A 268,870-nucleotide genomic window follows, 5' to 3' on the forward strand; every position below is an offset into this window, starting at 1 on the left:
CAGTGGCCAAGGCAGCTCATCCCCACGTCTCCAAGCTGACATGCTCAGGACTTCAAACCAACACTGGCTCTTTCAAGCCACCCCCCAGCCCACAAAGCCACTCTACATTTTAGATGTGTCGGGCTCTGTCATTACATAAGCCAGTTCATTGAACTACACACAAAGATTTCTCTCCAGTGATAGGTGTACATGTACATACAGAAATTATTAACATACTTATGTTTAAAACCTATTGATTCCATCTCTTTTGAGATTCTAAATCAAAAGATAGAAGAAATATGGCAGAATGATTTCACATAGTGTACAGAATTAATATCTATAACCCAGGTCATTTGTAGAAAAGGCAATGTAGTCAAAACCTAATTGGTGAGGGTCGGGGGGAGTGACAAGATAGCTCAGAGGGAAAGATGCTTGTTTGCCAAGCCTGATGGTCTGAGTTCAATCTCCAGGACCCACCAGGTGGAACTGACTCCTGGAAGTTGTCCTCTGACCTCTCTATATGTGCTATGGTGTGCACATATTCACACACACACACATACACACACACGTGCACATATACAAATAAATAAATAAGTAAATGTTTTTAAAACATTTATTTAAAACATTATTAAAAGCAGACTGAGGCATCAAACTACTTGAAATGATGTTTAGGGATACAGTCCAGTGGTAAAGCACTTGTCTTGCCTAGCATGCATGGTGCCCTGGTTCAATTCCCAGCAATGCACTATGTCAATAGCATTACTTACAATGAAGGCTTCTTTACTTTTTTGGAGCACTGGCAGTTTTCAAGCATCAGCCTTTGAAGGTTTTTGGCTGATTGGTTAGTTTGGTTCAGTTTTAAGGACAGCATCAGACCATGAAGCCTGCAATGCAGCCTTATATTGCAGCATGTCAACACACCTCTAAATACCTGGTGTCTGGCTCTCGCTGTGAAAGATGGTATGTTCTTCTTTATATCAGTTTGCAAAGAGCACTAGAAAACGTAGCTACACTCTCTTTCTGGGAATCTGTCTTACTTTAAAATTTTATCAATGTTCTGGCTGTATCATTCATTTTAACATCCCACCAGGGATCCTAGAGAACCTGGTGAACAGGAAGCAGTAGGCATTTTGTACATGTTAGAGAACTCATATTTATAAGAGTGAAGGAGCTAAAAATCAGTATTTAGAAGCCAGCCAGTTAGTGGTTGTTTAAGGGCCCAGTGTTTTGAGGTGTATTTCAGGATATGTCTGTGTGATATATTGTGTGATATACACTGTAGCACACCACACACACACACAAATAAATAAGTATATAATTAAGAAAAATAAAATCAAAGAGACTATTACAGCTTCTTGGTACATAATTTAAAACTTTCTTTTATCCAGGGGCCAAATTTAATTTCTCAAACACTGTCAAAATTTCATGTTCCACTCTGGATTTGAATGTATTCATAAAAACACAAGAAAGTGATAACTAGTACTGTTTGAATAATTTTAACAGGCAGAAACGTAATGAAGTGGGAAGAGTCACTGTTGCCCAAGTTCCTTTTCAGGGTTACGGAGTGGACTGTGAAGACGCAATTTGACAATGTGCCATAGAGCCAGGCACAGGCAGCAGAGAACAGTGACCACGGTGAGGCAGAGGACCAGAGGCTGGACCTCCTGCTGCTGGGGCTAGTCTTGATGACAATGACCTTTAATGTCATTCTATTATAATCCTTCTCCGTTCAGCTCGACCACTACATACAATTCTCAGTTCTCAGTTCTCCCCCATTTTAATTTTCATTAAAGCCACAGTAAATCAAGGCTAAAAACAGCCAGTCCTGAATCTTGAGTCCATTCTTAGTTTGATAACAGACTCTTGGTATCTTCAATTTGTCACATGCATTCTTTAGTCGCATTTGTCAGCTCTTCAAGAAAGAAATAAACATCCTGGCATGTGACTTAAGAAACTGAAACTCAGCCGGGCAGTGGTGGCTCAAGCCTTTAATCCCAGCACTCGGGAGGCAGAGGCAGGTGGATTTCTGAGTTTGAGTCCAGCCTGGTCTACAGAGTGAGTTCCAGGACAGCCAGGGCTACCCAGAGAAATCCTGTCTCGAAAAACCAAAAAAAAAAAAAAAAAAAAAAAAAAAAAAAAAAAAAAGAAAAGAAAAAAAAAGAAAAGAAACTGAAACTCACCTCTGGTTAATAAGATGATCCATTAGATGATCACTGGCTGACCAAAATATAATAACAGTAGGAAGCAGTAAGAAAAGAAAGTAAGACTGTCACATAGAACCACCTGGGTCACAGAACAGCACTGCCAAGAAACATTCCTCATGGTGCTAGGAAGGGGACTCAGTGAGTCACGTGCTTGCTGTGTAAATACAACAGCCTGAACTCAAATCCCTAACACTCATGCAAAAGCCTGGCCCAGTGGCACACATCTGTAACCCCTGGACTGCCTGTGAGACAGGAGGATCCCAAGGGCTTGCTGGTCAGCCAGCTGAGGTAACCAGTGAGCTCCACACTGTGTCAAAAAGAAAGAAGAAGAGCTAGAGAGATGGCTCAGTGGTTAAGAGCAGTGGCTGTTCCTCCAGAGGACCCAGGTTCTAGTCCTAGCACTTGGCTTAGCTGTTCACAAGCATCTGTAACTTCAGTTCCAGAGGCTCTGGCTCCCTCTTTTGGCTTCCTTAGGCAGTGCACATATGTGGAGCACAGGAGAACATCCATACACAAAAAGTAAAATTACATAATTTTTTTAATTAAAAAGAATAAAATAGCAGCCAGGAAGGAGTGGTGACACACACATTTAGAAACAAGTGGATCTATGAGTTTGAGGCCAGTGTGGTCTTCAGAGTAGAGTGAGTTCCAGGACAGCCACAGCTCCACAGAGAAACCCTGTCTCAAAAGCACCAAAAAGAATAAAATATACAACAACTGATGAAGGCATCCAACATTGACCTCTGCCCTCTACATACAAGGGCAAGTATGCGCGCGCACACACACACACACCACACACATACACACATACACACACTCATGCATGAGTGGGCTTGTTGTGCTCAGATCACCCCAACACCAACTACACTGTTAGGGTGGACCTGTCTTCAAAAGGTGCAGGGAGAAGACTCTCCTGGCCTCTCTTTCACATATCAGTCTCTTCCTTTAGAAACCCAGGGAGCTTTAGGGACATAAATATTCTTCTCAAACACAAGGGTCCTCTTACTCTTCATCATAAATTTTAACACAAATAATTATGCTGTGAGTTTATCTCCCCTTGGACAGAATAAGTGCATTTTACTATTATTTGAAAGATTTCACAGTGAAGATTGTAGAGCTATAGTCTGCTGTTTTGTTTTGTTTTATTTTGGTTTTTTTTGCATCCAGAAAACAAGGTTCACTTTGTTGGACACATTTCCCTTGTAAAACCAGAAACTATTCTTTTCAAATATGAATTTCGAGTTGAACTTACTATGCAGTCTTACAGCTAGCAATACTGTGTTCTCTTGGGACACCAGAAAGCAACTGTGTTCTGTAAAACATCTTGGTTTTGTATTTAATCCAACCGCTTATGCAACCACACCAAGAGATGAGTGTTAGATTCTCAACATTCAACTTAAAACATAATAAGCAGAACGGGGAGGAAGCACGCTTAAATGCCAAAACGTAAACATGAAAAAGTAAACATGAAAACAAATCACTTTAAGAAATCATTTAATTACGAGAAAATTAGCCTGAAAATTGCAGACTTTTAAACAAATTGTCCCTAGAAACACAACAGCTCCTTTACCATCGTGGGTTTTTTTTTTTTTTATTTCTCCTCCAGAAATCCCGTCTATTGAACCTCGTCTTTTCTGGCAAACGTTAGAATATATGGGATCTTTTCATGTTTAATATTCTATAAAACAGGACTCGCTTTTCTTCCTGAAATGAGAATGATTTTGCTTCAGAGAAATCTCAGATTGCTCTCTTAGGACTGCTTCAATGAACCCATCCCCAAAGGCAGCAGGCAATCAAAACCAGGCTGTTTTACCAAGGGTTCCTGTCATTCACGGCACTTTACCAGCCCCAGTACACACTCCGAGAAGAGCTCCTGAAGTCCTGCAGCTTTGAATTCCTTTTGTAACTCCTCCAGTGTTGAATACTCTTTGACTTCAAACGCCAGAAACCTGGATTATACGAGAGAGGCTCATGAATATGCGGAGATTTGTCAGAGGATAATTACCCATTCGGTTGCTTTTGCATCTGCAATAGTACTAAATTATACCTTTTGTGTTCCGTTTGTACTTTTGTTTCAGACAGTACACTAATCATTTTCTCTTTGCATTTCTTTCCACTTGAGTCCACATCTACTTTGGAGGTTTTCTGAAGAATCAGGTACTCCTAAACGATAATTGGTACGTTAAAAGCAGAGCAGATGCTAAAAGGCACAGTCCCGTTCTAAAGCGACTATAACCCACAGGCATTCTCCTGCTTGAAGAGCATCCTCAGACTGTAGCAGCGAGAGTTACACTGTGTCTTTACATAGGGGCAGAACCCTGCTCCGGTGGATGCAGGTGTAAAGAGCAATAGAAACAAATCCTTCACCTTTAAGTCTGGACTGGACCACTCCTAGAGTGAGTTACTTAAACCCTCTGTTGTTTAGACCAGCTATTTAAACTAGTTATTTAAGCTGGCTCCTCAAAACTCTCTGTGCCTTAGTCAGCCGGCTCCACACAACTGGACTGATAACAGGATCCACCTGCTGGTGAACCTGGGACAACTGAGTGAAGTCAGACACATAAAGCACCTCTAGAATGACTGACTGCGTTCCAGAGCACAGCACAACCACTCAATAATTGCTATCACCGAGCCGGCTGGGATGGGGCTGTCAGGCGCACTACCTACTGCCTACCTGTAAATGTACTTGCACGTTCCTGATCCTAGTATACAATCTTATAAAAAAATTAACAAATTCATGTAAAAGGACATTTTAGAGAATGTTATTTAAAAAGTATTTCTCTAAATACTAGCAGAATTATAGACATAAAAACATATACATGTTAGTAACTCATGACTCTGCTGGCAAATGCTGCATTTATTCTAATGTGCCTGAGCTGACCAGACAATCAGTGCCTTAGGTAAATGTGAACAAGGAACCGCTTCTCCATTTTTGTCACCTAGTATGTTACTGTAAAGGATCAAAGGTTATAGTACGCACAGATTGCCTCAAAAGCTGTGGTCCCTTGGTTAGGCCCCACTGCAGGCTATCGATTAAATCTGGCTTCGTACCTTACCCATACCAGAAGCCAGCATGGACCTTGTTAAGCAAATGTCAACGGAGGTTGGGGGAAGAAGCCACCTCGGGAAAACTCTAGACTGTTGTTATCCTTCAACGCTTTAGGATTACAGGTTGTTCGTGCTAAATCTGTTTTCAGTAAAATCCTCTGTAACGGTGCCTGACCCACTCCGACAATGTAAAACTTATTAAGTGATCTGCAGCTCTGTTAAAATTTAAGACATAATAAGCAGGTGTCTGGCTCCTCATAAAACAGGCTAGTGGGGCTTCAAGATGAACGCCTGGGAGCCTGAAGATGATGGCTTGGAAGGCAGCTGCCGGGAGAAGTCAGGTGGAAAGAAGTCGGGCGGAGGTGACATGCTGACAGTCCCTCCGACCCTGCTTCCTCTGAGGCTGGCTCTCAGCTGTAAAGGACAAGCATTCCTCTCAGGCACTACAGGTACAACACTGAAGTGTAAGGATGCACTTTTAAGTGCCTGCATGTTAGGAATTTTGCGGACTACTTACAAATACTCCTTGCTGTGCTGAGCTATGGAAAAAATTAATATGTACAAGCTTTTTGTTCTCGTGTATACAGATGGGGCTTATCATTAATATGAAACAAATACATGGCCTCGGACTTTTTCAGACACTGGCGCTGGTGCTGGAGAAAGAACTCGGCGGTTAAGAGTACTCTGTGCTCTTTCAGAGGGCCTAGGTTTGATTCCCAATACCCAAATGGCAGCTAATAGCTGTCTGTGACTCAAGTTCCCAGTGATCCAACGCCCTCTTTTGGCTGTCTTGGGCACTGCACATACATGGTGCACAGACATACATGCAAGCAAAACACACACATATATATATATATATATATATATATATATATATATATATATATATTTAAAAATGAAAATGAAACTCTCATTTCATTGAGTGGCATAATTTTTACATTACATTATACATCTTATGCTACCCCTTGGCCTTGCAAGTTTATAGCTGCTGTTAGGGACAGGATATTCTTTTTTCTTTCTTTCTTTTTTTTTTTTTAAAGAACTGGGGAAAGACGGAGTTGGGGGTGCCTAGAGAGATGGCTCAGTGGTTGAGAACACGGTTGCTCTTCCAGAGGACATGTTTGACACCCACTTCTCACTTAGCAGCTCACAGGCACCTGTAGCTTCAGTCCCAGGAGATTTAACACCCTCCTCCAGCCTCTGTGCACGCCAGAGGCTTTTCTAAACACACAAGGTGCACAGACACATGCAGACAAAATACCCATACACATAAGATAAACAAATATTAAATAGAGAAAAAACCAAAGTACCATTTACCATGATGATAAATAACTCAGAAGCACCATGCTTCGACTATCCTGCTGATACAAAACACACTTAAAACTACACCATGTTTAACAGAAAGCGAGCAGATTCATATTCAAAATGGAGTTTTCCAGCACCTTGATGTTGTTTCTGTCTCCTTGTAGTAAAATCAGTATTAATTTACCCATGAACATCAGTCTTCCTGTCAGCCTTAACACTGAAGCCCACTTCTCCACAGCTTTGACATATTTAGTCCTCGCTCTCATGTGATCTAAATGCAAAAGAGTCATCCAGAGTCCATGGTCCACAGCCGTGCTTTCTGGCAAAGTACACTTCTCACCGCTGCTTGCGGTCTCCGGCTGGCTGAGGACCTGTCTGAGATTCTGCTGAATCCAAAGAACCAGCTCGTGAACCATCGGTTCTGACAAAAGCTTCCTGGCTTCTCCAAGTAACTTCTCCTTCACGGTAGCACACTGGGCCCTGGTCAGATGTTCCGAGTTAACCGAGATGCCGGGTAGACACAAAGGGTAACCGGCTGGTAAGTGGAATGCCAGCTCTAAGGGCACATCCTCACCCACAAGTCCTTCAGCTGTTGTGTGAATTCTGAACACAGCCCCATCTGTCTCTGGAAGACATCCAAAGATAATCATTAGCTCTACATAACTCAATCTCACTGGAATACTAGTCAGTTAAAATTTTCCCTTTCAAACTCAATTTATTTCTCATAAGAAAACTCTGAGTTTATTTTATAAAGAGACACACAATGCAAAGAAGGCCATGATTTACAGGTCATTTCCTCCTGGCCATAAATACACATGAACAGCACCACGCAAACGTACTTGCAATTCGCTGTATCAACCATTTTTATGAAATTATCAAAAAAGGCTATTTTGGATCATACAATTTCCTTCCATATTTCACTGGTATTACGAAACTCACGAATCAGCTCTTCTTATAGGTGTTCAACAGAGCAGCAACATGTATAGGGAAGGTGTAAGGAGTCTGCTCCAAGTTACTTATGGTGAGTCACATGGAACCTGGGTGGTGGCAGGGTCATGTGACCCCTGATGACCTACTGTGATACTTAAAGTGATGGACCTACTCTTCTGATTCAAATGCACTGACATCAGTGTAGCATGAAGGCAGCAGGGTGAACAGACACCGAGCAGACATCCGTCCAGCCTCCACTGGCTAGCAGAGGCGGAGCGCGCTTAGGAGACCAGATGAAATATTCTGCTCTTCCAGACGTGCTTGGCTTCCCGCTCTGATGTGTTCCACATCACTTCACCCCACTTTCCAAAAAGTTGATAAAATGTCAGGCTAATCCATTCTGCAGGGGGCAGAAGCACCCTGATCAGAGGGTAGAGAAGGGAGCCGGGTCCAGACACAGGGCTGTGCCGCGAGCCTGCCTCTCTTCCTTCTTTCTCTGTGCCCCTGTTCTGTTTCTCAACACAGAAGCAGCCAGATCCTACACCTGGATGGCTGCCTCAACAATGGAGACCCAAACACATCCTCTATGTTAAAGAACCTAACAGAACACTGAAACTGCTTCTTAGCCATCTGATCCCAATGGTGTATAAAAGCTGTTGTTACACAAATCCACACAGGACCAAGCACGTCTGCTACAGAGGTTTTCTTTAATGGATGTCAGTACCAGCTGGCAGGAACTACTATTTTCAGACCCCATCCAGAATCAGAGGCAGTAACTTTTCCAAAGACCATATAATCTTTTCTTTTACATATGTAATGTATATACTATTTTTAAAAACTTTTCTAAACGTAACAGCATGTATGCTTCTAAAAGCTCTCACATGCTTCAAGTCTCTTGGTTCCTCCTCCCTTCTTCTACTAACATACTGTCATCATTACATCATTATTATTGGTGGGGGGCGGCTGGGGGAAGGGTCAGAGGACAACTTAGCAAAACAGTTCTGCCTCATCATCTTGGAGGATTCTGGAACTGTCAGACCCATATGCAAGCACCTCCACCCACGGAAACATCTCACCAGCTCCAAGTCTCTCCTTTCTTTCACTGAGTTCATCTTTTTAATGGTATATTTTTACTGTCAGAGTAGGCTCCCATAATATCAGTTCAGTTAATATATTTTGCTATGTAGGGCTTTTATGGGCCTGTAAACAACACAGGATCACCAGGCAGAATAAACTTGTCAGCAATCATGCGGCGAGCCTGCATTCTCTCTCAACGAGGGGGTGGAATCTTTAACCTTCAATCATGCATCATTCTACAAGCATACATTGGATACATGCCGACACCATGCACTGTGCTGTTTGGAAAAGAAAGGGTAAAACACAGATCTGTCACAATGGCTCAGTCCAGGGTGGACACAGATCTTCCTGAACGCCTATTCTACACCTGCAAAGTCTTCTTAGAGATACATGAACATAAAGTTTCTTTCTTTTTGGGGGGTATATATGTGTGTGTGTAACAGAGAGAATGACAGACACACACAGAGAGAGAGAGAGAGAGAGAGAGAGAGAGAGAGAGAGAGAGAGAGAGAGAGAGAGAGACTGACTCTACATAGTCCTGGCTGGCCTGAGGCTTACTATATAAACCAAGTTGCGTTCCAAATACTGAAATTAATGGCACGTACTACCACATCCAGTTTTAGGTGGGGGAGGGGAGGGGAGGGGGAAAGAGATTTATTTCCCCATGACTCTCAGTGTCTGTGGTGCTTTCCTCTGGGTCAGAAAACAGACCAACACAATATACATAGCATATTCTTTTAAGACCAAAAGTTGAAAAAAATTTCAGCAACTTTCATAAGACTGGAAGGTCTATCTTTCTACTAAATGTACTTACCAGATACACAGAAACATTAAAATTATACACATTTATGTAGTGTTTATCATGATATCTTGATATCCTGTAATGTTTAAATCAAGGTAAACTTACTGATCTCCTGAAGACTGTGGGGTCAGTCCCTTTTGACTCTTTGTCCAATTGTGAGGTCAATGTCCCTCACTGTGACAAAGACCCTTGGTGACAGTGACTATGAATGTACACCCACCCGCACACTACCTTGTGCATTACAGTTTGGATGTAAATTGCCCGCTACAAGTTCATCTGTTTGCACACTTGGTCTCCGGTGGGTGGTGCTGTTCTGGAAGGTTGTAGGACTTTAGAAATATGGCCCCTGCTGGAAGAACTGGGTCTCTGTGAAGTGGACCTTCAAGTTTATCATCTGGCCATACTTCCTGTGTAGTTTCTGCCCTAGTCTCTCAGAAGTCATCTAGGGAAGGTTAAAACATGCAAATGAGTTTTCTGGAAATAGCCACCGTTTTGCATGACCTGTGATGGGTGAGCTCTGAGATGCAGGGTCCTTAGAGACTTCATCCCAGGGTTGCTTCTTGCTGATGCTATGCCTTTCCTGTCACTATTACATAGTCTAATGTTTCCTGGGCATCAACCCATCCCATTGGGCAAATTTCCTACAGAGCAACATGAAGATATACTCTCATATAGTAACACTGTATAGACAAATTGATGGTTTCAGGATTTCTGATAATGATTCTATAGAACTCTTAAATTGATATAAGTAATCTCAAGCCTCATATAGAATAAAACTGCAAATAGAACTCTGTCAACCTTCACATGTCATAGGCTAATTGCACTAGGATAAGCAGGCTTGGAACAAATTTGTGATCAAAGAAAAACATTCATTCTAGGTCAGGTCCAAGGATAAAGCACAGGTGTGCACATGATAAAAACATACTCATGTGAAACTGTTGCTGTGAACTTATAATGAGCTTATAGAATGAAACACTGCTTTGAACTTACTATCAACAACATTCTGTAACTCCCCTTTTCTGCAACATTTTATCTATGAGGTCATTTTATAAAGAACTTTTGTCTAAGAAGGTATAAATTGCCAGATAGAAGAAATAAAAGTTTGGCATTTGAAGCTCTGCTCCATCCACCAAATGTATATATGTGGCATTTGGGACTCAGCCCTACCCACCAAATGTGTATGTCTGACTGTCTATATGTACATACATACATACATACATGTGTAGGTATACGTGTATGTATGTAAGTATGCATGAACACTTGTGGAACTGTTGAAGCGGGTGGTCAGGCCTGGCCAAAGTGTGTGTTTATGTATATGATTGAATTCTCCCTTTCTTCCTCTTCTTTTCTCTCTGGCTCACAAAGAGTTAACGAACTCCAAGCCTCTCTCCTGGCCAGCGAGGGGCCCTTGAGCCAAAGAGAAACTATTTTTTTTTTCTTAATCCCCTCCTGCTAACAACAAGTGTTAATTACCAGAAGCCAGAAGCTTTGGGCCTTAGAATAGCAAAGAGTTAAAGGAAGAGAAACCTTTGCCCCCCATAAAGGCCAATGCCACCCATCACTGCCTACCTCAGTCTACCTGGATGCCTGACTGATCACCAGCACTAATCCACCTAGATACAAGAAAAACAGCCTCTGTCTTCTGCTGCCACAGGAGCGGCCACTCTTTGCCACCATGATGAACTCTACTCTTACTATAGACAGAATAGACCCTTGCTCCCTCCCGTTTTCTTGTGCGGTGTTTGCTCACAGTTTACCATGAGATGTGAAACTAGAATATGCAACACACCCAACATGCTGGAGGTTCAGGGAGCAGTACCATCCATCACCACTTGGGGGTGCTGCCTCTTTCTTGCTGAAGTCAATGACCTGCTCAATTTTCCAGTGCCGACCCAGTCTGGGGTAGGCTTCCCTCAATTATACTTAACCCAAACTAACTTTTCTCTACCTCTGAAGCATCCCAATTTTGTTTTTAAAGAATAATATCGCCTTCCCCAAATGGAGAAGGGTTTAATAATAATCATGTTTTATAGCTATACAGGTCTTAAGTTTATGCTATTGGCTTATAACCATGAATGACATAACTATGGAAGTCCTTGAGACCCGTGCTAGGTTAAGTAACAGACCTATGAATGTATGCACCTGTTCCTCTGAACCTGAGTATACTTGCATGCATGCCAAAGGTCTTGGCAGACCTGAGTAAGGATGTTGACATGGGGAAATTGCCCTGAATTACTAAAAAAAATAAAAAATAAAATACCATCCTCTGTCCTGATGGGGTGGGGGACAGGTGGAGATGTAGATTTTATCAGAAAAGAAGAAAATCCATTGATTCATGAAGCTCTACTTTGGAATCTGATGATAGAGGAAGAGGCCCCTCAGTGATGGGTACAGGTACACAGCAAGAGCTAAGGCAGGCAAACGGACTCCCCAGGGGCCTGGAGGGAGCAAAGAGCATCCCTTCCAACAATCTGATTTCACCTGGGTGAAAACTGACTTTGGACTTCTGACCTTCACAACTTCAGTACATTGAAGATGTGTTGTTTTAAGCCACCCACATGTGAGGACTGGATGCAGCAGTCACAGGTAGTTACTGTGATAACCCGTTACTCTGCTACATAAAGATCCAGCATGTTCCACCCCAGTGCAATGCACGAACTGAAGAACAGTCCAGGGAAAGCTGTAGGAGTCCAGGCAAATCTTTACCAGGTTTCCTTTGTCTTCCTTCTTGTCTTCTTCCTCCCCCTCCTCCTCTTCCCCTCCTCTTCTTTTTCTTTTTCTCCTCCTCCTCCCCCTTCTTCCTCTTCTTCTTCCTCTTCTCCACCTCTTCTCCTTCTTCTTTCTAGTTTATCAAGACAGGGTTTCTCTGTGTGGCTCTGGCTGTTCTGAAACTCACTCTGTAGACCAGGCTGGCCTCGAACTCACAGATCTACCTCCCTCTTAGTCTACCACATTTTTGAGAAGAATGAGTATACAGAGTGTTTTCCACATGACCTTGACTCACTTAGGTTCCTCTGGAATTTTCCGATATTTTTATGTTATGTTTCCTTAGCAACCCCTCACCCCCTCCTCACTCCCCTGGCTTGTGGTTTTCCCCTTTTAAAAAAGCCCCTCAACCAGCCGGTCTTTGCCAATTCAGCTCCTGCGTGGGCAAACAAATTGACCATTAGCCGGCTAACTCTCCTGAATAAAGCCTCTGCTGTTTGCATACAGATTCGGTGTCTTGTGAGTTTTTGGGTGGCCGTGACTTCCTGAGACTTGAGTGAGGGTCTCCCCATAGAGGGGGTCTTCACTTTGAGGTTATTTAAAGTTATTAACAGCTTAGCAAGAGAATGGCTACAGAAATCACTGTTAATTGTACATCTGATGTTACTCTTCGCCCCATCCCCCACACCAGGACAGCTATTAACTCACAAACACCATTATCAATACACCTCCATCCTAAAAAGCTCATGCTTGCCCTACCAAAGTAAAACTCCCAAAAGACCCAAGTCTTATTTAGGTCCAAGACTAGGCACCTTCGCCTCTACCAAAAGATGCAGGGTTTGCCTTCTAGATCGTGTTCCACATTAACTATGTGCACAAGTCATTCTGCCTTGGAACAATATTGATATTACAACTACAACTCAAACTGAAAGAGACGCAAATCTTACTCTTCCTGGCCCACACACACACACAGAACTTAGAAAGCAGAGGCAGGAGGATTTAGAGTTCCTCTAGATCCAATAGATTCTGTATTAAAACAACCAAACCTTAACCTTTCCTGAAGACACTTGAAAGAAATCATATTCCTAACATGGCAGATGACAGAAGTTCAAATAAAGAAACTGAATTAGACTCTGGATTCCGCTCTAATTCTGTTTTAAAACTTTCTCCCTACCTCATCCCTACAACACATGGTAGATACTCCCATCACAGTGGTACTGGGAAAGTAAACAAAAATCTATGAGAAGGAGGTCTTTAGGACGTGTTTAGCATGCACGGAGAAACCATTTGCATAACATAGCTAACTCATGTTCTCTGTACTTGCTTTATTTTGCCCAGGTTTTACACATCCTCAAAGCCTTTGCACACAAAAGCACTCAAAAGCCTCCCGCACACTCCTCATGCTTCATGAGAGCAAGATTTTCTTTGCTCCTACTCCCAGGCTGCTCACCCCAAATATGCTTACATGAATGCTTGCTTTATGCTAAAAATATGGTGTTTACATTATTCGTAACCCTAAAAATTTGGCACACACAGTGTCTCTGGATTTTCACATGCTGTAATCATCCTTAGAGAAGGAAACAAAACAACTGAAAAGAATGAAAGGCAAAGGTGGCGATCTCATTCTTTCAAAATAAAGTCTAAGACTGTGAGGATTTTAGAGAGGTGAGCTCAACCAGGACCATCAGCAAATTACGTCAGTGTGTTACCATAATGGTTTTGCAAGAGGGTGGAATCCAATCTGAACAACAGGGTTAATAAAACACAAAACCCACTGGGAAGCTATTGGCAGCCTTGTGTGTGGTGCCATTAGGCTGTTCTGCGATTCCTCTCTTTTGCAACTTTTAATCCTATGAGATAGTTTCCAAACTGCAACTCCATTAATAATGGGCATTGACCACAGCAATATACTCTCCATGATCCCACCAGGAAAGCGGACAACACCATCAGAATGGACCACACACATGTATGCTTGAAGGGGAATATTCCCCTCCCACCACCAACTGGATTGTTCTGAATATAAGCCAGATTCCACCCATCCTATTATTCTGGATGCTCAAACTGTTTTTTTGTTGTTGTTGTTGTTTTTGTTTTTGTTTTTGTTTTCTCAGCACAGGGATTGTTTTCCTGTAAGATCTTTTCCTGCTACAGAGGAATGGGGACACGGTGCCAAGCCCAACCCTGCGGAGCTTGGAGGTTATTTAATCTATGTGATCATCAGTGATCTTCAATGCAAAATAAAGCTAAGAACGCCTCTCATCAAGACCCACATGAAGATCTAGAGGTGCCCACACCAAACCTGGCACCTGGACTGACTCGTGGGATGGAGAAGAACAGAATATCCTTGATTTGGCTTCCCACAGCTGTAAATATGGAGTTTACATAATTTGCAGCCCTAAGAGATTGTTACACATAGTGCCTCTTCCTTTGAACTTCCTCTAGCATCTGAGTGGCCAGGATGTAGATTCCCTCAAATTCTTAACATAAATTACGCCCCACTAAACTGAACCAACCCATTTGTTTAAGCCTTTTCAGCTCAGGGCCTTAAGAGCTGGCCCATAGGGTCAGTCCGGGCCTTCCCGTCTTACAGAGAAATGCAGGCTCTCTGCAATAGTCTTCTAATCCCACTGAAGACAGGAGACACTTATTTGGCGGAGGCCAGGAAAGAAATGATGGGGTACAGAGTGACACCCTGAAACCCAAACTGCCACTGGCAGTGAGGGTGGTGGCCACGCAGCCTGCTACACTTGGTCTGCTCTGATGACGTCTTCACCTCATTAACAGTTCCCAACTGTGAGTGTCAGACGTTCCTGTTTCAATTGCTGAACTGTCCTACTCTCCAATGAACCTTCTAGAAACAAAATGTCCAAAGTTGTTACACTGAATTCCTTTATAATTCAATTACTTATTGATGCCAGAACACTGAATTAAATTAATTAGGAGGCATGACTTGAAGTCATGCTCAATTTAAAAGCAGATAAAGGGCCGCAGTGTTCTCAGTATTTAGACACCTCTCTCTCTCTCTCTCTCTCTCTCTCTCTCTCTCTCTCTCTCTCTCTGTCTCTCTCTCTCTCTCTCCCCTTCTTTTTTGGGGGCTTCTCTGACCTATCAACAGTATCTAACAGTCAACCATGTTTTAATGCAAACCACCATGTTTTTTAAAATGTCATGGGACATCCATCACAGGTTCACTTCTCCCAGATATTGGCAAGTAAGCCATGATACAAGCAAGAACTCGGAGATGCGAATGATCCCTCTAAATATCCGCCTCAGGCAGAAGCAATTATCAATAGAGAGAACTGTGGAGCCGGTGGAGATGCTAACCAATTAGGATGCTACCCAGTCAGACGAGGGTGGCAAATCCCTACAGTAAATCCTTTCACAGGGGTCTTAAGGAAGTTTCAGAAAGATACAAGACAGGTCTAGGCACTAAAGAAGAGCACTGCCATGTTTTTCTAGAAAGTTCACATCACCTGAAACATCACAGAGCACCAAGAAGGTCTATAGATGGGCACATGTAAGAAGGCATAAAAGAGAGTGGTCAACTCCCAGGGTCACTGACTTACCATATGGAAACCCGATGCCCTCCTAATCATAGCTGTAGCTTCCTTAGGTCTAGTACATCTCACACTGTCTTCATAGAGGTAAGCTAGAGGTAAGCCAATTTAGGGCCAGAAAGGCCATTTCAATAGTAGTTACACTGTAATAGTAGAGGGATGACTCCTATGGACCTCAAAATGTACATATTTGACAGCCCAGGGGAAAGCCAGGATGATCTGCACCAGCACACTTTCCCAAAAGTAGAAAATTGGGGGCACTTAGTGGTTAAGAGCATTGACTGTTCTTCTGGAGGCCCTGGGTTCAGTTCTCAGCACCTATAAAGCAAGGCTCACAAACTCCTATCCCCTGAACGGCCTCTTCTGGACTCCTTGTGCAAGGGGCACACTCATTGTACAGGTATATACAGGCAGGCAAAACACTCATACATACGCAAAAAAAAAAAAAAAAAAAAAAAAAAAAAAAAAAAAAAAAAAAAAAAAAAAAAAAAAAAAACTTTAAATGTAAAAGTGTGTGAGTGGAAAGGCTGGGTTCCTTAAGGGAAGGAAAGAATGAAATTTTAGCTTTTAAAAAAAATTAATAATAGTAGCTTCACAGATTGTAAACTCCAAGAGAAAGAGGCTCAGTGCCCTGCCTATGTTAGAAGAGAAAGCACCCATGAATGCGAGCTGTATGGTTCTGCGTCCAGCAGAAATCTGGAATTGGCTGCCACTTTTAAGCAGCCTGAAAAACGTAAAAATAAAAATACTTTAAATACAACAATAATGATAATAATAACTCTGGAGAATTCAAACTTTCACCCAACCTAACAAGCATTTCCTGACTGCCTTCCACGTGGCTGACAACCAAGTACAGCGTACTGTTGTCAAGGACGTAATGCACAAATGCTTATGAGGGCACGGACTATTTGGGGAAGCTGGGTTTCCTGAGGAGGGCAGTGCGCACCGTTTAGTTGCGGGAGAGCACAGGGGAGGAAAAGAGCGAGCTCAGGGGAGGGCACTGCGAGCACAGGCCAACCCCCCCCCAAGTCCCCTCCCACTCTGCCCAGGGCCACAAGACACCGGGTCCCCCGGCTCCCCGCTGGGGCCTCAGGGTGAGTGGCGTGGTATTCACCTGAACAGCTCAACATCTCCCACTCGTGTGGCCCGCAGAAGATCGCGGCCAGCGCCGAGAGCTCCTGCCGCACCTCTTCCGCCATATCCGCGCGACCAGAACCCGAAGCCGCTTCCGCCGCCTCCCGGAGCACAGCTCGCCTACGGCCACTGGGGGGCGCCCCGGCCTCACAGCCCGGCAGGCGCGGAGCCCGGGGCGGGGGAGCGGGGAAAGTGGGCGTGTTGATAGGCGTGGCAAATGTCTAAAAGCCCCGCCCAGGCCCTTCTGCTCGCTTACTACAATAGGATGTTCCTTCACTCCCAGAGTTTTGCCCCTGTAGTTTTCTAGAGCTGAGAGAGACCTGTAAAGCCCCAAAGATCCCTACAAGAATACCCAGGCTGTGAACCCACCGTGCTTCACCTAATATACTAGGCTGGCAGGAGATGGAGAGAGTAAAAGAAACCTAAACAAACAAGAATCTTCATGTCCTGAGATCCCACAGTGAGCAAAACACAAATTCCACGTCCTCATGTTGCTGTCAGTGACCCTCGCGGTCAGGATATTTCAGAAAAGAAAATGGTAATGACCTCCAGGATACTGACCTGGTCACTAGCCCTGGGATCACAGACAAGGTCTAGACTCCTGGGCCTCTTTCCTGTCAAAGGTGTATAAGAGGGAAGACTGAGATGAGACCCCTTAGCTAGGAGGATAGGGTTCAAAGCCATAAACTAGCTTTACAGTGGTTTGGTCTGGTCTGGTCTGGTCTGGTCTGGTCTGGTCTGGTCCTGTCCGGTCTGGTCCGGTCCGGTTCGGTTCCAGTGATCTTCGATGCATACAACATAATGCATCTATTACCACTGTGACCCCTGAAGCTTAATGGTGAAAACACCATCTTTGAACCTTGACCTAGACTTCCAAACACTTGCAGTAACTATGGGATAACAAAATGAGGAATGTATCGTGTTTCAACCAAGACTTTAAATAAGCAAAATTAATTTGTGGTAAGTAGTTCTGCCTAGGTGTGTTTGACTTGTTCCTCCCCCCGCACCCCACCCCCCAAAAAAACCAATAAAAGTTTTAAATTCTGCAATTTCCAGAAGCCCTTCGGTTTGCTCAGGTAGGTTCCATGCCTCTGGTTTGTATCAGAAATAACATTCTGTGAGTACATCAAAGAATTTAAGTAGGTCTTCAGTGACTCTTTCACTGACTTCTACAAGTCAGAATAATTTTACCTGACCCATGTTACTATCCCAATCATCATTTCTATTGCTAATGGGGGAATCTGAAAAAGAGAGAGAAATTGGCTTTCAAGAAGAGAAAGAAAATCTGACAAGATAAACAAGAAAAGCTGTCCCAGGGATGCCCTGAGACTTAAGTGACCCCAGGCAATTAGGGACCATGCTGTGCACATAATTAGAAAGATAAAGGTTTATTTAAACACATAATCATCTATAATGTGGCCAATTTGTATTAGAAGAAAGAAAAAATATTTCCTTTGAGTTATTTCCAAAATAGCAGTTCAAGCAAGTTCAGTGGGTTCATAATTAACTGTTAGAGAGATTTGGGGAAAGATTACACTTTTTGATTTACAATATCACTCTGTTATTCAATTTTAGTTTAAAGTCCAGTGTTACTGCTAAAAGTAATGGAAAAATATTAATTTGGTTATTTGGCGTATTTGTTAAGATGGTTCACACAATAATGGAATAGCCCTCATCCTGTTTTTAATTTTTCAAATTCAATGTGTGATGTGAACGAAATAACACGAACAGCATGATTCCAGTTGTCAGCAGGATTAGGAGCCTGCTGTCAGCAAGGGGTCCATGGAAATTGATGTAAAAGTACAGCCATCTGTTATCATACTTAGAATTTTCTGGTCAGTGGGTTTCTTCTTTGCTTTCCTTTCTCCGTTGATTCCGTAACCTGCTTTCCATACTTCATTTAGCATGTTTAAATAAAAAGTCGATGTGAATGTCGTTTAAATTGACACTACCCCGAGACACTGAAGTCCCTCGAATACGTTTCTTGCACTCTGACATTTAGAAGTAATCATCACAGAGGCAGCCTAACGTCTGCTTGGCATTTCTCGCACAAGGAAAATAGCAGGTACATGGCAGATGTCTGAAGCTACCACACAGCAATCGTTTTTCTTGTAATAAAATTTCTTCTAGTCAGCGGCTACTGAAATTCTAGATATTTAAATGTGAAGTGCGTGTCTGCATTGAGAGTATTAGCCACCTGAACCCCCACTCCCACAAATACACACACCAGTGTGTGATTTGCTAAAACAATACTATCTTTCCATGCACTTTTCCCAAAGAGTAGTGTCCCCAAGACTCGAATGGGAAAGAACTTGTATCCTCTCACCCCAAGTTAAAACCACTAATCCCAGAAGTCAGTGTGAACAGGTAGTTCTTTTAATTTTCCCAGAACAGCTCTACTGACTGTCTCAAGAGGAATATATAAACTTAAATACTTGAGTCTAAAATCCTAAGTCAAAACCCACTGGCAGAAGCAAACAAGACCCAATTTGAAGAGATTAGGAAAGGTGAACTGTTAGTATCCCAAGAAAAGCTGAGTGGGTTTAATAAGAAAAATGATGATCTGAAAAACGTTTAAAAAAAATACTTTCAAAAATGGCTAGGCTGGGGACGAAGCTCGGTGGTGGAGCACCTGGGCTACTCAAGGTCCACAAGATTGAACTCCAGCTCCTAAAATGATGAAGAGGGACATTAAAGGCTAGCTTCCTACGTAGCGCTAACTGGGAGAAGCCATGCCACTGTGTGTGTCTAAGAGTCTCTGTGCTAGCTCGGGTCTCTTCATGTTCTTGGACTCTGACTGTTGAGACAGAGACAAAGCAAGATGTCCTTGCTTTCACACACTCCAATCTTCCATCTAGATAAGGAAATACAATCTGCTGTAATCATGAACTTTCTCACCATGTTGTAGGTACAAGAATTACCACATTTTGTTAACCAAGGTGAAGTTCAAGGTCCTGACATGGTTGAAGGCAGCGGGGATAAAACATAGTACCATGTTATTGCCCACAGCTTGCCCAGAGGAAGAACAATTTGCTAAGACTCAAGAATGTCACAGGCTTCCAAAGGGTACGAATGGGTGCGATTAACTGACCACAGATCTTCCTGTTCTGTTACAGAGTCAAAGTTGCGAAATTATCTTTCACCATGATGTCAAAATAAAAACAACTCAATTGCATGAGAATTTGGCCCATATTTCTGTTTTGGGTCAAGATATGCCGGCACCGTGTCCAGATAATCTGTATTTGCTCCAGTACATCTGTAGCTGTCTGTCTGTCTGCTTGGCTCCTAAAGACAAACAGCATCAAACCAGTTCCAGTTTGCTTTGTGGGAAGCTGCCCCGGGCAATGTCCACTGACAGGTCAACGCTTATCAGTGTTATCCAAACAACTAATAGTCATTGTTAGAGTTTTAAGGTCTGTCTAATTAAAGTAATACCTAATGTTTAATTCTGGTTGCTGCAGCCAATATATTCTTTTTAGTCATTATATTTTCTCATAGCCTATGACTAGGAGAGCCAGTTTTTATTACCTGAAGGAACTATAAATATGCAAATACGGCTGTTTTGGAAAGACAGTGAAATGGAGGGAGATAAAGGGAGGCCCCAGAGCAGAGTGGCAAAAAGTGGAGCCTGGGGTTCCTAAAGGCAAACAAACAGAAACACTATAGAAGGGGAAAGACATGGCATGAAGGAAAAGGGGAAAAGTAGAGAAGGGGAAATGTCGAGGAAAAACCCACAAGGTAGAGAAGACATATAGAACATCTTGAACAATGACAATCTGAAATTTTACTCAGTAATAGTTTGGGGGCAAAGAAGGGAGGCAGTGTAATGAGTAAGTAAGGCGACATGGCTTATTCTCTCTTTTGTGGGGTTTATGTTCTCCATATTCAAAGTTGATTTCTAAATTTACTCAATAGATCATTTCTTCTGGGTATTTAAGCTTTGAAAGATTTAAGAGGAAACATGTTAAGGAAAGCAGAGGGAAAAGAAAGAAAGCACACCAGAGCATGTTCGGCAGGACAGAGCTGGGGAAGGATGATAAGTCGGGGGTTAAGAGATTCTAACCTGAGATGCTTAAAGGATTTATGGCTTAGAAATGGCTCAGATGGAAAACGCACAGAACCTAAAACTTCCACGGCCTTGACAGCACGCATGTGCTCCTCTCTCACATGTTCTGGTCTGGAGATGAGACCAGACTTGGGTTTTGCGGCTCTGTTTTAGCTTGATCCCCAGTTTTGTGCAGATCATGATGACTTGAGATGTTCCAACTGCCATGTCATCATCTATCCAGAAGAACATGGTCCAGTCGGATTCTGTTGGCTAGATCTCAGTCCATGAATGTCACAGTTAAAGGAATATGAACAATTCCATGTTTAATCAGAGAGACCAGGGACTCAGCTAAATATCAAAGAAGAATTTAAGTATCATTCTTATCATTTCTTTATAATGGAGAAAGGGCAATGCCATGAGGAAGCAACTGCATCAAGTTCAATGCTGGTCATGAGATTAAGTTGTCACATAATTCTACAGACCCAGGACTTTTCCTGACCCCCACCGCCTGGAGCCCTATCTTACTGGCCTGCTTTCATTTTTTAACCACTATCTGAAGTCACTCTGCTTATTGCATCTGTGGCTTCCCATGCTCTATGTCTGTATCCTCTTCGGGTCCATGACCTGAATGTGGTGGTATTTGAGAGGTGACTATGTAAACAGTGCAGAGCCCTTACAAATGGGACTAATGTCCTTACCAGAAATATTGAGTGAGCTTCTTGCCCTTTCAACCAAATAAGGACAAAGAAAGAAAGCTGACCTGTGAGCAACCTGTCTCAGTTGGGGTTTCTATTGCTATGAATGGACACCAAGACTATGGCAACTCTTATAAAGAAAAGCATTTAATTGAGGCTGTCTTATAGTTTAAGAGGTTTATTCCACTATCATCATTGTGGGAAGCATGGTGGCATGCAAGCAGACATGATAATAGAGACATAGCTGAGAGTTCTACATCTGGATTGGCAGGCAGCAGTAAGAGAAAGTGACACTGGGCCTGGCTTGAGGATCAGAAATCACAAAGCCCACCTCCAGTGACACACTTCCTCTCACGAGGCCATACTTCCTAATAGTGCCACTTCCTATGGGCCTTTGGGTGCCATTTGTATTCAAATCACCACAAATAAAATGGAATCCTCCCTGCCCTCTAGGAGTTGGGCTTCTAATCTATCTGGGCCATGAGCCCTCCTGTAATGGAGCAGCAAGTCGTGTGGAGGTCCCCTGGGGAGGACCTAGGAAAACCTGTTTTAGACACATTATGGTACAGACTTTTCCATCACAGAAAAAAAGAAAGGGAAGAGAGATTGAATGTGAAGTTTCATTTGTGTCTGCCAAGATACATATCACCAATTCCACAACATTGGGATCTGGGTATTAAACCTCTGCCAGCATTCTTCAATAAGCTTGTGTGGAACGGCTTCAGATTCACTAAATATGGCACTGGGTTCTTAGGAAGCTATAGTCTGTGACACAAGCTTCTTGGTGATTGGTGATTGTAGTGTAGCATGAGAGCAGGGGCTTGAAAGATAATACATTTGATCAGTAGCAGGAAACCACAAGACTAGAGGAGCTTCCTCTCAAGAGTTTCCCAGGGACCATGTCTTTCCCAAGGACTGTGTTTCCCTGGGACCATATATTTCCCAGCAGTGAAACAAAGATGTAATTGTTTTCTTGGGTCTTTTTAAAATCACAATCTGAATCAAAATAATAGTTCTTTAGTGAGAGTGTTTCTGTCTTTCCCTGTTGGTTTTCACTTGTTTATGTTGTTCTCGTTTTTTAGTGGGAAGAAGTCAAGAAAAAAAAAAAAAAAAAAGGAAAGAAAGAAAACCTCCCTTTATACATTCTTATCGCCTACTAACATCTAACATTGAGTCTGATCCCCCTTCATGGGACATATTTTTCTTAATTCTGACCAAAGATGGCACAGCTGGTGATTGTATTTCCTGCACAGACTTAGTACCTGGGTTTAATCCAAAGGTAGTGCTCTAATCTCTACTTGAACATACATAATAATAAAAAATCACAAACTCACAAAGATCCACCTGCCTCTGCCTCCTAGACAGAGCTAGGATTAAAGATGTGCGTCACCATGCCTGGCTTCCCCTATTTATTTTTTAATTAAATATTAAAATCTAAATTATTTCTCTAACTTTAAAGTTTCATTGTTATCTTTAAAGACACTTCATTTTATGTGTATGATGGTTTTGCCTACATGTGTATACATGTACCACCGCCATGCCTGGTGTCTGACGAGGCCAGAAAACTACATCAGATCTCCCAGAAGACTTCTTGGGATTGGAGATAGCGATAGTTGTAAGCTTTTCTGTGGGTGCTAGGAATGTTTTTAGAACTTTGGTCCTCTGCAAGAGCAACAAGTGTTCTTAAACCACTGAGGAGGTTTAAGTCCCACTGGGGAGCCAACTCCCCAGCCCCCAGCCCTTCATTCTTATTAAGGTCTGGATCTCATACTCCCTCTGAATCTGAGTTTAGGCCCCCTCTTCCAAGTCTCCATCCTTTGTGTTTGTAACTTGCCTGACCACACTATAATTGCTCACATGTGTCTACAATCACAACAAAGAGATTTTGAGAAGTGCAGGAGTTTATTTCTATGGCATCTTTAGCTGTGTATCCAACTCTTAAAACATTGCCTGGTGTACAAAAGGCTTTCAAAGGTAAGCTGAACCAAGAGTGAATGAATGATGGGACTAGGGAGATGGATCAGTCATTACAGTATTCGTAGCACTCATCTAAAGAGCTGGGCTGGGTGAGCAGTATGGCAGCACCCACCTATAATCCCAGCTCTGTGCTGGCAGAAACAAGAGGATTCCTGGAGTGTACTGCACAGCCAGTCTAACTACATCAGCAAGTTCTAGGTTCAAACAGAGACCCTGTCCTAAAAATCAAGATGGGGAGAGTTTAAAGAAGATACCTGATATCAACCTCTGGCTTCTGCAGGCACAAACACAGAGAGAGAGAGAGAGAGAGAGAGAGAGAGAGAGAGAGAGAGAGAGAGAGAGAGAGAGAGAGAATTGAACGAGTGCTTTAATATAGTGTATAATCAAAGAGGTTAGGGTTCATGTTTCTTACCACCACCATTTCCTTATCTCTTAAACATATCAACATACTGACATACAGCAAAGTTAAACAAGCAGATTGCTATCCAAGTCTTTACTTGATTCACATTCAGAATAATGTGCAATGAGCAAAGGATTCAGTGTTTTTCTCCACACAAAGCTTTTCAGCAATCTACAGGATGGTAAGAAAGGGCAGATTTCTCACATTTCACATTTGAATCATTATTCACAATTACCATGTCATTTTCCATATGTATATAAATGATTTTAAGGTGATTATTAGAACTTATTCATAATATGGAATTTGGGCATTGTGATGGTTTGTATATGCTCGGCTCAGAGAGTGGCATGATTAGAAGGTGTAGCCCTGTGGAGTAGGTGTAGCCTTGTTAAAGTAGATGTGTCACTGTGGGTGTGGGCTTTAAGACCTTCATCCTAGCTGCCAGGAAGTCAGTATTCTGCTAGCAGGCATCAGATGAAGATGTAGAACTCAGCTCCTCCTGTACAATGCCTGCCTTGGACACTGATGCTTCTGCCTTGATGATAATGGACTGAACCTCTGAACCTGCAGCCAGCCCCGATTAAATGTTGTCCTTTATAAGACTTGCATTAGTCATGGTGTCTGTTCACAGCAGTAAAACCCTAATTAAGGCAGGCATTGTTATAGTAATTATTTAATCTCAGTCAGTGGTTTCTACCCCACCTTGATCATTCAGTTCCCAGATAAAAGACATACAACTTTTATATTTACAATACACCTTATGCACTAGAAGTGGGCAGATATCTACCCCCTATATTATTATGTCTACTGCCCTGACAATTACCCTGAGATATGACTTGCCATGTTCCTCTGAGACACTCTTACTCCAACTGACCAGACCTCATGGCCATGTTTTCATGAGCATGGTGTCTTCCCCTCTCTCCCCCTTCTCCTCTCTCTCTTCCTGATCTTCTGCCTCAGAAGAACTTACTGTTGAAGTCACAGGAGACAACCCGGTCCTTAGTGTAGCCCAGGTTGCCCTTTAGTGGGCTCTCAGATGCCTGCTTCACCACCTTCTTGATGTCCTCATACTTGCAAGGTTTCTCCAGGCAGCATGTCAGATCCACAATGGATACACTAAGGGTAGGAACATGGAGGGCTCCACCAGTGAGCTTCCCATTAAACTCTGGAATGACCTTGCCCACAGCCTTGGCAGCACCAGTGAATGCAGGGATGATATTCTGTGCAGCCCCATGGCCATCATGTCACAGCTTTCCAGAGGGGCCATCCATAGTCTTCTAAGTATCAGTAATGGCATGGACCATGGTCATGAGCCCTTCCAAGATGCCAAAGTTGTCATGAATAACCTTGGCCAGGGTCCTTCACCATCATGTCTACCAGATGAGGCTGGCACTGCACAAGAAGATGCAGCTGTCTCTGGAACAAGAAGGAACAGAGAGACAAATCTATGTATTCTTATGTTCCATACTGACAAAAGAAACTGTTCCACATCTGATCCAAGCTAGAATTATGAAATATTTCCACCTGTAGCTAGGGTATCATGTTTTATTACTATACTAGTTAATGTTAATCATTATTAGAATAGTTAATTCACCAGGCAGAGTGGCACACACCTTTAATCCCAGCATTTGGGAGGCAGAGGCAGACTGATCTCTGTGAGTTTGGGGCCAGCCTGGACTACATAGTGAGTCCTGGGACAGCCAAAGCTACATAGTGAGCTATGGCCTCTATGAGATATACTGAGATATAGCCTCCGGATTGAACTGTTTTTAAAAAGTTGATGATACGACTCCCCTCCAGGATAAGAGCATAGTATGGGGATTATAACTAAAGAAAGAAAATTGCTACAAAGTTCCAGAATGGAGTCCTGGTGAGCTGCACACACATGTGTACATCACACATAAGCACATGCATGCACATACACATGCACACACTCATACTCAGAGAAAGAATTTCTGGAATGGTGCAGTGAATCTCCACCTGTGCCCTAGAATATGAGTATTTGACCTTGTGGTTGAAATCGGACCTTTAAAGTAAAGCATGGAAAGGCAGAGAGAGGCTACAATGCTCCTGGGGGGTTGTTATGTTTTTGTTTATCTTATGGACTATTGATCTCAATTTTTAATACCAAAATAAAGTATAGATTTCTTTTTCCTCTCAACAAAATAAGGATCTAAAAACCTCACATTAATAAAAGATTTGCAATTATATGTTTAAAAAAATCAGGTACATAAATTCAGCCAATCAATATAATTTTATAAATCAAAACAAAATTTTTTCATCCAAGAACATAGACCTGGAAAACACAAACGTGAAATGTAACTGAAAAATTACAAATTTTTTTCCTTACAAAAAGTACTAAGCACTCCCCGCTCCCAAAAGTGATGTTAATTCAATAATCCGCTTTCAAGATATAATGTATTGACAGGTCCAGGTACTCCTCCAAATTCTGGTGCCTATTTCCCTCTACGGAAGGAGTCATTCTTCATCACCCTTAGAAGGGACAAATGGTGATTTGTGATTAGCATACTGAAGCACATGTGGCCTCCAGGCTCACTTGGTACCCTGGCTCCTCTCCTTTGCCTCCATCCTGCCCTAAACTTCTGCAGCTCCCAGGCTTCCCTTGCCCCAGCTTCTCATTCCAGTATAATCCTGTTCTGTAGGTCCTGCACTAGCATCACTCTCTCTGTCTTTGGTCCTCTCTTGGTCCTCTCTCTCGTGGACTCCTTTGTCCACTCTTTCCATCTTCTTCTCTTGCTTGTTTCTCTCCTCCTTCCTGCACTGGTCCAGTCTACCAGCCTTGTTTTATCTACTACATTCTTTTCCTGCTCTGATCTTTTCCAGACGCCTCTGGCTGTACTCCCCTTCACACTTACAGTAAACCTTCCCCTCAATCACACCTTGGAGCTGTCATGTCCCTAGTTCACACATCTGGTGCCAAAACCCTAGGTTAATACTTATATTTGAGGAACTGCTACTCAATTTTTAAAAGCATGATGACATGTGATTTTCTAGTACAGGCATTTGCTGTGCTAAATTTGGAAGTAAATATGGTTTAGAATTTTTGTTAGCTTTTTAAAGGATTTTTTTTTAAGATTTACTCGTTTTATGTGCATGAATATTTTGAATGTATGTCCTCTGATATGTGTGACTAGTGCCCATAAAAGTCAAAAGGGGACACTAGATCACCGAGAACTAAAATGACAGTTGGTTGTGAGCCACTATGTCACTGTGGGAATTGAACCTGGGTCCTCTACCACAGCAGCAGAACTCCTAACCACAGAGTCAGCTCCCCAGCCTGAATTTCCAATAGCTTTGCACTGCGGCCTAACTTAATGATTCAAGAAATTAATCAGGGGGCATGATTTTCCTTGTGACTTTATTACTTTGGGCAACACTTCAATGAAAGGAAAGCAAGAGAAGGGGAGGGAGGTGTATCTGCATGCTAACTGCACCTACCTGCAACGTTCCTACTGGCAGGTGGGCATTCACAGAACAGAACCAATGTGAATCTAGGAGGGTCACCTGTTTGTCTATGGGTATACTCTGAAGGACTCTCCAACACTCCTTATTGACTCAAGAGGTAGCCAGGACCTCTCTTACAAAAGGTAATGTTGTCTTTCCAAGTCCGTCAAAGGAGATCTCTAGCTAATACCCACAGACACCGGGGCATCTCAGTCATTCTCCAGAAGTGAGGGACAGACACCCTGCTCCTTCCAACTGTGCTTAATTGGCTGGGAGAGCAAGGGCGAAGCTGATGCTATGACTCATCAGTAGTTATTACTGATATTAAAATATTTTCCTGCTGGTGGAGTGTGGGCCCCGACCAGCTTAAAAGGCACCCGCCTAACCAGTCCTCTAGTCTGGCTGCAGCAGTGCTCTCTGAATCAGTAGCTAAGCACAACTAGTGCAACCAGAGTTTGCAAGTGCATTTAAAAGTGTGTTGGCTCAATCTTCAAATTTTGTTATATGCACATTAACATTTCTCACTTCATGGGAAAAAAAAATGTCTACAGATGTCTACAGACTTTAAAGTATTAGATCACTCTTCAAACAATAGGAAGCTAGGAATATGGCTCCCTCACACAACCAGCCTTTCTTATTCTTTCTCAGTCGGTCCCCAACACTAATTATAAAGATGAGAAGCTGTCTAACTCTTGACACTGTGCTACCTAAGCAGACAACAGAAAAGGGAAAGCAGCAAACGGGGACGTTGAGGCAGGACTTGAGCCTGTACCATTAGAACCACTCCTCCCAGCAGTCTCCTCGGAGTGGCTTACTTAGCCTATTGAAATGTTATGACTAAAGGAGAGAAATATGTGCACACCACACTTTATCTTTAAAAACCTCTCCTCAGCTGCTCCCAGCTTCTGCAACCATCAGCAAGTAATATGAACTGAGAAGTATGAACAAAATTACCGACTTCCCGGATGAAATTTATCTGAGATTAGTCTTAGTAAGCAAAGCAGAAAGTTGTAAAGTCTTTTTTTTTTATTAAAAATAATACTACCTTAAATTCAGAAAGGTATATATCATGCATTCTCTTGTTTATGGCTCCTAGAAAAAAAATATAATCATGCAGGCACAGGAATGTAGAAGGAAAATAATCTAGGGGAAACTAATGGGTGTTGGGCGGAGAGAAACAGTAGGGAGGGCATAGACTCAGAGCACATTAAATATTTATGAAAATATTCTTATGGCTGGAGATACAACTTAGTGGTAGAGCATTTGTTTAGCATGGGGGGAGGGAAGAGAGAGAGAGAGAGAGAGAGAGAGAGAGAGAGAGAGAGGAAGAAAGGAAGAAAAGAAGAAAAAGAAAGTTAACACACAAACTTCTGATATCAACTACCAGGATACAATGTAAACAATGTAAGAATCCAACACAACGTGTCTCCTTCACAATTCATCATCCCATAATAATAGCACCTATTAAAAATGCCCTAAAAGAACTTCCAGACAAAGGATGTAAAGGGACAATTATAAGTATGCTCAAACAACTTAAAGAAAACATGAATATATGCAAAAACAGATAAGAGCAAAATAAAAGAGTCAATCCAAAATACGAGAACAGAATTCAATAAAGAGAGCCACTAAAAAAAAAAACCTGAACCGAAATGGATGCTGGAGATGAAAAACTCACAAAGCCAAGTAAAATTCTCACTGGAAAACCTTTCTAAAAGAACAAACCACAAAGAAAACAAACCTGAGACTGGAAGACAAAATAAAGGAATCAGGTCACTCAGTAAAGGTCAGTGATGAGTGTGTGTGTGTGTGTGTGTGTGTGTGTGTGTGTGTGTGTGTGTGTAGGTGTATGTGTATACATGCGTGCAGAGCATAGAAGAACTCTGGACACCATGAAAAGACTTAATCTTTGAATTATGGGCTTAGAAAACATAGAAGCAAAAGCATAGAAAAATATTTCTCAAACCAAGCAAAAAGAGATGTTATGTTATGTTGTGTTGTGTTCTGTTGTGTTGTGATGTGATGTTATGTTACAGGGAGCCCACTAGTGGTGACCATTCAGGCATAGTTTATAGTCTGAGTTTATAATGCAATTCTGTTTTCTGTTTTGTTTTGTTTTGTTTTGTTTTGTTTTGTTTTGTTTTACAACTGTTAAGATTACAGTTTAATGGTTTGGGTTTTTTTTTTTCCTACAGTTTAGCAGGATAGCAAATGAGTTTTAGACTCAGGCCACATAGGGAATGTTTACTGGGCAATCCCAATCACACACAAGCCAAGTGTCTTCCAGCATTTCCAGTCTTTGTACTTTCTTCATTTCCACATTTGCCCACGTCATCTTGTTTCTGGTAAACCACCATTGTATGCCCAATAATGGAATGCTCTCCTGAGAGTTTGATCACATGATATTCAGTGGACATATTGGCCACACCATCCTTTCCAGCAGACACATTGCCCAGGTCTCCAACATGCCTCTCTTCATCTGCTCGACCGCCATGTTTCTTAGAGTAAGGATTAATATGAGGTCCTGCACTGGTACAGCCTTGTGTATTATCCCCATACTGATGGACATGGAACCCATGCTCACCTTCTGTTGATCCTGTAATTTGTCCTGACACCACAACGGGTTCACTGCTTGCCTTCTGCTTGAAGTGGATGGTGCCCTGCACTGGACAGTTGCACTTCAGCATGCACATGGTCTTCATCGCCATGCTTCCCGGGGGGGGGGGGGGGGGGGGACTGGCAAAGGCCTTGGGACCTGGAAGAGCAAGAAAAGAAGGTGACAGAAGCTGCTGCAGGAAACAATGACATAACTATATATTGGAACTCTTTATTCCAGCCACCTGAGACTAAATTTAGAATCTAAGCATAGACCCAAGTGTCCAAAGCATGGGTTTTTAAAGGCAGAAACTACATTATGGCCATAGCTACAATGAGGTTTTACAGAAGCAAGCAGTTTAACAGAAGCAAAGATAAGCAGTTAGCTGGAGGACATTCCACACAAGCAGTTACCAGAAGCTAAGATAAGCTAGGTTCCCAGAATGGAGTTTGGTAATTTTCCATGGGATTCTCCATGAAGGAGATCAAATTCTAGTTAAACCTGAAATGGCCTCAGCAAGAATATCAGTTATCCAAGAACAAAAAATATACCAATAAATAGGACCAGAAATGAAACTCCCAACAACATAATATATTAAAATATTAAAAGTATAGGGAAACAAAAGTCATTAAAAGCTGCAGAAGAGAAAGGCAGGCCCATCAGGATACCTGATTATTTGACAGAAACTTTTACAAGCAGAAAGACCTAGAAAGATGTATTCTGCAATTGTAGAAAATCACAATTGTGAACCCAGACTATTATACACAATAAAACTATTAAAATCAAAGGCAATGTTGAAGAGATAGCTCTGCTGTTAACATGCACTTGCTGCAGAGAACCTGGGTCTGATTCCCATCACCCACATGTAAGCTCACAACTGTCTGTAATTCTACTCTCAGGGGATTTGATGTCCTTTCCTGTCCCTTTTGAGAACTAGACATGTGCATAGTTCACAGATATACATGCAGGCAAAATACCCACATACATAAAATAACAATTCTTTTAGAAAAATTTAAGGAAAACTAAAAACTTTTTATGACTAGAAAAGATTAAGTGATGATCAGAGGGAAGGAACAGAAAGACAAACACACCCAGGCAAAATAAACAATTCCAGAACCATATCAAAAGTTCTAAAGAAATGGCATAAAGACAATGAAACAACAGGCATTAATGTTTCCTGCTAGTGGTGACCACATTGGCCCCATAGGTTCCTCTGACCTTACTTTATGTTCTTATGTTTGAAGATTTTGCTCTCTTCTAGATGACTCCCTCCAACCTGTGGCTTTATCATCTGTAATCCACTGTCTCCCACACAACTGCCCCAAATTCTGAACTCCTTTCCATTATTTCTGCTTGCCTTCTTAACTTCAGTAGGCTTTTCCAGATAACCTATCCTTGACCTCTCTGAAAATGGTTGTACTTTCCCCAAAGTACACTACATATCCAAAGAAAATTAGTTTCCCCTAATCTTAATAGTGGAATTAATCCAGGTAGAACTTTGGGGCTCCCCTGGGTTGTCAATTTCCACCAACTAACACATCAAATCTATTCTCACTGGTGACTGTCTTTCATAATTCAGATCCTTGGCAGTTCTAGTTGAGACGTAGCAAATTGCCTCCTAATATCTTATGGTATCCCATCATTATATTTCCTCTAGTTGAAAATGCCCTCAGTTTCCCAATCTAGCATCCTGTGTGCCTGAAATCTTCCTTAGACATCCTTTCTCCAGTGGCCAGTCACCATGCCTGGATGTGATGTCATGTGCTCTGTGAGGGAACACTGCCTCATTCCCCATGTGGCTCTGCAGTCTAGTCCCATGGATAACGCACAGTGTGTATTCAGTAACAATCACTGACTCCTCCTGTCAGTCTCTCTTACTCCAGCCTGTCCATAATGCTCCATTCTCCATAAGTGACCTGAAGACAAATCTCAACATTTGTCTTCCTATTTTTTACAGGTTAATTTCTCAAATACATTTTCATTTTATACAACTCTGAGAAGGAAAAAAAGTTAGGCTAGAGCCAATAAGATGTCTCTATGAGTTAAAGCGTTTGTCTCCAGGCTGGACCACCTGAGTTCATTTCCTGAGGAGTCCAATGTGGTTGCAGAAAATGATTCCTAAATGTTGTCCTTTGACCTTTACCCATGCACCTTGGCAGGTGCATACCCATCCTCACACATACACACTAGATAAATTAGATAAATTAGATAGATAGATAGATAGATAGATAGATAGATAGATAGATAGATAGATAGAGAAAGAGCAATGAAAAATGTTAAACTAGGCTGGTGATCATTTTCTTCTGAAATATATTGAGAAGTAACAAAGCTACATCTGATGCTGTCAGGTTGGTCTTGGAGTTCATCTGTCAAACATAATTTCATTACCTTCAAATGAGGTTGACCCATGACAGAAATGGGTTGAGAAAGAAACAAGACAATTCCATAATCATATCTGGGCACAGACCAGATGTCCTTTCTATTCTGGATACTGTGAGTAACTGCTGCTCCTTTGTCATTGACTCTGTTTCTTCTGGAGCAGGTTTACTGAGATCTCCTTTCACAAGACTAACCTCAATTTTTGACAACAGCCAATCCTACACAAAAATCCTCCCCTAAAGCACTTCACAGAAGCCAGAATCCTACAATAGACCTTTGTGTAAAGCTGTCTTGCTGAACTGTCCTCACTGTTGCCCACAGGCTGCATTAATCCTTGCTGCCAGAGTAATAGAGTGGGGTGCTCAATCCAAGTGTCTTTCTGTTGGCTACAAAGACTGCACATTTTACTACAGAGCTATATAATAATAAAAACAACACAGTATCTGAACAAAAGCAGACTTGTTGATCAATGGCATTGAGTTGAAGGTACAACATAATTCCAGGCAACTATAGACACCTAATTTTTGATGAAGAAGCCAGAGTACACACTGGAGGAAAAGGCAGTATCTTCAACAAATGGTGCTGGTCAACTGGATGGCTGCATGTAGAAGAATGCACATAGATCCATACCTAACATCCTGCACAAAACTGAATTCCAAATGGATGAAAGACCTCAACATAAAAACAGATACACTGGACCTGGCAGGAGAGAGAGTGGGGGATAGCCAAGAAGTAATTGGCACAGGAAAAGACTTTATAAACAAAACATCATTGACACTAAGATCAACAATTAATAAATAGGACCTCAAAAAAACCCTGAAAATATTCTGTATGGCAAAGAACATCATCATTTGAACAAAGTGGCACTCTATGAAATGGAATCTACACATCTGATAGAGGGCTAATATGTAAAGAACTTTAAAACTAGATCTCAAGAAAACAAATAACTGAACTAAAAAATGGGGTACAGTTCTAAATAGAGAATTCTCAAAAGAGGAAACTATAAATGCTGAGAAACACTAAGAAATGTTCAACATCCTTAGTCAACAGGGAAATGCAAATCCAAACCACTTTGAGATTCATCTTACACCAATCAGAATATCTAAGATCAGAAAAAAAATGACAGCTCATGCTGGTGAAGATGTGTAATAAGGAAAACACTCAGCCGTTGCTTATACAACCAGTTTGGAATTCAGTGTGGAGTTTCCACAGGAAGATGTGAATGGATCTACCTCAAGATTCAGCTATACCATTCTTGGCCATATACCTTAAGGATGCTTGATACTACACAGAGACATTTGCTCAGCCATGTTTATTGCTGTGTTTATGATAGCCAGAAACACAGATGTCCCACAACAAATGAATGGATAAAGGAAACATGGTATGTTTACACAATATAATTTACACAGCTGTTCAAAAAAAAAAAAAATGAAGCCATGAAACCAGAAGGTAAGTGAATGGAACCAGAAAAACTCATCTTATGTGAGGTAACCAAGACTCACGCAAAAAGACAAATAAGGTATATATTCACTTACATGTAAATATTGACTGTTAAGTAAATGATAACCAAGCCACAATCCATAGAACCACAGAGGTTAGGTATAGAGTAAAGGACTGGGATGAGGGCCAATAGCTCTCTCTAGAAAAGGGAAATAGGATAGTTCTAGATGTATAGAGAGTAAACTAGAATGGGAGGATCAAGTGAGCACGGGGAGGGAAGAGGTGGATGAGGAAGGGCATATAGGGAGAGACAGCTAAAATTAAGGGCTGCTGAGGGATAGTATACAAACCTAATATAACAGAAACTTCATAAAGGTAAATAATACATTAAAAATGTTCTAAACGAAATCATCAAATGATGGGAGAGACAGAGTCCCAACTGGACATCTCAGCAAATGAAGCTTCCAGTAATGGGATTGGGTAACATCTAATTGAGTTGTTAGCCAAAGGGGTCCTATGGGGACCCAGGATGTTGCCAAGACTATAGCTTTCTCTCCACAAACTGATTGGCAAGGCTCCATGGTTGAAGACAACATCTACAGTACAACCCATCGTACATGAAGAAGTTCAGCTGGTGCCTACATAGAGCCTTTACTATATGCTGCATCGGTGATACAGGAAGCTACTCTAAATGGTACCAAAGGAGAAATGTCAACACTAAGCCAACCATGAACCCTTTGATCTACTTTGTGACCTGCCAGGCATGTTAGTACAATGGTGACACGGGTTTGTGGGAGTCACCAACCAATATCTGATTTGACTCAAGGTCCACTCTGGGAGATAGAACACATACCCAACACTGCTTGAGTGGCTAAGAACTTGAGAGTTGAAAGCCTAGGGTCCTGGGGTAAAACCAAATACTACTGTTCTAAAAAGAAAAAACAATAAAGTGACTCCTAATGACATTCTACTACACTCATAGCTCAGCCATCAAGAAAAACTTCCTCCTGAAGCAGATGGCAACAAATACAGAGACCCACAGCTAGACATTATGCAGAGGGTAAGAGACCTTGGAACACTCAGCCCTGAATGGAGTGTCTCCATCAAATCCCTCCCCTTGGGTCTCAGGGAACCTTTGAAAGAGGAGGTTGAAAGAGTTGTAAGAGTCAGAGGGGATGGAGGACACCAAGAAAACAAGGTTTTCCAAATCAACAGGACTGATGCACAGATGAACTCACAGAGCCAGAGGCAGCATGCACAGGGCCTGCATGGGTCTACACCAGATGGGGTCCTAGAGCTGAAAGGAGAAGCAGACACATGCCCCTGGCTTTAACCCAGAAGCCATCTCCAATTGATAACCACTTTCAAATGAAAATTTAGTTTTCTCCAAGGGAGTCTCACTGGAGAACCAATGAGACTGTGTGCTCAGCAGTAGATGGTCAACAGAAAACAAACTCGGTGCATTCTTGCCATTTCCTCCATAATATTGTGGCAGGGCCTTTTTAATTTTTTCTTACTTTTATTTTTGTTTTTATTTTACAGATATTTTTCCTTTTATCTTTTTCTCCTACTACAGTTCCTCTCTCTCTCTCTCTCTCTCTCTCTCTCTCTCTCTCTCTGTGTGTGTGTGTGTGTGTGTGTGTGTGTGTGTGTGTGTGTGTGTGTGTGTGTATTATGGCTTCCAGTTTAATATTTTTACAGGATTCCTAAGTATGCAAACACGTGGGTTTCCGTGTCTACGTCTGTTTCTCGTGTCTTCTCTTGGGTTCTTTTCTTTCCGATTGTTTTGTCCCATACTGATGTGTTTGTCTTCATTTTATCTTATACTATCTGTGATGGTTTGTATATGTCCAGCCCACAGAGTAGCACTATTAGAAGGTGTGGCCCTGTGGGAGTAGGTATGGCCTTGTTGGAGTAGGTGTGTCACTGTGGGTACCGGCTTTAAGACCCTCATCCTAGCTGCCTGGAAGCCAGTATTCTGCTAGCAGCCTTCAGATGAAGATGTAGAACTCTCAGCTCCTCCTGCACCATGCCTGCCTGGATGCTGCCATGTTCCTGCCTTGATTATAATGGACTGAACCTCTGAACCTGTAAGCCAGCCCCAATTAAATGTGTCCTTATAAGACTTGCCTTGGTCAAGATGTTTTGTTCACTGCAGTTAAACCCTAACTATGACACTATTTTATTTTATTATTATTCTTTAGAAGCCTACATGTTTTCTAATGAGAGACAGAAAGAAAATGGACCTGGAAGGGGAGGTGGGGAGGAACTGGGAAGAAAGATAGGAGAAACTGTAACCAGTATATATTATAGGAGAGAGAAACACTATCTTCAATAAAAGGAGAAAATCAACCTGTACTGGCAATAATTAACTTTGTAACTTGGGACTCCTTAAAATTGTGAAATAAACTTACATTCACCCTTTTGACTGTTTTCAGCCTCAGGTAAACTGGAAAATAAAAAAGAAAGGAAAAACTAGAGGTCACAATGATACTTGCCAAGAACCTCGTGCAGAAGTAATCTTGTTGCTCTAAGTACTTTGAGAATTCTAAGTACTGAATTGGCTCTTAGCCCTCTTTCTGGAGATAAGCAAATACTGGAAGCACACTCCAATGACCTCAAAAATACAATAAACAGAGAACTAGCACTTCTGTGGGTAGAGAAAGAGCAAGGGCGGATTTCAATTTTAATTGAAGAGTTAACATTTGCCGGAGCACAAGAAGTTCCAGCAGGAAATTTAACTACTGTCCACAAATAAATACTTATTTATTAAAGATGTTTCTTGTTTAGATGCTTATTTAAACCAGAGGCTGTTTAGCACAGGAATTACTCAGCATTCTTTAAATGCCTTCATCAGCAAACTATCTGGTTACAACATCTAGTGTGAAAGATTTCATTAGTCAGATATTGGCCTTGGCTTTGAATCTGAGGCTTGCTCAAGGGGAAGGGAACATATAGACAGGATTGCAAACATAGCTGGCTTATCTTCCGAGAATCATGATTAAGTAATGGTTATTTACCTTAAATTTACTTAAGACTCTCTTTCTGGCCAAGATTACTTACCCACAATTAAATATTATTTTTAAAACACCCGCTTGAAAAGTACCTGTCCCAGGAGAAAAGAGAATATGGGTAGAATATACATAAGTGGTTCAAATGTCTTTCAAAATTGTCTAGCTAGTTTCAAAAAGTCAGGAAGGGGTGTGTTTGGTCCCTCTTGGGTTATAGACCAGGGAAGAACCCAAGGGAACTTTGTGTTTATTGATTGTTTTAAGCTTATGTTCTTTCAGGTGAAGTATGAGAATAACCACCGAGTCTACACACTCCTATAGTAGCAAGCAAACTCGTTTTTAATGTTTAAATTGTAAACATTAATACAAATCAGTTAGATTTTGACAAAGTGACTTCATCCATATAACCAGCAGAGAAATGAAAGGGTCAGACACTGCCAGAACCCCACTTCATCCTCCCATACATCCTTCTCCTAGGCAACCTATAGCATCATAGATGACTTGTACCCAGGACGTAGCTTTATGCAAATAGATTACATAGAAATAATGCTTTTGGCATCAATGATTAGTACTCCCTGGATAACACTCTCCAGGGTTTTGAAGAAACTACCTAACAACCTAGTTACTGGTGACCCTCTGTTATAATCAGGAAACCAAACTCAAATTCAGAGTAAAATGATATATTTAAAAAAAAAAAAAAAAAAAAAAAAAAAAAAAAAAAAGAAAAAGAAAAAAAAAATAATGCTTTTGCATCTGGCTTTTCAATAGTAGGGTGAGTTTAGCCGAGCAGTGGTGGCACATGCCTTTTAAGCCAAGCACTCAGGAGACTTAGGCACTCAGATCTCTAATTCCCAGGCCAGCCTGGTTTATAGAACAAGTTCTACACCAGACAGAGCTACACAGAGAAAAACAAACAAACAAACAATAACAAAAAGAAAACAGACTTCAAGTTGTGTTTGTTCATAGGAACATTCAACACTTCGCTTTTCTGTTCTACTGCTGATAACCCCTCAGTTTTTCCCAACAACTACAATGAATCATGCCTATGCATACACATGACTTGAAGAAGGAAAAATGGCTTAATAAGAAAATGGTTGGCAGAAAAGTTTTTCCTATTAAAAACATGAAGCTATTGCAGAGAGACTTGTATAATCCTGTGCCTGAGCCTAGTATGTGGTAGACATTAATCCCTGCATTTGAGAAGCGGGAAGATTTCTGTGAGTTCAAGGCTAGCCTGGTCTACCTAATGAGTTCCAGGCAAGCCAGGGTTACACAGAAAGATCCTGTCTCAAACAAAGAAAGTCTGCACAGACAACTTCCCTGTGTTCAGTCACCACTAAACCAAATCATCACACAAGACAAATTTGTTCTCAGAGGGTTCTAGAAATCAAAGACCCAAAACAGGTCTGTAAGGTCTACATTCAGTGTCAGCAGGGCTTCTGGAAGCTTCAGCATAAACTCCTTATCTCACTCGGCTCTTCCACTTTATCCCCTCCGTGTGTGTTTGCGTGTATGTGTGTGTATATGTGTGTCTGTGTGTGCAGATGCACATATATGTATGTGTGTGCATACATGTTCCCGTGTGTGCAGGTACACATCTATGTATGTGTGTACATACATGTTCCTGTGTGTGCAGGTACACGTGTGTGTGTGTGCACATGTGTGCTCACGTGCACGTGGGGGCCATTACACAGTCTCCAACCACATTGTTTTTAGAGATGAGAAAGGGTCTCTCGTTGGTCTGAAGCCTACCAAGCAGACTAATGAACTCCAGGAGCCATGACCACCATCTCTGACCCCTATATGGATTCTCATGACGCTAAGGTGCTGGATAATGCAAGATGATCATGATCCTTAGCCATGTGGGCAAAGTCTCCTTGCCATGTACTCATAGGTGCCAGGGGTTAGCAGACAGACATCCTTGCTGGGGCATTAGTAAATTTAGCACACCAATCTTCCGAGATGACTTGTCCCCTGTTTTCCAGTACGCTTTGCATTTGACCCTCAGCAGAGTAAGACAGAAGCTCAGGTTTTTGTTTTTTGTTTTTATCCTATGACCCCCAACTTTTGCCAATATCAACAGAGTGAACTTGAGGTGGAGTCTGGTATGGCTCACTGCTCTTTCCCCACCATGGGCATTCATGATGGCTGAATGAAGCTATTATCATTTTCTGCACCCCAAAGCATTCTGGGAGAGGAAAAGTTGTCCTGTGCCATTCAGTGCCCTCAGTCATGGCTAGCATGGATGGTTTTGATCTTTCTGCATTTGTTTCCTCATCTAAAAAGCTGACCATCGAGGAGGCAACCTGAACTCAATACGCAGCAATACTCATTTCAAGTGGAAATAATACAGTACTCAAGACTCTGGTCTTTAAATAGCATGACTTAAATAAATAGGAAGCCACGTATCTTGTCAGTATAAGATGCTAATTAAAGGGGAAACTGAGTCAGGCATGTGCAGCATCAGGCACAATCATCACATTTTTGTTGTTTGTTTTTTGTAAGTTTAAAGGGGAAAGCACACTTAATAGAAGAGTTTCCTTTTTGAAAGTTGCTTGACAGAATCAGATTATATGAAAATAACATGTTCTTCCTCATACTTGTTTACACGGAACCTCAAAAAAATAGCTCTCACAGAGTGCCTGATAAAAGTTGAACTACAAGAAGAGAGAGACGATTTTGGTGGCTTTCAGATTGCTATAGACATGTTTAAACAAAACAAAACAGCTGGGCAGTGGTGGTGCACGCCTTTAATCCCAGCACTTGGGAGGCAGAGAGAGACAAGTGGATTTCTGAGTTTGAGGCCAGTCTGGTCTACAGAGTGAGTTCCAGGACAGCCAGGACTACACAGAGAAACCCTGTCTCGAAAAACAAAACAAAACAAAAAATTTAAAGTAACATTTAAACATAGTTTCATGGGAGAGCAAGATGGGTGGTTATAACTGCTTGCTATGAAAGTCTGGTATCCTAAGTTTGATGTCCAGAACCCACTCACAAACACATGTTCTCTGTGTCTATCTCTGTTCCTCCTCTGTCCCTCTCTTCTTACCTCCCTCCTTCCCCCCACCCTTACCCCCTCTCTTTCCCTTCCCCTTGTTTCCCTCTTCCTTCCTTCTCCCTGTCTCCCCTTCTCTCCCTCTCCCTCTCCCTCCCCCACCCCCATACAATAAGAGTTATTTTTATAAAAGTAGTTTTGAGTCTGAGGATGTAGCCCAGTTGGGCAAGTACTTGCCTAGCATGAGGAGGGCCTGCATTTGATCCCTAGGACTGCATACACTGGGCACAGCTATAATCCTGACATCTGCAGGTGAAGGCAGGATTGGGCTTCCAAGGTCATTCTCAGCTACAACATAAATGCCAGGCCAACTGAGGTTACACAAGACCCTTTGATAGCTTGCCCCCCCCCCCAAAGTAGTTCTAGAGCTCACATAATGTTTTGTAAATTATTTTTTAAGTGTGTGTGTGTGTGTGTGTGTGTGTGTGTGTGTGTGTGTGTGTGTGGTCAGTCCCTTCAGAAGCCAAAAAGGGGAGCTGGATTCCATGGATCTGGAGTTACAGCCTGTTATGAAGCACTAGACATGGACTCTTGGAACTAAACTCTCTTAGGACCATATACACTCTTAATCATTGAGCCACCTCTCCAGCACCCCATCCCCAATATGTTTTGTAATTGGTCTGTAATTTAATAACGACCATCACAAATCTAAGCATACTGACATATTTTAATCAGAACCTCTAAATATTTAGAAAGTTAAAATCTCAAGTCCTCTGCTCCCTCTGTACCATCCCTTCCCGTCTTCCTCTTCTAAGGATGTAGGAGGCCCCTCTTCCCATTTGTTCAAGCCGAATCATAGAAACCATCATTTATCTGCCTTTCCCCTCACCCAGGCCCCACAAGCAATCTGCCAAGAGCCCCTGTCAGCTCTCCCTCGACAATCTATTCCAAGCACCTCCATTTCTCTTCATCTCTATTGCCAGCACTTCTGTCTGAACCAACAGATTACAGAGTTGCAACCGCAACCCAGTGGTGAATTATGGAATCAGTCTAGTGGGTGACAACCAGCATTTCTTCTTCTACAGCGAAAGGGAATACAAAACCTCAGGGTGCATCCCTCATGGTCAGGGTATTATGTCATGGAATTTTTCTTTATGTGCATGTATTGGGTTACTCATGAAATATGACACTTGTAGCAATTAATAATAATAATAATAATAATAATAATAATAATAATAATAATAATAATAAATTCAGAGAGCCTAGATTTGAGGTCACATAGTTCTCACTTGAATTGCCTTATCCTAAGCATGTTGCTAAGCCAAACATCAGTCAGTGGTATTATAGTCACAACACGAGCCAGTAGCTGTCTGATCACATCTGTAACCTTCATGCTTCACACAGACCGTGCTCTAGCCTCCCTGCCAAGTGTCCCCACCTCAGGGGCTCTGTACTTGCTTCCCCTTGTACCAGCTTCCTCCTGAACCCTAATGTCCCCCTCATCTCTATGTTCTTGTTTCTCCCATGGCACATACACCTCTCTGAAACTACCTGATTTATTTCTGGTCTCCAGGCTTGTTTACCATCTCTGTGTTTGCTGCTAGAATGGAGTCCCAAGAGAACAGAGCCTTGTCTGTTTCCTGTGCTGACTCCTCTCTGAAACTACTCAGTTCGTTTCTGTTTTTCAGACTTGTTTACCATCTCTGTGTTTGCTGCTAGAATGGAGTCCCAAGAGAACAGAGCTTTGTCTGTCTCCTTTGCTGATGTGTCGCCAGAACCTAAAATACATACATACGCTATATAACATATATAGTGGATAAATATTTTTGGTTTACTGGTTTACTCAAATGCAAATCCTATGCTAGGACTGCAGAGATAACTCAGTCATTAAAGTTCTTGATGCACAAGTACTGGACCTGAGTTCCATCCCCAGCACCAAAGTAAAAGACTGCGCTTGGTGGCACATTCTTGTAATTTCAGTGCCAGGGATAAAGTGATTGGCGGTGGATTTCTGGGGCTGGCCAGTCATCCAGCCTAGCCCATTTTTACTCAGTACATTATTCTTATTTTCCTAAACAATACCAATGTCTTCCCTTCATTACTTTCCTTCTTGTTAAAACGACTCTGTTAGTCTATCCACTGACTGTAGGTCAGAATGAGGAGTGTGCTACAGAGGAAGCCATCATCAAGCAGATGAAGAACAACAATATCGCAAGGAACAACCGTGCCAATCTACTGTAAGCAGTGATAAACACTGATCAGATTACTTCCCCACCAATTCATCCTGGCTTAGACTCTCTACAAAGGCCACCAAACAGTTCCAGCATCCTACAGATGGACTCTCTCTCTCTCTCTGTCTCTCTGTCTCTGTCTCTGTCTCTGTCTCTGTCTCTGTCTCTGTCTCTGTCTCTCTCTCTCTCTCTCTCTCTCTCTCTGTGACTGTCTGTCTGTCTGTCTGTCTCTGTCTCTCTGTCTTTACCTCCCTCTCTCTACCCCCACCTCTCTCACAGACACACACCAAAAAAAAAAAAAAACAAAAAAAAAAAAAACAAGGAAGTCTTATCAACAGTCGTGATTACCCAAAAGTGGGTCAGCCAAGGTAACTAACCCATTAATGATGGATTGGCCTTTCATAATAACAGAAGCTCCGGATTGTTTTAATGAGAGAAGAATAAATAACATAGTATTTACATTCTTATTAGGCATCTGTTTTTCATCTTGATGACATTTTACTGCCGTAAACAAAGAAAACGGGCTCTGTATTTGGATAATATGAAAAAGATGTTTATATTTTCCAAAGGTTAATGCTAAGATTAATATTTTTTTTAATCGACTGGGTTTCAAGCATACTGGGAAAGCACACCATTAAAACTTTATCCGCTTCTCCTAAGAATGTTGAGGCATTTAGACTTTTTGGCTGAGCTCATCAATTACAAGTCATACCAACTCTTCCTGCTGGAGCAGGACATGGAATCCTAACAAGTAGCTTCACTCAAGAACATAGAGTCACAATCGAAATTAGAATGTAGGGCTGGGGGATTAGGACTCAGTGAGTAAACTGCTTGCCAAGCAAGCATGAGGACCAAAGTTCAACTTCTGAGAGCCCTTGTGAAGGCAACTATAGTAGCACCTGTCTATAATCCTAGTGTTCCCACAGCAAGATTAAAGGCACAGACAGGAGAATCCCTGAAAGCTAAAGGGTTGGCTAATCTTCTACCTAAACAGCAGCAACTGAGAGACTCCATCACAAACATGGCGGAAGACAATGACCAAGACATAAGGTTGTCTTCTGAGCTCCACATATGCACACCCTCATTCGCATACACAAAATGCATGTGCGCGCGCGCGCGTGCTCACACACACACATGCGCTCACACACACATAGTTTTTTTTTTTTTTAAATAGAAATTAGGCTAACTCCAAAAACTTCCACAAGTAAAAATAGTATTGTGAAATCTCTGCCAGGATTCATACTCATAGCCTGCCGTGCCTAGAGTAACATTTCACCTCGATTCTCATTACTGTAGCGTGTGAATAACGGACTTTGGAAGAGAAAGTGGACAGTTCAAACTTCCAGTTTACAGATGAAAAAGCAAACACCAGCAAGATGAAAACACCTGCCTACGGTCACCAGACACCTGTGTGCTGGAGTGGCAGAAACACTTGTCTAAAGCATCAGGTCATCTGTCTAAGGTCATCTGTCATCTAAGGTCACCCATCACCTGTCTGAGGACACCAGTCAACTGTGTGTTGGAGAGGCAGAAACACCTGCCTAAGGTCACCAGGCCACCTGTCTAAGGTCACCCATCACCTGTCTGAGAACACTGGTCCACTGTGTGCTGGAGAGGCAGAAAAGAGTGCCAGTACCTAGATCCCCAGATGAAGCAGCTTCTCACGTTCTTTCAAATCTTAGTCTGTACTCCCACTGCTGTCCCTGTCCCATACTGTCCCACATTCCAAGGGGTGATGGATTTCTCTGGTTGCTCTAGTGACTCACTTGACAGCTAGCACGTACTGCACAGAAGTTAAACAAACGAGCTATTCCTAACTTTTCCATTTGAACACACACATACACAATGTATTTACTGGGAGAGGACATGAGGATCTGGACCATCTTGCCAGTCCCATAAACTTATATTTTTGATTTATTTTTTAGCAGGGAAAGAGAAACAAATCCCTTCCTATCTGGTGTTAAGAAGGACACAGACCAATAAGGGAGGAAGGGGCTTCAAGCTAGAGAGACAGGAGCAGGTAGGCAGTGGCTCTCCCCACCCCCAGTAGAATTTACAGGTAGATAATATGGTTAAACAGATGCATTCAGGGAACTCAAGAGAGCAGCAGTGTCCCCCAAGGAAATATGGAAATAAGTGCCTCCTGTCTCACCTTTGATAACTCACAAACTTAAGTAGCAACCTGCCGAGTCACAAATGCCTACTCAGGATACCTTGGGACTTAATCACAGCAAGGCTAGGGTCCCATCTACAAGACCTTCTGCTTAAACTCCAGGGTCTGACCAGACTGCCCAGCCTTTTCTAAAGAGCTAAGACTTGCTGGGTGGGGCTGTTCCCAGCACAGCAAGGAACTTCAGAGGGCTGTGAGCAAATGGAGTGAATGGCTGGCCAAGAACATAACACACTCGACACCTGAGGACAAGACAGTGGGTCAGAAAGGCAGTCCAAACATCAGGGTTGAACTCAGAGGGCTCGCAGAAGGCACTTCTCCCAAATTCGCTTCTGCCTTGCTGTTCTCTAAGACTGACTCTGACTCAGTCCCATTCCCTCTGAGGCAGGCAGAGTCTCCTGAAGAGCTGCTGCCAGCCTGCTGTGACCCAACATCCCCCACCCGCACCCCGGAGTTTGTGGCTCAGTAGCTCAATGGCTCTCTCAACACGGTTCCACAGACTTAATCATGAATTTTATGAATTCACTTTTTAAAACCCCTCCTCTCCCTCTCTCCCCTTCTCCCTCTTCTCCCTCCCTCTACTCCTGGCTGTCTAGGAACACACTCAGTAGACTAGGCTAGCCTCTAACTCAGAGATCTACCTGCCACTGCCTCCAGAGTGCTGGGATCGAAGGCATGCACCACCGCAGTCCGGCTATTATTTAGCAATTGTTTAGCCATTTTTCTGTCAGCCAAACTACCTCTGTTCTTCACTCATCTAATCTGATGCTGAGAATACCCCTCAGATGCCAAGTCAGATTTACTAAAGCTACTCTCAGAGCTATGCGTGTTCCTTCCTAATTGCCATGTTGCAAATTAAAGCTCCTCCTCATAGCTCAGGAGAGCAGCAGGGGATGGCAGAGACCCTTCAAACATTATTTTAACGTTGGTAAAACTAAGACTCTATCAGAGTCATGGTTACTATAACTCAGGCTCCTTACGTTTCCCAAATCCCTCGTCTCCAATTCTCAACTTAGAGTCCTTCCCTAAAGGGCCATACCCATTCATATATCCTTTCTGCCCAAAACACAGCTTTAAAACACTATTCACTTCACCTTCTAAATCCTCCCATAGAGTGGCTGCCTGGCAGCACAGATCTTTCCAGGAAATTTAATTGTTGGGTATTTTGTTAACAACTAGGACAGATCCAGACTCAGGCTCTCTGGTAGGGCAGCCCACCAGGTCCATGGCTTCATTGTGATGACCCCTCTGCTCAGAGGCCTTTGCTCATTGGCAGTACATGGGAATATTGGAAACATTTGCTCTTAGAATAAATGATTTTGAAACCTCACGTAAGATCATGCCCTACATAGAAGTACATAGCTGTACATATTGCATATTAATACTGAAGTCATAAGATTTCTTATACTGTAACAACCACAAGAACTTTAGTCCTCTTAATCTCTGAAGCAGGAAATCTAGTAGCATCATTCTCTAGGGTAAACATTCGAATGAAATAGGTGTTTCCTAGAAGGACTTTGACCTGGGAGAAATCATTGTAGAGAACAGTGATTGTTTCTCTCGTCTACAGAGTTGTTTTTCTGAAGGAGCCTTACAGCCTTTTCACAACTCTGGTCACAGGACAGTCCTGGCCCACCTGGAATGTGTTGCATTACTGAGGGCTGAGAACAGAACATGGTAAGGGCTGAAGTTGCAGGGGTGTGGTGTTTTCCCTTCAGGAAACGTATAGATCAGATTAGGGTTTTGGTATGAGGAACTTGTTTTACTGAAAACAATATCATTTGTATAACATTCAATACATATGCTTTTGTGCAGCTCTTTGACATGCAGTCCACTGAGGCTGGGTCTCCCTGCTGCCAGCAAGGCCTTAATTCGCCCTTGAGTGACCCTCTTTCTTTGATCATTCCATAAGACTCAGAACACTGACAGATTTCCTGTTAATTAAATTTTAATATATGCATCACATTTAAGTTGTCCTATTTTTTTGAAGTTATTTCCTTTTGGTTTTTCTTCCAAATTCTCATTTAACTTTGCCCTTTATCCTTAATAGAAATGCCCACCGTCCATGTTACATTTCACAACTCCTGGGAGCCCGGGCAGTTCAGGTAATTTCTGCTGGCATAATCAGAGATGTGGTAAAATGACAAGAGATGTGGCCATGGGGTTTAGCTGGAGGTAGATGACAAGGGGTGGGGCTGCATGCCATGGGCAAGGAGTTCGGAGCACTGTGGCAATGGACACCAGCTCCTCATGCATGTATGTAGTCTTTGCATGAAGAACCTCGCTGTGTGTGGTAGGTTATCAGTCAATTGCATAAGGAAAAGTGACACATTTGCCACAGCCTATTTATGGGCATCCTTAGGAACCATCCAGAGGAAGAAGCAGCAATAAATAAACTTTAGTTAAGACTGGCCATTAGGAAAATTAATGAATTACATCTAAGACAGTCCAAGGTGTGGGAGAGCTATTTCTATTGCTCCGAGTGGTTTTGATCCTGTCGGCTCTACCTGTAGCCTCGCCCCACCAGCAGCTAGGGTTGCTATTTCCCTTTTGAGACTGAGCTGTGCCTCAGTTTTGACTGCACTTTAGGCATGCTCAGAAGCATGACTCATGGTACTCTCTAAAGGCAAGACCACTTCAGCATCCTATACAATTAGTGCTTGGCTAATTCCTGATCTACTGATACTCCAGACCCAGATGCAAGATTCAGACCGCTTGCAATTTGAGAAGCCCGAAATTCCGGCCAAGACACTTGGCAAAAAAAGCGCTGAAGCTCAGGAGAGGCCAGCGCGGGGGGGGGGGGGGGGGGGGATAAATAAATAAATGAGATAAAAATCTAACTGCCAAGGCTTCACTTAATCCACAAGAACCAATTGACTGGATAGCTCCAGTCCCGCTAATAAGCATAAACGACATGTCTGCAGCTTCAGGTTTTCTCCGAGGCTGGAATCTCATCTGGGAGAAGGCATTCTGAGGTAGAAAAACCCACCACCTTCAGGATGAAGGTCCTAGGATTATGTAATTGGAAGAATTTGGTCTCCCCAATCAGCTCACTAAGTACTATTGAGGCAAACACCATACAGACAAACATTTGCATTAAATAATTGTGGCTTTATTTTTTTTTTTCACAAAATACAAAGTTTTGCACCACATTATAGTAGTGTTTTAACAGAGGAAACTCCCAAGGTGTTCACTGGGAGAGGGGAGAACTATACAATATTGATCTGTATCGTTCTTAATACTAAAGGAAACTGTCCTGACAGAGGATGCTGCCCAGGTAGAACATGCAGGTTATTGCTTAGAACTTGCATAAACGTCAAAATGGCACACATACAAAGTATACAAACATTTCAAAAGTTTAATGAAAGTACTGAAAAGACATTTATCCCTTCAAACATAGCACAACCAGAAACCAAATCGAAGATCCTAGGTTGTATTTTAATTACTGATACATCTTAGTAACACTGATTTATAAATTATCTGGCCTTATGTTTTGTAAATAAAACTCTTCTGTCTTATGGAAATAAATTATTAAGCATATTTTGACAATATAATATATTATAGTATCAGAGAAAAATCGTACATATCACTATAGCTAATGCATGTACTGAAGTTTTAAAGTAGCTTTTGCAAATAAGATCTATGTTGAAATGTTATTACAAATTCAAATAACCCAAAAAACTTCATAGTTTATCCTACTTTTAAGAATATAATCTACACAAAAATTCCTTAAGTAAAAAGCGGACATAATCAATCAAACCAATCAACCAAGCAACAAAAATACAGAGCACATTTTATTTACAGCCATATTATTAGGTTCTATTAACTAAAAAGGAACAAATGATTATAAAACACACCAATTGAAGAATTACATTAAAATGCAAAGAAAAAAGGTGAGATGGTGACTAACAAATTCCCAGCCAGAGGCTCAGAGCTTATAAATCTGAGATTTAGAAACAGTTGTCATTGTGTTGGTCTTGTGTGCAGGACCTGATATCAAAACTGCTATTCAGGGTGGATACATGTGAGTATTTTCAATGCAAAGAAACCCATCTTTAGAAGCTGCCTACTGCAATAGAAAGCAATCAAAATATGACACACTATCTAAAAGGTGGGAGCTGAAGTCTGGACCACAAAGGTACCAGGGCTCAAGTCCCTGGGCATTGTACTCCCAGGAAACACTAAATATTTATTTAAGACGTCATACAGAAGTCATTTATGTTGAAGACTCAAACAATTCGCCACAAGCCAGACCCTGCCTTCATCATAACAGCTCTGTTTTGTACCCTCAATACTGTCATGGGGGTCTATAAAGAACATTTATATAATTAACACACCTACAATAAATCCCTAGCTGAAACACTGTATAAAACTCCTATTGCTAAACCAGTTTAAGAAAGAGCTTACAGATGTGTCTTAATAAAACATAATTACTTTTGTTTCAAGTTGTAAACAAGTATTATTATATGCTGACTGGCTTCCTGTAGCCTCTTAATAAATTGTGGTTTGTCGGATCTTTATTTATACCTCCTACAATCCTTGTGTCCATAAGAAAACCTGTTTGTAAACTCTGAAACTTGCCGCAAGAGATTGAGAAGCATCCAGATGAGTGGGGATGTCTCAGAGAGAGACACAGAGAGGCCCTGGCATATGGAGAGGGGATACTGAAGACTGTGGGGCACTGGAGATGAGCAGGCCAGGTGAGCTCAGCGGAAAACGACCAATTAAGGAAGAAATAACATCTCTGAAAGGAAAAGCAGTCTTGCTGTCTCCTCCTACTCCGGGCCCTGTGGGATTTTCTCATTTCTGCACACATCAGAGGTTTGTATCAGACTTAGCTTTAACATGAGTGAGTTGTGGTTAAGGCTGGGAGCTGTGTGTGCACATTCGGAGATTCTTCACACAGGAAGATTCTCACTGGTAGCTCACACCTGCTGAGAAACACTCTGCCAATATAACAGAATAAAATGTTTCCTTTTGATGAAATCCAAAACACAAGATGCACAACCTTCTATGAAACACTACTGATGCCCATAACTAGGTGGGCTTTTCAACTGCACAGACTGCTAAAGTACTTAAAGCAAGGCAATGCATACAAACCGATCATTAAGGTGCTTATTTACATAGTGGGAGCTAAAGAGCAATGCAGATATGCTAATAGGGTCTTATGGGACATGTTGATATTTCTTAAAAATAAAAGGAAAGAAACATGTGTTCGGACGGGACTTTTGCCTTTCTTCATTCATGGCAAACGAAAACCTAAGAAATGCCTCCAGGAGTAATGCTGAAACCTCACAGAGAACTTGTCTTCAAATGCCCAGGCCTCAGAGGAAGCAATTAAAAAAATCTGACACTTGAACAGAAACTTTGAGTTAAGCAAATTATTAAAATTTATGAAAGAATTTCATCCAAGTACCTATAAATTAGGCAATTTTCCAAACCTTATGGACCCAGTTTATCTAAAACACAGCAAGTAACTCTCAGAGATGGTAAAACCTACCATTATTCCTCTTAACACATAACTGGTCCATGAAATAACAGGAAACAAACAAAATAAAACAAAACAAACCCACTTCAAGTTTTAAAAGCCAACATACCAGAGTACTTTGAGTTAATTTCTTTGCATGCATATGTAACTTCATTTTGAATTTCAAATAAATGCAAACAATCCTCCAAATGATTTTAGACACAAGAATGCAAACTCTATGAACCCAAGCTTGAAAAATTTTAAGTCTCACACATAAAATATCGAATGCAGGATCCATGATCTTGCATGCTATTAGTTGATTTTTGCTCTTTTTTTTTTTAAAGTTTGTTTTCTAGAATACTACATATTCAGATTGTCACTAATCTTCTCTAGAAAAATAGAATTGCTTAAAAATTTATACCAATTTGCTTTTATTTTCTATAAATATTTTAAGACTTGTTAAATATCAGAATGCCTAATAGATTCATTTAAATTAATCCATGTAGCCAAAATACTTATATCTAAAATATCTAGCAAAAATTTGTCATTCAATAAATGAAAATTTCATTGTTTCATTAAATACTATGTTCTGTCTTTATTTGTAATTTAGGTTGATATATGTGATCACAGAACAGCAAAACACAGCCCCGGGGGACGGCTGACTTGCAGTGGCAGTTTGCAGGACATTTCCGATGCATCTCCTTTCTATAAAGGACGTGGAGGGTTAAATTTTGGATGCTGAAGCTAATAAGGATTACAATGGCAAATCTGGGTTTAATGTTTAATATTCTGAGTATACTTATTGGTTATATCGATCAATGATAACAGCAACGAAATACAAATGACCCTTTAAACAAGAAATAATTATCGCCTCCATGGGGAATCATAACTGTACACTACCATCATTTTGATGGCGAGTTTAAAAATCTGTGTTCAGAACTGTAGCAGTATCCAAAGGGCCAAAAATATTTACCTCAAGATTTATTCCTTTCTCAGTGAATTTCCAAAATAGTTTTATAATATAAATGTCTTCTCTCCTTTTTTTTTTTTTTAAAAAAGCTCATTTTCTTGTAAAAGAGCCATGAACAATATAAAATCATTTGCACTCCTATACCTTCACTTTTACACACCAATACACACTTAAGTGCCTATGCTGGAGACAGCATTAAACTTAGCCAGCCATTACCAACAGACAAAGCCCTATCTTTTACCTGACTTTATCTTTCAAAAGTAAATACACCAAGTACAAGACAGTCAACTTGATCTTTATCATTTGATTGACTGGAATTTCAATTCCCATCTTTAAACATACTAGAACTTTCCAGACTCTATCTGTATTGGACAATTAAATTAAACTACATTACATTAAATGTTTTGATTACATTCCACTAGTCTCCTGTCATCGTCATAAGATGAATAATGAAAGAGTCAAACGTTCTCCTTCAGTCTGAGACTCTAAACGGATTAGATCTTTTGGTTTAGGTTCAGTTAAATTCAAGTATTCACCACTAATTGGATTAAGTCTGTATCTTAAGAACAATCATTAAAGTCAAGTACTTCAGAAAGAAATAAATAAAGGCAACAATAGCTAAATATATAATTCTATATTTGGATTGCAAGAATCAAAGGAAAACACGTGCCCACACACAGGCATGCACGCGCACACATGCACGCCCATGCACGCCCACGATTACCTTTCTCACATAGAATGACAGTTTTGATAATCAGAACACTTGGGTTAAATCACCTTCCTTCCCTCCTGCTCTTTAAGAAAACAAAAAAGCAAAGATAAACTAAGCAAGCCTGAGTAAAATCTCTGAGTAAAGCAAAACTCCTGACTTGTCTGTAGTTTTAGTCTCACCAAAGTGAGGCTAATTTCAGAAGCATGTCCACTGCAGTCTAGAAAAGACTGATGCTCTGGTGTCAGGCTTGGAACTTGGGGAAGATTTTGCAAGAAGAAATATGATCTTCATGGGCAAAGTACAAGGAAACAGGGGAAGGCAGTGTGCTGAGGACGTGTGTTCCTAGGAGTCCTCCCATTAGCTTGAGTGTCATCTACCGGCATTCATATGTTCCATACGATGGGTCTTAAACGTTGCCTGACTATAAAATTTTCAAAATATAATTGGATAAAGCACTAAAGATAAAAAATAAAGCAGCATCTGAAATCTTAAAATGCATAAACTATTTTCAAATATGATAGTATCAACGTGAGAAATACTCCATCGTAACAGATGACTGCATACCCCAATAAAATTGTGTCATTTCTGATGGCCTGGGGAAGGGACATGCTGGCAACTTAGAAATGAAGCCCTGTACAGGCACTGACATTAGAAAAGAACAGAGAACTGAGCTGCTCACAGACTTAAATGTCATTCTCATTCCTTCAGCAAAATGGGTGGTATACAAACGCCACCAACTCACCAGTCACTTTCCTGCAGAGAAAAATCCCAATGTACACTGAGAGTTCAGAAAGGTTTTGCCATTCTACTTACAACTTTTATTTAAGCCTTTCAATTTCCATTCATGCTTAAAAATATAGAAGGAAAAAAGAAATCCTGGGGTGAAAACTAAATTTTATTTTCTCTTGTCTAAAGATTAAAGAAAGGAGAAAAGAAAACACTGAAACCATGAGTAACGATCCTGCCAAACAGAGCGGCGCAGAAACTCATTCTATCAGACGGCACACGGGAATGAAGATGGCTTATGGAAACAAGGTGTCTGATGAAGCACGCCTTTAATCGAGTTTTCCATTCTGAAGGTTATCCTTGGCTTTCTCTTGTCTGATGAGAGAGATGACTTTGATGCATCCTTTCGTGATTTTGATCATCCACATGATATTCATCACATCTAAAATAATACAAGTAGAGATCCAGGCAAACTGGATTACAAATCCAAACCTTATGTAGGGTTCTGTTCCATACACAGAGTAAACGTAGAAATACATTGGAGGTATTGCCATGATCCGCACGATGAAAAAGACCACTGTCATAAGAATTCCATTGATGACATTGACTTTGGAAAACTTGGGGTACTTCAGGGTTTCAAAGAACCACCTGATAAGAGGAGCAAAGAGACACCACAGTTAGTCCACAGCTTGGGAATCTGCCCTCCTACTCGAGTGTTAGGCTGAAGGAAGAACTCAAGAACCACATAACAACTTATGTGGAGGGGCTGGGGAGATGACTCTGGATGAAGTGTTTTCTGTGCAACTGTGGGAACTTGAATTTTGATCCCTGGCATTCAAAAAAACCATGTTGGTGTGAAAACATGCTTGTACCACTAGTGCTGGGAGAGGGAGCTGAAAGCAGGCAAACCCTGGGAACTCACTGGCCAGCTCATCTCGCTAGAATGGCAAGCACCATGTTCAGTGAGAAACGCTGTCTACAAAGATAAGGTGGAGAAGCAACTGAGGAAAACATCTGGATGTCAACCATACACATGTGTACGTGACCACACCCACACAAAATGATTTATATACATGTGTGCATGACCACACCCACACAGAATGATTTAAAGTGCCTTGGAGAGTCAACACACTACAAAAAAACAGCTGGAGAAGTCATAATACCTACTTCTGGGAATCTCTGTAAAGCTATACAGTCAAGACACATGGCATTATTGAGAGAAACAAACCAGTGTCACAGAATCATCAGAGATATATACAAATATACTCAAGCAGCTTCTGACTCTGACATTAGGCAGCTCAACAACAACAACAAAAATATGCATTTTCCCCACTGTGAAAATATCCATGGGGGTACTAGCAGAGAAATTAACTCAAAGTAGATTAAAAATCTATATGTAAAATACAAAAGTATAAAACTTCTGGAAAAAAATTGGAAAAGTTTGATGTAAGTTTTTAGATATAACACTGAAGTGCAAGCCATGGGGGGACGGGGTGGCTAGACATGACTGGTGAGTTGGCAATCTGGACTTCGTTAGAATTAAACATTTGTACTTTGAGGCCAGGCCTGGTGGCATGTGCCTTCAATCCCAGCACACAGGAGGCAGAGGCAGGCAGATCTTAAGTTCCAGGCCAGTCTGGTCAACATAGCAAATGACAGGACAGCCAGGGCATCACAAAAAATCATGTCTCAAAAAACAAACAAATACAATTTTCACTTTGGAAGAGAATAAAAAGACAACCACACAGTGGGTAAAAATACAACATTAATATGTGATAAAATACCGTATCTAAAATACCTAAGGGTTGGAGAGATGGCTCAGTGGTTAAGAGCACTGACTGCTCTTCCAGAAGTCCTGAGTTCAATTCCCAGTAACCATGTGGTGGCTCACAACCATCTGTAATGGAATCAGACACCCTCTTCTGGCTTGTCTGAAGACGGTGACAGTGTACTTATATAAAACTATCTTTAAAAAAAAAAAACCAACTATCTTTATCTTCAACAAACATAAAGCTTTAAAAAATAAAATAATACTTATAATTCAACAGTATAGAAACAACCCATTTCTAAAATAATTGTAAACATTCCATTACAGAAGGTCCAACACATGGGGATGGAGAATGAACATATTAGAGATGCTCAAAGCCCAGTGGCACATGCAGGAGGCTGAGACTGGCTCATGTTTGAGCCTGGGCAGCTTACGATGAGTCTGGGCAATGTGCTGCAGCCCTTTCCCAAAAACAAATACAGAACCACCTCCCTCCCCCAGCATGCTGAAAGATCAAAACCAAACATGTTCAATACTGTCTGTCATTAGGAAAACATCAAGGTGGAAACAGATACAGCCATCTTAGAAGGCAGTCTGGCAGTTATAGATCGACACACAGCACACAACCTAGCTTTCCTAATTGATAAAGACACAGTGAACATACATTGCTATTATAGGAACACCAAGCCTAACCCACCTCACAGAAGTGAATGGTGGTGAAGAACGAGGAAGTTGACAAGGACAGCTCACCAGGAAGCAAAGATGGAAGTTTTGGGGAAAGTGTAGCAAAAGGGGGGTGAGACAGCCGCAGCTGGGGAGAACTCTGTGCCACATTAAAATCTTACCCTCCAAGCAGCAAGGTGCTGCCCGTCATTTTCACTGTGAAAGGAGGGCAGAGTGGAGGGAGGTCGGTGGCCTGCAGCCGGGATCAGTGACCATTTTCCTCCAACAGGATGATGTGGACATTCACATCGTAGCTCTGGAGACTGGATGCCCTGAGTTCAGCTCTGGCTTTGTGAGTGTTAGATAAAAGCAAACAGGGGAAGCAAACAATTGTGGGACCCAGGGAGAATGCACAGCAGCTGCACCAGCTGCAGCAGTACAACCAGCAGAAGACTGTTCTCAGGCTGCACTGTCCAAAAGAACTTCCTACGCTCTGAAAATGTTCTATGGATATGCTGTCCCACTGCTGAGACTAAAGACATGTAAATGGCCTTAAACCTGCTAAACATTATCTCCCGGAACAAGTAAGATCAGAATACATGAGACATGGGCAAACAAAGGAAAACTTTGATAAAATGTTAACTATACTTCTCCCATTTCCTTTCTGATTTGCAAGGAAAATGACAACATTCTGTCCCACTGAAAAAAGGAAGGAAGGAAGGAAGGGAGGGAGGGAGGGAGGGAGGGAGGGAGGGAGGGAGGGAGGGAAGGAGGGAGACTGATATCTGATATTTCCTGATAAATAGATTAAAGGTATTTATAGCAGGCCAGCCTCATGTGTGGGATACTTTTAGAAGAATATGGTTGTCTAGGACTGCTTATGACCAACAACCCAGGAGGGTATGAATGTGGTTGACCCTCTCAGGAAACCACAGAAGCTAGTCAACTATCTGAATACTAAGCAAGAGAACTCTTATACCTAAAGAACTCGTAGACCTCATAGGTAATTTGAAGTGTGTCCAATGCAGAAAGGATGTGGTCATGTTCATGACCCTATGCCTCGTGGTTATCAGTATCTGTGAACTCATTTACAAGGCTTGATATGGCATAAGCTTTAGGCACATGCATCTGATGTGAGATTCCTGCTCTGTAATATCCCATACTAAATCATAAAAGACTAAATAAAAGCTTCCTGTGGATTTGGGATTTTGACTGAAGACTTGAAGGATAGTTCATTTTCTCAGATTTTGGGAAATGAAAGATGGGGGAACTACAGGAAGAAAGGTGAGAAAGCCCACAGGTGAGGCAGAGACACAAACAAAATCAATGCTTAGTAGTCAGAAACAAAGCTGGCAATACATGGAACACATCACAGAAAACTCTGAAAAGTAGAGAGACGAGTAGATAGGAAGCTGTTTACACTGGCACTGAAAAGAGGACCACAGGAAAGATGGCTCTGAAGGATAAGAGAGAGGGGAAACAGAAGGGCGTCCTCTCTTCCTTCAGGACCCTGAGAGCAGGCTACAAGACTTGCTTTCAAAGAACAGAATAGAGAAAAGAAAACACTTCCTAGTGGGGGAACCTGGCAAACTTCACCTTACCCAGGTGACAAGTGCTAACAGTGTGGTGGCCAAGCATCCCTGCTGAGGCACAGCAGGAGCGCCTATCTGTACTCTTCATGAGAAAAGCACCCAGTGAGCCCAAAGTCCCCCAATTTGTATGAGAAAAAATGGCCAGTTCTCAACAAAGAATCTAGGTGAGGAAAATGAAGGCAAGTTAAGAAGCCATTATGAAGAACAGAAGACGACAGAGACATGCTACCAGACTGAAGAGATGTCATATCCAGTGTGACACTCTTGGCCAGATCCTAGAACAGAATGAGGAGAGTCACCGAGAGTCTGGAGTCCTGTGCCTGTCAGCGGTCAGAGCTGCAGTTCTGTTTTCACAGCTAGTCTTTGGTAAGGCAAGATGTTAACAGGCAAGGAGTGTAATGGTTTAAAACACTGAAACGGAAAACCAAACTACAAAAATCCTGGACACAGATATGGAGGAAGGCTTTGCAGTGTAAGATTCGCAGGAACTTTGAGGATGTGGTTACAAAGAGAGACAATGGACGTGTGTAGCTCAAAATCCTTTAAGACCTCGCTTGTACAGTTTCCTCGTTTGTGCAATGGTAACACTCATTCATATCAGATTTCTATCAAAGGTTCAGCATCTTGTTAAAAAAGGTTTCCACAAATTTGTAGGGATGATTAGCTTGCACATGGTCTCGGGCGTGGGATCCTGTTGGGCTGTGTTGTGGGTCCCTGAGGTGTGCCTCTGGAGAGAAGCAGAAGTGTGTGATTTTGACTGAGCCCCTTCCACATGGCGCTGGGCAGGTGCTGGGCTGTGAGAAGCCGCCGGGGTGCCCCCAGGCAGGGAGAGAACTCAGTCTGAAGTTCTGCCGGGGCAGAGCTCTTAGATGGTGACCCCCGGACAAGAAGACTTATGGGGATCGACTGGTCTCAGACTCCTGGGCTCCCCAGGCTCCACTGAAAGCCATAGAAGAGTTGAGACTGGGGGCATTCGGGCTGGACCGGCCAGCAGCTGAGAGGGGTGAGAGGGGTGAGAGGGAGAGCTCTGGTGGTGCCCACGGAGGGAGACTCTTGGTTCGTGTCTCTCTGTCTCTCTCTCTCTCTCTCTCTCTCTCTCTCTCTCTCTCTCTCTCTCTCTCTCTCTCTCTCTTGGCTGGATCAAGGCTTGTCTCAGTTGGCTAGCTTGGATCAGAGGGCTCTGTGGCTGGAACACAGAGAGGTCCTAGGCGGGAAGTTAGGCATGGCTACAGTGGCTGCAGTTCCCCTTGGCCGGTGCCCCAAAAGACATGAGGAAGTCCATTTTCATAGTGGATGGCAGTTGAACCTGGATGCACCCTCCCTTAGGTCAGGGCGGACCTGACTTAAATAGGAAGAGAGGAGGGAGAAGGGTCTGGGAAGGGAATGCATAATTGGCTATGCCCTCTGGCCTTTAGGTATCTCATTAATATGGAACTCTCTCTAGGGCCTGCGGCCTGTAGTGGAAGGGCTGGTAGGGGCACTGCCCTACGTGACTGAGTGGCACAGAGCAAATGGAGGTCTTAGACCATGTATCAGGACCCTGGGTTCTGAGAGCACAGTGAAATATATAGCGACCCTCACAGGCCTGGACACCTGTTGGGTCTCCGGGCTATTTCCAGCCAGCACTTCTACCAAAACCCAAGCCATCCTTTCACGGCCCCACACAAATTAACATTAAACCACACAACTTCAAAACTGGTAAGATTTGTAACCTACCTCTGGTTTACAAAGGGGCTGGAAAGCTCAGCAAGCAGGCGGAAATTGGCAATGTATGCAAGCACTCCATATTTCTAAATGAGAGACAGAAACAGTGTCAGGGACTTAGCAAAACATACAGAATGTCCTAGACATAGCCAGGCATCCCTGTGTATAATCCATCACTATAAAAACAGACCAGGTTTCTGCCTTTTATCATTAAAATGACTCTTCTTTTTTAAACTTTGTTTTGGGGTGTAGGAATGTGAGCTTAAATGTTTGTATGAACACCATGCATGCCTGCTGCCCTGGGAGACCATAAGACGATGGTGTCAGATCCCTGAGATCTGTAGTTGCAGACAGTTGTGGGTCATCACATAGGTGCTGGTAACTGAGCCCAGGTCCTCTGGGAGGGTAGCGAGTGTTCTTAACTACTAAACCATCTCTCCAGCTTCCTGATTTCCTCCTTCAGACTGTAGAGATGAGCTTAGAGCTGTACAGGTGAAAAGCAGTTGTCTGCCTGTCACACACATAACCTTACTTGGCACTACATGTTCTCTTTCCTAGGAAAACTGAAATCCAGCACCTGCCTTACTCTGAGCTAACACACTCTACAAACCATCACAGAATCCTCAAACCACTGTAGGAAAACCAGTCACATACACATGAGAATTTCTATAGATATACTTTTAATATCCATTATGAAGCAGAAGGGCTTAAACATCTCAAAAGTGTATTTATCCTAAATAATCTATGGGCAAGTATATATTTGCTAAACATGACTACGTGCCAAATCTTGTCCATCATATCTGATCTAGAAACACGTACTTGTCAATCAGAAGGTTCTAGAGTTAACGGGGGGGGGGGGGATCTTTCAAAGTTGAAACATATTTAGCATATTCTACCAATTTATTAAGATGGAAAATACAGCAGAATACAACAAACATTAAAAAAAAAAACTTCTTAGAATTTTATTTAATATACTTTTAAAAATTGCCAAGAAGTAGACTGGTGAGATGGCTCACTTTGATGCTTGAATCACACATGGTGGAAGGTAATTTGTCCTCTGATCTCCACACATATGCCTGCCTATAAACACTCTCTCTCTCTCTCTCTCTCTCTCTGTCTCTCTCTCTCTCTCTCTCTCTCACACACACACACACACACATACAGAGAGAGTGTGTTTCAAGCCATGCTAAAGTAAAACAACACAAAGCATTAAAGATTGAATCTTTATCTGAAAACTTATTATTTGGAGGATTTAAAAGTCAGCACGTGGCCACAGAACTGCTTTACTAATCTACTTTTTTCCCCCCTATTTCAAGTTCATTGTCTTTGGTGACACTGGAATGCATAAGAAAGGAGGAGGGCTAGCCAAAGACCAAACCAGCAGGCAGGATGAGCCCTGTGTATGACAGATAGGACTACTTGTCACAGTGACCCAGAACACTGGGACCTGAAAAGCAAGTGTGAGATGTCAGGACGTGTGTTTACACGCATTCGCACAGAAATGCGTGAATGGTAACGGCGCTGATTAGTACTTAGTAACGACACTAACTCCAGGGGATTTCTTTCGTTTGTTGTTTTTCACTTACAGTGCTACCACCATTCTTTACTGCCCCCTTACCTCCGTGGAACACTTCAATTTAACAGGGTAAATTGCATGTTAAGGATAAGCAGCACATTCTAATATAAACACAACAGGACAAACTAAAGGTCTTATCTAGAATGAGTTTAAACAACCTTCTTTCTGTCTCACGTTACAGCACACTACTTTTCTTTTCTGTTCCTTGTTTCAGTAACAGTTCTTCCTGAACCATGACAACCTGCAGACTAGGGTGAGGGACTTTCTTTCAAACACAGCATATAAAACCACTACAATGAAGCACGAGCTTTGCTTTGACTTGTGTTTCAGCTTTGCACCCAGCTGTGTCCAGTGTCCATCCATTATGACAAGCTCCAGTCACATGTTCTCCCAACAAAGATGTTAGGGTGTAAAAATGTGTTTTGATTGCAACAGCAGGATTTTAGAATTATAGAAATTAAATTTCTGGTTCCCCAGAAACATCTAGCACTCTGTATCTAAAATCTTATTTAAGACCAGCTGCTGTCATGTTTCTTTGCAGGCAGGAGCTCATCCTTCACACTGCCCCATACTCAAAAGTCCCCTGCACTCCCTGAAAAGTTGTGACAGATCCTTGTGGCTACCATTTTCTGGTCAATTTTGTTGTTTTCAAGGCAGTTTCTGACATAGCTCATACTGACTCTGGACTCCCTACATGACCAGAGATGACTCTGAACCCCTGCCTCTACCATCTCTGGTACTAAGTGCTGCTATAAAATCCAGAGCTTTCTGCTTGCTATACAAGCACCAGACCACTGAGCAGCACTTCCATTCCCTACTTTGTATTTAAGTTTTAAAGCTACTTTGTTTCCAAAAGTGGAGTAACTACTTCATGGTATGATTTCTTTTTCTTGCAATCAACATATAGCATCAAACAACTCAAAACGCTGATGTATCCCTCCTGTGATCTCCTCCAAAGTCAAGGCGTTCTGAGAAACTGTCCACAAATATTTGCCTTACTATACACTATTGTTCTTCATTTCAACCTCAACTTATTTATAATTAAAGCAAGCCAACCTTGTCACAATTCAGAAAATCTGAGTTTGTAGCAGCTGGCTTTTCAACATCTTTGGGAGATGAAGCATGGCTGTCTTGTGGGCATGTGTCTTCCAAGGCCCTTATCCTCAGACAAAGTTAATTTTTTAATTAAGAGGTTCTTTAGGTTTTGATGAAATTTAAACATGATTGAATAATTTATAAAATCCTCAGTATCAGAAGCCATTTACAAGGAACTTAGCAAGTAAAGTCTTTCCTCACCTTTGGCAAGACATTTACATGCTAACATTGGCCAAAATGTGTGCATGTGTTACCTGCCAGATACACAGAGGAGCAACACCTCATTTGCATGTTAACAATGTGCCACCAACTCTTATTTTGCTTTCCATGTCTAAAAGTTCAGCTTGAAATTCTGTTTTTCAAAAAGCACTCCAAAGCAGGGTTAGGCACTTCTTGTTGCCTTGACTCAAAGTGTCATGTGACTACAGAGGCATCTGATCACTGCTCCATAGACAAGAGTCAGGTCTATGTAAATAAGAGGTCAAAATATCTTTTCAACTCCACGATCCTCCTCCCCTTAAGCATTCTGTCATGAAGAAATCTGAGTTACAGCCCTGGAATTAGGAAATGCAAGTTTATTCAATTTCATGTAGCAATCAAGAGGAAAACACGATGCGTGTGTTCATACAGTATTGTGTAAGCTAACTCAAGGCCTGCTGCTTTCAACTGAGCATCCATGTCTTTCTGGAAGATGAAGAAAGTACAGCTTGATTTAGTTGCAGCTGCCCATTTCATCCTAGACTTTTGAAATTCCATGAGCCTCTGTGCCTTTACGTATCCTTCACTAAAACTGGGTTGATTTAGAGTTGGAGAGCTGTAACCGAGAACTGAGTGCTAGGTGAAGGGTAAGAGACTACATCCCAGTTCTAGAAGCCAGAAGTCCAGGGTGAAGGTGTAAGCAGGTACACCTCTGAAGGTCAAGGAATTCTCTGCTCCTCCCTTGCTGCCAGTCTGATGGTTCCTCCATTTTGGTGGCCTAACTCCTATCTTCATACAGAATTCCTGGGCCCAAATTTTCCCTTTTTAAATGGACTTTAGTAACAGTGTATTAAAGGCCCCTCCTACTGCAATGTGAATTTCTCTTAACTAATTACATATGCAAGTAGACCTGTTTCTGATACACCTTCAGAGGTACTGGATGCAAAGAGACTCAACATATGAATGTTAGAAGGAGCTTAATTCAACTCATGCCCATGTGGCATCCCCAGTTCTTTTCTGCATAGTGCACAGTATGTTTCGTTTTTACTATATTTCTCTGTAATTCACTGTTATGGATCGTGTGACATGTGTAAAAAATATATATATGCAGATACACATATTGGCAAATACATATATGCTTCCATATATAAGAATGATGACCTTTTATCAGTGATATCTGGGCATTCTGGTGTGGTATCATAAGTCATCTCATTTTCATTACGTAAAGTCTTAGAAAATATAGTCACTCTAGAAAATTCAACTTATAAATTAAACCAGTGCTATCTGAATGCAAATCACAACTGTCAGTCCAACACCCAAAGTCCAAAAGGGACTCTCTGCTGCTTCCAATTACAACCTCAGCTGCATCACAGTGTCCTAGCGACAGATGATCCATTACCATAAACTAAATCAGAGTCCCATGGACAGTTTCACCTCATGGGAAGGGTCTCCTGGGATGCAGGATTTTCAGAGGTATGTCTCCTATGGGTAGGTCACACTTGTTTTTGTTTTATCATAAATTAATTTTAACACATAATAGAGGTCACAGTTGCAGCTAGGAGACAAAAGGACGGAAAGCAGAAGCGCCTGACCTCTCCAATTTGTGCGGCATGAAGAAGCACTTTAAAATAACAGGAAACAAACTGTTACTCACGTTGCAAGTTCATGCATATTTTATGTGAATTCTTAATAAAAATTGTGGTGACTTGTTAAAAGTACAGATGCATTTGTCCAGAAGAATTGGTTTGGGGGATTGGAGAGCTGGCTCAGCAGATAAAAGCACTTGCTACTCTTGCAGAGGACTCAGCTTTGGCTCCCTGCATCCATACACGTGATGCTCCATATATACAATTAGGCGGCATACAGACACATACACACAAAAATAATAAATAAATCTTTTAACAAATGAACTGGTTGGCATATTTGACTTAAAGGGTTAAATCTCAACACTCTGGGGCACCTGCTATCCCAGCCCCGAGGAAGATTGTAGATTCTAGCCGATATAAGCTACATAGTGTGGCTCAAAAGAAACTAATAATTTTTAAAAAGAAATATAAGATTAGAATAATTGTTTAATTGCACATAATCCAAATAAAATGAGAAAACCAAAGTTCTCTCCTTTTTTCTTATAAATTCTGTAGTGTATTAAAGCAAGAGAGATAAACTTTGAAAATATATACATAGCTTTTGAGGTAAATCACGCAAAGGGGAAAGTTATTTTTAGGGGATTCTTACTTGAACCAGGTGCAAATCTTTTATTTCATTCCAACAACCCCTCTATTTTTGGCTGTTTTTGGCTGGCTGTCTGTCTGTCTGTCTGTCTGTCTCTCACCTCCCTTCCTGTTTGGAGAATGTTTCACTGTATACTGTAGCCAAGCCTTCAGCCTGTGATCCTCCCTGCTTACCTGCCAAGTGCAGGGACTATAGGTGTGGGCCATCAGGTCCACTGAGTCACTCCTCGGTGGTTGATTCCCATGTGACACCAATGACGCGTGTTTCCTCACTTGTGACATCATTTTCTCCCCCTGGCTAAAGGCAGCTCTTCTTCCGATCTGTTTTTGATGAACAGCTTACTTCTTCTTTGGGTTAGGTGTTTAAAAAGTCTGGCATGTGACATAATTATGCCCAGTGAACTGAGCAGACATGCACCGAACGTGCTAATACGTTCCTAAAGTATACCAACTTTCTTGCCAAATGACCTCCTGTGCCCTTCAAAGGCCCAGCTTTTCTAAAGGTAAGTGATACTACCCATTTTTGTCCTAATTTTTTACTTATTTATTGACTGGTTTACTTATTTTGTGTATATGGCTGTTTTGCCTATGTGTTTATACATGTACCACATATGTGCCTGGTGCCAGGGAGGCCAGAAGGGGGTGTTGGGACCCCTGGGCCCTGAATTACAGGCAGTTATGAGCTGCAATGTGGTACCGGGAATCGAGCCAGGTCCTCTGGAAGAGCGGCCAGTGGCTGCTCTTGACTGCTGAGCCATCTCTCCAACTGTCCCCAATTTAAAAAATAATAATTTAAAAAGCATTTTAGAATAGACATCCTAAAGTCATAAAACATAATGAAGTAATAAAGAAGCAAGAGGCTTAGTCTTAATTAAAGTTTTAAATTTCTTCTCTATAGTTAGTGGCAAGCTCAAAAGTATTTTCAGGAAGTAGACTATGTTTAAACATCACTGACTGCTTCTTCCAATTCCTTTTATAATTCATAGGATAACAAGTGTCCTTTAACCGAGGCACCAAATTACTACCAGAGACAACACCGTTTATAATATCCTTTAAATATCAACTTAATGGTAAAAACAGTAACTTTGAGATATCCTTCTCTAACTATAGTCACCCCAAGTGCAAATCCTCCACAGTGTAAGAAAACGTGAGGCCTTCTAAATCTTCTCAAGAAAACCTTCACTTTCTCATTTGGAGTCCAGCAGCTCTGCAGTATGGTGCCCTGGACAAAGGGTCTGGGAACTCGCTAGATACACATAGTCCTTTTTAAAAAGTATTATTACTGTGTGTGAGAGATCGCTGTGTGTGAGAGATCGCTGTGTGTGAGAGATCGCTGTGTGTGAGAGAGATCGCTGTGTGTGAGAGATCGCTGTGTGTGAGAGATCGCTGTGCGTGAGAGATCGCTGTGTGTGAGAGATCGCTGTGTGGGGATGCACGTGGCAGAGAGGATGTATGAGGACAACTCGGTAGCACCTGGAGATGAAATTCAGGTCCCAGGCCTGCACAGCAAGTGCCTCTGCCTACCAAGCCATCAGAGTGGCCACTCTTTTCTGTAATGTTCATGTGTCCTATGTATGTTTCCTGTGGACGCATGTGCACTCACCTATGCATGTCACCAGAAGCAGATGTCACCAGCTTCCGTTGCTGCCTTCCTTCTTCAGACAGGTTCTTTCATTGAACCTAGAGTTTGCCTTCTGAGATTTTATTCCCTCCTTCCCCCCTACAATGGAGGACCAGATGCACACTGCCAAGTCAGGCTTTTGCATGGGTACTGGATCCAAACTCAGGTCCTAACACTTACCCCGCGAGCACTTTGCACTGAGCCATCTCTGCAAGTCTAGACATGCATCATTCTTGAGTCTCATCCCAAATGTGCCGACTCTGCAGCCTTGGAGCTGGGGATCAGTAATCCAGGTTTCACAGGCTTGCAGGTGATTCCAGCACATAGCAAACTGAGCAATGTCTTGAGACCTTCATGTCTCAAGGAGCTAACTCTCTTTGCTGTAGTTAACGATCACTTATAAACACCTCCAGCATACCAGCCAGTATTTTCCAGGAGCCTCTTGTACACTTCCTCTAGAAAAGTTAGGTCAGTTTCTCCACAAATCTGTTTACCTGTTACAGACCCAGCACCTGCCAAGGACATAAATCCTGTACCTGACTGACTGTTATATCTGCAAAGATTGGCACAGCAGCTGACCCATTTTTCCTGAGCTGACTCTTGCCTTAAATAGGAGCATCGCTTCTAAGGCCAAGAGCTCATCCACCTCTGAAGAAACGCCGACTAGAAGCATGAACCCTTGCACGGTATCTAAAACTGGCCAACCACGATGGGAACAGTCTCTGAAAACGGACGCCGTGAATTCCCTCTCTCTGCACATACAGGCTCCTCTCAGCAAGTGCTGAAGTCTTTTTCCTCTTCTCTGAAGCTGGGTTGCCATTGGCCACTCAAAGTTGACTGATGATGTATCTATGTCCTGTGTGCTCCAGAGCTGGGTCAGGAGAAGCCCTGCTTCCTCCCCAGGGCTCCTGAAACATCGCTCTGGGAATTCCCCTTTCAGAAAATGCCTGCCAGGTGTATGAAGACAGAAGCACTTTCAGGGGGAAACAACCACATGTTGATGCTGTCTTACAGGTCTCACTGAGCTCCAGCAGACAGCCTACAGCTCCTGAAACTTGCTAAGAATATCCTCCTCCACTCTGATATCTCTCTCTCTCTCTCTCTCTCTCTCTCTCTCTCTCTCTCTCTCTCTCTCTCTCTCTCTCTCTCTCTCTCTCCTCTAACCTGCTAATAATATCCTCCCCATCCCCAACTCTCATTTCTCTCCCCACTTCCTTCCCCACCTGTGTACCTTTATTCTGTGTACCTTTGGCTGCCCTGGAACTCACTCTACAGACCAGGCTGACCTCAAACTCAAGAGATCCACCTGCCTCTGCCTACCAAGTGCTGGGATTAAAGGTATATACCACAATGCCAGCCTTCTGGTTTCCTGCTTGTAAAACATTACCAGCATGCCAGCTTTATCAAGTTTTCTGGCTATAGATCCTACAATCATTTTGTGAACTGTTAAAAAACAAAAAAAAAAACAAAAAAAACAAAAAAAACAAAAAACAAAAACAAGGCATGTAAGTCAGAATTTTCACCCATCCCTCAGTGGCTAATGTGTACCTAAGTATGTACCATTACAATGTCCTCACAAACCCTCTTCCTACCAAGCCCACCATACTTCCACAAAACCCATTTCTTGACAGCCCAACTGACTAGCTCCCAAGAAGAGGTGATGTTTCCTCCCAAGGACTCTCTCCATAATGTTTTTTAACCTATAAAATCTCTCTCTCTCTCTCTCTCTCTCTCTCTCTCTCTCTCTCTCTCTCTCTTTCTGACACTGTCAAAGATTTTTTTTAATTAATTTGTTTGTTCACTTTACATCCCATGAACTTTTGCTGAGACAGGATCTCAATGTGTAGCTTGAGCTGGTGGTCTGGAGCTCACAGAATTTTGCTTGCCTCTTCCTCCCATGTGCTATGCTGAATTAAAGAACATGGCCCCCACACCCAGCCCAATATGAGGATTTTTAAAGTCCGAATTTAGTACTACATATCTCAAAAGCTCCCAGAATATTCAGAAAAGTATATATGTGCAACATATATTGACTGTAATATACTAGTTATAGCCAATACTATGGAGGAAAAAGAAACTGACCCAAGTCTTTCCATTCTCTAAATTACTGCAGTATTGTTGACGTATCACTAGTTATTTCTTTACTTAATTATTGAGAAAGGGTCTTGCTATACTGTAGCAGAGGCTGGCTCAAACTTGCTATTTTGTTGCCCCAGCCACTCAGATGCTAGAATTCCAGGCATGCACCACCATGCCTGGCTGTGTTCTGAATTAGTTCCCCAGTGGAAACCACACTAAGATACACATCCTCATCCTGACAACCACTACCCTGCACACGCACACAGACACACACACAGACACACAGACACACACACACACACACACACACACACACACACACCTCTCAGTTCAATACACTCTAACTTGCACATTCACATTAGTTATGGCTGCAATGTCTGATTAACCCAGAGTAAGTCTCTCCTCTCTCTTCTACTTCACAGTCTCCTTGACATTTCAGGGACATTTCAAAGCTAGGTGTCCTGAAGCCACTCTCCTGTCCAGGCTCTCATCTCTGGGGCCTTCAATTATCTGTCTTAATACAACTGGCACCTAATCTAATCCTGCCTCTACAGTCAACTGGCTGTTCTCCTGAGTATCTTTGTCCTGAACATTTGAGATTAGGGACTCCAGATAGGGACTCCATTGGGTGTGCTCTGACTAGGCAAATGACAGCACTTTCTAACAAGGCACTGTGCCTTTCCTGGTGGAATCTAAATTTGAAAATGACTATAATTTTTTTATACGTGTATACATGGCATACTATGGGTGGAGTGTGGTCAACTACCACCAGGGATCTCTCTCTTTCACAGGTTATTAAATCTAAATGTGAACATAAACTCTATTTATTTAGGCTTATCATTCTGGTATGCAACTTTATTTTAAAAATATATTATCCAACACAATATTTTTCTTCCTAATTTTTCATAAGTAAGCTTTCTTTTTGTAATTCACTATGATAAAATATAGACAACACGATGGCTTTAGAAGTGTAGTCAGTGACACTGAGGACAACCAACTGTCACACAATCGTCAGCACTCCATTCCCAGAACATTTTCAAATTCAGAAAATGAGCCCTCGTTATCCCTTCTGCCCAGTTCTTAGCAACTTGGAGTCTATTTCCTCTCTATGGACTTGAGAACTCGAGGCATCTCATAAGAAGATCATATGGTAAGCTTGCTCTGAGGAAAATCTAATTTAAGAGTAAAATACTAACCAGGATGGATATGTTGTCTCGGGCTTATACCAAGCCCTGAGACAGCTCAGAGGCCTAAGATAAGGTTATTTAATATCTAGAAGTTAAACATTAGTTTTTAAGCTTTCTGAAGAAAAGTGTTGACTACATGCAAAATCTTTTTTTTTTTTTTTTTTTTTTAAGTAACTTTAGCTATGAGGGAAGGCAGTTCAGCAGCTTGACTGACAGCTGTCAAGTCCATCCCCTCATGGTAGGCACAGCAGCAGCTGCCCAGTGAGGAAACTGAGTAACTTCACCAGGATGGGAAGAGAGCCTGGATTTGGAGAACTGTTGCCACCTTCACAGTTCCAGAGTCAGCCAAGACTGTGAACAGCATTGCTGTGACTGTGGGATAAGTTGGGTATGGGAAGATGACAATGAAAACTTCCCTCCACCATTTCAAAGGGGCGATGGGAGCTAGTCAATCAAGCAACCACTTCTCCAGTGGTTCCCAGAGTGCTGACCTGAACAATCAATAGTTTAACAACCCTTAGGGATGCAGAAGACTCATCCAGCCACCAACGCCTCCATGAGACTAGAAGAAGCTGGTGTTAGGGAAACACCCAACTGCCCTGCCACCACAAAGGAGGTTCTAGTTTGCCAAAGTCAGCTTCAGATGATTCTTAAATGATCCTGCCTGCAGCACTTCAGATAACCTTAACCACAGATGTGCTAGTCTTTCTGGATCAGATGTCAACCTGGTAGGGAGGTACCTCCTATACCCATGGCACTGGTGTGCATCTATTCCTGGATGTTTAAGCAACCGTTTCTTCATCCACAGGCTGCAGTCCTATTTTCCCCTGTACATAGATAGCCTCTATGAAGCAGAGCACTGGCATCATCCAAACCAATTGTCCACTTGTAGTGTAGGGAGGGCAGACTATGCTGGTTACACGAACAATGGATGACTGGTCTACATAGTGAGCTCCAGGACAGACAGACAGACAGACAGACAGTAGAAAGGAAAGGAAAGGAGGGAAGGGGAGGAAGGGAGAGGAGGGGAGGGGAGAGAGGGGAGAAGAAGGGAGAGGAAAAGGGAGGCTGGGAGGGAGGAAGGCAGGGAAGATGGGAATACATAAATCTATTAGATAATTTTTAAACAGTAAGAGTCTTCTTTCTACCGGGTACCATGAGGATGGTGGTTATTGTCTGGGGTTGAGCCGAGCACTATGAGGGTGGCAGAGTTGGCCCAAGGACCATACTTAGAGCCATGGAGTCCACAGAGCTGATCTGAGGAGGCATAGCCATGCCAACATCTCCTGGGTCCCGGGCTGGCACTCCTGGCCAGCTGGTGCCACATTTAGTGCAGGAAGTTAGAACAGGGACATGGTGGAGGCAGGAGCTAGCCGGACACGCAACAAGGCACACTGGATGCTGTGGCAGTAACAGCTCTTGGCGTTCCACACACAAAGGAAACTGCCCTTTATCTTATCTCTTCTCCATCTGAACTGGTATGTGACAGTGTGACAATTCATCAGCTGTTTTCTTTCCTTATTTATGTCCATATTGAAAGGAAAATGGGGTTTAAAATCCCAGCAAGCTAAAGCTAAAAGGAAGGCAGCTTAGCTAAAGTTATTTCTGATATACAAATCCCTGTTCCCAGAGAACTGAGAAATGACAATGGCCCTGCCTTCGTATCCTTTGCTTACTTCTTCCTTTTCTTAGCAGCTCAAGTCCAGATCCTAAGCCAAATAGAAACTCAGCTATGCCTGTAACTTATGAGAATGCTCACATCAACCATTCAATGCCAAACAGTAAATGCTGAAACAAACTCCTACAAGAGGTGGGTACGGCTATTATAGTAGTTACCTAAAATGTTACCATTTTCACATGCATATGTAGTGCTCCTGTGAGCATGCATGTTTGCAGACTGTGCATGTGGGGGCCCAAAATTGATATGGGAAATCACCCTCCATTGCTTTTCCTCTACCTTATTAACTGAGGGAGGTCTCCTCAATAGGACCCAAGAGTTGGTGGTATACATCTAGTCTTTTTCTGGGGACCCCTGTCTCATCCTTCTGAGGCTGGAATTAACAGGAGGGCTGCTGCATGCCCCAGGCATTTATGTGGGTTCTGGGGATCCAAGCTCAGTCCTCAGATTCACAGAGCAAGTTCTCTGACCACTGAGCCACCTATTCAGTTCCTAAACTTTTTCTCTAGGCTATCCTAATGGGGAAAAAAACAGGAGGATACAGTATTTGTGTGTGTTGAATACAGTTAGATACTATTAAAATCTTTTTAGCTGGGCATGGTGGCACATGGCCTTTAATCCCAGCCCTTGGGAGGTAGAGGCAAGTGGTTCCCTGAGAGCTCAAGGCCAACCTGGTCAACATACCACATTCCAGGAGAGTCAGGGTTACACATCGAAACTCTGTCTCCAAATACAAATGTTTTTAAGCTAAGGATTTTGCTTCGTAACTCCATTAACCATAAAAGAATAAGAAGTGGCGTCTATTTTACGACATTGCTATGTAAATAAAGTTTATGATGCATATATGTTTGCATGCACGTGCATGTGTGTGTGTGTGCAGGTGTCCCTGGCCATACATGTGGCAGCTAGAAGTCAATCTTGGAGGTCTTCTTCAGTCATGGTCCCCCTTGAGTCCCCCTTACTTCTTTCGCTGGTCTGGAACTTGCCTATTCAGCTAACTAGCTAGCTATAATACACACCTAGCTCCCCTCCCCATGGGCAGGAATAACAAGTGTAAGCTACCAAGTCCACCTTTTTACACAAAGGCTGAGGTTCAGGCGCAGGTGCCAATGCTTACTGGCCAAGAGCTCCCCAGCCCCTGGATATTTTTGCCAAGGCTAAACAAAGTGACAGTATCTTCCTAATCCTTAGAGTATATCACAAAGTACCAGTTCAGTGCACGTGGCACCACAGTCTTCCACTTTCTATAGGATTTTCACACACAACTGCCTTAAAGTATTCTTAAAATGTGGCAACTGTGGTGAACTGTTAAACACAGGAAGCCGCACAGAGCTTCTGACCCGGAAGATACCACATTCCAATCAATACTCTTTTTTCTTTCTTTCTTTCTTTTTTTATCAAATCATAATTTTTACTTTTTAACACAGGGGTTATAAACACAAAAATGGGATGTGGGGAAGGGGATAACACAGGAGCATGGGTGTTCAGGGGGAGTGCAGATATCTTTCAGAACACGGTATCAGCTGGGTAAAGGTTCAGGGGACAGGTCACTATGACTCTGCCTATGATTCACTTGTCCTTATCTAAGTTGGTACTATCCGCCAAGGCTGCCTACTTACAAGGTCTATGACTACTCAGGCTGGTTTCCACAAAAGCTACCTGTTTACAATAGCTTATAGCCATCTGTTTCAGTGTTTTTCCACAGAGGCCCAAGACTTTTAAACTTAATCAATACTTTTAAATGAATGCATGAAGACCCATTAGAAACCCAGGTTTCTTCCTACTGCAGCAGATCAGTGTGATAAATAGGTGGCAGGACACTGCAGCAACGCAGAGCCGAGAATGGTGTACCCACAAGACCTTCATGTAACTAATCATACACGGTGTGCCGTGGCTCCACCCAGGCAGTCGTCCTTTTAACAAGGTATTAACGGGTTGGAGAGATGGCTCAAAGCTTAAGAGCACTGCTGCTCTTCCAGAAGACCCAGGTTCGATTCTCAGTAGATCACAACCATCTATAACTCTAGTTCTGGGGGACCTAGTGCACTCTTCTGGCCTACAAGGTCATCAAGCACATACATGGTACATAGACATACATGGCACAAAGCACCCACACACATAAACTAAATAATAAGCATTTTTAATGAACTAAAGCTTACTCAATCCATGTCCCCACAGTAAGAGATGATGTCACCCTCCCCTTGCTGACCAACATGCTTTCTCAGGACTGAAAGCTGAGCGGCACTTTTAAAAGCTATAGCATGTTTGCCTCTCAGTACAGAAAGAAGCAGAGCTCTCAAGATTTAAACTATTCTGGTAGTAAAAGAATAACCTAATAAATGCAGTAGGGAGTGCAAAAAAGTGCTCAAAACATTATATAGCCCAAGGTTAGGGAGAAAACTCAGTCTGTAAAATGTTTCTATTGCAAGCAGGAGGAGCTAAATTCAATACCTAGCAACCATACATATAAAAGCCAGGCCTGATGGCACCTAACTAGCACCTTTGACCTCCATGGGCATAAACACACACACACATGTACACACATATATACACACAAACACACAGCATGCTCATACACACATACAAAAGCACTGAAAAGCCTAGGTATATGGGGCTGGGAAGATAGCTCAATGGTTACGAACACCTGTTGCTCTTGCAGAGGACCTGGGTTCAATTCCCAGCACCCACATGGTGGCTCACAACTGTCTGTGACTCCTGCTCCAGGGCACACTTTCTTTTGACTTGACCTAAGCGCCAGGTATGCAAGTGGTACATACACATATGTACAAGTAAAACAATTACATGCATAAATATATATCCATACGTGTGTGTTTAAAAATCATACACATACACAGTAATATCTTAAACCTATATCCTGCTATCCAAACTACTTCTTCACTAGAGTCTGTATTAAACATCTGGAAAACCTTTCTTCTACTACTACTTTTTTATTTAATTCCAATAACAAGAAAAAGAAATTCAAGAAAAAGATCTTTAAACAGTTGCAGACATGAAGTCAAGTGCTTCTGAATAATGATAAATAATAAGAATTTTATAACATTTTACTTCAGAAAAAAAGAATTTTTACTTTGTTAGCCTTCTTAGAGTAACAAAATGAGTTCTGGATTTACTACATTGGGGAAAACCCTTTATACATTCAAAGAAGTGTAACATTATTCATAGCAGACTCTTAGAAGCTGCTTTTGCTGAATAAAATGCACTGCCTCTTCCCTCGGCCCCACAAGATAACTAAAAGCACAATGTAGGCCTGGATCCTCAGCCTTCATTTTCATCTGTCTCCTTGGGCATTCCATAAAGCACCAGGCCCTTAAAGATGGGTCTGTGTCATTATCCTAAACTTCCAGTCACCTCAGATTTTAGTGACAACAGGGCCTGAGGGGACTGAAAGTGCCCCAGAGCAAAAGCTTAAGACAGACCACCCCATGTACTGAGGGCAGTTACTACAACAGTAAGGCCACCCTGAGCCAGAGATCATCTTCAAGGAACCAGGTTAGTGTCCTCAGCAACGGCAGTGATAACTTCTCATTGGATCAGCTTGCAGGATGAGATCTGAGACAGTGATCTAAAGGACCACACCTGACCAGGACTGCCTATGCATACCTACTGTCCTGTGCCGATGGCAGGAATGTGAAGATGAACTCGGGGCATCCAATCCTCTCCAAACTGGCAAAATCTCCTTTCTCTGCTTTTCACCACTGTTTCGTTGGTGTCATTAAATGCCTGATGGGGTCATGGGAGCGGAGATTTCTGCCCTAAAACTCAGGTGGCCTATTGTTCAATCCCAGCCCTTGGGAGGCAGAGGTGGGCAAATCTCTTTGAGTATAAGATCAGCTTGGTCTAGATAGCAAGTTCCAGGACTTTGCTTTGCTATGAACAGACTGACTTTAGATGAATTTATTTCATATTAAAACATAACAGGGGAAGGCACTGAAACAAGACAGCAATGAGTCTTACTCACCAACTCACTAAATAAGGCAACCATTAATTTCTCCTTTAAATCAGCATGTGTTTGATTTTTTAAAAGCAGGCATAAACGTCCAAAGGGAAATGAGGATTCATCTCATATAATTAAGCATTCAACTTGTCAATCTATGCGCAGCCAGCCATTTACCAAGCTTGTGTCCAGAGGCCAAACAGCAGTATATGATATCTAAGCTTACAGATCCATGTAAGGGGCCACAGCACACAGAAATCTACACACATCCAAGGCTGTTAAACCACAAATGTATCTAGAAAGACAAGTGCTTACATCTGCAAGGTCCTAAGGTTTTTTAAGTGGAAACTCAAGTAATTAGTGTCATTTGCCTGACTTGGTTTATGAATACATAAAGACACAGAGTCAGGAGTGGTGGCCCGTGCCTGTCATGACTTCACCTGAGAGGGGAAGAGCAAAGTCAAGAGCTGAGGGGGTGTGAGGAGCTGGATGGGGGGAAAGGAGGGAGGAAATGATGTCAATACTCACATATGAAATTCTCAATAATTTACCATGATTCTAACTTCAGCCTCATTGCTGTCCACTGTGAATTATCATTACTATTACTTAAGAGACAAAGGTAAGAGCCCAAAAGCATTGGAGGAAATGCACATGACCCCTAAGAACCAGCTTAACAAGACTGCAATGTAATGCACCGCTTTTCCTTTTAATATATGTTCAGTGCAATTGGTAAAAGGAGGAAAAGGGGTGGGGAGTATTAGCTCAAGATTGCCTCAGCTAGCCTATGCTATGTGAGACCCCATCTCAAAAGACCAAAAAAACCAAACTAAACAAATTAGAATAGGTACTAGTAGAAAAACACATGTGAATTTATTGTTTTAGTTATTGTAAGTTAACTTAAGAGTGATCCCTGCACGCATTTGAATGTGGCCACTGTGAATTAAAACTTACAGAATGCCAGGGGTTAATCCCAGCACTCAGGAGGCAGAGGCAAGTAGATGTCTATGAGTTTGAGGTCTAACTGGTCTACACAATGAGTTCCAGGACAGCCAGGGCTATGCAGAGAGAACCTGTCTCAAAACAAACAAACAACAAACAAGACTTGCAGGCTTAGACCTGTGTTCCGCCTCACGTGTCTCCAGCAGTGCCTGCTGGGTAGGCCAGTGAATGCTGGTACTCACCAATACAAAGAAGTACGCAGCTAGTGCTGTGCAATGGTGGAGTATAAAAAATTTGTCGCCGATCACTTTCCAATTAAAAAGTATAATGAATAAATCTGCAAGAAAGAAAAATGAGATGTCACATTAGAAAAAAACCTGCTTGGTTGCCTAAGTGTACTTACCTCATTGTCTGTTAACTCTTGGCTGTCCATTCTGGTGCCACAGCTCTTTGTACACCCACTTTTGAACAAAGTCTCTGTTCCTGTTTACCTGCCTCCCCCTCCCTACTGTGGCTACTCCCAACGTAGGGTGGGGGTGGGACGTCAAGGCCAACATCTGGCAATACTAGCAGCTCCCTAAAAGTACTGGCAAATAACTTGTTTCCAGAGTTAAACAAAATGAAAATATGATCAATCAAAAATAACTTGAATGCAAGTTTTTGATTTTTAGCCTTACATCAAGGCAAGCAGGCACGATATCAGTAAAAGATACAATTATCATGTCTTCTATAATACTGTTTTTGTTTTTGTTTTGAGGAAAGAGCTTCCAATGTGCTATGTAGCCAAGGTTCCCCTGTAACTCCTTATCTTCCTTTCCAATGCTGAGATATAGACATATATACCTTGTGGGTGGTAACCCACACGGAAAAATACACACACACACACACACACACACACACACACACACACACTAATTATACTAATAGGTTCCTTAGAAAAGACACAAACCATGTTTTTCTTTCTTTTTTTTTGGGGGGGGGGAGGGGGGCTAGGTCTCAGCTGTTTGAGGTCTTCGTCTGCAAATATGTCCTTTCTTAAGACCCAGAAAGCCAAAAAGTACGTTTCAGGCTCTGCTATTATCGATGATTTTATTTTCAGACCCTTAAAGCTATTTTTCAAATAAGCTGAAAACATAAACAACATATTCTTTGCATCATTCCATGGGTAGTTTAAAAAGTAATAAGCAATGGACAACCTTACCACATACCAGAAATGAGGTAGCCGGAAGCTGTCGCAATATTTATGTTCACATACGTCGGATCGCCCCTATACATATTTAAAACAAAACAAAAACACCATGTTATCCTCCTCAACATATGGGCCATTTTCTTTCATCTGACTTATTGAGCCAAGGCTTCATGTCGTCCAGGCTGACCTCAGACTTGCAAGGGCCGCCTTCAACTTCAAGTCCTGCTACCTTGCTCCCCCTTCACTCCCCCTGCTAGGATCACAGGATGCACCAGCACACCGGACACAGGACTAATTGTTCTGGTCAGAAGACCTGTTGCCCACACTTCCCATGAAGTTGACTCTAAGTCCAAGCCAGCCTCCAGGATCTTCCTAAGGACTGATTCTTGCCATTAAACTAGGCTGAACTCTACTAGGAAAACACCTAACACTAACCCATACTGGTGTTTTCAGAGTCAAAAACGGACTGCCTAAGGATGACCAAGAGCAGCCCATGTATTTTCTGGAGGGCTTATAACTATTCCCAGAAGCATCCAAATCCATGGGTGTTAACACAGGGTCTGTCTCTGTTTTAAATGAGGAAGTGGTATCTACCAGTTTAAATGCACTTGGAGGACGCCTAAGGGCCCACTGGCCTATGTGGGGAGTGGGTCACTATCAACTCTGGACTCTGTTCTAAACCTGTCTGAGCACAGTGCTACCTAAGATAATATTGCTGACTGCACAAAAAAAACCATAATATTTATGTACATACACATATGATTTTAAATTGTATAAAAAATGTAATTTTACAAAAAGACTTGTATGACTTGTATCATGTGATTTGTTCACATGAGGACCGAAATGCCTTAGTTAGAAGCAGGGACTCAGTTAAATAAAGAAATCATTTGTCTTCCCTCTGATTTTTGAGGCAATATTATACTATCTACTGAGGACTGGAGGGATTTACCAAGTACTCAAGAATATAGTCAGAACAAGACAATTTGACCCTGGTGTTGTGACCAGGGTCACAAATCCCTAACAATACAATGTATTCTTTTAATGTTTCTATTTCATTCTTAATTATTATTAGTGTATGTATGTTGTACATATGTGTATATGACGTGTTTGAGTGTAGGCACACACATGCTACTGTGTGTGTATAGAGGTCAGAAGACAACTTTCAGGAGTCTGATCTTCCATTCCACTTTTTATATGGATCCCAGGGGTTAAACTCAGATCTCCAGGCCTAGGCAGGATGTAACCTGCTGAGCAGCTCACTAGCCTAGGATGGGATGGATCTGCCTCACTCCATCCTTTGTGTGGTTTGTAACTTGTATCACTTTGAAATTAACACAAGATGAAACTGGTAATAGAGAAAATGCAAAAGAGAAGTCACATTTTCTTCATATATTTTAACCTATAAATGCAAACCAGAAAAATTAGACCTGGAATAAATCACAAAAAAAAAAAAAAACCCTGCAAAATTTGTAATTGACATTTAAAGTTACCAAGGCAAAACTTGACCAAGGAATGACATCTTCCTTTTTTTAAATATATATAAAATTTACTTCTCAAAGGACTGGTTCGGTTTGCAATCATGTTAAGAAAATAGCCTTATTTTCTGGGGGGAATTAAAGATATGATTTGTTTAGATTGAGAATACAAACTCTCCAGGCAGTGATGGCATACACCTTTAATCCCGGCACTTGGGAGGCAGAGGCAGGCGGATTTCTGAGTTCGAGGCCAGCCTGGTCTACACAGTGAGTTCCAGGACAGCCAGGGCTACACAGAGAAACCCTGTCTCGAAACAAAACAAAACAAACCTACAGAGAATACAAACTCTGGTCAAGATATGAATAGGCTAAAATTGAATCACTCTGAAAAAAAAAAATCTTCCTAATAAAAAGGAAAACGTAGCAGCTGGTCAATCCTGGAGGAACAATTTCTCACTTATGACAGGGATGGTATCCTTGTAGTCACATACATCAGTCAAAACACCTGGTTAAACTGTCCCGTAGCCCACACCACCCAGAGCCACCTCAGACCACCAGCTCCTTACATTAAGCTGCCATAAGCCTTCCAGAGTAACTCATCAGTTTGCAAGCTTTCTGCAACCGCAGCTGCACTCAATGTTTACAGCATCTTCACTGTTACCTTAGATTACTACATCTACTAAATCATCAAATATTTACAAGTGTTGGGTTTGATTTCTTTAGCATGGCCATCTGTAAGACCCGTTTCAATTCTGTAATGGCAAACAATGGGTCACACACAACTCTGAAGACAAGTCTTAAGCAGTGATTACTCCAGCTGACTGTCCTAGCTCAATGAAGACAGTGTTTTGCTCACAACTGTTTATAATAACTTGGTGTTGCTCAACTAATCATATTCTCCTTGTCTGAGCTAGCAATTGCAGTATGAAAGCAAAATGGCCCTCAACATTTGTGCTCAAATCTAAAATCATTTTAATGTAATTGGCTGAAGTTGGACCGAATATAAGCACTTTAACAAGGCATACATCAGAGATAATCGATATGCTTTCTGCTTTAAAGGAATGTAAATGAGGCTTTTATTAATAATGAATAGCAACTCATGCATCAAATTAAGTAGCTGGGAAGGAAACAGCTTACCAGAGTGGGTCAGCTATAGTAGCCTCATCGAAGAAGAAGAGGTATAAGCCAAAAATCCCAACCAGCAAGGAGTGGCACGTAGATACGACCCTGAAACGAGACGAGGCACACACACAAAGATCTCAGAGTCTTCGTGATGAACAATTTGTTCCTCTGTGGCATTTCCATCCTGAAAGAGTCACACCTCGAAGCATTGAAGAAGCACTGAATGTTAAACAGGAAACCGTGAAATGCAGGAGTACCACACATCTGGGAGTGACTAACACTGTCACTTAGGGCCAGAGGCATGGCTCAGCAGCACAGCACTTGCCTCGCATGCAGAAGGCTCTAGGCTCAATCCCAGTACCAAAAATAATCAGGGGCCAGGGTGGTACTGCATGCCTTTAATCCCAGCCACGGAAAGCAGAGGCAGATGGATGAATCTCTGTGGAGATAAGACCAGTCCAGTCTGCATAGTAAGTTCTACACCAGCCAGAGTTATGTGATGAGATCCTGTCTCAAGAAATCAAATAATAATGATAATGACAATGGTATTAAAGTCATTTAGAAACCATAGGGCCACAGCCTTACTTTCATATGTTCTATATGAAAACAAGTTCTATAATCCTGAGTGAATCATTTATCTGACGAAGTTGTTAAGGCCACAACCCTGCATCCTTCAAGTTCCATCAGCATCAGTGTGGCTGCAGGATGAGTCTCCTGCTCTCAGGAGGAATGACTTCCTCAACTACTGTCTTTAAATGGTTCTTCTTATGTTCCTCACTGCTAGTGAGGGGGCCTGGGGCCCACTTATGCCATACAAGTGCTCAACTGAGCTACACTTCTGGGCCATATCTGTATTCCTAAAGCAATCTGAATGGCTTGTGACTTGAAGATGCATTGTCTGAGAGATTCAGTCACCAGTGTGTGGTCACATGCATCAGCACACTTAAGATGAATCTTCGAGGAACAGTAACAGACAGATGCTCATGGATTCCCTTCGCCATTAATAGGAAAACACTTCCAAATAGAAAAGTTGAGAACCACAGATCTGCTGCTTTTATTTAGTTGTCTAGTGTTGGTTTTTTGAGATAGGGTATTGCTCAAGCTGGGCTTGAATTTATGGGGTTCAAGGGATCTGCTCAAGAATCTGGAGTACAGGTATATGGCATTAGGAAACCTTCCCCCCGCCCCTCTGAGACCTGGGTTTCGCCTCCCAGTGCTTGAACTGCAGATGAGCTACCAGGTCTGACTTTGCGGGGTGCTACAGACACAACCCAGGGCTTTCGGCATACTAGAGAAATGCCCCAAGCTATATACAACCAGAGCTACAAACCCAGCAACTCGTTTTACGAGATATTGAAGTGAAACAGTTCACACAATCCAGATTCTTTTCTCTTATGGAAGAAAATAAGTTTTGGATGAAAATCCATTCTTTAAGCCGACCTAGTTAGTCCATGATATGGCCTGCAACCTGACCATCTAAGACACCGTGCGGTCATCCACGTACAATGAGGCTGGTTTTAAAAGCCAGTTTCAAAGTTTTCACATATTTGTTATTTAGAATTTACAAGTAATAAAGGGTCTTTTCATTAAAATGAAGAATGCAGGGATAAACTAGAAACTACTGATGTGAAATAAATGTCTATGCTGTGACCACCCCCACCCCCAAGTTTCTAACAGCAAAGGAACTTCATCAACCAATATTACATTTTATATTAGAAACATTCGTTGGACCTTGAACTCAGATGAGCCTACCTGATCAGCTAGGTCTCTTAAGGAGATCAACCATGTTATCCCAAACTGTACTTTAAAATACAAAGAGAATCACGAGCTTGGCCAGTGACAAAGGAACTGTTGTAAATCAGGGCAGCATTTGGAAGTGTAATTAATCCAACTGATCTGGTTTACAAGTCTAATGCTTTCAAGTCAAGCACACGTGTATTCCTGCAAGAACAGCAGGATAGAAGTATAAATTCTTTGACAGGGTTTCTCTGTGTCAGCCTGACTGTCCTGGAACAGTAGGCCAGGCTGTCCTGGAACTCACAGATCTGCCTGCTTCTGCCTCCCAAGTGCTTGAATTAAAGGTGTGTGGCACCATGACCTGGCATTCAAACACTTCATCTAAATCACCACACAGAGGGCTTCCCTACAGTTATCTCAAATCCTACTAGAGGGAAGCATGGTCTCTCCTAAAGACCTGACTAGTGGTTAGTAACCATATGTTAAGGTCCTGACTAGTGATTAGTAACATACTTTTAAATTTTTTCTTTTTCAGCCTCCTCCCGGAGTGGATCAATCCTGCATCCTGGAGGACCTGAGTTCAGTCCCCAGGACAACAATGACAACAAGAAGAGTCTATACTCCTAGAAGCTACTGTCAGTAAACATCTGAGATTTTTACTTTTTTAAAATCATATTCCTGGAAAAGCAAAAATGCAAAACGTATAGTAGCTAAAAAGATATACCAAGTGGAAAAAGTGGAATTTGGGGGTTCCAAAAAAAATGTTGTCTACTGTTTGGAGCATGTTTCAAGGATGGAGGCTGAGTTTTAAGACAAAAATTTGTACTTTTTTTTTTTTTTAATAGCCCAACTTTCCTTTGTACTCTTTATCTTTAAGCTCCAAGTATCCGAGCTGCTGTAGGAAGCAGACAGACCCCGTTACAACAGTTAAAGGAATCTTATATGAGACCAGATTTTCCTCTTCAAAGCACAACTCAGTTTTACACGTTATAATTTCCTGTGCCACAGAACAGAGACGAGACTGTGGGGGGGGGGCGCCTCCGCAGGTTCTGCCAGCCCAGCATACAGTGCACAGACACAAGTGCAAGCCAAATATTCACACTATATAAAATAAATGTGTTTGCTGTTGTGATTTTTTCAGAGAGGAAAACAGAACTTCAGCTAGGAAAACTTAACTGAAAATTAAAAAAACAAAAAGTGCCTAACATTCTTATTTTGCGTGTATAGATGTGCTCGCATGAGCACCTGACTCCCATGGAAGCCGGATGAAGGCATCAGATCCCTTGGGACTGGAGTTACAGAGGTTGTAAACTGTGATGTGGGTGCTAGGAACTGAACCCAGATCTTCTGAAAGAGCAGCCACCACTCTTAACCACTGAGTCACCTCTCCAGCTACACCCAGCCCCTCCAGCCCCCCCCCAACATCTTCTGATGAAAAAAAAAAAAAAACCTTAAAACTTTTTCTTGTATGATCTCATCTTTCTTCTATTCCTAAGATTAAAAAAAGTTTTGACCTTGAATTTTTAAAGAGCCTAAATGACTTCTTTTTAAATCTTAGACTATTTTTAAGTCAATTTATTACATTTTTCACGGATTTACCTTGAGTTCCACTCGATCTTCTTCTCGATGCTAAGATTGTTATAACCTGAAGAAACTCTTGCCGAAAACCAGTAACTTACAAAATGGAAAAGAACCTGAAAGATGACAAAGCTGCTGCAGAGAGTGCCAACGGCCAGCTTACTGCTCGCCTCCATAGTCCCTCAGCCTATGACAGAGAGAGAGAGAGAGAGCACAGCTCTGAGTTGCTATCACACAACCAGCCTCCAATCGTTTCAAATTTCTGGCAAGTATACATTTATTTCACCATTTTCAATACAAGAACAAGAATATAATAAATCTTTTAATGTAAGGACAATAAACCAAAAATCCTTGAAGTCTCCGGTCTCTTCACATTTACTAGTGTCATATCACACATCTGTCATTGAAAACAAAAGGACTTTAAATGTACTTTTAACATTTTAACATCATGATTCAAACTTAGCTTAGAAACTTAACACTAAGGGGAAATTTCAATTGCTACAATTTCAATTGCTACAGTTGAAATTACTCTTTTAACAGTATTGTTTTAATTATGTATAGACAAATCACCTGTTTCTCTTTGACTCAGTTTTCTCATCTATAAATTGAAAGAGTTGATCGGATAATTTCTAAGAATCATTTAAGATAAGTCATAAACCATTGCCTGCAATAACAAAAAAAAAATAAATTACAAAGTTAAAAACTGATTGTACAGTGAGACACAAAATTGAAGACAAAGGTTAAATTTTAAGAAGTAAGTAATTACAAAGAACCACCTGGGCTGAAAAATAGCTCAGCAGTTAAAAGCCCTTGTGACCCTGCAGGGAACTAGAATTTGGCTTCTAGCACCCAGCACCCAGAGCAGGTGACTTTCAACCTTCTGAAATCTCAGGTCAACACCCTCTTCTGGCTTCTATGGGTACTGCACTCGTGTCTACACAATGATATGCATACACACAATTAACTAATCTGCAAGGCAGTAGTGTTACATGCCTTTAACCCAGCACTTGGGAGGCAGAGGCAGGTGGATATCTGTGGCTTTGAGGCCAGCGAGTTCCAGAACAGCCAGGGCTACACAGAGAAATTCTGCCTCAAAAATAAATAAATAAATAAATAATATAAATAAATATTATCTTTTAAAAAACAAACAAAAAAACATACCACTGTAACTAAAGGCGCTTTGGAACAGTTAGTGGAAAAAACAGTGGCATCCACATACATGTATACACACACTCAAAGTATGTTGTCTATAGTGTTGGGCTAAACTTTATTTGGCTCCTAGAAAAATCTTTAGGGCCAGGCACGGTGGCACATGCCTTTAATCCCAGCAGTCAGAAAAGCAGGTATCAATGATTTGTGGCTAACCTAGTCTACAAAGTGAGCTCCAGGATAGCCAGAGCAACACAAAGAGACCCTATTTCAAAAAGAAAGAAAGAAAGAAAGAAAGAAAGAAAGAAAGAAAGAAAGAAAGAAAGAAAGGGAAAGGAAAGGAAAGAACAAGTCTTAAGTACATTCAGAGCAAAAAGAGCTGAGGCATTTGCTCATATCTAGCAACCCAGCATCTCTCTCTGACCAACCGGTCAGGTAAGAGGGAAATGAATCAAGTTTACACATTTTCAAGTTCCTAATTTGAAGAAATAAAGTCACCTACTGAAGCCAACTCACCAGAGGGAAAAAAACAAGTCATTGCCTGAGCCACAGCACTAAACCCACTTCATCCCCTGCCAATCAGGACATCATAATTTGAATCAGTCTCCCACAGGGCTCCTTCTGACCAGTAATGAATTCTCTTCTCCTTCCTGCCCCTGCCCCTTGGTGTATGCTTGGTAAAATTGATACTGCCATTCTTCTCTGTACAACTCCATTAACTTTATTGCTTATTTGCTTTTTATATTTCTTTTAGTTCATTGTGTGTACTGGACATTAAAAAATTAATTTGTAGCCTTTTAATCTAGGTTTACTATTAACCAAATAATACATGAAAGTAAACTTTGTACATCAACTAAACGTGTTATGACAGTACTGTGTGCCACAAATGCAGACCTGGAGGCCTGGGGAATACCTAACTAGGGAAAATGGAATCAGTAACCAGAAGAGTCTCCACTCAAGGAGCATGATTTGCCTGAAGGCTCTGGATGCTCACCACTGACCCTGCAGCATGGGCTGTTGGCACTTTTGTTAAAATTCAATGTATACATGGGCATTTCTTGACTGCTTCCTAAAAGTTGTCATAAAACTTATCGCACATTACCAGGTTTGTGAATTAACTAACCTAACCAATGTCCTAAAGAAAGCACTCTAACAATTTACCATTAAGAAACACATCTCGGGGCCAGGAATGGGAGTGAGTGCTTTTATTCCCGTCATCTGCACTCTAACCCCAGCACTAGGGAGTCAGAGACAGGGAGATTGCTGTGAATTCACACACACACACACACACACACACACACACACACACACACACACACACACGGCCAGACTGGTCTACAAGAAAAAAATGTCAAAAAAAAAAAAGAGGAGGAGGAGGAGAAGGAAGAAGAGGAAGAAGAGGAAGAAAAGTAAAAAAAAAAAAAAAAAAAAAAAAAAAAAGGAAGAAAGAAAGAAAGAATGAAAAAAAGAGACAGACAGACAGACAATATGGGCCCAAAAGGTGACTCAGTGAGTAAAAGATACTTGTCACCAAACCAGACGACCAGAGTTCCAGAGTTCCAACCCCAGGACCCACGTGTGGATCAAGAACACCAATTCCTGAAAATCATCCTCTAACCTCCACGTAACACATATACAATGACACACATACACATATATGCGCATCTACACATACATGCACACATCATGCATACATACACACATACATTAAATATAGATTTTTAAAAATAAAAAAAAATACATTACCTCCCACCACCCCAAGTCCTAGATTTTATGAATTAATTGTTATGGTGGATAAATATTTTATATATTTTTTAAAAAGATTTCTTATTTTATGTGTATTAGTATTTTGCCTGTGCATACGCATATATGTAAACCCAGTACATGCCTGGTGTGGGCAGAGGCCAGAAGAGGGTATCAGATTCACTGGAACTAGAGTTATGGATGCTGTGAGTCGCCACATGGGTGCTTTGATTCAAACCCAGGACCTCTGAAAGGATTCTAAGTGCTTTTAACTGCAGAGTCATCTCTCCAACCCCCAATACTTTTGCTTTCAACAGATTTATTTTCTGTTTTCTTGGGGTATATGATGAGAGTATTTCTCTGCCAAAGGGGTGGGTTCCATTTATAACTAAACAAAGAGTACCATATATTCAAGCTGTGGCTTCTATTAAAGGCTCAGCAGACAGAAGCTAATTAAATTGTTCTATCCCAGATCTGCTTCTTAATAAGCAGCTGCTTGCTTAATCAGTCATGTCAAATCAAAGTCTCATCTAGAGATTACTTAGATGTCCCCCAGAAAGCCAAGGCCTCTGGGTAGTAGCAGCGGCCCCTGTCCGCTCACTTCAGGTACCAATCAGAGGATGGAACAGTAACAACAGACAGAGAAAATGATGCCTAATATTAGTCTAGATGGAGGGCCTTTGCCAACTTGGCAATCACTGAGCATTGGAAATCACAGCGAGAGTGGAGAAGCATTAAGCCTCATTCATGTACCTCTACATGTGGCCAGAAGCTGGCAGGAGGCGAGGAAGCTGTCCTAGTGGGAGCTGTCCTAGAAAAGAGCAGCTGAAACAGACAGGGAAAGTGTACACGACTGTTGAGAAATGAATCCTACCATATAATTAGCTGTCTTGATCCACAAGAATTGTAGACACTAAAGGAACTTCCATTGTCTGCTGAGTACAATGCTGCTTGCTTGTCCTTTTCCCACAAGATGGTCTTAGGTCACGAGTGAGCTTAGAACTCTCTCTCCCCTCACTATGAGAGCCCTCCCCCTGCAGGAGGACACTTATTCTCATTTCTGGGCACAGGGTCCTGGAAATAGCAAGAAGAGCTGTTGGCCTCTTCAGAACCAACAATGCAGCCAACAGTTGTCGCCTGTGAGCCGTGTGTCAGGCTTTGTGTTTATGTCTGGAGGGCTAAATGGGAGGAGACACCTTGTGAGGCAGCAGGAAGACACGGAAAAATCCTAAAATTCAGGGTGCACCATGAAGCTCCTTTCTCAGTAGGAAAGAATACCCGGCGTCATACATGGTGAGGTGTATCTAGTGGTATTCAGTGGCTTGAATGAAAGAGGATAATACGGGAAGAAGACATTCTCTCTGTATGCAGAGGCTGGAAGACAACCCTCAGGTGGCACTCCTCAGGAGCTGTCTTCTCTGTTTTCTTTTCGAGACATAATGTCTCATTGGCCTGGACCTAGCTCAAACTACACTAGAAAGCCAATGAACCTCGGTGATCTATCTGCCTCTCTTGCCTTCTTAGAACTGACATTTTTCTTTAAACTTAGGTTCTGAAAATCAAACTTAGGTCCTGATGTTTGTCTGGTAAGCACTTTACCAGGTGAGAGCCATCTTAACAGCCCAATACCCCAACCCTTTATTGAAATACCAACTAGACACTTTGAGGCAGAAGCTCAAACAACTCAGTTCCCCTACAAATGTTTAGAACCAACTCCTCACCCAAACCACAACCCAGACCCTCATTTCCCTCTGCTCATTTATTCATTGAGGGAATATATTTGAATCACCAAAGCCGTTTTTACTCGGACATGCAAGTAAGAAACACTGCCACAGTGTGTAGTGCTAAAAACCCTCCGAGGGGCATGGAGTAGGGCTGTGTGTGTGTCTTTAAGAGCAACAGGGCAGAAGGAAGCTGAGAACAATGGCCCACTCATGCTTAGCATTCCTTTCCCATCCCTAGCAAGCTCCCTTCCCCGGTTTCCACATTTATTCCGATACATAAGCCAGCCAATCCCCAGCTGTCCCTCTCTTCTGATAGAAACACTTCTCATTTCACCTAGAATATGAAGGCTACCAGACAAACTCTCTTAGCTTGACAGTGTTTGCTGCCTCGCTGTACCGGGAACTTCCTCTCTGCACACTAGACAGCCTGGTTATGCATTCCTCACGTCTATCACAGCTCTGGGTATGTGCAGCTCTGGTACCCACCCCCGGTGTACCAGTGCACCAGGGCTGGATGGCTCCCAGTACTCCTCCCTCGATGCACTGATGCTGGATAAATCGCACAGGTCCCACGGCTCTGTGTCCTTAGAGGAGCTGAAGCAGCCCTTCCTGCAAGGCTCCATAGCTCAGTGAGTGGCGCTATCTCACGTCCCACTTCCCATCTCCCAACCTACATCAGCTCAGCCTTCCTGTGTCACTCCCACAAGTGACAAGGTGGCAGCTCTTACAAGATTAGAGGATGTCAAATAAAAGTCCAGCAAAGTTCCAAACATTTCTCATGATAGATTTATGACTAATTTGAAAACAAAAAACAAAAAAAAAAAAAAAAAAAAAAGTGACTGGCTAGCAAAACCTGGTGAGTGAATCCTGAGCTAGCTAGTTCGTGTAGAAGCTGGATGCTGATCTATAAGCAGAAGTGGACTTGAGAGACCCTACACTGGATCATACAAAGAACTGGATTTCTCTCCTGGCTGGCATGATGACTACAAATCACAAAGAAAAACTATGATAGGGTTAACTTAAGAAACACACACAGAGAGGGAGACAGACACAGACAGACAGACAGACAGACAGACAGACAGACAGACAGACACAGAGACAGTGTCTTAATAGTGTATCAGTGAGAGATAACTGTATAATACAAATCATACACGAGAAAACAAACCTCAAACTCACTTAAAATCAGGCTAGGAAAAGTATACCTTTCTGTCAAAAGTATGAGTACCCTTTTACCCAGAATTAATTACATAGTCAAGAACTTTGTCTAACTAAAGAAGTGGGTTTAGAAATAAATCACATCATAAAGCGTTAACGGGCTTTGGAAGGAGATTTCTTAGAAGGGACTCGGAAGGTTAGAGGTCTCGCCTAACCTGAGTGAAGAAGTCCTGGTTTCTAACCCAGCACCACATAAACTAGGCATAGTGATGGATGCCTGTAATCCTAGCACGTCTGTTAGCTGTGTGACCTTGATCTCAGCTACTTAACTCGCCCTAACAGAACCCTGGATTCCCCACCTTATATTAAACACAACAGCAAATCCGACACAGCTCTCTCGGGAGAATAATTCTGTTCCTTAGGGTGCTAAGAACAATACTGAGCCTATGGGTCCCACTTGGTAGCTTCTGTTTCTACCATCATCCATCAGCCTACAGAAAGGGAAATCCAGGGTGCTGGTGCCGCTACAGCCAAGAGAGATGAGGCCCTCCATCAAGCACACCTGGCCCCAACTCATCCCCGTCTTTACCAGCCAATGCTAAAATTGTTGAGGGTTTACATTCTTACACACTTACGGCTCACTTTGTTTCATGCTATGTCCCAGGTGCCATGCCTGATGTTCCCACCATTGTTCCCACCATTATAGACTGTGACTCTCTGGAATAATAAAGCTGAAATTAATTCTTTCTACTATAAGTTGCCTTGGGTATGGTGTTCTATCATAACACACATAGTAATTAATATAGCAATCATGCACCAGAAGAGACTGAAATTGGTGAGCGTGGAATGAGAAGGCCCAAATTGTCCTCTACGCATCCCTGCTCCAGAACCACACTGCCTTGGCAGACTAAACTCAGGTTTCATAGTAGAATTTCCAAACCTTTCAGCCATCCAATCCCATTACAACAGATAACCCCAGCCTCCTACACGAAAATTAAAAAAAGCATCCTGTTGCCAACCACAAAGGACACTTGCATCACCTAACGTATCTGCCCGTCTATCTGAAGCCTGCCTCTTTCACCAGAGCACTCAGGAGACTTCCCTTTGGACCTCCTTGGGAATCTTCTGATATTGATTTTTCTCCTCCTCAACTGGCTATCTTAACTTTTCTCTTTATTTTTTAATTACATTTTTTATTTTATTTGGTGTGTACATGTGCATGTGGCACACGAGTAGAGATCAGAGGACAACTTGCAGAGAGATCCTTTCTCTCCTTCTACCCTGTGGAAGTCTGGTAGGTCTGTGGGCTTGGCAGCATGTACCTTTACCCACCAAGATGTCTTACTGTCTCCTATATCAGCTTTTAAACAAGCTCAAACCCCCAGTGAAACCAAATGCCGACAGACCCTCAGCCTCTTCATGAAGTCTGTGCTGGTTAATAGTCAACCTGACAGGGTCTAGAATCACTTAGGAGAGTTTATCTCTCCTAAGGTTTCTCAGGACATAGCTGAGAAAACTTGTAGCCAGGGTTAATTAAGGTGGGTTTGCCCAAGATAGTTTTCAATGGGTGGCGTTCTTGCCCCCCCAGGTACCTCTCCTATAGTCTGTCTGCAGAGAGGCATAGTGTCTTTGATCATGCCAATCGGTAACACATTGTCTTCGCCTGCCTGGTCTGCAACTTTAAACTCCCTCTTCTCTGTACTCCAGGGCACATTTCGCCTTTTCTCTACCTCCTGATACAGTGCAGTGGAACCAGCTGCTTCATGCTTTAGCCTCCGTGCCTTTGCAGTCATAGTGGACTATACTCTCAAGCTGTGGGCCAGAATAAACTTTTTTTCTGAAGTTGCTATTGCTGGGTATTTTGGCAGAGCCACTGGTGAGCGGTGTAACTGCTACAACTGCTGGGCCTTTTCTCACAACTGCATCTCTTCTTTCTACTTCTCTCACAAATGCACTCTCTTGCTCTAGCCACTGCTTGTCAGAGTTCTAGATCCAGGTGACCGTGGCAAATGCCTTTAATGCCAGCATTGTAGAGGGAGAGGTAGGAGGATCTCTGTGAGTTTGAGGTCAGCCTTGTCTACAGAGTGAGTTCCAGGACAGCCAGGACACACAGAGAAACCTTGTCTCAAATAAGTAAATAAATAAATAAATAAATAAACAAACAAACAAAAGAACAGCAACAACAAACTCTAGAAAGGCTTGTCCATTCTTCTGTCCATAAACATCTATCATGGTTTCCCATCTCACTTTTCAACCACACCACCCTTGCTTACTTACCCTGTCATTACCTCTCGGGCCCTAGCCATTTCTAGTGGCTAGCTCAGTACTGCCTCCTGCACACAGCACTCATGTCATCTGACCTCCCAGCAGCAGACTTTCTGTCTGGTCCTTCTTTAAACTCTCCATTAAATCAGAGACTTCTCTGAGCCCCACGGCCTCCTTCCGGCTAACTTGCCTCCTAGGTGAGTCCATCCATCAGTATAGCTACCTGTAGCTTCAGTCACCATTTGGATGAGGAAAACTAAAATTTAAAACCTCCATTCCCCAGAGCCTGAGGTACACAGAGTTAGCTGCTCCTTGCCCTTATTACTTAGGGGTCAGGTCTTGAGGCCATCTCAAACCAGCTCAGGCTTGACCTCTAAAGGTCCTATCAGTGTCACCTGCTCCCACGGCCCTCATCCACACTACCATATCCTGTCTACCTAAAGTCCTATAGATTTTGCTCCTTAAATAGCTTTCAAAAGATCTATTTTTTCCCTTGCTGCCTCATCACTTCTCTGGCCAACCCCACAACCACTCCTTACTGTGAAGGATTGAAGGGCTCAGGGGACTCTTTTGTGAAATCATCTCCAATCATGGCACCTCTAAGGCTAAGCCTCTTCAATTCTGCCTGCTACAGACCCTGGCAACAGAGACGTAGCAGTTGTATTAATAACAAACATAGCATGCCCTCACAAATCTACATACTAAGCACAGGAGCCCAGGACAGGAAGGAAGCTAAATCTAGTCCCTAATGAAGCTCTGTGTGGGTCACCCAGGCAGGATCTGTACACAGCTCTAGGTGGCCCCACCTTACCATCGCAGGTCAGAGAACTGTTGACAATTCCTATCTCTACCGAAAACCTCTTAAATCAACAATTTTACCTAATCTGACATAATCCTGTCTCTCTGTTGCTATCTTAAATGCCTTCTAGGATTTTTTTTCTCTGATCTCTGCTCAGGGTAGTTTCTATAGTTGTTTCTCTTGTATTTATTTACTCATTTCCTGGGAGGGAGTGAAAGGGGCTCTATGGTTTAGGAACAAACAAACCATCAACTCAAGGTAAAGCCTGAATTCCTTGCAATCCTCCTGCCTCTGCCACCCAAGTGCTAGAATTTCGGGGATGAGCCACCACACCTAACACAGGTCTTTCTGTAGTTTATTATAATAGGAAAAGTTTTCTGATAAAAAGTTTCTCAAAAAGCTAGTCCCTGCCAAAGATGTCTGACATGGCTCCTTAGTTTCTCCCCCAAGAATCCCTGCCCCCTCTCACCAGGTTTCCTTTCCATTTCTGGAGTTATTGAGATTTTTTTAAAACCATTTTTATTATTTTCCTTGACTGCATTAAAACACTCTACATGCTTTAGTTTGGGGTGTTCTGTCATTGTTGGGGTCTTTCCTGTTTGTTTTCAGTCCTCAGGATGGAACCTCGGAGCCCTCACGGGCAGGGCAAGCACTCCGCCACTGTAGGCCATCTCCAGCGCTCTCTGTACTTTCTATTTTGAGACTGGCTCTAAACTGCCCAGGTGGCCTTGAACTTTCCATCTGCCTTGCATTCCCATTCATGTTCTAGCTTTTATCTTACAAACAAATGAAATCTAGTATTCATGCATTACACATCACCTTTTATCTTCTGGCATATTTGGTTGTGTTCTTCCTGCTTTTTTCTTCTCTGCAGCTGGCATTTATTATTCCCCAGACTTTAAGAAATATGGTCCTCACCCGCAAGGCCTTCCTTACCAGCTCTCCCTCTGCCCTACTGCTCCAGCCCACTGAAGTCTACCTACCCCCAGGAAATCCAGTTGGGTTTCCAGGGCCCAGAGGCTCAGAGTACACATGTGATTTACTGGATAAAAGTTGCTTTCTCTCATCTCACCCTACTTAAAACTTTTTTCTTTTTATAAAGAAGCTTTTGTTCTTTAAACATTTGAGTTCCAATTACAGCAGCCAAATTTTTTTTGTCATCCATTTGAATTTATTCTTACTTTCAAAAGGGGGGGGGGGGTGGAGATGGGTCAGGATAGCCAGGAAAGTAACTCAAACACTGAACAGGAACCAAGACTCCAAAACGTGGGTACTCCTTATACCCTCAGCCTCAGATCTCTAACAGACTCCCCCATCCCCATCCTCACCGCCCCCCCCCCCATTTTCTTTTCAACAAGACACCAGATCAGCAGCAGAGGTACCTCGGGTCGGCATTCAGATTGTGAACACTGGGATGGAAGGGGAAAGTCCAAAAACAGGAGCTGAGAAGAAGGTGAAGGGATGAAGGGGAGCCTAGACTCTGGGAATCGGACCACAGGAGGTGGAAGTGAGCCAGTATGGGGGTGCCCCTCCTGACTGCTGTGATCCACACTCCCTGGACCCCAGAGCACCCGATGTTTTGTTCTGCAGTCCACTTCCCTACTCCTGAAGCCTCACAGGCTCAACTCCAAGTCCTCCGGCTCCTTCTCCAGAACCCTCCGCCGAGCCAGCTTCTCCAGCTGTTCTCTGCTGGGCTGGCTGACCTCCCCGGCCTGGATGCGCTGCTGCAGCTCCTCCACCTGTCACAGCTTCTTCCTTAGGTTCTTGATCTTCTTGGCTTCCTCTGTGGTGGCAGCAGATGGATGGATCAGAGGCAGCTAGAGGCGTGGCCTGGGGGCCGTGGAGAGCACTTCGGCGTCTGGGCTGTGTCTCCAAGAGACACCTTATCAAGAGTCCTGCTCACTGCCTCTGTGTCCTTCTCCTGCTGCTGCCTCCTTGTCTCCTTCCGCTTCAGGTTGAGTTTGGCTGTCTTGGAAAGGCCTGCTTCACCACTCACCTTCAGGTCTGGACCGGTGTGGTAGCCTCTGGGCTCAGCCCTCGGGGGAAGTTCTGGTTTACTCTTGAAAAACTATATATACTAGTTTTCATAGACTAGGACCTCTTCTTAGGATATGAATCCTTCTTTGACCCTTCGATGCTTGTGCCACATCCCGTCGGGTCTGTGTTGAGGCAATGTACTTGTCCCCATGGTCTCAGGGGTGCTGGCGGTTTCCATGGCTGAGTTGGGGGCAGCCCTGGGGATTCAGCAGCGAGGTAACTTCTTGGCCTGCTGCTCCTTAATGGATCCTCCCGGGTCCCAGCTGCTGAATTCTGGATAAACCAGAACATCTTGGGTGGGTGTTGGGTGTGGGGGGCGGAGGGCACAGTAATTGGGAAGTCACACAACTAACTGCAGTTTCTGGCACAAATCAAAAGTACATGTTTAAAAACTGGTACCATTTGAAAGCTAGTCCTTAATAAAATTAATTTCCACCGCAATCCTAGGCCTGAGCAGCAGGAGTCTGCTGTAAAGGCTCTGCTGCTGAGGGACCAGGTGGCAAAGCATCCACTGGGAAGGCTGGAGGCCAACGTTTCTTCCTGATATGCTTATTTTCAAATCAGTGTCCTTCCCTTCGCAGAGAGAGATCCCAGCAGGAGCTGTTTGGCTTAGAACATCTTCTGGCCCTCTGCCAACACCATGAAATCAAGGAAAAACTGGACAACACACAATTTTTCCCTAAATAATTTCTTCTCTATTTTAAGGGAGGAGAGGGGAGAGACAAAACTGGAGACCTGCCAAGCTTCCCGGGAAGTCAGAACCTAAAGAGCAGGGAGATTCTTCGCACCTTCCAAGCAGGAGTTCACTGGCCACAGGCAAGTCCTTTGCCTGCTGAGAAGTGGCTGAGGCAAGGCTCTGCCTCCTACCTTCTGCTTTCCTCTTCCTTCCTGCTCCCTGAGAGTATTAACTGGGGTTAGAGAAGCTGAAGGGCCAACTCAATGGGTTTGGAAGACTTAGTCCATTTAGCAAGAGAGAACTAGATTAGTTAAAAATAATACATCCTGTGAAGACCAGGCATGGGGTGCCCACCTTTAAGCCCAGTAGTCTTTAATTACAGAGAGGCAGAGGCAGGTGGAGCTCTGTGAGTTTCAGGACAGCCAGAGCTACGTAATAGAGAAGCCCTATCTGAAGAAGAAAAAGAGGAGGAAGAAGAGGAAGAGGAGGAAGTAGTTATCCTCTGTAACCTACAAATTCTATACAGTAGGCATGCATAAGAATGCCTATATTGCCATGTTTGTATGGTTTAAGTGATATAATGCCCTAATGGCTGCCATCATAGTACACAATACTATAAAGTATAGTATAGTATAGTTTATTGCCACATATAGTAGCAAACTTTAATGGCCACCAATCACTTTGCAATGTGACAAACTACCACTCCCAATCAGATGGAGTCTGTCTCTACCTTCATCACCTGGGCTGGCCTTGCCACCTGCTGATATACAGAATACAGAAGGGAGGGCATGAGAGTTATAGAACAAAGGCAGCTGTCACAACAACTGGCAATGCCTGCTCCTCGGGCTCCTGAATTGTTATGCTGGCTATGAGCCCATGAGGAGGAAACTGAGGCTGGAAATTGCAGTTGGCAGCCAACACTGAAAATCAATGACGAGCCACACTAGCAGGCCATCTGGGATCTTCCAAGCCCGGTGACCCTAAAGCTATTGCACCCACTTCCTGAGTCTGTTCCTGTATTAGTCAGGGTTCTCTAGAGTCACAGAACTTACGGAATGTTTCTATATATTAATTTGTTGTGATGACTTACAGTCTTAGTCCAACTACCCCGACGATGGGCAGCTGTGGATGAGAAGTCCAAGAATCTAGTAGCTACTCAGTCCCACAAGGCTGGTTGTTTCAGCTGGTCTTCTCTAGAAGTAGATTCCAACAGATGTGCTGGCAAGCAAGTGCAAGCAGGTGAAGAGAGTGAACCTTCCTTCTTCCAGTGTCCTTATGCAGGCCTCCAGCAGACTGTGTGGCCCAGATTAAAGGTGTGCACCACCACGCCTGGGTCGGGGACTTGTTTTGTCCCAGGCTGACCTTGAACTCAGAGATCTCCTTGCCTCAGTTTCCTGGGCCTAAGTTTTTCATGGCCACTATGCCTCAAGATCTCCATGCCAAGACTTGTGTCTTCCAGCCTCAAGACCTGGATCACAGGTGAGCCCTCCAATTCTGGATTGTAGTTCATTCCAGATCTAGTCAAGTTGACAACCAGGAAGAGCCATTACAATTCCCCTCTAAAGACCTAACTAGCCAACCCTCTATATCCCAAGAAATAACATTGTTTTAAGATGTTCAATCAAGAATAGTGATCCCTGTGTGGTGGCACATGCCTGTAAACCATGCAAGACTGGAAGGTGAAGGCAGGAGGATCTGGAATGCAAGGTCATCCTTGGCTACACAAGGAGTCCAAGGCCAACAGAGGTGATCAGAGAGCCCCTCTCAAAACAAAATGAAATACAGCTTGACTGGGTATAGTGTCTCCCGCCTTTAATCCTGGCACTGGGGAATGCAAAAGCCAGCCTAGTCTATATAGTTTGTTCCAAGCCACTCAAGGATACACAGTGAGACCTTGTCTTTGATTTAAAAAAAAAAAAAAAAAAAAAAAGAGGTGGTGCACACCTTTAATCCCAGCACTTGGGAGGCAGAGGCAGGCGGATTTCTGAGTTCGAGGCCAGCCTGGTCTACAGAGTGAGTTCTAGGACAGCCGGGGCCATACAGAGAAACCCTGTCTCGAAAAACCAAAAAAGAAAAAAGAAAAGAAGGAAGGGAGGAAGGAAGGAAGGAAGGAAGAAAAGGCATATAAACACACACACACACACACACACACACACACTGTGTTCCTTTCTTAATCAAGAAATATCACACCTAACGTCTCTGTCAGCCCTGAACCATACATCTGATATTCTCTATCTGACTCCATTAAATCATTCTTTTTCTCCTAGGCCTAAAAGCCCTAAAGCTCATCTATCTTTATGATCTGATTTGAGTCTGGTAGTTTAAATAATTAGATTCTCAAAGCACAGAAATTAATAGCACAAAGAGACAGCCTACAGGATGGAAGAGCATCTTTGCTGGCCAGGGGATTCTAACAGTACATTAATAACTCAAAATCAAACACCAAGAAATCCAACCTATAAGTGTGCAAGTGAACCAGACAATTCTCAAAGAAGTACAAATGGCCAGTAAATGTATGGGGGACATATTTAGTCATCAAGGAAATACAGTTCAAACTATGAGACTCCATCTCAGCCTAGTCCTAACAGCTATCATCAAGAAAACAAACAAGAGAAGGTAGTAGGGATGTGGGCCACATGGGAACTCACAGCTGGGGATGCAAATTACTGAGGCCACTAAGAGAGTCAGTATGAAGGTTCCTCCAATGCCTAAAAATAGAACTGCCACGTGATCCAGCCACACTACTGAGTATATACCCAAAGGAATCTAAGTTTGAATACCACAGAGATGACCTGCAAGTCCATGTTTACTGTAGCACTATTCCTAGTACCCAAGGAGAATCAATTGAGGTGCCCATAAATGAAGAAACATGATAGACACACACAGTGGAACTCTACTCAGCCGTAAAAAAGAACAAAATTATACCATCTGCAGGAAACTCTTGTGCAGTGTAAGTCACATTCTGAAAGACAGATCTTGCATGTTTTCTCATGTGTGGCATCAAGGTTTTTTTGTTGTTGTTCTGCTTTGTATTTTTTTAATGTGTATGACACGAAAGCAGAAGAGGAGAGGATGAGACTACTTGGGGGAAAAGAACTAATTTCCAAAGGAAAACAAACAAGGGTAATGTGGGGAAATAACTCGTATTCCATATTTTAACCAAGCATGGATCTACAATTTATACACATATAAACCCTGGTGGGTTTTACCTCCACATCTGCATATCAGCGTACTCGGATCACACCCCCTCCCAGAACCCTCCCTTTCCCTCTGACTCCCCCCAACCCCCAACCCTAGGCCTAGAAACAGGATGATCTGAGAAGAAATAATGTTTCTAAAACAAAAAATGAGGCAACCAAGGACTTTACACATTCTTGGGTAGCCTGTTCTGCTACCTAAGGGCCATTAAAACTACTCAAAAAGTACGCGGAGCCAAGCAGTTTCTCTTCTACCTCTTCCTCTGAAATGCCTTTGCCTCATACCAGATCTAACTAGTAACTACACTATTAGCCAATAAACTGGATACTTACCAACCTGACTCAGCATCCAGCGTGGAACCTGTCAGGTAGTCAAACACAACAGTGTGGATTTTATTCCTGTTTTGTTTCTTTTTGTTTGAGACAGACTCTTCATAGAGCTGGCTGTCCTGAAACTCCCTATGTAGACCAAGCTGACCTTGAACATATATTGATCCATGAGATTAAAGGTGTGTGCTATCACACCCAAGAGGTGTGTGTGTGTGTGTGTGTGTGTGTGTGTGTGTGTTTAACCACTTCATAGCCTAGTGAGTTAATATGCAAGTCAGAGCAGATGTCTCATCAACATCACAGTTTAACCACAAATCTTACACTTGAATTCATTAAACACACTGAATCATGCAAAAGGGTGGCCCACAGGCTCAGTCATGAAGGGCTGTCCTGAAGGCTTGGCTTGACGATGAAGGTCTCTAATTCCAGGTACCTGAGAGGCAGAAAAGGAGGATCACAGGAGATGGCTGCCTGGGGTAAAGAGATCTGTTCTAGGGACCAGTTACTGAGACAAGTATTTGGTGACTACAGAGGCTCAGATCCAGGAGACTTCTGAGTACTCAAGGTCCCCAGCTTTATGAACTAGAGTCAGGCCAACATATTCAGGCTGTATACGATGCTCTGCCTCGTAAAGAGGCTATCCAGGAAGGGGATCAGGTTGCTATTTATCTTGATCATGTGCCCCTTTAGGTCCTGTTAAAGCTATTTCTGGGTTAAGCCCATGAACTTGCACCTCACCCTACTGACCTTTTCCTGAGCGCCCCTGGCTAGCACCGAAGAACTTGATCCGAGATGGCATCAGAAAGTCAAGCCGCTAGGTTTTATACTGTATGAAGTACAGATGGTTGCTATGTTCACCAAGCCTCTGCAGGTATGGTGTTGCCAGTTAAAAACTCAGAAGGAGAAATCTGCCTTGTGTTTTTATGTGTGTGTGTGTGTGTGTGTGTGTGTGTGTGTGTGTGTGTGTGCTGTGTGCGGAAGCCAGGAGCCACATCTAGTGTCTTTCTCTCTCACTCTCCCTCTTGTTTTCGAAAACAGCACCGCCCACTGAAACTGGCTAGACTAACTGGCCAGAACCACACCCCCTCCCCACCTCCGGAGACCCTCAGAACCAGCAACAGTCGGGGCTCTCTGCTTGGGTCTCCCAAGCCAGGATCCTGAACTGAGTTACAGATTCTTCTCTTCGGATACTGAAGTGTTACAAAGCAGAGCTTGTAGCAAGAAGAGAACAGTTTACAGTGCCCCAAGCAGCCTTACTCACACTTCCATTGCTTTTATGTTTTGTTTAACCCTACATTTAGCTTATGTTGCTATAGTGTATACATCTTTTCAAGTTGTCCCAAATCCCTTCTCCTCTGCCCAGCTCCAAGGCTGTGACTGAACCCAGGGCTTTGATATATGCTAGGCAAGCTTACTATCACTCAGCTACATCCCAATTCATTCATGCATGTATATGTATGTATTATGTATGTATATATTTACATATGCATGTATGTATGCATATTTGTATGTATCTATGTATGTAGTATCTATCTATCTATCTATCTATCTATCTATCTATCTATCTATATGGCAGGACCCCACATAGCCCATACTGGCCTCAAGCTCCTTATGAAGCAAGGACTGCCCTTGAATCCTGATTATCCTGCCTCATCTTTCCAAGGGCTATGATTATAGGTATGTGTCACCACCCCTGTTTTCCTTTTACCCGCTTTTATTTTGAGATGGAGGTCTTACTAAGTTGCCAAGGCTGGCCTCAAACTTGCAATGCTCTTGCCTCAGACTCCCAAGCACCTAGATTATATAGTAATGTACCACACCTGCTTGGGAAAACATTTATTATCTTGGGCCACATGAAGGCATTATCAAGCTCTCCAAATCCTCAGTGTCTTGAGGGTTGGCTTCTGAGATGGGAATCTAGGAGTTGCCAGAACGCTGCCTCTGCTCAGGAGATGAGCCCTCCCTCTCTGCCTCCCACTCTGTCTTTATCTTGCCCCACAGCACTGTTTTTCTACAAACCATCTTTTTGGTAATGCACAGGCTTTCAAAAACATGAAAAGTGGGCCTGGAGAGATGGCCCGGTTGGTAAAGAGCCTGCTGTACATTCGTGAGGCTCTGGGTGCATCTGGATCTCTGTCCTCCCTTGGTGAGGTGGCTCCCACCTACAGAGATAGAAGGATCCCAGGGGCTTTCTAGCCAGCTAGTTCAGCCAAACACTAAGCTCCAGTTTCAGTGGGTGATGCTGTCTTTAAAACCAGGGTGGAAAGAGCCAGGTAGGTGTGATAGACCCACGCCTTTAATCCTAGCCTTTGGAAGCAGACAGATCTCTGTGAGTTCCAGGCCAGCCTGGTCTACAATAGTGAGTTCTAGGACAGCCAAAGCTACATAGTGAGACCCTGTCTTGAAAACAAGCAAACAAGGTGGAGAGTGACTGGGCATGCATGCATGCACACACGCATGTACACACCCACTCATGCACACATTAACAGCCATCCAGGGGTGGCACATGCCTTTAATCCCAGCACTTGAAAAGCAGAGGCAGACAGATCTCTGAACTTGAATCCAGCCTGCTCTACAGAGTGAGTTCCAGGATAGACAAGGCTACACAGAGAAACCCAGAATGGGGGAAGGGGGAAAAAGACAGAAAAAAAGAAAAGAAGCAAATTAATTATAAAACGTGATAAAATTCTTAAATGTCCCAATATTAGTATTAGAGCACACATGTTAATCAAGCAAGACTAGTTTTTAAAACTGTATTCCTAAAATGCAACACTGTTAGGTGGCTTTTAAATTTTAATGAAAAAAAAAAAAACTAAAAATTCATCAAATTCCTTCTTGCTGCCATTCCATCAAATAAACACACACGAAGACAGAAGACATTATCAGTGCTCTCACGATATGCTTTTCTTTTTCTTTGTAGGACTGGGGGTTTAGCACAGAGCCTCACAGAGCTGTCTCCCTACTATGCGCATCCTCAGCCCTCCCTCAGAAGACATCTTTCAATGGATTTTAAGTATGCTTGGAGAGAATTAAACAAAATGAGCCTGACGAAGATACTTTCTCCTTCTGCCCCCAAACTGAAAGTTAAATTAAAGCCAGTACAGAAAACTCATCAGCATACAGTCGTCTCTGGAGTTTGGGATCCAAAACTGGGCTCACAGGGGTAACTAGGCAGAAACCCAAAGTCGGAGGCTATGAGATAATATTAATGAACGCATTGGACAAATGCCAGACAGATTTAAAAGGGGGGAGGGGTGACATTAAACACCTGAAAAATATCACCTGCAGTCAGAAAGGTACATCAGGAATCCAGATGGTTCAAAAGGAGGATCCAACTAGGCCAGTTGTCAATGACAAAAATCTAGCAGTAACTAAGCAACAGGCTCGGATACCTATGTACTTTCTTCAGTAGGCTTTGTTTTACCTGGTGGTGGGAGTCAGATGTTAATTGTTATGAAAAGGGAAATCAAAAGCCCAAAGAACAGTCTCTGCCCTTGGCCAACTCCAGGGCACACAGCGGAATTAGCTGCCTGACACTGGTTGAGGCAGAAGCTTGAATTTGATCATGGACCATAAAATAGACCTCTGAGGAAGTCCTGATATCCTAGCAGTGTTATAAAAGAGAATGAGAATACTGTTCCAATTCTTGGTGAGGCGAGCAGCCAACTTCTTACTGAGTACAACCAGCAATGAGGCCTAGGAACAACGCACCCCCTGAGCTTTGCTCAGAACTTCTCCAAGGCAGGAAGTGTGAGCCTCCTACTCATCCTTCCCACATCTGAGCCCCTGCGTTCCCCAGGGCGGCCCACAGAAGTGGACATGACCTAAATCCATCAGCTATTTTGTTCTGGCCCATTTGTTTCCTCACAAACTCTACAAAGAAAGAGCTACTGCTCCAAAGAAATCTGCTTTGAAATCCAAACGCAACTTCCTCTCCACACTTCGTCCTCCTCACCCTTCAAAAGCAGTTGCTTGGCGGTGTTGCAGGGAACAAACAAGTGGGAAGTCCCTGTCTGCATCTGCCCTTTTGGCTCTGTGACTCTCATAACCTCACAGACCAGACAGGTCCCACACTCCCTTCTGTCCACAGACAGATCCAGATAGCCCTCAGTCAACTCCTCCAGTATCTCTAGGCCACCCCACCCTACCCTACTTGGTTTTCTGCTGATTATACAAATGGTGAACTGGAGGTTAGGAGTTCTAAAAACGCCAACTAGAAACAGAACAAGAATAAAAATTAGTTTAGATACTCATATACTTATTTGTGCTCTGGGTCTCCTGGCCCAGTAATGTTTGGAACACTGCTTCTGTCAGGTCTAGGACACTGGTCTCATTATTCAACAGCTCCTTTCTCCCAGGTGGCTTAAGCTCTGAGATGTGCAGATGTGCAGCTATCTTCAGGGACTACTTTCAAGAAGACTGGCCTGTTTTACAAGCTTCTTGTGCATCCACAGAATTACCTCTTCCTAAATACACCCATGTTATCTGAGCAAGGAAACCTCTTTTCTACTGCTGCTTTATCTTGGTTTCTGGAATCCAAAGCCTTGGAAGGAACAACAGGCCTCAGAGCAGCAAGGCTCCATCTCTCAGTGAGCCGCCTTTCGTGCTTAAGAGAAAACACTGCCAAAGTGTTTTGGGCTTCTTTACGAAATTACCTCACTGTACTGATGGGATGTGAGTACAGCTGTCCTTACCACCCAATTCAAGTCCACTGGCCATCCCAAGTACAGATGGGATATCCATCTCCCATATTGTTTTCTTTCTCCCCCTCACAGGGCAAGTGGAAATACGGAGAGTACCAGGAAGCCATCTGTACTTGGTGGGATCCCTCCCTTGCTCAAGGACAATGGCACAGGCTATCCAACATAACTCCTATAACTCTACCTTCTGGGCAGTCCCCCTTGTATACATGGCTACTACTCTAATTAGTTCACTATCTTCCTTAAAAGGAAAACTGTAGGAAAAAACTTTTCTGTATCTCAGTGTAGACTATTCAGCTGACCCTTAATAGTAAATATCAACTGAATCTTTAATCTGTAACACAGAATATGAACTTGGAAGCAGAGTGGAAGGAGATTTGAAGTCTGAAGGGTTTATGAACTAAACTGCGTGGCATCCTCTAATAAATAAGGCTTTGAGAGGACACAGGCGTGCCAGGCCTTCTTTAGAGCTCCAAGGGAGGGGAGGGAACAGGTCTGATGACTGGACTATAGCTGCCCTTGATGGTGAGGGACAATAAATTCTCAAAGAGTGACAGGGCAACCTCAGACTCTTCCACTTCCTCTTTGCACCCCAGCCCTTTCCTGCCTCCCTTCAGAAATCCAGGCTCCTTTGCTCCATTGGTTACATTAGTCTGGGAAGGTGGTCATCCCTTCTTGTAGGGCGCTTCTGCCTTCCCACTCCTTTGCAGGGACTGTCCTTACCCAGCTTAGCACAGTAGGACTTCTCAGAGCTCTGTGATCACCTCTTGGTAGTCCAATGGAATCTCTCCAATGGGGATGTCAGCAAATGATGCAGGGCCAGGCCAACTCTAGCATCTCTACTCTGTGAGTCTATTCAGAAAACTCTAAGCAAAGTCCATCTTCCCTGGTGACAGACAAGCCTCTGACAACTGTAATCCCTAGTCACTTCCAAGTGAATAGAGAGGACTTTAGTGGCAAGAGCCATAATTCTTTCTTTTCCCCCAAGTGATGAAGGCTTCAACACAATGCTAATAATAATGACTAAGCAACTGGGGCAAAGGCATCCTGCCCAGACAGATAAAACTCAGGAAAGATGGCACCGCAGAGAAGCACTGGACAGAGGCAGTGTGCTGAGAGAGGAGTTGCAGGGATCCAGAGAAAAGAAAGTCACACGGCACAGGAGGGGAGCCTCCACAAGTAGCCTCAAGTTTTCTGACACTGCCGGTACACCTTTCTTATTTCCTTTCATTCATACGAGTTAAGGAAAATACAAAGAAAGAGAAAGATCTTTAACCTGATGGAACATGGGAGTGGGATTACTGAATATACTGACTTAGAAACTACTTATAAATGTTTTACCCAGCACTACATGCTCATAAAGAAGCATTTCACCTTTAAACATTCCCATCCTAGATCTGTTTTTATTTTTCAATTATCTGACTGCAAAGGATTTTGCTAAATACAATGACAGACGTGTCTACTAGAAACATTAATTCCCACCATCCACACAAACTCTTCCACACTGCCTCCAAACTGATAATCTGAATTAATTTAAATATCAAAGATTACTTTTTAATATTTTGCAATTTTACATACACATGCTACTGGCTCGCAAATGCTTACGAATAAAAACAAAACAAAACCACAGGCCAGCAAGTGACTGTTAAATGAACTTAACTCAAAGCCACTCTCACAGAGGCTACGCTACCATCTTGGGAAGGTGGGAAAATATGATACTAGCCTGAGAGAGCCTATTTCCTGACAGGGTAAACGAAGGCACTTAGTTTAAACATCTTGCCAAGGGGTTACAGGGGCTGGAAAGAGAAACCAATTCTCCCTCCACTAGACTTAAGCACTCTAGTGGGTGGCTAAAAATGGGACCCACTTGGGAGCCGCGGGGGGTAAATAAAGGCTACTTGTTTTAGAACCAGGATAGGGAGGAGGAGGGTGCCACTTGATGCTCCCGACCGTGAGCTGGTCTCTCGCAAGAAAGCGTCCCCCGCAGGCCCAGAGATTGCACCCACCCGCTTTGGGCTCGACCCCTTTGGATACCGCTAGCCCAGCAGGAAAGCCCGGGGACCGGACCGAGCTACCTGGGAGAACCGAGTGGACCTCGGGCCGGCGCGGGGCCCGCGGGCCCGGGACATCATCTGCTCCAAGCCGAGCGGCGCGGGGCCGCGGGCAGGAAGGATGCTGCGCCGCCGCACACCTGCGGGAGCCTCCCGCGCGCTCCCACCCGCCTCGGGCGCCCGAGCTCGGCCGCGCTAGGCCGGTGCGACGCGGCGCCGTGCCCGCCCGAGGCTGCGCTGGGCGAGGCCGCCCTCCTCCCGGATCCCGTCCAAACGGCGTCACCTGTGCCGGGTCCCGGGACGACTCCCGCGGGCGGCGGCTGCGCGGGGCCGGGAGAACGCAACGGGGCTCACAGGCGCCTGGTCATCCAGCCCGGCCCGAGGGCTGCGCCGGCCGGAGCCACGCGCGAGATGCTCGCGGGAAGCCGGGGGAGCCTGGAGGAGCTGTCGCCGAGGCTCGCGCTGCCGCCGCGCCCGCCCGGACTGCGGGCTCGGGTTACCGCAGAGCGGCTCCTTAAAGGGGCCGCGGCCGCTCGGACTGGGCTGGCGCTCGCCGCGGCTCCGACCCCAGGCCAGAGTGGGCGTGGCCCGGAGGCCGCGCGTGGGGCCCACCTCCCGGCGCTGGAACTCGGATCTCGGCGGGGCCTCGGAGGCGCGAGCTTCGGCGGTGGGCTGCGATGGAACCCTGAGAGCTCACACTTCGGCTCGGGTGCAGTGTGCGGTTCGCGGGCTTTCCTAGCAAGTCACAGACCTCACGAGTGGGCAGAAGTATGTGAGTGAGTCCGTCCCCGCGGGGGTCAGCGCCCCGGCTCGCCACGTAGCCAAAACCCCTTTTCAATGGTGAATTCTGCCTTATATGCCCTAACGTTGTGCAAAAGATGGGCATGGAAAAGGGGATGAAAGGGCAACTGATGCTTTTTTTTTTTTTTCTGCCACGTCTGACACGGCCAAAGTCGAGCTCCGCCCCGTTCTGGTTTGAGGCTGCAGGTGCGTGCCAAGCCGGCCAGGAGGCACGTGTGTGGAACAGGCGTGATGTCTTAGAGCAGCCTCTTCCCAAACCCCTGGAGAACACCCTGGAAGGACCGCAAGCAGTCCGTAGCTCCTGCTTAGCATGGCCAAGGCCCTGGATTCGATTTCCACGTAACAAAAACGGGTACACTAGCAATCCATCTATATCTGGGACCCCTCTGCGGTCAGGATGTTTAAATAGGACTAGACTGTTTGGGTTTTGTTGTGTGTTTGTTTTTTAATACTGGCTGAGTATCCCAAATTGCCAAGTCCATAAACTCTGCTTTCTGACCTGCTGTATTAACCAAATAGAATTACCTGAAATAAAACTAAATAATGCAGAGATACACACAAGCTATATAATTTGCAAAAAGCAGTCACAAGTCCTACTTTTGGAAATATAAATTCTACATAAATCGGATCACTTGGAAAGTACCCCATTAATGACATAGGGCAGTTGTAAGAAATACCTATCAATAAAGCTTACATATTTGACCACATCTGCTGCCGATTTAGGCCAGAAAATGCACATATAACCTAACGCCACATCTGTATTTATATTTAACATGGGAAGCAATAGAACTGAAATCCTATTTATTAGAACCTGGAGTTCTTTGTAGCGCAGCTGTCTTCAGCTAACTTAGCTAGCTGAGCTCACTGAAGCTCACTCCTTCATCTATAAAAAATGGAACAATTCAATTATTTCTGAAAGCCCCCGGTCTAGGCAGAGCGACAGATAAAAAAAGAAACAAAAAAACCTTGATCAGCTACATGGTCAGAAAAACAGCCAGGAAGACCATGCAGAGAGTTCCCCATGAGCCTCCGCATTCCAGGGCAGCAGTGCTATGGCCACACCTGTTTCGTCACAGATATTTCCCAACTTGCATAGCCCCTGATTGTTTTTGCTTTGCTCCATAGCTGCTTCATGTACTCATGTACTTGTCTCATAACTGTGTGGGCATGTGATGGTTATAGGCAGATATCTACAAGGTCAGTTCAGATAGGACAAATTTCACAGTGCTATCTCAGGATTGTCATCTAGCTCACCACTGTTGGTCAGTTGCTCTGTTCTCTCCTGATAAATGCACCATCATTACCCTTAACATCTATAATTCTCAGCCGGGCAGTGGTGGCGCAAGCCTTTAATCCCAGCACTCAGGAGGCAGAGGCAGGTGGATTTCTGAGTTTAAGTCCAGCCTGGTCTACAGAGTGAGTTCCAGGACAGCTAGGACTACATAGAGAAACCCTGTCTCAAAAAAACCTAAAAAAGTCTCTAAGTCCAACAGTAATTAACCAGAATTAACCAGACAAGCCATGTAGACCTATGGAAATACACTGTGGAAATATGAATGTCCCAATATTCCTTCATAGGCCTTGATAAATGCATTACCAAACTGCAAGAGAGTATTGAGATTGCATAGTTGACTATATCAAGGACAAAGACTGAGATCTGAAAAGAGTTCAGAAAATACTAGTTGAATTTCAAAACTTACTTTTCTCCCCTCTTCCCCCTCATTTTGAAACAGTCTCAGCTAGCCCAGGCTAACTCATGTAAGATCTAACTCATGTAAGATCCACCATAATACATGCCCAGATTGAATGTTAAATTTTAGTCTAATAAAGTGATTTTAGGAGAGAATATACCTGCTGTATATACTCTATATTTTCTGAATTTCTTTAGAGGGGTCATTTCAATTACTCACTTTTAAATCTTAAGTTCTTAACAAACTTCCTCAAACTTCTGTTTACTGTATGAAGTCCTGCATTTTTAGTGTTTTGTTTCAAAGCTAAATTGCACTTTTTATGCTTTTTGATTATAGAAACAGCTCAAGAGAAGTAAAAATATTTATTCATCTACTCTTAAAGGCTGCAGAGATGTTAAGAGTTAAGAGTACTGACTGCTTTTCCATAGGTCCTACGCTTAATTCCCAGCAACCACATGGTGGCTCACAACCATCTGTAATGGGATCCAATGCCCTCTTCTGGTGTGTCTGAAGACAGCTGCAGTGTGCTCATATAAATAAATAAATAAATAAATAAATAAATAAATCTCTTAAATACTATATGTAATAAAATAAAAATTCTCTTAAATGATGCAAATATCCCTGATGAATTAGTTTCAAAGAAAAATCCTCACACTTCTAAATAAAGCTGATTGTAAAATGGAGACTGAAAACTACTTTGTTTTTTAAAATAACAATGGAGCTCAGGAAAACTTGCTCAGTTCTCTTCTTGCTGTTAGAGGTATGGAGCCTAAATGATACCACACATTCTGATCAGAAAGTCTGGGCTAGAGCTGGAAACTTGTCAGACAAAGCCCATGCCTGGCATGTACAAGGCCCTGGGTTCATCTACAGCACAGGAGGGGAGGTGGGAGGGGGCAGATTTGGGGGCGTTGGTTCAATTAGTAACAAAAATGAATAACTGCTAGGGGTTTTAGTATTTACTTAAAATTACTTTCAACTGTGTTTTAGAAATTATTTGAAGATAGTTATGTCATCCCTGTAGGGGTAAAATTCTGGATAAGTTTTGAGTTCTTTTTGCTTACATTATGTTTTTCTCTCTGATTATGTGTATTGCCTTTGTTTACATTTTATTTTTAATAAAATCCATATATGTATATATATGAGCCTTCTAAATTTTTCATATATATATAAAATATTATATATATAAATTTTTAAAATGGCTCGTAAAGCTTCAAGTAAAAGCCCTGCCTGGCCTGCCCACTTCTCACCTGGCCTCAGCCACATTCCTCAAACCCTACTATGTATTCTGTATTTTCTAATACTATTCTCTGTTTTATGATTTTAAGCTCTAGACATTATTGACTGACATCTTGTCGCAGTATTTGAGGATCTAGCTCCCCCAACACCACATCCTCAAACACCTGCCCCGCCCTTGCTCCCAAATTAGCCTCATCACAATCAATAAACAGTAATTAGGGCTTACATCATCCTGACCAGGTGAACAGAACTCATTCCCAAGTCAAGTACTGGGCATGATAACATTTTTCTTGAATGCCCTGGGTGGGGGGGGGGGGGGAGCCAGTTAATAACTGGCCTGACGTTTTTTGGCTTTTTAGAACATGTATCTAACCTAAATGCAATCCTTTTTTTTTTTTAACATAGCCATCAAACAAATACTCATCAGTAACATCCTCCAACAGCCAAACACATCACTTTGACGAGACTCATTTTGCTGATGCGCCAACTCAGCACCTTCTTCAGAGGACTACACAGAAAGCATGCAGTCTGGAAAAATGTCTATTTCCTGTTCTCCCAGTGGTGGTGAAAAAAGATGATGCCTCTACAGTTCCTTCAGTTCCTCTCTGACTTCTTTTTCTTCCTAAACATTCCCATTATGCTTGCAAGCCTGAAACATCCCAATAATGTATCTTAGAATGAGTCTTTTTTTTTCCCATTGAACACTAAGGCATTTTTGTCTTATCTACACGTTTTAATTTTTATTCTCCCCACCCCCCTTTGGTGAATTCTTGGTTGTAGCCTATTAGCATGTCTATTTTATTCTCTACATTTATTGCCCTTTCATCCTTTCCTAATCCAGCAACTCACTTAAAAAGCTGGGTGTGCTGGCACACCTGCAACCTCAGTGGGTGGGAAGGCAAGAGGATCCTAGGGGTTCACTGGCCATCTTAGCCAAAAAGGCAAGCTCCTGCTTCAGTAAGAGAGAGTCACTGTCTCAAAAAGGAAGCGAGGCAGAGAGCAGTAAAGACAGTCAAGGGCAACCTGACCTCTGACTCCATATGCATGTACACAGGTGAACACACCTACACACAGAGGTAACATGCACAGTCATACACGGAGTGTTCTACTTGATCCACCTTCAGCTCCTATGTCTCAGCTCTTGCCACAATTCCTGAGCCCTGGGGCTTTTCATTTCAAAGTCTGGGTGGCTCCTAGGAACCAAGAACATCTGTGCTTTTCTACTTTGACATATAACTCTATTTTGCAATTAACCTTTAAACTCAGTTCCTTTCTTCCTAATCCAGACGATGACTTCATCCAATGCTAACTTTATCTCATCATTACCTTAGCCTGTCTTTGCTGTCTCCCCATGCTCCCAGAATGTATCTGATATCAACTCCACCATACAATAGCCAGTGAAAATTCTCTTGAGTTCCTAAGTCTTCCCAGATCCAATGTCGTAAAGTATATAATGCCTTGTCTCTCTTCTCCATCCTCTTTATTCTTCTACCTACATTCTAACCAGGCCCAACACTGCTCAACTTCCAGGATCAGATGAGATGGGGTGCATTCAAGGGTGGCATGGCAGTAAACCACCTTCCTCGTTCTCTCTCTTTCCCTTCTAAGGAGTTGCCATGCCTCTAATCCATCTACCTCAGAAACTTCGGCTGTTGGGGGCCAGTGAGAAAGAGACAGACAGCTGAGTGAGTAAAGGCACTTGCTTCCAGGTCTGACAACCTAAGTTCAATCCCTGGGACCCACATGGTAAAAAGAGAGAACTGACTCCTGCAAGGTGTCCTTTAACCAGTATGTGTGCTGGTCTCAAATTCACTCTATATAGTTGAGGGTGACCTTGAACTTCTGATCCACCTACCAAGTGCTGGGGTTATAGGCATGTGCAGGGCTGGGGATTGACCAGGACTACCTTGCCTATCAGATCACTGCAGGCATGAAATGCTCAGACCTACCTCTAGCAGCTCCTGCAAGTTGCCCTTTGACTGTAACTGGTACAACAATGCCAGTTTTTACATTTTTTACTAGCCATGTGACATGAAGTGTTCTACGTCATTACCCTCAACCTCAGTAACTTTATCTGAAAAGTAATGAGAATAATCTTGAATAACTGTTAAAAAAGATTTCATGTAGACAAGACCTGAGCTACTGTGGGGATTAAATTGAGTCAATGAGCACCGACAGTCTGAGAAAGAAAGCCAGGCCTGGTAGTATGTTCTCCCAGCTGTCTGGGAAACTGAAACAGAAGAATCACAATTTCTAGGCTACACTGTAGACTGAGCTCAAGACTACTTTCCTGGGTGACCTTGTGAGAACCAGTCTCAAAAACTCAGAAGAGTTGGGGATATCACTCAGGAGGGCAGAACTTGGCTACCATGTATGAGGCTGTTACTGTGACAGAGAAAGGAAAGTATAAAGCAGACAACACTTGGTAAACACTGCCAAATGAAACCAAGACTGCTCTCAAGTCCTGTGAGACTAATTTGTGTCCATTCATGAATATATCCATTCAGCCAATCAGCCAATGTCTACCAAATACCAATTTATTCTAGAGGTAGATAAATAATAGTCCCTGTACTCAGAGTTCCAGGCTTGCAGAAGAGACGAGAACTTAGGGAAAATGGACAACTATGGATTAAATGTATAGAATGTTTACAGAAAAGGAGGCTAGAGATCTGGCTCTGAATCAAGCGCTTGTTGTACAAGCATGGAAACTGGAGTTTGGATCCCCTGAGCCTGTATAAAATGCAAAGGGTATGGCAGACTGCCCTGAAGATACAGAGAAGGGACCCCACAGCAAGCCAGTTGCCTAGTACTAGTTATATCAACAAGCTCTGGGTGCAATTCAGACACTTTGCCTCAGAGAATAAGGTGTAGAGTGACTGAGGAAGACTCAGATAGCAACTTCAGGACAAACCCATGTCCCACAAGCATCCACCCCTCGAGAAATCACAGAATAGTTGGTGTTGAACCTAAAAGGCTGACCAGAGGGCATCACTAAGCGAGTACAGTATACTCAAAGTTATTGTGCTAGAGTAATACATGTGAGTCTTAATTGCACAGGAGCTGAAAAATGACTGTTTATTCTGACTACTTACAATGTGTCCAGCAACAGTAAGGCATCATACTACCCTATTTTATAAATGAAAAGCCAAGAGAAAAAATCATGTGGCTTACAAAAGCCAAACAACAGTTCCAGAGATTCAGCAGTGGGTAGGAAAGCCTCAGATCTTTCCATGGAACCAGTTCCCAATAGGAGAATCAGAACACTGAAAGGTTAGATCTTAAAAGAGAGAATGATTGGAACTTGGACTTTTAGCCCAAAGGCCAGGCAGATGTGAAGAAAGGAGTCTCCAGAAAGAAGAGAAATGTGTGAACCCACAGAAGCACGGAGGGACTCAGCATCTTCCCTAAGAACCCCCAGAACTAGGAATATACAACATACACTTATAGAAACAGCAGCAGAAGCCAAGGCCACTCAGGCCCTGAGAGATTATGAAAAATAAATTATGCCACAATAAATTATGTAGATTCTGCTCGAGAGAGAAGAGAGTGGAGGGTTTTAAGCAACAGAATGAGGAGATCAAAGCCTGAGAAAGAGGAGGCAGGGCACCCTGCTATGAGGCAGCAAGGCAGAATATTTGTCATATGACAAAATGACATGCTGATGACCTTAGAAAAGAGAGCCTTCAAGTCAGTCTCCTGGCTACACACGACTATAATAATTAGGTTTTTTATAGGGACTGAAGATCTTAGGTTAGTGTCTGATGCTGTAATTCAATAAATGATGGGGTTTTACTAACTTGTTTATTGATGTTACTATTGTGATATAAATAAAACCAAGACCCAGCTTCTGTCTTCTTGAAGGAGTGACATGTTAAACATACTCACTGGTGTTATTTTACTTAATGTCTTTTAAAAATGAAACCAGTGCTAAGGTTTTTTTGGGGGGGTTGTTTGTTTGTTTTTCGAGACAGGGTTTCTCTGTATAGCCCTGGCTATCCTGGAACTCACTCTATAGATCAGGCTGGCCTCGAATTCAGAAATCAGCCTACCTCTGCCTCCCAAGTGCTGGGATTAAAGGCGTGTGCCACCCCCCACCCCTCCAGTGCAGTGCTAAGTTTTATTTGTCCAGCCTTCTGTGGGTCAACCTGCATCAGATGGAAAAGCTTCAGAACCACAAAGCAGATATTAGGAACGTCATGATATTACAGATTTGGTTGATCAAATATATCTTGCAACCTACTGTGTGTCTCACAGTGAACTGACTGTTGTAGACACTCAAGTATGTACACACACACATGCACACATAAGTTAATAAAATATGATCTCCTTTTAGGAGTTCAACTCATTTAGTTGTTCCCTCCCCAATTCTTACCTTACAGGGTCTCACTGTGTGGCTCTAGCCCAGCACTCACTGTGTAGACCAGGCTGGCCTCGAAGTCTGAAATTCTGAGATTTAAGACATGAGCCACCATGCTAGGCCCCTGGCCTTCTCTCCCATTCACAGCACACGTATCCCTTAGTTGTTCACAACTGTGATCTTGGTTGCTTTGCACTCATCTTGTAGAAGTGGAGTCACCAAGGTAAAGCTAAAATCAGATGTCTGGAAAACTGAACGTTTTAAGAATTTTACAAGAGCTGTGTGATCAATTCCTCAAATCCCCTTTATAGGACTCCTCCTGTCCCCTTTCCAATGCTAACTAGCTAGCTAGCATTATTTTCCTTCAAGTTGCAAAGTTGCATTAATAGCACCTAAACTCAACAAATATTCTTTTTTTTTTTTGGTTTTTCAAGACAGGGTTTCTCTGTGTAGCCCTGGCTGTCCCGGAACTCACTCTGTAGCCCAGGCTGGCCTCGAACTCAGAAATCCGCCTGCCTCTGCCTCCCAAGTGCTGGGATTAAAGGCGTGTGCCACCACCACCCGGCTCAACAAATATTCTTAAAGGGACCAGATAGGAAATAGCTCAAGGTTCGTGGGCCAGATGGTCAGTTACTCAGATGGACATCTAAGACCTAAAAGACAGTATAATTTAATGTGTATGGTTGCCAATAAAACTTTATTTACCAACAACAGGTGGCAAGCCTTCTGTCCTGCCCTGTTCCTCACATTGTGGTCGGAGAATGCTATTTCTAAATGTCACTCCTCTGTTTAAATACTAAATGGTTCCCATTGGTTGCCTTTAGGATAAAGGGCAAATTTCTTAATTAGATAAACAAATTACCTCCATAAGACCTCCTTTCTTAACCACTTCTGCCTTAACTCATTTTTTCATCAATATCTAGTTACTTTAAAATCCCCACGTTCCAAGTTTTCTCTTACTTCTACTCAACTGTAGGTATTGCTCTGGGAGCTTAGCCTTCTCATTAAGCACATTCACCACCACCTCCTCTTCCTCACCACCCCCAGCTCAGTCGATGCCACTCATGTGTATTACATGTCCCACATTAAACACGACTTCGTTCCCCCAGGAAGCCTTCAGTGACTTTTCTCAAGCTCGAGGTCATAGGATGAATCTCCTATTAATCAGAATCTCTATGGGATTATTACTGTACTCCCGAGCACATGGACTCTTTTCTTTTCCTTTCCCTTCCTTCCTTCCTTCCTTCCTTCCTTCCTTTCTTTCTTTTCTTTCTTCCTTCCTTCTTTCTTTTCTTTCCTTTTCTTTCTTTATTTTCTTTCCTTTTCTTTCTTTCTTTTCTTTCCTTTTCTTTCTTTTCTTTCCCTTTCTTTCTTTCTTTCTTTCTTTCTTTCTTTCTTTCTTTCTTTCTTTCTTTCTTTCTTGTTTTTTAACTTAAGAGTAAGGAATGAAAGGGTGTGGGAAGTATTTTGAAGATGAAGATGGAAGGGGTTCCTGGGGGCGAGGTAACAGATAAACTGGGATTGCTTGGTCTCTTTCTTTTTAACCAAAGTCACTGCTAAAGCAGCTGCTGCTTGCTGCTTTGGTTTGCTGGAAGGTTTAGTAAGCACACATCCCAAGCTATCCGGATACTGTGACCAATACTAAGCAAATTTGGTCACTTTCCCCTGAATGGTCTTGGCTTGCACTTCTGACCCACACTCTCCTGCTTTAACTATCATATGGTAGACATAGTCTGTGCTCCAGGACTTCATTTACTTCATTCGACTCTCCCAATAAAACTACAGACTGCTCGCTGTTCTTCTCACTTTACAGCGATAAAGCTAATACTGGAAGCAGCGGCCTGCAGAGGAGCCAAGATACAGAGGAAGAAAAATCTGACTCTCAGGGGCTCCTGGCTGCTTCTCACTCCTTTGCAGTATGCAGGACCACACCCATTCCCACCTATGTGGGTACATACTTCTTCTATGGCTCTGCCACATATAGGCAGTGTGGTTGCAGCATTGTTATCACATTTATTCCACAAAGCATTGGCCAAAGACTGTTCAGGTGTCATAACATGCAAGTTTCACAGACCTACATTTTCTAGAAAGGTTATATCTACTCTGCAGATGAGGAAATACCGATACAAAGAAGCCACTGGGGAAGAGATACTCCCCAATGGTGCCCACTTGTTATTGCAACAGAAGCTGAGGCAAGAGGATCTCAAGCTCAAGGTCTATATACCAAGGCCTTATCTCAAAATCAAAGAAAAATGTGTTTAACTGTGATCCAAGTCACACACTTGGTAATAGTCCATACAACTGGATACAAAGAAAACATATGACTGTACAAAGCACTCCTCCGTCCTCAGTGTGTCACATGTGGTAAAGCTCAGGCTTTAAGAATCCTTGATAGGAGATAAAGGAATATACATTTATTGTTTATTGCTTTCTGATAAGCTATCATAAACTTAGTGGCTTCAAACAACTACCAATTCTGTGAGTCTGGAATGGACTGGACTTGGAGATTTTTCCTGTTTTCAAATGGACTCAACCATGCATTGACAGTTAGCTCCAAACTCACTGAGGACTTGATGGTCCAAGATGGTCTTTCAGGTGATCAGGACCAGTTCCTACAGATGCTGTGAACCGTTCCCTGGAGAGCTGATTCTTACTTTGTTATTTTGCCCTGGCCATCGTCAACTTCTTAATTGTGGAACAAGGGATCCATGGGGTCAGGCAACTTCTGCTGCCGGCCCATCTGATAGTTGCTGCTGGGTTCAGTTGGGCATCTTTCTCCATGTCACCTCCCATCCTGCAGAGGCTCACCCAGGTTTCTTTCCATGATAGGAGAAGCTTTTCAAGAGAGTGGGATCAAAGTCCCTGAATGTCTAGTACTTACTGCAATCTGCCACAAGAGAGGCACACATTTTTGGAGAAAGAAAATTATCTGTTTGAGACATGTTGTAGTTGGGGTCTCTCCTTTGGTAAATCTAGGCAAAGTATCCCAGTATCTAAAATATGATGTAGAACATAAAAGAGAATCCTGCTGGGGTGTTCACATTTAGTAACTGTCTTTATGGAGAGTGTAGGGTTTTGACTAAACAAATGCACACTCCCACACAGTTCTCATAAAGGCTAACAGAGATCCAGCCAATCTCTCAGATCAACCAATATTTAAGTGAATTCTTCCTTCACATATTTCATCTTTCTCTCCAACGAAGACTGTCTGTGGTCCTGATCCACTCTCTGTGGCTAGCTCAAGTATTTGTGGGAGTGTGTAGCCTTTTCTGTATATACAGATAAGATTACTTATGGTCTTAGTTAGGGTTGCCATTGGTATGACTGAAACATCGTGACCAAAGCCACATGGAAAGGAAACGTTGTATTAGGCTAATGCTTCCTCATCAGTGTTTATCACTGATCAAAGCCAGGGCAGGAACTCAAACAGGGCAGGAAACCTGGAGACAGGAGCTGATACAGATGCCATGGAGGGGCACTGCTTACTGGCTTGCTCTTTATGGCTTGCCTTTTTATAGGATCCAGGACCACCAGCCTGGGGGTGGCATCACCCACAATGGGCTGGGACTTCCCCCCATCAATCACTAATTTTAAAAATGCCTTACAGCTTATGCTCACTAGTGTTATGTCAACTTTACACAAACTGAAGTCATCTGAGAAGAGGGGACGTCAATTAAGAAGATGAGGTTGGGTTGTAGGCAAGCCTGTAGAGAATTCCTTAATTAGTGATTGGTAGGGGAAGACTCAGTACAGTATGGGTGATGCCATCCCTGGGCTGGTGGTCCTGAGTTCTTTAAGAAAACAGGCTGAGCAAGCCAGGAGAAGTAAGCCAGCAAGCAGCACTCTTCCATGGCGTCTGCATCAACTCCTGCCTCCAGGTTCCTGCCCTGTTTGAGTTCCTGCCCTGGTTTTGATCAGTGATAAACAGAGACAAGGAAGCATTAGCCTAATACGATGTTTCCTTTCCACATGGCTTTGGTCACGGTGTTTCATCACAGCAATAGAAACTCTAACGAGGACACAGCCAGATCTTACGGAGGCTTGAGGTTCCCTCCTTTCAGGTAACTCTAGCTTTTGTCAAGTTGACATAAAACCAGCCAGAACATTTATGAAATGAGAACTTATAAATGGAAAGAAAAGTGCTCAGTCCTCTCCCCCAATCCAATATGAAAGTGTAGAATAGGAATAGAATCAACCAAAAATAAAAACTTGAATTTTAAAAATTTGAGAAATAAATTTTAATATTTTAAAACACAGTAGAGTTAGAAGTATTTTATTTTGTTTTGCATGGTTTTTTTTTTTCCATCCCAAAGACTATCCCTTGGGCATGCTAAGAGAACTGAGGCTACCCCAGATTCAGTGTCTCCTGACTATTACCCTTTTCTCATCACTGGGAGAGATTGTGAACAAAGTTCACTTGTCTACTTAACCAGATGGATCTGCCCCCAAAAGGAACATCGCTGCTTTCCATCTTCTTGCCCAAACTCCCTTAACTAGAAAGTATTAAGTTCATCTCACAGGAAAAGCTAGAACCCAGATGAACAATAATGTCCCAAGCCATGTTCACTTGTAATAAAAATAAATTACTAACCCTCTATTGCCTATATCCCCACTGCCCTTTTCCCATGAAGAGAGTATTTAAAGTGCCACATTTCTTGGAGGTGGTGGTTGCATAAGACTCTGGGGCCTCCAGAGATGACACTCCCACCCAAATTCTCACAGGTCACCTACCACTGCTGCACAAGATAAATGGCTCATTTCTTGGAGAATCAGAGGATCTGAGCAGAGTGTGGAAATCAACAAAGACCAGAAATGCTTTAATCTCGGGTCTAGGGAAAAGCTCTACCCAAGTAGGGATGGTGAAACCAGTGAACAACTTTGAATGGGTAAAAAGCTGCAGGTCAGCACCAGTAAGACTTATCAAGGTCAGGCAGGCTCAACTGGATTCCTGGCTACCTGCTATTCAAAAACCCTAACGGAAGACACATTGAGTCCAATCCTGGCTAAAGTTCATGCTGTTTTCTTTTTTCAAATTGGCAAAAGGGCAGAAACCAGGGTGAGTAAGGAAGATGGGCGAATCTGGGAGGAGCAAAGGAAGGGGGTGTGATCAAAACACCTTGTGTGAAATTCTCAAGAACTAATAAAAACATTCCTTTTGTTGTTGTTTTAAAGTGGGGGGGGGGGGGGTGGAAAACAGCAGGCAGGAATCTCTTGTTCCTCTAAGTAAAGGCCCAAATGCCTTTTAAGAAAAAAAAAACAACAAAAAAAAAAAAAAAAAAAAAAAAAAAAAAAAAACACCTCTCCTCCAGCCAAGCAAACTGCCCTAAGAGAAGGAGACAAGAGGAAGCGGGAGGCCCTGGCCCCCAGCATCATAAAGAACATGGGGCTGAAGAGGTGGTGAGTCCTCTGTTTGAGAAAAAGCCTAAGAACCCCGGCACTGGACAGGACATTCAGCCCAAAAGAGACTCACATGCTTTGTCAAATGGCCCAGCTACTTGAACTACAGCATCAAAGGGCCATCCTCTATAAGTGGCTCAAAGTACCTCCTGCCACTTCACCTGGGCCCTGGGCCAGCAAACAGCTACCCAGCTGCTTAACCTTGCCCACAGCTACAGGCCAGAGACTAACTATGCAAAAGAAGCAATAGCTGCTGGCCTGAGCTGAGAAGAAAGCTGCTGACAAGGGGACGTCCTTTGAGCAGGGGTCAATACAGTCACCACCTTTGGGGGGAGAGCAAGAAGGGGCAGCTAGCGGTGGTGGCCCACATAGTAGAGCTAATTGACCTGATGTTCTTCCTGCCTACCCTGTGTTACAAGATGGGGGTCAGCCGGGCAGTGGTGGCGCATGCCTTTGATCCCAGCACTTGGGAGGCGGAGGCAGGCAGATTTCTGAGTTCCAGGCCAGCCTGATCTACAGAGTGAGTTCCAGGACAGCCAGGGCTACACAGAGAAACCCCGTCTCAAAAAACCAAAAACAAACAAACAAAACAAGATGGGAGTCCCCTACTACATCGTCAAGGGGTAGGCCAAGCTGGGATAGGTGGTCCACAGAAGACAGACACCACAGTTGATTTCACACAGGTTAACTTAGAAGAAAACATCTCTCTGGCTAAGCTGGTGGACGCTATCAGGAACAACTACAATGAGTCAGGACAAGACTGGCTGCCACTAGGGGGGCAGCATCTTGGGTCCAAAATCTGTGGGTCAAATTGCCAAACAGGAAAAAGCAAAGGCCAAAAGATTCTAAACTGGGTTAAGTGTCCACTGTTAAGTTGGAAAGAAGAAATTAGGAAAAATATTTTATAGTGAAATGAGTAGATTTCATTTTTGCAGAAAGCAAATCCTTCTTACAACATGTACCTATGTTACAGTAGAGCAGGACTGATCACCAGTAGGAGATTCACCTTTAACCTCATTCACAGGACTTGACCCCATTGCCCTCTGAAACCCCCAACAATCAATATTTACCCAGATGACATTGGAAAGTTCATTTAAGCCATGTCTGAGTCATCATGATATGAAATATGCAAAAGACAAGACCTTTTGGTGGAAAACGGTTGAATGCTTTTGAAGAAGAGAGTTTCACACACCAGATCAAAAAGTTTAGGAAGAAACACAAGCTGGGAGAGGAATCTTACAGGGAAATGTAGGGAGCGTTTCTGAGCCCTTCACCTGGAAGGTCTTTCTCTTGAGTAGCTTCCTTAGCTCCTTAAGAAAGCTTATGGAAAGGCCAGGAGCAGTGGCGACTGCCTATGCTCTCAGTTCTTAGCAGGCTGAGGCTGAAGCATGGTGACGTCACCTGACTGAGATGTACAGTAGGACCTTGTATCTGTCGATCAACCAATTACTGGAGACTGGAATTCAGGCAGACTTACATCTCAACAACTGATACACAGCTTTGCTCTGTGCTCAGCTTCCATCCCATGACATAGTCTGACTGCACAGAAATAGCCTTGGGGGCAGAAAACCACCATCAAATGGAGAGATGCTGTGGGTAAAGCTGGTGGTGCCATTGCTAAGTGCTTGGGCGTGGAGGTGACAGAAGCCAAGCTGAGCCAGACTGACTGAGGGAGGGCACTCTTGACTTTACCTTTAGTTTTCAATGAGGAAGATTTGAGAGTGGCTTACTGGCCAAGAGTAAGGCCAGAGCTGACAGTCACTGGGTAAAATATTAAGGAGAAGAGAGGAAAAAAAAAACTGACGGAGGAAAGGAAAATTGGGCTCCCTCCAAAATTTTAGTTAAAATAGAGGTTTCATTAAGAGACATGTAGCAAGCGTTACAAACTGCTAAACTGCTTTCCTAGGTTCATTTCCTAGGTTCAACTCAAAATAAACAGAACCACTAAGTCCACCTGAGTACTGGTACAGAGGAGGAGGAGGCAATCTTCATGTGAGAAAGTAGTTGTCATCTAAGTTTTATAGTTTTTAAATGTTGCTAAGTTAACAAGCCTGTCAACTTTTTCATTAAAAATTTCATCTACTAAATGAGAATGGATTCAAAATGAACAGGGCACCTAATGTTGATATGTGCTGAACGGCATATTAAATAGGTCATGGCCATGCTGAAAAACAAGCACATTAACTCTAGAGGGTAAGCAGCTGAAAAGACAAAAGACCTGAGTTCAGATCCCAGCACCCACATAATAAGGCATGCATTGTGCCATGTGCCTGTAACCCAGCACTGTGGGAGGCAGAGGCACAGGGGGTCACTGGGACTTGCTGACTCTTAGCCTGGCCCAAAACTGTGAACTCCATCCAGGTTCAGAAAGAGGCTTGCCTGGGGGAGGAAGGCTGAGCATGATGAAGAGGATGCCCAATACCACCCTCTGGCCTCCACAAGTGTTCGACATGGGAGTGAGGCCCTCGTGCGCGCATGCATACACACACTCTATTTAGTCCTGTTGTTAAGTATACGTATTAGTTACACAAAAGTTTCAAGAGGAAACCACACTGACCTTTAAGCAGCACCTCTGAAAATTCCATTTTTCTGATCCCTTTTTCTTTTCTGGAAAATATTTGCTGTATTAAGTCCCTTCCCCACTTATCACTATAGTCTGAAGCCACTAGATGGCCACAAAGCAAACACAGAACATCAAATCAAGGCACCTGCGGTGCTCATCTAGCACGGCAAAGTCTCCGTCTCCACACTTACAGACAGAATCATGTTATTACTTACATTCATAAGACAGCTGCTGGAGGCAGTTGGAGGAGGGATGATGTGCTTAGTATCTCCGATTCTGTATGTATACACAGAGATTTCACTGAAGACTACTGCAGTTTTTCTTTGCATTAAACAGATTTGCATTAAAAGTTAAGAATTAGTGAAATAGGAATGAAGATGAATGAAGTGTGTTCCTGTCGATGTCAAATGGCTCTGAGGCAGCAGAAAGAAATTAAAATAAAAAAAAAAAAAAAAGGAGGATTTAGGGGCAGTGTGAGTGAGGAAGGGGGACTCGGTGGAGATGCCAGGTTTTCTAAATGGAGGATTGGGAAGGTAAGAATATTACCTCAATGAATTTCAAAGATAAGGAGTGTTTAGTGAAGATTTTTTTTTACTTTATTAATCAAAACCTATAAATCTGATAATGTTGAAAGTTAGTCATTCTTGTGATAATCATTTTTAAAATATTTCAATTTCCCATGATAGCCTAGAAATGTATTTGTGTGTTTCATGGTTGTTGTTTTTCTGTTGTGTTGTTGGTGGAGGTGGTAGTGTTTTGTTTCTTTTTAAGATTTATTTTTTATTTATATGAGTACACTGTAGCTGTCTTCAGAAGAATGCATCAGATCCCATTACAGATGGTTGTAAGCCACCATGTGGTTGCTGGGAATTGAACTCAAGACCTCTGGCAGAGCAGTCAGTGTTCTTAACCACCGAGCCATCTCTCTAGCCCGGTGGTTAAAACAGGGTCTTAAGTAGTCAAAGATAGTCTTGAACCTGTGATCTTCCTCCTTTCAACTCCCACATGTTGAGTTTATAGGTATGTGCTACCATACCTCTGTTGTGCATTTTTGTTGTTTTGAGATAGAGTCTCACTCTGTAGCACAAGACATTCTCTAACTCATGATGATCCTCCTGCCTCAGCCTCCTGAGTGCCAGGATGTATATGTACTATGATGCCTAGCTTGGAAAAGTAATTCTTTACTGAAATGTTAAATGATGTTTAAAAGAACAAAAACAAACAAAAAAACCTTCTTCTGGGCTTAGGGGATGTAGTTCAGTTTGTAGAAGTTTACCTAGCATTGACAAGGCCCTGAGGCTGGTCCTTATCACACAGCTATAATCCCAGCACTTGGTAGGTGAAGGCATAAAGATCAGAAATTCAAGGCCATCCTCAGCTACATAGTATATTTGAGGCCAATCTGGGTTATATGAGATCCTGTCCCCCCCCCTCAAAAAAAAGTCTATTCTTTTTAAATTTTATAAGTGAAAAGTCACATATAGTTAGTAATAGCATATTTCTATCTTGCTTTGTTTAATTTGTAGCATAATAGCTTGCATGAACTGTAATACTTTCAATGATTCCATAGATGATTTTTAAAAACCCGCAGAATATAGAATTAGACTGAGGAGGATTGAGTCCTGACTCTATGGACTCTTGGCTCTGTAACCCAGAGAAAATGGCAAGACCTTTGTAACTCAGTGCTCTCATTTGTAAAAGGAAGAACCTAATGATATCTATCTCATAATATTTTTATGAGAAGTAGATAATGCATGTTCTAACTGCTTGGCATATAAGAAGCACACAAAAAAGGTAATTATTATAAGCATTTGTATTTGAGGGTTCACACTCAAGGAATCCTAGGCAAACCAGTTATGACTCAAACAGATATTAGCGTATATGACTAGGAAAAAGTCTTGTCTTGTCTGTGGGATTACTTGGGTTGTGCTGGGACAATTTCTATTGCTGACTTTCTGAAGGCCTTTAATGGTAAGAATCACAACCAATAGTCCTGGTGGTCACACGGCCCCAGTTGTGTCTCTAACCCAGATAAGGTGTTTCTGTCTTTATCCTACCTTGTCATAGGGTCATGGGTGGACAAAAAGTTGAACGAGGTGGTCTTTCTTCTTGGGTCTTACAGGGATGCTTCAGTCTTCTTGTCCATACTTTTCCGTCTTTACTAGGACTGACCCTGCTCCAGTGAGATGGGCTCTGGCTACCCAGAACTCTACAAGGCCCCACCCCCTGGCAGCCCATGGGATGGGGCTTATCTCTAGGAGACCCTGACAAGCAGTTAGTGATCTGTATACTCAGGCTTATTGTTAAGTCATTGCCTGGGTATCAACTGTTACTGCATTATTGCAGTACCCCTAGAACCTAGCCACATGAACACCATATAAGAGGTGCTAATAGATTTGGACTAAATAAGTGAGCCTGCTCATATTCCCAATGACTTCAACCCCCAGAAGGTATGGATGATCTGATCGGTACCATTGATTCTTATCTCCATAATTCTTTAAACACCCCTCTCCTCCAGTCTGATTCGACTCTCATCCTCACCCTCTAAAACCTTTCCCCGATCCCCCTGCTTTTCTTGATGCCTAACTTGTACATTTCTTGTACTAGAACATCTTTTTCCCTTCACTGCTTAAGCAAGGTCTTGCTCTCATATTTTCTTGGTACGTCCCTCAAATAGAAACCATGATTCTGGGGAAGACCTATCTCTTGCTCCCTATTGCAGCTTCCAAACCTTTTCTCCTCCTTTCAAAACCTCTGGTTCCTTGGAAGATCTTATCATATTGCTTTACTAACCCTATACATTGATGATGCACTTCTATTAAATTCACTAAGCATTAGGCTTAAAGAAAAGGACTGATGCCAGGCTGTGGTGGCACATACCTTTAATCCCAGCATTCGGGAATTAGAGGCAAGCAGATATCTGATTTCAAAGGGGCCTAGTCTACAGAGTGAGTTCCAGGAGAACCATAGCTACACAGAGAAACCCTGTCTTTAAAAAACATCAAGAACAACAAAAACAAACAAACAAAGGACATGGATGTGCAGTAACCAAGGCGGGGTGATTGTGGTCCTGGACTGAGTAGACCAGAGGGGAGAGCTAGGACTTAGAAGAGCTACACATAGGAACAACCATGAAAGAGAGCAGAGATCTGAACTACAAGGAACATAGTCTTCCCTCTAGCTGCTAGAGTCTAGCAGAAGATCCCCACTGGCTACATCTAAACAGTACCAGAGTAAGGAAACCTGTTGATTTTAGCCCCCAGGTTTCATAACAAGACCTAGAGGTCTGGTGGGGCAAGTAGAAGAAATCCAGCTTCTATCCAATGCTGGTGCCTTCGACTCTCTTTAGGATCTGAGCTCTTAGCCAATTATTTTCATCTCCATCACTCAGTGTGGGGTGGGGGGTGCTTATCAACCTTTCCATCCATTCCCACAGTCATGCTCTAAAAATTCCCACCAGTATTGGCTTCAGCCATTCCACTCGGACTATGACCTGGATAGTTCACTGCAAGGCTTAAAGTATTTGTATTAGCAAGGGTTCTCTAGGGTCACAGAACTTCTGGAATGTCTGTATATATTAAGAGAATTAATTAGAATGACTTACAGTCTGCAGTCCAATTAGTCCAACCATGGGCAACTGTGAATAGGAAGTCCAAGAACTTAGTAGTTGCTCAATACCATGGGGATGGCTGTTTCAGCTGGAATTCTGTATAAACTGGAGTCCTGAAGTCGATCCCAACAGATGTATCAGCAAGTAAAAGCAGGCAAAGAAGAAGGAAGTTTCCTTTTTCCACTGCCTCCAGCAGAAGGTATGGACCACCATATGTACCACCACACCTGGGCCTAATTCTCTTCTTGGAACTTGTTCTTTCTCGGGCTGGCCTTGAACTCGGAGATCTGCTTGCCTCTGTCTCCTGGGATTAAAGGTGTGTACCACCTTGTCTGGGCCTAAGCTTTTTATGGCCACTATACCTCAAGATCCACAGCAAAAGTGTTCAATCTTAATCTTTTTTTTTTTTTTTTTTTTTTGAGACAAATTTTATACATCCTAAGTTGGTTTGGTCCTTACTATATAGCGGTTACAGTAATGTGCCAACCCCAGTTCTATGAGGTGCTGGGGACTCAACCTAGGGCGTCATGCCTGATATATGCAAACACTGCACCAACTGAGCTGCAGCCCCTGCCCAACTCTCCAACCTTCTAACGAGCTGCTCTTCCCAAGCCTTCACTCTTCATTCACTCTCCACCTCCGTTCTTCTGTCTTCACCTTCTGCTCTGTCCACAGAAAATTCCACAGATCTCACAACCTGGGAAAGAACCTTCTTTTCTCTGTTTATTTACCTTGTCAAAACCAACCCGGCTGAAAGGTTCATTTCAATCTGCCTTTCCCAGTGGGAGGGAAAATATGTAAAGATATGTTGAATGCTTTCTCCTAAGTTTGTTATCGCAAGCTTTAAATGGCGTTTTGTCTGTTTGTTGTTTTTGAGACAAGGTCTCTAACCTCTGAATTTCCTGCTTCCACCTTCCAACTGTGTCCTGCAAACACAGGCATATGCTACCAACCCTGGCTTCCAAAGCATTTTTAATTACCCTGCTCCTAGTGAGGGTGCCGGTTACCTAAGATTACTATCCTGGACCTTCTTTCTTCAGCTCTCCCGCTTGGTAAAGACTGCCCTGTCTTCAGTCTCTCAACCACAGACTCCCGTGTATCTGCATCCCCAGCCCAGCCCACTGGCTGGTTAACAAGGAAAGTAAGGCTCACCCCTCCTCCAAACGCCCTCTTCTCCACTTAGGGTCTAAACTCAAATCAGTTTCATCTTCTGAAGCAATTCATTCCTGTTCTCACTCCTGTGGCAAGATTCCTCTACTTCCGGCTCTCTGAGAGCAAGTATGTCAAGTTCTCACCTTAAAACTGATTTCCAGGGGCTAGGGCTGCAGTTCTGTGGTAAAGGGCTTACCTAACATTTACAAGGCCCTGTCTTTGATCCTCAAAGAGGGAAAGACACATTTCCTCAATTGCAGATTTTCTCTTTTACCCAAGATGACCATTTCCCATTTAGGGAAAATTGGAAATGCCTAATAAGAAATCTGATTTTCTTCATTTTCTAGTCTGTCTCCTGCTCATTCTCAATTGTTTTACAGCATTTGCGATGCTTTGGAATGCCGCCACTATTTAGATTTCCAGCGACTGACGTGTTCCAAGTACCTGACCTACTTACCTATGATCAACATGTACAGGGCTGACTGCAAGTCTGATCCTTAAGTCGTTTTTCTTCTTCTGGTTTCTGTGGATGGGTTGCATCTGTGACTTTTCTGTTGCTGTTATAAAACACCATGACCAAGTCGACTTACAGAAAGAGGTGTTTATTTGGGCTTACAGTCCAGGGCGATAAGAGTTCCTGGTGGCGGATGGGCGCACCAGCATTCAGCAGTCATAGCTAGAGTTGCAGGAACAGGAACAGGTTGTTCACATCTAGAACAGCAAGCACAAAGCAGAGACAGTGACTGTAAATAGGAGAAGCTTTTTGCTCTCAAGGCTCATCCCCAGTGGTAAGACTTCCTGCAGCAAAGCCACTTCACCTAAGCCTCAGAGTGTCACCAACTGGGAACCAAGCGCTCAAATGCCTGAGACTATGGGGGAGCGTTTCTCATACACCAGTCTTTCATGATTCTCCCTCTATCCTCAAGACTTTTCCATCTCCTTCCTTTGATTGCTTAGCCTCCTCTACTCTTCTAAGTGGTAGCAACCCCAGACTCTTCTTTATCCAGGACTGTGGTGGTGAATATTGGCTGTCAGCTTGACAGCACCTAGAATCCCTTAGGAGCTTTTGAGCGTGTCTATGGTGTCAGTTAGGTTAAATGAGGTGGAAAGATTTACGGAACTGTGGGTGCCACCGTTTCATGGACTTAGTTCCAAACTGGATAAACCAAGGAAAGCAAGCTGAGAACCAGCAATCACCTCTCTCTGGTTCCTGACTGCGAGTGTACTTGACGACCTGCCTCACACTCCCATTGCCACGCTTTTCCAACTATAATGAACTGTTCGCTCAGACTACCAGCCAGCGTAAACTCTTCCTTCCTTCCTTCCTTCCTTCCTTCCTCCCTCCCTCCCTCTCTCCCTCCCCCCTTCCTTCCTTCCTTCCTTCCTTCCTTCCTTCCTTCCTTCCTTCCTTCTATCCTTCCTTCCTTCTATCCTTCCTTCCTTCCTTAAGCTGTATTTATCAGGTATATGCCACAGCAGTGAGGGGAGTAACTAACACAACTAGCTGTGTGTGTCCAATTGAATTTTTTAAATTATATTTCTTTTATGTATATGAGTGCTCTATCTGCATATACACTTGCATGCCAGAAGAAGGCATCAGATCACATTATGTGAGTCACCCTGTGGTTGCTGGGACTTGAACTCAGGACCTCTGGAAGAGCTCTTCCAGAGCTCTTAACGGCTGAGCCATCTCTCCAGCCCATGTTGACTTAAATCTAAAATAACACAATAAGACAAGATTAAAACTTGGTTCAATTGCAGTAGCAGTATTTCACATGCTCATTGGACACATGTAAGTAGTGTACCACACAGATACAGATAATGGCATCATCACAGACAGTGGTGCTGGACAGGACAGGACCTTGCCCAGCTCCGTCATTTATAGTGCATCTATATGATAATGAGCTCTAAATGTATACTGACAATCTGACCCGATCTTCAGATTTGTACATAAAACTGCCTGTTTCACATAAGAGCTTGAATGTGTCTTAACAGGTTATTGAACTAAAGTCCAGAATAGAGCACTTTGTTTTCATTCTCTTCTGCCTTCCTCCACCCACAAAAGCATTTTCTCCTCTGTTAGATGACATTATCTCACCAGGGTTTTAAAAATGTTTCTTTTTTTAAAAAATTAATTTATGCATGTATGTTAGTATGCACACTGTGTGCAGGTTCTTGTGCAGGCCAGAAGGCACTGGAGCTGTGACTGCACAGGCAGTTGTGAGCGGGCTGATGTGGGTGCTGGGAAAGAACCCTGGTCCTCTGCAAGAGCACCCAGTGCTCTTAACCATCCCTGAAGCTTCCATTTCATCAAGTTTAAAACAAAAACAAAAAAAAAAAAAAATCTGGTTCTTCTTTTTTCTTCATCTTCATTATCTAATCCATTTGCTTTATTAACCTCATACATAAAATATGTTTCAAATCTATCCTTAGCTACATCGTCTGTCATATTGTCTAGTCCATAATTCTTGCTTGGGACACTGTTCTGCTTATACAGTATACCCTGCATCTACAACAGTTTGCATGCAGCCATGTTCAGATGCATAATAAAACACGCTGACTAAATTGACACAGTCAATCCTGTATAGAATACTAAAAAACAAAATCCAACGTTGTAAAAACTTCAAAAATATGTCTGATAATAGATATTTGCCATAGAAACTTTAGGAAATAATTTTTTTCTGTATTTTTGAGGAACAGTCTCATGCACACCACGTGGCCCTTACATATACTCTGGGGCTGAGAATGACTTTGAATTCATTTTCCTGCTGTCTCTACCTACCTCCCAAGTGCTGGCATTAAGTATTTAAACTACCAAGACCATCTCAAGAAACTCCAGTGAATAGGTTCAAGAATGACCACTTCCCAGACACATTTATTGGTTGGTGTGAATCACACATCGTTCATTTTGTCAACCATTGGTATTTTTCTTGGACTGCTTTTCTGGAGCACCATGAATCCGTTATCAATGTGTCAGTTTGACTCACCTCTGGGAAAACTTTTGTTGCTGCTACTTTCCGCTCGGCCTTAACTGCTCCACTTAGCCTGCTGTAGCTTACTGACCTCTAGAATATATTCTGCACATTCTGTCACAGTCCACTTCTTCCAGTTGTGGTCAAACTATATTTTTTCTATAGTTATAGGGATTATAATGAGACAAGGGGATAAGGTAATAAGAAATGTAATAGTATTCTTTCTATGGTAAGTAAGTTGTCCCTAATAATGGGGCTTGGGGCCTAGAGCCATGCAATCAGTATATTCCTCACTTCCGCAACGCCTCTGTCAGTTTACAAACACACATCTCCACAGCAATCCAAACACCACAACTGCCTATGAAAACGACCCCCTCTCTTTGCCTCCTCTTCATATCTACCCTCCATCCAACGGCCAATACTAGCATTTTACGTCACCCTCCATTCCCATCTCCACCAGCCTTGGGATCTGCTTCGTTTTATGTATGGGTAACATAAATATGACTTAAGGGGTACTTTGGTTTTTGTCTTGTTTTGTTTTTCAAGACAGGGTTTCTCTGTGTAGCCCTGGCTGTCCTGGAACTCACTCTGTAGACCAGGCTGGCCTTGAACTCAGAAATCCACCTGCCTCTGCCTCCCAAGTGCTGAGATCAAAGGCATGTGCCACCACTGCCCGGCATAAAGATGACTTAAAATAGTGAAAGAAAGTCTCCAAGGAGGGATTCTGAAAAGATGTATTTTTCTTAATACAGAGCCAATGGCCAAAGTAACAACTTCTAAGGTATGCATCACCATGCCTGACCACTAATAACTTCCTTCAAATGTGAAGGGAATCATAGGTTGAAGCCACTTTGGAGAACAGCAGAGAAGGTTCTGAAAGAAAATGACATGATACTTTGTAACATGCTTGAGCCACTCTTTCCTCTGTTCACGTGTATGTGTGTGTGTGTGTGTGTGTGTGTGTGTGTGTGTGTGTGTAGGCCAGAGGTCAATATTGTCTTTCTCAATAGCTTCTCTGCCTTGTTTTTTGTTTTTAAGGATTTATTTTGTTTTAATGTGTGTATGTGTTTTGCCTGAATTATTTCTGGGCACATGTATGTGCCTGCAGAGGTTGGAAGGAAGACATCAAATCCCCTAGAACCAGAGTGGCAGAAGGTTGTGAGCCACCATGTTGGTGCTAGGACTAGAACCTATGACCTCTGGAAAAGCAGCCAGTGCTCTTGCCATTGCGCAAGCTCTCCCTAGTCCTTGAGCCACATGCCGTATGTCTAAAACTACATCATTCTCATTGCATCCAAGTACAGACTTTCATCACATAAATAACCTCAGGCAAATTAACCTTTGTGTAATCTATTTCTCTATGGTAATTCAAAGAATAACATTTACTTAGGACCTGACTGTAAAGAATGAGGTTAAGAGGGATTGATGAAACAGCCTATAGGCAATGTGCTGTGATGTCAACCAGGTACAGATACAGTCAGGAAGTCTCCCAAGCCGCCTGCTGAGTCAGGAACCAACACACTTGGTTTGGGGGGTGGGGCTGTTGTTGTTGGGTTTTTTTTTTTTTTTTTTTTTTTTGAGTTTTTTGTTTGTTTTGTTTTTGTTTTTCCATTTTTTGAGACAGGGTTTCTCTGTGTAGCCCTGGCTGTCCTGGAACTCACTCTGTAGACCAGGCTGGCCTCAAACTCAGAAATCTGCCTGCCTCTGCCTCCCAAGTGCTGAGATTAAAGGCATACTCCACCACTGCCCGGCATACCTGGTTTTATAAGGCGATCACAGGGTGCAATCCTGGAACTTCTGATACAGTATCACTTCCAAAAGCATTCTAGACTCAAGGGAAATGTAATCATCAATCCCAACTGAATTTAACAGATATGCTGCTGTAGCATTCTCTGTCAGCCCGAGTTTGGATCTCTGGTTTCTAATTCTAGACCTGACACTATTGTACTTAGGTCAAGTTGTAGCTTCTTTCTGGACCCATCTGCATGCCTGACCTAGCCAACCTGTAACCCCATAAGGGTCTGAAAAAATATTTCTTGTCAAGAGGTTTTATTTTGCTGTAACTTAAGCTAAGTAAACACAAACGTATGCACAACTGGGATTAGAGTGGACAGTGGAAGCCTATCATTTCAGTGGAACACGGGAGGAATAAGCCAGGAATGCTTTGTGATAAGCTTACCTGTAGGGCTATGTCTTCCTCTCTTGCTACCTGAAGCCAAGGTCCTCTCAGGAATATGACATACCTTGAAGTGATCAGTTTTCTGGTTATAGTTTGAGATCTGTGACATTGTCTAGAAAAGTAAAAAACGTAAATGTTAGGAAAGGGAGGATTTGAATGTTTCCCGGCTAAGAGTATGCCTCTGACTGGCAGAATTTTTCAGTTCTGTTTGTCTTGGAACCCAAGTGTCTTGTAGGCAGGAAGAAAGGAAGTAGTGATGTATGCCAGGAGCCTCAGGCAAAAGCTGGCAGGACTGGAGCAGCTACTAACCCGGGGCTTTGTGGCCCTTCTGCGGAACATGTAGCCTGATCTCGCCACTGGTAGAAATCAAAGTTCTCCAGCACTTAACTTTCCAACTGCACAACTGCAGCACAAACTCAGGTAAGACAACCATTACTGTTCTATGCAGGACATTCTGGGCAACTGCCCTTAGCTCCACCCATCACAAACAAACCCCGCCCACTGAGACGCAAGAGACGCGTCGTTCTACGTTTTCCAATCAGAGCCACACTTCTGAACTTTGACCGCCCAACTCGGCAAGCTCCGCCCAGTGCAGACCAGCCCCGCCCAGAGAAAGGTACTTTGTTCCTGGTTTGCTCTTTAGCGCGTGCTTGCAAACTTTGACCGCTAGCGTCGGGCATATACGCATGCGCCGTCCTTTGAATGGTGAACGTACTGATTCTAGCTGCCGCAGCTGGAGGGCTAGCGATCTTGCTAATCGTGCGACTATGGGCCGTGCTTCAGCCCCATCACGCCATTCCCCGAGAGTCTCTAGGACTCTTGATAGTAGCTGGATCCGGTGAGTATCCGGGCGGAGGCCAACGTGCTTGTGCTAGGCACTACAAACCCCAGAGTGCACCGCGACTCTCTTCAGCCTTCTTAGCGCCCTTTAGGAGCGCTGCATGTTGAGATTTGTAGTTTCTTTGCGTTCCCGGAACTGGTCAACCCAGCCAGGAAAAATGCTGGTTAGCTGACTACACCCAGCCGCCTTGTCATTAAGACAGGTCATTTACACTTGTCTGTAATTAAGCCTCTCTGTAGTGTACTGCTTTCTAACAAATAAGCGACGGAGTACGCTGAAGCCTTTTGATGCTGATATATTATTGCCCTCTTTGCTGCTGTGCGTTATTAATCTAAGTCTTTTGAATTTAGTTTAAGGAACGTGAACATTACATAGTAAACAAAGTAGAGTTGTCGCACTTTTGAATGCGCAAAGTCCTTGAGGATAAAAACGTGGACACTCCATACGACAATACCTTCAGAGTGACAGGATATGAGTAATAAACTGTCCAATCCGGTCTGAAAATTTTTAAACTTAAAATTTTAGATGAACAGTTTTGATGGATGTATAGTTAAACACGACTCACCTTTAAACAACCAAGGTGATACCCGAACTATCAGTGCTATCTGGAATACATGTTATAGCCTATTGCTCCAGGAATAGTAAAACAAAATCAAGCCTAACAGAAAATGATGCAGTCAAGGCACTGTAAATTCGGGGTGTTTTAAGGCTGCCTCTGCAGGAGGCCATACAGTTTTACAGTAAACTTTTAAAAAATACACACTAATAAAAATACATAAACTAGTAATGTAGTTGTGTATTGCCTTTATCAAATGTTATGTACTATATATAGTAGTATATGTTATACTTTTTTAATATGATAGACAGCACAGTAAATTTGTATTCTACAAACATAGATTACCTTGGGCTACTATGTTAAGATGATTGCCGCGTCACTAGACAATAAGGATTTTTCAGTTCCTTTTTAAAACGTCATTATGTAATGAGTAACTACACACACACACAAATAATACTTATGATATAAGCAAATGTACCAAACTTACATACAATTATAATTCTTTACTTATTTACTTAACATATTTTGAGCCATGGGAATGGCCAGACACTACACTTGAACTCTGGAAAGAAAACAAAACAGGCATCACTAGCCACAGCGTGATGCCTGTGTGCCAAGCACTAGGAAAAGGACAGTGCTGCTGCAGTGAAGGAAATAGGGACACACACAGAAGATGAGACAGAAGGCGTAGCTGCCACACTGAGAAGGACCAAAATCTCATATTAACTGTATATAAGAGGTACAAGTTATTTCGAGCAAGATGCAAAGCCACTGGGGACTTTTGAACACAAGTAAAGTATCTATCACATACTTTTAATAGGAACACACTGGGTATAGTGTTGAAAATAGCCTCAAGAAGTATAGGGAGAGGAAGTAGGCAGAAAGCTGTATTTATAATTTATGTGACAGAGTGGCTTGGAGCAAGATGAGGTGGTGAGAAGTGATTGGAGGGGTGGAGAGATGGCTCAGCAGCTAAGAGTCCTTGTTCTAGTACAGGACTAAGGTTTGGGTCCCAGCACCCATATGGTGGCTCACAGCCATCTATAACTCCAGTTCCAGGAATCCCGTAGGGATTGAGTAGAGTCCTGAGTAAATGTATGTTGTTGATATGGTCATGCCCTGTGGGAGTGGCAAAGCCTTCTGTAGGTGAAGGGCAGAGAAATGACAAAGCCTTCTGGTCCTAGTAGGAATGTTGATTGAGTATGCAAAATATAGCTTTCTCCCTCCCAGAGATGTTACAGGCTGCAGCCCTCTCCCCTACAGAGACTGTTCCTACAGAGCTAAGCTTGCCTCCTTGTCCAACTGTACATAATAACCCTGTTTCCTTGTACAGCTGTATGTTATCATCTTGCCTTCCTGTACATAATGAACACCCTAAGCTTCTGGGGTCCTGTGGTTTCTTCGTTGGAGAGCCTAGACCACGCAGTCCTAGCTATTCTATATGTGTGTCTGCATGTCTGTCCTTTCTTCGTTCTCTCACCACCCAGTTAGGACAGATTCAGAAGTTATGCAGAACATGGCAGGATCTTACACCCTCTTCTGACTTCCTTGATCACCAGGCATGCAGATGGCACACAGGTATATGTGCGAACAAAACCTTCATACATATTAAATCTTTTTTTAAAAAAAGGTTTATTTATTTATTATGTATACAGTGGCCTACCAGTATGTATGCCTGCAGGCCAAAGGAGGGCACCAGATCTCATTATAGATGGTTATGAGCCACCATGTGGTTGCTGGGAATTGAACTTAGGATTACTGGAAGAGCAGCCAGTGCTCTTAACTTCTGAGTTATCTCCCCAGCTGACATGAAATACATCTTTAAAAGTTAAAAAAGAAAGAAGTGATTAGATGCTGGGTGTGTTTTAAGGTCTATCTAATAGTATTTCATCAGTCCATAATGATCTCCAGTATGTCTCTTTTTTAAAGATTTATTTTTTTATGTGTGGGTGCCCATCTACTAAAATGATCTTATCCCTCCTACTTTAAGAAAGATTTATTTTTATTTATGTACATGTATATGCTTGTGTGATATATGTGCATGTGTGTGTACAGAGGCCAGAAAAGGTTGTCAGATTCCCTGGAACTGGAGTTACGTGTAGTTTTTGAGCTGTCTAATGCGGGTACTAGGACTCAAACTGAGTCCTCCGGAAGAGTGGCAAGTGCTCTAAACCACTGAGCCATCCTCCAGCCCCCTCCCCTAATGTAATAAAAGAATACAATGGAACTGCAGTAACAGGATCAATCATTTTAATGACTTCAGTAACAGGGTCAATCATTGTGGTGACTTTACTATAGTAACCAGGTTAAATTTTCAATGAGTGCATTCATTGAGTGTTTCCTTGAAAACCAGAAGAGAGACTGTTCAAGCAAGTCATTTGAAGCTCTCATTTCACTGGATCTTAAGCTCCATCATTAATTGTTCCATCTGTGGGGTGGGGTGGGGAACTACTTGGCCCAACACTTCTTCAAGGCCCAAAATAGAAATCCTACAGTGAGTATAAAGTAGATGTGTCAATCATGTGCCCCAGGGGAGAAGATGGGAAGCAAGCTATAGTTAATTCCTGAGGTGCTCACTGCAGCTAGCTCGTCACATTTCTTTCTAATTCATTCTAGAACCTGGAAAAATGGTCTTTCTCCTAATAAAATATCTGATGGAGGGGGGGAAAAAGTACATTTTGCGTGCTTGTCTTTCTGTGTGCTCCTGTGTTATTAAAAAGTCATTCTTAGAACAACAAAGGAGATGGGGATGAAAGAGCTTTCTAGGAGAGAGAGGCAAGGAGGATGTGGTAAGAAAGATGGCTGTAGGGAACACTGAAGGCTAGGCTGGACCAAAGAGCTTGTGAAATAAAACTGAAACAGTTACAACTGATGAGGAGTTTGATCTTCTTTCACTGTAGCCGTGATGGTTTTCATGAAGGAAACCATGGAGGACGTGCAGGTTGACTCTCTTTCCCTACTCGTGGGTTTTACATCTTCAAATCCAAAATAACTTGGAAAAAAAAAGTGCATTTGTAATGAATATGTACAGACTTTTTACTGTTCCTTAAACAATACAGTATACTAATTATTTGACTAGCATTCACATTATATTAAGTAAGTAATGAAGGAATGATTTAAAGTGTATAGAAGGAAATGCACAGGTAACGTGTAAAAATGAAACGCTTATGTGAAAAGAACTTGAGCACCTGGAGATTTTGGGTTCAGTGGGGAACCCAGAACCCTGTGGATGACTGTAATTGATGTTTTTAATAAAAGATTTTTTTAAATTAATGTGTATGTGTGTGTGGAAGGTGGCTCGGGAGCTTAGAAGACGGTGTCATGTCTCCTGGAGCCAGAGTTAGAGGCCATTGTGAGTCACTCCGTGTGGATGCTGGGAGCTGGACTCCAGTTCTCTGCAAGAGTAAACAGAACTCTTGATTCTCTTAATGAACCATTCTTCCGGCCCCCACTGTAATTGATTTTTTTTTTTTTTTTAACTTTTCAAGACAAGGTTTCTCTGTGTAGCTCTGGTTGTCCTGGGAACTCACTCTGTAGACCACACTGACCTCAATCTTGCAGAGATTCACTTTCTTCTGTCTCCTGGGTGTTAGGATTTAAGTCATGCACCCCTACTGCCCAGCTGAAACTGATGTTTTTTAAAGATTTATTTTATATATGCGAACACACTGTTGTTCTCTTCAGACACACCAGAAGAGGGCATCGGATCCCTTTACAGATGGTTGTGAACCACCATGTGGTTGCTGGGAATTGAACTCAGGACCTCTAGAAGAACAGTCAATGCTCTTAACCACTGAGCCATCTCTCTAGCCCTGTAACTGATTTTTAAGATGGTCATTTTGAGAATAAAGTATCAACATCTTTTAGATTACAAAATTTAAGGAACTGAATGTAGACTCCTGTGGGGGAACGGGTAACCCGTTGAAGGCTTCAGTGTGCTGAGACTTCTGTTGGGACCTGAGGCTAGAATGGCTAACAATTTTTCTTCAGGAAGCTCACACCCTGACGACAGAGCTCATGAAGTTGCTTCTCCACACAGAAGCCTCGTTGGCCTGTCTTTGTCCTGCTTGCCTGACCTCACCTCACCTTTGCCCCTGTGTTCCCATTGCCTCATGAAAACAGCTCAGACCTCACTGTCTCTTGTTCTAACAATCCTGCCTCTGCCCAAAGGTCTCCACTCCTACGTCTGTTATTTTTACATGTCATCTTCTTAGCTTTTCCAGGGTGATTATTTTGAAAGCATTGATTTTTCTTTTCTTTTTTTTTTCTTTTGTTTCTTTTTTGTTTTTTCAAGACAGGGTTTCTCTGTGTAGCCCTGGCTGTCCTGGAACTCACTCTGTAGACCAGGCTGGCCTCAAACTCAGAAATCCGCCTGCCTCTGCCTCCCAAGTGCTGAGATCAAAGGCGTGCGCCACCACCGCCTGGCAGCATTGATTTTTCATAGCCCTGTGTCATCCCACCTGAGTGGTCTTGCATCTTCTTTATAAATGCATGTGTGTCTTACCCTCTTCTGGTCAGCTGTCTGACTTCAGGAAATCAAGAAAGTGTTTTATACTTCCGTATACCGTCTTCATTTTTTACTGATAGTACCATTTTTAATGCATTTATTATCTTCTATATAAAAGCAGTACTTATACAAGGGTGTTGATTGCGTGTTCTGTGTTCATATTCTATGTTCTTTTAGGAAATGTGCAATCACATTAGTTCCTTACCCCTGAAAGCATGACTTTGGTGAAATGTGGTGAAATGGGTTGTTTACATGGTAGGTTACTTTTTTAAATTAAGGTTTTATTGTTTATTATTTACTTATTTGGGGTTTTGTTTGCTTGCTTGTTTGTTCGTTTCTGATATAGGGTTTCTCTGAGTAGCCCTGGCTGTTGTGGAACTTTCTCTGTAGCACATGCTGGACTCAAACTGAGAGATCTGCCTGACTCTACCTCCTGGGTACTGGGTTTAAAGGTGTGTGCCACCACCATCCAGCTAAAATTTTACTTTTAATTATATATGCTGGGGGGGGAGAGTTTGTGTATGTGTACATAGGTGACTGTTGGACCATCAAGATTTCCTGAAGCCAGAGTCACCCACCATGGGTGGTAAGTACTGAACTTGGGTCTTCTGTGAGAGAAGTACACATTTTTTAAGTACTGAGCCATCTCTCCAGCCCACATTGCATTTATTCTCCCTGTTTTTCTTAGATTTGGATGTCTTAGCTGTGTGTTTGTATGAGTACCAAGTGCAGGTCTGGTGCCTACGGAGGTCAGAAAAGGGTGTCAGGTCCTCTGGAACTGGACTTATAGAAGGATAAGAGCATAAGAACAGCAAGTGCTCTAACCACTAGGCTACCTCTTCAATGATCCCTCTCCATTGTGATCGTAACCTTAAGCCATATTATTCTTGTGTCTAGGTGGCCACACCACCGAGATCCTGAGACTGGTTGGAAGCTTGTCCAGTGCCTACTCACCAAGGCATTATGTCATTGCTGAGTCTGATGAAATGAGTGCCAAGAAAATTCATTCTCTTGAACTCTCTCAAGCCCAGAATGACTCTACTACTGAGGTATGTGATCATTTCTATAAATTGCAAGTTGTTCATAGAGTTTATTGTCTCTGAAAATAAGTCCAAGGTATTTCAGTACCCTTCCCACAGTAGGCAATAAAGTGTGGATTGGTAGAGAAATAAATATCCTTTAGTACCAAATATAAGAATTTCTTTAAAATAAATCTTTAAATTAAAAATGATGCTTTCATTTTATTATTTTAGCAAAAATGATTTTTATTGAATTTCAGTTATGAAAATTGTTTTGGTTTATAGTTACATATTTAAAGCATTCAGTAATATATGTATTAAATCTTAAAGTTCTTTATTAATGTACAATAGTCATTCTTTCTATATCTGTAACAGTGTCTTCAAATCAGATTTGTATTCACCTTTATAATTATTTCTCTATCCCCAACTGATGACTTTATTCTAGCATTTTAATCAGAATTTAGTTATGTAAAAAAGGTAAAGTCACTTTTTCGGTGAAGAAGAGTTGCCACAAGAACATGTGTGCTACTTTTCCTGTGTGTGAGATCAGCTTGACAACGTCCATTTCTGTTTGAGGAGCACTACTGTGCTTGCTAACTTCTCAGAACTGCTGTGGCAGTATAAGGCACCATAACCTGGGCAGCTCCAACACATGGATGTTCTTACAGTTCTGGAGTTCTGGTTGACTTTTAAGCTGTTTTTGAATGCTGACATTTTTTTAATCATCAAAGTGGTATCACAGTAAGGAACAAGCATATCTATTTTTGACACCTTTCCTCTGTCCCTTAATCTCCGGATGGGCCAGCTCAACCACTATTAGGAGCAATGATGTCTCATTCTGAAAGCATCTCTATTCTTGATTCAGTATTGGGAAAAGATGTAGGACGGAGTTGTCCTTTGTGTTGGTTGGTCCTATGTACCATTCTCTTGCATGTTCTCTCTTCCTCCCTCCCTCCAGCCCACCTCCTTGTGTCTGTGCCTGTAGGGTAGGGAGTATAGATGGTAGAAGCCCAGCAGAGACAGAACCTTCCTGTCAAGGCTTGCTGAAAGAAAGTTTCCACCTCCTGGCCTTCTCCTGCAGTATCAGTTAGGAGCTGCTCCACAGCTGCCTCCCCCAATAGCCATCTTTTCTCTTCCTTAGCTTAGTAGACAGGAGAAGAAAGGGTCTGGCAGAAAAAATGTAGTGGTGACCACACATTTGCCAGAAGAGCCCATCTGAGTCACGAATATAGAGGAATCTGGAACTAGAGTGTACAGTACAGTAGCTATCTGCCATGTGTGGCTTTTCACATCGCGATTGAAATGAATGAAAATAAATGAAATCTGACAGTTGGTCCTGCAGTTGTGCTAGCCACATTTCCAATCCTCACTACCCACCTGAGGCTGGCAGCCAAGAAGAGAACAGAAATTGCCATATCACATGATGCTAATCTAGACTTTTGTTTATAATTATAAGCTAGAAATGAAACATGATCAGATATTATGAAGAGAATCAGGAGGTTCAAAGCAGAGACTTCTGCCAAAAGTTGACATAAAAGGACATCATTTTTCTTTCTTTCTTTCTTTCTTTTTTTTTTTACTTCGTGTTATTGGAATTCAGGGGAAAGTTCGTCAATTAAACAAGAATAGTTTGCTTTGCAAAAGAAGCAATCTCAAAACAAAGATTCATTGGAAGAATTAACAAGATTACAGCAGTTAAGTCTCCACGTTAATACTTATTAGGTTAATATCTCTGAAAACATTCATGGATCAGTAGCTGAACTTAAAGGACTTCTCCAGGGTAAGGGCAAACAAGTAGGGAGAAAAATCATAAAATGTTAGAAGTGAGAGAAAAGAAAAAGACAGAGTCCACTGTAGGCACTCCATCTACTTGATTAACTTTGTTTTAATGTACTTAAACCTCACGATGAGCTTGAATATAGGTCAGTGGTAGAGCGCTTGCCTAGCACGCTCAAGCCTGGGGGTGAGTCCTCAGAGCCGGGAGAAGACAAACCGCCACACGACCTGTGTGAGCTTCTGTTCCATACCTGCCTGCTTCCCACTGTGATGATCATGAAAAAACTCTGTGAAGCTTTAAGTTAAGTCCCCAGTTGAATGTCTTTCTTTATAAGTTTCTTGGAGACTGGAGAGATGCCTCAATGTTTAAGAGCACTAACTGCTTGCTCTTCCAAAGGTCCTGAGTTCAATTCCCAACAACTACATGATGGCTCACAACCATATGTAATGGGATCTGATGCCTCCTTCTGTTTTGTAAGACTTACAGGAAGACATAATACTCATATGCATAGATTAAAGTTAAAAAAAAATAACAAGTTGCCTTGGTCATAGTGTTTCCTCATAGCAACAGAATGGTAACTAAGACACTATTAAAATTGATTTTTCTGTATGTATTTGAAATGGATCTCATTCCTATGTGGTAAAATAGCTATCCCACCCTAGTACCAGTCATTAAACAGCCCTCTCCCTCTGCTCCCACACACAGAGAAGATCTGGATCTTGTCCAGTGTACTGTCATAAACCTTTAATCCCAGCACTCTATAGGCACAGGCAGGTGGGTCTTTGCCTGGTATATATAGTGAGTTCCAGGACAGCCAGAGCTATATCAAGAGACCATGTCTCAAACAAAACAAAACTACAGTGTGGCCTATTGCTCTTAATTTCCTGACCCATTTGTCCATACTAAGCCAATACTAAATCCCACTAGTTGTTTTATTCAGAACTGTTGAGTTTGTGTTCTTTTTTATATAGTTTTTATTTATTTATTTATTATTATTATTATCATCATCATCATCTTTGACATGATTATCAAGCCTGTGTTGGTAATTTTATTTGAATTAAATTGCACACCTCAGTTTGAGAAGTGTTAACATGGTTCGATGAGAGTCTGTTCTGGAACATAAATTTTAGAGTCATCCATGTATAGACTCCTCCAGTGAAAACAAGAAACTGCATTTGATTATCCAGGGGCTGACTGAGAGGACTAGGAACAGGACCCCAGGTGCTGGACATGCGGGGGACTCCTTGTGGAAGCACCGGCCATCAGTGTACCGTTCCTTTGCAGGCCTCTCTGCCGGGACCTTTGGTGTGCTGCAGCCCCTGCTTTAGGTCCCTGATGTGCCTATGTCTCCTTCCCCAAATCAGAGATCTCTGCTCCTTTCATTTCCTCCTGTTGGGAGCAAGTAGGTACTCCTCCATCCGCCCTCTTCCATCCGCCCTCCTCCGCCGCTAGGATAGATTTGCTGTATTTGTTATATTTGCTGCAGCACCTGCCCAACTTTATCTAGAAATCTATTGAGCATAATCCATTGCAGCGAAAGTAGTTATTTAAATTTGTCTTGTTTTAGTGGCTTTTTTTTTTCCTCTTAAAGATCTCCAACTGCTTCTCAAAGCATTTTTGATCACCTGTCTTGATCAATCACTTTTAAAACACAGTACAACAAAACAAAAACTGTAAATTAGGTGCCAAGGGCTGGACTCCACTTTTCAAGAGTCTCCTCGCATGAGTGGAAATGATACTCAGTGCGTATTTTTCATTTCCAGTTAAGATAAATGACATGTTTGGTTGGTAGTGCTGACACTGGTCTTAACCTGCTGGCCCTGGCCATCACTGCTCTTATGTCCTCGCGGATTCAGAATTAGATTCTGAAAAGCGCTGACACCTTTGTAGTGTGAATTATGTCCATGGGCAGGAAGTCTGTCCTTAACATGAGTAAGCGAAAATGAAATAGAAAAGACAGAGGTAGGGGCTGGAGAGATTGCTCAGGGATTAAGAGCACTGGCTGCTCTTCCAGAGGTGGGGAGTTGGATGCCCAGCAACCACGTGGTGGCTCACAACCATCTGCAGTGGGATCCAATGCCCTCTTCTGGTGTGTCTGAAGGCAGTGACAGTGTACTCATATATATAAAATGAGTAAATCTTAAGAAAAAGAAAAGGCAGAGGTGAAAGTAGGTGGGAGAGGACAGCAGTGCCTCCTGTGTAGATAGATAAGGAACCTGACACTGATACACAAGCTGAAGGCAGAGGCCTTTCAGCTCCTCTCAGGCTGCTTCTGTACTACCTACCTCATGGCCTTGGGCAGCAGCGCAGGGTTTAGAGTTCTTTGTCTGCCTCCTCCCCAGACTTGGAACTATAATTTGTGGGTTCTGTTCTACCCTATTCTATTCTACTCTGCTCTATTCTAGACTTATCATCCAGATTGTTTTTATTTAAAGCTACAGAACAATTTGGGTATTTCCACATTCATCTTTATCAAAATTTCTAGAGTTACAAATTTCCTGTCTGCATATAGGAATATCAGAATTTTCCATGATAAATCATCTCGACTCAGAACGACTGGTACAGATGGGGAAGAGCGGACAGAGCACTGGCGAGGACATGGGGACACTGAGCTGGCACATTTGCCCATGCTAGTGTTCTTGCCACCCTAGTGTTCTTATTTGCAGTTGTTAGTTTGAGGGGTATGGGTGGAGAGACAGGGGGTCCCAACAGGTAGGCCAGTTGTGAGCCTTTTCATCTGTTTACAGAAGGAAGGACTACTTTCCCTTTGCATTAGGGTTGTGTCTGAAGCAAAGCCAGAGGCAGGATCTAATAGAAGTCTAGGTTTGGGTGTGTGGCCTGTGCCTGCCCATATCCTTCTATAAATGGCACCCTCTCCCTGACCAAACTTTCCTCACCTGTTTCCCCAATAAGACTTTGCCACTGCAGCCTCCTTGTTATACCCCTGTTGCTCTAGGCCCTGAACCCTCTCTTTAGAATTTAATTAAGGCTTCTGAAGTGAGTTAGAAAATGGGCTCTGTTTTAAAACACACACAGTGACTGACTGCCCTGTGTTGTTGTACTATATTACCCACATCCCTACAAATACCTCAGGAACCAAAGTTCATCGATCTGCAGTTGGTGCCGGTGAGAAACCCAAAATCCCATTCCTGATGCGGGCTTGCTCTTGCAAAAGTAAAGAACTTCCCAGAAACCCAAAGACACACCACCCGTTTTATCTCCTCAGTGTTAACTAAGTTACTTTCTAGTGTTCTCTTTGGCTTATGACTTGTTCTTGTACAGAATTTTTATGGTGCTGGAGATGGTGGGTCACACCCATAATTCCATCACTTGGGAAGCTGAGGCATGTCAATTGCTGTGAGTTCAAGGTTAGCTTGGTGTATATAGGGACTTGAAGCCAACATGGACTTTAGAGTGAGACTCTGGCACCTTTCCCCTGCCCCCCAGAAAAGAAAAAAAAAAAAAAAAAAAAAGAAACAAAATTTTAACAAAAAAAGTGAGTGGAATTTAAGGTTTTTGACACTTTGTAGGAAAGTATCATTATCAACCTGTTTATGATAGGTATAACGCATTTTGAGTTTTAAAATTTAGAAATATAACTATTAATTAAACAATAGAGGAAACTGTTTTCAAACTTCTCTTTATTCTGTTTATTTAGACAGTAAGAAATTATTATTATTATTATTATTATTATTATTATTATTATTATTAGTGTGTGTGTGTGTGAATGGACATGTGTGTGTGTGACTTAGGAGTTCAGTGCTGAGAACTGAGCCTGGTTCAGGAAGAGCCCAGATCCCATTTAATCTTTGCAGACTCCAAATTTTATTTAATGGTATTAAATTTTAGATGTTGTGTTTATAACATAGAAATGAAGAGAAATGAGAGTTCTCAGGTTATCATCTGGCTGGGCTAGTTGACTTCTGTGTTCTCTGAGTCACTTCACTGACTTCTTCCTAGGAGACACCCTTCCCTTCAGTGACTGGTAGCAACCTAGACCACAGAGCTGACTGAGGGGCAGAGGGGAGAGCTTAGACCCCTCGCCCCCAGAAAGAACTATTTGCTTGTGAAGTTGAGTGTGTGAAAAAAAAAAATGCCCAGAAATTCTAAAAAACAGCAGTCTCCACTGGGATTGGCTGTAAATAAAGAGAAACCATGCCTCCAACCAATGGTGCATACCTCCCGGGGAGCAATTCCTGAGATGCAGGGAGCTAAACAGTGATTCCCACCAGAGCTTTCTCCTGGGAATCAGCAGACTTTGAGGTGGCTGGCTTCAGCAGGGCTGCTCACCCCCACCCCACCCCCACCCCCATAACCCCTACCCTCAGCCAGGCCTGCAAGGGCATGAGGCTCAGGGCTTTGCACTGTGGACTTTGGTTCATCCTTTTATTTACTTCTGAATGGGTGTCTTTGACCTACATGCCTCCCCGACACCCAGAATTACTCCTGGTAACTTCTGTCAGATAAGTTTTTGTTTGTTTCATTGGTTGGTTTTTGTTGTTGTTTTGTTTTTTTGAGACTGGGTCTCTCTGTGTAGCCCTGGCTGTTCTGGAGCTCACTCTGTAGCCCAGAGCCCCGCCTGCACACCACCACACCCAGCAATGTGCCCTTCTCTTACTTATTCTGTTCTTTATTATTTTACTTCATGTCCATAGGCCTTTTGCCTGCATGTGTGTCTGTGTGAGGGTGGAACTGAGGTTACAGACAGCTGGGAGCTGCCATGTGGGTGCTGGGAATTGAACCCAGGTCCTCCGGAAGAGCAGCCATTGCTCTTAACCACTGAGCCATCTCTCCAGCCCTGTGCCTTTCTTTTCTTACTGCTTTCAGTTTTTTCCTAATTACTGAAGTAAACATTGCAATTGATGCAGGCTCTGCAAGCATTCTTTTGCCCATCTAAGTTTTCTGTACTCACGGGTCTTGCTGTGGTTAGAAGGCTAAGCTGAACAGGGTGCTGACCTGAAATGGCCTGTCGCCCGTTCAGTCTGCACTCTGGCAGAATGTTGAAACACCAGTGATTATGAAAGAACATTCATCTGTGGGGCAGAGACCAATGTAGGGGATATCCCAAACTCACGTGGTAGGGAATATCCCAAACTCACGCGGTTCTGTTCTCAGTGAAACCATGCCTCCCTTCATGATTTTAGATAATCTGCCTAAGCCAAGACACAGAGAAACCTCTTAGGCGCAAATCTCACACATGCTGCAGTTACTTTGAACTCTAGTCAGCTTTGGGTCACGCTCGTTCCCACAGCTGTGCAGGGTTAGCTTCCTAAAACACTTCGTTGCCCCAATTATTCAATATCCTAATGTCTTCAGTGGTTTCATATATATATATATGAATATATGAATTGAAACCAAAAGCCAGTGTCCATTAGAGGCACTGTTTAAGAGCAGAAGCAGAAGAAAAATGTCTGCCATAAGTCACACTTTCTGTCTTTAACCTCCCACCTCAAATGAAATAGATGGTAGGTATAAATACTGAGAGAGAAGAAATAAAGCCTTGTATTAAATAAGTAAGTATAGATGGCAATGGCAAAAAATAGCAAAAAAGCTTCTCCAGTAGCTCGGGCTTTAAAAAGTGTTAGACACACGCTGGGTCGCGTAAGAACATGCAGCTGCCTCACATGCTGCCGTTATTCTTGATGTGTAAACCTGGTATTTTTACACCCCTCCCCCCATTTAACATTAAAACAATCAAAATTTTCTTGTTTTTTTGTTTGTTTTGAGCCAGGGTCTCTTTATCTTGTAACTGTGGCTGTCCTAGAATTCCCTATGTAGACCAGGCTGACCTTGAACTCACAGAGAGCCACCTGCCTCTGCCTTCTGAGTGCTGGGATCAAAGGTGTGCACCACCGCCTGCCTGGCAGACTTTTTTTTAATGTATCTGAACGTTACAACCTGCATAGATGTGTATGTGCCATGTGCATGCCTGGTGCCCATGGTGGTCAGAAGAGGTCACTGGATCCCCTAGAACTGGAGTTACCAATGTTTGTGAACTATCATGTAGGTGCTGGGTATCAAACCCACGTGCTCTGCAACAGTAACGAGTACCCTTAACACTGAGGCTTCTCTCCAGTATCTTTCTTACTTCTCTGAAAGTAGAGTTAACAGAATTTCCAGGAAGATTTGATAGGAATCTGAGGAGAAAAAGCATGACTTGGGAGCTTTTAATCTGGGCAGTTGTAAGAATACTATTGACGGCCTGGACGACTGACGGCTCCGTGGCTAAGAGTACTGGCTGCTCTTACAGAGGACCCCGGTGCAGTTTCCAGTATCCACATGGTGTCTTTTTTTTTTTTTTTTTTAAGATTTGTTTATTTAATGTGTGTGTGTGTGTGTGTGTGTGTGTGTGTGTGTGTGTGTGTGTGTGTGTGTGTGTACTGTCTCTGTCTTCAGACACACCAGAAGAGAGCATCAGATCTCATTACAGATGGTTGTGAGCCACCATGTGGTTGCTGTGAATTGAACTCAGGACCTGTAGAAGAGCAGTCAGTGCTCTTAACCACTGAGCCATCTCTCCAGTACTCCACCCTCCCCACATGGTGCCTTAACAACTGTAACTCCTAATTCCAAAGGGTGCGATCCTCTTCTATGACCCCCATGAGACTGACACTAGACATGAACATGGCTCACATACATAGATGCAAGTAAAACATTGATACACATAAAACAAAATAAGCGAGTCTTGACAAAAGAAAAAACAAACATATATATTCTTAACTAACACACACTTGCTCTGTGTGTGTTAGTTAAGAATACGGTTGCTTTGCCATCATACTCTGGGAAGTCTGTGGCTAAGTGCCTTTATAGTATCTGGTATCACCCACATTTATCCAGCAGCCTCCACCTTGGCTCTAAGAGTTGGTATTTTGCAGGTGCTTTTTGCATGCAGGCAAAGCTTTCCTAAGCCCTACACATTTGCTTGCTCTCTCCTTACTCCCTTGGCAGCCACTCACTTCTTTAATCTCTTGTTTTCTTCCATCCAACATGTTTTTCTCCCTTAAAGGCTTGAAAAATGTTGCGGAGAAGTCCCTCCAGTGGGTTGATGAAGAATTTCTATTGTACTTTCCTCTGCAGACAGGACTGCTGTGCTTGACGCCATTCCTTCATCCTGCCACCAGGTGGCAGCACACTACAGAACATTGAGCTGTTGACCCTCTTAACTCTGGAGACTTTGAGCATGGCCAGAAATTAACAGTGCTACAGACTGATCTGGACAGGGTTAGACAGGAAAGTCTTCTCTACTTCCTTTTTGGTAAAAATCATACATCTCTGTTAGATACTATTGTCATTTCATCTTTTTTAAATTGTCCTTTCTTGAGTTAGAAAACATTACATAGCTTGGGAGTCATCTTTCCACTTGCAGGAAGTTTGTATTCCGGATGTTCTTCATGGGGCTGGGAGCATGCATAGCTCAGTGTTAGGATGCTTTTGTGGGATGCACAAGAGCTTGCATTTGGTCCCCAGCATGACAGAAAAACGACTCTTCCCACCCAAACCCCTTGCTGCAGTTTTGTTATATTTAGTTCTGTTTTCTTCAGATGTTCCTATCTGTCTAAGGTAGTAAGTAGCTCAGAGCTTTGCCTTCTCCCAACAAAATATTTCTTGGGTGTGTTTAGAGGATATGCATGTATGTGGGTGGTTGTGTGCAAGTGTGTGAGCGTGCCAGACTAGCAGCCCGCAAGCTCCAGCCATCCCCCTGTCTCTATACACCCCCAACCACTGGGCTACAGATAATGCGAGGTTACAACCAGTTGGTTCCACAGGTGCACAGCTGGCACTCTGAGCCATCTCATTATCCCTAAAATATTTTTCGAAAACTGAAAAGCAGCTGCTAATTGAGCAGTTTTGTATTCAGAATTTTTTTTGCTGAAATTTTGTGCAGAATATAAGGAAAGCAAGTGCTTCTCTTGCTCTGTGCAGCTGGAAAGAAACGAGTAGAAGTTGAAAGCTGAGGAGTCGACTGATAATGGACTTGGAGGATGGCTCTGTCAGTAACTAGCTGCGGTGTGGCCTAAGGACCTGAGTTTGGGTCCTCAGCATCCGCCTAAAAACCTGGGCAGTGCCGCTTACGCCTGTAATCTGTGCTGGGTGCACAGAGATGGATTTGCTTCTTGGAGCTCACTGGCTTGCCAGCCTAGTCTAACTGGTGAGTTTTAGGTTCACTGAGAGACCCTGTCTCAGTGAATAAGGTGAAAACATTTGAGGGAGACACCCCATGTTGTCCTCTGATCTACACACACACACCATCACCAATCCCCCACCCCCACCACTCCCACAGGTTTATGAGAGCATCACTAAGCAATGTTAGTAAATAAAAGACAGTGTCGCCATCACCAGTCTCTGAAGCCTGGACCGCCACACAGCTTGGGGAAGCCTTCATAGAGACCAACTGTGCTCTCAAACTCTCTGCTTTCAACAGGTAGAAGACCAGAGCTGTGACCCTGAGCTGTGAAGGTGTTAGCCACTATGACAAACTGAGCACAGGGTGAAGTAGTACCTAGAAAACTGGAGCTTCAGAAGAACGAATGCCTTCCCTGTCCTCTGATACTTACCATTAAGGTCTCCTTTCTCCTTTCTGCATCAGTTCCCAGAATATCTCATTTAAATCTTCCAGGCAAGGAATTAAAGATTAATTCTGAAGAAAGTAGTTTCCCCACAGAACAAAACCGTGAGGCCTAACACTTGGGTCCCAGTTGTTTTTTTATGCTTTATCACCTTCAAACACTACCATGTCATTTATTAGCATGAACGAGGCATTCCTGCTGTCCTGGCTGTTGACATAGGAGCCTCATAACCCTGGACCTATGGGAGAATGTTCTGCGTATTACAGGATGCTTACCAGCAACCCCGGCCTTTTCCAGCAGACGCAATGAATGATACCTCCCACCCCGTGTACACCCACCAGCCATGAACAACCCTGAATGTCTCCAGTTCTCATTTTGTGGTCTGGGGAAGAGGCTTCCCCCTCTTCTGCTTGAAAATCACTGCTTTGAGCTGATAGCCACTGACTGTCAGACACTCGCATAAGAAGAACCCAAAACAGCAATCAGAAAAAGGAATTTTGAGAAAAGGGGAAGGGCTGGGGAAGCTTATAGGAAAAACAGCTATTTTCAAAGAAATGAGAGGCTATCATGTCGCCAAGAATAAGATCTAATTTTTTTGAGAACTCAAAAACACCCTGAGGTTTTTTTATTGTTATTAAAATTTTTATTGCAAGGATAAAAACTAAATCTACAAAGCACTGGGCAGTCACACCGAAGATTCTGCTATAAACTATAAGAAAAGTTGAAAAGCAAAGAGTACGTGCATTAGACAATCAAACCATATATCTAAGGATATCCCAGAAAAGGCAAGGAAAAGGAGAAAAGATCCAGACAGACAGATGGCCTAGGAGAAGTTCCCAGACCTAGAAGGACGTGACCTCCAAAGGCAAAGGGACTGGAAGCAGGCCAGTCAAACTGTAGCCACAACAAGGTAAGTCAGCTAAGGTTTCAAAACTAATGACAAAGAGAAGATGCCAGAAGCTTCCAGAAAAACCAAACAGGAAGGGAGTCAGTACAGATCCAAATTGTGTTGGGAGCAGAGGAGAGCCAAGGGAAGTAACTACTTATTCACATGGAGTATTTATTTACTGAAGAAACACAGGCCATAACATACGCACTGATATTGAGAAATGCGTGTGTGCACGCGTGTGTTTGGAGGCACAGGAGTTTTGCACGCGTGTGTTTGGAGGCACAGGAGTTTTGTATTCTTGTTGGCTTTTTTCGTTTTCTTTGAATTGTTTGGTTTGGATATGACTCTGGAAGGCTAATGGTTGCAAAATCCATGAAATGGCTCCTCTAAAACAGACCTGGCGAGCTTCTGCAAACAACTCTCCCCTCTCCACAAGGTGGGGTGATGCCTTCATAGATGACTGGGACTGCCTGTCTTCTTGAGAAGTTCTAAAAAGCAACCCAAGCAGTTCTAAAAAGAGAAGGTTGTAAGCAACCTGAACAGCGTTTGTGGGTTTCACTTCAGGTGTAAAACTCACCTCACCACTGCTTGTTCAGTGCAGCTCTGTTCTTTTGTTTCTTTGTTTGGTTTCTTGTGTTTTGTTTTGTTTTTATTGGGGGGAGTGCTTTTTGTTTGATGTTTTTTTTTTTTTTTTCCAAGACAGGGTTTCTGTATGTAGCCCTGGCTGTCCTAAAACTCCATTATAGACAAGGCTGGCCTCAAACTCATAAAGATCTACATGCCTTTGTCTTCAAAGTGCTGGGATTAAAGGCATGCACCACCATTGCCCAGCTGCAGTTCTAGTCTTATAATGTAACTAATGTGTGTATGTCATTCTAATGAACATTAACTGTTAGCATCCCTTCTCCAACAGTTACCTAGCAACAGACAGGTAGGCCTGGCTTGCTATAAAAGGGTTGCTTGGCCCCTCCTCTGCTCTCTCTCTCCCTCTGCCTCTCTGACTCTTTTCTCTCCTTGACCCCTTTCTCCGTCTCTCCCCTTCCCCTCCCCTCTCTCCCAACATGTTTCTGGCCTATCTCTTCCTCCTCCTCTTCCTCCTTCTCTCTCTCTCTCTCTCCCCCTTCCCTTCTCAACGCCTGCCTCCTATGCCCTAAATAAACTCACTCTACACTATACTTATCATATTGCTGGTACATAGGGGGAAGGGATGCCTCCGAGGGCCCGCAGGGGATGAGGTACCCCTCCCACCTCATCCTCATCATACCACGCTCTACAAAACATATCCTGGTCTTTTTATAAAAATACAACATTGACTACACCCAGGTCTACGTAAAAGTAAAATTACCTCTACCCAGAAAAAAGTCAAATGCCTCAACTCAGAATAGAGTAAGATGAAATGAGCAAAATATCTGAGTAAGAAAATATGTATTTATTGCCAAATATTATATAGCACCACCCCCAGACTTACGATGTCTTTCTGTTGCTGTGAATCAGTGTGTAGCTCCCTGGGGTTCCCCGCCCCTTCCTCTGAACACTTGGATGCTCTTTCCACAGCTATTAGGCCCAGGAAGTGAAGTCACAGCCGCACAAGGGATCGCATGATCCTCATTTCTCTAAGTAGCAAGGCTATGTGGTTATTCACTTCGGCAGGATGGACTAGGAACCTTACAGGTCGGCAGGGAAGTAAACAGGACACAGGGCAGAGGGTGTTCACGTATCCTGCAGGTACCTGGTCGGTGCTCACCTGTTGGTAGCTGACTGCATGGCTGAGGGAGGAGAGCTGCTTACTCCAGATGGGGTACTGTTGATGCTGATGCCGAGTTCAGTCTGCTTCGGCAAGTCAGCCTCTCCTGGCCTCCCTGTCTTTTCATGACAGGTGGAGGCCTAGATAATCAGGGGCCCTCAGCTGCCTCTCAAGACTGACTTGTCAACTCTAAGTGAGGCTGTGTCTCTGGGCCAGGCCTCTCCAGGGTGTGCCAGTTTGTGCTCAGAATCTAAGTTCTGAATCTTGACCTTCATCCCCGGGTGCTGTAGACAGCCACCTGCTGGGCCAGCCCATTGCCCTTGTTCCAGAAACAGAGCCTCATGAGGCCCCATTTCACCCCAAAAGTGTGTGTGTCTATATGTATTGATTTTGTTTTGTGGGTGTGTACATCTGTGGGTGTGCACACGTGTGGCGGTCAGAGGATAGCTTACAGGAGATGATTCTCCTTCACTGTGTGTGTCATGGGGACTGAGCTTGATACACAGCAACTTTACCTTCTGAGCCATCTTGCCAGTCCCTAAAATATCTTTTCTAACACTGACAGTTTGTAATTGGAGAATTTCACTGCTTCATAGTATTATGCTCAAAACCAGTCTACAGCTGGCCCTCATGATAAGGGCCTATAATCCCAGCTATTTGGGACGCTAAGGTAGGATAAGTCGGCTACACTATAGAGCAAGTTCAAGGCTAGCCCGAGCTGTCTGTGAGATCCTGTCTCCAAAGAGGCGGGGTAGATTTCTCAGTGGACAGAGGGTCCAGCTCTGCAAGCAGAGGACCTGAGCTCCCCCAGCACCTACTAAAAAAGCTGAGTGTGACTCTGCAGCATTGGGGGAGGGGAGGCAAAGGCAGGTAGATCCTGAAAGCTTACTGGCCTGCCAGCTTAGCCAAAACTGTGAGCGTCTGGTTCCCTGAAAGACTGTCTTAAGGCAGTAAAATGGAGTGGTAGGTGAAGGCTTCATCCTGCTCTGGCTTCAGGGTGTGCACATGTACACACACACACACACACACACACACACACAACTTTAAGAAAGTGCTGTGAGAAACCTGAGTGGTGTGGTGTAATCCTTGCCTGGCACGCGTGGAGCTTTCCATAGTACTACTCAAACTAAATCAACAAGCAGGCCACAGTGAGCACAGCGTATGCCCTGAACTTCTTGTCCCTTCCTGCATTCTCTTCTTAGGGTGTGACAATACCATTGCTCCTGCTGGACAGAAGAGCAGCCCAAGGTCCCCACCCCCCTCCCCCCTCCATTGTTTACTTTCTCCATTCCTCCCCCTTAACTGACAGCATCATTGCCCTGGTAGGTGTGTGCTATCTCCCAGTGTTCCCTCCTCCGCTCCTTCCCATGTCTGCTTTTCCTCCTAGTTGTCAGAGTGGTATTTCTTGAAGGTAGATCTGATCACAGTCTCCATTTAACAGTGGCCAGTGTCTCATTCCTTTGGATTCCGGGATGTACTGTCTAGCCCGGTTTTAAAAGCTTCGTCCCTCTAACCCCATGTCTCCTGCTTTCTGTCTCGTTTCTTCTGTGTCAAAATATAGCTCCCCACATCCTCCCTGTTCTCTCCGACCTCTGATGTGAACATGCCGCCTCCTCTGCCTCAGGACTCTTCATACACTTTATATCCATTGTGAGTCAGGTCATCGATCTCCTGCAGGAAAGCTGAGTTATGACGATGTGGTTCACTGTTTCTTACTTGGTGACTAACAAGATAATTATGTCTCATGTGGTACTTGTCTTTTGGTTTGCTATTATTTCCACCAATTTCCCTTCAGGGCAGCAGTGGGTTCCCTCTCGGTGTCTTATCCACCCCTGGTTCTTGTCACCTGGGAAGTGCTCATTACTTGTTTAATGAATGACGAGCAAATGAGTCTCCACTCGTAACTGTAAGTACGGTTCTGAAACCCAGGGTCACAAACTGTCACTTATACAACAAAGAGAAGAGGAGGAATCTGGCAACTTAACAAAACAGAAAAAAAAAAAAAATGTAGTCTTGCCTCTGGCATGACTCAGTGCCGCTGCCCGGGGATGTCATTAATAGACAGCGACAGCAAAGTCTCTCGGCTCTGACTTCTGCAGTTGCACATAGATCCTCACAGTGTTTCCTTACACCTGCTAGTAAGGGAGCAAACCCCGGGCTTCACAGTATGTACTGGTTGTCCGAGGAAAGGCTAGGTCTACAGCTTACAGACAGAGAGAGGAAGCCTCTGTTCCCCAGAAGTCATGGCAAGTGGTCTCTACTGAATTCTGTATGCTCTCATCCATTTTAGCCAACGTTAGGAGCCAGGAGTGGCCACTTTTTTATATGGGGAAATTATGGTCATTTTGATTTCAGAATGATTGGTTAAACCATCCAGCATACATTAGGAATAAATACTCTGCGAGGCTGAAGCTATCCCAAGCCTATTTGGGGGTTTTGGTTGAGGATAAATGAGATGGAATGAATACCACCAAAACCAGCTAGAAGGATGACTTATCCAAAGGAAGATTGATATTGTCAAAAGAAGGAGCCAAAAAGCCGCAGGAAGAACATGACAACTGTTCACCATAGATGACTTCAGAGTCTTGGGGTCATAATTCAATAATTATTTCTGAAACTTTTTTTTTCCATGGCCAGGAAGGGGCTTCTCTAGGGAAACTGGAGTCCTAACAAGTCAGGTTGGATAAGCTGGCTGTGGTGGAGCCGATAAGCCCAGTGTGTGGGATACATAAGCAGGAAGATCGCTTCAAGTTCCAGGCTGGCCTTGGCTGCATAGCAAGGACTGTACGTGTAAACCAGGCAGTCCTCACGCCTGGGTAGGGAGGTCCCTGAGGAGAGTCCTGTGCTCTTGTTTCACAGTGGGAGATGAAGGTCTCCTCAGGCAGGTTTGCTATAGGGGGCAGCTGGGTGGCAGCAAGCTTGCTCGTCACTCCATTCCCATGAGATAAACAAATACCAAGCATTTGAAGGACAAGTATATAAAAACCGTCTTGTGGTAAATTGTGGTTGCCTTAATTTTAAAACAATCCATTCAACCGTCATGTAATTTATATACACATACATTTATATATAGGGGGAGAGAGGACATTGTTTTTAAATATTATGAAAGAAAGGTGACAGCTTAGTGGAAAGAAATTTGAGCTCTTGAGTGTTCGTCTTGTTGCTAGAGTTTTACTACAGTGTGGCATCTATTTAATAGTAAGTGCGTTGTACGTTTCAGTGTGTGGTAACAAGAAGAACTGACTTCATAGCCACTCTGTCTGCTCTGTTGTGGTTTGTGATGCCATCTGGATTCTTTGGTGGAATTATTTTCCATCTAAATCACTGTAAACTTCTATTTCATTTTTACAAATCTGAAGCCAGCTCTGTTTGTGGTTTTTGGCAGTGATGTAATTCTGGAACATACTGTGACTGTTCAGAGTTCTCATATACCATCAGTATCTGATTCCGGGTTTCACATCATTTCAGATAAACTAGAGACCTGGAACAAAAAAAAAAATACACTTCTCCACTTGAAGATTTTACACCTCAGCATCTCCTACCACCTCGACAGTCACATTTGATCATTTGTTGGTTGAGATGGGTGGAGAGCCATGTAGGGGATGCCTCTGGAGAGTCCTGCCCCTCAGTTAGGAGGCTCAAACACAGTGTTTTGCTGATGTATGCTTTTTGTTCCTGTGTGGTAGAGAAAGAGAACAAACCTCACTTCCTTGGCTGACAGTGTAAAAAGTGAGCAGATTATATTTCATAGCATTTTCATATTCGGGGTTGTCTTAGGGTTTTACTGCTGGGAACAGACACCATGACCAAGGCAAGTCTTATAAGAACAACGTTTAATTGGGGCTGGCTTACAGTTTCATAGGTTCAGTACATTATCATCAAGGCAGGAACATGGCCAGCATCCAGGCAGGCATGGTGCAGGAGGAGCTGAGAGTTCTACATCTTCATCTGAAGGCTGCTAGCAGAATACTGGCTTCCAGGAAGCTAAGGTGAGGATCCTAAGCCCACACCCTCAGTGACACACCTACTCCAACAAGGACACACCTCCTAATAGTGCCACTCCCTGAACTAAGCATATATAAACCATCACAGAGGTGTACACAGCGAACTGCACAGAGAGAAATGAAACACCTGAGGGCCTCCTTTCTCAGATCCACATAGCCACTGGCTGCCAGGCTGGAGCAACACCAAAATTGCAGGACTTTCTTGAAGAAACATGGGGGCCTGGAAGTCAACAAAATCTGAAGATTTCAAGGTCCTATGCATTTCCTGCCAGAGCCTTGGAGGTCTGAGGGTGGGACCTGTCACTGCTGACAATGGTAGATGGGACTGGTGAATTCAACCAATAGTGAAGAACCGACACAGGACAAAGACAGGAGGGCAGAGTTCTCACACACAGAGAGAGCGATATTTGTGGGCTTTTGGCCATCAATATATAAATATAAAGTGAATGGAAAAACAAAGAACCTGGGGCAGTGGTGCACACCCTTAGTCCCAGAACTCGGGGGTCAGGATGGGGAGTGGAGAGAGGGCTAAGGAAAGGTGATCTGTGAGTTGGAGGCCAGCCTGGTCTACAGAGTGAGTTCCAGGACAGCCAGGGCTACATAGAGAAACCCTGTCTCAAAAAGCAAAAGGAAGACAAGGAGGAGGAAAAGAAATGGAAAGGAAAGGAAGAAAAACAAAGAAAAGGAGATGGCCAGGCTGTACATTAGGACAGTAGGACATATAACCTCCATATGGAGGTGATGTAGTTTCTAAGGTATTAGGGAGATGTTTCTAACGTCTCCTCAGCAAGGCACAGGGATCCAAGAAACACCTGTACAAAGGACCACTCCACATATATCAGGGCATCTGAAACCCTGGGCCCAGGTCCTGACACTGTCACCTTGAGAAAGAGTAGATTCCTCAGATGTGAAGTGAAGAGTTTGGAGTTGTTGGTCTCTTCAGCCCTAGGATAACCATGAAGAGCCAGTCATCCGCCATCTTGAGCATAGACCATAGAATGAACATGTAGAAACTGTAATGACAGTTTTCTGTATGCATGGTTGGACACCGTCCTCTGGACACACCATGGCCTTTGTCCTCTTGAACTCTCAGGGGTTGTGATTACCCACATGAGATCTGCACAGGATGGTGTCTATTAACATTAGGTCTGAGAGGCAAGGAAAGGGCTCCTGAGGCAGCACACACCAGAAGGCTGGGGCAAGACCGTAAAGCTGAACATTGGTGGAGGGGCACAGTCTGTCCCCTGAACAGATACTGATCTGAAGGACAAAGCTAACTGTGAGACTGTCTGGGAACGGGCTGACATGGTGAGATGGAGCAGAGGAAGACGTCTTCAGAAAGAAGTGTGATACTTACAGACTGTGGCCTGTTGAGCGAGCAAGGAGGGTTAAGAGACAGACTGGTACCAGATTATATGGGAGCCTGGGAGCAACTGCAGGGAGCTTGGACCTTATCCCAAGTGCAGGAAAGTCTAGGCGATTTTATGCAGGAAAATGAAAGGATCTGCTTTCTATTATCAAAAGATGAGTCTTGGTTATTCTGTAGAGAATAAATTACATCAGAATAAAAGAAGGGAAGAGACCATTACGAAGCTGTAGGAGTAGCAGCCAAGGTGAAGGATGGTGATGACTTGAGCCAGGGAGTAGCAGAGACATTTGGGATCAAGGAATAGCTGTGGGACTGTAAAATGAGGATTCAGAAAGATATATGTGGTCTAACCCCTCTCTCCATGCAGCTCTGCCAGACCCAACATAAATCTTCATTTCTCTGCAGGAAGCTAACTCATGATAGGTCCTATTTGAAGTGGAAACGTAAGGGTTCTTTGGAGGATCAGTTGTGTTGGATAGTGTTTTGCTGGTGCAAACACGTAAAGGAGTGTTCCTGAAGTGGACACAGGTGAAAGAGTGTTCTGTTAAAGCAAGCACATGAAGGAAGGGACACCTGATAAAGGATTCTTTGCTAAGGACACACATGTATTGGTCTGCCTTACATTGCATAGTTGAACTGCATTTGTCAGGACTCCATAGAGAGAAATGCACCAAAAAACTTCTGGTGGTGTGCTGCAACTTTTTTGCCTCTTCCTCGGGCTTGTGCTGATTGGCAGAAACACATGCTGTGTAGCTGCCCAGCGGCCACGGACAAACTGGGTTCACCTGAAAGGAGGGCTGGAAATGTAAAGGAGACAAGGGGTGAAAGAAGCATGAAGCCAAGACAAAGTTTTCTGATCAAAGTTTAATTTTTCAACACTTTGTATATACAGGGGAAGCCCACCAAACCCGTCCTTTGTTTCAGCTGGATTATATCACAAGGCAAGCTCAGCGGGCAGTTTATTCTAAGTTCCTGTAGGAAGTTGTATGTGCAGTCAGGGCAGATGACTCCACCTAGGTCCTATTGTGGAAAACAAGGTCTTATTCAGCCTTCCCAAGGCTGGGAAGGGCACAGTGCTAAGTGAGGCAAGACACATGTGATGTGGTGGGGGTGGGGACTGAGCTAGGCTTGCTTATAGAGCTTGTTGGTCTGAGCTTCACTTCCCTGAGAGAGGCACAGCTGAGAACTTCTCCTCGTCCCTTCTGCTGACCTGTGCTGAGGCTGAGGCCTGGCTGACTCTGCTAGGTAGTTCCATCACTGCTGATTCCTGTTTGCTATCCCAGCTCCACTGAACTGGACTGCTGGTGTATCCATGAAGTGTTTGCGAGTAGACAGAGCTGCCGCTGCCGACCTGTGAACTGAACTGGAGATTTCCAAACAACACAGACGGGAGTTGCTTCAAAGAACCTTTCTAAACAGGTCCACTTCCACTTCCCCTGTATCCTTTCTTTTCCACCGCCTCTGTTCGGTGGTGGCTACAAGGGAGCTTAAAGCGTTCGAGGACTAGTATTGAACGAAGGCTTGAAAAAACTGAAGTTACACCTATTGTTTTTTGTTTCTGTCCAGAGAAAGGATTTTGGTTCTTATTATCTTTCAATAAATAATTATTAATTGCATTAATAATAATGCAGGTGCCCAGGCTTCTTGCTTTCTTGGTTACCACTCCCTGTGCATGGATTCTGCCCTCCAAAAATGAGTGCAGTATTTAAGAGCTGTGCACACTCCTGGGTTACACACCACTGACCTGCACTGTCACTGAAGTACATTAGAAATCTAACACCGCAGCTTCACCCCACAGGCTTACAGACAGCTTGCAACCTCAAATTGTGTTTTTAATTTAGAGGTGTGTGCATACACACACTTGTACATCTGGAGGTCAGACGACAACCTTGCAGAGTCGTTTCTCTTCCTCACTTTTACATGGGTTCTGGAATTGAACTTAGATCACCAGGCTTGTGTTAACCACTGTCTACTTCCTGAAGGTTGTACCACCATATCCACACAGGGAATGTACGTCTCTATTTCTCTATACCCTCAACAACACTGGGTGTCTATTACTGTTCAACAAGGACTTGAGGAATTACTGTCTTTTCCTTTGTTTCAGTGTTAACTCTCTCTTTGTGTTTGTTGGCTGTTTGTATTTCTTCTACTTGAAATTATCTATCTTCTCTTTCTTGATGGAAGGTTGCTTTATATATTGATTTACCAGCTCTCTTTTTATATATCAGCATGTTTACTTGGCCTGTAATGTGTTTTATGGATATGGAAGAGCTCTTCCGACTTATTGACAAAGTGGACTTTGCTTTTTAAATTGCCTTTAGGAACCTCTTCCTCATAACCTGATGATGTAAGGTTAGATGAAGCATGTAATATAATAAGCTTTGCAGCTCAAAGTATTCAAGATGAAAATTAAAAATGAAAGATGTCTAAATTGAGTATTCGCTTAATTTATTTGGGTCTCTGCTGTTTCCTTCTAGTGCCCCAGGTACCACCTTCACCGAATTCCAAGAAGCAGGGAGGTTCGGCAGTCCTGGCTCTCCTCCGTGTTCACCACCTTGTACTCCATGTGGTTTTCCTTCCCACTGGTTCACCAAATAAAGCCAGATTTGGTATGTAAGCCTGTCCCTTAAGACAGGGAAAGTCATTCTCACATAGCTGTCCACTGATAATAAGATCTGTTGCTTTCTTCAACAGCATCCGTTTGTCACTGAGCCAGGACTTTTAGAGGAATGCTCGAATTTATGGTTTATATGCAGTTTTCTGCCTTTCTATCTTTCGTTTGAACTCAGTTTGTCCTCATCCTTCCTTTTATAGAGATAAATGCTAACAGTGTTTTTACTAATGCTTGTGGCTGTTCACCGTGGTTCCTAACCAAGCAGCCTGTGCGAGTCAGCCAGCAAATAGTTGACTCTTTTTCAGTCTCAATCGTCTTTCTGCTATTCGTTAAGACTTTTTACCAAATATGGTATGTGGCAGTCCGGATTTTATACATATTCAAGTTTTCATAGGAAAGGAGGACAGAAAATAAAAAGACACAAGCTGAATACTTTTTTCTTGTAGCACTGCATTCTTCATGTCTGTAAAAGTCTTGCACTGTCTTGCAGTCCTTGTGGTAAAGTTGCAGTATTGGTCTGCAGGATCTACTGCTGCACATTTGCAACTAATACTGCAACTGGGTGTGCATCCCAGTGCTGTGCACGGCTATTAAGTTATGCTAGTTCCTGTAGGCAGAATCCATTGACCACTGTAGCCTGAAAGGAAACTCTGCACTTGATTCCCAGATAGAGGAATGCTGGCGAGGGATGTATTATTCTTATAAATAATTGAGCCAGAATGTATTTAGCTTCAGTGATTTAGCAATTTCTCTATTAGTTGCCCTTCATCAGCTAGATTGTAGTTCAAACCCTCATAATGGAGAACAATTCAAAACCCTTTATTCTTTACATGAACAGTTCTCTGTGAGTTTTTTTAAAAATAGCATTTACATACCATAAAACGTACAGCTCTTAAGTATACCACAAGTGTAAGTTTAACCACATACCTAATAATATATAGGAACTTTCCATGATCTCAGACTGTTTTCTCTGGCTTCTTCAGCCAACCCAAGCCCCCAAGAAATCACTGTTATTTTATGATTTATACCACTACCACAGATTAATTCTATACATATTTCTTTTTCAAAAAGTTTATTTTTATTTTATGCGTGTGTGTGTGTGTGTGTGTGTGTGTGTGTGTGTGTGTGTGTTTTGCCTGCATGTATGTCTGTGTACCATGTACATGCCTGGTACCCAAGGAGGCCAGAAGATGCCTCGGATCCCCTGGGACTGAAATAATAGAGGGTTGTTAGCTACCTGTGGGTGCTGGGAATTGAACCTAGGTCCTCCAGAAGAACAGCCAGTACCCTTAACCATGAGCCATCCCCCCAGTCCCCTCAAATTTTTCTCAAAATAAGTTTAACTCATAGTCTACAACTACATCGTTTAGCAATATCTTTCTTAAAGATCATTGTTGGTCTCAAATGCTTAATTTATTTTTAATCTCGGGAGACAAGTAGAAGGGAGAAGGGTCATTTTAATTTTACTTATTTTAAGAAATGTTAGCTATTTTTTACATGATATTATACATAAGCCACACCACAGTACTTTTTGGTAAGTTAAAAGCAGTGTCATTAGGTAACAGGGAATCCTAATTAAATTGGCTTAGTCAAAAGCAGTGCGAACACCTGCTTCCTTGCCTATGTCAGGCTAATGAGTAAAAACTGAAACATGAGTGAGTCTTGCTTTGTTCTGACAGTGAAGAGAATTCTTCCCAGCGTGAAAACATACTCATATAACAAATTACATAAATCTAAGTATAAAGCCGTTCTTTGGAGCTGGAGGGATGGTACAGTGGTTAGAGCACTTACCAGTTCCCAGAGGACCTGAGGTTGATTCCCTGCACCTACGTGATGGCTCACAACCCTCTGTAACTCCAGATCTAGGGGATCTGATGCTCCTTTGTGCCTCTGAGAGCACCAGGCATGTGCATAGTGCACAGACAGAGATGCAGGCAAGATACCCATTATCAGAAAACTAGGTTAAATTGAGTTTAATGAAAGAAGCCCACTCATGTAGATTTCAAGGTGACATTTCTCATCTTTGTGAAAAGTTAAACATTGCTAATTAAGTCCAATCATATATCTATTTTAAATTAATTAGTTATTTATTTTCTGTGTATGGCTGTTTTGTTTGCACACCAGATTCCATGGGACTGCAGTTACAGCTGGTTATGAGCCTCCTTGTGGGTGCTGGGTACTGAATTCAGAACTTCTGGAAGACCAGCTAATGCCCTTACCCCCTGAGCCATCTCTGCAGCCCCCGAATCATGTCTTGAAAAGGGAAAAATAGCGATAATATTTACTAATCTAAAATTACTATTTTTTAAAAGTATTGGGCTGGGCATGGTGATGCACATGTTTAATCCCAGCACTTGGGAAGCAGAGGCAGGAGGATCTCGATGAGCTCAAGCCCAGCTGGACTACATATCAAGTCCTAGGACACCTAGGACAGAGAGAGAGACCCTGTCTCTAAACAAACAAACAGATCATATTCACTTTACTATAATCTAGTTTTATTTAAATCAGGATTGACTGTCCAGTAAAAATAATCTGTTACCTTTTATAATCTAGATCCTGGTTCATGAGGACATATTATAAAGCCAGGAGGCATTTGTTCTATAATAAACAGGGCCGGCTATTATCAGGTGAGCTGATAATCTGCCCTTCCTCCCTTCTTAGTTTCAGCAAAGATGACTTTTGTTACAGGGATGTCCTTTTGGGGGATTCTGTAAACATGCCATCAGAGTATCCTCTCTCCTATGTTGTTATTAGCATTTGTGGGGTTTGTTTGCTCCACATTCTGTGGATGTCTGACTTTTTTGAAAGCTATCTATCTATGTAAAGTAATCTGGACTGTTGTCTGTTAACTACTCTCAGCTGTTTCTAATTAAAATATCTTGAAAACACCCTAACAATAAACTCAGAGCCATGAATTTGCTATAGGCCCTTAACTCACAGGCTTAACCATCTCAGATCAGTTTGTAATGACATTTATAGAAGGACTGGGTTCAGGCCTTGTACTTTTAATTTTTTTTGTATCAATAAAAGAAATTTATACCAATGAAAACCTTGATTCTGTATCAAAATAAATTCTGTACTAAAATAAGAAATTATGACTTCAATTTAGTAACTATTGTAAAGATTTCTACCAAATGAGATTATGACTACACAATCAATTCTAGCTATTTGCTCCCTGTTCAGATTATGACCATTTCTAAATTCCCCAGAAAGATAACTTAGAATAACCACCTCCAGACCCCCAAGTCCAAGGAACTGGGGCAGCAACTCTTCGTAACTACTTCCAGCTGAATATGGGCATTGAGATATCTTTAAAGAGGGGGGAAAGATAGGGAAAATAGGGGAGTTGGTTGGCCTTAAGAAGGCCACACCAACGATTAGTGAAGTCTCTGATGTCTGTGTTCTGACTGGATCCGGCTGAAAGTCAGATGTCTGACGATGAGACTCACCAAGGCTGTATATTCTGTGATAAACAAATCTCAAAACAAAATTTTAGTATTACCAAGATAACTTTTTTTGTTTGATTCTCTGGAATCTAGTTCTCTATGGGTCTCCCTCTATCAAATCTGATCCATATAACTCTGGAAGATGTCCAGACCCTAATCACCTTTTCTAAAAACACAAAGGCAAAACCTTTCTCCCAAATCAGCATATCTATGAGCCAGTAGCCAGAAAAACCTTTATTTCGACCTCTCTCCCACAATAACATAACCACGAAACTCAGAATCACACCCATTTTGAAGATTAAAACAATCCAAAACAAAAGAAGAAAACTAATATACTATATGTGCCTATTCTTAGGCTTTTTCTATTTTGCCATGCAGGATAAAAAAAAAGAAAGAAAGAAAGAAAGAAAGAAAGAAAGAAAGAAAGAAAGAAAGACAGACAGACCAAGATTCCCGTGGGGCCCATGTTAGACAGAATTTGAGTGTCCTGTAAGACTTAATGGAGCAATATATCTCTATACCATCTTTAAAACAAGTGATTCACACTTCTATCTATACCTACTTATAAGCAGGCAGCTTGTCAAACCAGGATCCAAACCCCAAATTCTCATGGAGCCCACGTTAGACAGAATTTGAGTGTCCTGTGAGACCCATCAGAGCAACATGTCTTTATACCATCTTTAAAGAAATTAATCCAAACTTTCACTAATATCTGCCTATAGGAAGCAGGTAGTTTTTACTTGTTAAGCCCTCTGCCTAGAGCAGCCATCCTGTTGTACCATCTCCACAGACATTATTATAATACCTATTTATAGCAGGTAATTATCACTGTCCTCTCTACTTGGAGTCAGTGACTAATTTTCCCTATCTTAGTTCCAAACCATGGGCGAAATTCCCCACATGATTCGGACAAAATCTGTACATAAATCTACCCTAACATCCCAATTTTATAAATTTGCAGTTCAATCAGTATCTGCCCCAAGATGTAGGCAGCTTCCATTCTCCAGCTCCCTGACTGGGAGCAGCCATCTTGTCTCTTTTCACAGCAGGGGGACCTCAGAGCCCTCTTTCTTTGTTTCAAGGTTCCCATGCTTGAGTCATGTGACTTGACTCCACTCCACTCGCCAAACCTCCAAATCTCTAACTAAATTTCTAACTCTCAGGCCAAGAATCTTAAATTTCTAGTGGATTCTTGCCTGCCACATTGGATGTCATCTGTTGCGTGAAATATTAAAAAAGCAATTTTATTGTGAAGCACATTTATTGTGAAGATAGAATCTGAACCAACACCAGGAACAACTACAGCCGTGTGAGTGTGCCCTAACAGTCCTCAGGACAAAGCCAGTGAGTCAGTGTGAGAGAGATGGAGCACAGTGCATTTGCTCACTGAGAAACTTGCTGTGCTAACTGAAAGGTCTGGGACTCCCCAGAAGGGAGGTCCACTAAAGTCACAGGATAGCACGCACCCAAAGGACACACGAGAGACCGTCTTGCTGTAAAGTACATGAGGTGGTTTATTATATCAGAGCTCTGGGCCAGCCCATATCCCCATATCTCACATAGGGGATAGAGGGACTGACCTCGTGGCTCAGGGGTCTAGCGCTTATATATGGGCGGGGTGGGGAAAAAGCGAACTTTCGAGCGGGTGCACAGGATTGGTTGTTTTACTTTTTTTGAACACTAGTAGGCCGTACCATGGGGGCAGGGTGTAGTTCCTCCCTTGGCCAGCCAGTTTCTGGGATGTTCTTAACAGGCTTTTGTCTTGTAACTCCCCCTCCTCTGTAACTAATTAGATGGGCCCAAACCTGCTGGCAGGTGCTTTTCTGCCCAAGGTCTAAGGCGAAAAATTTACACATATTTCATAAAATGGCCTTTATAATTTTTCACTCTACACTAACAGCTCCACCAAGGTGCCCACATTTCCAACTGTACCAGATTTGATGATCAAATAAAATAAATTATAGTAAAATATATTTTATTGTTTGTTTATTTTTCAAGACAGGATTTCTCTGTGTAGCACAGGCTATCCTGGAAAGTTCTCTGTAGACCAGGCTGGCCTCAAACTTAGACCTCCCCCCCAACCCTTCAGTGCTAAGATCAAAGGCATGAACCACCACTGCCTGAGTTATAGTAAAATCTTAATTTTCTGTTATTTAATACCTGTAAGTAGCAACTTTTTCCTGTATAGTTTGCTGCCAGACACTAAATTTAACTGCAAAGCAGATGATCTTCTCTTGCTTTGTGTAGGAATCAGAATTCATTCCCATGTTATGTATGTGTATGATATGCCAATGAACTGGACATTTTTACAAACTGAGAAATAAACATATATGCCATTTCATGGGTAGCTTCAGTTTATTGTTTGGATTTGACTTTTTAAATTTAAATTAAAAATTTTAGATTTTATAAAAAATTATAAAAGATAATACATTTGCTGCTACATTTAAGAACTTTATTTAAAATCAAATTTGGAAGATCTCTAGGTATGTATTTTGGAATAGTTTGAACAGTAGCCAGGTGGTCACCAAATGAACTATATTGCTTAAGGGGCTGGAGTGATGGCTCAGCAGTTTTGAGCACTGGTTTCTCTTCCTGGGGACAAGGGCTCCATTCTCAGCACCCACATGATGGTGAGTCCAGCTACTTGTGACCCCCAAAGACCTTCTAACTCTGGCTTTCCAGATCTAGAGTTATCCCTGCACCCAGCTTTTAAAAATGGGTTCTGAGAATCAAACATGTCTCCTACTTACAATGCAGGCACTTGCTGACTGAGCCTTCCCCCAGTTCAGTTACTTTCTGGACATATTGTCTCTCCATAAAATAAATAGTAAGAGTGAGCTTTCTCAGCTTATATTATAGCCCAGTTAAGTGTCTGCTTTCAAAATAGATTTAACATTGCCCTAACAACATAATAATAGTACAGAATTCAAAATTAACTGCCACATATATTTGTTAAAATATAAGTTTAAAAATGGACATAAATTAGCCGGGCAGTGGTGGCGCACGCCTTTAATCCCAGCACTTGGGAGGCAGAGGCAGGCAGATTTCTGAGTTCGAGGCCAGCCTGGTCTACAAAGTGAGTTCCAAGACAGCCAGGACTACACAGAGAAACCCTGTCTCGAAAAAAAAAAAAAAAAAAAAAAAAATGGACATAAATTGAAAGGTTAAAGAAGCCAGGGACAGTACCACATACCACTGAGTTAGCCTCAGCTTCTTAGGTTACTGGAGTGAGAGGACCACTTGAGTCCAGTTCAAGGCTAGTCTAGGCAATGAAATTAACAACAGCAAAAACCTCAATAAAATTAAATACATCATTAATGTGGGGTTTGGGGAGATGGCTTGCTCCACAGTCATCACAACCTCAGTTCAGATCCCCAGCACCCATGAATAAGCCTGCCATGGTGACCTGTGACTGTAATCCCACTACTGGCAGAAGTGGGCAGACCCCTAGACTGAGTTCCTGGTTCAGTAGGAGTCTGTCTCAAAAACTAAAATGCACAGCTGGGGAACTGCTCACGTGGCAGAAGGCCTGCTGCACCAGGATGAGAATTCCCAGTACTCACATAAAAGCCAGGTACACACGTCTAAAACCCTAGCACTGGACCAGGCATAGGTGGGAAGACAGAGTCTGGCAGATTGCATTGACCTCTGACCTCCACGTGCACACTCAAATGTACAAGCACACATGAACATGTACACACACGGAGAATTATTAAGGAGGAGTAGTCACAGAATTCTACAAATGAGTTGACTTAGAAAATTAAACAAGTGAGACATTTCCCATTTCTAATTATAAAAACAACTCTGGGCTGCACTGTTCCGTCTCTCTTCTTGAGAAGACTTCTTTACATCAACATACAAAGTAATGACTTCGATGATTACACAGTGTATGTCCTCATTGTTCTGTTCATTTTCACACCTTCCCTATTTCCCTACGTCCTTCCTCCCCCAGGACCTCCTTCCCATGTTCATATCATATGTGTATGAAATTCTGCATGAGAGAAAACATGATAGTTTTCCATTCCCCCATTACATTCTCTTGCTCCCCTCCCCCTTCCCTTATATCCCATAGTACCCCTTCTACTTTCATGTCATATATATATGTGCATATATATGTACATATGGATTTAATATATATTCCACATACTTGCAATATTTGCCTGCAGTATTACTTTGCTTAGCATGATAATGACCAGTTCCATTCCTTTCTTGAAAATGACATAATTTCATATTTTTTTCCCTAAGATGGGTTCTAAGATGGCCCACAGCACAGGCTGGCCTTAAACCTTCTATGTAGTGGAAAGTAACCTCAAACTCCTGATCTTCCTGCCCCTGCCTCCCACATGCTGGTATGCCAGGTGTTCCCCTCTATACCTGGCTCTGTTTAATTTTTTATTACCACAGAGCAAAACTCCAGTGTGCCTATATATCATGTTTCTTTATCCATTCATCTGGAGGAGGACACAGTTGTCTATCATTTGAATAGTGAAGCAATGGACATAGATGTGCTTGCATTTCTGTGGCATCCTGACATGCATCTCTTTGCAGAGATAGCATAGATACCCAGGAGTGATGTTGCTAGGTCTGTGTGTGTGTGTGTGCGCGCACACATGCATGTGTGCATGTGTGCTTGTATGTGTGTGGTTTTTAAGACAGGTTTCTCTGTGTAACCACCCTATCCTGGATTCTCTGTAGACCAGGCTGGCCTCAAACTCACAGAGATCTGCCTGCCACTGCCTTCTAAGTGCTAAGATTAAAGGTGTCTACCACCAAGCCCAGCTGCTGGATCTTGCAGTAGCTCTGTTTTAGTACTTGAGACCCTCCATATTGACTTCACAGTGTCTGTGCTAGTGTGCATTGCCACGTGGTTTCTGCCGTGATCTTTCTGCCTGCTGTCTTTATGATGTTTAGCTCTGTTCCTCCATCATGCTCAGGGAACTGTTCTGGTTTTAAATTTATTGAGGTTTGCTTTAAGATCCAAAATATAATTGCATGGATAGCCCGTGGATGTTTGAAAAGGATGCGTGCCCTATCCTGCTGTTTTATGGAATATTCCTAATTCCTACATTGGTTGATGACACCGTTGAAGCTTTTCTATGTTTACTGATTTTCTAATGGTTCTATTTATTGCTAAAAGGGGCACGCATACCTTGTGACCCCCCAACAGCCCCATAGATGTTACTTAGCATTTTATAATCTCCTCTCTCTTCCTTTCCCTAAAGTGATCGACATAATTGATCCTGTATTAAAATCCCTGTGAGTTTACTGTTTTGTGTCTCAAAGCCCAACAATTCCTTTTGTTGTTTTACCCTAAGTTTTTCTGACAAGAATAATGAGTCACATTCTCTGATAAATATACTCTTGAGGAAAATTGGTTTGTTTCAAACACAGGAATGGAAAAGTTCACTTTGCAAGGTTGTTGGCCATTAAAGGACTGCTTGTGTTAGAGATGAGGCAGAATCTGTGAAGTTCTTGAGGGTAAAGGGCAAGTGTTTTCCAGTTTCCCATGGCCTCTTCCTAGCAAAGTGCTTTCATGCTTGTGGGGTGACTGAAAATGAATGAAGGTTGGATGATGTGAGTCACCCTCAAAACAAAGGCACCCACTTCACTTGGCTTGTCTCAGGCCTGCGAGGCCTGCTGTTTGATGACTGGCTGGCTTTACTCCAGCCTGGCCATCGTCAAATAAGGCACTCAAAGAAAGAATTTTACATACAAGATTGAACCCTAATTTAACTTTTAATCAAGTAAAAAGTATTTTAGATGTTCAGTTTGTGACACTTGAGAAGAAATAGACCATTCAAGCTTAATGCTCTGCCTCCTTTCCTGAGACTTAACTTACTATAACTAACATACATGTATTGATTTATCTACACTCATGTTTTGAATGAAAGAAGGCCATTATTTTACTTTCACATTCTTACCCCAGTATCGAATTCAGTTTGAGTTAAGGAAGTCCTTGGCCATGACAAGTTGCTGACAAGCACAGAGGGTTATTGTCCATAAGTAGAATGCTATGGTTTTTTTTTTTTTTTAAGGTTTTATCTATTTATTTATTTATTTATTTATACTGTTACTCTCTTCAGACCAGAAGAGTGCATCAGATCCCATTACAGATGGTTATGAGCCACCATGTGGTTGCTGAGAATTGAACTCAGGACATCTAGAAGAGCCGTCAGTGCTCTTAACCACTGAGCCATCTCTCCAGACCTGCTTTGATTTTTTTTTTTTAATTAGGTATTTTCTGGGGAGAGCCACAAGCTTGGTGGCATCAAGATTATCATTGTTTGGGTAGCATATGAAAATATTCTTGACCTGCTAATTAACATGTTTAAAACATTCTGAGGAATCAGCTTTCTGCCAAGATGCCAGAGCTCTTGGGTAAGATTGCTTCTCTCCTTGTTGTTACAATTCTACTTGTTTAATATCCTTCATCTTTTATTATGTTTTAGTGATCAAAAACCTCTTAACATACTCAAAGGAATCTTACTAGACCAGGAAAAGGTCAGCTATGCCAGTGTTACCAGTGGTCACTAGACACAGTAACTCCAGCTTCTTGGCCTCTTATCCAGAGAGTCAAAAATAAGGCCCCATAGCTTTTCAATGTAGCCAGGCAAACTTTATTTAGAAGCAAATCCATAGTACAGATTAGAAAGGTCACTATCAAGATTGGCAGTAGGGGGCTGGAGAGATGGCTCAGCAGTTAAGGGCACTGACTGCTCTTCCAGAGGTCCTGAGTTCAAATTCCCAGCAAAACCTGTTTGCACTGAATTAGACTCTTCATTTTTTGTACTGGATGAAGTGGAAATGTATTTGAATGGAGACTGCTTACTGTCGGTAGAGGAAATTATCGCTTGTGGGTAGCCCAGTGCCTGAGGCAGTGTCATAGGTTTTGAGTTGCCTTCTTTAGACAGGAGTATATGTGTATACTATGTGCAGGTAAACACATTATTAGGAGAGGCGTTCTCTACCAAAACCAAGTAGAGTCCAGATCACTCAGCTATTTATTTTTCTTCCACTTTCATTTTGCATTTCTACTGTAGTCATATGCACTAGCTTTTCCAATGAAAGGAAGAGGCACCATCAGGCCCATGTGCCTGACAGGCTAGAAGAACGGCAGCTCAGAGCGGGATGCTTTTGAAGCCCAATCAAACAGAAACAATTATATCACACTGCTCCTGCTTTGTGTGCAAGCTGGATGCGGTCATTTTGAGAACGATTTGTTTAGTCCTCTTCAGTTGCTTTTCCTCCCCTGCCCAGTCCTCTGTAATACATTAAGGTGATAACATTCTTCTCTCCCTGCTTGCTGTCTGTCACATAGGCAACCTAAGTGCAGCAGCCTTCCTACAGACATGCATGTTCCTAACAAGTTCCATGGTGAGCAGAGCCCACTGGATATGTGGACCCTCTCAAATATCTGGTTCCTTAGGATTAACAGGTTCATAGTTGAGTGACCGACAATGCCACTGACACTCTGGCTGGATGACCGTCTGTGGCCACTTCTGCCCACACACCAAGTATGTAATTTAAACTTACAGCTTCTGTTTCACGTTGTGAGAGGGCTCAGAACAGAATCGGTGTCCAAGTAAGGCCGTTGCCGATTAGCGGCTGCTTTGAACTGTTCTTGCTTTTCCTATTAAAGGAAGACCCTGAAGTTTGAAGTAAGCTTTCTAAGCTGATCCTTTTCCACATGGCAAGCATTGCGTTTTTTCCTGTGCAGGATCCAGCATGCTGTCTGCCATTTTCAATCCCTCATCTAGCCTTGTTTGCATCTCTCTCTGAGCTGCTGCTCTTCCTGCCTGTCAGGCACATATTAGACATGGGCCTGACAGTGCCTCTTCCTTTCAAGGAGAAAGCTAGTGTATTTTCTGAAGGTAGCAGTATGACTACAGTAGAAAAATCCAGCTAAAATGATAAGAAAAAGGGAAATGTAGAGCTGGAGAGAGCCCAGTGGTTGAGAGAACTGGCTGCCCTTCCAGAGGACCTGGCTGAGGGTCCCGGTGAGGCAGCTCATCACCACCTGTAACTACCGTTCCAGGCATCTGACACCTTCTTCTGGCCTCTACAAGCACCTGCTCACACATAACGTGCGCAAATGTGTGCGCATGCATGCACACACACTGCTTTCCAAGAAGGAACAGATGTGTGGCTACAGACCACGAGCCTGGGAGAGAGCTGGCCTTGTGGACAGGAAGGTGGGAAGAGCTGGTGGCTACTTGAGAGCGAAGTGTGGTTAAGAGGGAGGAAGTATTTGAAAATGACCTTAAATGCACAAGTAATTCTTCGAAGTAGTCCGACTTTCCTCACCTAAAAGGTCCCTGAGAGCCATCAGCTGTATTCATACATAGTTTCAGTTCAGGAAGGTGATTCTTTTCCCAGACTTTTAACCATCTACCTTTGCTCTTAGTTAAGAAGAAGGGAGGGAGCAGGATTGTATAGCTGATGGCAGATGTAAGGGAGTTTCTGGAGGGGCTGGTACAGACTGTCACCAGAGCCCTGTGGAAGCAGAGGGGAACTTGTACGGTTCTGAGGACAGACCATGGCTCTTTAAGGAAGGGTAAAAGCAGCACTCAGCTTGGCTACCTGAGAATCCTTTAAGGTGTTCAGAGTATGTTGGAGTTCAGCAAGTACCAGAGGTGAGAAGCTGGAGAGAAGCGGGATAGGGAGGAGAAACTGCCAGTCACCTACTGCAGCTGTGGTGATTGTAAGCAGCTGTGGGCGGGGCTAGAACAGATAGAAGAGCGGGAGTCTTGTAACTGCTCCTTGGCAAACTGCCACCCTCTGAATTAGTCCCTAGAGTTCCTCTAAGAACTCTTTCCTTCCTTCCTTCCTTTCTCCCTCTCTCCTTTCTTCTGTCAGTTCTTTCTTTTTGATAACACATTTTTCATGTGTTGGATGTTCTAAACAATAAAAGCAATAAAAAGAAAAGACAGACGGAGTGTGGTGGTGCTCACCTTGCATCCCAGTCACTCTGGAATGGAACAGGAGGATCATGAACTCCAGGCCAGCCTAGGCTACAAAAGTTCCATCTAAAAAGAAGAAGAAGAAGAAGAAGAAGAAGAAGAAGAAGAAGAAGAAGAAGAAGAAGAAGAAGAAGAAGAAGAAGAAGAAGAAGAAGAAGAAGAAGGAAGAAGAAGGAAGAAGGAGGAGGAGGAGGAGGAGGAGGAGGAGGAGGAGGAGGAGGAGGAGGAAAAAAGATTGACAGCCAGCCAGAAGAAGAAGAAGAAGGAGGAGGAGGAGGAGGAGGAGGAGGAGGAAGGAGGAGGAGGAGGAGGAGGAGGAGGAAGGAGGAGGAGGAGGAGGAGGAGGAGGAGGAGGAGGAGGAGGAGGAAAAAAGATTGACAGCCAGCCAGAAGAAGAAGAAGGAGGAGGAGGAGGAGGAGGAGGAGGAGGAGGAAAAAAGATTGACAGCCAGCCAGAAGAAGAAGGAGGAGGAGGAGGAGGAGGAAGGAGGAGCAGGAGGAGGAGGAGGAGGAGGAGGAGGAGGAGGAGGAAAAAAGATTGACAGCCAGCCAGTGCTTTCCAACTGCCTCTGGACACCAAAGACTCTTCTCTTCAGCCTCTCTAACTTCCTGTCTCACTGGGGAAAAGAATAATTCTCACCTAAAAGGTCCATTTGAACATCAGCTCTACCCAAAATCAAGAAAGGTGCAAGGTGAAAGCCGTGGTGAATGGTTTGATAGTTGGTGGCTTCAGTCTTTTCTTTTCCTGGACTTTTAACATGATTTGTTGTCATTGGTAGTTTGAATACAATGAAGTCTGATTATGATGGGTGTGTGTGTGTGTGTGTGTGTGTGTGTGTGTGTGTGTGTGTAATGTATATGAAATTAAGTGAGCCCTGAAATCTTATCATTTCTCAGTTTGAGACTGTACTTGTACCAGGACATTTTATTGGAATTGTGAGCCAGTTGTATTATTATTATTATTATTATTATTATTATTATTATTATTATTATTATTATTATTTTATTATTATTTGGTTTAGATTTATTTTATATATGAATGCACACCTCATGAGTGCCTGGAAGTTACAGATGGTTGTGAGCCACCATAGGCACTAGGAATTGAACCCAGAACCTCTGCAAGAACAAATTTTTTTTTTTTTTTTTAGTTTTTCAAGACAGGGTTTCTCTGTGTAGCCCTGGCTGTCCTGGAACTCACTCTGTAGACCAGGCTGGCCTCGAACTCAGAAATCCACCTGCCTCTGCCTCCCAAGTGCTGGGATTAAAGGCATGCGCCACCACTGCCCGGCAGAACAAATATTTTTAACAACTGAGCAATCTCTCCAGCCCCGACAAGCTGTTTCTGTCTTCTGTGGTGACTTTCCTACATGATCCAAGGAATAACTTGATTTTCCCTAAGACACATGGCAAATAATTCAATAGGATCTTGCAGTCAGAACTGAGGGATATGGGAATCACCTGAAACCTTATGGCTCACAGAGAAAGGTACATTAGCCGTCTTTGATTAAGGTGAGAAAGGTTCAGTGAGAAACAGGCCAGAGGTCTGTAGCTGATGCTGGTTCTGAGGAAGGCCAAAAGCTCCCTGTGCCCCGGACCTTTGTATTACAATAGAATGGGTTTTGGCTGGTCACTTTTGGAGAAATGTGATATAAACTTCATTTGTTTACAGTGTCAACATTTCCATGGTCTGCTATGAATAGTGAAATCCTACAGCGGAATTGTCTGTAGAACTGCAAAAGACAACAAATCCCATTTGTTAACACAAGACCAGTTGGCCTCCTTATCCTTCCTAAATTCACATTTAAGCCACTCACACGAGTCTTTGACACAAGCAGATTTTAAAAATGTGTTTACAGTTGATAGTTGGGAAAAGAGGTTTGGTTTTGCTTTTCTGGGCGAAACAATGCCTGTTCTCTAAAGGCAGGTGGCCACACAGTGCTTCAGTCAGTTTTGTACACACCGTCAAAGCTGCGGGAGCTGTTTTCACCAAAATTGATGATAAGAAACTCTTGGGGTGGAAGTGGGGACACTAGCCAAGGACCCGGTCTGTTCCTGTTGATGGGATGAGGGAAGCAAAGGAGAGGTCTGTAAGACAGACTTCCAGGCCTAGAACTTCTCCTCACAGGCTTCATTGGTGACTCACCCTTACCTCTTCCTTTCAAGTGCCAGCTTTCCATCCCTGTGGTGGAGGAGGGAGTGCCACTGTGGCCCTGGGGAGCTTGTGGGGAATTAGTCTGCTAATTAGTGAGCTAATTAGTGAGCTAATTAATTAGTGAGCTCAGCTCGCTGTCCTACCTTAGTTGTTTGTTTGCTTGCTTATTTGTTTTGGTTTCTCTACATAGCCCTGGCTGTCCCCAAAATCACTCTGTAGACCAGGCTGGCCTGAAACTCACAGAGATCCTCCTGCCTCTCCCTTCCGAGCCCTGGGATTACACCAGTCCACCTCCTGCCAGCATGGCTCAGTGCTCCTTTCAGCTCTTGTACCTTCTCATTCTTAGATATTGTAGATAACAAAAAAGGTGCTGAAAGCATGGCTGGAGCCATCCTGGACTCTCCCTGGTTTGCTTAAGGAGCACATTTGAAGACTTAATGTCTTCCTGCCTGGTCTACACATCACGCTCGTGGTCCTCTCTGCTGTCTCGGCATGTAGGGCTGTATGGTCTCCTCACTCCCTCCATCACCTTCCCGTCTGTGTTATCTCTTCCTGCCGTCACTCACACTGTCCCAACAGAAAGCATTTATAGCACCATGCTCATCCTCTCCAGTCTTGTTTCTTCCCAAAGGCCTGGGCTGATCACATCTACCCGATTCCAGCTTCCTCTGTTACAGGAAACCTTTTCCCCCCTTAGAACTTCGGGGAAATCAACTTTTTTTTTTCTTTTTTTCTTCTTTATCCTCCTCCTCTTCTTCTTCCTCTTCCTCCTCTTCTTCCTTCTCTTCCTCCTTCCTCTTTTCCTTTTCCCCTTTTTCTTAATTTTAGACAGAGCCTCACTATATAGTCCTGGCTGGTCTGAAGCTTGTTATTTTAGATCACTGTAGCCTCCACCTCACAGACATCCACCTGCCTCTGCACATGCTGGGGTTAAAGGCGTGCACCATCAAGCCCAGGTTAACTTTAATTTTCACCAGTTCTCTTCTTTTTTGCCCTCCCTAACACACCAAATCCTTTTGAGTTTTGTTTTGTTTTGCTTAGTTTTTACCATTTTTCTCCTCCATCAGATCCTCAGGCCCATAATAGTGTAAGACAGTGTTCTAAGATGAGTTCTGGCTGTTGACTGTGGGAAGCATATAGATATTGATAAAACTGTACACATTGTAAGCATTAGGTAGAATAAGAGCCTGGTTCAATAGGAGTTAGACAAGGCCTTCTCCGTGCCAATTGGTTTGTTACAGCGGGTCCTTTTTATTTCCCAAAGTAGCACTCATCAGGGTTCTCATCTCTTTCCCCAGCCACCTCTGAGACAGGTGACATCTGGGCCATAGCATGCTGGCATGTTCCCTCTGTTCCATGGAGTTACAGTATGCTGGAATGTTCTCTCTATTTCATGGAGTTACAGTATGCTGGCATGTTCCCTCTGTTTCATGGAGTTATAATGTGCTGGCATATTCCCTCTGTTCCATGGAGTTACAGTGTTCTGGCATGTTCTCTCTGTTTCATGGAGTTACAGTGTGCTGGCATGTTCCCTCTGTTTCATGGAGTTATAATGTGCTAGCATGTTCCCTCTGTTTCATGGAGTTACAGTGTGCTGGCTTGTTCCCTCTGTTTCATGGAGTTAGAGTCTGAACCTCACAATCACTTTAGGTGTTTCTCACCAGGAAAGATCCCCTGTTTCTGGGTCCTTTAACAAATCTAAGGAGCTTGTGACTGCAGAACAGGCATCAGCCAACTTAGTAGCTGCATAGTAGCTGCCATAATCTAGATTCCTTCCTTCCTTCCCTCCCTGGTATTCATCCCTCCCTCCCCATCCATCCCTCCTTCTCTGGGATCCTTCCTCCTTGCCCAGCGTCCATTCCTCGTGTCTTTTACTTCTGGTTGTCTCACTTTGTTGACTCCGTTGCTGACCTGGGGCTGGATCCATTCTTGAAGCTCCCTTTTGTCGTCCTTAAGGACAGTAGCAATACAGAGAAGTATGTGGGGCCTGATATATGTTACAGGAACTAAATACATGCCAATCAGTGAAGGCTGTGGGTTTATTATACAGTTGCAAGACAGACTTTTTATCATAGAACCCTTCTTTAAAGACTTACAACTATCACTGCCATTGTGGCTCAAGAGTTAGTATCTGTTGGATTATTTATATCTTGTTCAGTTTTTAGATATGAAACTCAGCATGTATCCCTGCATTATCCTTAAGTCATAATAAGTTGGTCCCTACAGTGGAATCCACTTGTACAGTTAGACTCATAAACATACAGATGGCACCTTAGTAATGTAAACTCATTTTTCCTTCTTCTTTTTTTTTCTTTTCTTTTCTTTTTTTTTTTTGTTTTTTTTTGTTTTGTTTTGTTTTTGTTTTTTTTTTTTTTGTTTTGTTTTGTTTTGTTTTGTTTTTGAGACAGGGTTTCTCTGTGTAGCCCTGGCTGTCCTGGAACTCACTTTGTAGACCAGGCTGGCCTCGAACCCAGAAATCCACCTGCCTCTGCCTCCCAAGTGCTGGGATTAAAGGTGTGCGTCACCACTGCCCGGCACTCATTTTCTTCTTAAGGTGTAAATAGTAGGTACCATGCCCAGAGTCTTAGAATTAAAAGCAAAACAGATCAATGTCTCTTATCTACCTCCAGGCTCAGCCCTAGACCTCATACCAATGATTGTTTATCTCTGCCCTCTGCAAAAATATCAAATATATGCTCTCTTCCTAGAATAGAGAGGACATGGGCTTTGGCCATATGTACAGCAGGGTTCAAACAGTAGGTCAGTCCACCATTCTAATATTTAACCAAGCGTGGGTAAGCTAGTCCATCTCCACAGACTTTCTTTCCTTTGTTGATAGAACAGAAACCGTAATTCCACTTTCTCGTCTTTTATATCATGACTACACAGTGATAAGAAGCCTCTATGGTTGTTTCTGGGTTCCCTTCTACCTCTTGGTCTTTGTCATTAGTTAGAAATCAAATAGATATTTCTAAATTCTTCCCAAGGAATGTGTGCACAGTGCCCAGAAGTGATTTTCATGGTACAGTGAGCCCCTTAGGCATGAGAACAAACAAGAATTATTTGCTTCTCTTCTTTCTGTCTTGGCCTTCTAGTTGTGTTTTCATCACAGATTCCGACCCTTCCAAACCCATTGGGTCAGGATTTACCCATGAACCTCAGCTCTCTCCTGCTGGGCAAGCATTCAAGCCTGGCCTTCTGCACCTGCTCCTCTCAGGACTCACCAGCCTGGGCTTGACCCACAGACTTTACTTCCCATCTAAGTCCTTGTTTTCTTGCTTCTTCTGAAATGTGAACATGTCCCAGCTTTTCTCTTTTGTGAGCGTGTCACTTTACAGCTTGGTAGCCAACTGTTCTTTAATCTCTCTGTGTGGCCATGTTGAGGTGTTCTGGCTTTACTGCTCTCCCCTCCCCACCCCCCTACCCCCCACCATTGTGGAGCTTAACCCTGTGCTGGGTGCTTTGAGAAGTCTTTCACTGTTTGCATTTTTTTGGTGGGGGATTCTTGTCTTCTGCCCAAATGGGAATTCCGGGTAGGCAAGGAGAAGCTCTTTAGTGCGGCTATGTGGAAGCTTTCATTTTCCTCAGTTCTTTGTAAGAGGCAGCAGCAGCAGGCAGATGGAGCATCATCTCATGGTGCTCTCCCATGTTACCGTGCTCTCAGGCCTTCAGTATCAGGACCATTAGCTCCTTGAGTGTCCAACTCTGTGGGGTCCTAGGAAATCCAGAGTTCTCAGCCTTTGATAGCAGTAAGTGTTGGCTCCAGGTCTGAGACCCTTGACCCTGAAGATGTGGAGAAAGACCTCTCTAATTCTTCCAGCAGCTAGGACCATAGTTTCTCTTCTCTGGCTTCTTATGGCCCTCTATCTTTCTTCAGTCTCAGATTTTCACATTCTCTTGAAGTCTCTTCACATTCGATACCCATCTTCCTTCACTGGCCACACTTGAACTGTCTAGCTGCTTCTTTAGACAGCCTTGTCTTTCCACAGCTCTACCCGTCGACAGCCAGACTGTTGTTGCTGGTCCACAGCCTCTGTTACTCTGCTGCCTCCCCTTTCTCCCTGCTACCAGCTGTGGTGATCTGAATGAAAATGGCCCAGTAGGCTCATCAGGGTATCATTATAGGAGGTGTGGCCTGGTTGGAGGAAATATATCACTAGGGGGTGGGCTTTGAGGTCTCAGAAGCTCAAGCCAGGTCTGGTGGCTTTTCCTGTTGCCTTCAGATCCAGATGTAGAACGCTCAGCTACTTCTTCAGCACCATATTTGTCAGCTGGAGGCCATGCTTCCCCCCCCCCCCCCATGATATTAATGGACTAAACTTCTAAACTGTAAGCTCCAATTAATTGTTTGTTTGTTTTTTTTTCTATGTGTTGCTGCGATCTGGGTGTGAGGATAATTTGGCTGCAATATCTGTGAACCCATTGGTCGCCAGGGTTGATTCGGCTGATCTGTGTGGCTAGATGGGAGTGTCCCCTTCCTCCCTCACCACTCCATGGGCATGCCTCCTGAATCCTCTTAGTCAAAGATGACCTTCCCTAAGAGAAGAGAACCAAATTAGTCAAGGGAATACAAGTAGCTGTGTTCTACTGCTAGAACCTCCAAACGAGCTCTGGAAGAGTTCCAGTGATCATGGTGTTTCTTCACGGCAATAAAAACCCTGAGACACCAGCTCAGCCTACACTCTTAAGAGTAGTCCAGTAATGACCACTAGCTTCTTTTATTGGGCCTGTCTATGCCACACTATGGGAAGCCGCACAGGAGGGTGGCTCCTAGCTAGCTTACTAAGTGAGCCTGAGCAGTTGAAACCCAAGCAAGAGCTGTTTGGTGCAATCATAGGCATTTATTCAAGCCTCTTAGCTCCAGTCGTAGCTTGCCAGAGCAAAGAAGTCAGGTACAAACTGTTTCCAGCAGCTCTGGCTGAGGCCCTCACATCAGGAGCTGAAGTACTCAGTTGTGTTATATCATTTCCCCAGGGTGTCTTAGAGTATTGCAGGTGACTAGCACCTGTGGCAAAAGAATAGTCCCGCCAGCTATTTGATTGGCAGCTCTTTTTCTCCAAGTGGAAGGGCAGCAAGAGAGTACGGCTGCTGCTGACTAAGGAATCTCTAGTTTCCCCATCATATGTGTTTATTGCCTTAGTTGCTCTTTCTGTTGCTGTGATAAATCACCCTGACAAAAGCAACTTGAGAAGGAAGGGTAAATTGTGGCTCACAGTTGGAGGTGCAACAGTCCATTATGGTGATTTAAGACAGCAGGAAGGACCTAGTCACTTTGCACCTGTAGTCCAGAAGAAGAGTAGAGCATGCTCAGCTCACCTTCCCTTTCTTAAATTCAGTTCAGTGTGCAGTCCAGGGAGTGGTGACACCCACAACTGGAGGGATTTCCCACCTCAATTAACCTAGAAAGATCTTTCCCCAAGCCAACTAGATGATTCTAGATCTCGGATAACAACTGCCATGAACCATCACACCTGATTACAGGACAATGAACACGAGCAGAACCTAAAATATTCATCATGACACAGTAGTGATTTAACAGTGCTTTGAGAGAGGAGCTGCTTATTATCCTAGGGAGAGATGGGCCCCTCCCATCTGGCGGAGAACTGGAATACACCATGAATGGTGACCACCCACTCCACTCAGCCAGCTCCTCTTCAGCACAGGCCCTGACATTCAGGAGACCTGTGGGCTGCATCCTGGGTCACTTCCTCTGTTCCACTACATCAGCTGTTCTCATGACCACATTTGGGGGGTTGAATGACCCGTTCACAGTGGTCACAAATCAAGCATCCTGCATATCTTATATTTATATTACAATTCATTATAGTAGCAAAAATTACAGTTATGAAGTAGCAACAAAAATAAATTTGTGGTTGGGAGTCAATACAAGATGAAGGACTGTATTAAAGGGTCGCGGCACTAGGAAGGTTGAGAAGCACTGCGCTAGATGGCTGTGCATGGCCTTCTCTGTTAGCCAAGAGTAGAGACTCTACAAGTGTCATGGCAAATTTAAAACTATGTGAAGCTCTCTTCAGATTGAAAAGAATTAGAAAGTATAGCCAAGCCTTTGTGCTGCCCCCACCCCCGTGCTACCAAAATACCCACTTAATTTGTAAAATGCTACCCATTGAATTATTTTTACTTCTTAAGATGCCCTGAAACTATCAAGTAAAATTGTTTTGTAATCATAAAGCCTAGATGTCAGAGCTACCTCTTGAAGTTATTTCTAAATTATTTATAAACTTAAGCATGTCACAAAAATAATTTACGTTCAAATTTCTTTTTGTTTTATTGAGTAACTGCTGTGAGCTGAACTAAAACTGGCTACCGTGAAAGACAGAGACACATACGTTTAGATGCAGAAGCATGTGTGATCTAGATGCAGGCAAGAACCCCAAGTCTAAGGCTCAGAAGGAGGAGAGATTTGGGTTGAAAATGGACTGATCTGCTCTGGACTGAAGTATCAGCAGGATTCTTTGGGGTGTTTTTGCTCTCAGCATTTAGAGGAGAGAGCAAGTTAATGAGCCACCATTCTATCATCACAGGCTCAAGGAGTTATGCTGTGAATACTACAGCACGGAACTTCAGGATGTTGAACAGAATCATCCAGAAGTCACTGGAATAAATGCACTTTTGAAGCCCTGAAACAAATAGCCCTTTACGTCATTTCAGGTCAGAAACAGTCCAGGCACAAGAAGAGGAAGCCTGCTTCACAGCTAAGCAGTGGACAGACAGACAGACCAAATGCCTGCAGTCTTTGGGGAGTATTTAGAACTTGTTCCAAAGTCATCTGCATTGTGTTTCTAAGAACGACCTGACTAGAGCACAGTAAAGGGTAAACTAGAGACCGTGGCGTCAGAATGAAGCTCTGAAAGTCAGTGAGAATTGTAAATTTGGAAATTTTGGAGGGGAAATGATTTAAAAACAGTGCTAATAAAATAAAAATAACCCATGACTAAAAATACATGCTAAAACATTTCATCTCACTGGAGACCTGAGAACAGTAAAATATCAAAGTTGGAGTCTTGTCCTTACCAGACCAATAAATCAGCTTGGGGACACTGAAGTAACTATTGGTTTCCTTTGTCTTTAGAGCCAGTGCAGATACCGGGTGTCGTTTTAGTTGCTAGCAAAACACTATAAATATCCAGATTCTGGTCATTGTGTTTTTATTTTGAGTACTAGGTAATTTTTTTTAATGGATGCTTGGGACAAACTGTGGATAAACAATAGCTTTTGGTTGGGTTTAAATATGGCTTGTTTTTACCCTGTCATGGAAAAATCAAGACAATTCTATATTTAGACAAGTATAGTAATTCTAATATTTTTAACAATGAGAACATTCCTGCGGATTTATTTTCTTTACTAACAGAGCAAATATGAGCAAGACATGGAAACCGCTCATTAGATTAGAACTTCTGCAGTTCAGCCTTTGATCTTTAGGGCACTTCCAACTTTACAAGTCTTTGATTCATTGGTTCTGAAGTCATATGCTAGAAAGTTCTACCAAAGGAAGGCTATTGAGAAGAGACCCTCTCAGATCATGGGGCATGCTCTCAGGGTGGAGCTCCCAAAAATGAAAACAAAGTGTTTAGACCTGATTCGAGGCTGTGTCAAACCTGCCTTAATGCTGACTCAGCCGTCGTGACTCTCAGAGGTAGCATCTGTGTCTCTCAGGAACAAACGTGAAGGACTAATTGGTGCTTAGTGAGCTCTAAAGTCTTGCCATTTCCGGTACTGTGCTGTTGTAATAGCCTGCTGGAGCAAAACAAAATGACTATGAAGGAGTTCTAGAAAGTTAGTTCCAACTCTGTTTCCGATGCTATAGCTTTCCCAAAGGAGATCTCAGGTTACTGTGACATTCATCCAGAAATCCAAATTAAAGCTCATGTGGCACTATAATAATTAAATGTGGTTAAACTGTGTTTGGTCCTTATTTTTATTCTATGATGATGGGAACCAAACCTAGGGCCTCTTGAATGTTAGACAGGTGCCCTAGTGAATATTAAAATCACGTAACAACAAGTTTAGTGAAAGGATTTTTATCTTATTCTACATGGAAAGGCCGACGTCTCTTCAGGCTGCTCTAGGAAAATACCATGACCTGGCTGTTTACCAACAGAAATGTGCTTCTCAAAGCTAGGAAGTCCAAGGTCACAGCCGTGGCCAGTTTGCTGCCGGTGAGAGGCTACTTCCTAGTCATACACAATCCATTCACTTCAAGTGGAGGAGAGTCGGGGGATTTCTGGGACCTCTTTCATGAGATCCTTGCCCGGGATGAAATCACACCACAAAGGTTCTGGCACGGGGGATTGCAGCTGGTGGAGTCTGTCTGCTGCAGGAAGCGACTGGACGGGACAGGTTTCCTTACTGAGGTACTTGAGGCTCTCCTGTCTCTCACCCTCGTTCTTTTCTTACTGAAGTGTGACAAGGTCAGGACAATTCCTTCTGCCCTTATTTGGTGTCTTTGTTTGCGTAAGGAAAACCTTGATTGTTTACTTCTGCTAGGCACTGTTGGAATTTGATATTTGGCTTCCAAATTTTTAAAACTTTTTACTAAATATGGAGTGATATTTTGATACTTTCTTGTCTTTCCAGTCAAGAACACTCTCTCTCTCTCTCTCTCTCTCTCTCTCTCTCTCTCTCTCTCTCTCTCTCGTAGAATTTAAGAATGGCAAAAAGAACTAAGTCATCTCTGTGGTATTTTCCATAATCATAAACAGCAATTACACAGCTGATGAAAATACCAGATTCAGTAGCTTCTTTCTCTTTTATGTCGTGTAAAAAGAACCATTTTAGATGCCCTGAATTCACTATTAAACAATTTCTATAATCTCTCTCTCTCTCTCTCTCTCTCTCTCTCTCTCTCTCTCTCTCTCTCTCTCTGCTTTTTCGAGCCAAAATGGAATTTTATTATTAATTTTCATTCAGTGTCTCTGTGACTCTCAATAATAAAGGTAACTGAACTTCAACTTTACACCATAGTGAATAGATATTGTAAATTTCATGTTACAGTGTAGACCAAGATTCTGAGAGGTGACGTTCAAGTCTGAGCGAAGACCTGGGCCTGACTTGAACAAAGGGTCTAGTAATCCCTTTGTAATCTAGTAACATCCTGGGAATGGGTAGTGTCTCTGTATCAGACTGACTTAGGACTTGGCCAGGACAGAGGCTATGAAGAAAAAAATTCTTCAGCTAGAAATTGACGTGGGAGGCTGTAACGCCTGTCAGAAAATGAAAATACAGAGTAGTGAAATAGCTGTGGGTAAAGTACTCTGTGCACATCCTAGTGAAGCCTAGGAATGGGGCTCAGTTTCCCATTTGGGAACACACATGATGGGAGGGAGCCAACTCCTGCAGGTTGTTCTCTGACTCCACTCCATAGGGTCAAGACAAGCATGCATACCTCACAGAGAAACACAAATGAATAAATGAGTGAATGAATGTAGGAATGGATAAAATGTTTTGTTAAATGTTATTTCTTAGCCAGACCAACTCTTAAAACAAAAACAGGGAAAAATTTCTTTGAGATTAGCAACCTCATTCTAAGCCTTAAGAACTAAAATGGAGGCCTGAAAACCTGCTTATCAGGTTAAGACATTTGTCACCAAGCCTGTCGACCTGACCTCAGACCCCAGGAAGGAAAACAAACTAACTCCTGTTGTCCTCTGACCTTCCCATATGCACTGCAGCAGAAGCTCACCCCGCACATACACCCCCAATACACACTACACAAACACACACTAAATAAATACATGCAGTTAAATTTTCAAATTCATCTGGGCAATGAAGGTGCACACCTTTAATCCCAGCACTCAGGAGACAGAAGCAGGCAGATTTCTGAGTTCAAGGCCAGCCTGGTCTAGGACAGCCAGGGCTACACAGAGAAACCCTGTCTGAAAACAAACAAACAATAACAAAAATTCAAATTCAAACAGAATTTGCTTTAATAAAAGGAAATCTTTCCATACTGAGATATAATTATTAAACAGCTTGTCCCCTCCCTTCTCCTCTCCTCCCTTCTCATTCTCTCCCTCCTTTTGCCCTCTGTGAAGGAAGAACGTTTTCCTTGTAGGAGCTTTAAGAAATACAGTTATGTATTTCTGCTCTGGAACCCACATTTGGTTCTGGCACTGCACTTTTAAAGGACCATTGACAAAGTGGAACTTGTTCAGTAAATGACCCAGATGGTGAGGGAATACGAAACCAAGTTATATGAGAAACAGCGGAGGAGGTAGGGAGATTTAACCCAAAGAAAAGACTGACCAGAAAGCATCAAAGCTCAGCCCTGAAAAAGACACCACAGGCTAGAGGGCGATCCTGTTCTGCCTTCTGAACAAGATCCTGTTAGAGCCTTCTGAACAAGAGCCATGGGGGTGGGGGGCGGGGGAGATGCAGTAAGGTCTGTAAAAGAACCTGATACAAACCACAGCTGGACCAAGATGAAATGTATGCTAAACTGTGCTCTGGTGTTAGCTAACAGACCATCAGTCGGCTCCTGCTCTCCCAGGGCACTAAACTGTCTTCCTGATTAGCCTTGAGGTTTATGTTGGTCACTTATGTCAATGCAAAAGAAATCATGATTTTGGACCATAGATTTCAGATCATTGGAAATTGGATCAAACGTCTTTACTAAGTAAAAGCTATTATAATCAACTCACCACCATGGGTTTTTTGTTTGTTTGTTTGTTTTGTTTTGTTTTGTTTTGAGGTAGGGTCTCTCTGTGTAGTCCTAAATAGCCAGGAACCCATGATGTAGACCAGGCTGGCCTCAAACTCACAAAGATCCACCAGCCTCTGCCTACGAAGTGCTGGGATCAAAGACATGCATCACTACATTGATCCTCATACTTTTCATTCTTAAGTAGTCTAAAACCTTATTAGCAACCTCACCACCTTTGTCTAACAGGTCGCCAGACCACTTCCCTTATGGCTTAGAACCCCTCCCTGATTCCGACCTTCGTTTCTCTGCTCTCACCCACTTTCCACCTCCGCCTGGGCTGGCCCTGCATCCCTATCTCTCAGTTTCCAGACAATGTTGTTCTCATACACACCAAATGCTGACTCTTAGGGCTGGTAAACACTCACCGCTTCTGTACGCAGAGCTTCTGGTGCCTGGGGGAATGAGCTGCCGCCTTTTCATCAGAGAGAGGCTCCCCTTTGTCATCAAGACTCACCAAGGCCTGCCTACATATGAGCTATTTGGCTTATCTGTGCACATCTTTGTCTCTGCACTTTTGCTTGCATGTTTCTTCGTAAGCCTGTGATCTCAGTTAGACTTTGAATTTCTGAACTAGAGGTTGACTATGCAGGCTCTGGAGTCAGTGGCTGGAGCTTAAATCCCTCATGATCTAATAGTCCTGTGGTCTTAGGTAAAGTCCTTAATCTCCTCTGGAGCCCAGTCTTCTTATCTGTAAAATGGGAATAATATTAACAACCTCATAAAGATATTGAGGATTAAATACAAAACTTCAAACGTTTAAATAAAGCAATGGCTTGTGATGTTATCCAGGGTCATAAATTGTGTGTGCACCCACAGCCACAGTAAGAAAACTAGGCAAGATGCTCACTGGCTACTTAGGAAGGAAAGACTGACAGCTTTGAGATATTCTCTTTCTTCCTCTCTTTCTTTCTTTCTTTCTTTCTTTCTTTCTTTCTTTTTCTCTTTCCCTCTGTCTGTCTCTGTCTGTGTGTGTGTGTGTGTGTGTGTGCTCTCCTCCACACACACACAAAATGGAAGTAATATTTAGAAATTCTAGCCAGTTTTGTCATAAGTAAATGCATCCCTGGGAAAAATATGCCTAGGGGGTGTGATTCTTCTTCTTCTTCTTCTTCTTCTTCTTCTTCTTCTTCTTCTTCTTCTTCTTCTTCTTCTTCTTCTTCTTTTCTCTCTCTCTCTCTCTCTCTCTCTCTCTCTCTCTCTCTCTCTCTCACACACACACACATTAAAAGCACTCATTCTAAAAGAACAATAAAACAAACACCTTGAACATTCATGCCCAGTATGGAGAATTCTGTGCCCTGCAGCATCTGTATCTTGGATTGTGACTGACCCCTTTCTAGGTGTGAGTGTAGAGTCACCGCCTCCAGCAGTGACTGTAAACACCCCCAGCCTGGGCACTGAGCTGGCTTCAGTAACTTGTGCAATTCAGTAACAATCTGTATGTCCCCATCCAGCCTAGATCAGCTACTTCCCTGCTTTTAAAGACTTTTTCTTAGACTTCTGAAGTGCTGTTTACCATAGAACACTGAATCCTCCAGTTTTTAAAACTTCCATAGTTACTGCTCAGCTAGGCATTGAGACCCTGACATTTAATCTCCGTGAACTGGAACACTCTGATTTCACTGTTTTCAGCTAGTAAATGTCACTCCCAAGGCTGTTGCTTGCACTCACACTTAAGCGCTTTCATCTGTGCTGGGTGCAGTGTGTCAGAGAATTCTTTGTGCACCACTCAGGGGTGGGAGGAGGCCATCAGCTAAGCCCGGCCTTTAAACAGGCCAGAAAAACTGCTCAAAAGGCAGAGGCAACCCTGTTTTCATATGATGTCTGTGATACACCGTCCTGAGTTCTACCCAATACTCTTTCAATGCAGCTGCAATAACTCAGTGAGTATGGGTCCTGCCGGACTCACAGATAGTTGTCAGCAAAACTGGCCCTTCTATGCCTACCTGGCTGGAGGCTGCTAGTGGAGAAGACACCATCAATGCTCACACTTCCCCTTTGCCTGTGGGAGGAATTGTCTGTTGCCTCCCCTAAACAATTTCAACTAGTATGTTGGCATCCAACCCTCTGATAATGCTTCATCTTTTTTGAGTATTTGCTTAGTTTTAATTTTGCTCTGTTTTGCTTTTTGAGACAGGATCCCCCACTATGTAGCCCAGGCTAGTCTAGAACTTAACAATCCATCCCTCTGCTCAGCCTCCTGAGTGCTGGGATTACAAACCACAGCTTCTGACACTTTTTGGGGTGGAGGAGAAGGGTCACCTGTCATCATTTTGACATGAAATAGACAATAGTTTTGTAGCTAGTTTCCTTGCAAGCAGTTAACTCCTATTCCTGTAACTGGTTCCTCTTTAAATTATCTCTCTATCTGTGTGTGTGTGTGTGTGTGTGTGTGCGTGTGTGTGTGTGTGTGTGTGTGTGAGAGAGAGAGAGAGAGAGAGAGAGAGAGAGATCCTTCTTTTGCCTTTTGTCTCCTAGGATTTATTTGTATGTTCTTTCAGCTGCCTCCTCCCCACCCCCACCCTGCCCCTCGTGGGCCTCTCCCTCCTCTCCTAGTGCTCAGGTCCCTTGCCTCACCCTGTTTGCTCATCCATCTTCATGCCCTGCTTCATCCCTTTCTCCTCCCCATCTGCTGCTGCTGCTGGGTCACTTAACTGCTTATTCCCAGCTTCTGGTACCTCCGAGTTCCTACAGAGGTGAGTCAGTATTGGCATGATATGGCCAACAGCAGACAGACATGCCGAACTCAGCCTTCTCTACTGTCATGGGTACAGCTCAGCAGCAACGGTCTTAAGCATGCATGTGGTTTTCAAGGTAGTTAATACTGGGGCCAGCCAGTGTTTCCCATTCCCTGGCAGCCTATTTGAAGCTCAGAAATAGAACTCATACAAGAACGACTGAAGTGGAATTTTAGAAAATCAGGAACTTTTTCATCACACATGGATTCAAGTCTCTATTCTGTTACTATTAACCACATGACCTTGGACGATTCATTCATTCATTCATTTAACAAGTACTTAGTGAATATGTATTTGTGCCTTGTGTTTAGCTCTCAAGGAGGCTGTTAGTCCTCTGACTCCTCCTCCTGTATTCACAGTGAATTCAGATATAAGATACAAGAGTAGAAGTGTTGCTTAGTGGTAGGGTGCTTGCCTGACATTCACTAGCACTGAAAGGAAAAAAAAAAAAAAAAAAAGAATTCCAGGAATAAGATGCAGAAATGAAATCATTAGCTTTATCAGCTAACACAGAAAGCCTACTTGGAGGCTACAGCTTTCAGCTATGGCAGGCTCACTACTTCTAAGTTAAATTATAGAGCTTCTTAGTGTTCCCTCTCTGAGTCTGTTCTCTATTCAGCACCCTGGTCAAGTGTAGAGGATGGATGGGTGGATGTTAAAGACAGACAAACTAGCTCAGTTTGGGAAAGGAAGGAAGGAAGGAAGGAAAGAAGGAAGGAAGGAAGGAAGGAAGGAAGGAAGGAAAAAAAGAAAGAAAGAAAGAAAGAAAGAAAGAAAGAAAGAAAGAAAGAAAGCAAGCAAGCACTTGTAGGCTGGCTAAGCTGACCAGCCTCGGTCTATTCTAAGCTCCTCCCCCTGCCCCGCCCCAGTGTGGGAACAGAGCAGGAATACTAAAGTGCTGCCATTAATACTATCTCTCCTGAGATCTGGGGAATTTTTTTTTTGCTCTAGTGAAACAGGAACTGAGCTTTATATTTGACCACTGGTTACCATAGTAAACAATTCGAGTATCGCTTGTCTGTTCCCTCACCTGGAAAATACAGGTACACAGTCCTCCAGCCATCCGAGGGAGGCCTGTTTACAAAGAACAAGAGAGAGAGAGGCGGACTTCAGTCAAAACTGCTCTGAGCCAGAAGGGCCATTCACTAGGCACAGTGTCTATCTCTAGTCTCTTTCTGAACCCTTCGTTTGGTCATTTTTCTCCTTCTCCTGTTTTTGTTTCATTTCTTTAATCTACAAGTCCTGGTCCTAAAGCTTTTGATTTCCAGTAAGTACAGCTTGAGTTACTTCATCCTTGCTCACTTTGCTAATCCAATCGATGTGTTTCAAAACTCATTAATTTGGACAAAGAAGCACTGGGAACCATAAAGCACACGTTAGAGTTATGAAACTGGTTGTACCTGATGTTAGCAGGTCACCATCTGTAGTGCGTGGCCCCAGGCAGGCTGCATCATGGGAGAATATAGCTCTCTAGTTCTCGAACTTGGTGTCATTCTGCTACCTGGAACAATACTTGTGTAGTTTCTCCACTAAAAGAGAATGATCCGGGTGAGCCTTGAAACGGCAACCATGTAAAGCAGTGTGGTGCACGGTGAGTTTTAGGAAAAGACTTTTCATCCAGGGCGTTTAGACAGCCAGAAGTCACAGAACATAAGCAATGACATGAGCAGATTTGCATCTGAGGTAAACAACCATTGGAGAAATGAAAGATGAAACAGAAGGGAGAGATGGAGCACTGGTAGGAGGCCTGCTTGAGTCAGGTGAGAGAGACAGGCCGCTTCCAGTAGAGGCAAGAGAAATCTAGAGCAAGGAAGACCACACTGGGGACGCTGTCAGAACAGAATCAGGAGGGTTTAGGTATGAAGAGAAAAGGGAAAAACAAATTAAAGTAGGACAACTATTTTTTATTTTTATTTATTTTTATTTCATGAGCATTGGTGTTTTGCCTGTACATCTGTGTGAAGGTGTCAGATCCTCTAATACTGGAGTATAGACAGATGTGAGATGCCATGTAGGTGCTGGTAATTGAATCCTGATCCTCAGGAAGAGCAACCAGTGCTCTTAACAACTAAACCATCTCTCCAGCCTGGTAGGACAACTATTAAGATATGATTTCATATGACTTGGCTGCCAGGGCCCTCTTCCTGCAGGCTCAGAGTCACCATAGAGAATGGAACCCAGGAGAGAGCATTGCAGCTGACTGATGAGAGAGGGCCTGGCCAGAAGTCATATTGCAGAGGCTCCCCTGCAGGGTGAAGGTGCCCTTGCTTCACACGCATTTGCCATTTGAGAGGCAGAAGAAGGGGACATAATAAAAACAAGTCAGTGTATGTGGGGGCACTTGGGGGTTCACATGTTTTCAAGAATGCCAGAATATAACAAATTCTCCTGTCTCCTGCATAATTATATCTAAATATTCAAATAAAGTGCCTGAAGTCTCATTTTACTTAAAAATAAAAGAATCTAACAAAACCACATACCTCATGGGATGCTAAGCCAGACATTTATTTTGTGAACTGATGTCTGTTTTGTTTGTCTTGTTTTAACTGCCGTCTTTTGCTTTAAAAGTTGCCTAGGATGGAGGGAATTTGGTCTCTGGAATGGCTGCCCTGTGGTTTATTTTTATAGGATGTTATTAGAAGTTTCAGATTTTGAAATAGCAGTCTAAAAGCAGTGATCAAGGAAAGGATAGTGTGTGCTGTTTCTTGCAGAGTAGAAAAAGGAGTTGATTTTGTGGCTTTAGAACAGTCAGTACTGTTCCTCTTTCCCTCATTCCTGTCTAAGTGCTTAAGTGATCAGTCAGTGCTGTTCGTTCCTCTTAAACTCTTTCCTAGCTAGTGTTTAGAAGGGTTTCTGCATTAGACTGACCATTGTGTGCCGCATAGGCCTGCCCTGTGGGCTTCTGGGAATCCTCTCAACCCTGCCTCCCATTCCCAATGTTAAATTACAGATGTCACTGCTGCACCTAGCTGTTTATGTGGGTCCTGAGGATACAAACTCAGGTCCTCGTGTGTGTAAGATAAGCACTTTCCCTACTGAGCCATCTCCCCAGCCCCCATTTCATCTTTTAAAGAGTGTCAGGAATGGCCATAGACTGTTTATCTAATGGCTTGTTACAGAAGCTTTCTGTGCTATCTGTGAAGGTGCTCGCTGTACAAAGCCTTTGGTTTTGCTGAGGTATTGGGATTTTAAACTGGCCAGCACCTGCAGTAAGCAGTCTCTCTGCAGGTCCCCTTGAAACATTTGTGGCCTGCTTTGTGCAAAGAAGCATGTGCTATAGACTGAGTACATACCAATGGACTGCGTTCCCTGAAGGCTGACTCATCGTCCCGGGCCCTAAGGCCAAGAAAAGGACCAGGTACCATGATGATACTGTACACATTTAATTCATGTGGTCCTCACGACAATTCTGTGACTTGGTCACCTGCCATTCTTAACCCATTGTGTAAATAAGGAAGCTGGGGCATAGAAAGAAGTTTAGCTTAGCCCAGAGTTTGATGGCTAGGTAACAGAGCCAAGACAGAAACTCAGGTAGCCCACGGCTGCAGCATCTGGACTGTGATCATTCTGCCATGCTGACCCTCTCCTCCAGCACAAATTCCATAAAAAAAAAAAAAAAAAAAAAAACAGCAGCCGAAAGTGATGGGCTGGTGGCAGGTAGAGTTGCTATACGAACTTTCACACATTGGCTTATAGTTAACGTTGAATTTAAAGTTCGTGTCTGTCGCACATGCAAGTGCTTTGCCTCTGTTCCCTCTCATGCCGTCCCGCTGCCATTACTTCCTGTACCCAGAGGGAGCCTGCTTCTGTTTCCAGACCCAGCTCTGTTTCAAAACCTCAAACCATGGTAGGCTGCCAGGGAAGACTGAATGGGGTTGGGCAGCCATGGAGGTAGGAGTCCTGAGCAACAATGGGCAAGGGGATTGAAGGCTGCACGGCACTTAACTCTCCCTGGAAACGCTCTGTCACTCAGGAAGTGTGATTTAATCCTGCTTAAGATCATTCCATTTTATACTCCAATGGATTGTCTAAACCTTATAGAAGACTTTTAAGTCTTACCCTGGGAAATCCTACCAATAACAGCCGGGTGCACATTCTCAGTCCTCTTAGTGGGACCACACAGACATAGGGGTTCTTATGTGTTATTATTGTCTCTACCTCCTTTTCCCCTCACATGCTACATAAGAGAACCTGAGAAGCCACTGCTCAGCAGAAGACGCCTGGACTGTGGCCCAGTGGTGCCCTTGCCTGGCCTGGAGGGAGGAGGGAAGACTAATTCAAAAAGGCCCTAAAGAACTGAAAAGAGCAGCATCTGTGCATATGCCACAGGGCTGGTCCTCCCTGAGCTCGCAGGCCCATCTTTGGTAGCTGTGAGGCAGCTGCAAGCAGAGAAACTACAGAACAGAGTGTATGTGTATGGGATTTGCAGTGATGGAGAGCTCTCAGGCTTTGCCCAGTTAATCTGCACTGTGCCCCAGTGGGGGAGGGCTGCTTGACTCTAGAGACAGGTGAAGTAACAGCTTCACTCACACTGGCGGGAAGTGGCTGTGCCAGGCACTAAGCAGTTGACTCCAAAATGTTCTCACCTCCTTTCTCCCTTGCATATCAACACTCGAGATACTCACCGAGCAGAGACTTGTCTCAAGAAACAGGAAACTCCGTATAAGAATTAGGAGCACTAGAGGTGTAGAGTCCTCACAGTGGCTGGGGATCTCTTTTTAAAGAACCTTTGGCATTTGGTCAGGCAAGTTCTTTGCCAAATTACTTGTTGGGTTCATTTAAACCTGCTGCTCGTGCCCATAAAGTCTGCTCTGACAGGGCCTCACTCTATGCTGACAGATTGATCAGCCCACCTCAGAGAGACCCTGCCCACCTCGCCATCGCATCCCCAAAGTCCAAGGCTGTGATGCCAAGCGTGGGCAGCTAACCCCTTCCCACATGCTCTTAGAAGGGATGGGATAAGACACCAGGAACTACGATGAGTAGTTAAGTGGCTGAGTAGAATGGGACACTCCATCTTTTTAGTGCCATCTTTACATCCTGTCTGTCCATTTTTTCTGAAAGCCATCACCTTTCAGAAAGCATTGTGGGTAATTATGGAGCAAGCTTTGAGGTCTTAGGATAAGTATCTCCTCCAGGAGTACTTGCTTTGTAAGAAGCAGCCGAATCTACCTAACATGGGGAAAGGTTTCTGGCTGAACTGTCTCACTTGTTGAATATGCAGGGTGTTCCGCTAGACCATCTGCCTCCACAGTGGGGCTGAGCAGAAGGCAAATGGCCCTCTGTTGTGGGAGATATTTAAATCGGAGTTTTGTTGGACTGGCTATCTAAGTGGCAGCTCTGCTTAGCTCTGCTGCCATGTTCTATGGCCAGAGGTCACACATGTGCCACAGCTAGGAATGGCCAGCCAGAATCACCAGCCCTGCCACCCACAAGACGCCAGCATAGGAGATGACTCTGCCAGTATTCCACACTGACTCCATAAAGCTGGGCTGAGCCCAGACCATCCCACCATCCATGGGGTACCCGGTATAAAATGAGACTCTAATGCTTAATGATTAACCAAAGTCTTTATATGTTTGGTAATGCTCAATAACAAGATGCCCACACAATTGGAAGTGTTAGCTAATTAACTTAGATATAAGTTGTTACCCAGGACTGCTCTCGGTCCAAGCGTGGATCTCCATCCTCCTACATCTCTGTCTCTCCTTCGCCTCGATCCTCTTCTTCCTACTCCTCTTCCTTCCTTACTCCTCCTCTTCCTTCCTTACTCCTCCTCTTCCTCTCCTTACTCCTCCCACCTTAGCTCCTCCCAACTTGTGGGAAAAATATCCTGCTACAGCCCTCTGTACCCACCTGTGGTGGTTTGGATGTTGCTGTCTCTCATAGTCTCCAGCATCTGAATGGATGCTTGGTTTCCAGTAGGTGTCACTGTTTGGAGGAGACTTAGGACATGTGGCTTTTCTAGAGGACATATGTTCTTGGGGGCAGGTTTTGAGACCTTCCAGGTTTAGGCCACTTCAGTTAGCTCTCCTTGCTTCCTGTTTGTGGTCCAAGATGTAAGCTTTCAGCTGTCCATACTGCCTCCTGCTGCCATGATTCCCTGCCATGATGGATCTGTCCCTCTGGGAAACCCTTTCTTCTGAAGTTGCCTTGGTCATGATATCTTATCACAGCAATAGAGAAGTAACTTCCTGACCACCATGGCTTCTCCTGCTACTTTTTCTTTAGCACACATACACCCTCCTGTAAAAGTGAACGTAGCCTGCAGTACATCTCGTAGAGTAGAAACTTCCAAGTGCTGATTGACACCAAACCATCCGAGAGTTGGCTGAAAGTGCATTCCTGGCCTTAGACTTAGGGATTCTGATCTAGAGAGACTTCACATTTAATAAGCATCCCTGGGTGAATATGACCTCTGCCTCCCAAGTGCTTGGGGTAAAGGCATGCGCCGCCATAGCCTGGCTAGAATCGCTTGCTTTTCTGTTTGGTGGTGTCAGTAGGGTTGTCTCTGAGTAGTGACCAACTATTTGAGTCCCTCAGATCCTAAGGATGCTCCTGCTTTAAGTCTGCAGCAGGAAGAAGTCATTAGTGCAACTTAGCATCATCCAGATAAGCTTGAAGTCAATAGCAACCTCAGAGAAGCTGCTAAGCTCCTGATAGCATCTGTGTACCATTGCTTGGATGCTGGCAAACACATGGACAATGCTGATAAGAAAGAGTTTGGAGACCCCAAAACACAGTGGGTAAATAAGTGTGTGTTCTTTAGAGGACGATGGCAATTCGTTCAGATGGGACTTTGCTCTAAGTACTGAGTTGTTTGAGTCAACAAGAGCACAGCTGCTTGATACAGTTCAGTCGGTCAGATTCCTTTTTGTCTGTATCTTGCTCTCCAACTCTCTCTCTCTCTCTCTCTCTCTCTCTCTCTCTCTCTCTCTCTCTCTCTCTCTCTCTCACACACACACACACACACACACACACACAGAGTGTATGTGTTTGTCATTAGTGTTCTTATATATCCTTTTGTCTTAGAATTGAGGAATCTGATATACCTCTATAAAAATTCTTAAGCTTTTTTAAAAAAATTACAGAATTAGCTTGCACATGAACTATTTAAGGTAAACTGCAGGCTAGTTTTCAGTCCAGCAAGATAGAAATGTAACGCATACAAATAAAAAAAAAAATGAGGAAGCATCATGGGCCAGGTATCCCCCACCTTCTTACGAGAGGACCTCAACAGAAGCCAGGCGTTGCCTGATTGCTTTGAATTCCAGCCAGTTCTTCCTGTTTAGGAAAGTATGCCCTTTTCTTTTTAAAAATGTTAACCGCTGCATCGTTTGCCCTGCAGGATGGTTTTACTGCTTTGTTGTGGTTGATCTCGACTGGGAAAGCTGACCTTGATTGGAAAATACCTGGGAGAGCGCAAGCACAAACCTCTGTATTCAGTTCTGAGAGTGTCTGCAGAGACAGTTAAGAATGAGGAGTCTGATCTAATGACTGGATTACTACCTCACTAGGTAATCATATGGTGGCTTCATGGGGAATGAATGGAAATCGGGAGGTAGGGCCATTGTTAAGGGAAGTAGGTCACAGAGGAGTGCCCTGTGAGGCCTTTCAGGCCCCAACCCCTCACTCTGTCCCCTTTTTCTCTGCCAGCAGGAAGTGCCCTGCTCTGGGGTATCTTCCCTGGTGAGTGAGTGGATCCTTTGGAACCATGAGGAAAATAAACCCCTCCTCCTTTCAGTCCTTTGTTACCACTGCAAAAGGAGCCAACCCACCAGTCCATCTTACTCCAGTGATGTGCTCTGTCCACCACTGGTTTCTCTGATCAAGCGCTAATACTTTCATAACAGTTTTCCAGACTTCACTGATACTCTGCCCTGGCACTGCCTTACCTTCACCCTGCTTCCAGCTGGTGTGCAACTTGGTTGACAGGCCTAAAGTGGGCCAGCGTGAAGGGGGGATGGATCCAGACCCCGCCTTTGTGTCTTTGGTGTGAGTCTCAGCTCACTCATGGACAAGCCCTGTGATTAGTGTGTACGTCCATGAATTTCTCTGTCCTTTCTGCTCTTTATCTGAAACATGAAAATAACCTCGCAGAGCATTATAAGATTCAAATGGAGTTCAGGGCCCTCTTGTCCAAGGTTTCACTTTTTGAGAGTTGTTGTTTTTTGTTTTTTTTTTTTTTTTTTTTTTTTTTTTTTTTTTTTTTTTTTTTTCTGAGACAGGGTTTCTCTATGTAGTCCTGGCTGTCCTGGAACTCACTCTGTAGACCAGGCTGGCCTCGAACTCAGAAATCTGCCTGCCTCTGTCTCCCAAGTGCTGGGATTATAGGCATGCGCCACCACTGCCCGGCATCTTTTTGAAATTTCAATACTCATGATAAGCTGCAGTCTGAAAATATTAAATGGAAGATTCTACAAGTATGGAATTTATAAGGTCTGGATTGCTCACAGTCTTGAGTAGTGTGAGAAAGTTTGGCTTTCTCCCCCGCCCCCATCCCTGCCAGGATGTGAATCTTTCCCTTGTCCAGCATACATACCCAGTCTATGGATTCGTCACTACATTCTTTGTTATCAGATTGACAGTTATAATAGGATCACTGTGCTTATGTTTAAGTAACCCTTATTTTATTCAGGAATAACCTTAAAGCTCAAAAGTAGTGATATTGGCAATTTTTTAAAAAGAATTATTTCTTTATTTTATGTATATGAGTGCACTGTAGCTGTCTTCAGAAGAGAGCATTAGATCCCATTACAGATGGTTGTGAGCCACCATATGGTTGCTGGAATTGAACTCAGGACCTCTAGAAGAGCAGTCAGTGATCTTAGCTTTTGAGCCATCTCTCCAGCCTCTGATGTTAGTGATTTGGATATGCCAAAAAAAAAAAAAAAAAAAAAAATCCATAAAGTGCTTCTTGTAAGTGAAATGGTAAAAAGTTCTTGATATAAAGAAAGAAAAAAAAATCATATCCCGAGGTTCCCAAGACCTACAGTATGTTTTATAGCTATTCTGTCTTATTATTAGTTATTGGTAATCCCATATTATGCCTTGTTTATAATTTAGCTTTTTCATGAGTACGTATAGAGAAACATAGCCTCTAAGCCTCTAAAGGGTTCGGTGTACTCATGGCGTGAAGCATTTGCTAAGGATAGATCATATCCCACAGGGAAATAGGAACTAGTAGTCTTGTGCAGGATGTATAATTATATTAAAACGCCTAGCAAAGGGTGGATGCTCTATATGACCCCTCCAGCTCTGACTGGCTGTGCATCAGAAAGTCCTACCTAATACAAAATGTGAGGAAGATGTAGGAACAAACACTGGATCCATAGGCTTTATAGAACTCATTGAAAACGTTTCAGTGGATTAAAAATGCAATGAAAACTAAAAAGACTAAGAAGGCAAGAAGTCATGTGTTTGGTGCATTTGCATAGAGAACAGAAAACTACAAGATTCTCTTTCCTTAACTGATAGCAGAAGCTGTCAGGAGACTCAGACGCTGTGCTGCACCCGGCAATGGCGTCACTCCGTTTGTTCCTTCTAAGTCTTTGTTTTATTCTAGTCCTTGGCTTAGCCAAGCAACTGTAGGAAATTAAAACATAACAGTATGGGCACTGACAACCTCTCAGCTCCTTTACCTTCTTTATATTCGCAGATGGAGAAACAGCCTCCAAAAAGTACGAAATGTCAGACGGTGTAGCCTTAAGGCTGGTGATGTTAGCATCATGCTCGGGTCTCTCCAGGCCCATATATGCATCTCGTTACTTCTTGTCTACCTGCTGGATTGTAACCTTTGTGAGAACAGGACTTTTGTTCACTGATACATGCATCCTGGATGCCAGAGCAGAAACTGCAGAGCAGAAACTGCCATGTTGCCTTTCCTTAATAAAATATTTCTTGGGATAGAGAGAAAATATTTCTCGAATGGGTGAATCTGTAAGTGGGGGAAACTGAGACATGGAATAGGTAAAGGTATTATCCCAGGTCACATTTCCATTCAGTAGCCAATCAGGTCAGCATGATTACCTAGCCCTAGTCCATAAGTACCATATTATTTAACATCTTTCCGAAACAATTAGATATGTGATACTTTTACTCATTTATATAGTATAATATTGTAACTTGATATATAATGTATAATATATGTATTTTAATTTTTATGTGCTGGAAAATGATAAATCAAGCTCTCCTGTAGTTATTTTTAAATATATACTTGCTGTCTCCTGTAATTATCCTTTTGTGCTGTTTTACATCGGAACTAACCTCCCCCCCTAAAACTGTGTTTTGTTATGCATTACCCGTTCTGCTCCTGCTGTCCCCCTGGTCTCCAGTGACCTCGGTTCTACTCCACTCGGTGTAATCAGCTTTCTTAGCTTTCACACATGACTGAGAATATGCAGTATCTGTCGTCCTGTACCTGGTTTATTTTACTTAACATAACATCCTCCAGTTCCATCCATGTTGCCACAGATTAGAGGATTTCCTCCTTTTTATGGCTGTCACTCAACCCCGTAATGGACTGTGAATACAGGGTGAGTAGGGAGTTCTGTCTGAGCAGGCGCAATCAGTGATGGCTTATTAGTTTGGGAACCTAACAACTGGACAAGATCTCACAGGCCTGAAGTCTCCAGTAACTCGGTTAAGTTGTGAACAGTGCTTTTGAATTGCCAAGGAGACCAGGCACGTAACTCACCGAGGAGCCAACACCTTTAAAACATTGGTACAGCAGCCTAGATAAAGTCTGTGACGTGCTGACGTTTCAGGCAGTTTAAAGGACGTGGACATCATGTCTGGGTAAAGAGAAATAGAAAAGTGACTGAGAGGCTGCAGTAGACCATGAGGTCGGCTCTAACTGAAAACCACAGCTTCCTTTCTCTTCAGCCAGTTCAATTCCATTTCTAAAGTCAGTACGGTAGAAATCAGCAAGTATGAATTACATAACGAAAATGAAAGCAGTTGGCCGGGCTACAGCGGAACTCAGATGTCAAGTGCAGAAACACACAGTGAAAGTAGCTACGCACAGACAGGGAGCTCGGTGCACGCAGTAACGGCGGCGGTGTTAGCCGCAGACCTGGAAGAGACCCTGAGGATTACAGACTGATTCAAATGTTTAGTATTTACTTGGTTATTTCACATTGGTCCTGATATTTAGATGTTCCTGTCTGTTACCACTCAGGTGGCTAGACGTAAAAGAGAAGAAATACAAGGTACCACAATATGAGCCAAGTACATACGTCACCCCATCTGCTACACATCCCTCTTCTGCCTGCTGTCCACACAACTGAGTGCATACTCACTCAGCACTGCCCTTCCCCAGACTTCACCCGGCCTTCCTGACCGAGTGTTGTCCAGACCATCCGTCTGGCAGCGGTTTCGTTTGTCCTCCCGGACTGCTGTGTGACTGCTTTTACCTTCCTCATCTCCTGTCTAAGGTCTTTGTCTTATTTTCTCTGTGCACTTGGACCACTTGCCACATCTCCTTTTACAGTGAGGTCTCTCTTCCCGCCTTCTCCTTCCTGTGCAGCGGGCCAGTGCCTGAGGAAGCTCTCGGCTCCACAATGTTTCTGCTGCTTTGACTGCATTCGCTGCCCTCATGGTCCTTGTTCCTTCAGACTAGTTAGCATCCTCCATAGCAAACCACCCTCTATTCTGACTGGCTGTGTCAAAAGACTTTAGGAAAATGCTACTTTGAACTGCAACACTGTTGGGAATTTAATGAAATAGCCACAGAAAACAGAGGGATGACGTAGGAGCTGAGCAGGGAGAGCCGGGCCTTAAGCCCCACAGGCACAGGGCTGCTTACTGGGGACACTTGCTGCCCGTGCTGCTGGCCAGTAGATGCTGTGGCTGGTGCCACTGACCGTGGGCGCTGACCTCTGACGGCAGCACCTTTGCTTCTCCAGCACTGGCTCCTAATCAGATGGAGGCAGACATCTGACCAAGTCACTGACCCATCTACCAACTGCACAGGGGGCCTATAAAGGTCTATCCTGTGCTATGAGAAATGGAGTTGGCCTGCTCCGAGAATCCGAGTTTAGAATCAAGATACAACTTTGTTTGTTTATTGAAACAGGATCTCACTATGTAGCCCCGGCTGTCCCTGAAACTTGCTATGTAGACCAGGCTGCCCTTGAGCTCACAGGGATATGATATGCTTGCTTCTGCCTCTCAAGAACTGAGATTAAAGGCATGAAGCACTACATCTGGCCTCTCCAGCCATTGTTAACATGGTGACCAACTTCGCTTCCTGTTAAGCTGTAGCTGATCCTCTTTCTCTCCCCGTGTCTCCTGATCTCAGAATCCACATGAGCAAGCCTGCTCCTGCCACCTCCCTGTCCAGCTTTCTGCAGAGTGTAACAGACTTTGACAGAACCTGTGACCTCCAATAGCCTCCTGCCTGTGACAGCTCAGTTTTGACAGAGGGCTCCAGTTCTCTGGCTCTATCCTTGCCCCTAAGAGTGCAACAGAACCATGTCTACAACTGTGTCACCAAGACTCCTGGGCTCCCGATGTCTCTCTAGCCTCCTCCTCTACCAGTAAGAGACTTCAGAAAGTGACTTTCAGGCCACCCTCGAAGGCTCTGCTTCTCTGCCTCATCTCCTAAGAATGAAGCCTTTACAGCCTTCCAGTCTCACCCTCATATGCCCTGATCTGGACCCACCTAAACTGCATATCTCTGACCTATAACCAACGTGGGACCCCAAAGGTCTCACCTCCAGCCTTAGTGTTGGGAGGGGATTCCTGCTGGGCTGGAAGTTAAGTTGAAACTAATAAAGTTAAGCATGTCTCTTCATACATGCAGGTGTTGTGTTTCAGCCAGTGGGACTTGACCTGTGTATAGAATAACAAACTTTGATGATGTTCTGAGTCCTTGGTGCATCTACTCTCATGAGTCTGCATTTATAGTGGGCTGGCCCCTTTCTGTTTCTTAGACCTATGGCATACGTTATCTTTGGTGCATTTCTCGAACTTCCGGCTTTCACAGTGTATTTATTCACCCAGCAGATACGTACCGAACACCTAATGGTTGGCACTGCCAGTGGTCAGAGGCCAGATAGAAAGTGAGTCAAAATAAAGGACTATGGTGATTAGAATGCTTTTTATTGCCAGTGACGGAGATTTTGCTTGAAACTGGCTTAAGCAAAGATAGAACATATCCCCTCACGTACCTGGCAAGTCTAGGGAAAGATCTGGATCCCTTCAGACACAGCTGGATTCACGGATCTTAAACCTTGTCTTCAAAGGGAACCTGGCCTGTCTTCATCTTTCTGCTTGTCTTTGCAGTGGCCTTATTCTCAAGTTTCCCACATGGCAGCAAGCCATATGTCAGGAGTCCCAAGTCCACTCCCATCTGGCTTCCAGACAGTAGAGAAAGCACTGGTCCAACCCATGCTGGAACTTACCTACAATATCAGCACAGAGCAGGGGTATAACCCATGAGGCTACCCTAGGCTATATAGTAAGTTCTAGGCCAGCCAGGACTATGTGACAACATCCTGTCAAAGAAAGGAAGGAAAGGAGGGAGGGAGGGAAAAAAAGAAAGAAAGAACCAAAGAAACAAAGGAAGGAAGGAGGGGAGCAGAGGGAAGAGGAGGGGAGAAGAGAGGGAGGGGAGGGGAGAGAGGAGAGAGGAGAGAGGAGAGAGGAGAGAGGAGAGAGAGGAGAAAGAGAGAGGCTCAATCAGGAGGCCCATCAGGAGTTCCAGTCTTGTGGTTCTGCCCGTCTTATGTGCTCTTTCCTGAGCCAGAGGCATTTGGCAGAAGAATGCAGTTCTCTGCTCAGACTGGACTCAGATGTCCCTTCCTTATAGCTGGGTAGAACATGTCAAGCGCTTGAGCTGGGAGCAAAGGATAGACTGGTTCTCCGAGAAAAAGGTAAACAGCTGTCAGATGCTGGCCAACATAAAATAAACTCAATGGTAGTTTTTTATAGACTTTTTGTTTTGTTTTGGCTTTATTTTTTGTTTCTCTCTCTCTCTCTCTCTCTCTCTCTCTCTCTCTCTCTCTCTCTCTCTCTCTCTCTCTCTCTCTCATCTTTTACCTGTTTTGATTTTCATTTTTGGTGGGCAGTTTTTGTTTCTTGCTTTTGTTTTTGTTTTTTAGGAAGAGAGACCATAACGTTGAGTGGGTAGAGAGATGGAGGGTATCTGGGAGGACAGAGCCACTCTCTTTCCTTACCCCGTTGCTCCTGCTTTCTCTTTTCCAAAGCTTTGCTTTGCTGCAGACTGTAGACTCCCCTTGAAGCAAGCCAAGAGTCAGTGGCCAGGGTAGTGATGGGTGGGCACTGAGAGGCCATGGCAGTGATGGGCGGGCACTGAGAGGCCAGGGCAGTGATGGGCGGGCACTGAGAGGCCAGGGCAGTGATGGGTGAGCACTGAGAGGCCAAGGCAGTGATGGGCGGGCACTGAGAGGCCAGGGCAGTGATGGGCGGGCACTGAGAGGCCAGGGCAGTGATGGGCGGGCACTGAGAGACCAAGGCAGTGATGGGCGGGCACTGAGAGGCCAGGGCAGTGATGGGCGGGCACTGAGAGGCCAGGGCAGTGATGGGCGGGCACTGAGAGGCCAGGGCAGTGATGGGCGGGCACTGAGAGGCCAGGGCAGTGATGGGCGGGCACTGAGAGGCCAGTGCAGTGATGGGTGAGCACTGAGAGGCCAAGGCAGTGATGGGGGGGAGGGGCACTGAGAGACCAAGGCAGTGATGGGTGGGCAGTGAGAGGCCAGGGCAGTGATGGGTGGGCACTGAGAGGCCAGGGTAGTGATGGGCGGGCACTGAGAGGCCAGGGCAGTGATGGGCGGGCACTGAGAGGCCAGGGCAGTGATGGGCGGGCACTGAGAGGCCAGGGTAGTGATGGGCGGGCACTGAGAGGCCAGGGCAGTGATGGGCGGGCACTGAGAGGCCAGGGCAGTGATGGGCGGGCACTGAGAGACCAAGGCAGTGATGGGCGGGCACTGAGAGGCCAGGGCAGTGATGGGCGGGTACTGAGAGGCCAGGGCAGTGATGGGCGGGTACTGAGAGGCCAGTGCAGTGATGGGCGGGTACTGAGAGGCCAGTGCAGTGATGGGCGGGTACTGAGAGGCCAGGGCAGTGATGGACGGGCACTGAGAATTAGCACTATCAGCCATTACATTAAAGTTGTTTAACACAAAGCTTCTCAGTGACCTTTTTTTTTTTTCTTCAGTGCTTGGAGTAAGTCTCTCTGGTATGCTTCTTAGAATAATAAAATCATAATCCACATTTTAAAAAAATTAGGATGCTGTTAGAATTAAAATCTGTGATTAATTAAAAGAGGTTTTCCTTGAGATTATTGCTTTCCCCAATTTCCCTTTACCCCCTGTACCCCGGGCTAGAGGTCAAAGCCAGGGACGTGGACAGGCTGAGTCGGTAACTTCACCCTGGCTTAGATTGTGCTTCCCTCTGACTTGCTAACTTATGATTTTGTGGGTTTGCTGTACTCTGCCTTCTGGAGTAACATGCCTCTGAGGGTGGAGACACAGAGCTTTGAGAAGCAAACAAAATAGCTTTGATTCTCACTTTCACCAGCGTCTCTCTCTCTCACACACACACACACACACACACACACACACACACACACACACACACCGTCTATGGCAGAGAATCTCTCACCAGCACCCAGGCCTTTATGTGTATATGCTGCTTGTGTAGACAGTCGGCCAGATGTTGAGATGAACAAATGTGGATATGTATGTCATTTTTAAAAACAACATATTGAACATGTTTTGTGTTGCTAAAGTTCCAGCAACCTGTAACTTTTGTTTTGTTCTACACTGTTTTGAAGATCGAGGCATTAATACAGTAGTTGTTACCTGGACCAGCGTGGCAGCGCTTGAGATCCTTCTTGGTTGCCTTGACTACAGGAGTCTTGTGGACAGAGGCCAAGGAATCAGCTGACCATCCTGTGATGCACAGAGCTGTCCCTACAACTGGAGGGGGTGGGGGTGGGGGTTGGGCACGTTAAGGCCAGGAAAGAAATCAGAGTAAGTTTAGATATCAAACAACGGTAGAGGCAAACTGGAGTTTTAGGACTGATTTCCCCCCCCTCCTTTTTTTTTTTTTTTTTTTAAGATTTATTTATTTATCACATGTATGTGAGTACACTGTCGCTGTCCAGAAGATGGCATCAGATCTCATCTCAGACGGTTATGAGCCACCATGTGGTTGCTGGGAATTGAACTCAGGACCTCTGGAAGAGCAGTTGGTGCTCTTAACCACTGAGCCATCTCTCCACTTCCGATTTCCCCATTTTTTAAGTTAAGAGGATTAAGAAAAATGTAGCCTGAAACCATATAAGCCTTCTGCCACTAATCAAGCAGATTGCCTTCTTATCACTGCAAGTAATAATTAAAGTATTCTATATGTCGTGTTTGGTGTGGTCTACGGCCATGGTGAGTGGTTAATACATAGTGCTGGTGAGGTCTTCTGCTGTAGTCCAGTCTCGGTGGTCCGGCTGCAGCCTGTGGACCGCTTCCACCCACCTTAGTCCCATGTTTGCACTCTGCTGCTTTGAGGGTCTGTTAATCTAATGGCAATGAAAGGCAGGACTCTCGCTCCTCTTAGTCACTGCTAACTTGGAAGACATCCTAAATAAAAAGTTCTCCATGAAAGACAGAAACCATTTAAATTATAGGAAGAACGCTTCAGAAAGCTACAAAAAGATGGCTCCCACCTGAGACTAAGCAGAGCTCCATGAGTACTGTGTAGACACTCATACATACAGGAAGGCTGGAGCTTGGCACAATGACTTTTATCAAACTCTTGAGAACTTTGCCGTGTTTGCCCAGAGCCAGGCTGCTTGTCTGTGTGAGAATCCCTATTGTGTATCGCACAGGACACTCAACCCTGTGTCTGAAGACCCATCCTACTGGAAGAGTCTCTGATGTTTGTGGATCTGGTTTAGGAAGGACCGTGTGACATTGTTCAGGATGCTGATAGGCATGTGTAGACAACCACAAGCCTTCTGTTTTGTAGCTGTGGAGTAAAATGATTTATTGGGTTTCACTAATTCAGTCATTATGAGCATATGAGAAAGATATTGAATTAAATACTTTTTCTCAAGCAATAATAAATTATCTTATTAATAAGTCTATGAAGCAAGATTCCTCCCATTTCTTCAAACACTAATACACATTTTTGCAGTTGTTCTGTGACTGGAACTGTTATTTCTCTTGTTAGATTAATCAGCCAATTTATTTAAAACTGGTGGGTTTCTGTAGATGTTAGCAGAATTCCAGAAATACTAAAGTTCTTCTGTGTCATGGGCACAGATTCAGTTCTGTTGAATAAAACAATCAAAAACAACAAAAAAGGAAAACAGCCAAACAAACACGCACATACACACATGCACACACACACACACACACACACACACAAAACTTCATTCAAGTGTTAGCCTTCTTCCAAATGTCCTGTTTGTTGTGTTGGAGCCCCAAGAGATACTACATCATAGTCATTGAAAGCTCTTTCTTCTACATTAAGAACATAAGTAGAAGAAAGAAAACTGAATGGATCATAGCCTGTTTTGTTTTCTGCTTTCCTCTGTATTGTGGGACACTGAAGGTTCACAAGACTCAGAGAGGAGTAAAATACTCCATGCAGTGAGTACTGAGTAAATCACCAACCAGTGTGGTAGAAGTTTGAAATAAAATTCCTCGTGGTGCTAGAGAAATGACATAGCAGGTAAATGCTTGCTGTACAGTGTGAAGACCTGAGTCTGGATCCCCAGCACCTACTTAAAAGCCACAGGACTCTGGAGCCCTGCATGAGTGGGTGGAGAGAGACAGATGTGGGACTCCACAGCTACCCAGCCAGTTAACCAAAATTGTGAGTCCTAGAGTGAGTGAGAGACCCCATCTCAAAAAACTAAAGTGGAGCCGGGCAGCGGTGGCGCACGCCTTTAAGCCCAGCACTTGGGAGGCAGAGGCAGGTGGATTTCTGAGTTTGAGGCCAGCCTGGCCTACAGAGTGAGTTCCAGGACAGCCAGGGCTACACAGAGAAACCCTGTCTCAAAAAAACAAAACAAAACAAAACAAATATTTAAAAAAACTAAAGTGGAGAACAGTAAAAGGAGACTCCCAGGGTCAACCTCTGACCTCTAGCCTCTACATGTACACACATGAGTGGGCATCCCCCCACAGAGAGAGAGGGGGAGAGAGAGAAACAGAGAGATGAAGTTAAGTGATTCACCCCAAGTCACACAGCTGGCAAGCAAGAGTGCCAAGACTTCAAAGCTCCACATGACTCCTGAGTACAGTGCCTTCAGTACACACTGTCACATCCGTGTTCCTAAAAGAGAGACTTAACTGGATTATTACGTCTCCCTCTAAGATTAGGGTGTTAAATTCAGAATGGTCCACTGAAGACATTTTCTGTATTTTTATTTGGCCTTTTTTCTTTTGAAGGTGCTGTGTAACGGACCAGGGACGTGCGTTCCTATCTGTGTGTCTGCCCTGTTACTTGGGATACTTGGAATAAAGAAAGTGATCATTATCTACGTTGAGAGCATTTGCCGAGTGGAGACGTTGTCCCTTTCTGGGAAGATTCTGAGGCACCTCTCCGATTACTTCATTGTCCAGTGGCCCACTCTTAAGGAGAAGTACCCCAAGTCTGTGTACCTGGGGCGGATTGTTTGACAAATGGCAACCCTAAGTCTTGAGAACATTACAATTACCAATAATATTTACTATATTATCTTTACTGTCAAGTTTTTCAAATGCCCAAACAATTGTCCGTGGTAAAGAATTTAAAATGTACAAATAACTCAATGAAGAAAGAGAAACTTTAGCACATAATGCTCACCAAATAGCTGTGTCTGTGCACGAAAACAGTTTTCTAAATAAAGGTGTATAACACTACTCGCAGGTTCTCTTTGGACTCTTATAGCCATGGGTTTGGTTTGCTTTTTTTTTCCCCTTGACCTAAATATAGAGTGTGTATGTTTAGTAACATTTCCTGTTTTACAGCTTTAAATAAAACAAAAGTGCTCTACATTATAAAGAGAAAAGAACAGCATAAGGCAGGTTAGGGGGTAGGTATTGTTCTAGCCTGTGATCCCTCTCAGGAGACAGAGGGAGGAGGATCAGGAGTTCTTGGTGAAGGAACTAGGGACTGGGAAGTGAGGAAAGAGGGGGAGATAAAGAACAAGGCATCCCTTTGGTCCTGTTAAGTCTGGTCAGGCTTTCATCCTTCTGGGAAGCATCTCAGTGAGCTATCTCAGCATAAAGGAAGCATGAGCTATCTCAGCACAAAGGGAGCAGTTTGTTAAACTGGTTTCATGTCCATTTACGCTCCACAGACTTCCAGTTCTCGATGGAAACAAGTGTCTTCCTTTATTCTTCAGTCTGCTTTATGTGTTGTTGGCCTGTATCCAGACTGTATTTTAAAATCTGTTTGGTTAAAATATTGGCAGTGTCTTCAGAATAAAAGCATGATTCTGTCCATCAGGAATCTCAATTTTCAAACATGAAGAAAAAATTAATTTTTTTCCAATGGCTATAATTGTCTCTAGCTTTTTGAAATGCCTGCCCGGTAGAGAGTATATTCATAAACATGTATGTAGTGCTTGCTGAATGCCAGGTATTTTAAGCACTTTTCAGATAACACCTAATTCAATCTGGAAGGACTCAATGAGATAGAGACTCTTTACTGTCCCTGTTTTATAGATGACTTGTCCAGGATCACATGACTAGGAAATGACAAAACCAGATACAAGCCTAGGTAGGCCCTCTTGAGAGTGGGCCCAGTTTCCTGAGAATGTGGACTATGTCATATTTATCCCCACACTTTGCTTTCAATCTTTGATTTTCTTTCTTGTATTATTGTTGTCGTTATTGATGTTGTTATTATAATTATTGTTATCATTACTATTATTAATTGTTGTCACTGCTGCTGCCATTTCCTGGTCTAGAGATTAAGCCACACATCTCCTACCATGTTAGACAAATACCTGACCTCTCAGCTCCACCTTCAAGCATCTTACTGATTTTAAATAGCAAATCACACTGTAGACCTCACAGATTATGTAGCTGGTGCTACTTGAGACTATGTCCCTGACAGAATCATGTCTGTGTCAGAAGTTCCTTGATGTCCAGAAACGTTTGTCTCCTGCCTGTAAGCACTGCTCCCACAGCAAATAGAAATGCAAAGATGTCCACATAGAGTGCTTGAGTTTATGGTTTTTGATCTTAACTATTCTGATGTATCAGTATGATACAGATGGAGTAAAGAAAAGAGGAATGGGCCAGCAGGTATGGGCTGAGCAGGTAAAGGTGCCTGTCACTAACCCTACAACTGAGGTTCAATTCCCAGGCAAAAGGAAAGAAGTGACTTTTGTGAGTTGTCTCCTGACCTCCACACACACACATGCTTAGAATCCACATACAAGCCAATGAGCAAGTGGAAACTGCTCCCCAAAGGAAATGGAAACCAATTAATAAAGATACTGGGTTATATTAAAAAGAGCCATGACCATCCAGGATGATGTGAAATTGATGTGCTATAAGGCTGACCAGGCCTGCTGGTGAAAGCCTGTAACTGAAGCTCTTCAGGAAGCTGAGGCAGAAGGATGACAAGTTTCAGGTCTGCCTGGAATATAGAGTAATTCAAGAATAGCCCAGGTAATTTAGCAAATTCCTTTTTCGAAATAAAGATGTTTCTTCACAATAGAGTACTTATCTGGCGTGGGTGAGTTCCTAAATTCAACCCCCAGTACCAAAACAATACAATGCTAAGGCTAATATGGGCTTTCCTATTCTTTTATGAGGCTCCTTCCCTGAATTGACCAGTTCATCTGTCACTAATATCTTTTCTTTGTCTTGGGACTAAAGACAAGTCACCCTAGACTATGCATAAACTTACTCTCTATCTTTGGTGGTTGTCTTAGGGTTTTACTGCTGTGAACAGACACTGTGACCAATGCAAGTTTTATAAAGGACAACATTTAATTGAGGCTGGCTTATAGGTTCAGAGGTTCAGTCCATTATCAAGGCAGGAGCATGGCAGCATCCAGGCAGGCATGGTGCAGGAGGAGCTGAGAGTTCTACATCTTCATCTGAATGCTGCTAGCAGAATATTGAGTTCCAGGCAACTAGGATAAGGGTCTTAAAGCCTATGCCTATAGTGACACACCTACTCCAACAAGGCCACATCTCCAAATAGTGCCACTCCCTGGGCCAAGCATATTCAAACCATGACAGTGGCCTTGGGGCAACCAACCAGTGGCTTACTTGCTTTGAGTGTAGTCCTTGAAAGTCAGGCACTAGCTGTTAACACAGCCCTCTTAGCCTGGGATATTGGACAACAGATTACTGTAGCTTAGCCTGGGTCAGAGATGAAATGAGCTTCTTTGCTAGAGAGAAAACAGTGTTCTTCAGTGGCAGCAATGTGTGCATTTGGTTCATATTAGAAACCTCTCGCTGGGCGGTGGTGGCGCATGCCTTTAATCCCAGCACTTGGGAGGCAGAGACAGGCAGATTTCTGAGTTCGAGGCCAGCCTGGTGTACAGAGTGAGTTCCAGGACAGCCAGGACTACACAGAGAAACCAAAAAAAAAAAAAAAAAAAAAAAAAAGAAAGAAAGAAAAGAAAAAGAAACCTTCTCTCTGTATATTTTATTCCTAAGTAGCCTTGGGTAAAGTGGCTGCATTTGGCCTCATTAATGCCTATCAGGACTGTGCAGTAGCTCCCCTCGGACCACAGACACTCCTATTGCAAAGGGTCTCAGACCAGGGAGAAGTATACTAAAGGTGAGTGAGCTTCCCAGATGCTTTCAGTGCCTACTTAGTGACTAGCCTGCAGTGCCAGGGGAAAAGTCTGTGTACTGTATCACTAAAAACTGAGAACCATTTCCCCAGATTCAGTCAACTGTACACACTCAGAGCCAGAGTAAAACACTTGTTATTGAGTCTTCCTGCTTGTTCTAGATTATTCGGTAAACACGTGCATGCCCTGCTTGTATGTACTCTTACTGAACCAGATGCACTGGCAGAGGTGGCTGCTTTGAGGTTATAGTAAGAGATACAGTTTCATTGTTGTGCCTTTTTCTACCTTTGAGGAGGAATGTTCTAGTTTCAACTTGAAATGAAGATCAATAGGTAGCTTGTTCTTTTGTGTTTCTCTTGGAACACTCCGGAATGAATCTTTTTAGTCTAAGACCCCATTTATGCCAAACGAACTGAACCAGCCTTCAGACAAGAGGCAGGGAAACCACACATCCTGCCCACACCTACTTCCCTGGAGATTTTTATCTACCATTCAACTATCCCGAACGGTCTCAGCGGCCTTCCAGGTCAGAAGGTTTGTTTCAAAAAGGATGCCCAGAAGTCACGGCAGGAAGCTCACGCCTGGACCGGAGGGCACTGTGTTCCATGTCGACAACAAGAACATTGTCAGACTTTAAATTAGATACCAAGAGGTCCCTGCTACAAAGGACCAAGCTTTCTTTTACAAAAGCAACTTAAACATATTACTTTTCCTTCTGACACAGTAAGTTAAAATTAGGAAGCCTGTCTCCTTACTGTATGTATGTGTCTTAGGCTGAATCAATACATTTCATTTTTAATAAAGCCTCATCTGCTAAAAAGAGGGATGGGTGTAATCCCCATGCAAATAAGTACGAATGAATACCAGAAGCTGACAAGGTTTCTTCCGCAGTCTTTTGAAACAGGGTCTATCTTGAAGCACTCCCACTCAGCAGGACCCGTGAGCCCCTAGTCTCTCTCTACTTCTAACACTGGAATACAGGCCCACACCACTACACCAGGCGTTTGTGTGCACTCCAGGGGATCTGAATTCAGGTTTCCAGTCTTGCATGCAGACATGTGACCCACTGAGCCACCTCCCCAGCTCTGACTAAAAGGGGTTTGTTGGCATTGCAGTGTTAAACACCTTTGTCACAGATAGGAACATCTCTTACGGGTTAAGGATCACATAGTGGTAGGGCAGTTGTCTAGCATATTTAAAGCCTGACTTCAACCATAACACCAAGGGGGTGTGGGGGAGAAAGAAATCACTATTTCCAGGACTTCCCCTTATCCTTCTTTCTTTGGCATGACCTTTACTGTTTCTCTCATTTGCTGAATTTATCTGTTGATTCTGTCATTGATGTACTACCTACCATATGTCTATCCGTTCCTTTTCAGTCCCATGGTCTACACACACACACACACACACACACACACAGTGTGGGTATTGGGTAAGTGCTCTGCCATGAGGCTATCGCCTGGTCCTCCATGGCCACATTTAAATGCAGCACAACATAAATTTCTGATTTGATTGACATATTTTATTAGGGAATTAAAGCACAGAGAGGCTAAATAAATTTCTAAATATTATATAGCCAGACATGGTTTGTGACTATGATCCCAGCACTTAAGAGTCTGAAACAGCTAGGGTAGCCTGGGCTACGTATCTTATCTCGAAAATACCAGACAAAACATTATATAAACTAGAAAGTAACAGAGCCTGGATTTGACCCAAAATTCTTTAGTATCTGACATCTTTTTGCTTTTGTTTGTTTGTTTTTTGTTTTTTCGAGACAAGGTTTCTCTGTGTAGCCCTGGCTGTCCTAGAACTCACTATGTAGACCAGGCCAGCCTCGAACTCAGAAATCTGCCTGCCTCTGCCTCCCAAGTGCTGGCTTTTTTTTAACCTCTTCAGTACTGAAGTTTGAATCTAGGGCTGCATAGCTACATTCCCAATCCAAGATTTACCTTAACACAGTACTAGTAGGGAAATAAGCAGGGTGTTGTGAAGGAGTGGATTGTGTTCTCACTGCTCTGGAAAGAGCTATCAAAAAAAGACATGTTAGCTGAGATTTGAAAGGCCATGTTAAAATATCTATATTAGCCAGGGTTCTCTAGAGTCACAGAACATATGGAATGAATGGGGGCGGGGGGGGGGACAGAGAGGGAGAGAGAGAATGAATGAATAAATGAATTTATTGGAATGACTTATAGGCTGCAATTCAACTAATCCAACAATGGCTAGCTATGAATAGTAAGCCTAAAAATCTAGTAGTTGCTCGGCTCCACAAAGCTGGTCTTCTGTATAAGCTGCAATCCCAAAGAAGCAAGCTCCAGTGCCAGTGAAGGAGTGGATATGTTAGCAAGGTGAAGGCAAGCAGGCAAAGAAAAACCAGAAGCTTCCTTCTTCTATGTCCTTATATAGACTCCCAGCGGAAGGAGTGGCCTAGATTAAAGTCGTGTCTTCCCACGTCAAGATCTAGACTAAAGGCATGAGGCCTCCCAAGATCCAGGGCACAGCTGTGCCCTCCACTTCTGGATGGTAGTTCGTTCCAGACGTAGTCAAGTGGACAACCAGTAATACCCATCACAGTGTCTTCTCTTTCAAGCTTAAATTTCACCTTCACAGTCTTCCTTGTCTCCTAGAGCCCAGTTTGGGTTGCTTCTCTAGAGAACTCTGGGACACAACCATCTGCAAGCAAGGTTATCACGGAGTTCCGTGCCCTTCTAGCATGGCATGGCTGTGTGCCCAAAAACATCTGTGGAAGGATCAGATGGATAACTTCATTCATAGTTTGTTTTTGGTTTTTGCTTCAGAGACAATATAACATCCTAATTTGGTCTCCTTGATCCTCAACTGGCCACGCTTACACCATGGTTCTGAGCAAAATATTGACAATAGTTAAAGATATAAGTTCATATACATCCAGACTTGGTCCAGACCAGCTCCAGTGATAGATCATTCTGGAGCTTTTTGGCCTCACTCATTACATCTTTAGCCTTGTCAAAGTCCCCAGTGAGATTCTACTTGTGAGCTTCATTTGTCAGCATTTACCATGCAAGAATATATTGGATTAACATGATGTCATCATGTACGATGGGATCTGGAAACTCCTATGTCATAATAAGAAGGTGGGAAGAGGGCAAATAACATGGCAGGATTTCTGCAAAGATGATTTTGACCTCATGGATCCCTGAGGTCACAACCACAAGGATCTCTGAGGGCACAGCTTGAGAACTGCTGCTCTAAATGATGTCACAGACATACCTTCTCCTCTGGTCGCCTTCAGTCAGCTGCTAATTTGTGAATTCATTTATTTCTACCTAGCAAGTTGCCACAAAGTGGCCTGAGAAACATATTTGGGGGTCTGTCTTAGTTATCTTTCTATTGCTGTGACAAAATACCATGACTGAGAAAACTTATAAAAGGAAGTATTTAATGGGGCTTACCTTTTGGAGGCTTAGAGTCCATGGTGGCAAAGCAAAGGCACATGGCAGGAACAGCTGAGAGCTCATATCTTGGTCCACTAGAAGCAGGCAAAGAAAGAACACTTGTTCTAGTCTTTTTTTTTAATTTATTTGGGGGGGGGGGGTCGAGACAGGGTTTCTCTGTGTAGCCCTGGCTGTCCTGGAACTAACTCTGTAGACCAGGCTGGCCTCAAAATCAGAAATCCGCCTGCCTCTGCCTCCCAAGTGCTGGGAGGTGGGAGGTGGGAGGTGGGAGGTGGGAGGTGGGAGGTGGGAGGTGGGAGGTGGGAGGTGGGAGGTGGGAGGTGGAGGAGGTGGGAGGAGGTGGGAGGAGGTGCTGGGAGGTGGGAGGAGGTGCTGGAAGGGTGCCGCCACCACCTGCTGTTCTAGTCTTTTAAAACCTCAAAGCCTGCCCCCAGTGATACCTCTTACAACAAAGCCACACCTCCTAATCCTTTCCAAACAGTTCCACCAATGGGGATCAAGTATTCAAATATATGAGCCTGTTGGGGCATTGTCATTCAAACCACCACAGGAACTCATTGGCATAATGCTTTGGTTAGTTAACTGGGGACTCAGAGTCTCACAAGGATGAACTCAAAGTGACAGCTGACCCTGGCTTCTTCCTTAAGCACATGCTTAATAAATGCAGCAATAAGGTAATTGCTGCAGAATTTAGTCCTGGTAGTTGTAAGGCTTCCATTAACTACTTCTCCCCACGCCCACTCCACCCCTTTTTTAAAAATTTGTTTTGAAAAAGAATTTTTTCTTTTAATCTTCTCAAGTCCAACCTGGCAGTCCTTGCCTATGGTTCCAACACCTGTGAGCTTCTGAAGATGGGCAAAACGAAGAGAGAAGTTTGCAGACTGAAGCCTGGACTTAGACAAGGATCTAATCCTAGAGGAGAAATGGCAATCCCAGACCTCAGATGCAGTGTCTTAGAAAAAAAGAGTGCTTGAGCTGTCCCCAGCAGAAGATCATCAACAAGAAGAGTGGGGATTCACATTCTACCCAGCCAGGCCAGTTCTCAGACCCAGGAGTTCATCTATAATGTCATTACCTCATCATCATTGCCTGTTTTGGTCTGAATGAGATGTCCCTTATAAGTCCCAAGCGTGTGACTCTTTGGTCCACAGTTGGTGGCTGTTGGAGGAGGATTAGGAGGTATGGCCTTGCTGGAGGAAGTGTGTCACAGAGGTGGCTTGGAGGTTACAAATGGCCCATGCTATTTTCAGTTGCTCTCTGTTTCCTGCTTGTGCTTTGAAATGTGAGCGCTCAGCTGTTCCCCCAGCTGCCCCGTTCTGCCCAGCTTCCCTGCTGTGATGGTGACTGCCACTTAGCCCTCTTGGGACCATACACCCAAAATAAGCCTGCTTTGGTTGTTACATTTTATCACAGTCCTAGAAAAGCATCTAATATACGAACTCAGACCTCAGGAGCCAAGTTCTTTTTTCTTTCTAGGATTTATTTATTTTTGTTGCTTGAGAAAACACTTTACCCATCTTGCCAGCCCTACTTTCAGAACTTAAAATTGTTCAATGATTTATTTATTTTTAAAATTGTATGTGCGTGAATGTTTTACCTGTATGGGCGTATATGCACACATACATGTCTGGTACACTCAACAGAGGACATGGAATCTCCTGGAGCTGGAGTAACAAGTGGTTGTGGGTCACCCTGTGGGTGCTGGGTGTTGAAGCTGGGTCCTCTGCAAGAGCAGCAAGTGCTTGGAGCTGCAGAGTCATCTCTCCCTGCTTTTAGACCTTTTAACTGTGGAGACACTCACACATAGTATGAAGAAATGACGACGGGTTCCTCTTCTGTAGCAGCTCCCCACGTGCTTTCTTGCTGCCTGCAGGATGTGTGCTCTCTCCCTTCCTACTAGGTGACAGACCTGGGATTCACAAGCTTCTTCATTTCTCCCTTAGATATTTGAGTTTCAGTAAGATCTTAAGGAGAGCGTTTTAGTCTCTCTCTCTTGCTCTATCTGTCTGTCTATCTGTCTCTATTTCCCTTTCTCTCTGTGTGTGTCTGTTTTTCTGTCTCTCTGTCTCTGCCTCTGTCTCTCTCTGTCTCTTTGTCTCTCTCTCTGTCTGTCTCTCTCTGTCTGTCTCTCTCTGTCTGTCTCTCTCTCTCTCTCTCTCTCTCTGGCTTTTATAGGCTCATCCTGTGTGCTTGTGGACTGGAGGTGACCATGGCTCAGGTCCTTTCACATGCTCTACATGATCTTAGGCCCAGATAATTTAGGAATTAAATCAGTTTGAAAAACGGAGCCTCTCTTAATCTGCTTACTAGGTTGGGACTGGATAAGGAATGGTTTGGGATTTTGATTTGTTGCCGACTCCACAGCCAGCTCTGTGTATGGTATTCCCATAGACAGCCTTGCTTCCTTTCCCTTCTCTTTGAAGAACGAAGCTCCTTTCCCCCTCTTTTTGAGAAGAGACAAGAGCCTGCGTCCCAGACTCTTCTATCCCTCCTGCTGTTGCTTGGCTTTTCTTCAGTTTTATTCTAGCCAGTGTTTGTATCTCCTGAGGGTCTGCAACTATGTGGGGCCCAGAAATGGGGAGAGCCCCCCCCCCCCAAACTCCGAATGCTATAGAAGACGACCATGTTTCAGTCACGGGAGCCAGGCTGAAAACTTTTTTAAAGTTCTTTTTATAAAATCATTAAACATGAAATCAATATTTTAAAAGACTAAGGGGGGGAGTAGGGCTTTGAGCGTTCCAAGTGAGACCGAAATGCTGATTTCATACTTGCCTGCCAGAAACATTGTTCTTGCTTTCAGGCAAATGGCTTGGGTGTTAATTAAGGCTTCACACTTCCTGGCTATCTCCTTTCTTCACATTCTTGCTGCTAATCGTCATGTTAAGAGACACATGACTTCTGTTTCAAAAGCTCAAGTTTATTAGAGTGGAAACAAAAGTCTCAGCTCTACAGGAAAGGAAAAGAGATTAGGATTCAAGTCCAGCCATTTGCTTATTCATCTGCATATGGTTAAAAGATTTCCAAATATCCACTGGTTTCTCTTTCACTGTGACATGAGGCCAACCCAAGGAGGGGAAGAGAAAAATCCTGTTCCTACCCTGATGTAGGAACACATCTTCCATTTGCCTTGGGGACAAGAGATTGCTTCCTCTTTTAATAGTAAGCCAAAGTGACAAAACTCAGGGAGAAAGTGGCTTCTTCTGAAAGTTATTTTCCCAATTAGCTTTTTATTTTATTTGCAGTGCCAGGCTTGAAACCATGGGCTTGCACACACTAGGCTCAGCTATATACTTAAACCCTAATTACCTGTTGCTCTGCATCAATTTACAAATTAGTGCGTGGTAAACAAACATTATTTAATGAAACCCACAGACTCTGTGGATCAGTATTTCACAGGATATAGAAGGGATGGCGTCTTCGGCTTCATGGTGTCTGAGCTTCAGTGGGAGGAATGGGGGGGGGGGGCACTAAAAGGGCTGGGAGTGACTCAACAGGCTCGGCTAGAAGATCCAAGGCCTGAAGCGCTATGCCTCAGGTTTGTACTAAGATCTGTCAACACAGTGTCTACGTACAGCCTGCGCATCCATGAGCCTTGTATTCCTCTGCAGTGTGGCTGGGTTTATTCTTCCAGAGAGCAAGCATGTCCGGACTTTGAGTCCAAATGTCACTTCAGTTGTGTTATAAGTAGCTAAGGACCTCAGATTCAGGAAAAGACAGTTCAGAGGGAAGAGAGAAAGTGAGGTGTAAAATACCAATTTGAAAACTATAAAGCCAGACATGGTGCAGGTCTTTAACCCCATCACTTGAGAGGCAGAGGCATGGGATCTCTGTGAGTTTGAAGCCAGCCTCTTTGTTCTACACAGTGAGTTCCAGGACAGCCAGGCCTACATAGTGAGACCCTGTCTCAAAAAAAGAAAGAAAGAAAGAGAGAGAGAGAGAGAGAGAGAGAGAGAGAGAGAGAGAGAGAGAGAGAAAGAAAGAAAGAAAAGTCTAGTACACTTCAGTCACGCTGGTCCAGGGGGACAGGAGAGGCTATGCTGGTGTGATTAAAATAAGACCGCTTTACCGAGCTGTGGGAGCAAGTTATTCCATGCTGGCCTTAGTGGTTTCCACTGAGATATAATTCACATACCAAAAAATCCACCCATGTGCAAGTCAGTGGTTTTTAGTACATTCACAGTTGTATGACCATGATTACAAATTCCAGACACATATAACTCACATGTGTTAGGAGTTATTCTCCATATTACCTTCCACTGTCCCCAGATCCCGCTGACCCAGTTTCTGTCTATGGATTGGTCATTTATAAGGATTTATTTGTCTGGTATTTATTTGTCTTTTGTAACTAGCTTCTTTCACTTAGCATAGTATTTTCAAGTTTCACTGATAAGATACAGTGTGTGTGTGAGTGTGTGTGTGTGTGTGTGTGTGTGTGTGTCTGTGTGTCTGTGTGTGTGTATGTGTGTGCGAGTGCACGCATGTGTGTTGTGCAGGGTATGTACACACTCACGAGTGCATGTGCATTTACATATTGAAGTACAATGTCTTTCTCAGTCACCCTCCACCTTATTTTTTGAGACATGGTTTTTTTACTGAATTTGAACTCACTGGTTGGTAAGCAAGTTCTATGAATCAGCATATCTCTGCTGCCCCTAACCCTGAACTGTCCTACAGGAACATGCTGCCATGCTTGATTTATCACATGGATGCTGGGAGCCTGATCTCTGGCCCTCGTGCTTATGACAAGCAGATTTGACTGAGCCATCTTCCTAATCCCTATTCCATTCCCTTTATTGATTGAGCAATATCCCATTGTGTGTCTCTACCTGGGACATTTTGTTTAACAGGTGATAGACATTGGGTAAGTTCTGGTTTGGGGCTGTTCTATGGAATAAACATTTTGTGCATATTTGTAGACAGTTTATTTTTTTCATGAAATATGTTTGCAGCTTCTAGGGAAACATAGCTAACGGTGAAACTACTGGTGATAAATGGCCAAACTTCAAGACTGGGGAGATGGCTCATTGGAGAAATCACTTGTCACACAAATGTGAGGGTCAGAGTTCAGATCACCGGGATATAGGTAAGAAATCGAGGTGGGTGTGGTGGCCTGCCTTCAATCCCAGCAGTGGAGGGGTGGAGACAGGGATTCCCCGCAGCAAGATGGCTAGCTAGGCTAGCGAGCCTGGGTTCAGTGAAAGACTCTGTTCCAGTGAATGGAGAATGATTAGGGAAGGCATCTGAAGTCAACATCTGGCTGTCACATGTATAGACATACACATGTACCTGCATGATCACATGTACTCATGTATGTATGAACACCCATAAATGCAGACACCAGACACCCACACACTGCCCCCCTCCCCCCCCCCCCACACACAAGAATATGTCATAGAAGAGCTCTTCGGATCCTCCCAAACCAAAGAAAATGTTGATTGTAGACAAAATAAAAAATAAGACTAGGTTTTCTGATGAGAACAAGAAAGGTCATTTAAGTGTTGCATTTTTTTCACATTTAACTCACAAGGTTCAAAGTTTCAGCCTGCAAACCCGCTCCATTAACCCGAATCTGTTTTTCTAATGTGATATTCTTAGCCAACAGACTGCTACCAGCCACAAAATGTCACCATGTTCTTTATCAGCCTAAGGCCAGTACCTCTCATTGCTCGGTAAATATTTGAGGCATTCCAGAGTCAGCTTGACCAGATGTTTACTGGAGGCTTTTAACTCCCTGAATGCTCTCCTTTCTCTAAGGACACACTCCCTAAACTGGAGCAAAAGATGGCAATAGTTTAGGTCACCTCTGGGCGCCAGGGACGTGTAGTTCAGGCTGACCTCAAACTGTCCCTGCCTCTACTGCTCCAGCAACTGCGCTATGGAGCAGGGAAGGCAGCTGCCCAGTGAGGCCCTGTGTGCCCGTGCTGCCTTTACCATCTGCATACCTTGAACCGTGGCCAATTTACGTTTTTCAGTGTTTGAGTTTCCTTACTACATAAAAGAGTCTGGCCAGGTGGTGGTGGCGCACGCCTTTAATCCCAGCACTTGGGAGGCAGAGGCAGGTGGATTTCTGAGTTCGAGGCCAGCCTGGTCTACAGAGTGAGTTCCAGGACAGCCAGGACTACACAGAGAAACCCTGTCTCGAAAAACAAAAATAAAAACAACAATAATAATAATAATAATAATAAAATAAAAGAGTCTGAAGTTGAGCAGTGGGTTAATCCTTATGAGTTTAAGGCCAGCCTGGTCTACAGAGCGAGCTCCAGGGCAGCCAGGGCTACACAGAAAAACCCTGTCTTGAAAAACCGAAGTGGGGGAGGAAAAAAAAAAGAATTTGAATGGTATTGATCACCTTTTAGATCCTTCCAACAGCAGTAGGTGCTAACCCAACTGTGATATTTCCACCCTCCAGCACTGACTGAGGACTAGCCACAGACCAGTTACTATGTTATGCTGGATATGTTTTTGACTCACTTACTCCTCAAAGCCAAGCAAAGGAGACCCACATACTGGGGACATAAGATGTGGCCACACCTCTTTTGGAAATTGAACTGCTTCTCTGGGACCCCAGAGTCCTGTCCTGTGGCCCTGCTTACTTCTAGGGCTTCCATGGGTCTCTTGTCTACGGAATGAATACAAGTGAGCCCTGCCTGTCACTGGCAATGGGGAATGTGGATGGTGCTGGTCCTGTGTCTTAAGGAAGGGACACTGCACAAGCAAGCTCTCACTGTAGGGAATGGGCCAAGTAGAAAGAGGGGGGAGGGGACCGAGAACAGGGGCATTTGTTGATCTTCTTGCCTGGGTCTTGTAAATGTCAGCAGTGGGCTAAATCGGGTATTATGATTACCACTTTATTTTCCTCTGCTTTGTTTTTAAGACAGAGTCTCATGCAACACAGGCTAGCCTCAGATCCACTGTGTAGCTAAGGCTAGCCTTGAACTTCTGAGCCTCCTACTTTATCTCTGAAATGAAGGGATTACAAGCATGGGCCACCATGCTTGGCCTACCACCTCTTTTTGAAAAAGAAAAAAATATATATAACAGGAATCTGAAGAACAAAGCAAAACAGAAGTTTTTAACTTTGTAAAAAAAAAAAAAAATTGAGTCATTTGCTTTGGGTGCACGGCTGGTTACTGGCACAGCCAGAACTTAGACAGTTTTTTCCCACTGTGCTGCCAAATGAGAAAACCACAGTCCCCAGGGACCTCTGGTCCTCCCCTGAGACCCTCCTGAAAAGCAGCTTCTCCTTGGTAAATTGCCTCTCTACGGTGTCCTTCCTTGTTGATGCCAACTGAGAATGTGTCAGACAGACAGCAGAGGTGGCAAAGGGCCCCCCACCCCGAAGAAATTGCCATGGGAAGTTGACTCAACAGAGAAATATTTGATTTGAAAGTATGACAGTTAATCCTGGGATTTCACTCTTTGTTCTGAACTTCTGACCTGCAGCTGCTGGTCCAACCACAGGCTCTCAAGAAGGCGATGGTAACCTTGTTGAATGAATGTCCAGCCAATCAAATGAACAGGCCTTTGTTTCCTTCAAACCCTAATGCCGGGAAATAACTTCTGATATACAGAGACCACCCCACCACTACCACCTTATGCAGAGACCACCCCCCCCCCACACACACACACCACCTTTCCTGCAAGGACAACCTGAGGCACAGAGATAAAAGTCTAATCGAACATGAGTTCAATAGTTATTCATAATACATCCAGCAAATTATGGGTATTTTGAAAAAGCAAATTGCTGAAAAACACACACACATATAAACTGTTACCATATTTTTAGAAGGGATCCTTTGATGTGTTTAATAGCAAGTAGTCAATGTAACTCTGATTTGGCTACTAACCACAAGTATTTGAAGTTAGCAACATTTTAAGTTAGGAACATTGTAGCTAATGGAATGGAGGTCTTACATTGCCAGGCACAGTTTTTGGTTTTTCACAGACACCAAATTCACGGGATTCTACCAATACCTTTAGGAATAGTCTGGCTAACTTCTGATTTACAGATGAGAAACTCAGAAACAGAATTATCAGTTTGGATGTAAGACAACACACTGAAGCACTTCTGTAAATGTCAGATCCAATAAAAATGGGAAACAAAGCAAAAGAAAGGTAAATATCCAATAAAATAATACATGCCACATGATAATTATACCACCATTACAAATGATACTGTTGGGCTTCGAGCATGGCTCTGTTGGCAGAGTGCTCATTGCAGAAGCAGGAGGCTCTGAGTGTGGATCTACAGAGCCCATGTGAAAGCTGAACATGGCATTGCTTGCCTATAATCCTGACGCTGGGGAGGCAGAGACAGGAGGACCCCGGGGAGCTCATCACCCAGCCAACCTAGCCAAACTAACATGTCAGGGTCAGGGAAAGAGCTTGTCTCAAAAAAACAAAGTGGTATCTGGTATGGTAACACAACTTTAATCCCAGCAGTTGGGAGGCAGAGGCAGGCAGAGACATCACTATGAGTTTGAGGCCAGCCTGTCTGCATAGTGACTTCTAAATCAACCAGGGCTACACAAAACCTTATCTCGATTAATCAATCAATTAATTAAAAGTACAGTGGCAATTAAAGAAAGCACATTAACATCTGGCCTTCATATATGTGTGTGTATATGTGCATGTGGACCTACATATGCCCACATAGACTCTCTCTCTCTCTCTCTCTCTCTCTCTCTCTCTCTCCCCCCCCCCTCTCTCACATGCACACAACCACATACATTCTTACAGGATGTGGTAACCTGCAATCCCAGTCATGAGCCTGGAAGACTGACTGTAAATTCAAGGCCAGCCTGAGTGCATAGCTATGGTCTCCACCAGTCCTTAGGCAGTAACATTACTTGAGCCTAAGAGCTGAAGACAAGCCTAAGCAACATGTAGAGAGTCTGTCTCAGAAACACAATCACCAGCAGTGGGGGCACACACCTTTAATCCCAGTACTTGGAAGGCAGAAGCAGGTGGATCTCTGTGAGTTCAAGGCCAGCCTGGTCTACAAAGTAAGTTCCAAGATAGTCAGGGCTATGTAGAAAGATCTTATCTCAAACAAAGAAAAACAAAGAAACAACAACAACAAAAAATCACATTCTTGGAGAATATTTATTACCATAGGGAAATTCTTGAGATTTTACATTAATAAAGTTGGCAGGCGGGCTAGAGACATGGCTCAGTGGTTAGTGCCTGCTGCTCGCCAATGGAGCTTCCTTCCAATCTCCCATACCCAGCAGCTCACTGTTCTCTGTGATTCCAGCTCGATGGGATTCAACACTCTTCTGGTCTACAATGACATCTACACATGCGCACGCACACACACACACACACACACATTAAAAATCAAGAAAAAATAATTTGAAAGCTGGGTTGGTGGCACATTCTAGCTATTCAGGATACTGAGGCAGGAGGATTGAAGTCTGATACCAGTCCGGGAAACTTTTAGCAAGACTGTACCCTGAAGCAGATTTTATGAAGGGCCAGTGACACTGGCAGAGTGCTTGACAAACATGCGCAAGGCCCTGATTCAATTCCAAGTACAAAATATAAAAGAATAAGTTTTTTTTTTTAATTAAAATTGTACTTTCCACGAGAGCAACTGTTGTAGAAGGGACCAAGGATACACCCCACGCCTGTGAAATCGGAGTTGGGAGACCTGAGCCCCAGTGTTGGCACTTGTGACCTAGGTCTATGGCTGAATCCTTTGACTTCCCTGGGCTCTTGTTTGTTCATCTGGATAAAGCACAAATATAATCAGGCTGCTGTAGCCCAGTGCCTGACCTAGAGGCCAGTGACCTTCATGGTCACATGCCAAAATCCACTGTGAGTCCAAATGCTTTGAATAACAATGGTGATGCTTTCCTGAGGATTTTGGTTGGAGAGTGGACTGTATTACAGTCAAAAGTCCATTGCATCTTCAGTGTGACAACCCCCCCACACACACACACACCTTTTGTGCATTTTTGAGCATGTACACATGGTTCCTGGGGATTGGCCTGCCACAGGCTAGGAAAGCGTGCTACATCTGAGTGACACCTCCAGCTCAGCTTCTTAAATTTGAATCCTGACCAAGGCACACAGGAACTCAAATTACCGATGATTTCCTTTCTGAGACAAGCTCTCATTGTCCGAAGCGGGCCTCAACTTGCTATACTGCCAAAGCCGAGCTTCACCCTCTCACACTCGCTGTATGGGGTGCCGGGGTTATAGGTGTCACCATTTGGTGATCCAAGCCAGGGTCTCCTTCCTGCCAAGCATGCATTCTACCAAATGAGCTGTATCCCCAGATTTTGGTAGTTGTTTTTATTTTTTTTTCCTTTGGCCTGAAACTCAAAATGTGAAATAAAGCAGTCTCTAGCCTCAAGCCTCTGACAGTGATTCTGTTTCTACCCCTGAGGATCGGTTCCAGGCATTAGCCACCCTGCTTGGCACTGATGACGTCTTGAATGTTACTCATAAGGTAAGAGGTAAGCCTTCCTGCTTGCACAAAGCCTCGTGGTTACTATTTTCAATAATCCTATGATTTTATAAATTAAACCCATAATGGTACCGCCTTCAAAAATATTGATGATAGTTACAGCCAGCATATATTATATCCATGGTATCCTGTAACGCTGTCTTGATTGGTTTGTACTCAACCCTCATAATATAGTGAGGTCGGTACTATTGCTATGTCTCATTCCTCAATCAAGAACCTGGATATGTGGCTTGTCTGAAGCTAGGCAGCCACTGGGTAGACAGGAAAGACACAGAAGACATAACCCCAAGGATTCCTGCCTTTAGAAGCTGTGTCTCGCAGGTTGTCTTCTAAGCGCACTATGTTCTGTCCCCACAGGTTCGTCAAGTTGTGTTTCACCCACCCCTGCACCATATGGTCCCTGTGACCACTAACACTGTTTTCCTGCTTTCACAATCCTTGCCTTCTGCCAGAGCATCATCAGATTCAGTTTGAACGAATCATCCATCACTTGAGGCTTCTCCAACGCCTGTGGACTGGTCACGCACGCGCCAGGCCCTAGAGCAATGCTGTGGCTTCATTATAAATATTCATATGGTTTCTATGTCAAAATTCTTCTTTTTATTTAGTTTGTATTCATAATCATAAACTTAACTCTGCAATCCAGCTAGACTTGGAGGGGAATGAAGAAAATATGGAACCCAAGGAACTTCAGGGAGAGCAGAGATCATGGGGTGTTGCGAGCAGATGGAGCAGGGGCACTCTCCCGAGCTGCAGAAGGAATGGTCTGGTGGGTAAGATGCCCACCAGAATTAGAGCTGTCCACAGTCAGCAATTCATCTTCTTGCTTGTCTTAACATTCCTAGACCAAAAACATCCCACGGCCTCCATGATGCTCATGTTTTCTTTCACCTTACCGAAGAGCACGTGCAAGCCATTCAGCCACTCTGTCTTGGTAGTGCAGATAAAAAAAAAAAAAAAAAAAAAAAAAAACAACAACAACAACAAAAAAAACAAACAAACAAAAAAAAAAAAACCCAGGAACTGTTTGTGTCCAGCATTTGCCATGGACGAGATGCCAGGAACTGTAAGCTTCAGGATGAAGTTCTCATCCTCAACTTTCACCCCGTAGAGGGCCCAGTACCACTGTAGCTTGTGATGTCACCACCCTGGCATATGAATCCTGAAATAATTCTGTGAAAGGAGGAAACTTCATATCCAAATCTTTTCTCTTCTGTGCTCAGAGCACAAAGGGTTTCTGCTGTCTTTGGAACTTTGTCTGCAAATAGCTCGAAGAAGACACAGCCCAAGGGTTGGACATCAACTATGATGTTGAAGAGCATGGTGGGGTGACCATGCCTGCAGCAAGCAGTAATGGTGGAAAGTCATGTCTACAGAGCCACTTTCTATGTCAAAATTCTTAAGGTTTATATGATGGAAGTCCAACTAAAAAATAATTTTAATTTCTATCAACAAAACCTAGGAGTCAATCCCATTCAAAGCCTGGTAGTAGATTCAGCTCAGATCTCTTCTCCTCTCCCTCTTCTCCTTCAGGGACCCTGCTCTTCCCTCTCTGTCTTCATTCTAAATGTTGCCAGAAGCATCAGGTTTACATCATCCTGACTCCAAAGGGAAAAGCTCTCTCTCTCTCTCTCTCTCTCTCTCTCTCTCTCTCTCTCTCTCTCTCTCTCTCTCTCCTCCTTTCTCCCTCCCCCTCACTCTCCCTTCCTCTCTCCCTCTGTGTGTTTGATTAGCTCTGCCTGAGTCCCATGAACCAATCATAATGTGGTGTGATTTATAACCCCCTCAGTGCTGTGAGGAGTAGGAGAGGAAGTGCCCATAGAAATCAAAGGAAGAAAATGGGAGTGTACGTAAGCCAGTGCAAGATATGACTGTGACTGTCCACGGATGTGTCACGGACAATAGAGCGGTTAAGTTAGTTGATGGAACAGAGAGTGCAGTGATAACACAGAGAAGCCAACACTCACTCACTAATTGGTGTCCAGGAATGAGAAGTCTCATAGGAACCAAAGAATCAGAAATGCAAAAGACGGGACCTTATAGCCTGTATGGGTCACCCAGTTCCCTATTCCTCCCCTCGCTAGCTCCCTGTTGGCTTTCTCTAATGTCAGTCAATCCAACTGGTGCTGGTGGGAACAGAAGGGAGGCCCCTGGAGAAACAACAGACAGAGACCACTATAGAAAGTCACAAATGGTCAAAATGCAGAGAGAAACTTAGTGGAGTTCCTATCCCCAAAGCTACCTCTATAATACAACTCCAGCACCTACAGCTCAGAGAGCATCAAGGAAGAGACTTCGGAAAGGTTGTAAGAGCGGAAGACCAGGAACTCTGCTGTGAGACTACATCTAGAAGTGACTAGAAGTGCTACACATGGTATCCCAACAATATGGCCGCCTAAACAAGGATATCAATAGGCTAATGTGTGAAGGGAAAACTTATGGGACCCCACCCCTAGCCAAGGGCTTACAGGCAACTGAGGGATTCGTAGATTCCCCCATAGAGGAGCCCCCTAATCCGTCATCCCATAACAAGTGGGGAGCCTTGAAATCATGTACATGCAATGCTGAACAGAATTGGCAGATTTATATAAATATATGTACATATATAGACGTAGTCTCGTGTGTGTGTGTGTGTGTGTGTGTGTGTGTGTGTGTGTGCGTGTGTGTGTAAAACAATAACAATTAAGGAGGAAGCCAGGAGTTGGGTTGGGGACAGGATGGGTGGAGTTAAAGGAAGGAAAAGCAATGAAGGGAAATGATATAGTTATATTTTAATTTTACAAAGTTAATAAAAAATAAAGCAAGCTAATTAAATTTTGAAGAAAGCTAGACATATTGCCAGAAACGCCTTTTTCATCAGATCAAGCATGGGAAGCAGGAACTGGCCATTTAGTGAAGCGTGTTGTATGAGGCTTAAGAAGGAACTAAGAATGAGCCAAGAGAAAGAAAGATAAAAAATTAACTTTAAAGAAAACTCATATATCCATATTTTGCTGAATGTGTTGAGTGACTGCATAGCCTTTCTTCAGATGGAGAAAAGGCTCTGTTCATGATCTGGTTAAAGAACTTGGGCCTCTTAACATGCAGTAGAGTCTTGGGGCTTGACAAGGTCCTGACATGGTGCCTCTTAGCCAGCATCTTCTGAATTTCCTGCATATCCTATGCCTCCTGTCTGTTATATAGGTGTTAACAAATCTTCCTCTAAGATTGCTTTTAGCTAGAATGCCTAGAGGAATTCTTGAAGAATCAGAATAGGTTTTACATTTCTCCCCAGAAAAACAGTGGGAAAGTAAATAGCCTCGTGTCTCTGATGAGCAGCCGGTACTTTCTGCCTCCCAGCAAGGCTGGAGCGATCCTGTTTGAGCCTCGGAAGGCACTGAATTCTTCTAAGCATCAATGATTGTGTTTTAAAGTCTTGACTTGGTATCAGTGGAAACAATTCTCATTAACTTCTCTGTTGCCTAACATTTCGTAGATGAATGTTCACATAATTAAAGAATCTGAGGGCTGTTGTATAAATCTGGAGTGCATAAGATCTGGAATATACAGATGTATTATACACAACACCTTCCTGGTGTGAAAAGGAAATAAGTCAGTTTACAATGAAAGGATTTCCTTGCTTTCCCCTCTGGAGAAGGGTATAGCGGTCTGAATCAATGTTTATTTAACCAAATGTGTTGCCTTTTTAAAAGGTAACACTGTGTTATAAATTTACTGCATACACAAATTTCTCTTTTGGAGTCCAATTTGTGTTGAGCACTTTATAAGCCTCTCTTCTTGGTATTGAAGACAAAGATATTCTCTCTTCTTCTTCTTCTTCTTCTTCTTCTTCTTCTTCTTCTTCTTCTTCTTCTTCTTCTTCTTCTTCTTCTTCTTCTTCTTCTTCTTCCTTCTTCTTCTTCTTCCTCCCCTCCCCCTCCCCCTCCCCCTCCCCCTCCCCCCCCTCCCCCTCCCCCTCCCCCTCCTTCTCCTTCTCCTTCTTCTTTGGTTCTTGATTTTTCAAGACAGGGTTTCTCCATGTAGCCCTGGTTGTGCAGGAACTCACTCAGTAGACCAAGCTATCCTTGAGCTCACCTGCCTCTGCCTCCTGAAATTAAAGGCATACGCCACCACCACCAAATAAAAACAATGATTCTTAAAACAGAATCCACAGAAATGTCTGCAACTTTGGGGACCTGATATGTATCTATGAAATTTCCAGAAAGACAAGCCGTACTTTCATTAGATTCTCTGTAAACCTTTTATCACCCCTCCCCCCAAAGATGTGAAAGATACAATGAGATTTTAAAGAGAATGTTTATTAACTTTAAAATGTTTTTTCTTGCCCCACCCAAATCTGGGGCCTGAATGGAAAAGAAAACCTTATTCCTTTCACTCAATCATCCGATTTTCAAAAAAGAATAGTGAATGAATGTCCATGGTGTGGGGGAGAGTGTGTTTTCCGTACTGTCTGAAGGCAATGGGCCAAGGAAAAAAAAAGACACGTTTTAAAAGAAACTCTTTAAAACAAACAAACAACCAGAAAAGGCCCAAACAAAGACAGCTATCTGGGGCTGGAGAGATAGCACAATGGTTAAGAGCTCTGGCTGCTCTAGCAGAGGACCCAGGTTCGGTTCCCAGCGCCCTCACTGTAGCTCACAGCCTTTATAACTTCAGTTCCAAGGCATCTGACATTCTCTTCTGGCCTCTTCCAGCTACATGCATGTAGTAAATGTTAACTCAAGCAAGCACACAAATAATAAATAAACACATCTTTAAAAAAAAAAAACATATCTACCTTGGAGTCTCTTTCTCTCCCTGCTCCCCGTCCTCCCCCTCCCATCACCCCCCCCTTGGCTATTGTTCATTGTTATTTAGTGTTCTTCACTGCGGATTTTTTTTTTTTTTGTGGGAAACTGTAAATTACTAGATCTCTTTTAACTAGGAAGCCAGCACAGCAAATTCATGTTCTGTTATAAATTAAGTGATGTGATGACATATGCTTAGTGGTTAGACTGACACACAAAATAAATCAAATGTAATCACTGGGATCGGAGTCTGAGATATAAAATAAACCATTTTGGGGTTGAAACAAAAGACAGGCCCATAGAAGCAGCCCTTTGCCAAAACACGAGGAAGCTAATTCTGTTTCGAGTCGGCCAGAGAAAAACCATTTCAATTCGATATTGCTTTGTTCTAATATGGAATTCTGAGCAGGCGACTCCCAGAAGTGAGGACAGAGGATCCAGGGCTCAGCACAACACAGAGTTTCTCATCATCACAACCCTGAAGCCCTAAAACAAGTGTTTTGACTCATAGGCTCACTTTCTACTCCCTCTTACCCAAAACAGCTGGAACAGTTGCCTTGCAGACTAAGATACAATGCTAAAGCATGCACTGTTAAAACACACTCAGGAGCCCTACAATGCCGATAACCTGATAAACCTGATAACCTGATAAACTTGGCATTTTGGTTCTCAGGCCAAAGCTCCCCCATCCTCGTGTGTGTGTGTGTGTGTGTGTGTGTGTGTGTGTGTGTGTGTCTATGTATTCATTTGTGTACATGTGTGTGCTAGTGCACATGTGTGAAGAGTAGAGGTTGGTATTGAATGTCACCTTGGTCACTATACTGAGGCAGGGTCTCTCACTGACCCTGGAGCCAATCCTACCCCCCCCACCCCCCAAACTCAGCTTGGTCTGGCTAGCTCCCTTGCCCTGGCAGTTCCTAGTCTCTGCCTCCCCAGCACTGAGGACTGGAATTACAAGCATGCAGACATACTCACTGGCTTTCACTCGGGTCCTTGGGATCCAAACTCCATCTTGTCATAATTATATAACAAATGCTTTATCCACTGAGCTACCTCCCCAGGCACAGAGCCAATGTATGTGTGCCAGGCATATACATATACATCATATACATACACACAATACTCCAGTCACAATACTCCAGAGCCAGAGGCAGGTGGATCTCTGTGAGTTCAAGGCCAGCCTGTTCTACAAATTTAATTCCATTACAGCCCAAGCTGTTACAGAAACCCAGTCTTGAAAAACTAAACAGACAAACAAACAAACAAACAAAAAGTTAGGTTGGTTTTATTTTACATGTATGAATATTTGCCTGCAATTACTTGCCTGGTGTTTCAGATCTCCCATGAGTGACAGATGTTAGTGAGCCACCAGGTGGTTGCTGGGAGCTCAATTCAGGTTAATAGCAAATGCTTTTAACCACTGAGCCATCTCTCCAACCCCCCAGAGACAATTTTTAAAAATTAATTCATTAAATTATTTTCTTCATTTAAAGCAGTGGCTCTCAATCTTCCGAATGCTGTGAACCTTTAATACAGTAGTTCCTCGTGTTGTGCTGACCCCCAACCATAAAATTACTTCCGCTGCTACTTCATATCTGTAATTTTGCTGCTGTTACAAGTCGTAATATAAATATCTGATATGCAAATTGTCTGATATAAGACCCTCAAAGGGTTATAACCCACATATGGAGAACTGCTGATTTAAAGTTATACTTACCATGTAGAAGAAAAATAACTAGGAACACGAAGGATTCTAGCTTTTTAAGGACAGATTTCTGTGTGCTTATATTTCCTCCCTTGGTCAGACAGTCACCTGGGGTTTTTTTTTTTTTTTTTTTTTTTTTTGTATAATTCAAATTTATTAAACTTTATCATAGCGTTTATTTTATATGTGTATGTGCATTCAGGTATGCATGCTATATGGAAGTCAGAGGTCTCAGTTCTTTCATCGTGCGGGTCCCAGGAACTGAACTCAAGTCCTCTGGCCTGATCATGAGCCATCTTGTGGGACTTTAATTCTAATTTTAAGGAAATGCCACATCCCAGATTTGTTTGGTGAGCATTGGTCTCTGTCTGCATGCAGATGACTGGATGCCAATCAGTGGAATTCAAAAGAAAAATGACCTCATCTTATTTGTGGACAAATCCAATTATATTTCTTTTTCTGTCTGTGTGCCTCACAATGGAAGACGAACAGAGACTGAAAGCTGATTAAAGTAGGACTTATGACTGGTAACCTATAAATTAATTGTAGTTGAACCAATCTAAACTTATCCTGGTTTAGCTTACGAATGGATGAGACTCAGACTATAGTTATTCTACTTGGCTTTGGCAATTCCTGGGGAGTAACCCTTAATCTGCTTTCCTAACTGCAGAACTGGCTACTTCCCCAGTGGTGTACCCCAAACACTTGCTGTTTCTCTTGGCCATGTGCTCATGGTCCACCTCCTTTAATGGCAGCTTCCTCCTCTCTCCGGTACCCTTCTCTCCTCTCTTCCTGAGACCTCTAACTGGTAACTGAAAACCCGCCTCCCTCTCTTCCCTCCAGTGATTGGCTGTAGCCATTTTTATTCAACCAATAGTTTTAAATTAAGGAGCAAGGTTTGCACAACAAAAGCTGGTATGTGAGATAATTAGACCTTGGGATACAGAATTTAGCATTACGATACATAACAATAGACCAAACCTCCACACTTAATACACCCCAGGAAGCAGATTTGGGTGAGGTTCATAGACTTTCTGCAAGCCTCAGTCCTTCTAGTCAGTCCTCAGTTCAGTGGACTGGAATTCCTGCAATGGAGCAATTCTGGACATGGGCTGTCACTACCCCTATTTCTTGTATAAGAAAACTAAACTCAGAAAAGTTAGGACATTTAAACAAAGTCCGTAGCTGGTAGTAACAAGAATGAAACTCCCACCTACAGACAGTGTGTGTGATGACAAGTTTCAGTGGAAGGCTGAAGCAGGAACTCAGACCCTGCTGCTTACTACCCATCTAGCATAGACTAACTGGTGAAGCCCAGGTCAAGACAGACGCTGTCTCCAAAACAAAACAGCTCATGTTGCCTGGACCCTGAAGAGTGACACCTAAGACTTACCTCTAGCCTGGGTGTGGGAGTTGGGGGGTTATAGTGGGGGGATAAAACTGGGGGAGGGTAGTGTTCTCCGTGGAATCACCACCAGATGGAAGTATTCTTCTCACCTTTGTGTTCCAGCTGGATGATGACATGTTGCTAATAAACAGTCTGCTTTTGAAAAGAAGGAACTCGTGATAAATTTAGTAAGAACAACCCTTACAACATTTTGAAGACATTATTTTTAACATTTTAAATGCCCTTTGTTCATTTCTTGTAGATACAGGAGCACGGGAAACAAACCCAACCAATACAACCTGACATCCTAGAAGCCAGACACAAGTCCTCTTCGGTCCAGAGACAGCCGACTGAGTGGTTGAACATCTGTGCCCTGGTGCCAGGCTGGCGGGGCTTTAAACTCTGTCTTGCATGTACACTGGTCGAGCTACTGAGCTGCTCCCCTGCCTCGACTGTTTCATTTGGAAGGCAGGGATTATGGCTTGAACTTCTTTATAGGGTTGTTTTGTTGAAGATGAGAGAGTTAATAGACACGAAGCGTGTAGTCACACACAATAAACACTCAATAAAAGGCTTGATTAACTTAAATACATTTCTTCATGGCCCTTGTTAAACTCTTACCTTCTTTTGGGGGTGGGGGAAGCAGGAAACATTTCCAAAAAGTCCTTAATACCATCTATCCTGGAGTTCCATCATTTGGCTCTTCTGAAGGTTCCTGAGCGCAGGCTGAGTTGACAGGCCTTATGAATAAGCCCTGTGTAGCCTGTACTACAGCCTAAGGTTTTCCATGCAGTCTCAGGGCTTTGGATTACAGCACTGCAGACGTGCAAGCAGGAACTGAAATGACAGAAAGTAAAGGGGAAAAGAAATGCAGCCAGGAAAGTCTTAGCTGTTTCCCACTTCGCTGTCCATAAAAACAGAAGACTAAGGTCAACTGAAACCCGTGAAGGCCAGTCCAAATGGCAGGGCCGTCTAGAATTTTCTGAACACAGGCTGAGCTCGCAAGCATCTATTGATTATTTAGTATGGGGCTTGTATAGATCTGATAGCCATCTACTCTGGATGTTCTAGAACAATCAATCCCCACTGTAAATATCTTTCGTGTCTTTTAGTGGGGATAAATTACCCAAGCAAGGAGAAGAAAGCTTTCCTCAGACTTCTGGCCAGAGTTTTGCCCCCTGTTTACTGTCAGCTTGCCCTGAGGTTACAAGCTACCTACTAAAAATATTTCCAGGTCCTGAGGGGCCGCAGAAGCCAATTCAGAGAGATCCCAGATAGAGAGATTACAGGCAGGTCCCTTCATTTTGTTTTTGCAGAAAGAGTGGAAAGTGGAAATTTTCACACACCATTGTGATTGTTTCTAAAGGCAACGCTGAGAAATACTTATATATTTCATATTTTTCCTATACAGTGAGCTGTATTACAGTGATAAGAAAAGAAAATACTTTTCCTTATCGTGGCTTGCTGCCACTAATAAAATAGATGGTCTCTCTCTAAGCAAGAGTCATAAAGAATAGAAGACAACTTCACATGGGCGAGGCATCTGCTTTTCTCTTCCTGGGATCCCACACTCAAGAAACATCTATCAAAGGTGTGTGTGAACAAAGGCCTCTTTAATTTGCCCTGAAACATATTTACTTTCTCCCATATGGAAATATTGTAACTCATGTTAAGTATGCCCAAAGGGGTGTGGAGTGTGTGTGTGTGTGTGTGTGTGTGTGAAACCTGAGTTTATAAACAAACTTGATGATTCGCCAGGTTTCCTTGCACAGCACATCTCCAGAGGTTTAAAGCAGATTTGATCTCCTTCACTTTCCTCATGAATTGATGGAAAAGTGCTCTGTCAAATCCAGAGCCTAGGATGTGACTCCTGCCGCCTGTTTCCTGTTGAGTCCTTACTTTGGTTTTTGTTGTTGTTGTTGTTGTTTTGTTGTTGTTGTTTTTTCGTTTTTTTTTTTAAAGCTGGGTCTCAATGATCTCTGCAGTAAAACTAGAGCAGTCCGTCTAATTACAGAAACCCACTGAACCCTCACACAGTGCCAGGAGCACAGATAGAAACCTGAGCTGCTACCCTTGTTGTTTACTAGCTAGCGCCTTTGGGAACCCCTTCCCCCCCCCCCCCCCCCCGGGCATGAATTGGTGTGGTTATAGTGATAACCCCAAGTCCCGAAATGCACTGCGCAGCTCAGAGCCGGTGGGTATGAAAAAGCAAGCTTTTTCACGCTTCATCCCAGTCAAGTGATTTAAACGCTTGCTTAGACTCCCATAGTTTCGTGCTCCGAGTCCTGCTAGCACAGAGGCCTCCTTCACTTCCTTGTTTATATAACAAGAGTGGAAATCCCACCCTCCCCCAACCTAGCCTTTGAGGTTCTGCCAGTGAAGGGAAAAGTAAAATTTGGGAGGGAGGGTTGCTAAGCTGGGATCTTAGGGTTGCAGCTTATCCAGAACAGTCCCTTTCGACCCCCTCCCCCCCCCCCCCAAAAAAAAGCTCAGACTTCAGCACAAACTTCCCAGTGTGATAAATGGACCAAGAGCTACATCATATAGTGAGGGCGAGAAGGAGAAGTCTCCCTTTGGACTTTTGTGGTGGGACAGACATTGAGGCGCAGAAGGGCTAGACGCTCAATTTAGCTGGATGCGGTTCAGATTAAGTGAGCCAGTTAGCTTCACGACATGGGGGCGTGAGAGCCCAACAGCTGTTTCCACCTCTGGGATCTGTCTCCAGAAGGTCTACCTACAGCCACCAGCCAAGAAGGGTAGGGAGTGGGGGGGTTGGGGGGGGGTAGGAAGGGTTGGTGGGGAGGAAGGGGATGCTTCCCTGTAGTCAAGGAGTGCAAGAGCTCTGGCCTTGGCTGAGACTCTTGGCCAGTCAGCAAGGCAGTAAGTCTCCTTCCCATGTGTCACTACTGCCCTCCTCTCCTCCTGGAGTCAGGGAGAGATACATGGGAACTTGACAATAGACACAGACCACTGAACTGCCAGACATTCCCATCCCAACAGCACAAAGGAGTTTTTAATCTTTGCATGTGTCTGTCACAGGTCCCCGCATGAGTAATTAGATTATTACAATCTAAAGGAAAGGCAGATCGTGGTTTTTTCTTTTTTTCTTTTTCTTTCTTTTTTTTTTTTAGAATCAAGGTCAAGACTGAAGATCCTGCCTGGTTGGATGCAGAAACAGGGGGATCGCTACAAGTTCAGACCCATCTGAGCTATACAGTGAGTACCCAGAGAGTCAGGGATACATAACAAGACCAAGAGATGGGTCTTCTTCACCTAATTAGTTGAACATTTTGAAAACAACAGATGTCCTCCTAGTCCTGGGCCTCTGTGAAGTCCGCTGGCAAAAGCCTTATGGTTTGAACACAAAGTTAATTCTTCCTAGGTCCCTGAACCAGCTTTTTGCTGCAGGGAAAAAGCAAGACTTTGATTGCCTACACGGTTTTCTTAAATACTCACTTTCTTGTTTGTGTTGGTTTTTCAGAAAACTTACTCCATTGGTCTCTAATTCTGTCTTTATGAGCACTAGGAGTCCTGGATCCTCTAATCACAGAGCCATCTCTCCCGCCCTGGGGCTGGATCTAAGAGTATGAAGTATTAGATGTTGTGGGGTCAGCCCCCCAGGTGGCTTTTGTCATCGTTGCAGAGCAGGTTTGTGATTAGATCAGCCCCTTTGTTCCTTCTGTTGTCTTTCAGTCGATGCCCCAAGGAAGACCTTACTCACCTCCCCAACCCCCATCTCATGTGTCAACACCATAAAGGGAGACCCTCCCCAAATGTCAGTACTACAATCCTGACCACCAAGTCTCCAGAAATATGAGTAAATAAATTCCTTTTTTATTCCTTTTTATGATACAGAGGCTAGAGCTTTGTGCATGTCAGTCAAGTATTCTACCACTAAGCCACACACCCCGACTTATTTTACTTTTTATTAGAGACAGAGGTCTCACTAAATGTCCTGGGGGTTGGCCTTTGACTTGTGATCTGCCCGCCTCAGCCTCCTGTGTAGCCAAGATGGGCAAGCACCACCATAGCCAACTAAATTTGTTTTCTCTGTGAGTTACTTAGCCTGGGGTATTGCTATAGCAACATGCACGGGGTTATAGCAATAAAATACAGACTAAGGCCTGGAGTATCTGGCTTCAAGTCATTAAATCTTTCATGGACTTAAGTCTTGGCAAGGAAAACAAAGTTAAGGCAAAAAGTTAAGTAGTTACAGAAGCTGACACGTTCTTATGTGTGAAAAAAAGCAGAGTGTGTTGCATGGTCGAGTAGCAGGGTGTTCAGAAGAGAAAAGATCTCTGGAGTTGTCCTTTTTTTAGAGCAAAATCGGGACTGTAAGCATACGTGTGATTTCCATGGGAAGAGGTGGGTAGGAAAGCATTTCAAGGTGGGAAAATAAGAAGAAAGAACCGGAAAACAGACAGTAACATTTATGGTTGAGTTAACCAATCAACCTGACTAAAGAAGACACTAGAAAAACACTTTTTTTTTCTTTTTTTAAAGGCCAAATGAACTGATTTCGTTCTAATCGGATTAAAATGCATTGTAAACAGCAGAAGTCCTTGGAAGCTTTTTGTGTGACAACAGTAATATTTAGAAGAATTCGCAGAAGTGTTGGGGGAAAGGTTTAAAGAGACACTAAAAGCAAGATCTGGGATCTTCAGAACCTGCCATTCAGTCTCCCATAGATTTTTGTTTGTTTATTTATTTATTTTTGTTTTGGTTTGCTTCGGTTTTTGTTGTATTTCAAGACAGGGTTTCTCTTTGTAGCTCTTGGCTGTCCTGGAACTCACTGTGTAGACCAGGCTGGCCTCAAACTCATAGAGATCTGCCTGCCTCTGCCTCCCGAGTGCTGAGTTAAAGGTATGTGCCACCACCACCTAGCTTCATGGTTGATTTTGATTCATTTAAAACTTTTAAAGTTATATGGGCCGGGCAGTGGTGGCGCATGCCTTTAATCCCAGCACTTGGGAGGCAGAGGCAGGCAGATTTCTGAGTTTGGGGCCAGCCTGGTCTACCGAGTGAGTTCCAGGACAGCCAAGGCTATACAGAGAAACCCTGTCTTGAAAACAAAAAACAAACAAACAAACAAAAAACTTTTAAAGTTATATGGGAAGAGAATACAACTTAAACTGGCTTAAGTAAAAAGAAAGTGCTGAGCCGACCGTGGTGGGGTATATCTGCGAGTCCAGCACCCTTAAGACAGGAGGATCATCCACAGTCCAAGGCCATCTGGGCTAGGTAGCAAGTTGGAGGCCAGCTTGGGTTACACAGACAGACCCTGCTCACCGCTCCACAAAATAAAAAAATAAAATAAAATAATTCCTTCGTTTGTGTAAGAGGAAATCTGGGATGCATTCATTTTAGTCACGGCTAGATTCAGGAACAAAAAGTACATACATACGTCTACAGTCTCCTGCATCCTGACTGTACAGTCTTTTAGGACGTGTTAGACAGTGTCACAAGGGCAAACAGGCAGCCACAACCTTGTGACCCCATTAACTTTCAAGCCCAACAGGAAAAGGCAGGCTTCCTAGACAGGGCCTAAAGGGAAATGCTGAAGCAGACGCCCTGGGCGTGTGTGTGTGTGTGTGTGTGTGTGTGTGTGTGTGTGTGTGTGTGTGCGCGCGCGCGCACACACACACACCTTGAACCAACACTATGGGTGGAGGATGGATGATGGGAGAGGGCATCTGCCATTTTAGAATGGGCCCACTATGAGGAAGAGATCCTGCTATTGGGCCAAGGAAAGGCCTCTCCCCCCCTCCCCCAACTTGGTTTTTCTTCTCAAAAAGCTTTGAAATGCCTTACAGAGATGGTAGCACACACCTATGATCTCAGCATTTAGGAGGCTGAGTCTGGTGGATTGCTGTGAGTGCTAGGCCAGCCTTGGCTATAGAGTGAGTTCCAGGCCATTCAGGGTTACAAGAAAAAGAAAGAAAAGAAGAAAGAAAGAAAGAAAGAAAGAAAGAAAGAAAGAAAGAAAGAAAGAAAGAGGAAGGAAGAAACAAACAAGCAAACAAACAATCAAACTTCAATGTCAAAACAAACAAGAAAGAAAAGGGAAAGAAATTCCTTGTGGGACAACCCTGAGGGCTCATTGTTGCTGGACAGCATTCTCCAATTAACAGAGCACATCTCTCTAGGCTGCTGATACTGGTACCAGGCATGTAGTACACACTCACTCTGAATTTCCCTTCGGAAACATCTTGTGTTCATCCTTCCATGAGAATCCCATACTTCGTCCCTGCTCCATGCCCTCTGCCTTCTTGCCTGGCCTTCTTAAGCACATGCCTCACTGGCCTGCCTACCTCTAGTCGGACTACCATGTGTGTCACACTCCCAGACTATGACAGGCCTTGACAGAGAACAAATTTCATTGGCCGTGATATGGTAATGTGGCAATTTGCTTAATGCCTATCAATGTCTCAGGTCCTCATTTGTTTGTATGATAAGTGCACATGTATGATATGTGCACATGTATGATACGTGTGCTTCTTTGCCATGTGACCTCACTTCTTCTCCACTGAGGCATGGGCTCCATTTTTCTACATCTTTAAGTTTGTACTGATCTTGTAATTTGGCTTGACCAAAAAAATCAAAACTATGGCCAGGGATGTAGTTCAGTTACCACAGTGTTTGCTTAGCATGAACGAAGCCCGGGTTTGGATCCTCTGTAGTGTAAACCAAACATGGTGAACAAAACTTTAGTCCAGCACTTGGGAGGTGGAAGCAGGAGAATCGGGAGTTCAGGATCATCCATCCTCAGCTACACAGTAAATCTGAGGCCAACCTAGGATAAATAAATTAATCTAATTAATTAAATAAAAATAAACAAAATTGCAGTAGGGTGTCACCTATGAGTTCCGAAGCTGAAGTTAAACAAGCCTGGCAACTTTTACCTCTGATGATTTGGAAAGCTGCCCTGAGAATCAATGTAAGACAGCCAGGCTGTCCTACTGAAGTGTGAGTCACGGAGACCAAAGCTCTCTGTGTGGACCCTGTGTCAATGGCCAAGCATGTGAGCGAAGCCATGTGGGCTTCCCAGCCTTACTTAATACTGTTTGATGAGCCACATGAATGAGCCCAGGAGAAACCAATAAACGAGTGCTAAGCCAACGAAGAGATTATAAGAGATGAGTTGGTGGGTGTGGTTCATTATCCGGGAATGGATAGCTCAACACATAGACCGACGGGAGGTGTTAGAAGAGAGAGAGAAACTAGGCACAGGGCTGAAAGCGTGTAATCACAATGAGGATCATGTCGAGTTAGGCTGGGCTGCATAGTGAGTTCCTAGCCAGCCTGAGCTATGTAGAACTGTCTCAACAACAAGAATGGGGGGATTTGGGGGAGTAAAGAAGATGTGTGACAGCCGGGCAGTGGTGGTGCACGCCTTTAATCCCAGCACTTGGGAGGCAGAGGCAGGCGGATTTCTGAGTTCGAGGCCAGCCTGGTCTACAGAGTGAGTTCCAGGACAGCCAGGACTACACAGAAAAACCCTGTCTTGAAAAACCAAGGAGAAGGAGAAGGAGAAGGAAGGAGGGAGTTGGAAGGAGGAAGGAGGAAGGAGGAAGGAGGAAGGAGGAAGGAGGAAGGAGGAAGGAGGAAGGAGGAAGGAGGAAGGAGGAAGGAGGAAGGAGGAAGGAGGAAGGAGGAAGGAGAAAAGAAGAAGAAGAAGAAGAAGAAGAAGAAGAAGAAGAAGAAGAAGAAGAAGAAGAAGAAGAAGAAGAAGAAGTGTGACACGATTGTCATCCATTGCAGTTCATGGGAATTGATACTGAGTTCTGTAAGGATGTGCTAGACATCTGGAGGCTTTGGAGACACCCCTGGAGAGGTGTCCAGTGGGTAGGGAAATATGTGCACTCGAGCCTGTCTGGATGGAGTCATAAAAGTTGAGGATGAACTGAGTTGTCCAGGACCACCCAGGGAGTAAAAAACTGCAAAAGCCAAGGGCCTGAAGACAAGACCTTTAGGAACACTAATGTTTAAGGATTGGTAAAGGAAGGAAAGCCAGCAAAAGAAATTACATTTGGTAACACAAATAAAAAAAAAGGGGGGGTGACTTATTTGTATTCTCCCCCCATGAGCAGGACTGAGAGACCTTGGTTACCACAACAAGGTCAAGTGACAGGATCTAGGTGGAATTACCCACCTTGGCTGCCCGGAACACAGAAGCAGAACTGCCCCTGGGCTTGCCTTGAGACATCTCCGGCAGTGACCTGGAACGGACTATGGATTATCCCACCCATCTGAAACCAGGAGGGGTTGTGGGTTGGGTCTTCCCCTTTAAATTGAGAGCTGAACATTAAAGCTTGGGGCCTTGATCAGAGAACTTTGTCTTGGTCTCATCTCTTCTCGCCCTCCTTCCCCCTTCATTCCCAGCCCCACTTTCAGGTGAACCCAGTTGACTTGTGGCCGCGGGCAGCTACACTTATTGCCAGCCAAGAAAAAAAAGGGAAAAATATTAGAAGAAGCCAAGAAGATACCTGGTGGTAGTATGCAAATAGCTCATCCTCACTGTTCAAGAACAGCAGGGCCATGGTGAGATGCTAACATAAATGCTCCCCGTCTCAGGCAAGCTCAGCTAACTGAGTGGGGATGGCGGCTCCCTTTCTAAGCATCGTTACTAAGCAGGCCCTGGTGAGCTTCACTAAGGTATTATCTTTGCCCAAGGATTTCAAAAGATAAGCTCCCTCCCTTAGGATGACGTACCTTTAACACATGTGAAATGTCCCCAGAGTGCCAGGAATAGGCTAAATACAACAGCAAAATCTCCTTGAAAAAATCACTTTCCCAGAGCAGGAAGATAATTATCACAGATGTCAAGGCAGTGTTTTTCTTCAGTAAGGAAGGAGTTAATGATTGATGAGGGCACAGAAGGGGAAGCATTTTAATTCTTGTCTACCGAAAAGAATGCTTTCTAGTCTACGTTTTTTAAGTATTTATGCAATTATTTTTTATCCTTGTGTGCGTATGTGTGTGTGTCTCTGTCTCTGTATGTCCATGTGTACCTTTGTGTGTGCCTGTTCATATGTGTGAGCAGAAGTAAGTAGAAGGAGCATGCCAAGGATGCACAAAGGTCAGAGGACAATCTTGGGTGTTGGTCCTCTCCTCTACCTTGTTTGAGACTGGGTCTCTTGTTGTCTGCCACTGCAAATGTCAAGTTAGCTGGATCATAAACATCTGAGGATTCTCCCTTCTGCATCTCTTACCTCAGTGTAGGAGCACCATGGTTACAGAGGCAGAGGTACCATTGTGCATAGCTTTCCATGGGTGCGGGGAATCTGAACTCAGGTCTTTGTGGGAAACGCTTTTTCCGTATAGCCACCCCCCATCCCCCCTCCAATGCAGTTATTTGTTTGAGATGGGGGGGGAGGTTGTCTCACTATGTAGCTCAGGCTAGCCTTAAACTTGGAGATCCATCTGTCTCTGCCCACCCAAGTGGTGGGCATTAAGTGCTGGCATTAAAGGTGTGTGCTGTCACACCCTGCCAACCCCAGCCCCCATGCAGTTTGTACTGTTCTACGTGAATGTAGGGTTTGAAGTGGGTTTGTTGTTTTGTTTTGCTCAGTGTCCTGTGCTGGACCTTGAACTCCAGCCCTTTTCCATGCTGGGCAAGTGCTCTACTGACAGGGCTTGGGAGGGAATGCCCAGGTTGGATACAGATTTTGTTTCACCTTAAGAACATTTGTCAGGGCTGGAGCGATGGCTCATCAGTTAAGAGCACTAGCTGTTCTTCCAGAGGACCTGAGTTCAATTCCCAGCACCCACATGGCAGCTCACAACTGTCTGCAACTCCAGTTCCAGTTGAATCTGATATCCTCACACAGACATACATGCAGGCAAAGCACTAATGAGCATAAAATAAAATAAAAATTAATTACTTGCTGGGCAGTGGTGGCACATGCCTTTAATCCCAGCACTTGGGAGGCAGAGGCAGGCGGATTTCTGAGTTCGAGGCCAGCCTGGTCTACAGAGTGAGTTCCAGGACAGCCAGGGCTACACAGAGAAACCCTGTCTCGAAAAACCAAAAAAAAAAAAAAAAATTAATTACTTAAGAAAAAAACCCACTCAGTCGATACACATGTAACAAGACTCCTCAACTTACAATAGGGGCTATGCTATGATGTTCCATCCATTGTAGATTGCAAAATGAAAAGATCATTTATTACATCTGTGGCTGTTTAAAGAAGAAATGCCCCCCCCCCCAAGACTCAGGTGTTTGGGTTTTCAGGAGGTGTAGTCTTGCTGAAGGAAGTATGTCACTGTGTGTGCACCTTGAGAATACATAGCCTCACTGGATCCCAGTTTTTTTTGCTCTTCTTCCTGCTTGTGCTTGGGATGTCACCTCTCAGTTTCCTATTCCTGCCACCATGTCTGCTGCGTGCTGCCCCTCCTCCAGTGCTTCCCCTGCACACGATGGACTGTTTTTCTCTCTGGAACCGGAAACCAGAGTAAACTGTTTCTTCCATTAGTGTTTTTGGTTGTGGTGTTTTATCACAGCAACAGAAAGTAACTAATGCACCAGCTTACCTATCAGACGCCAGAGCTTAGCTTCACCTGCCTTAAACATACTCAGAACAAAACACCTGGAGTAGCCAGTTAGGCAAACCCACCTCCACAAACCTATTCTGTAATACAGAGTAGTTCATTTAACCTCTTACGATGATTCACTCAAAGTGAACCACACACAGCATAGTTATCTAAGCGCATTTCCAGGTCATCATAAAGTTAAAAGGCACAGGGCCAACCACTGGAAGGCAGGGACTGTCTAGAAAACCTTCTGCGCTCAGCTTTCCAACTGTATCACTCGGGAGCTTGTTAGAAAAGAACCCCGACTCCATTCCAGATCTACTGTGCCCGCTGGTCCCAAAATGTGGCTTGTCTATACATTGAGAATTGTGAAGTGCTGTCCAAGATTAGAAGAGCACAAGCCACTTCCTGGTCCTGAGATAAAGGAAGTCACCTGATCCTGTGTCTCCGTTTCATCTATGAAGCAGCCATAATCACACAGATCTGTCTTCTCGTGTAATTTGATATAAATGTGTGTGCTCACACACATGTGTGCACCAATGTATGTCTGTGTGTGAAAGCATCACATAGATTATTTCTATCTAGAGTTGTTATTATCATCCCAGGATAGACCCTTCAGACAGCCAGTTATATAGCAGAAACAATTCTCCCCACCCCCTTAAATTTCATACTTTCTGGAATACCTTCAACTCCAATTTCCTGGCAGCCTCCTGCTTCTGCTCTGTTAAAGTACCTTTCTTCTCTCCCTTCACAACCAGATTCGAGCTTATCCATGCCCACTGCCAGGTCTCTGAGGCAGACTGTGTTTTTCAGATGGCACCGGAGTCCCCAGTGATAGATCAAACCCATCCGCTTGGCTGTGCCTGCCTTATGACCACACTGTCTGGGCCTGACTGAGGAAGATCTTGAGCTTCAGAAAGATGAGAGAAATCCAAGCAGGCAGGCCTCAGACACATCCAATTACTTGTGGCCCTTTGCCTTACATTTGAGAGATGTTTTAAAATACATCTTTTGTTTTACAATTTTATTTATTTATTTTTTTTACTTACTCACTTCACATCCTGCTCACTGACCCCTTCCTGGTCACTCCCTCCCACAATCCTTCCCCCAACCCCCTTCCCTTCTCCTTTGAACAGGTTGGGGCCCCCTGGGTATCCCCCTACCCTGGCACTTCAAGTCTCAGTGGAAGAGGAAGCTAGGCACTTCCTCTCCCAGTGAGGCCAGACAAGGCAGCCCAGCTAAAAAGAACATATCTTATGTACATGTAACAGCTTTTGTGATAGCCGCTGTTCCAATTGTTCAGGACCCACTTGAAGCAGCTACACATCTGCTGCCTATGTGCGGAGAGGCCACCACGTGTATGTTCTTTGGTTGATGGTTCAGACTATGAGAGCCCCAAGGATCCAGGTTAGTTGACTGTGTTGGTCTTCCTGTAGAGATCCTAAACCCTTTGGGGCTCGAAATCCTTCCTCCTATTCTTCTATAAGAGTCCCCAAGCTTCATTCACTGTTTGGCTGTATCTGTCTGAGTCAGCTGCTGGGTGGAGCCTCTTAGTGGACAACATGCCTCCTCCGTCTGTATGGTTCGGGAGTTTGATGAAGGCAGAGGAGAAGTGGTGGGAGAATGAAGGTCCCCCTGGGATAACAGGCTGCTCATGGCAGCTTGGCTTCTGAAATGTATCTTTTAAGTACAAAGAGCTGGCACAGTTTTCTTTGCTGAATAGATAGTACGATGTTGGTCTTGATTGGTCTCGACTACATTGAGAGATGTCCAGGGCTCCAGTAAAGCATACCTCTGGGTGTGCCTATCAGGGCATTTTCAGAAAGGATTAGCATTTGGGAGAGCAAGTGACAAGTAGAAATATATCCTGAATGTGGGTAGCATCACCCAACTGAGCTGAGGCCCAGATGACATAAATGTAGAAGGAGGTGAAGCCAGCCAGTGTATGCAAGCTCAATTCTGAGCCAGTGTGTTCACTGTTGCTGCCGTTGTCCTGGGCATCAGACTCCAGCTTCCTCATCCTTTCAATGTAGACGCACACCAACAACCATCTAGGAAGTATCTAGCCCTTCAGCCTCGGATTGAGACCGCATCATTGGTCCCCCTGGTTCTGAGGCTTCTAGTGTTTTAGATTGTAGCACTATCTATCTATCTCTCTAGCCTGCAGGGGGGCATTGCAGGACTACTCGGTCTCCTATTGTGTAAGCCAATTAAATAAAGTCAACATTCTACTGGGTCTGTTGTGAGCGATGGCCCAACAGCATGGACATGTTCTCAGCCTGCATCCACAAAGCCCATTTCAGCAGAGGTATCAAAGCCAGTACCAGTCAAAAGTTTGCAAGTGGCTCCAACAGAGCTGCTGGTTGACATGTCCCTTAAAAGAAAGCAGTAAGGGATCATATTGTTCACGGTGTCATTCTGGGCCCTCAGAGCCCCAGATGCACAGTTGGCCTCTCCTGGTTCAGCCACAAGCATGACAATTAGTTGTGGGTTTTTTCCCTAGACTTATTAATTTTATTTTGTGTATGAGTGTTCTGCCTACATGTATATGTGTGTACCTGGTGCCGGAAGAGGGAGGATACAGTGTAGGATCCCCAGGACTGGAGTTATAGAGAAGTGTGAGCCCCCATCTGAGAAGTGGGCGCCAAACCCCAGTTTCAGATGACCTTAACAACTGAGCCATCTCTGCAGGCCCTTGCTGTGAGACTTGGGGGTATTGTTTGTTGTTTGTTTTGAGATAAAATCTAACTGGGTAGCTATGACTGTCAATGAATATGTAGATCAGGCTGGCCTTGAACTTATAGAGGTCCTCCTGCCTCTGCCTCCCAAGTGCTGAGATAAAAGGTATACACCACAATGCTCCGCCTCTAGATGTGAAATTTTGAACAGATTTTCATAACACTCTAACTGGTTCTCAGTATTCTTATCTATAAAATGAGGGGGAAGGAATCAGGACTTGTTTCTTGGTTTACTATCAAATTTAAATGATTTAAACAGTATACTGGCCAGCCTTTGAATCCTTTTCCCCTGGCTGGGCTGCCTTGTCTGGCCTCAGTGGTAGAGGATGTGCTTGGTCCTGATGAGACTTGATGTGCCAGGGCAAGTTGGTACCAGGTGATATGGGGGAGACTCACCTCTGAGGACAAGGGGGGATGGGAGGAGGGGGTGGGAGGGTAGGACTTTGAGGAGAGGAGAAGGGGGGGGCTGCAATCAGAATGTAAAGTGAATGAATGAATGAATTATAAATAAATAAATAAATATATAAACAGTATCCTGGCATATGATAAAGACTCCATAAATATTAGTTACAGTAGATGGCTTGGCGGTTAAGAGGTCATAAGTTCAAATCCCAGCAACCATATGGTGGCTCACAAACATCCCTAATGAGATCTGATGCCCTCCTATGGGTGTCTGAAGACAGCTACAGTGTACTTTGGGCCAGAGTGAGCAGGGGCCTGGAGTGATCGGGGAGGCCTGAAGAGAGTGGGGCTGGAGGTGGGGAGGCCTGGAGCAAATGGGGCTGGAGGGCAGGGGAGGTCTGGAGTGAATGGGACTGGGGGGGGGGGGACTGGAATGAATGGGGCTGGAGGGGGAGGCTGGAGCAAGAGGGAGAAGGAAAGGGGGGAAAATATTAGTTACAATATAAGTTTAAAAACATATCACTTTTGAGGGAAGGATACAAAAACTTCAAAAGGTGTCTGAAAGTATAGCTAAATGGTAGAATGCTCGCCTTCTGTGTACAGATACCAAATAAAAGAAAAACCCTTCAAGTTCACTACGGTTATTCTCGTGATTAGCTCTACTGATGATATTCTGCAGAAAGACATTAGCAAAGAGGACCTTAAACTCCTCCGCATGGCAGGTCTGCTGCAAGGTCGCCCGCCTGGTGGTGCCTGGAAACGTGAATTTTGTTAGGGTTCCTTCCCGCCCTTGGTGGTAAGAGGCTGACTGTGCCTAAACTATGCAAACAATAACACCTGTTTTCCTCCTGGGAGTCTTGAATTGACACCTGTGCCAAGCAGAGGTTGCCTGTGTGACGGCCCCCTCAATAAAAACTTGGATGTGGGTCTCTAATGAGTTCCCTGGGTGATAACATTTCAAACAGTTCCCACATGGAGAAGTCCTTGCCTGAGGTTTCATTTGTGTCTGGCTCTCTCAGGACAGCACCCCCAGGACAGCACCCCCGGGGAACCTGTGCCTAGATTTGCCCAGAGCTCCCCCTCTGTTGTCTTTCTCATTGCTGATTGTGTAGACCTGTGTTTCCTTGTAGTGAGTCCTGAACCTGACTAGGGTTACACATGAGTCCTGGAACCTCTTAACGCAATGCTGAACCTTTTCCCCCCTGAAAAAAATGTTTCAAGGAAAAATAGCACATTATCTAATCCGATGAAGATAAATCAACGTGTTTTCATAAAAAGACTCAAAAATATAGCATCTGAAAACAAATATTTTTTGTTTTTAGGTGTGTGAGGGTGGTACTGGGGATCAGGAAAGCAAACCTCATGGCCTCATGCACGCTAGGTAAGCACTGTATTGCAACGTTCCATTCCCAACTCTTGGAAGAACTATTCCTAATTGAGTGAAGGCTACAAATGCCACCAAGCACCCGTGACTTTTCCCTAACATGATGAAGACATCAGGAGCCTTCAGGATCTTAGAATTTAACCGCCTTATGTACACTGAAACAGAAAGTAAGCAGGGCTATCTTTTAATCGTTTAGGTCGTTGTACACTAAAAGCTTTCTGTTTCTGCCCCACCCATGTAGGATTTTTTTTTTCCCCTCCTCAAGAGACTGTTTTATGAGACAGGATCTCACAACATAGCCCTGACTGGCCTGGACCTCATATGTAGATCACACTGGCTTCATATTCATAACCAAGCTCCTGAGTGCTGCGATTATGTTTGTGCACCACCACATCTGGCTGAAACAACAGCTGGATTGTCTGGAGGTTTTTTTTCTTTTATTTAGTTCTCACCATCCTAGCGAGGGATTGAAACTATGGCATCAGGCATGCTACCCCAAGTCTCAGCACTGGCCTGGAGCCTCAGCTCCACCTCAGCTCACAGGCTTGTCCAGCTTTTCTACATCAATGAAGAGGAACTGCGTATTCAATCACAAACCCTGTGTGTCCTGGGAGTTCCTTGTGGATGTGTCGGATTACGAACGTGCTATCATTTCTGTGTCTGTTTGAAATATACTCAATCAACAAGAGTTAATTGAATACCTTCTTTCATGCCTAGCAGACTTGTGAATTTCTTTGGTTGAACATGAATCCTGCAGCTTAGAAGTCCTTGTTAGAAAAGCCTCTGAAAATCCTGCTTTCTCCTCTGTGGAAGAGAATCAACAAACCATGTGTTTGGGGATGTTGTGCTGGGCTTCATAGCCGATGTTCTAGTTACGGGTATTGTTTTCTATCTCCTTGATGGATTGCAGCATGGGGGAGGGGGGAAGGGGGCAGAAGCAAGCCTTCATTTTACAAAGGTTTAATAAAATGGAACTTTTTTGAGAATGCACTATGAAACCTAGGCTGACCTGCCCCAGCCAGGGGATTACAATCTTGAGCTATCATTCCCAAAATGGTACTTTTCTCCAGATGGTTAAATTTAAAACACTGGAAAAAATTAAAATAAACAGTTTCATGCAAGGCTCTTCCAATCTGGGCATGGGCATATTCTTCTGAGGGTGAGCTGATCGTATTGGTATGTCAGCCACTGGTCTGCAAGCATCTGTCTACTCTGGAGGAAACTGAGCCCTCCAGCTCCCCATAGCCCTTCTGGTTCTCATAACTGTGGTTTGCATTACCGCTGCAGCTGATGGCCCCTTCTCTTTGAGTGCTGACAGGTTTCAAGGAAGGGCTGGGCCAAAACTGTTTCTATTTTCCTCTGCAAGTTCTGAACGGAGACATTCCCTGACGTCCTCATGATTTTTTTCTGAGGCAGTTTGAAGCCTTCCTTATATAATTGGCAGAAACGACAGACACAGATAATAAGTGCATCCAGCTGCAACAGGAAGCAACACAGTAAGTCAAACAATATTTACCTACTGAGTACTCCCTGCTCCCTAGCCTACATGCATGTCAGAAATGAAAGAGGGAAGCATAGGGCCCAGGCCGCCAGAAACAAGTGCTCTAGGCTGCCTATTTTAGTGCTCTTTGATGTCAAGGGACAGAAGGCCACTGGGACTGGCCGTGGGGTTGCTGTAAGCTGGGGAAGGAAAGTTGCTGGGTCTCAATGATGTCCTGAACCTAAGTACCTGGTGTCAGCGAGAGGCCTAAGGCTGTTCTTGTCTTCTGGTGGTCCCATCTCCTGCTACTGCATTTTCTGAGTCTATTTGATGGTCACTCTGTGCTCACCCACTGTCTCAACTTGGGGCTACTTGAGTCTCCTTGTTTGTTTGCCTATGATATCACTGCCCACTTCTTGGACATATGACCATACAGCTCATGGATACACTCCTGATGAGGCTCTGACCAGTGCAGTATGGGCAAATACGACATGTGCAACCTCTGGGTCAAGCTCTTGGTGTCTTCTTTCTGATTGTTGTAAAGATGGACTCAGTTCGAAGCCAGCTGGCCTCAGATGTGGGATCTATTCACCACTCATATTCATCTTAAGTAGACACGGGTAAACTCTTTTCTCCTGTTCTTTCCTTGGTCATCCTGTGGCTGAGATGCAGCCGGTGAAGTTACAGTCTTTGACAGGAACTCAAGGCTTAAAAGATACCAACAATAGCAGAGACATCTGGGCCCTGACCTCCAGAGCTGAGATGACCTTTAACCCTTCCTAAACTGTTTCACACTTTCCTATAAAAGGAAAATGTCTACCTTATTTGAGCTATTGTTATATTGGACCTTTAACAAAGTCTAGAATCAAGTGAGATGGCTCAGTTGGTAAACCACTTGTTCTTCAAGGCCAAGGGACCCAAGTTCAAGCCCTGTTTCCCATGTAAAGGGAACCTGACCTCCACATATGTATTGAGTCCTGCCCCTTCCCCATATGTCACACACACAGAATAAAAAATAAAGTAAACAAATAAACATTTTAAAACATCCAGAACCAAACTAATAAACCCATTTTTTCTGTTTTCTGTATCTGAGAGGGAAAACGATCACCTTGTCACTTCTAAATTTACCAGACCTCAGTTGAAGTGGCCATATGAGAATTTTCCATTCTAACACTAAGAAATTTGATCGGTCCATCTTCTGCCTTCTGGTTAGCTAAACTGAGAAAGTAGAATCAGGGAATACAAGCCTAGTTACTAGGCACCCCTGAGGAGTGTGGAGCTGTAGCTCACACATGAGTGTGGGTCCTGTTGGGCCGAGTTGTGGATCCTGAGTGTCTGCCGCCACAGGCAACTGGAGCCACTGCTGGGGGTGGGGGGGGAGCAGAAGCTCAGGAATTCCACTGAGTTCTCTCTACGAGGCTCCAGGCAGACACCGGGCTAGGGAAAGCCACTGAGTTCCACTCCAGGTGTGGGGAGATCCCAGTCTGAGGTCCCTCAGGGGCGGAGCTCTGGGTTAGAGAACCCCAGGCAAGAAGGCTGATGGGGATCGGCTGGTCTCAGCTCCCAGATGCCATTGAAAGGCCGTGGAAGAGTTGAGACCCAAGCAGCCTCTCTTGTCTGGGCCTCAGCTGGTTCAAGTTGCTTGCTTGAGTTGTTGGGCTCCGTGGCTGGAATGTAGAGAAGTCCTCCACGGGAGATTAGGCTGCAGCTCGTTTGAAGACCTTTTCCATGATCCCCCACAGCAGGCCCCAAGTATGAGAGGTAGTCCATGGTTTAAAAGGTTTATTGTCATGGCAGAAAGCGGGTGAAGCTGTATCTCCATGTTCTTAGGGCAGGCCTGAGGTTAAATACCTATTGCAAATAGGAGGAGGGTCTGTGAAGGAATGATTAATTGGCTACACCCTTTGGCCTTTGGGTATGTCATTAATATGGAGATCTCTTGAGGCTCTGTGGCCTGTGGTCATGCCCTCTACTTGTGCGACATGACACAAACCTCTCTTTGGGAGGGGCTGTAGAGGGCTGTAGCTAAGTGACAGGAACCAGGAGTCTCAGGAGTCCCACCAAATTTCTACCATCCCTTTAGGGTCTCTGGGGTTCAAAGCAGACTCAACTGGATATCCCACTGCCTCTCACAGTCCACCGCCCTTCAGGGGAGGGCATTACCAGAAGTTCATCTACATTACTGACCTCTTCCCATCTATGTATGTATGTATGTATGTATGTATCTATATATCTATCTATCTATCCATCCATCTGTCAATGGCTCCTCTGTCTCTATACCTCTCAATACATCTATGTATATGACTCTGTCTATCTCTATATCTACGTCTCTATGTGCATCCCTTAGTTAATAAGGTCTCCTTTGGATGTGATGTGAAACTGGAATGGCTAGTGTCAGGTGACCTCCTTCGCTCCTGTAGATCTTCCAGAACATGTGGACGTGTAAAAGATGGTAACAAGCCCCAGTCCCTTTTGGTCAAGAATATTCAAAAAAGTGTGTCCTCGGGAAATCTTAATTCAGACATAGGGAATGTACAAGAGACCTATTTGATAGATGGATTGGGTTTTAGATGAAAGGAAGGTACCAGAGTTGATACTTGGGCCGCTTCAGCAAGACTACTCAGATTGGGTAGTGTGTAGCATGGTTCTGCAGGCAGAGAGCCTGTAGAGCTGGGCTGTGAGGAGAGGCATGCTCTGCCCACAGACTGCACCTGTCTCTTTATATCATCACTGTTGGGAGCCAACTTTAGTAGAAAGCGGCTAGACCAACTTTGCAGCCATCTGGAACCATATACCCTGATGAAAGACTTGGTTGTCAAAAGCCTACAACAGCTGAAGCACACTCTGATAAATATATTGTTTATCCCATATAGCTTGTTTTGCTGTTTAGTGACCTCAGCTGTATGGTGCACGTGGTAAAGTGTTTTCACCTGTGTTCTCCTGCTTGTGTATATAAATACCTCAGAATTCCCTTCAATAAGAGAGACTTGAGGGAGACATGAGAAAATAGAAGAGAGACTGAATCACACCCTGTCTTGTCTCCATTCTTCGCGTCTCTTGCCTCAAGAGCCACACTCTCTCTTGACCAGAGCACTTAGCCCCAAAAGTGTTGAAGCAAAGTGTTGAGGCAGAATGTGGGCCTCAACACATCACCAGGTGGAAAAGGAGGCATTTCTTAGAGAGTATTCATCTCAACCACTTGAGTCCTGTTCTCGAGACCTAATGACTTTCTTTTTTTTTTTTTTAAATATTTTATTTATTTATTTTATATATATGATGAGTATACTGAAGCTGTCTTCAGACACACCAGAAGAGGGCACCAGATCTCATTACAGATGGTTGTGAGCCACCATATGGTTGCTGGGAATTGAACTCAGGACCTCTGGAAGAACAAGCAGTGCTCTTAGCCGCTGAGCCATCTCTCCAGCCCCCCTAATGACTTTCTAAAGGCCCAACTTCAAATACTATTACACTGGATTGGACTGCAACGTGAATTTAGGGGGAAATGGGCAAAATTCACAGCCCCTCCTCAAATGTATGCAACATGCAGACAACTGGTCCCACCAGCTTCCAAATCCTTGACTCATTCCAGTGTCAATCCTTAAGTCCAACGACACATTTAGACACCATCAGACAAATCAGATACTGGTGAAACTCTAGGCACATCCTGAGGTGAAATCTCTCTCCATCAGTGAACCTGTAAACCATACATTCTCAGAGCTGAAGAATGATCTCCTCAGATGCCTTTCTTCTTCAGTGGGTCAGCTGTTTTAACTTTGTGACCCACTGGAGTGTCATTCTAATCTCTTAGATCAGCTATGATTGCAGTCTCTCGACTGAAGCCTACAAGGGTGAGGTGGTGCACTTGGCGTTTTAGTAAGTAGTGCCTGAAATTCTACTACTTCGAGAATAGTGCATTTTTGCCTTCCAGTAATAGCTCTATGATCTCATTAATAAAAGCCACAAAACTGACTTCTCCTTCCTCGTCCTCCTCGTCCTCCTTCTGCTCCTTCTCCTCCTCCTACCCAACCTCCTCCTTTGCCTCCTTTGATTTCCTCTTTGAGACAGGGTTTTGCTCTGTAACCCTAGTTGACCTGGGACTCACTAGACAGATGAGGCATGCCTCAAATGTGCAACAATTTTCTCACCTCTATCTCACAAGGTCTGGAATCAGAAGTGTGTACCACCATGCCTGTTTTGAGACATGGCTTACTATGTAACCCAGGGCGACTCTGAACTATCTTCCCACCTCAGCCTTCCACAGAGTAGACTCCTGTGCCCAGCATGACAGCCATTCCTTATTCTGTCCCCTCCCTCCCCTTCTAGTCACACTTCTAGTCACACCCTTCACCATTCACCTTCTAGTCTCCTGGTTCACCCTTATACAGATATCCCTATGAACTGTGTCAGTTAGCCACTCCCTGAATGACAGATATCTTCTGAGCTTGCTTTCTTGGTTTTTCACAGGGTGGGTAGGGTGAGAATTTTCTAAATCTTTTACATTCTAGTTCCCTTTGCTTAACAATTATGACTTAAATTTTTTTCTTTCTTTTCACATTTAACTTTAGGACCAGAGCTCCTTTTCAACACTTGGCTTAGGAATCTATTCAACTAAATGGCCAATTACCCTTCTTCCCAGCCTCTTAAAAACAAACAAATAAACAAACATCAAAACAAACAAACAAAAACAATAGAGCACAAACACAGGCTCTCTGTTTGGCAAGAATTGTCTTTTCCTTATTGTCCTTTCTGTTGAAGACCTGATCACACTGGGGTTACCACCCACCCGTTTACCAGCTGTAAGGGTTATAACTCTCTAAGAAGACACTTGGTAGCTTTTTTTTCCTTTCCTTTCAAAGCCACCGGGAGACTTGACTTTAATGTCCCTTCTTGACAATCTGGTCTGCTCACCAATCAATCTCACCTAGACCATCCTTTACCTGATTCCAAAGCTCCCTCAGCATCATTAAGTGTACACATAGAACCAACTCACTTCTCAGTACCAAGTTCCATCTTAATACAAGTCATAATAGCAAAATACCTCAAAGCTGAGACCAGCCCAGTGTCTGTTGAGGGTTCTTTTGTTTTTAGAATTCTAACTACATAGCACAGAGAGAGCAGCTAATTCCATGTCTTCGTCTATACAGAAAGAAATCAAAGTGAATGAACAATAGATATGGTTACACACCCATGTTTATTGCAGCACTGCTCACGACAGCCAGGACAGGAGTCAGCCTGGTGCCTATCAGCACATGAAGGGATAAGGAGAATGTGGTGTATGTGTGCAATGCAGTTTTATTTCACAATAAAGAAGGAAAGTATGCTGTTTGCAGGGAAACGAATGAACTGGAGAACATTATGTTAAGCAAAAGAAGCCAGATTCAGAAAGACAAAATTACATGTTTTCTCTCATATGACTAAACTAGATTTAGCAGCAACAGAAAGATGTATAAATAGGAGGAAAGCTTGTTTTGGAAGGAGAAAGTGGGTATGGGAAGGTAAGCATTATATGTGTGTATGAAAGTGTCATAATGAAACTGGATATTTTATATATAAATTAATATATACAAGTCTATTAATTTTATATAAATTAATATATATAAATGTTGGAGCACAGTCCAAGGATGGAGTCATGTGAAAATTCTGAGTGCTTGTAAGAAAATTCCAGGAAAACAAGAGTCTCATGACCTCACTTTCTTCAAAACACAGAACTGTTCAGGGAATGTGTTTGTGTGCTCTTTCCATGTATACAGAAACAGAAAGAGCGAGTTTACTTCAGCTGTTATTCATGTTTTACCTGGTTTTACCATGTGTGCCTTGTCCATGTGATTGTACATTTTATTCAGGTGACTCTTCTTAACCCTAAGAGTATTAATTGTCTGATGCTCTGAATAAAGTTGACTGTTGCATGAGACTTTAGTCCGCCTCTTTTTTAGGCTCCACTCTCCCAGGTTCATGCCACCAACTAGATCAGTAAACACACATGCTTGTGTATACAGAGAGAGATAAGGGAGAGCTCTGGTGTTTCTTCATACAAGGGCACTAATCCAATTCAAGAGCTCTACTTTTGTGACAGTCACCTCTCAAGGATACCACCTTCTAGTACCTTCACCTTATGGTTTTGATTTCAACGTGGATTTGGGGGAACACTATGGACAGTCCATAGTAGACAAAATACAGTGGACTGCAGATGCCCATGCTGAGGACTCTCCTGTCATAGCAGTGTCTGGAGAAAACTGTACTGAGGATGGCTTTGTGAATGAGGGCAGGGGTCTGTGTTCATCACTCTCCCTCTCTTGAAACCAGCTCCAAGCAGCCAAGTAGAAACTGTAAATGAATGGGCCCTAGAGCCACCTTCCAACAGGAACCCTGGTGAGTTACTCTCTCAGGGCCACCTTTCACATATAGAAGGAACATAACCACAGGGTCATTTAAGATTCAGAGAAAAAAACTATACGAAATGTTTCATAAAAAGTAAATGCTGTATGTTAGCTTCATTAAAATTAAGCCTCTAGCTGGGCAGTGGTGGCGCACACCTTTAATCCCAGCACTTGGGAGGCAGAGGCAGGAGGATTTCTGAGTTCCAGGCCAGCCTGGTCTACAGAGTGAGTTCCAGGACAGCCAGGGCTACACAGAGAAACCCTGTCTCAAAAAAAAAAAAAAAACAAAAACAAAAAAACAAAAACAAAAACAAAAAAAAACAAAACAAACAAACAAACAAACAAAACCCAGAAAACAAAACAAAAACAAAATTAAGTCTCTAGAGTCGGGGTGTGGTAGCTCACACCTGCGTTCCTACATCAGGGGAGGCTGAGGAGAAAGGGTTGTAAATTTGAGGCTATGTTAGACTATAGAGCAAGACTCTGTCTTTAAAAACAAAAAATTAAAACTCTAATTAAATAATTAGTATTCTTTCAAGGGCACATGCTTATTGCCAGGAAGAAGGGACCCTCTGAGTTAAATAATTTAGTAGTCCCACAACTAATCATTCTCCTGGGTTTGGACCAAATAAGTACAACTCTAAAAAGGCTCCTACCCCCATATTTCTCCCTCTTTCCTCCTCTCTCCCCCTTTCTCATTCTCTTTCTCCCTCTCCCTCCCCCACCTTCTCTCTCTCTCTCTCTCTCTCTCTCTCTCTCTCTCTCTGTGGTGTGTGTATACATGTTCTGGCTCATGCTTAGAAGTCAGGAGACAACTTGCAGGAGTCAGTTCTTCCCAGGGATCAAACCAAACTCTCAGTCCTGGGAGCACATATTTTTCCAGGCTGAGCCATCTTCTCAGCCCTTAGAGACAATTCTTTTTTTTTTTTTTTTATTTTTTTTTAACTGTATTTTTATTTAATGTGTGTATATGTTGTGGAAGTCAGAGGACAACTTTTTTTTAAAGATTTATTTATTTAGTTTATGTATATCACTACCTCCAGCTCCTTCTCTTTGTTTAATATTATTACCACAAATGAAAACAAAATTAGTCTGTAAATTTGAGAACCACATAGTCTGGTGAAAAAGAGCCACTAGTCAATTATGATGCATTGGGTTCTAGGATGTTGTCTTAGTTAGGGTTTTATTGCTGTGAACAGGCACCATGACCAAGTCAAGTCTTATAAAGGACAACATTTAATTGGGTCTGGCTCACAGGTTCAGAAATTCAGTCCATAATATCAAGGTGGGAACATGGCAAAATCCAAGCAGGCATGGTACAGGAGGAGCTGGGAATTCTACATCTTCATCTGAAGGCTGCTAGCAGAATACTGACTTCCAGGCAGCTAGGATGAGGGTCTTAAAGCCCATACCCACAGTGACACACCTACTCCAACAAGGCCACACATTCTAATAGTGTCATTCCCTGGGTCAAACATATACAAACTGCAACAGATGTGTTAAAAACTAAGTCATGGAGTCAGGTATGATGGTGCACACCTTTGATCCCAACCCTTGGGAGGCTAGCCTGGTCTACATAATGAGTTCCAGGACAGCCTAGGCTATTTAGAGACCCTGTCCCTGACTCAAACAAACAAAAAACTAAGTCATGGGAAGTGTCTTAGTTTGGGACTTATTGCTGTGAAGAGACACAATGACCATGACCACAGCAACTCTTAAACAGGCAAACATTTACTTGGAGCTGGCTTACAATTCAGAGGTTAGTCCACCATCATCATGGTAGGAAGAAGAATGGTAGCACCCAGGTACATGGTGCAGAAGTGGGAGCTGAGAGGTCTACATCTGGATTGGCAAGCAGCAGGCAAGCAGAAGGAAGCGAACCATTAGGTCTGGCTTGAGCATCTGAAACCTCAAAGCCCGCCCTCAGTGACACATTTCCTCCAGCAAGGCCACACCTCCAGTAATGCCACTCCCTATGAGTCTGGGGGGTGGGGGGCATTTTTATTCAGACCACCACAGGAAGCTAGCAGCAGCTCTGCAACAATATGAGCACATGGGGTCAGGAAAGACTTCCTGGAGAAGATGACAGAGGAGAGGAGGGGAGGGGAGGGGAGGGGAGGGGAGGGGAGGGGAGGGGAGGGGAGGGGAAGAGAGGGGAGGGGAGGGGAGAAGAAGGGGAGGGGAGAGGAGGGGAGGGGAGGGGAGGGGAGAAGAAGGGGAGGGGAGAGGGGAAGAAGGGGAGGGGAGGGGAGAAGAAGGGGAGGGGAGAGGGGAGAGAATGGAAGAGGGGAGAGGAGAGAGGGGAGAGGGGAGAGGGGAGAGGGGAGAGGGGAGAGGGGAGAGGGGAGGAGAGGGGAGAGGAGGTAAGGCTGGTGAGCTGAAAGAACACAGGAGAACATGAAAGAGGCCTCCAGACCCACATGTGTTGCTTGGTGACTGAAAGCAGATCACTGGAATGTAGGTTAAGAACACCTGCACAGCTAGGAGCGCCTGCAAAACTCAGAGACCCATTTATTCCAGGCTGCCAATGGGATAGCCCATAAGAAGAGAGCTTTATAGAGTTGTCTGATGGGGCACACGAGGTATGCTAGCACTCAGGGGACTCGGTTAAGAGGATGGCTGTAAATTTGAGGCCTGTCATAACTATATAAAGTCCTGTCTCAAAAAACAAAAGGTGTGTCTTAAGCTCTAAGATGTTTGGAGCTGTCCTCCAAGCACAGTTGTGTCTCTTACTAGAAGAACAAGGTTGTACAGTTGTCCTTGTGCAATGTATATTTGGCTAGATACAAGATGTGAAAGTAGGCCTCTTGTGGCTCAGTTGGTAGAGTGTTTGTTTGCATGCACAAAACCTTAGGTTTAATCCTGGGAGCATCTGATAATCAGAAGGTAGAGGGAAGTATGATAAGAAGTTCTGATCCATCCTTGACTACATAGCAAGGTGGAGGCCTTAGGTACATGAGACCCTGTCTTAAAAGAAAGAAAAAAATACCTCTTGAGTTTAATAAGTAAGTTTGAATAATAAATGCCCAATAAGGTAAGCCATGCTTTTCAAGGCCCAGATTTTGTCTGGCTTATAAGCTGACTTCTCAGAGTCTAGGACAGAACCTGACACACAGAAGACACTCAGTGGTTGGATGAGTGAGTGAGCTAGATGAAATGATGTGTGTATTTTAAGAGAACTGTTTGTCGACCTTTGTTCATCTTTTTGGGTTGGCCCTGATTGCAACAGTATTTTTGGCTCACATCTGAAAGGGACAACAATTTTTTAAGTTGTATATTAACCAGACTTTTCCATGGTTATGTAAGTGGAAAAGCAGTCTTCAAGAGGTAACACTGAAACTTTAATTTAAAAAAGAGTATCTGGGAAAAATTAATAGTCTTCTTGCTCGTTTTCCATCACTATAACAAAATACTGGGAGAAAATCAATTTACAAGGAGGGAAGATTTGTCTTGGTTCGCGCTCGCTCTCAGAGAGTTAAATCGTCACCGTCAGGGAGTCCATCCCTCGGCCCTGTGGCAAGCAGATATTTCAGAGCCAGGAACACATGGCAGAGCCAAAGCTGGTCACTTACTTCACTGTGGCCAGGGAGCTAAGGAGAGAGGGGAAGAGGTTTAGGGTCCCCGAGTCTCCGGTGACCTTCCTCCCTCTAGGTAGAGCCTGTTCAAAGTTCCACTTTCCCATCACACCTCAGGCTTTGGAGACTCACAATTGGAAATGAGGGAAGGGAACAGTTTAATGGTCACAGGTCTGCCTGGCCTTAGGAACCAGATGGTCAAAGCCTGCAGAGGTCAAATAACTCATCTGCATAACAGCCCACAGCTACCTTCACCCTCCAGGCTTCTCTTAACCTCTGCCCTGTAATTCTTACCTTACTTAAAAATGTTTAATAAGAATTGGCTCAAAAAGCAAAATAAAACAAAACCAGAAAACACTGAGTCAAGAGAAAAAAAAATCACATTTTCTACAAAATAATAAAATGTAGCTTGCTTGCTTTCTTTCTTTCTTTCTTCCTTTCTTCCTTTCTTTTTGCCTTTCTTTCTTTATTCATTTCACATACTCTTGCTATGTTGCCTAGGCTAGTCTTGCTTGGACACCTGAACTCAAATGATCCTCCTGCCTCAGCCTCCCAAGTACTGAAACTATGTACTACCATGCCCAAACACTACGTGGACTGCCCCTTGCTCTGACACCTCACGGTTTCTCCAGTCATAACAAAATACTGGGTAATTCATACGCGGTAAACGTTGATCCCTCACTGTCCTCCAGGCTGGGAAGCCTGAGGCTCGGTACTGCACAGGGCTGCTGTGTGTCCTGACGCTGCACCCTCGAACTGCACTGGGCTGAGAGCAGAAGGGGGCAGTTGTCTTCTAAGTCTCTTTTATAAGATCCTTAATCTCACCCCAGGGAGGGACTCTCAGACCCCCGGACTCCCTGCCAGTTCTATCTCCTGATGCTATCACAGTGCAGAGTGAGTTAGGGGACAGAGTCAGACCACAGCACTCTTGGTGAGACAGCAAAACCAGGCAATTCAGAAATGCATTTTTAACAGCTGAAAGGGATTTTTTGTTTGTTTTTGGTGGGGGTGGAGGATGGGGTGGTATCTGGAATAATGCCTATAAATCACACCCATACACTCTTCTAGCTAAGACCTACAAGCAAAGAGCATATTAAAAAAGAAATTTCCTTGAAAACTAATTGGGGGTGGGGGTGGGAGTGATTTTAGGTGAGGCCAAAAAAAAAAAATTTTTTTTTTAAATCTATGATCACAATCCAAACAGTTTAAAATGCAAAGTTGGAGAAAGAAATGGAAACGAACGTGGAGGCCAGTTCTGAGCACACAAAAGGGAGTGGAAAAATTCTTTCCTATTATGCTGACCACATTCCTCTCCTAAAACATAAGCTCGCAGCCGAACCAGTATTATAACATAATAGGCGAGTTTTTATCCAGGGTGGCTGGACAATGGGTCCACCTACCTCTTTTTTTCCAGCACTGGGGTTGAACGTAGAGCTTCCAGCCTACCAAGCCCGTGCTCAGCCACTGAGCTGCAAACTCGGCCCTCTTCACTTTTTAATTTAAAACCAGATATAATTAGCTTGCTTAGGCTGCCCTTGCCCTCTAGTTCAGGCAGGCTGTGAACCTGGCATACTGCTACCTCAGCCTCCCAAGCAGCTGGAATTACAGGCCCCAGTCACCTACCTCACCTACCTAGTTCATTTCAGTTTGGGGCTGAGTTACCAGATACACTACTCAAAACTCCATTTTAAAAATCGCTTTAATGCCTAACTAATTTGGGCTTATTTTAATCCTTCTTTAATTCAGAAAAACACACAGAAGGCTTTTTTGGTGTTTTGCTTTTAACTCTTTAGACCTCCTGTCTTGTTCCTTGTAGTTGTCTGTTTTCTGAGGTTAAAATATATCTGATTCTGGTTTAAATTAAAGCTTGGGCCAAAGAGGTAGCTCAGTTAATAGAGTGCTCTAGTCACAAGCACAAAGGCCTGGGTTCCAGGTCAAGCACTGCATACAATTAGACATGGCTAAGCAAGCCTGTAATCCTAGTACGTGGAGGTAGAGACTAGAAGATCAGACGTTCAAGGTCATCCCCAACTAGTCAGCAAGTTTAAGACCAGCCTGGGCTATATACTCTGTCTCACAAACAAGAAAGAAAAGGGGGAGGGGCAGTGTGTTCTTTAACTAGAAGTTTTGGAGGCTAAAAATACAAAATCATGCAGCTCCTAGTGAGGGCCCCTGGAGCTGTGTGTCACAAGGCAGGTGGCATCATGACAAGAACAGACACACAAGGAGAGACCACCTATTGAGACTGGGAGCCAGAAGCAGGGAGGGCTGGACTTTCTCCTTTTATGACAACCCATTCTTGTGAGAACTAACTAAAGTCCCAAGAGAGCTGTGCCAATCCTTTCCAAGGGCTGGCCGTGCACTAATGACCTAACCACATCCCACTAGGCCTCTTTGTGCGTGCATGCGTGTATTAGTGTGCGTATTCATACGCATGCGCTGCTTGGAAGGTCAGAAGTGAACCTTTGGTGCCGCTCGGTTGCTTTCGGCTGATGGGTCTGATCCCTTCACCTCCCCAGAGCTGGGATTACAAGTGTGCACCACTGCCCTGGCATTTTTTATGTTGGTTCTGGAGATCAAACTCAGGTCCTTATGTTCTTCCAGGAAGCATTTTACCTAGCTAAGCCCCACTTCTTAGGGATTCTACTAACTTAACACCACCGCACTATAGCAGAGCTCGGCACATGGACTTTGGGAGCATACCCTCCACGCAGCCAAACCATATCCTTATCCCTTTAAGGCCAAACCCCTTACAACTTCAAAGCCCTCTTGCTCTGATGGCTGCCTGACCCTCCTACGCCATCATCCCCCATTCCCCCCCACCCAAGCCTCCAGCTACTTCTCTCCTTTTCTGTGTTTCAAGCTTGTCCTCTTCCAGGAATGTACCCTCGCTTTATCTTCTCAATGATCACATCTCCCTTTGAACAGCCAATCCTCCCAGACTGCCTTCCCTAAAGCACACACCCAGGCCTTTAGCACAGTTGTTTTGCGGTGTAGGACTGGACTCTGTTCTATATCCTGCAATGACTGATAGTAGCTGGCTCTACTCTCTATCCTGCTGCCTCCTAGATTGGAAGCCCCAAAAGATCTTACCTGTCTCATTTCCCAAGTGTTCCCAGAGCCTAAAAATATCTGCCGCAGGGCTGGCACTCAACAAACAATCGCTGAATTGAATGATAGAGATTCATCAAATGACAGGACTCTGTAAACTGGGTTCTGTTATCTGTTTGTTTTATGCTCATTTATTGGATAGGAAAGGTATTGTGGAACACAGATACAGCCAAGAGGTAGAGAAAGCACTTGCCTAACAAGGGTAAGACCTGGGGTTCAATCCCAAGCACTATCAAAAAAAATTAAAACAAAATTTTATATATATATATATATATATATATATATATATATATAATTTTATTGTATATAAATATATATTTATTATATAAAATATATAATTTAGTTATATATATATACACACACACATATATCACCAGGGCCTGAGGTAGAGACAGGAGGATCAGGAATATGAGGTCATCTCCAGCTACACAGCCCATTCTGTCTGCATGAGACCCTGACTCAGATAAAAAGAAGAAACAACAACTCTTAAGAATGTGTTTGAGTGCAGACATATTCAGGAATCAGGCAGCACTGGACCCTAAACAGTGCACCTCCATACATAGGCAGCAAAGAGAAGAGAAGCATTTGTAAGCGGTTTGCAGAAATGAGGCAGAAGAAATACCTCATTGCTTAAAGTCCTATGAGGAGCTTAGCTAGTGGGTTCTGATTGGTTAAGCTGAGCTTTCCTTGCACTACTGATGAAGTTTCATTTTAATGACGGGCCTCTCAATTTGTTGTTGTAGTTGTTGCCTTGCTAAGAGGTAAACCAGGGCCTTTGCACATGCTAGGCAGCGCTCCTACCGCAGAGTTCAGCTCCTAGCCCCCAACTCGTTATTCTTACAAGATAAATATTCAATAGTGGTCGCCTTGTGTGAAGTATTGGTGTGATGCATTGCTGATAGAATGGCTCCTGCCCCCTTGAAATTTAAAATCTAATGGGAAGGAGAACAGAAAATTGGGTTAGGCTTCCTATGTGAATGCTTTAAATATCATTGAAACAATCTAAGCATCTTTATTATAAAAAGGAAACTGAGTTGCATTCATGACTGCAAGTGTGTGTGTGTGTGTGTGTGTGTGTGTGTGTGTGTGTGTGTGTGTGTGTGAAAGAGTGCACCTGCACTGATGGATGCACCTAAACATAATTATTTTAAGAAAAAGGTGTCCAGCAACTTTGAACAGACTGGGAGCTTCACTTGTCTCAGTGCTAGAGGAGTTGTGTTTCAGAAAGGTGTTCTGGCTTTCGTATTCAGAGTAAACACATTTACAAAGGAATTAAAGGGCATTAGTATTCTGATCCCTTCTTAAATCAAATTATCTAAGGTTTTGGTAAACCAACCAGAGGACTGGAATGTGGCACTGGAATGAGGACCATTTCTTTACTTCATCCCTTTGTTCAAAGAATGTCCACTGAATAAACTGTCTGTCATAGCCACCTTCGGTTGGTTGTCTACTCTACATATCTGGACATTTGGAATCTCAACTGAGGAATTGCCTCCCCTGGATTGTCCAGTGGGAACCTCCTCTGAGGCATTTTCTTACTTGTTAGCAGATGGAAGACGGCCCAGCCCACAGAGGGCTGTGCCATTCCTGTGCCAGCAGTCCTCCAGTTATATAAGGAAAGTAGCTGGGCAAGCCAGAGCCAGCAAGCCAGTAAGAGCAGTCTTCCATGATGTCTGCTTCAGTCTCTACCTCCAGAATCTTCCCTCGAGCTCCTGTCCTGACGTCCTTTGATGATGAACAGTTAACCAGAAATATAAGATGAAATAAACCCTTTCCTGCTCAAAATGCTTTTTTTCAGGGTTTTATGAAAGCAGTAGGCCAGCTGCCAATCACTTACTATTGAGCCTGGCTATCAGATCAAATACAATATCACAATGGCTGTGTTCAAGTAACTTTCACTTACATCAGAACAGCCCTAATGTGCAAGGGCTGTAGTGATGGTGACAGTTTCGCTATGCCAAAGAGAAGATGGAAAGTGCTTCTTTTCAAAAAGCTGTCTTTGGGGGGTGGGGGGGGGGCGGTATTCGTGTGTAAGTTAAGTGCAGGTGTCATATTCTCAAGCTGAAGTTATAGGTGGTCGTGAGCTTCCTGAAGCAGATGCTGCTGAACTTAACTCAGGTCCTCTGGAAGAGCAGTATGCGTTCTTAACCACTGAGCCATCTTTGGCACCTAGTTCTTCCTTTAAGTATAAATGTCCCATCATCACAAAGCAGGCAGACTACAGTACAGGGCAGGGCGGACAATGTTCATAAATAGCACAGTCATGCTGTGTTCTTACCAGTTGTCGTTACTCTCTTGCTGGACCTAATGTATAAATCAGACTTTCCCATCGCTACCTACGTAGAAGAAAAAACAATGCACTCTATTTCGGGTTCAGTACTATGCTGCATTGTCAGCACCCCGGGGGTCTTGGAATCTGTTCGAGGTGGGTTAGGTAGCTGGTTATACCAACAGAATCCATCACTTCAAGTAAGGGAGGAACATTCCCCAATGGGGGCCTAAAAGAGAAGAATCTCCCAGAGTGATGTCAGCCACACCTGTGTGCTCTTATCCCAGCATTTGGAAGGCTGAGGCAGAGACTTCATTTTGAGACTAGTTTGAGCTATAGAGTGAAGATCTATTTCAAAACAATAACTTCCTCCAAATCAACAAAACACCCATCCATCCCACCCCAACAGACACAAAGGGATTTAATAGAGTTATGGGATAGAGTGCCCGGAACATGGCTGGAAACCCTGTGTCCCTTTTCCATAGCTCACCCCGTGCATGCCTTTCACCTGGCCGTACATCTTTCAGAAAAACCAACTGTACATGAAGTTGAACCCTGTACAAAGTGGATATTTTAAGTCTTCAATACTAGGGAGGTTGAGGCAGGAGGATACCTGTGAGTTAGAGGCCAGCCTGAACAATACAGCAAGATCTCATGCAAAAAAAAAATTAAATTAAACAAAAACAAAACTTAAAAAAATGAAAAAAATAGAGCACAGGTGAGCTGTGCACTGTCTCCTGAGCTCAGGTGTCTGTCCCATTGCTCTGTTTGACTCCCTCTAGGAGGCCTGTGGGGGGCCTCAGGAATATTCAGGTCCATCTGGGGCACAGGCAGCGGAGGTGAGCAGTGTACTGCTCCCTGAACTCACTGTCAGGCCCACAACTCTGCTTGCCTCTCTGAGGAGTCTTGCCAGCATCAGGAGCATTCAGCCAACACCAGGGACAACCAGATGGCTAAAGGCCAGCATAAGAACACAATCAACAAGACCCAGGACAATGTGGCACCATCCGAGCCCAGCTCTCCTGCTACAGCAAGCCCTGGATATCCGAACACAGCTGATGAACAATAAAATGATCTTAAATCCTATCTTATGAAGATGATAGAGGCCTTTAAAGAGGAAATGAATAAAGTTTCCCAAGCAAACAGACCCAAGAAACAAGCTGGAGTAGCCATTCTAATATCTAATAAAATAGGCTTCCAACCAAAATTAATCAAAAGAGATGGGGAAGGATACTTCATACTCATCTAAGGAAAAATCCACCAACATGACATCTCAATTCTGAACACCTATGCCCCACATGCGAGGGTACCCATATTCCTAAAAGAAACAATACTAAAGCCTAAATCACACATTGAACCCACACATTAATAATGGGAGACTTCAAAACTCTAATCTCACCAATGGACAGGTCATCAAGATAAAAACTAAACAGAGGAATTATGAAATTAACAGACGTTATGAATCAAATGTACCTAACATATCTACAGAACATCTCACCAAAGCACAAAAGAACATACCTTCTTCTTAGCATCTCATGGAACCTTCTCTAAAATTGATCATATGTCAGTCACAAAACAAGCCTCAGCAGATACAAGAAAATTGAAATAAGTGCCTGCATCTTATCAGCTCATCATGGAATAAAACTGGACTTCAACACAATAGAAACAACAGAAAGCTTCCAAACTTATGGAAACTGAACAACTCTACTCAATGACCTCTGTGTCAAAGAAGAAATAAAGAAAGAAATTAAAAGCTTTCTAGAATTCAATGACAATGAAGGCACAACATACCCAAACTTATGGGACACAATGAATGCAGAGCTAAGAGTTCATGGCACTAAGTGCCTTCATAAAGAAATTGGAGAGATCTCATATTACCAATGTAAAAGCATACCTGAAAGCTCTAGAACAGAAAGAAGCAAACACATCCAAGAGGAGTAGATGGCAGGAAATAATCAAACTCAGGGTTGAAATCAGTAAGTGAGAAACAAAGAGAACATAATCATTGAAACTAAGAGCTAATTCTTTGAAAAACTCAACAAGATAGACATAGACAAACTCTTAGCCAAACTAACTAAAAGGCAGAGGGACAGTATCCAAATTAATAAAATCAGAAATGAAAAGGGAGACATAACAACAGACACTGAGGAAATTCAAAGAATCATTAGGTTTTACTTCAAATGCCAATATTCCACAAAATTGGAAAATCTAAATTAAATGGACAATTTTCTTGATAGATACCAAAGTTAAGTCAAGATCAGGTAAACAATTTAAATAGTCCTATACCCCTAAGGAAATAGAAGCAATCAATAAGTCTCACAACAACAACAACAAAAAGCCCAGGGCCAGATGGTTTTAGAGAAGAATTCTACCAGACTTCCAAAGAAGATCTAATACCAATATTCTTCAAACTATTCCAAAAAACAGAAACAGAAGGAAGAGTGCCAAACTCATTCTATGAGGCCATAGTCACTCTGATACCTAAACAACACAGAGACTCAACAGAGAAAGAGAATTTCAGACCAATTTCCCTTATGAACATTAATGCAAAAATACTCAATAGAAGACTCACAAGAAGCTAAGCAACAAGGAAGGCCCAAGGGAGGATGCTTGAGTCTCACTCAGAAGGGAAAATAAAATAGTCATCAGAGTTGGATGGAGCAAGTGAACGGATTGGGAAAGGAGGTAGAGGGAAGTAGGGTGGGGATCAGGTGTGTGGAAGAGGTGGGTAGGAGTTAGTGGGAGGACTGGGAGAGAGAAGGAAATCTGTGTGGTGGGGGAACATCTCTGGAATACCTTGATGGAGGAGGCTCCTGGGAGTCTATGGGGTGGGTGATCTAGCTGAGAGGCCTAGCAGCAAGGGATGTGCAGCCTGAAGTGGCCACCTCCTGTAGCTAGGCTGGACTTGAAGTGATGGGAGAGGAACACCGACCCATCCACAAAACTTGGCCCAAAATTTGTCCAGTCTACAAGATGTGCGGGGGGGGGGGGGGGGGGGGGGAGGGGGAAGATGGAGCAGAAATTGAGGAAGTGGCCAACCAATTAGTGGCCTAATTTTAGACCCATCCCATGGGAGAAAGCCAACTCATGGCATTCTTAATGATACTATGTATGCTTGCAGACAGGCCTAACATAACTGTTTCCTAAGAGGCTTCATTTCAGCAGCTGATGGAAACAGATGCAGAGACCCATAACCAAACATTAGGCAGGGCTTGGGGAGTCTTGTGGAAGAGTCGGGGGGAAGAATTGAGGGAGCCAGAGGGGTCAAGGGCACCACAGGAAGACCTCAACTAATCTGGATCCATGGGGTCTCACAGAGACTGATCCACCAACCAAAAGAATCCTTGGGCTGGACCTAGGCCCTCTACACACATGCAGCTGATATATAGCTTGGTCTTCAAGTGGACCCTAACAACTGGAGCAAAGGCTGTCTTTGACTCTGGTACTTGCCTTTGGATCCCCTTTCCTTGTCTGGGCTGCCTTGTCTGGCCTCAGTGGGAGAGGATGCACTTAGTCTTGATTCAACTTGATGTACCAGGGTAGGTTGGTACGCATGAGTGGTCTCCCCTTCTTTGAGGAGAAAAGGAAGAGGGCATGGGATGGAGCCTCCTCCATCAAGCGAGAGCAGAAGGAGAGGGTGCTACAATCAGGATGTAAAGTGAGTAAATAAGGAAATTTTTAAAAATGAAAACTAGAGTATGTTTATAACATATTCCAAAAAAAAAAAAAAAAAAAAAAAAAAAAAATCACCTGTAAAATAACTACTTAAATTCCCAAGGGATTCCAGTAGTTTTTAGAAAATCGTCCTATCCCAGGCCTGGTTTAAGGTTTGTGTACGTGGAGCTCAGAGGAGGATCTCAGCTGTCCTCCCTCAGGTATCATCTATCTTGGTCCTTCATTGGCCTGGCAGTCAGTAATTTGGCTAGGCTGCCTGACTGATAAGACCCAGAGATTTGATTCCTTCTCCCTGGGATTATGAACACTACACATCACCCACTTTTATCTTTTTTTTAAGAGGTGCAATCTGGGATTTGAACTCAGACCCTTGTGCTTCATGTACTTTACCAACTGAGTTATCTTCCCAGCCCAGAAGAATATGTCCTAAAACAAAAAGCAAGCCCTCCTTTACAGCTCTCCAGTGCCTGCTTTCAATTCATGAATACTTGGAAATGTAGTCATACTGTTTAAGAGTGCCTACTTCAATTCAAAGTGTTCTTCACATTCGGAAAAAAATTGAGTGAAAAAGCTTGAGATTTTCAGGCCCTCCCTGGTGACATACTCTTTTGTTAGAATTTGGTCCAGGTATTCTGAATTTATCTTAACAGTAAGTGAAAGACACACTGTAAAACAAAACAAAACAAAACAAAACAAAACAAAACAAAACAAAACACAGTTGGCTAGGCATGGTGACTCATGTCTATAATACCAGTACTCTTAGAGGCTGAGGCAGGAGAATTGCCATGAGTTTGAGGCCAGTGTGGGCTACACAGTAGGAAACTGTCTCTTAATTGACTAATTAAAAAACAAATAAATAAATATTCAGGCATGTTAGTGCATGCTTTTAATACTTAGCAAAAGCAGGCAAATTTCCATGAATTCAAGACCAGCTTGGTTGACATATTGCTGTGGTCTCAACCTTCCCAATGTTGAGACCTTTTAATATAGTTCCTCGTGTTGTGCTAGCCCAAACCATAAAATTGTTTCATTGCTACCTCATAACTGTAATACTGCTACTATTATGAATCCTAATATAAATGTCTGTTTGTGCCTTCTAAAGGGGTCTTAACCCACAGGTTGAGAACCCCTGACATATTACGTTCTAGATCATCTAGGGTGACATATGGAAACCCTGTCTCAAAGAAGGAGGGGAAACTTAAAAGATAATTTTTCAAAAATACAGGTAGCAAGTGAGTACGTGAGAAGATGCCAAATGTACTTATTAGAAGTCCTGAAATTAAAACAATGAGCTACCACTCCATAGAAATATACTGAGTGTTGGCAAATGTACAGAAGACCTAAGACTCATGCTTGTTGGTGGAAACACAAAACATGGCAATAATTTTGGGAAAAGATAGGTTGTTTCTTTAAAAGAAACTTTTAATTATGTTTATTTGTAAGCGCTCGCGCGCGCGCGCGCACGCGTGTGTGTGTGTGTGTGTGTGTGTGTGTGTGTGTGTGTGTATGCGCAAGTGCGTGTGCCTGCCCACATATGTGAGCATCAAACTTGGAAGCAAGTCCTTTTACTTTCTGAGCCATCTCATTCACTCAGCTGTTTCTTAAAAAGTTAAACACACACCTTTTACCCGCCAGCCTTTGCTCTTGGAGGTATGTATCTAAAAGTACTGAAAGCACGTCTATGTTAATAGCATCTTCATGAATGACTGCAGCACCTTTTTTGGTGGTCCTCAATTAAGGGTGATTTATGATCTCCCAACTTACAGTATTGTGAAAGTGACATGCATCTTGTAGAAACTGCACTGCAAATCACAAATTCTTTATATATATGCATGTCTTCCCCCCACATACATACATACATATTTAAAGACAGAGTGTCTCTACATAACTCTGACTTCCTGGAACTTGCTCTGTAGACAAACTGGCCTGCAGTTCACAGAGATCTGCCTGCCTCTGCCTCCCCAGTGCTCGGATTTAATGGGTCCACCATTATCTCCAACCAAATTACAACTTCTTAATTTCTCCCAGGAAAGTGCTAGGTGGTCTAAGGCTTTCTCCTGACATCCAGCAGCAGCAGAGAATAGAAGCTCCAGCCAACCAGGTGATGCAGACCGTAAACAACCATTCAGACCCGATAACTCACACCCTTAATCCTAGTATTTGAGATGACACAGGAGGGTTACTGCAAATTGGAGGCCAGCCTGGGCTACAGTGAGTTCTAGGCTAGCTTAGGCTTAGGGTACCCTGTCAAAAATAAAACAAAAATGAGAGAGCAACCTAGAAAACAACTGAGGATGATCTATGACACACAGTGGGTCGCTCAGCTGTGGTGGTCAGTAGGTTAGGTGTGATTTTATTTCAATCTATGATATTTTCAATTTACTATGGGTTTCTTGGGATGGACCTTCATTAGAAGTCAAAGTACAAATAAGAATTTGTAATAGCCCCAAACTGTAAACAACTAGAAGATTCATCAGCAAGGGAACCATCAACACACACACTGTGGGTCTCTGTGCTGAACGACTATTAAACAGTAAAAAGGGATGCGCTAATGATAAATCATTAAATGTGAGTGAATGTAATTATTTGAAATTCTGTTTATTATCATCATCATCACCACCATCATCATCATTCTCAGAGTGTGTGTATGACACATGTATGAGCAAGAACATGCACATGCCACAGAATGCCTAAGAAGTCAGAAGGACAGCTCTGTCGAGTTTGTTCTCTCCTTCCAATTTAGTGGGTTCCAGGGATTGAACTCAGGCTGTAAGGCTTGGTAGGCAAGAGCTTTACCCACTGAGCCATCTTACCCATCCTCAAGATAATTTTGCTAAGTTAAAGAAGCCCTGAAGGTGATGGCTAGATCCATTCTCTGGTTGTGATGTGTTTTATGGAGAGGGTGTGTGTGTGTCTCAAACTATACTGTATCTGTTATTGTTCAACAGACTTATCTCAATTAACAATTACTCTCAATTTTTATTTTTTTTCAAATTTCATTTATTTGCTTTGTGTGTGTATGCCACGTCTTTCAAGTGGAGGTCAGGAGATGACTTGATGGAGTTGGCTTTCTCTCTCCTTCCTCCATGTGGACTCTGGAAACCAACCTCAGGTCATCAGGCTATGCAGGCACCTTTATCACTGAGATATTTCTTGGCCTAGTTATCCCCAATTCTAAAAGTCTTTATACCCCTCCCTTCTCTTTCCTTCTTTAGGAAACAGGGTCACATGGTGCAGCTCTGGCTGGTCTTGAACTCACAGTGATCCACCTACCTCTACTTCGAGGGCCCTAGGGCTGAAGGAGTGCTCCATCATACCTGCCTCCACATTTGCTCTTGAAGACAGCATTACTTACTCCTAGCAGTGAGTTAAGTGAGAAGAGGTGCCGGGCGGTGGTGGCGCACACCTTTAATCCCAGCACTTGGGAGGAAGAGGCAGGCGGATTTCTGAGTTCGAGGCCAGCCTGGTCTACAGAGTGAGTTCCAGGGCAGCCAGGGCTACATAAAAGAAACCCTGTTGAGAGAGAGAGAGAGAGAGAGAGAGAGAGAGAGAGAGAGAGAGAGAGAGAGAGAGAGAGAGAGAGAGAGACCGAGAGACCTCAGGTGCACAGACAGAGCCCACTAGGACCAACAGTACTTGTGTTAGTGGCAATGCCCAGAACATCATGTACTTTGGAGAAGACAGTGGTTGTCTAAAGGAACAGAGCAAATAAATGTTCATTTTGAAGCCACACAGGGGGACAGGAGCATTAAGTAAATTCCCATAGTTGTGACCGCTGCCACTATCAGTTGTTAGTGTCATTCCACATCACAAACCTTTGAAACTCTGTAGTCCTTAATGACACCCTGTTAAGCACTAGAAACCACGCTTTTGATGACAGAACTCAGTAAAATCCCCAAGCATTCTACCAAGTATGATTTAGGCTAGTCAAGTAGCATTGACCACCATTCCTTACCCACTGTGGCCAAACAGAGGCCCTGAGGTTTGGGGTTCTGGAGGAGAGCTGGGGGTGAGAGCTGTAATTTCGACTTCATATCTGGCTCAAGTATTGGTTCTAAAAAAGTGGGTTTGGTCTTGTGGATGACAGAGAGCCACTATCACCGGACTGGAAAAACAGCCCCAACTGCTTGTATCATCATACTGGGTCAGCTGCATCATCTTTCCGTGGAAAGAATGCCCTAATTATTCTAAGTACCTTCAAGAATCAATCAGTAAATCATTGGAAGTCATTTCACGTTTCTGCCTATTCACGTCACTAGTCTATCACATTGTGCCTTACAGCGTCGTGAAAAATTCTTTCAGCTAACAGAAATTTTGTGCCTTTTCTTTTCTCTGTAACTCAGGCAGGCCTCCAGTTCAAATGTGCAGCAATCTTCTTTGTGCTGGGACAGAAGGCTTGGGACACTACGCCACACTCCCTTATTTCTGTCCCAGAAAAGGTTCAATGTGGGCTGCTCTTTTCATGCAGGCAGCCGTCCCTGGTTCTGTAGTCTCTTTTGGAATGTCGGCTGTATTTGGGAAACATAAACCAACATACTGAGACCCAGAGGGCTGAAACGTGTCCTAGGTGTGCCCCAAGACACCAAGGCAAGCGGTGACACTCTGGAGGCAGTGATCGCTGTCATATTAGAAATGACGAGAAGGCTCGGAGTTGCAGCTT

At 43.4% G+C, this 268,870-nt stretch overlaps 4 protein-coding genes, 2 long non-coding RNA genes and 2 pseudogenes across 15 annotated transcripts; 2 read left to right on the forward strand and 6 right to left on the reverse strand.

The window, feature by feature from the left end:
* Positions 1-3,660: 3,660 nt before the first annotated feature.
* Positions 3,661-16,873, reverse strand: Rwdd3 (RWD domain containing 3). 2 transcript variants are annotated; one of them, XM_034500342.2, is made up of 5 exons: positions 16,723-16,873; positions 6,674-7,161; positions 4,231-4,346; positions 3,997-4,132; positions 3,661-3,887 (listed from the first exon to the last, which is right to left on the reverse strand). In XM_034500342.2, the coding sequence occupies exons 1-4, from the start codon at positions 16,805-16,807 to the stop codon at positions 4,009-4,011; spliced, it is 813 nt and encodes a 270-aa protein (XP_034356233.1). In that variant the 5' UTR covers positions 16,808-16,873; the 3' UTR covers positions 3,661-3,887; positions 3,997-4,008. The 2 variants fall into 2 exon arrangements, with proteins under 2 accessions (XP_034356233.1, XP_034356232.1); XM_034500341.2 differs by having other exon boundaries at positions 3,661-4,132.
* Positions 16,874-29,585: 12,712 nt separating this feature from the next.
* On the reverse strand, positions 29,586-30,032 carry LOC117707718 (superoxide dismutase [Cu-Zn] pseudogene; annotated as a pseudogene).
* Positions 30,033-47,236: 17,204 nt separating this feature from the next.
* Tlcd4 (TLC domain containing 4) lies at positions 47,237-111,568 on the reverse strand. Of its 6 annotated transcripts, none has more exons than XM_076933191.1 (8): positions 111,338-111,568; positions 81,979-82,072; positions 81,430-81,595; positions 78,109-78,198; positions 75,516-75,574; positions 74,550-74,644; positions 57,761-57,834; positions 47,237-52,669 (listed from the first exon to the last, which is right to left on the reverse strand). In XM_076933191.1, the coding sequence occupies exons 3-8, from the start codon at positions 81,582-81,584 to the stop codon at positions 52,351-52,353; spliced, it is 792 nt and encodes a 263-aa protein (XP_076789306.1). In that variant the 5' UTR covers positions 81,585-81,595; positions 81,979-82,072; positions 111,338-111,568; the 3' UTR covers positions 47,237-52,350. The 6 variants fall into 6 exon arrangements, with proteins under 6 accessions (XP_076789306.1, XP_076789307.1, XP_034355475.1 ...); XM_076933192.1 differs by lacking the exon at positions 111,338-111,568 and adding an exon at positions 103,986-104,133; XM_034499584.2 differs by lacking the exon at positions 111,338-111,568 and adding an exon at positions 103,518-103,656.
* Positions 91,381-94,040, reverse strand: LOC143442120 (partner of Y14 and mago pseudogene; annotated as a pseudogene).
* Positions 97,325-106,336, forward strand: LOC143442177 (uncharacterized). The gene is made up of 5 exons (XM_076933464.1): positions 97,325-97,354; positions 98,524-98,629; positions 103,224-104,002; positions 104,188-104,387; positions 106,155-106,336. The coding sequence occupies exons 1-5, from the start codon at positions 97,325-97,327 to the stop codon at positions 106,165-106,167; spliced, it is 1,128 nt and encodes a 375-aa protein (XP_076789579.1). The 3' UTR covers positions 106,168-106,336.
* A 9,509-nt stretch (positions 111,569-121,077) lies between the features above and the next one.
* LOC117706656 (uncharacterized) lies at positions 121,078-129,691 on the reverse strand. Its single transcript, XR_004606595.2, has 5 exons — positions 129,505-129,691; positions 129,196-129,307; positions 128,773-128,841; positions 124,502-124,755; positions 121,078-123,557 (listed from the first exon to the last, which is right to left on the reverse strand). It is a non-coding gene; the product is annotated as an uncharacterized LOC117706656 (long non-coding RNA).
* A 126-nt stretch (positions 129,692-129,817) lies between these two features.
* Alg14 (ALG14 UDP-N-acetylglucosaminyltransferase subunit) lies at positions 129,818-229,291 on the forward strand. 4 transcript variants are annotated; one of them, XM_076933195.1, is made up of 5 exons: positions 129,818-130,033; positions 135,997-136,148; positions 156,946-157,077; positions 192,450-192,618; positions 203,521-203,661. In XM_076933195.1, the coding sequence occupies exons 1-4, from the start codon at positions 129,898-129,900 to the stop codon at positions 192,573-192,575; spliced, it is 546 nt and encodes a 181-aa protein (XP_076789310.1). In that variant the 5' UTR covers positions 129,818-129,897; the 3' UTR covers positions 192,576-192,618; positions 203,521-203,661. The 4 variants fall into 4 exon arrangements, with proteins under 4 accessions (XP_076789310.1, XP_076789311.1, XP_076789309.1 ...); XM_076933196.1 differs by lacking the exon at positions 203,521-203,661 and adding an exon at positions 194,760-197,396; XM_076933194.1 differs by lacking the exons at positions 192,450-192,618; positions 203,521-203,661 and adding an exon at positions 228,926-229,291.
* LOC143441907 (uncharacterized) lies at positions 209,280-211,504 on the reverse strand. The gene is made up of 3 exons (XR_013109659.1): positions 211,386-211,504; positions 210,308-210,384; positions 209,280-209,616 (listed from the first exon to the last, which is right to left on the reverse strand). It is a non-coding gene; the product is annotated as an uncharacterized LOC143441907 (long non-coding RNA).
* Positions 229,292-268,870: the final 39,579 nt, after the last annotated feature.

The sequence above is a fragment of the Arvicanthis niloticus genome, chromosome 4 (assembly GCF_011762505.2).
Source record: "Arvicanthis niloticus isolate mArvNil1 chromosome 4, mArvNil1.pat.X, whole genome shotgun sequence".
Taxonomy (NCBI): domain Eukaryota; kingdom Metazoa; phylum Chordata; class Mammalia; order Rodentia; family Muridae; genus Arvicanthis; species Arvicanthis niloticus.

What these genes read in the sequence shown, in the direction of transcription:
- Rwdd3 (XM_034500342.2), bottom strand. Translation starts at nt 16,807, where the DNA reads ATGGCGGAAGAGGTGCGGCAGGAGCTCTCGGCGCTGGCCGCGATCTTC. An exon ending in GGAGATGTTGAGCTGTTCAG is followed by an intron (nt 7,162 to 16,722) that starts GTGAATACCACG and finishes GATGTCTTCCAG; the next exon opens with AGACAGATGGGGCTGTGTTC. An exon ending in GTACAAACGGAACACAAAAG is followed by an intron (nt 4,133 to 4,230) that starts GTATAATTTAGT and finishes CGTATAATCCAG; the next exon opens with GTTTCTGGCGTTTGAAGTCA.
- Tlcd4 (XM_076933191.1), bottom strand. Translation starts at nt 81,584, where the DNA reads ATGGAGGCGAGCAGTAAGCTGGCCGTTGGCACTCTCTGCAGCAGCTTT. An exon ending in AAGATCGAGTGGAACTCAAG is followed by an intron (nt 78,199 to 81,429) that starts GTAAATCCGTGA and finishes GTCTCGTTTCAG; the next exon opens with GGTCGTATCTACGTGCCACT. An exon ending in TTCCGGCTACCTCATTTCTG is followed by an intron (nt 74,645 to 75,515) that starts GTATGTGGTAAG and finishes TCTTTCTTGCAG; the next exon opens with ATTTATTCATTATACTTTTT.
- LOC143442177 (XM_076933464.1), top strand. Translation starts at nt 97,325, where the DNA reads ATGGTTGCTATGTTCACCAAGCCTCTGCAG. An exon ending in TGTTCACCAAGCCTCTGCAG is followed by an intron (nt 97,355 to 98,523) that starts GTATGGTGTTGC and finishes GGTAATGCACAG; the next exon opens with GCTTTCAAAAACATGAAAAG. An exon ending in GACCTCACGAGTGGGCAGAA is followed by an intron (nt 104,003 to 104,187) that starts GTATGTGAGTGA and finishes ACACGGCCAAAG; the next exon opens with TCGAGCTCCGCCCCGTTCTG.
- Alg14 (XM_076933194.1), top strand. Translation starts at nt 129,898, where the DNA reads ATGGTGAACGTACTGATTCTAGCTGCCGCAGCTGGAGGGCTAGCGATC. An exon ending in CTTGATAGTAGCTGGATCCG is followed by an intron (nt 130,034 to 135,996) that starts GTGAGTATCCGG and finishes TCTTGTGTCTAG; the next exon opens with GTGGCCACACCACCGAGATC. An exon ending in ACCAAATAAAGCCAGATTTG is followed by an intron (nt 157,078 to 228,925) that starts GTATGTAAGCCT and finishes CATTTCTTGTAG; the next exon opens with ATACAGGAGCACGGGAAACA.